The sequence below is a fragment of the Bombina bombina genome, chromosome 1, assembly GCF_027579735.1.
Source record: "Bombina bombina isolate aBomBom1 chromosome 1, aBomBom1.pri, whole genome shotgun sequence".
Taxonomy (NCBI): Eukaryota; Metazoa; Chordata; class Amphibia; order Anura; family Bombinatoridae; genus Bombina; species Bombina bombina.
The window spans coordinates 1,097,991,975-1,098,237,224 of NC_069499.1; the positions used below are offsets into that span (position 1 = coordinate 1,097,991,975).

A 245,250-nucleotide genomic window follows, 5' to 3' on the forward strand; every position below is an offset into this window, starting at 1 on the left:
AATTTAGTTATTACTTGCGATGTGGGTTTGATGGCGAATATAGGTTAATAGTTTAATAGACTTATTACATTGTGGGGGGTTGTTGGTCTAGGGGTTAATACATTTATTATTAGTAGTGAGAGGGGGGATTGCGGATATAGGCGATTTTACGTGTCAGGTTATTTTTGGGAGGAGTGTTTAGACTTTTATGGGGAGATTTGTTATTTTCTTAACTTTTCTTTAGGCGCTAACTTTTTAGGCAACGGCAGTTTCTAAAGTACCTTAAGTCACTGGCGACTCCAGAAATTTATATTTACGCTCATTTCTGGACATCGCTAGTTTATCCGACTTATGGCACTTTATGAGCTGCCGGCGCCGTATATGTAATAGCCCGATGTGCGAGGTAAAATTACGGGCAGCACGGGTTGCAGCACTTGTGCCGTATATGTAATCGCGCCCCAATATTACAATTAAATAATATCCTTATGTGTAGTTAATATCTAACTCTGGCAGTATAGGCTCCTAATTACATAATTCAAAGAGCATAAAAGCCCCTCACTTTATCTAGTTTGTTGATTGTTATATAACCCTTGATATTATGCTCTTCAATATAATGAACATAATATGGTGGAGACAGTGGAGACCTTCACAATATAACAAGATCTTCTCACCTAACATTGTCCTGCAAGAATGATGACTTATTGTAGTAAATAAGTTTCGGACTTTACGGTAAGACGGTTCCAGAGGGGACTGCATGTCACAGTGATGCACAAATAGCATTTCTCCTGCTTTATGTGCATGGTACCGTGGTGGCCAATGCAACTTTCAGGCTGCAATATTATGCAATATTAAGGTGAGAAGTGTGTGGAAAGGGGAGGGTTAATAACGAAAAGAAACAAGAAGAGAGAAAGAGACCAAAAGTTAGAGCAGAAGGGGAGAGAGGAAGGAGTGAAAAAGAGATAGAAAGGGCAGGAGCTGGGGTAGAACTAACATTGGTGCAGCAGGTGCAGTGGCACCAGGTCCAGAGTGCTGCGGGGCATAGCAGTTAGTCTATTTTGGGCTCAATTTATCAAGCCCTTCGTCTCTCTCACAAGAGAACCTGTAGTCATAATTTATCAAGCAGTGGTCATCAGACTGCTGCTCCCTTAGAGGTGGAGAATTGTAATCTCCCCAGTCTCGTCCGACCGAGGAGATTGATAGCTCCTACCCGCGCATGATTTGCTGTGAGTGGGCAGGGGGCGGCATTGCACACGAGCTGAAAATAGCGCTCACATGCAATGTTAAATTCCGCCAGCGGAATTCTAACCGCCAGAGGCGAGCAGCGGCACATATGTTAGCCCCTGTCCGCTGTAGCTTGATAAATCAAACCAATAAATACAGTAGACATGCAGAATGTGTATAATCCTAATGCCGGGCAGCCTTTTATTAGTTTAGGTTCAAGGTCCATCTATTTATCTATACTCAAAACCATTATACATAGCAGCATGTATATTATTACTATTTCTTACTAGTGAGTAACCTTTGGGGGCCCAATTTTTTTACACCAGGGCCCTCTGTTGCGTAGCTCCGTTACTGGGCAGTAGAGATGGAAAGGGAAAAGACAGACCATGAAAATGTGATAAATGGATACTGGAAAAGTGAATTGATGAGCAAGTTAATAAAAGACAAGTGAGTGAACAGCTCATTATATTTACAGCAACACAAGAGTAAAATCAATGAGCTTTTGTGTAGTACACTGCAAAGGTGTCTGTTCTGGGCTGTTGAGTATAGAGGGAATCCGCTAATTATAATTAATGTCCCGTTTCATGAAAAACCTTCTTGTATTTTGTTTTCTATAGAAGATGTTTGTTGAATGGATTTAAGGCTTTTTTTTATACTTGCTTTCTTGTTGGTGTTAAAATAAAATCTTTAAGATATCAAAATATATTTAACTTTTTCCTGCTCTTCTCCCTTCAACATTTCTCCAAATTCTCTAGCTTTTTCATTATCAACATATTTATTTGTGGTTTGTGATACGGCAGAATGTAATTGCTGCACTCATCTAAAAGGGTTAATTGGAAAATCAGGCTTATGGGAAACTAACTTTTTTGATGTCTGTGGTTCAGAAGTGGTCAGGTGTCTGCAGCAAGGAAGGAGTTATTCGCCTATCTCTTAGTATTTGTCGTTTCACTGTTTATTTTGTGCTCTGCAGATTTGACTGGCTGGGATTGTGATAAGCATTAGTCCATGACAGGAAGTTAATATTCACTGGTCTGTAGGCATCTGTAACATATCAATGATTATTTCAACTATGTGATAGTTAGCAATGAAAAAAACTTTCAACTGGGTCTGAATTGAGAATAAAATTCTAGCAGGCCATAAGCAGGGCTACGTTTCTCATTAGGCATAGTAAGCACCTCTCTAGAGGCACATCCTCTCATATTGGTGTCTTTGTGATGGACTGGAAATTAGACTGTGGAAATGATTAGAAAAATATACATTACACAATTTTTTTTAGTTTCTATGAGTCCTGTAAAAGGTGTTCTGTAAACAGCCTGTAGGTGGCGCATGATGCTGTAATGAGGGGGGAAGTTACATTCAGGCCAAAAAGAAGAAAAGAAAGAGCCAGAATAATAACTGATTTTGCTTCTCATTGTTCTACAGTTACTGCCTCTCATTTTCCAATGTATGAGACTGGTAACATTTTGGGGGCTTGGTCCGGGATGTGTTGTGCCACCGGTGAGAGGGAAGCGTGAGACCAACATGAACCTGTGAGTGGAGCTACAAGGAGAGCTGTGAGTGTCGTCTGCCTTGTGAGTGCAAGTCTTCAGGTTCCAGCAGAGATGGCGTCTCCTCATTGTGCACTGTTGTGGGACATCCAAAAGCAACTTGATCTGCTTAGTGAAGAACAGCTTAATAGACTCGCTCTTTCACTGGAAGATGAAGGAGACATTCAAGTTCCAGCAGTGACTGGTACCAATGAACCTGAACTTGTTAAATTATTGTGGACTACATGAGAAGTAATCAGCTGAAAAGTTTAGAAGATCAAGGTATGCCTTGTTTACTTATCATCAAAGACAAAATTGATGAACTGAAAACCAATAAGGAGAGTACTCCAGTCATGAACATTGCGAACAGTAACAAAGAGGCAAGCAGTGGGTCCTCAATGACAGAACAGGGGCCCTATTCGATATGCAGCGTCGCCTGCAAAAGCTGGTGACGCCAAATTTTGCGCGGGTTTGGTATCACATATACGGCGTAGCATACAACTTACGCGCGTATATTTCTGCATTCGCCCGTATTATTTTTACCCATAGACTGACATACAAAACACGCGCAGTTTGGTATCCAATATACAGCGTAAGGACTTAGGCATGCAGATTTCAGAAAATCTACTCCATTCTCATCTCGCCACAAATTGCAGGCGCAGGAGCCCTTGCACTGACTAAAAAACCAACGTAACTCCCGGGAAGCCTTAACAAACACATACATTTAAGCAGCATCTCAAGGTTAAAGGGACAGTATACTACGATATTGCTTTTTTATGATTTATTTGGGTATTTGAAATAGTCAAATGGATTGAGCTTGTAGGTACTTTATCAAATTGGGGACATATACTTGCTTATTTACTGTAAATTGGATTACTTTCATCTCTTTAGAACCCACTGGAGTGTAATTTATTCTAATGCTAACACAGCTTGGCACTGATGCCAAAATATATAAAGGGACAGTCAACTCCAAAGAAAACCTTCTTCTTTTAAATAGGGCATGTTATTTCTAACTACTTTCAGATTTAATTTGAACATTTGCTTTGTTCTCTTGGTATTCTTAGTTGAAAGCAAAACCTAGGATGGCTCATGTGACGCATACCCCGGCACCCCGATTAGGTAGCTCCGCCAAACGGGTCCTGCTTCCTCCCTGCCGATTGCAGCTATGTAGCTGGCAAGTGACCACAGCCTGTAGCCACCCCTGATGCCCGACAGCACCAGTACTCAGGGTCCCACCCTGTGGCAGACTCCAGCTGTCCTTCCTCTGCCTGGAACAGGCTGCTATGTAGCCCAGGAAAAGTGATTTTAGCTGGAGCAAACCCAAAATAACTAGGCAGCCTAGCATTCAGGTTTAACAGGAACTGATTTTATTGAAAACACACACTCCTTTTATACAGTCAGCTCATCTTGATAAGACCCTGGACAATCCCACTATTTTCCTGCCATTCCCGCCCCTCCAGACAGCCCGGCACCTCCATAGGAATCCCAATACATATGGGTGGCGGTTTCGGGGTGATCCCCAGATGAGCTCTCGGCCCCCCAGATTTCACATCCAAAAATCAGCATGGTTCGTAACTGGGGACCAGAGTTACAGTCCGATGAAGTTATGGGGTTAGGGGTGTCCAAAACCCCCATTTCCCAAAGGAGCTCCCCTCCGGCAATTCCCCCACCCCTTGTACTCCCCAGGGGCTACTAATCCCCAAAAGAGCGGAGCTCTGGGGCACATGGTTGCTGGAGCGACCTGGGTTAAAGGTAACGGGTGTTCTGCTGTCCTGTGGCCGACCGGGAGTTCCAGGAGCCCGGCCAGCCTAGGAGGGTTTTCCTGGTCATACACCAACTTTTCTCTGAACACAAAAACAAGCCAACACAAAGCAAACAAACAGCTTCCAGAGATGGTGGTTGCTCTGAGGAGCCCAAAACCACTGAGAAACAACAGGGGTGAGGTTGTAGGGGGGTGGGGGGTAGCCTTAGCCATCAGATATCTGTGACATCTCCCCCCCTCCAGTTCGGCAGACCCGGCTAGACCCTTAACGGGTCAGCCTGGGGCTGTCCGACAGTGGCCCTCCACTTCTCGGTTGCTGAGAGAGGTTATCTCATCTCTCTGAGCTTGGGGAATCCTGGGGGGTTCTGCTGGCCCTGGGCGCAGGGATAGTCACAAAATGCAAAGTCCCAAACAAGTTTGCTAAGGCCGGCTCCCAAACAATTGCTGTTCCACAAGTTCCAGTGTCCTTAAGTTCCATGGCTAAACTGTTTCCCCTCTGTGACACTCTGTTGTGTACCGGCTGACCCACCCACAAACAAAGCCAGTACCGGTTTCCTGGCTGTATACCCACCCCAGACTGTTGGTGGAAGTTGCTCCTTTGTGGGGCAGGCAAAACTCGGGTGCCCAAACTTGTGGCACCAACTGCATGAGCGGGTACCCCCCTGGCCTGCCCCCCTGTGAGATATACTCCAGGACAAGGAAAAGGGTATAGACCCTGCCAAGCTACTGAGGGGAGAGACCGTCTGTCTCCTCTCCCGAGAAGGAGATCTACTGCTGGGGAGGGAGGTCTGCTTCCTCCGCTCCATGGGAAACTGTGCTGCCGCTGGGAGAGAGACCGACTGTCTTCCTCTCCCAGAAAGGGATTCGGCCACTGGGGAGAGATATCGATACCCGTCTCTCCCTGCAAGGGCTTCTCTGTAAGGGGAGGGAGGATGACCACCTCCGCTCCCAGGGGATGGCTCTGCCGCTGGGGAGAGAGACCTACTGTCCTCCTCTCCCGGCTCCTGGCTCTGCCGCTGGGGAGAGAGACCGACTGTCTCCTCTCCCGGGAAGGGGTTCTGTTTACAGGGAGGGAGGAACACTACCTCTGGTCCCAGGGGATGGCTCTGCCGCTGGGGAGAGAGACCGACTGTCTTCTCTCCCGGCTCCTGGCTCTGCTGCTGGGGAGGGAGACTGACTGTCTCCTCTCCCAGGAAGGGGTTCGGCCACTGGGGAGAGATATCGATACCCGTCTCTCCCTGCAAGGGCTTCCTCTGTAAGGGGAGGGGGGACCGACTGTCTCCTCTCACGGCTCCTGGCTCTGCCACTGAGGAGAGAGACCGACTGTCTCCTCTCCCAGGAAGGGGTTCTGTTTACCGGGGAGGGAGGACGACTACCTTCCCTCCCAGGGGATGGCTCCTGCCGCTGGGGAGAGAGACCGACTGTCTCCTCTCCTGGCTCCTGGCTCTGCCACTGGGGAGAGAGACTGACTGTCTCCTCTCCCAGGAAGGGGTTTCTGTTTACTGGCAGGGAGGATGACTACCTCCGCTCCCCAGGGAATGGCTCTGCCGCTTGGGAGAGGAGACAGACTGTCTCCTCTCCCAGGAAGGGATTCTGCTGCTGGGAGAGTTATCGACATCCATCTCTCCCTTGTCCAAGTCTATAATCTCAGAGCCAGACTGCTAATCAGGATCCAGCAGCCCTGGTTCCCTTTCTCTTTGCTGCCACTCCTCCACAGTCGAGCTCCATGAATCCCAGAGGGGCTGCACCCCAGATCTGTATGCCCCTGGCACGCTGCTTAGCGAGATCCAGCAGCCTCTTGTATTCCTTGACCAGTGCCTCTTCCTGGTCAATTATAAAATCCAGATCGTCCAGTAACCAGGTCTCCTCCAAGAGATCCAGCAGTTCCTCTTGGAGCCCCAGAGATATCCTCCAGACCCTGGTCTGTCTCGCTCCCAATACTGTGGGTCCTCTGTCCTTTTTGTAAACAACAATCCAGGGCCGCCGAAGCCAATGCTTCCTCCAGCAATGGCTGCACTTGCATAGCGACTAGCCGTCCTCCACCCACATCTCTTGCTGGATCAGTCTATGTAGAACAGCTAGCCATTCCTTCTTTGGCTGTTCTCCCAGGAAAGGCAGTCTCAAGGTCCACCGTACCCGGAATCTCGTGTCATTCGTGGGGAGGACCTTTCCATTTTCCTGCTCCTGTTGCAGAGCCTCCCACCAAAGGTCTCGGAGGGCAAGGTTCCTCCATGTCAGAACGTCCTGTTCCGAACAAGGATCCTTTGTTCAAGTCAGCATCTTTTGTACTCTCCCTAGGAAACTCTGCCTCCATATTTACCGGCTACTGTGGTACATCTCCTCTGTCAGCCAGGAACCTTGTAAAAGAAGCAGATCCCACCGCTGCCAGCCAATGTGACGGATACCCCGGCACCCCGATTGGGTAGCTCCGCCAAACGGGTCCTGCTTCCTCCCTGCCGATTAAAGCTATGTAGCTGGCAAGTGACCACAGCCTGTAGCCACCCCTGATGCCCGACAGCACCAGTACTCAGGGTCCCACCCTGTGGCAGACTCCAGCTACCAGACTAGGTAGCTCTGTCAGAGTGTCCTTCCTCTGCCTGGAACAGGCTGCTATGTAGCCCAGGAAAAGTGATTTTAGTTGGAGCAAACCCAAATAACTAGACAGCCTAGCATTCAGGTTTAACAGGAACTGATTTTATTGAAAACACACACTCCTTTAATACAGTCAGCTCATCTTGATAAGACCCTGGACAATCCCACTATTTTCCCGCCATTCCCTGCCCCTCCAGACAGCCCGGCACCTCCATAGGAATCCCAATACATATGGGTGGCAGTTTCGGGGTGATCCCGGTGGAGTGGCGGCACTTCCAGGGTGTCATTTTTAAGCTCTCGGTCCCCAGACCGAGTTACAGTCTGATGAAGTTATGGGGTTAGGGGGTGTCCAAAACCCCCGGTTCCCAAAGGAGCTCCCCTCCGGCCAATTCCCCCACCCCTTGTACTCCCCAGTGGCTACTAATCCCAGAAAGAGCGGAGCTCTGGGGCACATGGTTGCTGGAGCGACCTGGGTTAAAGTTAGCAGGTGTTCTGCTGTCCTGTGGCAGACCGGGAGTTCCAGGAGCCTGGCCAGCCTGAGAGGGGTTAGGCGGGTGTCCGTTGTAAGGCGGACGACCGGGAGTTCCAGGAGGCCCGACCAGCCTAGGAGGGTTTTCCTGGTCATACACCCAACTTTTCTCTGAACACAAAAACAAGCCAACACAAAACAAAACAAACAGCTTCCAGAGATGGTGGTTGCTCTGAGGAGCCCAAAACCACTGAGAAACAACAGGGGTGAGGTTGTAGGGGGGTGGGGGGTAGCCTTAGCCATCTGATATCCGTGACAGCTCATATGATCATTTATAACACCTTCTTGAAGGCTGCCTCTTTGCAATTCTGTTAAACCAATCACACACACAACCTCTCACCTGCAGACTTAAAACACCTGATAATGCCCACCCTATCAGTAACATCACTACTATATATACCAATGAGTCAATTTATATTGGATGTGAGATACATTGATTTACATCTTACAAGTGAATATTACTATATGTACCCTTCAGAAACAACTATTGTGGATGGGAGTTATAGTACAAGAATATGTTAGAAATAGGATAAACCTTTTTTGGGCCATTTCCACACAGGCCTTATTATATGTTTTAACAATATTAGTGTACTAAAACACCTGCGTGCATCATGGACAACTTCAGCTGCATATGCTTCATGGATAACTTAAGCTGCAGGTGCTTCAGGGACAACCTCAGCTGCAGGTGCTTCAGGGACAACCTCAGCTGCTGGTGCTTCAGGGACAACCTCAGCTATATGCTCATCTGAGGATGGTGGAGCTATCCCAAGGGAAGCGGATGGTGGAGCTCTCCCAAGGGAAGCGGATGATGGAGCTCTCATGCTGGATTGGTAGTCCCATTGTCGACTAGTGTGTGACCACTCAGCCTGTCCACTTTGCATACCTTGCAACATCCCCTGTGTGGAAAAGCCATGACTGGCCTGATATTGTGTTGGGGGGGGTAAAGAAATCGACCCTTCGTGGCTGACTTGGCCAAAAGGATGTTCCTCAGGCCAGGTATCTTGCCATGCGTCGTATGCCAATGGTGGTGGCATCACTTCTGGGTCCTCAATGGAGGCAATTCAACCCAGCTGATGACTGGGAGCATAATGTCCATGTTGCTGCCTGAAGACCGGTGGTGGAGGTGGCTGCATGGCTGTGACTGGTGGTGGACGGTGGCTGCATGGCTGTGACTGGTGGTGGTGGTGGTGGAGGTGGGTGACAAGCCAGTTTGCAGCCTGGTGACAGGAGGTTCTGAGGAGGAGTCAATGATGATAGGGATTAGTACAGTCATATATAGTCCATGTGGGCATACAATATACATTGATACATGCTAGGGACAATACTCATTCTCATGTCAAACTCTCTATGAGGGATTTTATCTGCACAATATACAGGTATGTGTCTCATACAAGAGTTATGTGTACATGTCAGTGATGTCAGTGATGGAGAAAATGTGTTCTTTAAGTGACACTATGGTCACACAATTTACTTTAGCCTGCTGTAGGCACAGAACCTGCTTTCTGAGCTAAAAGTATTGTGATGGCTATAGTGTCCATTTACTAAAAACTCAACATGTGGCTTGTGGCCTGTGTTACTCTGAGACATTGTTAGTATTGAACTATCCACCTACATATCATAAATTGCATTGTGTTAAGTTGCATTAATGTCAATATAATTGTAGATGTTGTTGTTAGTAGGCCAAATACCATGCTCCACATTGGTGCACATGAATGTGTGACATTAAAGGATGTTATATCTCAAATACATATCATACTGGTGTGTGGGATGTTACTCACCAGCATGAGGTGCTGTGGTTGCAACCCCTGAGTCACGAGCCCCTGGAAGTGTGATACTCAGAGAGTTGCGTATCATCTCCTGCCATACGTTGTATTCTGCTTCCAAGGTTGGACCACCGCCTGTTCCCCTCTGGTGCATGGCTTCCTGGCCCATCTTCTCCTTCACCAGCCTCTTGCAATCATTCACCCTTTTTTAAGTCCTCGACAGTCCTCCTCTGCGGGGCCACACCGTTTACAGCCTCCTCTACCGCTGACCATGCTTCCTTACACCTTCGGGCAACGCCTCTGCCCTTCTCCTGGCAGTTGTCCATGATGGCCTGGACTAGCACAACATTTCATCAAATGAGAAATTTGGGCATCTCATGCGCTCCTCCTCTGTGGCCACCTGGCTTCCTACCCTCGGATGTCCCTGGTGTGGGTTCCTCCCCCTCTCCCCTTTCCCTCCTCCCCCTTCTGTCCCCCTGTGCATCCTCTGTCCCTCTTCTAAGTGTGCCTGGTCTCTGGGCCATCTCCCCTCCCCATCATCCCTTCTAACTCTCCCTCTCCCCACTCCACTAACTCCCTGACAGGGACCCGCTGCTCCTCCTGTCTGCTAGAATACTCCTCTCCTGCAACTCCCCCTCCCCTCCTCCCCTCCGCCCTACCTCCTCCCTGCCATCCTCAAACTACACACACTCACACTCACTCCCAGTTCAATCACACACAATCACAACCAAACACTCAGCCTATCACACTGTAAAATTCCAAATAAAATGTGTGAGCTGTTAGAAAAAAAAGTGTTATGTATTTTGTATATGTATGTATGCAATATGTGGTGCAATATGTGAAAATGACTTTTGAATAGCGTAATTTACGTTGCACAGTTTTAGATGGAGTATCGTGTAATTTTTCCGAGTCTTAGCCAAATTTGCATAAAACTACATTTTATTGAGACTTTACGTGAACAAAAGACTGGCGTAAGTACTTGCGACGACTAAATTGTGTATTTGCGCACTTTTCGGAACAACGCCAGTTTGTCCTACTTACACTACTTTAGCATCTGACGGCGCCGTATTATTGGATAGCCCAATGTGCGAGGTGAAATTACGGCCGGCGCAGGTTCCCATCGCCTGCACCGAAAACTATGCCGTATAGCGGATCGTGCCCCAGGTATCTGGAATGGTTAGGACTAACTGATCTTGCTGCTTTATTGCCACGCAGAGAATTCAAAATGCATGGTGGTGTAATTTCAGATTGTGGTTCAGACATGAGTTACAACAGTGTATGTAGACAAATTGATGAGGGTCTGAAAGAACAATTCTCTGAATCTAAAATTATATGAACAGTGCTTAAGAAAAATCAAACCAGGTAACTTTAATGACATGTTGACTAACAAAGATTATCTTACTGTTGCAGAATTGAAAAGGTTTTTGAAGTCACATATGAATTGTTTCAGGAGCTTAGCAATGCTTAACAGCTAAGTAAAGAAACACCACAGCAGTTTGTCTATAGGTTAGTGGGATTAAAACAAAAAGTTATTTCTGCATCTCAACATGGTGGGTCAGAGTTTAAACTATGACAAAAGCTGGTGCAGGGGTATTCCTTCATGCACTGTATCAGGGGCTAAACGAGAAAAAATTATAATATCAGACTGGACATTAAGCATTACATCTATGACTTAACAGGGACTGATGCCTTTGTCATAAAGCAGGTCACAAAATCAGCCAGTGATGAAACAGAGAGGCAGAAACATCTAAACACTGTACATAAACAGACATAGACATAGCTTCTGACTGTTAGTTCATCCTAGGCGCAAGAGGATAGTGAGAAAAAATGAGACGTTACATAAGAGAGTTGAGGGAGAAGTTAGAGCAAATCACTCTGCTTTAGTGGAACTGACAGCTCAGGTTTCTGGTCTCACAAAAAACTTTGAAAAGATGATGAGACCTACTGCCACATTGAAAATTAAACTGCTATGCTATTAACAAATGTTCAAGTTCCAGATAAAGCCAAAAGCAAGTACATATGTGACGACTGCATCCAACTAGGAAATCAGACTGCTGCCATTGTTTCCGCTGCGGCCAGGCAGGAACAGAACGGTTGGCTGCTTAAAGAATAGATCAAAGGCGGGAAATGGCAGACAGTTACTGGTGTGGGACAATTAGTGACCACTTCAAATCATCTGTCCCACGCTAAGGTAAATTGTGTGTCTACTCCACAGTTCAACAAATTCAATTCTAACAAAAGTAAGTCATCAAAACAATGAATAGCACAAGTGATTGGCAGAAATGTGTGCTGTCATGTTGGATAAATGGTGTTTTTGTTGAAATGCTGTTGGACAAGGAGCTCAAGTCTGCATGGTAGGAGAGACAAGGCTAGGAAAGTTTTTTCTGGATGTTTCCATACAACCTATAGAAGATCTATTTTCTGACAGCAAGCTACACATTATTGCCGCCAATGGCTCTCTTATTCCATTATTGATGGATTGAAGTACTTCTTGAACTCAAAAGTAAGGGACATGGAAACTTTGCCATTTATGTGCTAATGCTGGTGAGCGACTGTTGTAATGACAATCCACTTCTTGGGTTTAACGTCATTGAAGAATTGATCAGAGAAAACAGTGACCAGTCAAATAGTACTCAGGACCTGATTATTCTGCTGAGTGAAGCTATGAAAGTAAGACAGAGAATAGCTAACAACATTGTCAATGTTATCAATCAAGTAACAGATTCAGAAGAATGTCTGACAGTTGTGTGGTCAAAGTGGGGAAGAAAGGACTCACCGATTAGCAGGGTGAGCTTTGCAAATAAAATGCAGAATTAGAACATGGCCTGAAGAGAGGAGTCATGACATTTGAACCACTTCCAGAATGTCTAGTTTAAGATGGCCTTGAACTGTTTACTACGGTGGTAGACATGCCAAGTGTTGTCTCTAAAGTTGTGAAGATCCCTGTCCTGAATCACACTCACATGGCATTTACCTTCCTCCAAGAACAGTGTTAGGTACCATTACTCCAGTATCTGAAATCCTACCCCTCATCCCAATTGATGGTATTGGGAAAGGAAATAACCAGAAGGAAAGTGTGGTTCATGTAAATCAACTCAGTCAAGTGGATAGGGGGGAGTCAGTTACCCATTAACAAAATTGTTAAATGGCACCCACCTGTCAATTTAGAACATCTTTCAGCACAAGAACAGGAGATAGTCAGACAAATGCTATATGACAAATCAGATGTCTTCGCTCAAGATGATAGAGATATAGGGGCATATGTATCAAGCTCTGAAAGGAGCTTGATGCCCCGTGTTTCTGGCGAGTCATTAGGCTCACAGAAACAGAAGTTATGAAGCAGCGGTCACAAAGACCGCTGCTCCATAACCTGTCCACCTGCTCTGAGCAGGCGGACAGGACATCGCGCGAAATCAACCCGATCGAGTACGATCGGGTTGATTGACACCCCTCTGCTGGCGGCCCATTAGCCGCGAGTCAGCAGGGGGCGGCATTTGCACCAGCGCTCTTGTGAGCTGCTGGTGCAATGCTGAATATGGCGAGCGCATTGCTCGCCGTATTCAGCGAGATCTGGCGAACCTGATCCGCAGTGTCGGATCAGGTCCGCCAGACCTTGATAACTATGGGCCACAGGATGCATCCCAAATCTGAAATTGAAGATAAAGTTGAAAGATGACCTCTACCAATCAGAAATGCTACAATTCAATTCCAAAATCCCTATTCAAGGAAGTGAAAGATTATGTCCAAAACCTCCTTGATAAAGAAATATCATCACCAGTTGTTTGTGTCCAAAGAAGGACAGTAGCTTACGGCTATGTGTTGACCTTTCGGGAGTTATATCGAAAGACTATCCAGACAGACACCCACTACCTAGAATAAAATATTTGCTGGATAGTCTAGGAGGATTTACATGGTTCTCGATCCTGAACCAAGGTTTTGTGGATGAGGAGTCAAGACATATGACTGCTTTCAGCACTTCCTGGGGACTCTATGAGTGAAAAGCATATTCCGTTTGGATTAACTAATGCCCCCAGCAGCCTTTCAGAGGTGCATGGGAGAGTGTATTAGAGGGCATTAGAGACAAATGTTGTTTCCCATACCTGGACGTTGTACTTTGTTACATTAAAAACCCTTTCTATGAGCATATTGATGACCTTAGGCAAGTGCTTTGCCAAATCCGTGAGTATAGGCATCAAACTCCAACCAAAGAAATGTGAACTTTTCCAACAGCAGATTTGATACCTTGGTTGGATGGTTTCAGGAGAAGGCATTAAATTGACCAAACAATCTTGAAGCTGTATTACAAACTGAAAAAGAAAGAACCAAAACAGTTTGAGAAGTCAGATCTTTGTGAGGGTTTTTGAGCTACTACAGGTCCTTCAATCAAGATTTCTCTCACTTGCTAAGCCACTTATTGAACTCTTGCAGAACCCTGAGGAAAAGTCTGTTACAAAAATCACCAAAATTAATCGAGACAGGCAGAAGACAAAAAGTGGGAATAAAGCACAAATGCCATCCGAAACACCAAACTGTTGTATCTAGGTTTATTGATATCCTTTGTGTTGCACACTGATGCGTGCCAATGAAGGGCTAGGTGCTGTACTTTATCAACAACAAGAAGGAAAATTTTGTGTTATTGGATTGGGCTCTCGAACATTGACTCAAGCAGAGCGCAACTACCACCTATATTCTGGCAAACTTGAGTTTTTAGCTCTCAAGTGGGCAATCTTTGACAATTCAGAGATTACTTGTACTACGCTCCAACATTTACGGTGTACACAGACAACAATTCATTGACATATGTCATGAGTAATGCCAGATTAAATGCTGTGGGTTACCGCTTGGTTGGTGAGTTGGCCGATTTCCACTTTGATATAAAATACAGGCCAGGTAAACAGAATTCAGACGCAGATACACTTTCACGATACCCTGTGAACCTCACAGACCACCTGAGAGATACACTGAGGCTGTGCCATCTGAACTTGTGTCAGCTATGTGCAAGGTAGCAAAGCTATTGTTGAAGAAGAGGTACCATGGGTGGCTTCACTGACTCTCTGCTCAGCAAGTGAGGTGAAAAAAGAAATGCTGAGAGGGCAGATGGTATCCCCAATGACTAAGGAGGATGTAAGAGCTTTACAACAAGATGATATCAGTATTAAGGAAGTGGTCAAGCTTAAGAAAAGCAACCCCAAACAACAAGGAAAAGAAAAGCATGACCAGAGAAACCAGGCATCTGATACATGAGTGGAACAAGCTAATAATTGAAGATGGAATTTGGTACCGGCACACAGGGAATCGGAAACAGCTAGTCCTACCAGAAAAGTTGAAGCCATTGTTTTTGGAAAATCTTCATGATAACATGGGTCACAGTTTGGAAATCGACGAATATGTGTTCAAGAAGTGCAACTGTATCAAACAGAAGTGTCCAAACATTCCTATGGATTCAATCACCACAAGTTCACCCTTTGCATTAGTGTCCATCGATTATCTTCACTTGGAGCAAAGCAAAGGAGGGTACGAATACATACTCGTCCTTGTAGATCATTTCACACGCTTTGCACAAATGTACCCAACAAAGAATAAATCAGGGAAAACAGCGGCAGAGAAGATCTTTCAGGATTTCATACCACATTTTGGATATCTGGAGAAACTACATCACAATCAAGGACGGGAATTTGAGAATAATATGTTCCAGACACTGCAACAATTGGCAGGGATTTATCATTCAAGGACTACCCCTTACTACCCACAGGGTAATCCAGTTGAAAGAATGAACAGTACCTTGTTGCAGATGCTTCGCACTCTGGAGGAAGAGAAAAAGTCTGACTGGAAAGAACATCTTCCACATCTGGTTCATGCGTATAATTGTACCAGGCATAAAGTCACTGGATACTCACCATTCTTTCTACTGTATGGAAGATCTCCCCAGTTGCCCAATTGATCTGATGCTTAACCTAAAATCAGAAAACGAGACTCAAAGTCACCTAACGTTTGCTCAGAAGTGGGCATCCAGAATGCAAGAAGCTTACAAAATTGCATCTGAAAATAGTCAAAAATCATCTGCTAAAAAAAAGAAGTACTATGATAGAAAGGTGAAAGGAGTACCTCTTCAACCTGGTGATCGGGTGCTAGAACGAAATCTCTCTGAGACAGGAGGGCTGGGTAAGCTTTGCCCATACTGGGAAAAATCAGTTCACAGAGTGGTGGAAAGGATCAATATGGGCCTGTGCACAAGATCCAACCTGAAACTGGTAAAAAGACTATTCGAGTATTGCACAGAAATCTTTTACTACCAGTGAATGACTTATCTGTTGAAGTCTGCATTCCAAAAGTGCCAGTGAAAGAAAGAACAAGTGGGTAAGAGAAAAGACACAGAGACGGATATGGACCAGGGGGAGGAATGCTCGGATAAGGAAGAATGGTACTATCCTTACTTACCAGCGACTACAGTAAATCATGACAATCTTGCACCTCAACAAAAGTCTCAAACTGGAAATATACCTCCATTAAGACCTTCCACAAAAGAGTTCAATCCTACAACAACAACATTATAACCAATATATGGTTCTTATGTTGGACAGCCAGGGCAGAGGCTGACTACCAGATTCAGGAAGAGGAAATGGTTAGGGCTAGAACCAGAAGAATTGCCTCTGCCAAGTCAAGCATTACCTGTAAGACAAGAAATGCAAACTGAAGAACAGTGATGAAAAAACAGATTTTGTGAGAAGATCAAACAGACATGCAAAGCCTAAAGAAATTTTGACGTATGACACATTAGGTCAACACATTTTACAGGCAAAGTCAGATTAACACAGTGCAAACTTACATGATTCCAGGCAGTCAATAACTTACCAAGTAGTTAATGCAGTTCCTTGGTGGCACCCAATACCTATCTGGACTTGTTAAGATGACTTAGAGATGATAGACTGACTGAGTATTGATGCCAGGAGTCATCAAAAAGAAGGAGGGGAGAGTGTGCTGGACTGAAAATTAGACTGTGGAAATAATTTGAAAAATGTACACCACACATATTTTTCGTTTTTGAAGTTTCTATGAGTCCTGTAAAAGGTGTTCTGTAAGCAGCCTGTAGTGGCGCATGATGCTGTAATGAGGGGGGAAGTGACATTCTGGACAGAATTGGAAATAAAGAAAAGAAAGAGCCAGAATAATAACTGATTTTGCTTCTGATTGTTTTCACAGTTACTGCCTCTCATTTTCCCATGTATCAGACCGGTAACAACTTCATGGATACTCAGGTGTGAGAACTTAGCATACTCTCTCATTTATCATATTCACATATATATATATATATAGTATATATATATATATATATATATATATATATATATATATATATTATACAATTTATTTAATCGGTTACAGCTAGGGTTGCCACCCATCCCTTAAAATACAGAACACTTCTTATAAGTTACACATGCTGCAGGGTGTGCAGGGAGGAATATGAATAGTGCTTTCCAGACACACAATACATGTTCCTCCCTGCACACCCTGCAGCATGTGTAACTCATAAGTGTCCAGGAAAACATGACTGAGGTGGCAACCCTAGTTATAGCCCTCACATAGTGCATTTGTCAAGGGCCAGTGTCAAAGCCAAAATGTTTTAAAAAATCAATTATCTATATCTTGGATTAAAAATACAAATTGTTGAATTGACAGATAAAAATAAGAAATATTCTACTATTCACACCATTTGGAAAAATAGCAGACCGCCTAACATTTGTTTCTGGGGATGTTTTGTGGGTGGGGACATGTTAGGAGGGGGCAGGGTCATGTGTGGTTAGTAGACAGATCATTAAAGTGTCTGGATGGTCAGTGGTTTATGTCAGCACAAATGAAGCGAGTTATTCAGTATTAAGATGCACAGTGCACTCATACTAAATGTTTAACAGATGCATGGCTGGTGTTAATAGCATGTTCAGCTCACTTACAGGAAAAGCAAGGCATTCTAAATTGCATCTAGTGCCAGATTTACCTTTTCTGCTGCCCAATAACCAGTTTCCTCAACGTTGCTCCCCCCCCATGTTTACTAGTGGCAAAATAAGTGAATAAATAGATGCTTCAGGCATAGAAGGTCATAAATAAAAATGTATTACAGCTAGATAAATTATGTGATGACAGAAGTTTAAAAAAATAAGTACAGGTAGGACTAGGTAGTAAAAACAAAATGTATGCTTACCTGATAAATGTTTTTCTTTCAGGGCATAGTCCACAAAACATTCTAATTACTAGTGGGATATTCACTCCTGGCCAGCAGGAGGCAGCAAAGAGCACACCAGCAAAGCTGTTAAGTATCACTTACCTTACCCATAACCCGCAGTCATTTGGCCGTAGGGAATGGAAAAATAAGTGAAACAAGGATATAGAAGTGCCTGAGGTTTGTACAAAAAAACTGTCGTCTGAATTTAAACAAGGGTGAGTCATGGACTCTCTATGCCCAGAAATAAATACATTTATCAGGTAAGCATGAATTTTGTTTTCTTTCTATGGCATAGAGAGTCCACAAAACAAATACCCAAGCTAGAGGACACAAAATGAATAGGAAGGGGAAAACAAGACTGGCGGACCTAAACTGAAGGCACCACCGCTTGAAGAACCTTTCTCCCAAAAGAAGCCTCAGCTGAGGCAAAATGATCAAATTTGTAGAATTTGGAAAAAGTATGTAAAGAGGACCAAGTGGCTGCCTTACAGATTTGCTCCACAGAAGCTTCATTTTTGAAAGCCCATAAAGATGAAACAGCTCTAATTGAATGAGCCGTAATTCTCTCAGAAGGCTGCTGTCCAGCTGTCTCATAAGCTAACCGGATAACACTTCTCAACCAGAGAGAAAGAGAGGTAGACGTGGCCTTCTGACCCCTACACTTACCAGAGAAAACAACAAACTGGACAGAAGTCTGCCGAAAATCTTTAGTTGCTTAAAGGTAAATGTAAGAGGCACGTACAACATCCATGTTATGCAAAAGACGTTCCTTCTGTGAAGAATAAACAACAATTTCCTGATTAATATTGTGTTCCGACACTACCTTAGGGAGAAACCCTAACTTACGGCTAGATTTAGAGTTTGGCGGCCAAAGGGGTGCGTTAGCTATGCATGCTTTTTTTCTCCCGCACCTTTTAAATACCGTTGGTATTTAGAGTTCACAGAATGGCTGGGTTTTCAGTGCGTTAGGCTTCAAAAAGGGAGCGTAGAGCATAATTTAACGCCACTTGCAACTCTAGATACCAGCGTGCTTACGGACGCGGCCAGCTTCAAAAACGTGCTCGTGCACGATATACCCATAGAAAACAATGGGCAGTTTGAGCTGAAAAAAAAACCTAACACCTGCAAAAAAGCAGCGTTCAGCTCTTAACGCAGCCCCATTGTTTTCTATGGGGGAAACACTTCCTACGTCTGCACCTAACACTCTAACATGTACCCCGAGTCTAAACACCCCTAACCTTACACTTATTAACCCCTAATCTGCCGCCCCCGCTATCGCTGACCCCTGCATATTTTTTTAACCCCTAATCTGCCGCTCCGTAAACCGCCGCTACCTACATTATAGTTATGTACCCCTAATCTGCTGCCCCTAACACCGCCGACCCCTATATTATATTTATTAACCCCTAATCTGCCCCCCACAACATCGCCGCCAGCTACCTACAATAATTAACCCCTAATCTGCCGATCGGAGCTCACCGCTACTATAATAAATGTATTAACCCCTAAAGCTAAGTCTAACCCTAACACTAACACCCCCCCTAAGTTCAATATAATTTTTATCTAACGAAATAAATTAACTCTTATTAAATAAATTATTCCTATTTAAATCTAAATACTTACCTGTAAAATAAACCCTAATATAGCTACAATATAAATTATAATTATATTGTAGCTATTTTAGGATTAATATTTATTTTACAGGCAACTTTGTATTTATTTTAACCAGGTACAATAGCTATTAAATAGTTAATAACTATTTAATAGCTACCTAGTTAAAATAATTACAAAATTACCCTGTAAAATAAATCCTAACCCTAAGTTACAATTAAAACCTAACACTACACTATCAATAAATTAATTAAATAAACTACCTACAATTATCTACAATTAAACCTTAACACTACACTATCAATAAATAAATTAAATACAATTCCTACAAATAAATACAATTAAATAAACTAACTAAAGTACAAAAAATAAAAAAGAACTAAGTTACAAAAAATAAAAAAATATTTACAAACATTAGAAAAAAATTACAACAATTTTAAACTAATTAAACCTACTCTAAGCCCCCTAATAAAATAACAAAGACCCCCAAAATATAAAAATGCCCTAGCCTATTCTAAATTACAAAAGTTCAAAGCTCTTTTACCTTACCAGCCCTTAAAAGGGCCCTTTGCGGGGCATGCCCCAAAGAATTCAGCTCTTTTGCCTGTAAAAAAAAACATACAATACCCCCCCCAACATTACAACCCACCACCCACATACCCCTAATCTAACCCAAACCCCCCTTAAATAAACCTAACACTTATCCCCTGAAGATCTTACTACCTTGTCTTCACCATGCCAGGTATCACCGATCGTTCCAGGCTCCGAAATCTTCATCCAAGCCCAAGCGGGGGCTAGACATCCATCATCCGGCTGAAGTCTTCTATCAAGCGACGGCTGAAGAAGTCCCGAAGAGGCTCCAAAGTCTTCATCCTATCCGGGAAGAAGAGTAGATCCGGACCGGCAACCATCTTCATCCAAGCAGCATCTTCTATCTTCATCCGATGAGGACCGGCTCCATCTTGAAGACCTCCACCGCGGACCCATCTTCTTCTTCCGACGACTTCCCAACGAATGACGGTTCCTTTAAGGGACGTCATCCAAGATGGCGTCCCTCGAATTCCAATTGGCTGATAGGATTCTATCAGCCAATCGGAATTAAAGTAGGAAAATTCTGATTGGCTGATGGAATCAGCCAATCAGAATCAAGTTCAATCCGATTGGCTGATTCAATCAGCCAATCAGATTGAGCTTGCATTCTATTGGCTGTTCCGATCAGTCAATAGAATGCGAGCTCAATCTGATTGGCTGAAAGCTCTTAACTACTGACTTTTTTCTGTGGCTGGAGTTTTGTCGTTAGATTTCTAACGCTCACTTCAGGCACGACTCTAAATACCAGCGTTAGAAAGATCCCATTGAAAAGATAGGATACGCAATTGACGTAAGGGGATCTGCGGTATGGAAAAGTCGCGGCTGGAAAGTGAGCGTTAGACCCTTTAATGACTGGCTCCAAATACCAGAGGGCGGTAAAAACCAGCGTTAGGAGCCTCTAACGCTGGTTTTGACGGCTACCGCCCAACTCTAAATCTAGGCCTGTGTATGAAGAACCGCCTTATCAGCATGAAAAATAAGGTAAGGGAAATCACACTGGAGAGCCGAAAGTTCGGAATCTCTGCGAGCAGAAGAAATAGCAAGAAGAAACAAAACCTTCCAAGATAGAAATTTAATACTAACAGAATGCATCAATCAAATGGAGCCTGCTGCAAAACTCTAAGAACCAGGTTAAAGGGACACTGAACCCAAATTTTTTCTTTCATGATTCAGATAGAATTTAAAAGCAGGAATGTAAATCTTAGCAGCCAGTCCATTTTAGGTTCAGTACCATGTATAGTGCTTGCTTATTGGAGGCTTACATTTACCCACCAATAAGCAAGCATAGCCCAGGTTATAAACTAAAAATGGGCCAGCTCCTATGCACCACATTCCTGCTTTTTAAATAAAGACAGCAAGAGAATGAAGAAAATTTGATAATAGGAGAAATTAGAAAGTTGCTTAAAATTGCATGCTCTATATCAATCATGAAAGAAAAAATTTGGGTTTAGTATCCCTTTAAGACTGCAAGTAGGTGCAACAGATTTAAACATAGGCCTGATTCTGACCAAGGTCTGAACAAAAGACTGAACATCTGGCAGAACTGCCAGACATTTATACAGAAGAATAGACAGAGCAGAAATCTGACCCTTCAAAGAACAGACTGACAAACCCATCTCCAAGCCCTCCTGAAGAAAAGCCAAAATTCGAAGGAATCCTTACTTTGTTCCACGAAAAACCTTTTGAATCACACCAATGAAGGTATTTACACCATACCCTATGGTAAATTCTGAGAGTAACCAGTTTATGAGCCTGAAGCATAGTAACTATGACTTTATCAGAGAAGCCACGTCTAGCCAAACTTAGACGTTCAATCTCCAGGCAGTCAGCTTCAGAGAAACCAGATTTGGATGAAGAAAGGGACCTGCAAGTAGAAGGTCCTTCCTGAAAGATTGTCACTAGATCCACAAACCATATCCTGTGAGACCATGCAGGAGCTATTAGAATCACAGAAGTTCTCTCCTGTTTGATGTGAGCAATTACTCGTGGAAACAACGCAAATGGAGGAAACAGGTATACTAGGTTGAAACTTCAAGGAACCGCTAGAGCATCTACCAGAACAGCTTGAGGATCTCTTGACCTTGAACCGTACTTTGCTTTGCGTTTTGACGAGACGCCATCAGATCCAACTCTGGAACCCCCCCACCTGAGAGTTATCATTGTGAAAACCTCTATGTGGAGAGCCCACTCTCCAGGATGAAAAGTCTGCCTGCTTAGAAACTCTGCCTCCCAGTATGCCACCCCTGGTAAGTGGATGGCAGAGAGATGCAATCGTGAGACTCAGAGTTCCTCCCTGGTGCTTGATATAGGCCACCGAGGTGATGTTGTCCGACTGAAATCTTATAAATCTAACCAAAGCTAGTTGAGGCCAAATTATTAAAGCATAGAAAATTGTTCTCAACTCCAAGATGTTTATTGGAAGAGATGACTCCTCTGGAGTCCACAGACTCTGTGTCTTTAAGAAACCCCAAACTGCTCCCCAGCCTAACAGTCTGGCGTCCGTGGTCACAATCACCAGGAAGGCCTCAGGAAGCATGTGCCCCCGAGACAGATAGTCCTGTGAAACTCACCATGAGAGTGAGACTCTTGGTGGGGAATCCAAATTTATCTTCTGCAAGAGATCTGAGTGGTCCCCAGTCCATTGACTGAGCATGTATAGCTGCAGGGGTCTCAGATGGAACCAAGCAAAAAGAATGTCCATGTAGGCAACCATCAGTCCAATCACCTCCATGCATTAAGCCTCTGATTGACGAATAGCAGGCTGGAGAGACAGGCAAGAAAATGAAGCTTGGATTTTCTGACATCCGTCAGAAAAATCTTCATGAACAGGGAATCTATGATTGTTCCCAAGAAACAAACCCTTGTATCTGGAACAAGGGAACTCTTTTCCCCAGATTAACTTTTCCACCCGTGGGAACGTAGAATAAACAACATCATCTTGGTATGAGATCTTGCTAGATGAAAAGATGGCGCTTGAACTAGAATGTCGTCTAGATAAGGTGCCACAGCAAGACCCTGGGACCTCACCACTGCCAGAAGACCACCCAGAACTTTTGTAAAAATTCTGTGAGCTGTAGCAAGGCCAAAAGGAAGGACAACAAACTGGAAAAAATGTTGTCCAGGAAGGCAAACCTTAGATACTGGTAATGATCCCTGTGAAAAGGAACATAAAGATACGGGTCCTTCAGATCTATGGTCATCATGAACTGACCCTTTTGGACCAAAGGAAGAATAGAATGGATGGTCTCTATCTTGAAGGACGGAACCCTGAAGAATTGATTGAGACACTTTAAGTCCAGAATGGGCCGAAAAGTGCCCTCGTTATGAACTACAAATAGATTTGAATAGAATCCTAGACCCCGTTCCTCTAGAGGAACTGGAACAATCACTCCCAGGGAGGATAGATCCTTTACACAGTTTAAGAAGGCCTCTCTCTTTATCTGATTCACAGATAACTTGACAGGTGGAACCTACCCCTGGGAGGACAAGATTTGAATCCTATTCTGTAACCGTGGGATACTATATCTATGGCCCAAGGATCTGGAAAATCGCGTATCCAAGCCTGTTGAAAAAAAGAAAGCCTGCCCCCCACTGGATCCACTACAGGATTGTGGGCGGCCCTTCATGTTGATTTAGGATCAACAGGAGGCTTCTTAGCTTGCTTCCCCCTATTCCAAGGCTGATCGGACCTCCAAGAAGACTTGGATTGATCCGATTGATCCCTTAAAGTTACGAAAGGAACAAAAATTAGAATTCTGGCGACCCTTAGGTCTATTCTTTTTATCCTGAGGTAGGAAAGAACCCTTTCCACCTGTAATGTCAGAAATAATTTCTGCCAGACCTGGTCCAAACAAGGTTTCACCCTTATAAGGCAGATATAAAAGCTTGGATTTGGATGTAACAACTGCAGACCAAAGAGCTCTGTGAGCTAAAACAGTAAAACCAGAAATCTTAGCACCCAACCTAAAAACTTGCATGTTGGCATCACAAATAAAGGTATTGGCTAGCTTGAGAGCCTTGATCCTGTCTTGGATCTCCTCTATAGTAGCCTCTTCTAGGATAAGATTAGATAAATCATTGCACCAATAAGATGCTGCCCCCGCAACTGTAGCAATACTAGCAACAGGTTGCCACTGTAATCCCTGATGAATGTACATCTTCTTCAAAAAGTCTAAAGCTTCTTATCCATGGGATCCTTGAAAGAACAACTATTTTCAATGATATTGTCAAGAAGATGTAAGAGACACAATATTTAAATAGTATCTTCCCTAGAGGTGCTGATAAAAAAATTTTTTACATCCTTAGTTCTGTATCCTGCCCCAAAAAAAAGGGTTTACATATTATAATGAAACATTCCACCTTAAATCTGAGGAACAGCAGAAAAGGTAAAAAGCTGCTTTTAAGGCATATTATAGACATTAACTGTCTCATTTCTAAACAAGAAGGAATCAATTTAAAGATTTCATTTTGAAAACCTTTTAAATTTGTTCAATTTGCTTAACTCTATAAAATAACCCTGGACAAATAAGTAAATAAGAGACAATACTGTTTCTTATATCAAAAGAGTTTTTTCTTTCATGATTCAGATAGAGCATGCAATTTTAAGCAACTTTCTAATTTACTTTTATTATCATTTTTTCTTCATTCTCTTGCTATCTTTATTTGAAAAAGAAGGCATCTAAGCTAAGGAGCCAGCAATTTTTTGGTTCAGCACCATGGACAGCGCTTGTTTATTGGTGCTGTCCAATCAGCAAGGACAACCCAGGTTTTTCACCAAAAATGGGCCGGCATCTAAACTTACATTCTTGCTTTTCAAATAAACATACCAAGTGTTCTGTCTATTATATGCTTATTATGTTCATGTTGATGACATCTGGTGGTTTCATGTTGCAATTACAGCTTGGTTCCTCTCAAGAATAAAACAGGAAGTGTTAATAAAGTTTGTTAATAAAAAGTGTACTTTCAGTTTCTCAGCAGCTATCTTAGCTTCAAGAAGCATGGAAATCAGCTCTTAATATTTGCCTCTAAATATACATATGCCTGTAAGTTATTTATTGTTTGCTAAGAGTTCATTGTATATTTGAATTGCATTGCTATTTGCTGTAAGGTTTAAATGTAAGCTCTCTGTGTTAGAAACATGTATTATTGTATGTATTGCAAGCACCATGTGTAAGTACATATTGTAATTTCAACTTTTCTTATTGTATTGCAGTTTTACAAAATAACTATTCAGAAGTAAAATCAGTTTGGAATAAACACAAAGCTATTTCTGTCTGGTTTGTTAACTAGCTGTCTAGCTATCAGTAGTGAGGACAGTACAGTAAAAAGGCATGCTATATCAAGGCAAGATACAGAGCTGCATTTTAAAGTAAAAAGGCAGGCTATATCAGGGGAAGATACAGAGCTGCATTGTAAAGTAAAAAAGCATGCTATATCAAAGGAAGATATAGGAGCTGCATTGAAAAGTGAGAAGCAATAACAAGCAACATACAAAGGCTGCATTTTAAAGTAAAAAGCAGTAAATAACAAGCAAACATTCAAGACCTGCAATTTAAAGTGAAAGGCAGTAAAAATAATTTGCACAAGAACTGCATTTAAAATATTGTGCTACTTTAACCTGATCACTATGAGCCAAGATACGAGTGTTGATATGACGCAGCAAACTTTAGAGACCAGATCCTATGCCTCTGGCTCTAAATATTCAATGCGCTCCTGCAGATCATCAGCCAGTTTTGCAGGACTCAGAGCCCGTGCTAAAGCACAAGCAGTCTATGAAGCAGCAGCTGAACTTGAAGAGGAATCACTTCAAGATTTTGCAGAAATAACTACCCATGATTCAGTACAAAGGACTTGTGAGTATGTACAGAACCATGCTCTGGACCAAGATAAAACAGAGCATGCTCCTATCCAACCTATGTCCAGCATAATACTACAGTTTCCTGACTCAACATATTTACAGTCCACTCCAAGTATTCCTGACTTGCACCCTCCTTCTCAGACTGACACTGCAAATGTCTCAACACCAAGGGTGCGGTTCCAAGAAAGCAGAGGCTACGCTGATCCACAACATCCATCACATTACATGGACTCTCACATATCCCCTCTCAGAAATAATACATTTGGAATTTCAGAGACTACTGATCTAGCAAAACACCTGATTCGTCGAGAGTTAGTGAGTACAGGGCTACTAACATTTGATGATCGACCAGAGAACTACTGGGCATGGAAGACTTCATTCCAAGATGTCACCAGAGATCTTAATCTTACAGCCAGAGAAAAGCTCGATCTTTTGACTAAGTGACTTGGTCCAGAGTCATCTCAACAGGCTAACAGAATCAGGTCAGTGCATGTTCATAACCCAATTGATGGAGTTAAAATGGTATGGCAGAGACTAGAAGAATGTTATGGCAGCCCTGAAGCTATTGAGAATGCACTGTTAAGAAGCTAGAAAACTTCCCCAAAATCTCAAACAAAGACAACATAAAGTTAAGAGAACTTGGTGACATGTTGTTGGAGGTGAATGCAGCTAAGACAGGAGGCTTTTTGCCAGGACTGGCATACCTAGACACAGCTCTTGGCATCAAACCAATTATTGAAAAACTGCCATATAGCCTGCAAGAAAAGTGTTTTTTTCAAGGTTCCAAGTACAAAGAAGACCATCATGTCTCCTTTCCACCATTCAGTTTCTTCACCAGATTTATTGTCAACCAAGCAAAGACTAGAAATGATCCAAGCTTCATATTCTCAACATGCAGCAACCAAGTTACAGCAAATACAGAGAAGACAGGAACAAGGTACAGTAACAGACCAACAGTGTCGGTAAGAAAGACAGAAGTGTCAGCTACTAATGCAGCTCCACAGGTGAAAAGCCCTTCGTGGAAATCCATGGAATCAGACAGTCCATGTCCAATTCATAATAAACCACACCCACTGTCAAAGTGTTGTGGGTTCAGAAGCAAGCACATTGATGAACATAAAGCTTACCTGAAGGAGAATTCTATCTGCTTTAGATGTTGTGCATCCATCAGACACATTGCCAAAGACTGCAGAAATAACATAAGATGCAGAGAATGCAACAGTGACCAGCATACTTCAGCTTTGCATCCAGGTCCAGCTCCCTGGGCAGTAGAGACTCCTTTACCTAAGGGAGAGCAAGGCGGGGAGCAAGAGGAAGCTACTCCATCCACTGTCGTATCCAAGTGTACAGAGGTAGTGGGAAAGGGACAAGGCCCAAATCATGTTCCAAGATTTATTTAGTGACTGTATATCCCTCTAACAAACCTGACTGTTCTGTAAAAATGTATGCAGTGTTAGATGATCAAAGTAACAATTCTTTAGCCAAATCAGAGTTTTTTTATGTGTTTAACATTAGTGGTGAAACATTTTCCTACACTCTAAGAACATGCTCAGGCATTACGGAGAAAACAGGGCGTAGGGTATCCAACTTCACTGTCCAGTCTATTAATGGGAAAACACACATAAAACTCCCCACACTCATTGAATGTGACATGATACCTGATGACAGGTCAGAAATTCCAACACCTGAGATTACACAGCATTTCCCTCATCTGAAATCCTTAACAGACAAGATCCCAGCACTTGACCCTAACGCACAAATACTTCTCTTGTTAGGAAGAGACATTCTGAAGGTGCACAAAGTACGTGAGCAGATTAATGGGCCTCACAACAGTCCTTATGCACAACATTTAGACTTAGGTTGGGTCATAGTTGGGGAAGTATGCTTAGGAGGAGCTCATAGACCAGCAGATGTGAACTCTTTCAAGACAAATGTGTTGCCTAGTGGGCGCACTTCTCTGTTCAGCCCATGCACTAGCTATATACAGGTAAAAGAGACTTTTAATGCTTGTAAACAACAGTCATACACCCCCTCATTGTGTTATTTAGGAACTGCAACTCACAATGTGGGCAGTTTAGATGATAATGTGTTTGTTACTACTCCAAACGATGACAAACCTGCTATGTCTATTCAAGATGGTATGTTCCTTGATGTAGTAGAAAAAGAGATGTTTATTGATTAAGCAAATTACTGGGTAGCACCCCTACCATTTTGCTCACCTCATCTTAGATTACCAAACAACTTAGAGCAAGCCCAGAAAAGACTACTTGCTCTACAGCGTTTCTTTGTGAAAAAACCTGAAATGAAAGAACATTTTGTTAACTTTATGCAAAATATCTTTGACCATGACCAAGCAGAACCTGCCCCACCATTGGAACCAGGTGAGGAGTGTTGGTACCTACCAATCTTTGGTGTCTATCACCCTCAGAAGCCAGGACAGATCAGAGTAGTTTTTGACTCAAGTGCTCAGTTTGAAGGCATCTCACTGAATGACACACTCCTTTTGTCAGTTGAGCTAGCTGAACTTATTACTGAAGAAATGGACATTGAACTTTATGCAGTTAAATATTACACTGATAGCAAAATTGTGTTAGGCTATATTCACAATACTTGTAGGAGATTTCATGTATATGTCTCGAACAGAATAATTCGTATTAGAAAATCTACTAATCCAGATCAGTGAATGCCAGTTAGACTCACATAGATTTCTCAGATTCTCAAAGTGGAAGTCCCTTGTGAGAGGTATAGCAACACTTATTCACATTGCTAAGTCATTTTCCAGCAGCACTCAAAATGAGTCGTGTACAGGCTGGCATTGCTGCAAAGGGTTATGCCATTCCTTAGATTTCTTGCAAGCTGAAACAGTGATTATCAAATGTATCCAACAAGAGGTGTTTTCGGTAGAGAAAAGGTCTTTATTAAAAGAAAAGAAAATCCCTGATCAAAGCCCAATCAAATGTTTGAATCCTATAATTGACAAAGACGGATTGATTAGAGTAGGAGGGCGTTTGCTTAATGCAGACATGACTGAAAATGAGAAACATCCTCTTATAATTCCTGCCAACCATCACATAGCTACACTCTTAGTTAAACATTATCATGAAAAGGTAGCACATCAAGGTCGTCATTTCACTGAAGGTGCTCTACGTTCAGCAGGCTTGTGGATCATTAGAGCTAAAAAACTCATTTCCAGTGTTGTTCACAAGTGTGTCACCTGTAAGAAGCTGAGAGGAAGGCTGCAGGAACAGAAAATGTCAGATCTCCCGACAGACAGACTTACTGTAGCTCCTCCATTTTCGCATGTAGGGCTTGATGTTTTTGGTCCTTGGAATGTAGTATCTCGCTATACTAGAGGACACTCTGCAGAGAGTAAGAGATGGGCTGTGATGTTCACTTGTTTAAGCACTAGAGCAGTTCATTTGGAGCTGATTGAATCTATGTCATCTTCAAGCTTCATTAATGCTCTGAGAAGATTTCTCTCCCTTCGTGGACCAGTTAAGCAATTCTGATCTGACAAAGGGACAAACTTTGTAGGAGCCTGTAAGGAACTACAAATTAACTCAGATGATCCTGAGATTCAAAACTATCTACTGGATCAAGGATGCACCTGGACTTTCAATGCCCCCCACTCATCTCATATGGGAGGAGTGTGGGAGAGAATGATTGGTGTGGCTAGACGTATTCTAGACTCAATGTTGATGCAAAGCAAAAACACTCGACTGTCCAATGAAGTGCTTACTACATTGATGGCTGAAGTTACAGCTATAATGAACGCTAGACCATTGGTTTCTATTTCAACAGACCCTGAGAGACCTGAAATTCTTACACCAGCAATGCTCTTGACTCAAAAGGTTTGTGCAACATCAGCTCCACCTGGTGAGTTTACCTTGAAGGAACTTTATAAGTGCCAGTGGAAGCAAGTTCAGAATCTTGCTGAAACCTTTTGGAAACATTGGAGGCAAGAGTACCTGTCATCACTCCAAACAAGAAGAAAATGGAATGAGGAGAAACCAAATGTTCAAGAAGGAGATCTTGTATTGTTGAAAGACTCTCAAGTAAAGCGCAGTGAATGACCAATGGGTCTTATTGTAAAAACCATTCCTAATGGTGATGGTAAAATTCGCAAAGTAGAGGTCAAAATCATTAAACAAGGGACTGCTAAAGTATACCTTAGACCTGTGTCAGATTTGATTGTTCTTTTTCAAAGTAAAAAGTTATCTGGTTGAATTTAATAATAATTTATAGATCATGTAATAGTGGTATATTTTTATACCAGGCGGGAGTGTTCTGTCTATTATATGCTTATTATGTTCATGTTGATGACATCTGTTGGTTTCATGTTGCAATTACAGCTTGGTTCCTCTCAAGAATAAAACAGGAAGTGTTAATAAAGTTTGTTAATAAAAAGTTTACTTTCAGTTTCTCAGCAGCAATCTTAGCTTCAAGAAGCATTGAAATCAGCTTTTAATATTTGCCTCTAAATATACATATGCCTGTAAGTTATTTATTGTTTGCTAAGAGTTCATTGTATATTTGAATTGCATTGCTATTTGCTGTAAGGTTTAAATGTAAGCTCTCTGTGTTAGAAACAGGTATTATTGTATGTATTGCAAGCACCATGTGTAAGTACATATTGTAATTTCAACTTTTCTTATTGTATTGCAGTTTTACAAAATAACTATTCAGAAGTAAAATCAGTTTGGAATAAACACAAAGCTATTTCTGTCTGGTTTGTTAACTAGCTGTCTAGCTATCAGTAGTGAGGACAGTACACCAAGAGAATGAAGAAAATTTGATAATATTAGTAATTTAGAAAGTTGCTTAAAATTGCATGCTCTATCTGAATCATGAAAGAAAAAATTTGGGTTCAGTGTCCCTTTAACCAATATTAATTCATGACATACAATTAATAAATTCAGATCATTTTGATTAATTTTATAATTAACATATTTACTTTACCAAATACTTCATTACAATCATAAATTAACATTTAAATGATCATAAGCAAAGTGTGTAGAAGTTTCATAGTTTTAAACTTTAAGATTAAAAATATTACACTTAAAGGGACAGTCTACACCAGAATTTTTATTGTTTAAAAAAAAAGATAGATAATCCCTTAATTACCCATTCCCTAGTTTTGCATAACCAACACAGCTATATTAAAACACTTTTGACCTTTGTGATTACCTTGTATCTAAGCCTCTGCAAACTGCCCCCTTATTTAAGAACTTTTGACAGGACTTGCATTTTAGCCAATCAGTGCTGACTCCTAGGTAACCCCATGTGCGTGAGCGCAGTGTTATCAATATGACACACATGAACTAACACTCTCTAGTGGTGAAAAACTGTCAAAAAAGCATTCAGATAAGGTCTAAGAAAATAGCATATGAACCTTCTAGGTTTAGCTTTCAACTAAGAATACCAAGAGAACAATGCAAAATTGATGATAAAAGTAAATTGGAAAGTTGTTTAAAATGACATGCCCTATCTGAATCATGAAAGTTTATGTTGGACTAGACTGTACCTTTAAAGCACTTTCCATATAGCGGAAAAATACGATTTCAACAAATCCAAGTCTTAAAAAAAAAGCGCCTTGGAAAAACACCTAACAATTTTACTGAGTGACTGGAATCCATTATGAAATCGTCCCTAAGGTATAGGGAGTGCGTAGGCAGAATACCTTGGAAAATCTTTAGATAAGTGGCTTATCTTGCAGTTAATGAATGGATTTGAATTGTCTCATTAGAAAACAACATGATAACTCTTTTGAAAAGTATTGGCAGAACATTCTTATTGATTAAAATGTAGGTCTTAGTAACAAAAAAAATATGGATAAACACATGAAAAACTATATAAAGAAACAAGGATTTTATGATATTACAGATCTTCATTTAAGCTAAAGATAACAGCTAACGTGAAACCAAAGATGATCACTAATTAATTCACTGTTGATTATCCCTACTTGATGTGCCTGAATATTAACATTTTCGTATAATTTTGTACAAACTTATAACTACGTTTTTAAACATATACGTACTTCATTTAAATCATTAATAACCATTCTGATATCAGTATTTAAGTTGTGTACAAGTTTCATAATGAAAACTTTTATTTCAATAATATGTTTTTACTCAACCAGGAAACAATTGTGCTTATTACTTGGTATCGTTATTTGAAAAAGCAAGAATGTAAGCATAGAAGCCAGCCCATTTTTGGTTCAGCACCTGGGTAGTACTTTCTGATTGGTGTCTGAAATGTAGACACCAAACAGCAAGCACTACCCAGGTTCTGAACCAAAAATGGGCTGGCTCCTATGCTTACATTCAAATAAAGATACCAAGAGAATGAAGAAAAATTGATAATAGGAGTAAAAAAGAAAGTTGCTTAAAATTGCATGCTCTATCTTAATCATGAAAGTTTATTTTAAATTTTGACTAGACTATTCCATTAAATAAAAAAATATTTGAACAACTGCCAATTGATTGATTGTAATGCCTCTGCTAAATTTCCTTACTTCATTAAAGTGAGAAAAAAAAATGCATAATGTAGCATCTGTATATATCTGATAAGGACCACTAAATTGGCTCTGCCTTATGCCTGGCACCAACTACAAATGCTGTGCTGCCACCCCCACCCCACCCCACAAAAACCCATATATATTGAATTTGCTTTGTATAATATGCTGAAGAACATACCAAATATCTGCTATAACTAGGACATTTACTAATGTTAGTGTGTTTTCTCATCTGGACAGTTGATGATATTGTCATTGTAATTGTATATTTAAAAAAACAAATGGGATGTCTAATATATTGGGATAGCGCTGAAACACCAGACAATGCCATGTTACACACACTGCATGACTCTAGTATCTATTAACAAATTGGAAAAGACTTCTTTATGTTTATAGACAACAAACAATTTTATTACAATATATTAATATTTAAAATGTCAGATATATTTACATATTACATAGAAAATAAGAGGCAGCAATATATGAAATTTGTTTAATTGATACAACAAAAATTACAATTCATAGATAACATATCCAGCAGTCAATGTACAAAACGTGTTAAGCTTTTTGTAGTAAATATAAATGTTTATATGTTCAATATTTTCATTTTGTTTTTGTGGATCATTATATCACATTATTACATGTTACATCACACTGTATTAGTTTAAAACCATGAAATTAACCTATAAAGGGCTAGATTACAAGTGGTGAGCTATTTAGCGCTCCCACACGAGCGGAAACTTCACTAGAAGTAGTCTTTTTCCTCGACGGATAACATGCGTATTGCAAATTGAAAGTAAAAAGTTTGTGCTCTAGCAAAACCAGATATGTGCTTATCAAAGAACTTCTGATATCACGACCGCATTAACTTATTCTCCCCATAGACTTCAATGAAGAGCCCAGAAGAAAAAAAACTAGAATTCTCCCCATAGACTTCAATGGAGAGCCTAACGCTAACCCGTCAACCAACAGAAGTTATTAATATTTAACATTCCAATGTTCTTCACATACAGGACAATGTTATTTATATTGTAAATTCATATATATATATATATATATATATATATATATATATATATAGCTTTACCTGTATGTCTATTTCTATAGATATATAGGTATCAATATATACATTTAAGAATTGGTCATCTTAAAGCTTATTGTTGAAATATAACAAATAAAACATTAAAAAACAATGATAATTAAAAATTATTATACATAATCTAAAATAAATATATATATTATATGGATTATTTAGAATTTTTTTACAGTATGTATAACTTGTAATAACTATTATTTTTAATATTTATTATTTCAAGAACATGCTTTAAGATGACACATTTTTCATGTGCACTTACTTGACATGGCGCTAGACCTAAAGTGTGAAACCCGAATCGTGTTACGCATATTTTACATTCCTATGTTCTTTACATATAATTGTTTTTAATTTTTATCATCATCAAAAAATAAAATAATTATATATATATATATATATATATATATATATACACATATGTGAGAATGTTAATGTAAAGTATATATGTAAAGTATATCTATATATACTGTATACTTATAACTTTTTTCTTTAACATTTATATGAATATTTTTTTATCAGATACTGTTTATATAAGTGTAACTGTAATGTTCAGAGTATTTATGTTGTGTGTAGTGCAGGTTTTCAGTCAAGCTAACCCGACAAGCGTAAAATGCGTTTGTGCTCTCACCATCGCGTTTACTTTCAACTTAAAGCTGCTATTGCTAGCGCGCAACAGTTAGCACCACTTGTAATCTAGCCCACAATGTGCAATATTGCATAGAACTCCATAATAGTGGCCACCACTTTGACTCATATGAGCTGTTCTACAATGTATGAGCAATATAGCTGCAAAGTCTGCAGTGAATGCCATAAATAGTGCAATACCCTACATTTAGTAATCCTAAAATACATTCTTAAGTGCAAAAGACAAAGGCCTATGTTTAACTAAGCTGTTCCTTATGACAATATCCTCTGCCAGAAAATAATGTTCAGTATCTTAGCATCTCCCTGGAAACATAGCGATCCTAAGAAAAATTAAAGCAGGAACTGTAATGTCCCTTCAGTGCATAAATGTGAGTAATTAATCCACCTCTATTGCAAAACCAGAATTTTCTAAGGCAGTTAATGTTTTTGGTTAACACCTGCAGCTGTTAGATTCACAGCTCCTTATATCTGTAAACTATAATAACTCCAAAAAGAGTCCTTTCATCATTTCCAACTAGAGTGGTCACACATCAACTACTGGCTAACTTGTATGTTTAAGGTCCAGGACAATGTAGGTAATATGAAAAAAATAAAGAAATAAATACCCTGATATGGTGAAATGTATTAATCTAAGACTGTTGGAATAATTTAAAATGAGTCCTAGCATCTTTAGTTTCTGTGTTATACTGTATAATTATTTATGCAAATGTATGCTAATTTGCATAAAAAAAATTTCTTCAATAAAGGTCGCAAACTATTCCCTGTATTGAAGACCTGATGGATTGAAATGCATGGATAAAAAATGTACTTTGCGCTGGCAAAAAAAGTTACGGGAAACATTTTGTACTTGAGGTAAAACTAACATAGTTTCTACAATTTAGTGTCAAACAGGCTCAGCAATCTTTACTTAAAATATCCTGTTGTACTAGGATGAAAAGGAAGAATTCTATAGGCCGTCTTTAATTTTACACAACTGAATGAAAACTTATTTTAAATAAAACAAAAAACCCAAGGGTAATATATTTCAAAATTAAATCAATACTACCAATAGAATAGTAACATAATAACTGTAGTTTTAAAAATTATATTAATATTTATATATTAATCTGTTGTGTGGTTCATTATTTCTATTTTTAAAGCAAAATTTCTCAAATGAAATTGTTGGAAAAAAGGCTTTTCTATGTTATTTCTTAGGTAGTATTTTTTGCTTGTTTTTTCAACTAAAATTATTATTTGTTGTCTTATTTTGTTTTTTACATTTACCAAAGTAGGTAATGAGAGAGGAGAGAAAACTTATTTGAACACTACAATATAAACCAAGATTGAAGGTAATAGTCACATTTTTTACAAATTGACAGTGTTTACAAACGGTCATAAAAAAAATGTAATAATGCAGACAATTACCAGGGTGTCAATGACATTATTGTTTGTTCTTAGGTATATCTGACCCAGTAGATAATTAACAAAAGCAGCCAATGAGGTTTAATATTTTAGGTTTTGTACCCATAGGTGACGGTTCCTATCCATTTATAATTTTCTCACTGATGTATCCAGGCATTGTATAGAGAATTAAGACCAAGAAGACGGTCAAAATTGCTATAATGAGAAGAGCTATAATGTACTTCTTGTATTTCTTCCAGATGAAGAAGACGAATGTCTTCAAGGGATTCACAAACCAGTTGAAGGAGGTCTTGGGTCGACTGTAAAAGAAACATACAGTGAAACTCAGAATACTGGGAAAAAAACTAAAAAGAAAGAGTAAACTAAGAGACAGGTTTCATTACTAAAACATTTCACAAAAAAATAAAACATTGCCCTAATTGAAACTTTGGAGTTCTAAAAATAATTTGAACCTAGTAGTAATGACACACAGCAAGCTTAGTCCCATAGAAATTAAAGTGTTTATAATTTAAATGTGAGTGGTTTCTCAAAATTAATTTTAAATTTTAACCATGCATGAGGAACACATTGCCATGTTCATCCTCTTCACTAATTCTACAAAACCTATTTTATATATCAAGGAAAATTAATGTAAATGATATTCCAAAATATGTCCAATACAATGTGTGAAGTGAAAAAACTCACTAATTTTATTGCATTGTACATTACTCAATGAAATAAGAAATGTATTCACTTTAAATATATATGCGTCCCTATGACACAAACATAGGCAATTGAAGATTAAATAGCTACAGTTGAAATATTTGTTCTTTGCCAAGTATAATATGAATAAAATGGGCTGTGGTAAACAGTTAATGCCCCTCTGTGTTATGTGAGTTCCACAGGGTACCTTGCAAACATAGTATCGCAATAGCAGATCATATTTAAAACATTCTATTTTTACATTTCTGCTGTGTTTGTGTTTAGCTTTAATTTTTCTCTTACTTATTTACTGTACCCACACATATTATATACCGTTTTTTTCTCGCCAATAAATGGACTTTCTAAAGATACCATTATTTTCATCATATCTTATAATTTACTGTAAAAACAATTATAAAATATGATGAAAAAATGGGAAAACAGAATTTATGCTTACCTGATAAATTACTTTCTCCAACGGTGTGTCCGGTCCACGGCGTCATCCTTACTTGTGGGATATTCTCTTCCCCAACAGGAAATGGCAAAGAGTCCCAGCAAAGCTGGTCACATGATCCCTCTAGGCTCCGCCCACCCCAGTCATTCGACCGACGGACAGGAGGAAATATATATAGGAGAAACCATATGATACCGTGGTGACTGTAGTTAGAGAAAATAATTCATCAGACCTGATTAAAAAAACCAGGGTGGGCCGTGGACCGGACACACCGTTGGAGAAAGTAATTTATCAGGTAAGCATAAATTCTGTTTTCTCCAACATTGGTGTGTCCGGTCCACGGCGTCATCCTTACTTGTGGGAACCAATACCAAAGCTTTAGGACACGGATGAAGGGAGGGAGCAAATCAGGTCACCTAAATGGAAGGCACCACGGCTTGCAAAACCTTTCTCCCAAAAATAGCCTCCGAAGAAGCAAAAGTATCAAATTTGTAAAATTTGGCAAAAGTGTGCAGTGAAGACCAAGTCGCTGCCTTACATATCTGGTCAACAGAAGCCTCGTTCTTGAAGGCCCATGTGGAAGCCACAGCCCTAGTGGAGTGAGCTGTGATTCTTTCAGGAGGCTGCCGTCTGGCAGTCTCATAAGCCAATCGGATAATGCTTTTAAGCCAAAAGGAAAGAGAGGTAGAAGTCGCTTTTTGACCTCTCCTTTTACCAGAATAAACAACAAACAAGGAAGATGTTTGTCTGAAATCTTTAGTAGCCTCTAAATAGAATTTTAGAGCACGGACTACGTCCAAATTGTGTAACAAACGTTCCTTCTTTGAAACTGGATTCGGACACAAAGAAGGTACAACTATCTCCTGGTTAATATTTTTGTTGGAAACAACTTTCGGAAGAAAACCAGGCTTAGTACGCAAAACCACCTTATCTGCATGGAACACCAGATAGGGCGGAGAACACTGCAGAGCAGATAACTCTGAAACTCTTCTAGCAGAAGAAATTGCAACCAAAAACAAAACTTTCCAAGATAATAACTTAATATCTACGGAATGTAAGGGTTCAAACGGAACCCCTTGAAGAACTGAAAGAACTAGATTTAGACTCCAGGGAGGAGTCAAAGGTCTGTAAACAGGCTTGATCCTAAACAGAGCCTGAACAAATGCTTGAACATCTGGCACAGCTGCCAGTCTTTTGTGAAGTAAAACAGATAAAGCAGAGATCTGTCCCTTCAGAGAACTTGCAGATAATCCTTTCTCCAAACCTTCTTGTAGAAAGGATAGAATCTTAGGAATTTTTATCTTGTTCCATGGGAATCCTTTAGATTCACACCAACAGATATATTTTTTTCCATATTTTATGGTAAATTTTTCTAGTTACAGGCTTTCTAGCCTGAATCAGAGTATCTATTACAGAATCTGAAAACCCACGCTTTGATAAAATCAAGCGTTCAATCTCCAAGCCGTCAGTTGGAGGGAAACCAGATTCGGATGTTCGAATGGACCCTGAACAAGAAGGTCCTGTCTCAAAGGTAGCTTCCATGGTGGAGCCGATGACATATTCACCAGGTCTGCATACCAAGTCCTGCGTGGCCACGCAGGAGCTATCAAGATCAACGAGGCCCTCTCCTGATTGATCCTGGCTACCAGCCTGGGGATGAGAGGAAACGGTGGGAATACATAAGCTAGGTTGAAGGTCCAAGGTGCTACTAGTGCATCTACTAGGGTCGCCTTGGGATCCCTGGATCTGGACCCGTAGCAAGGAACCTTGAAGTTCTGACGAGACGCCATCAGATCCATGTCTGGAATGCCCCATAATTGAGTTATTTGGGCAAAGATTTCCGGATGGAGTTCCCACTCCCCCGGATGGAATGTCTGACGACTCAGAAAATCCGCTTCCCAATTTTCCACTCCTGGGATGTGGATCGCAGACAAGTGGCAGGAGTGATCCTCCGCCCATTGAATTATCTTGGTCACTTCTTTCATCGCCAGGGAAGTCCTTGTTCCCCCCTGATGATTGATATATGCAACGGTCGTCATGTTGTCTGACTGAAACCTTATGAATTTGGCCTTTGCTAGTTGATGCCAATCTCTGAGAGCATTGAATATCGCTCTCAGTTCCAGAATGTTTATCGGGAGAAAAGACTCTTCCCGAGACCATAGACCCTGAGCTTTCAGGGATTCCCAGACCGCGCCCCAGCCCACTAGGCTGGCGTCGGTCGTGACAATGACCCACTCTGGTCTGCGGAAGCTCATTCCCTGTGACAGATTGTCCAGGGTCAGCCACCAACGGAGTGAATCTCTGGTCTTTTGATCTACTTGAATCGTCGGAGACAAGTCTGTATAATCCCCATTCCACTGTCTGAGCATGCACAGTTGTAATGGTCTTAGATGAATACGTGCAAAAGGAACTATGTCCATTGTTGCAACCATCAATCCTATTACTTCCATGCACTGCGCTATGGAAGGACGAGGAACAGAATGAAGTACTTGACAAGAGCTTAGAAGTTTTGATTTTCTGACCTCTGTCAGAAAAATCCTCATTTCTAAGGAATCTATTATTGTTCCCAAGAAGGGAACTCTTGTTGACGGGGACAGAGAACTTTTTTCTTTGTTCACCTTCCATCCGTGAGATCTGAGAAAGGCTAGGACGATGTCCGTATGAGCCTTTGCTTTTGACAGGGACGACGCTTGAATCAGGATGTCGTCCAAGTAAGGTACTACTGCAATGCCCCTTGGTCTTAGAACCGCTAGAAGGGACCCTAGTACCTTTGTGAAAATCCTTGGAGCAGTGGCTAATCCAAATGGAAGTGCCACAAACTGGTAATGCTTGTCCAGAAAAGCGAACCTTAGGAACTGATGATGTTCCTTGTGGATAGGAATATGTAGGTACGCATCCTTTAAATCCACGGTAGTCATAAATTGATTTTCCTGGATAGTAGGTAGGATCGTTCGAATAGTTTCCATTTTGAACGATGGTACCCTGAGAAATTTGTTTAGGATCTTTAGATCCAAAATTGGTCTGAATGTTCCCTCTTTTTTGGGAACTATGAACAGATTGGAATAAAATCCCATTCCTTGTTCTCTTATTGGAACTGGATGTATCACTCCCATCTTTAACAGGTCTTCTACACAATTTAAGAATGCCTGTCTCTTTATTTGGTTTGAAGATAATTGAGACCTGTGGAACCTTCCCCTTGGGGGTAGTTCCTTGAATTCCAGGAGATAACCTTGAGAAACTATTTCTAGCGCCCAAGGATCCTGAACATCTCTTGCCCAAGCCTGAGCAAAGAGAGAAAGTCTGCCCCCCACTAGATCCGGTCCCGGATCGGGGGCTATCCCTTCATGCTGTTTTGGTAGCAGTGGTAGGCTTCTTGGCCTGCTTACCCTTGTTCCAGCCTTGCATTGGTTTCCAGGCTGGTTTGGGTTGTGAAGTATTACCCTCTTGCTTAGAGGATACAGAATTAGAGACTGGTCCGTTTCTGTGAAAGGGACGAAAATTAGGCTTATTATTAGCCTTAAAAGACCTATCCTGTGGGAGGGCGTGGCCCTTTCCCCTAGTGATGTCTGAAATAATCTCTTTCAAATCAGGTCCAAATAATGTTTTACCTTTGAAAGGAATGTTAAGCAATTTTGTCTTGGAAGACACATCCGCTGACCAAGACTTTAGCCAAAGCACTCTGCGCGCCACGACAGCAAACCCTGAATTTTTCGCCGCTAATCTAGCTAATTGCAAAGCGGCATCTAAAACAAAAGAGTTAGCCAATTTAAGTGCTTGAACTCTGTCCATAACCTCCTCATACGAAGATTCTTTACTGAGCTATTTTTCTAGTTCCTCGAACCAGAAACACGCTGCCGTAGTGACAGGAACAATGCATGAAATTGGTTGTAGAAGGTAACCTTGCTGTACAAAAATCTTTTTAAGCAAACCCTCTAATTTCTTATCCATAGGATCTTTGAAAGCACAACTATCTTCGATAGGAATAGTAGTGCGTTTGTTTAGAGTAGAAACCGCCCCCCTCGACCTTGGGGACTGTCTGCCATAAGTCCTTTCTGGGGTCGACTATAGGAAATAATTTCTTAAATATAGGGGGGGGAACAAAAGGTATGCCGGGCCTTTCCCACTCTTTATTTACTATGTCCGCCACCCGCTTGGGTATAGGAAAAGCATTGGGGGGCACCGGAACCTCTAGGAACTTGTCCATCTTACATAATTTCTCTGGAATGACCAAATTGTCACAATCATCCAGAGTAGATAACACCTCCTTAAGCAGTGCGCGGAGATGTTCTAATTTAAATTTAAATGTCACAACATCAGGTTCAGCTTGATGAGAAATTTTTCCTGAATCTGAAATTTCTCCATCAGACAAAACCTCCCTCATGGCCCCTTGAGATTGGTGTGAGGGTATGTCAGAACAGTTATCATCAGCGTCCTCTTGCTCTTCAGTGTTTAAAACAGAGCAATCGCGCTTTCTCTGATAAGTAGGCATTTTGGATAAAAGATTTGCTATGGAGTTATCCATTACAGCCGTTAATTGTTGCATGGTAATAAGTATTGGCGCACTAGATGTACTAGGGGCCTCCTGTGTGGGCATAACTGGTGTAGACACAGTAGGGGATGATGTAGTATCATGTTTACTCCCCTCATTTGAGGAATCATCTTGGGCAATATCATTATCTGTGGCATTACTGTCCTTACTTTGTTTGGACACTATGGCACAATTATCACATAAATTTAAATGGGGAGACACATTGGCTTTCATACATATAGAACATAGCTTATCTGATGGTACAGACATGTTAAACAGGCTTAAACTTGTCAACAAAGCACAAAAAAAGTTTTAAAATAAAACCGTTACTGTCACTTTAAATTTCAAACTGAAAACACTTTATTACTGAATATGTGAAAAAGTATGAAGGAATTGTTCAAAATTCACCAAACTTTCACCACAGTGTCTTAAAGCATTAAAAGTATTGCACACCAAATTTCAGAGCTTTAACCCTTAAATTAACGGAACCGGAGCCGTTTTTACATTTAACCCCTATACAGTCCCAGAATGAGGCTCTGTCTATAACTAGAAAGGCCCCCATCTGAAAAAGGTGTCCAACACAGTGCCTGCCGTTTTTCTAAACGTTCCCCAAGATTATAATACCAATAATTAGTTAGAATCTGCATAATATGCCTAGTAAAGCAATCGTTTTAGCCCAGAAAAATGTCTACCAGTTTTTAAGCCCTTTTTGAAGCCCTTTATTCTTTTATGTTTAACTAAGAAAATGGCTTACCGGTCCCCATGAGGGGAAATGACAGCCTTCCAGCATTACATGGTCTTGTTAGAAATATGGCTAGTCATACCTTAAGCAGAAAAGACTGCTAACTGTTTCCCCCAACTGAAGTTACTTCATCTCAACAGTCCTGTGTGGAAACAGCAATCGATTTTAGTTACTGTCTGCTAAAATCATCTTCCTCTTACAAACAGAAATCTTCATCCTTTTCTGTTTCAGAGTAAATAGTACATACCAGCACTATTTTAAAATAACAAACACTTGATAGAAGAATAAAACTACATTTAAACACCAAAAAACTCTTAACCATCTCCGTGGAGATGTTGCCTGTGCAACGGCGAAGAGAATGACTGGGGTGGGCGGAGCCTAGGAGGGATCATGTGACCAGCTTTGCTGGGACTCTTTGCCATTTCCTGTTGGGGAAGAGAATATCCCACAAGTAAGGATGACGCCGTGGACCGGACACACCAATGTTGGAGAAAACACACTTTTTCTAACTTTGACCCCAAAAATCTGTTACACATCTACAACCACCAAAAAACACCCATGCTAAATAGTTTCTAAATTTTGTCCTGAGTTTAAAAATGCCCAATGTTTACATGTTCTTTGCTTTTTTGCAAATTATAGGGCAATAAAAACAAGTAGCACTTTGCTATTTCCAAACCATTTTTTCCCCCAAAATTAGCGATAGTTACATTGGAACACTGATATCTGTCAGGAATCTCTGAATATCCCTTGACATGAAAATATTTTTTTTAGTAGACAACCCAAAGTATTGATCTAGGCCCATTTTGGTATATTTCATGTCACCATTTCACCGCCAAATGTGATCAAATAAAAAAAAAATGTTCACAAACTTTAGGTTTCTCTCTGAAATTATTTACAAACAGCTTGTGCAATTATGGCACAAATGGTTGTAAATGCTTCTCTGGGATCGCCTTTGTTCAGAAGTAGCAGACATATATGAATTTGGCGTTGCTTTTTGGTAATTAGAAGGCCGCTAAATGCCGCTGCGTACCACATGTGTATTATGCCCAGCAGTGAAGGGGTGGATTAGGGAGCTTGTAGGGTTAATTTTAGCTTTAGTGCAGTGTAATAAACAACCCAAAAGTATTGATTTAGGCCCATTTTGGTATATTTCATGCCATCATTTTACCGCCAAATGCGATCAAATAAAACAAATCATTCACTTTTTCACAATTTTAGGTTTCTCACTGAAATTATTTACAAACAGTTAGTGCAATCATGGCACAAATGGTTGTAAATGCTTCTCTGGGATCCCCTTTGTTCAGAAATTGCAGACATATATGGCTTTGGCATTGCTTTCTGGTAATTAGAAGGCAGCTAAATGCCACTACGCACCACACTTATATTATGCTCAGCAGTTAAGGGGTTAATTAGTTAGCTTGTAGGTATCAACTTCCCACCTGACACATCCCACTCCCTGATCCCTCCCTGACCCCTCTCAAACAGCTCTCTTCCCTCCCCCATCCCACAATTATCACCGGCATCTTAAGAGTACGACGCTGGTCGTTAAGGGGTTAAAACAATCAACCATATCCTAACAACTTGAAATATAAACATTCAATTTATTAGATTTTCATTTGCCAATAAATCAATTTATGCGCAAAGGGCCATAATGGTACAGGTGGTCAGAAGTGGTGGATAAGCCCTACATATTTCCTCACCCTGCTTGAGTCATTTCACGCAACAAACAAGGAAAATTTTGGAGAAACATGGGGTTTGACCCCCTAACAGCTCTGAGAGGCACATGAACTAAATATGGAATTCTTTTGTTAGTGCTAGTGCAAGTATGTTTTTACCACCCAGGCAAAGATTTTTGCAACCAATTTTTGGAAGCAATGTTTAATGAAAGTCTGAGTCTAAACAAAGGAATTAATGGGAGTAAATGGCTAGACTATCAGGTCTCCTTGAGCTTGCTTGATGAGTATTCCTTGAAAGACTGAGGGCTAGATTTACTAACCATCAACTAAACATCTCCAAATGTGCAGCGCCGCCCTCTGCTTATGAAGAACAGCAGTCAACGTCAATTTAAAAACATCACTTTATAGCTGGGGTATAGGTTAAGAACCAGCGGTCTGATGAGCGAGCCTGCAGCCGAAGGCACTCCAAAGCTTCATTCGTAGCTTCATAAATGGAACCTATAGACTTCCCAAAGGAGTTCCAAAGCCCCAATGGCATTTTTAATAAATAAAAAGGTATACTTGCCTATTTAAGAGTTGCTTGGTCCTGGGGATTAAGAACTCTTGGAGTAGATTTATCTATAGCGAATCATGTCTATCCTGCCTCTCTAAATGCCGACAGCCTACACTGTTAGCATTTAACATTGCACAAGCATTTCTTGTGAAATGCTTGTACAATGCCGCCCCCTGCACATTCGCGGCCAATCAGCCGCTAGCAGAGGTGTTAATAATCCCAATCGTATCTGATAGGGATGATTTCAGTCCGCCACCTCAGACCGCTGCTTCTTAACTTAAGTTTCTGACAAGCCGGAAACTTCAGAAGTAGATTGCAGCATCAGTTGCTTTGTAAATCTACCCCTTGGTTTCAGTAAAAATCTTGAAATTATGGGCAAATAAGATATCAATTGAACTAATGCATTTAGAATCTTTATCAGCAGTACAGGGCTTTAAAAAAAAACAACCTGCAACAATGGGCAGCAAACACTATATTTTTCCAGAAAATACAAAACAAATATCACAAAAAAATTATCAGAAATCTCAACGAAATCCAATTTATCAACAAGTAACCCAAAATAAGCAGACTGCACAAATAGCCAATAAAGTAAAACAATACACAGATAGATCATAAAGCCTATTTTCTTTTCCATATGATATTTAAATTAGAACTTTTAAATGAACCACATAATGTATGGATTATCTAAATATAGGGATATCAACCTCAAACACATCTACCCAAAGCTGTAATATGTATTCAGCAAAGGGATACATGACATTCCAAACAGATGAAACAGGAAACATCCTTTCAGCCTAGATAACGGATAACACAATTTATATATCTTAGGTTAATAATTCCTTTTTACATTTTAGATGCAGTATATTCTGTATGTGTGATTCTAGAAGCGGTCATTTTAGTATCTTCCCCAAGAGACATCCCTGCTGGAACATGAGTCTCCCAGTGGAGTTTGAGGAACCAGCAACACAAGTAAAATCATCAAGCTCATAATGAGATGTCATGACTGAAGAATAAGCAGCAGCATATTACAGCTTAAAGGGATAGTCTAGTCAAAATTAAAATTTCATGATTCAGATAGAGGAGGCAATTTTAAACAACTTTATAATTTACTCCTATTATCAATTTTTCTTAGTTAGGTGCCGGTCCATTTTTGTTTCAGCACCTGGGTAGCGCTTGCTGATTGGTGTCTAAATGTAGCCTTTCAATCAGCAAGCGCTACCCAGGCGCTGAATTAAAAATGGGCTGGCTCCTTAGCTTACATCGCTGCTTTTTAAAATAAAGATACCGAGAGAACAAAGAAAAATTGATAATACGAGTAAATTAGAAAGTTGCTAAAAATTGCATGTTCTATCGCAATCATGAAAGTTTAATTTTTAACTATACAATTCCTTTAAGCTATCTGTAAAAAAAAAAAAAAAAAAAACATACACAAGATTTTAAACTAGTATATAATTATTTAACCTTAAAGGGACACTAAACCCAATTTTTTTTCTTTCATGATTCAGATAGAGCATGCAATTTTAAGCACCTTTCTAATTTACTCCTATTAACATTTTTTCTTTGTTCTGTTGCTATCTTTATTAGAAAAAGCAGGAATCTAAGCTAAGGAGCCGGCCTATTTTTGGTTCAGAACCCTGGATAGCGCCTGCTGATTGGTGGCTATATTTAGTACCTCATGCCACAGTTAAATATGGTGGTGGCTCTTTAATGTTTTGGGGCTGGTTTTCTGCCACAGAACCGGGACATTTGTAAGAATACAAGGCATCATGGACTCCATCAAATATCAAAAGATATTAAATGAACACCTGACTGCCTCTGCCAGAAAGCTTAAAATGGGCTGTGGTTGGATTTTCCAGCAGGACAATGATCCAAAACATACATCAAAATCAAAACAAAATGTGTTCATGACCACAAAATAAAGGTCTCATCATCCCAATCCCCTAACTTGAACCCCATAGAAAACCTGTGGGGTGAACTGAAGAGGAGAGTCCACCAGCATCAACCTCAAAATTTCAAGGATCTGGAGAGATTCTGTATGGAGGAATGGTCTTAGATCCCTTGCCATGTATTCTCCATCCTCATCAGACATTATAGGAGAAGACTCAGATCAGTTATTTTGGAAAAGGGAGGTAGCACAAAGTATTGACTAAAAGGGTACCAATAATTGTGACACACATATATTTAACAAAGCTTTGTTTATTAAGGTTACACAATAAAGCCAATTTTTCATAGCCTTCTTTCCTCATATTTACCAAGGGTGCCAATATTAATGGAGGGCACAAATATATATATATATATATATATATATATATATATATACACACACACACATACACGGCTCAAAATGTCAAGTCCTAAGCTACTAGCCAGACCAAAATGTTACTTGCCACTGATCCCACTCATCACCTGCCCACACTACACCCTACCCCCTCTTTGCATATGTGTATCCATTGTGAAACACCTTATTGTGTAGTAATTTTTAATATTTGTTATTTTAAAACTGTGATGGATACCCCGGCTACCACGACTGTGTAGCTCCGCCAAACGGGTCCTGCTTCCTCCCTGCCGACTGCAGCTATGTAGCTGGCAACTGACCACAGCCTGTAGCCACCCCTGATGCCTGACAGCACCAGTACTCAGGGTCCCACCCTGTGGCAGACTCCAGCTACCCCGACTGAGTAGCTCTGCCAGAGGGTCCTTCCTTTGCCTGCAACAGGCTGCTATGTAGCCAAGGAAAGCGATTTTAGCTGGAGCCAACCCAAATAACTAGACAGACTAGCCTTCAGGTTAAACAGGATCTGATTTTATTGAAAACACACACTCCTTTTATACAGACAGCTCATCTTGATAATCCCACTATTTTCCCGCCATTCCCGCCCCTCCAGACTGACCGGTGCCTCCATAGGAGCCACAGTCCCACATAATCTCAATACCTAGGGGTGGCGGTTTTGGGGTGATACCGGTATAGCGGCGGCACTTCCAGGATGTCATTTTAAAGCTCTCGGTTCCCAGATTTCACAGTCCAAAAATCAGCATGATTCGTTACTGGGGACTGGAGTTACAGTTCGTTGAAGTTATGGGGTTAGGGGTGTCCAAAACCCTTCGGTTCCCAAAGGAGCTCCCCTTCAGTAATTTGCCAACCTCTTGTCCTCCCTAGGGGCTACTAATCCCCAAAAGAGCGGAGCTCTGGGGCACATGGTTGCTGGAGCGACCTGGGTTAAAGGTAGCGGGTGTTCTGCTGTCCTGTGGCCTACCGGGAGTTCCAGGAGCCTGGCCAGCCTGAGAGGGGTTATGCGGGTGTCCGTTGTGAGGCGGCCGGACGGGAGTTCCAGGAGCCCGGCCAGCCTAGGAGGGTTTTCCAACTCATCTCTGAATACAAAAACAAGCCAAAGCAAAGCAAACAAACAGCTTCCAGAGATGGTGGTTGCTCTGAGGAGCCCAAAACCACTGAGAAACAACAGGGGTGAGGTTGTAGGGGGGTGGGGGATAGCCTTAGCCATCTGGTATCCATGACATCTCCCCCCTTCCAGTTCGGCAGACCCGGCTAGACTCTTAACGGGTCGGCCTGGGGCTGTCCGACGGTGGCCCTCCACTTCTCGGTTGCTGGGAGAGGTAATCCCATCTCTCCTGAGCTTGGGGCATCCTGGGGGGTTCCTGCTGACGTTTACACTCTGTGCCCTGGGACGCAGGGATAGTCACATAAGACAACGTCCCGAACAAGTTTTCTAAGGCCGGCTCCAAAACAATTGCTGTCCCACAAGTTCTAGTGTCCTTAAGTTCTATGGCCACACTGCCTCTCTCTGTGACACTCTGTGACCCACCCTCAAACAAAGCTAGTGCCAGTTTCCCAGCTGTATTCCCACCCCAGGCCAAAGGGGGAGGTTGCTCCTTGGTGGGGCAGGTAAATCTCGGGTGCCCAAACATGTAGCACCAACTGAATACACTTTTATCCTCCTTTCCCAATGCAACGCCTGCCCCCTGTGAGAAATACTCCGGGACAAGAAAAGGGTAGAGACCCTGCCAAGCTACTGAGGGGAGAGTCCGTCTGTCTCTTCTCCCGAGAAGGAGATCTACCGCTGGGGAGGGAGGTCTGCTACTTCCACTCCATGGGAAACTGTGCTGCCGCTGGGGAGAGAGACCAACTGTCTCCTCTCCCAGAAAGGGATTTAGCCACTGAGGAGAGATATCGATACCCGTCTCTCCCTGCAAAGGTTTCTCTGTAAGTGGAGGAAGGACGACTAACTCCGCCCCAGGGGATGCCGCTGGGGAGAGAGACCGGCTGTCTCCTCTCGCGGCTCCTGGCTTTGCCACTTGGGAGGGAGACTAACTGTCTCCTCTCCCAGGAAGGGGTTCTGTTTATGGGGAGGGAGGACGACTACCTCCGCTCCCAGGGGATGGCTCTGCCGCTGGGGAGAGAGACTGACTGTCTCCTCTCCCGGCTCCTGGCTCTGCCGCTGGGGAGAGAGACTGACTGTCTCCTCTCCCTTTACCTGGCTCTGCCACTTGGGAGAGAGACCGACTGTCTCCTCTCCCTGTACCTGGCTCTGCCGCAGGGGAGAGAGACCGACTGTCTCCTCTCCCAGGAGGGGGTTCTGCTGCTGGGGAGATATATTGACATCCATCTCTCCCTGCAAGAGGTTCTCTGTAAGGGGAGGGAGGACGACTACCTCCGCTCCTGGAGCTGTTACAGGTGCTGGGCAGAGGCCAGCGGCTCTCTGCACTGTTGTCAGCACTTCTGCTGGGGTGGCTCCCTTGTCCAAGGCTATAAGCTCAGAGCCAGACTGCTGATCATGATCCCGCAGCCCTGGTTCCCTTTTTCTTTGCTGCCACTCCTCCACGGTCGAGCTCTATGAATCCCAGAGAGCTGCACCCCAGATCTGTATGCCCCTGGCACGCTGCTTAGCGAGATCCAGCAGCTTCTTTATTCCTTGACCAGTGCCTCTTCCTGGTCAATTATAAAATCCAGATCATCCAGTATCCAGGTCTCCTCCAAGAGATCCAGCAGTTCCTCTTGGAGCCCAGAGATATACTCCAGACCCTGGTCTGTCTTGCTCCCAAACTGTGGGTCCTCTGTCATTTTTGTAAACAGCAATCCAGGGCCGCCAAAGCCAAAGCCCTCTGTAGGGGAGCCATCCTCCAGCCTTGGCTGCGCTTGCATAGCGAGCCATTCGAGGGCTCGATAGCCGTCCTCCACCCACATCTCTTGCTGGATCAGTCTATGTAGAACAGCTAGCCATTCCTTCTTTGGCTGTTCTCCCGGAAAGGCAGTCTCACGGTCCACCAAACCCGGGAACCTTGTGTCATTCATTGGGAGGACCTTTCCATTTTCCTGCTCCTGTTGAAGAGCCTCCCACCAGAGGTCTCGGAGGGCAAGGTTCCTCCATGCCAGAACATCCTGTTCCAAACAAGGATCATTTGTTCCGGTCAGCATCTTTTGTACTCTCCCCAGGAACTCTGCCTCCATATTTACCGGCTACTGTGGTACGTCTTCTCTGTCAGCAGAAACTGTGTGAAAGAAGCAGATCCCACCGCTGCCAGCCAATGTGACGGATACCCCGGCTACCCCGACTGGGTAGCTCCGCCAAATGGGTCCTGCTTCCTCCCTGCCAACTGCAGCTATGTAGCTGGCAACTGACCACAGCCTGTAGCCACCCCCGATGCCCAACAGCACCAGTACTCAGGGTCCCACCCTGTGGCAGACTCCAGCTATCTCGACTGAGTAGCCCTGCCAGAGGGTCCTTCCTTTGCCTGCAACAGGCTGCTATGTAGCCCAGGAAAGTGATTTTAGCTGGAGCCAACCCAAATAACTAGACAGACTAGCCTTCAGGTTAAACAGGATCTGATTTTATTGAAAACACACACTCCTTTTATACAGACAGCTCATCTTGATAAGACCCTGGACAATCCAACTATTTTCCTGCCATTCCCGCCCCTCCAGACTGACCGGCGCCTCCATAGGAGCCACAGTCCCACATAATCTCAATACCTAGGGGTGGCGGTTTAGGGGTGATACCAGTGGAGCACTTCCAGGATGTCATTTTAAAGCTCTCGGTCCCCAGAATTCACAGTCCAAAAATCAGCATGATTTGTTACTGGGGACTGGAGTTACAGTCCGTTGAAGTTATGGGGTTAGGGGTGTCCAAAACCCTTCGGTTCCCAAAGGAGCTCCCCTCCGGTAATTTGCCCACCTCTTGTCCTCCCTAGGGGCTACTAATCCCCAAAAGAGCGGAACTCTGGGGCACATGGTTGCTGGAGCGACCTGGGTTAAAGGTAGCGGGTGTTCTGCTGTCCTGTGGCCGGCCGGGAGTTCCAGGAGCCTGGCCAGCCTGAGAGGGGTTAGGCGGGTGTCCGTTGTGAGGCAGCCGACAGGGAGTTCCAGGAGCCCGGCCAACCTAGGAGGGCTTTCCTGGTCATAAACCAACTCATCTCTGAATACAAAAACAAGCCAAAGCAAAGCAAACAGCTTCCAGAGATGGTGGTTGCTGTGAGGAGCCCAAAACCACTGAGAAACAACAGGGGTGAGGTTGTAGGGGGGTGGGGGATAGCCTTAGTTGTCTGGTATCCGTGACAAAAACTATGACAAAAGGATGTATTCTTAATAGAATGGTTAAAAATATATGCATTTGCTGGTTATTTGGCACAGTGTATAGATAGCATTTATCTCCCTCTCATATGATGGAAAGCATGTAAACCAGGTTCAATCTGAAGCAACAGGGACATGAAACAAATCTGTTTAGTGTCCAATTTTCTTTATTTAATTTTGCACAGGTGGTAACCTGGAGAACTAACTTTAGCTTAATAAAGGAGACAATCATTTACATAGCTGATTTTGCCTGTGGAAACTGCCACCTATACTGCAGTATTTACAACTGAAAAGCTATTTAATCAAGATGTTACTCTTTTAATACAAACAAATATCAGCTGCTTGCTTTAATACATTATTCCTTTAAGGGAATTATCTGCCACAAATTAACTGTTCTATGGGTACAGCACATTTCTTAATTCCCCACATTATTCCTATAAATGAATGTTTTAAGCACATTTGCCTACTTGGCAACCTGTGTAAGATATCTGAAAGCAAAAATCTCTAAAAAGCCTTAAAAATCTCTTAAGCTACCTTTGTTGCTCAAGTTTTTATGTATACAGCTCTGAAACTCTCCCACCTAAATTCAGAACTGCTACTTAATTTGTATTGAAAGTCAATCAGCCTTCTCTATTTACACATGACCTCCTATCCTCTCATTTTGTTTTGCTCACAGACCACAAGTCAGCCAGCTCAGGGCCCTGCCGCACTCCTGTCGATGATGCCTCTCCCTCTGCTTGTCACTTACGTTTCTTCTCAGCATCTCCACATGGACGAAACTGCACTCCACCTTCAACCCAACACTCTATCTTTACAGTGACATTCTGTTGCATCTACATCCCCAGCCTTCAATAGTGAGTGTATGTTGTTTTAACATTCTATCTTTCACTACTCGCCACCATTCAATTTTTACTTGCCAATGGCTAGTGGGTGAGTGGAAATTTTAATATAAAAGCATAGGTGTTTGCAGGCAATTTTTTCCAGCATTTAAAAATGTGTTGTTTATTTGAAAGTGGATGTGCGCCAATAACCTCTGTTTTGTGTGTATATATATTATAATGTTGTGTTCAATTATGTTGACCTTGCACAGTACCAGTACCAGAACAGAACTTACTTTGGTTTATCCAGTGGCTCAGGTTCTTTTCGTCCTAAACCTACTGGGGTCTTCTCAGCTTCTTCCACTGTTAGCAGCTGGAATTCTGCTTCCACTTTCCCCTATATACAAAGACATTAAAAAACCAGTCACCAATCCTGTGCAATCTAGTTATAATCCAATAGTTTATTGGCACAATAATGCTGGAGAGGAAAACAAGTGCACCTTTGTCAACCAAAGAGGGCTTCAGCTCATTACAATCATGACTCACATTTGAAAAAAATTTAAGTTAATATATATAGTTTCCAAATCAATTTAATTGTTTTTGCTCATTAGCCTTTATCTCCATTGCAGATTATAGTAAAATATCTTGCAGATTTCGCTGCAAACATGACACATTTCTCATTGGTAAATCACTACAAGCATTTAAAATCACTAAACATATTTATATATAGTTGTGTATTTTATCTGGGACAGCAAAACGTTTACGCATTTAAAAATTATAAGAAACACTTGTAAAACATAGGTAACACAACCGTTCTACTTTTCAGCCGTAATTAAAAACAAAACAAAAAAAAACCAGGAAGGTATTAATCATGACCACAAAAATATGTTTGTAACTTACAGCCAATATATAAGTGTTCCCACTGCTATCTGCAAACTCTACATCTTCCGGTTTCACATTTTTCTTCCTTTTCTTTTTCTTCTTCTTTTCTTTGGCTTCCCGCTCCTCTCTTTCCTCATCCTCTTCACTTTTGAGCTTAATAAAGGGCCACCACCCCCTCATACGTTTGTTCCGGAAGATAGAGAAGCGAGGGGTTGCTTTGTCCTTGGCCAGTTTAATAGTGCACTGCTGGGCACCCTTAGTACCTCGCACCATGTCACTTAAATTTAACTCTATTGATCCTATAAAGAGAAAAAAGTGCAAGAGTAAGATTTTAATTAATACCACACCTATAACTGTCTAATTTTGCCATGTAAAAAAAAAGTCGTCTTTCATCTTGGTTTACTTGTAACCTAAAATGTTAAAAATGAGAAGTGATTTACAAAAGGCTGTGCTCAAGTTAAATCAATAGTGCTCCTATTCTTGTGATTATATATATATATATATATATATATATATATATATATAAAGGGTTGTTGTCAGCACTATCAGTGTTACCAATAAAAAGGGGTAGTAAAACAAAGGTCCAAATGTTTAGTACTTATCAGACCTTTGGTGCAAGGGGAGAGTAGAGAATTGTATTCACAAAAGTAGAGATATTGAGCCTCTCCTGTCCAGCACTAGCCAATCCCTAAAAAATATAATGGAATAAGCAATTCTAAAGTGACAACCCTATAGAAGCATAAAGAAATAGTAAATATCAAAAACATCAAACAATTGCTGCAAATAGGTAGCATTAAAAGGAGATATTTATTGGAAAAACCATGAGAGTAAATTTAAGCAACCTGAAGGGTACTCAAAACAATTCCGATCATAGTGCACTATGAAATTATCCTACCAGCTGGAAACAAAAACAAAAGATTGAAAATAATAAAACTAAAACAATATTAAAACTAAGTACTTCGAATAACCAAAAAGAAAAAACCCCTGTTTAAAACCACAGATAATAAAGTCCCAGTAGGTAGTATCAAGAGAGTTCCCAGCAGATCAATCATAAATATTGTAGCAGCCTGCAAAAAAGGTTACATTATCTTCCGTGTAATTCAGAGATTCATAAAAGGGTATTCAAGTATGATGCAAGATATGATCCACACTTCACTTGCAGACACTTTTAACTAACAATTCCACCTTCGCGGTAAGTATTAACCAGTTCTTGGCTATCAGCAATACTTCATATTGTTAGAAAAACAAACTCCGCTGTAGCGGTAAATGATGTTTACCAATGTTGGTACAAGTGGCAAATACTGTGTCTGAAAATGTCTCCCGCCGTAGCGGTTATACTTGCGTTGTTTGAGAGTCCCACTATCACGGTGCCGCACCTCCAGGGGTGCTCCTCTCGTACTTCTTAGTAACCTTATTTTGCAGTTGTTATCTCAAATAATTCCGCCAGAAATCTTTGTCTCATGGAGTTCCATGAGAATACAAATATAAAACCAAATTTATCAACTAAACAAATGTTAGCATTAAAAGAACTACAAACAAATTCTGAAATTACCTTTAAGCCGTCAGATAAAGGCGGAAATGTAGTAGTCCTGAACAAAAAAGACTATTTAAAAGAATGTATTCTCCAAGTCCAAGATAAAACCCACTATAAAAATATCAAAAATGATCCTACTGAACAATATTCCCTTGAATTGGACCAAATATTATCTGCAGCCTTAAAAGAAGGTCTCATTAACAAATACGAGTTTGACTATCTTAAAGTTAAGTTCCCAATTATACCTACCTTCTATACCATACCAAAATTACATAAGGGGAGGTTACCACCGCCAGGTAGACCTATAATTTCAGTTATGGGGTCCCTGACTGAAAAAATCTCTGATTATGTTGATTACAATCTAAGACCATTTCTTGAAAATCTGCCATCCTTTGTGAAAGATTCACTTGATGTACTTAAAAAATTAGAGGGCTTAACAGTCCATAAGGATACACTCCTAGTAACAATTGATGTTGAAGGATTATACTCTTCAATTCCACACTTAAAAGGAGTAGAAATTTGTCGGTACTTTTTGGAACAAAGGGGCAAACAATATTCTGAACATACTAATTTTGTATTAACACTCCTGAACTTCTTGTTGCAACATAACTACTTTATATTTAATCAAAAGATTTATGTACAAATCCTTGGTACAGCCATGGGTACGTGCTGTGCACCTATGTACGCATGTCTGTACCTTGGGTATTGGGAAAAAGAAGTGATTTGGGATGGTGAATACAAGGACAAAATAGGATTATGGATACGCTTCATAGATGATGCGTTAATGCTATGGGAAGGGTCTGAGGAAGAATTATTTAAATTTATGGAGGCTTTGAACCAGAATACCTTCAATTTGAAATTTACATATACTAGTAGTAAAACAGAAATAAGCTTTCTAGACTTGAATATTAGTAATGTAAATCAATTTATCACTACCTCAACCCATAGGAAACCTACTGCTGGCAACACACTATTACGTGCTGATAGTCATCACCCATCTCATCTACTATTCAATATACCACAAGGCCAATATCTCAGACATAGGAGAAATTGCACAAAAATTGAAACATTTAAAATTGAAGTTTGTGACTTACCAAAAAGATTTAAGGAAAGGGGGTATTCCCAAAATTGTCTAAAACAGGCATATACAAAAGCAAGATATAAGGATCGACAGGAAATACTGTACAAACAAAAGGATGATTTAAAGGGAGACACAGTAAGATTTATTAGTGTCTATAATGATTCCTGGGCCAAAATTAGGACAATATTACTAAAACATTGGCATATCCTAACTTTAGACAACAATATAGCAAAACAAATAGGCAGTGTTCCTCAAATGACAGCAAAGAAAGCCCCCAATCTCAAGGATAAATTAGTCAGAAGGCATTTTCATATGAATAAATCTGAAACTTGGCTGTCACAATATAAAAGTAAAGATGGCAATTTTAAGTGTTCTAAATGTTCAGTGTGTCCAAATATGAGTACTGGAAATAAATTCATCGATAAATTTGGCAAACAATGGTACATCCAAGGGCACATAAACTGTGTAAGCGTAGGAGTAGTATACTTAGTGTACTGTAATTGTCCCTGTTATTACGTAGGAAAAACGTATAGAGAGCTCAAAGAAAGAATTAAAGAGCATAAGAGAGATATAAAGAACAAATTGATTGACACTAGCAGTGTAGCCCGACATTTCTTCTATTTTCATAATAGTAATAAGCATGAATTAAAATTCAGGGGTCTGCAAAAAATTGATCTTAGAGAGCGTGGTGGTGATCTGGACAAAAAACTTTTACAGAATGAATGCAAATGGATATTCAATTTAAAAGCCCTTGCCCCCCAAGGCATGAATGAGGAAATTAATTATGCATGCTTTCTAGGCGAATGAGGTTGCTGCATGAGAGTGCAATCTATCTTTAAATGGGAAAAGGAAGTAGACGAATAATCCATGTCAAAGCCCTTTAAGATAAACTTATTTTTATTTATTTGTATTAACTATTATATAATTTTGATTCTAATTTAAGAAGAATAGGAAAACTAGTGGCTATTGGATAAAACTTGTTATATTTGAAAATAATATAGTCATTTGTAAGTTATGAAAGCAAGTTCTACTTATGACAGGACAAGATTGTTATTATTGTGGATTTTCAAACATTAGCATCGATCAGTGCTGCATTACAGGGGAGCATATTTATTTTGTAATTATTATTTAACTACGGTACTTTTTACAAATCCGTAGCTGTACTTTGTATATACAAAAAATTGTTTGTTTGATACATAAATATGTATAAAATAAGATTGATACAATTCTTTACTCTTAGTTCAAACACAGTTACCATTTTACCCCAAGAATAACATTGAATTGTCAAAGGCTTCAAGGAAGGGAGGAGTTTTCCTCTGTGATGTTTCTTTTAAAGGTACACCAAACACACCTATAAGATACTGATTGAATTTGGAGCCGGAAGAAGCCCCATAGCCTTAGGGGTGAAACGCGCGTAGCTGGCTGGAGTGTTTGTTTTGGAACTCCATGAGACAAAGATTTCTGGCGGAATTATTTGAGATATCAACTGCAAAATAAGGTTACTAAGAAGTACGAGAGGAGCACCCCTGGAGGTGCGGCACCGCGATAGTGGGACTCTCAAACAACGCAAGTATAACCGCTACGGCGGGAGACATTTTCAGACACAGTATTTGCCACTTGTACCAACATTGGTAAACATCATTTACCGCTACAGCGGAGTTTGTTTTTCTAACAATATCAAGTATTGCTGATAGCCAAGAACTGGTTAATACTTACCGCGAAGGTGGAATTGTTAGTTAAAAGTGTCTGCAAGTGAAGTGTGGATCATATCTTGCATCATACTTGAATACCCTTTTATGAATCTCTGAATTACACGAAAGATAATGTAACCTTTTTTGCAGGCTGCTACAATATTTATGATTGATCTGCTAGGAACTCTCTTGATACTACCTACTGGGACTTTATTACCTGTGGTTTTAAACAGGGTTTTTTCTTTTTGGTTATTCTAAGTACTTAGTTCTAATATTGTTTTAGTTTTATTATTTTCAATATTTTGTTTTTGTTTCCAGCTGGTAGGATAATTTCATAGTGCACTATGATCGAAATTGTTTTGAGTACCCTTCAGGTTGCTTAAATTTACTCTCATGGTTTTTCCAATAAATATCTCCTTTTAATGCTACCTGTTTGCAGCAATTGTTTGATGTTTTTGATATTTACTATTTCTTTATGCTTCTATAGGGTTGTCACTTTAGAATTGCTTATTCCATTATATTTTTTAGGGATTGGCTAGTGCTGGACAGGAGAGGCTCAATATCTCTACTTTTGTGAATATATATATATACATATATATATATATATATATATATATATATATATATATATATATATATAGACAGCAGGCAGGCCAGCACTCACGGTTAACATTTCATCCACCCAGGGTGCTTCCATCGTATTGATAGTAGTAAAGAATGGGGATGCACTCCCCAGGATTTCCAAAGTTACCTTTAATGTAACGTTTTGGGGTGTTACCCCCTTCGTCAGACAATACAAAATAACACATTTTTATTTTGTATTGTCTGATGAAGGGGGGTAACACCCTGAAACGTTACATTAAAGGTAACTTTGGAAATCCTGGTGCATCTGCATCCCCATTCTTTACTATATATATATATATATATATATATATATATATATATTACAGATATACTGTAGATTTGAATGTATGTATATATATCTATATATCTATATATATATAAATAAAAAAATACATTCATCAAACATACCTAGAAAATTCAGCAAACATACCTAGAAAATCATTGGCAGATATCCGATCATAATCCCACACTTGGAGAGAAAGCACAGCTGGTTCTCTGAATTCTGACTCCTCCAGTGAAAAGATTGACTCTTTCTTTTTGTATGTGATCTCTTTTTCGGTGGGAAGATAGTCGAACCGAAATACAAACCTCCAGTTGAAGTTTCCTTCACCGGTCAAGGAGTTAAAATGCACATCAGTCTCTTGCTTGTCATTTTCTAAACCCCTTATCCATCTGCAAATCAAACATATATGTAACTATATAGGCAAATCATACATATAAAGAGAAAGCATGAATATTGTTAATGTCTCATAAATATGAGACTAGGTGCAGCCATTTATTCAATATTTATGTTATTTAAATACGTGTTTCTCCATCCATGTCTTCACTGAAATGTTAGAGAACTTCAGTTTGTAGAAGTGGGTCATCAGCAATCCATTTTGTTGAAGAAGATATTGGGGAGAATTTATCATGCTGCAAAATTGCTGTGCCGCAAACACAAATTTAAAAAAAACAGTTCCTGCTAGTTATTCTCTCTACCAAAATAAATTAAGCCCTGCTCTTGCATGACTGGTTGCACGAGAGCAGGTAGTGGAATAGCACAAGAGAGCTGTTGTGCAATCCTAAATTTCGTTAAGCAATGCAAGTGGCAAATGCAGGCGAATAGGTTCTCTACTTGAGAACTGCAGTTTTATACTTTTTCCCCATAGGCAATGCACCAACACATAGATAAACTGATATTGGTTGTAGATGGTACACTAGCTTATATTAAAATATTCATTTTATAAAACAAAATAAATTATAAACTATTCCCAAGTAGAAGAATAAGTTTTAAACTGTTGCTATAGAATAAATCATTAGAAATAATGATACCCAGGCTCTCAACACATCACAAGTCAATTAAACCTAAAATAAAATTATAAAATGTTTAAAAATAAATAATATACATACCCTTTGACATAGATATCACTTGATGGCGCCCCAGTAAATGGATTTACATCATCTAAAATAACATCATCTGTATTCCAAATGATAAGACGAAGCTCATAGCTAGAGAGATCACACAAAAATACAACTGAATGTCACCAAAATATTCAGAAGATTAATAATTGGTGTGGTATGCTAAACAAATAAATTAACATTTATTATTAATAATGTTTTCCCTGCTGGTTTCTTTAAAAGAAATTGCACGCAAGCATATTAATGATCAGCATTGTGTACAACATACAGCTTCAGTTATGATTCATAAAAAGAAATAGACAGCTAGATTACGAGTTGTGCGTTATGGTTTTAATGCTGAAAAAATGGCCATTCCAGTGTAAAAACAGTAACTCAGCCTTTATGAGTCGTGTCGGTATAGCTGTACCGCAAGCATTAGCGCCGGTATTACAGGTTATGTGGTGAGGCTAAAATGCTTGCGTTCCAGCCTATACCGACACAATCCATACCGCCATCTGAGACCAGTAGTAGGAGTTTTATGACAAAAATGTTCTCAAAACTCATAACTAAACTGTTACAAAGTACACTAACATCCATAAACTACCTGTTAACCCCTAAACTGAGGCCCTCCCGCATCGCATACACTATTTAAAACTTATTAACCCCTAATCTGCTGTCCAGCCACATCTCCGCCAATATAATAAAGCTATTAAGCCCTATTCCGCCACCCTCCCGCATCGCAAACACTATATAAAACTTATTAACCCCTATTCCGCCACTCCCCAACACCACCGCCACTATAATAAAGCTATTAACCCCTATTCCGCTGCTCCCCGACGTCGCCGCCACTAATAAAAGTTATTAACCCTTAAACCTCTTGCCTCCCACATCACTGCCACTAAATAAACCTATAAACCCCTAAACTGCCAGCCCCCCACATTGCAAAAACTAAATTAAACTATTAACCCCTAAATCTAACAACCCCCTAACTTTATATTAAAATTACAATATCCCTATATTAAATAAAGAAAAACTCAACTGTGAAATTAAAAAAAAACTTAGTTTAAACTAATAATTATCCTAACGTAAATATTATACTAAACTATTATACTAAAATTAAAATAACTATCAATTAAATAAACTAAATTACACATTAAAAAACCTAACACTGCTAAAAATATTTAAGTCTAAAATTACAAGTAATAAAAAATACTAAATTACGAAAAATAACAAACACTAAATTACAAAAAATAACAAACGAAATTATCAAACATAAAACAATTACACCTAATCTAATAGCCCTATAAAAATAAAAAGCCCCCCCCAAAATAAAAAACCCTAGCCTACAATAAACTACCAATAGTCCTTAAAAGGTTTTGTAGGGCATTGCCCTAAAGAAATCAGCTCTTTTACCTGAAAAAAATACAAAAAACCCAACAGTAAAACCCACCACCCAACCAACCCCCCAAAGTAAAAAACCTAAAAAAAAAAAAAAACCTAAGCTACCCATTGCCCTGAAAAGGGCATTTGTATGGACATTGCCCTTAAAAGGGCATTCAGCTCTTTTACATTGCCCTGAAAAGGGCATTCAGCTCTTTTTACATAAAGCCCAAAACCTTTTTGAAAAAATAAACCCACCCAAAAAGATTTTTAAAAAACCTAATACTAACCCCCGAAAATCCACTCACAGTTTCTGAAGTCCGGACATCCAGACGGCAAGAAGTTTTCATCCCGGTGGCGAGGTCTTCATCCATCCAGGCAGCGTCTTCTCTTTTGATCCAGGCGGCATATTCATCTTTGAAGACATCCAGCGTGGAGCGTCCTCTTCATACGGTCACCCCCGTACACTGAATCTTCAATGCAAGAGAGGCCCTTGCATTCCTTTTGGCTGATTTGAGTTTTGAAATTCAAATCAGCCAAAAGGATGAGAGCTACTAAAATTCTCTTGGCTGTTCAAATCAGCCAATAGGATGACAGCTACTGAAATTCTATTAGCTGATTTGAATAGCCAATAGAATTTCAGTAGCTCTCATCCTATTGGCTGATTTGAAAAATCAAATCAGCCAATAGGAATGCAAGGGACGCCATTTTGAAAAGGCTCCGTTGCATTGAAGATTCAGTGTACAGCAGTGACTGTATGAAGAGGATGCTCCGCGCCGGATGTCTTCAAGGATGGACCCGCTCCACGCCGCCGGGATGAAGATAGAAGACGCCGCCTGGATGAAGATAGTAGATGCCGAAGATAGTAGATGCCGCTTGGATGAAGATAGAAGATGCCGCCTGGATAGATGAAGACCTCACCGCCTGGATGAAAACTTCTCAACGCCTGGATGTCTGGACTTCAGAAACTGTGAGTGGATCTTCGGGGGTTAGTGTATATTTTTTTTTTAAATCTTTTTGGGTGGGTTTGGGCTTTATTAAGAGCTGAATGCCCTTTTTAAGGGCAATGCCCATACAAATGCCCATTTCAGGGCAATGGGTAGCTTAGGTTGTTGTTAGAGTTAGGTTTTTTTATTTTGGGGGGTTGACTGGGTGATGGGTTTTACTGTTGGGGGGTCTTTGTATTTTTTTTTTTCAGGTAAAAGAGTTGATTTCTTTAGGGCAATGACCTACATAAGGCCCTTTTAAGGGCTATTGGTAGTTTATTGTAGGCTAGGTTTTTTTTTATTCTGGGGTCTTTTTTATTTTTATAGGGTTATTAGATTAGGTGAATTGGTTTTTATTTTTATAATTTTGTTTGTTATTTTTAGTAATTTAGTATTTTTTGTAATTTTAGACTTAAATTTTGTTAGTAGAGTTAGGTTTTTTAATGTGTAATTTAGTTTATTTTATTGGTAGTTATTTTAATTTTAGTATAATAGTTATGTTAGATTAATTGTTAGTTTAAACTTAGTTTTTTTAAATTTCACAGGTTTTATTTATTTTAAGATAGGGATATTGTAATTTTAATATAAAGTTAGGGGGTTGTTAGGTTTAGGGGTTAATAGTTTAATTTAGATTTTGTGATGTGAAGGGTTGGCGGTTTAGGGGTTAATATGTTTATTTAGTTGCGGTGATGTGGGAGGCCAGAGGTTTAGGGGTTAATAACTTTTATTAGAGGTGGCGATGTCGAGGAGCAACGGAATAGGGGTTAATAACTTTATTATAGTGTCGGCTATGTCGGGGAGTGGCGGAATAGGGGTTAATAACTTTATTATAGTGTTGGCGATGTTGGACTGCGGGGAAATAGGGGTTAATAACTTTATTATAGTGTCAGCGATGATGTGGTGCGTGGGAATAGGGGTTAATAGCTTTATTATATTGTCGGCGATGAAACTTTTAATGGCAGCGATATGGAAGGTGAAATAACGCAACTTTTTGTTGCGTTCTTTTCACACCCTCTATAGCGCAAAACTTGTAATCTAGGTGTAAGTTAGTAAACTTTTTTTTTTTTTAAAAAGTACTGAGATTCCATCATAGCTTTTAATACCTTTGCGGTTGCAACTTTTCGGTAAAGAAAATAAAACCGCAAAGTTGTGATCACATTTTCTCAATCACCATAGACTTTAATGGAGTCTCATTTTGAACTTGAAATTTAACTGCAGCTAGCTTGTGCTAACCCGAGCATAGGATTGCATTGAGATATATGTATGTATTTCTATACAAATGTGTATATCTGTATTTACCGTATATGTGTATATATGTATGCAAATACATATATAGACATATAAATACATATGTATAGAAATACATACACATATACTTATATTAATAAATATAATTATACATGTGTTCCTATGGATTCCTATGTAAAATCACTCTCTGCCCATTTTTTTTTTTAAAACACCTCACATCTCATAACTTTGCGTCCTTATAACATTTTAACGCAATATTTTTAAGCAATAATTTTAATCAGAAAGTGCTAATATGAGTGTTACTGTACTGTGACATATCTTTGATAAGTTTTGTGCCACTTTTTAGGTTTGCGCATATTTTAACGCCAGCTTTTCCTAAGCTTTTTTTTTTTGCCCCAATGTGAGGGAACGGAAGGTTGCGCCTCACTTGTAATCTAGCCCTTTGTGTTTTCTTGAAATGTGGACATTCATTACAATTAATTAGTAAAAGTAATGTACAGTATACTAAAAGAAGTTCTGGTAAAAGTAACAAAGTATGTAAGTCAAAACTGTCTGTTATGGCATTGAGAAAACGAATTACCATTGCCCCAAAGTAAATATAATGTTTTTCTGGAGCCCAACCAATAACTTTAATGTGATGTTTACCTGATTGGTGCACGTGGTTTGATGTTTACAGGAGGAGGAGCTGGCACATCAGTTGGGAACATATCAATCCACATGTGAAGGGAGCCCTAGAATGCAGGGTTACATTTGGATCACACTATGATGAATATGCTGAACACCACAAGGTTTTAAATAAGAAACAGAACACTTATCAACCATTAGACAGCAAACCTAGTAAAAAAGTTGAACCTATTTATTAGACAAAGTTAATTACAATCTATGATAAATAATTGCTTCTGCACTGTCTCAATCATTTGTGCATACAGAATATTTCATGGAAGAACAAGGCAGGTTAAAACTACTCCATGTGAGAATACCCAATGTGTTTTTCCTTCCTCATTAGAAAAATAGCACATTTGAAGAAATATAATTGTTTCAAACAGCATATGTTCAATACTTAAACCACAAATTCACATCAGAAATGATATATCAGCTATAGTCTATAAGAATGTTAAACTAGAAACTAAGAGATCTTTTCCTACTGCTAGAATTGTAACTGGTTGTAAATTATTTCTGAATGCAACATTCTATTTTACCCATTGTAAAATCTTAGCTTCCCCTGAAGCGAAGTCAATGTCATTTCAGTAGACTGGGTTCCATATTTAAATGTTATTTTGCTTTGTTTTTTTCAAACCACACAGATTTTTTCCTATAATGAGTTATGAGCTATAACAATGTTTTAGTCAAAAGCCCACTGGATTTAAGGAAATGAGAATTCTGTGGGAGGGGGATCTATGGATCTTCTAGTAAATGTATTTTAATCTTTCAGCACTCAAATGGAACGAGGGACAATTATTAATGAAGTTTATGAGATATCTGAGCATTTTACTTTTAGTTCTCACACAATAGGGAGTAAAGTGCAGTATAAAGCAAAGAGATTCATCTAAACATGGTTGTGATTCAGAGGGTTACACATTGAAGATGATATATTTATAATCAGAACTTGTAAACTATGCGTTTATGTACATTACTGAACAAGTGTATCTATAACTACAGTGATATCATACAAAATAGCTTTTTAAGTATACAGGGAGTGCAGAATTATTAGGCAAATGAGTATTTTGACCACATCATCCTCTTTATGCATGTTGTCTTACTCCAAGCTGTATAGGCTCGAAAGCCTACTACCAATTAAGCATATTAGGTGATGTGCATCTCTGTAATGAGAAGGGGTGTGGTCTAATGACATCAACACCCTATATCAGGTGTGCATAATTATTAGGCAACTTCCTTTCCTTTGGCAAAATGGGTCAAAAGAAGGACTTGACAGGCTCAGAAAAGTCAAAAATAGTGAGATATCTTGCAGAGGGATGCAGCACTCTTAAAATTGCAAAGCTTCTGAAGCGTGATCATCGAACAATCAAGCGTTTCATTCAAAATAGTCAACAGGGTCGCAAGAAGCGTGTGGAAAAACCAAGGCGCAAAATAACTGCCCATGAACTGAGAAAAGTCAAGCGTGCAGCTGCCAAGATGCCACTTGCCACCAGTTTGGCCATATTTCAGAGCTGCAACATCACTGGAGTGCCCAAAAGCACAAGGTGTGCAATACTCAGAGACATGGCCATGGTAAGAAAGGCTGAAAGACGACCACCACTGAACAAGACACACAAGCTGAAACGTCAAGACTGGGCCAAGAAATATCTCAAGACTGATTTTTCTAAGGTTTTATGGACTGATGAAATGAGAGTGAGTCTTGATGGGCCAGATGGATGGGCCCGTGGCTGGATTGGTAAAGGGCAGAGAGCTCCAGTCCGACTCAGACGCCAGCAAGGTGGAGGTGGAGTACTGGTTTGGGCTGGTATCATCAAAGATGAGCTTGTGGGGCCTTTTCGGGTTGAGGATGGAGTCAAGCTCAACTCCCAGTCCTACTGCCAGTTTCTGGAAGACACCTTCTTCAAGCAGTGGTACAGGAAGAAGTCTGCATCCTTCAAGAAAAACATGATTTTCATGCAGGACAATGCTCCATCACACGCGTCCAAGTACTCCACAGCGTGGCTGGCAAGAAAGGGTATAAAAGAAGAAAATCTAATGACATGGCCTCCTTGTTCACCTGATCTGAACCCCATTGAGAACCTGTGGTCCATCATCAAATGTGAGATTTACAAGGAGGGAAAACAGTACACCTCTCTGAACAGTGTCTGGGAGGCTGTGGTTGCTGCTGCACGCAATGTTGATGGTGAACAGATCAAAACACTGACAGAATCCATGGATGGCAGGCTTTTGAGTGTCCTTGCAAAGAAAGGTGGCTATATTGGTCACTGATTTGTTTTGTTTTTTGTTTTTGAATGTCAGAAATGTATATTTGTGAATGTTGAGATGTTATATTGGTTTCACTGGTAAAAATAAATAATTGAAATGGGTATATATTTGTTTTTTGTTAAGTTGCCTAATAATTATGCACAGTAATAGTCACCTGCACACACAGATATCCCCCTAAAATAGCTATAACTAAAAACTACTTCCAAAACTATTTAGCTTTGATATTAATGAGTTTTTTGGGTTCATTGAGAACATGGTTGTTCAATAATAAAATTAATCCTCAAAAATACAACTTGCCTAATAATTCTGCACTCCCTGTATATGTTGTTTATATATATGTTATGAATGTATTGTAAATATATTCTGGTGTTAGAGATCAGTGGATCTACAGTGTTGAAAGACTATTCATAAGTATGGCAAGTCTCAGTACCAATGAATAAAAACCCCAGCAAATAGACAGAGCCAGTTCTTATGATAATAACCATTTAATTGACAATAAAAGTACCAGGGGATGTCATTACCTGCCCAAGTCCTGGGTTTTCTGAGTTGTGAAGTGTTCTCACTTCCACGTGCTCTGGTACCAATCTGCACCCATACTCTGGCATCTCATCCCAGTGCTGCAGAACATACAAGGCCTTGTAATCATCACAATCAGATAACCCTTCATCTTCCTGATTGTCCTTGTCTTTTAGAAAAGCCTCTGAAAAGGATAAATATTCCATGAGACGACACTATCATCAACCTCCTTCATGAATAGTTACACAGTAGCTTACGTTGGGCGAGATTTCAAGTGTAGCGCTATTTATCACTCCCACTCGCGTGCTAACTATACTAGAAGTAAACTTTTTAGTTGAGTGTAACAGTTAACCAGAGCTATCCCGGCATGCTTTAAATTAAATTGTGCTTGAGTGAACGCATTTACTTTCAACTCGTAAAACACGTGCTACTTCCGATGCACGCAAAAAAAACATTTCACTTGCGCCACTTGTAATCTAGCCCATAACTTCGGCCTGGTGTATATCTGTATACTAGAACCCATACACAGTTTAACTGGAGAATCATTCTATTTGGATTACCCGATCCTTGAACTATATATTAAAAGTAAAAGTGAACTCATTGCAATTAGAAGGTTTTCCCACACAATTATCATAGTGGGTGATTTAAAAAAAAAGTTACAATAATAAAATCCTCTTTGCTGCAATTGCTTTTGAATATCCAAACTCCACCAACCATATGTCTTATTCCGAGGAGCCAATCAAGACTTCTTACTGGAATAGGCAAGACTAGCTACTGCCATTATGGTATTGAAATGTTAATTGTTTTGCAGTTCCTTATTAAATATTCTCTGTTTACACCAATAAGTTTCAAATATGTGTTAGGGTTAGGCTTCTGAAGTCTGTCATGTGTGACTATGACAACATTCGTAGCATTGGACTACTTTTTCTTGAGGTAAATTTGTGGATCTTGCTAGGTGTTTTACTCTGGTCATATTTACCATTATTAGGGATATACCTAAACTTATAAATGTTATGGGTTCAACATAACTAAATCTGTACAGCTTAACAGTAAATAACTTGATATATATAACATCTTTAGCTACTGGTGGTAAAACAACATAGTCATATACTTTATTTATTGAGTTCCCTTTCATGTAATTTAGCTCTGAAAATTTAGAGGATTTTCTAATTCACAGAGCTGGAAATGCACCCTGCTTACTTTGCAAGGCTAACCCTGCTACATATCTTTCCCTACTTGGCTTTACAACTGCAAAACAAAACACTTTATACTAACACTATGACAGTAACTGTTAATTTGTTTTAAAAATGTTGAGACTTGGCTGATGTGTTGTTCTATAGTTAAACAACAGAAATATAAGGTGTTAATTGTCCCTTAAACTGAAAGCTTGTATACTTTACTCCTATTGTTAAATACAAATGTAATTTTAGTAAATAAAATTGTAACAACTAGGTAAAGAGGTTTAATGGTTATCTGCAGCCTAGTATTTGTCACAGTCTAATAGATTTTAGATGTGCAGGGTTTTCACTTCAAACAAATCTGCTATTTTATTGTTATTAATGTTATAAATCACAGTCAGCTAGATTACGAGTTTTGCATTATGAGTGAAAAAGCATCGTTATGCTTCATAACGATGCTTTTTCCCTAATGCCTCTATTATAAGTCTTGTCAGAATAGGTATACCGCACACCTTTTTGTCCATCACGCAACGTCAGTACCGCACTTTAAAAAAAGTCCTTTTTCAATGGGACTCCCATAGCGCCGGTATTACGAATTTTGCTATGAGGTCAAAAAGTGAGCGGTAGAGCCTAAAATGACAAGATCCGTACCGCCATCTAAAGTCAGTAGTTATAAGTTTTATGCTACAAAGCTGTACCTTAAAACTCGTAACTAAACTGTCACAAAGTACACTAACACCCATAAACTACCTATTAACCCCTAAACCGAGGCCCTCCCGCATTGCAAATACTAAAATAAAAATATTAACCCCTAATCTGCCGCTCCGGACATCGCCGCCACTTAAAAATTTTATTAACCCCTATTCCGCCGCTCCCCGACATAGTCGCTACTATAATAAACCTATTGACCCCTAAACCGTCGCCCTCCCGCATCGCAAACACTATTTAAATATTATTAACCCCTAATCTGCCATCCGCCAATACTGTCGCTATAATAAACCTATTAACCACTAAACCGCAAGCCCCCCACAACGAAATATACTCAAATAAACTATTAACCCTTAAACCTCTGGCCTCCCACATCACTACATAAATATATTAACCCCTAAACCTAACCCTAACGTAACCTTAAGCCTAAGTCTAACCCTAACACCCCCTAACTTAAATATAATTAAAATAAATCTAAATTAAACTTACAATTATTACTTAAATAATTCCTTTTTAAAACACCTTTAAATACAGGTGGCCCTCGGTTTACAACGGTTCAATTTGCGCCGTTCCAGAATAACAACTTTTTTTTCATGTGACAGCTATTGAAAAGCATTGAGAAGCAGTGCATTGATTAAAATAGCCAGTAGGTGGAGCTGTCCGCTTGTGTTGCAGCAAAAATATGCAAGCCATGCAAGCTGAAATTAATCAGTTTAACCAGACCTGAGCTATCAAGCAGATTTCAAAGGAACAAGATCTTCCTGTCTATAAATCAGTCCAGATTGGAATGCATAGAAAGAACTGTTTGCAGAAAAAATGCAAGTAAAGTCTGTGCTGTGATTGTTTTATTAGGTTTATAATGCTGTTAGCAAATGTTTTTGTTTATTTAACTTAGTTTAATTATATATTCTGTGTTGTGTGATTATTTTATTAGGTTTATAATGCTGTTTAGCATATAAAGTCTTCATTTCAAAGCTTTAAAAATAATGTATTAGGTGTTACTTATGAAAATTTTGAGAGGGGCCTGGAATCTAACTCCCTCACTTCCCATTGACTTACATTATAAACTGGGTTTCAATTTACAATGAGAAAGAGATGGAGAGGGCGCCACATAGCGTAATATTGTTTCAAAAGGGATAATACAACAAGCAGAGAGGTAATGCGCTTACCAATGACTGTGGTACTGTGCTGTGACCAGTACTATCTCGCCTGCTAGCACTTTAATCAGTGGCTAGTACACTGTCGGATAAGATCCTTCCCGGGGCTTTTCCTTGGGATAGGGAATTGTGCTGTGAGCGTTTCTTGATTCAGCAACTTCGATATATTGTTCAATTAGGTTTTGTTTCGAAAGAGATGCACAACTTCCAAGGTTTAAAAGAATTTTAAAAAGGCTTTATTATAACGCGTTTCTCAACCACCAAGGGTCGTTTCTTCAGATACCAAAGCGAATGATTCGCTTTGGTATCTGAAGAAACGACCCTTGGTGGTTGAGAAACGCGTTATAATAAAGCCTTTTTAAAATTCTTTTAAACCTTGGAAGTTGTGCATCTCTTTCGAAACAAAACCTAATTGAACAATATATCGAAGTTGCTGAATCAAGAAACGCTCACAGCACAATTCCCTATCCCAAGGAAAAGCCCCGGGAAGGATCTTATCCGACAGTGTACTAGCCACTGATTAAAGTGCTAGCAGGCGAGATAGTACTGGTCACAGCACAGTACCACAGTCATTGGTAAGCGCATTACCTCTCTGCTTGTTGTATTATCCCTTTTGAAACAATATTACACTATGTGGCGCCCTCTCCATCTCTTTCTCTAAACAGTTACATCCCTGCTCTCTGGGAACAAGAGGAGCTTCCTACACAGAAACATCGACGAACAGGATTACCGTACTCAAACGGACTGCCATTATTTTTCCAGAGCCGTCGGCCGAGTAAGATACACTCGATAAAGACGGAGTAACTATTTGTGGGAACATCACATGTTTGGGCTCATATTTCAATTTTTATTGCTTGTCTTATATGTTTATAACAGCGCGCCTTTTTATCTCCTTGTGAGATACTATACCATTCAATTTACAATGATTTTGATTTACAACCATTTCTTCTGGAACCTAACCCCGGCGTAAACTGAGGGCTACCTGTACTTACCTATAAAATAAAACCTAAGCTAGCTACAAAATAACTAATAGTTATATTGTAGCTATCTTAGGTTTATTTTTATTTTACAGGTAAGTTTGTATTTATTTTAACTAGGTAGGCAAGTTAGTAAATAGTTATTAACTATTTAATAACTACCAAGTTAAAATAAATATACATTTACCTGTAAAATAAAACCTAACCTGCCTTAAACTAACATTACATTGGATGAAGACTTCTGCCGGCTGGATGAGGATGGATGTCCGGGTGTTTGTATTTTTTTTAACAGGTAAAAGAGCTAATTTTTTGGGAGCAATGCCCCGCAAAAGGCCCTTTTAAGGGCCATTGGCAGTTTAGTGTAGGCTAGGGTTTTTGTTTTTTATTTTGGGTGGGCTTTTTTATTTTGATAGGGCTATTAGATTAGGAGTAATTCGTTTTTATTTTTGATAATTTCGTTTTTTATTTTGTGTAATTTAGTGTTTATTTTTTTGTTTTTGTAATTTAGATAATTGTATTTGATTAATTTGTTTTATTTTATTGTAATGTTACGTTTTAGTGTAAGGCAGGTTAGGTTTTATTTTACAGGTAAATGTGTATTTATTTTAACTAGGTAGTTAGTAAATAGTTAATAACTATTTACTAACTAGTCTACCTAGTTAAAATAAATACAAATTTACCTGTGAAATAAAAATAAAACCTAAGCTAGCTACAATATAACTATTGGTTATATTGTAGCTAGCTTAAGTTTTTTTTACAGGTAAGTATTTCATTTTAAATAGGAATTATTTTGGTAATAATTGTAAGTTTAATTTAGATTTATTTTAATTATATTTAAGTTAGGGGGGTTAGGGTTAGGTTTAGGGGTTAATATATTTATTTAGTGTTAGTGATGCGTGAGGCCAGAGGTTTAAGGGTTAATAACTTTAGTATATTGGCGAAGACATTGGGGGCGGCAGATTAGGGGTTAATAACTAATGTAGGTGGCGGCGATATCGGGAGCGGCAGATTAGGGATTAATAGTTTTATTTAGGTGGCGGCGATGTTTGGGGCAGCAGATTAGGGGTTAATAACATTATGTAGGTTTGCGGCGATGTTAGGAGCAGCAGATTAGGGGTGTTTAGACGTGGTTTTTATGTTAAGGTTTTAGGTTAAACGTAACTTTTTCTTTCCCCATAGACATCAATGGGGCTGTGTTACGGATCTTTTGTTTCCGCGATTGCAGGTGTTAGGCTTTTTTTTCTGACTCTACCCATTGATGTCTATAGGGAAATCGTGCACGAGCACGTCAAAACACTGCTTGTATTTGGGTGAGGTATGGAGCTCAACGCCACCATATCGCCCGTACAAGCCGGGTTTTACAAAACCTGTAATAGCAGCGCTATAGGGAGGTCAAATAACTACGCTTTTGTGGTGGTCGTTAATTTCCCTATAGCGCTCAAAACTCGTAATCTAGCTGAGTGAGGGGTGAGAGAACATCACTAGATTTAGTTAGGTATTTCATAAAAATTAAAAAAAATGTCAAGTTACAGTATTTGAGCTATAACTGTATTTAGTTTAGTTCCATGGACTGATGTAAAGATAGGTGTCAGACAGTTACCTGGAGTATTTTCAGAAAAAGGTTACATCTACTGACAGGTGCTATTTGATATCTCATGGAATGGTTTATGTTTAAAGATGAATATATAAACAACATCATGGCAGACATTAATGGGAAGTACCAAGATTGTTACAAACAAAATAATATAGGATATTGTTTATAGTACAAGGGTCACTAATACACAATGCAAATTACAGAATCAAGCATTTTATGTTTGTCTACTAAAAGAGGATTCTTATTAAAAGGGCAAACAATTTGTTTAGTCCAAAAGATTTGTTTCGGATTTTTTAAACTTTTGGTTCGGCCGCATTTCATCCATGTAGGCATTCAATTCAGATGAATAATAGATTGAGATTATTTACTGTTATTTCAATTGGGACCAGCTAATATGGATAATTAATGTTAACAACAACCTTATATTATAGGATTTGAACAATTAAAATAACCTCTTTTTAAATATTAAAAGAACATGAAACTCCTGTTTGACTAGATCCAGCATTTAGTAATACTATAGCAGGATTAGTCAGGGGACGATGGACAAATAAATGGTAAGACCACCCTTTACATAATTACAAACAAATGAGCTTATTAAACCAACAATATAACTCCTTCCACTCATTCATGCACCTTTTATTGGCAGCAAATGTCAGGAACGAAAGAACTAATCAATTTCGTCAAGCAATCATTAATTTTTCATTCGTTTTGTCCAATAAGGTAGTCTGCTGTTCGTATATCAAACTACTCAATGAATGCAAATTCAGATGAATTTGTATTTGTCCAAATCCCGAATGCACATCTCTAATTTTGATGCTTTCACAAACAATTCTCCTATTGGTGATTATTTACTGTGGACTGTTGGAATGGATTTTTGAAACTGACTGTTGAAATGTCCTTAGTAATGTTCTAGATCCGGGTCGGCATGCCACCTGTGTTTTACAGTCAGAGAGCTACATTATTTTGTTTTACATTTTTAAATGCTTGAAGAATAAGAAGAATATTTTGAAATGTGAAAATTATATGACATTTAAATATCAGTGTTCTTCAATAAAGTTTGTTTTGTAACACAGCCACTCTTATTCAATTATATATTATCTATGGTTGCTTTCATTATACAATGGCAACATTGAGTATTTGTGTGCCTGAGACCAAATGTGTCATTCTCAATAATTTGTACTGCTGCTTGGGGCACTATAATTTTTATACATTGACACAATATTCCAAACTCAAAGGAAAGCAATGACAGAAAAATTAGAAAATCAAAAACAGAATCTCACCATTTCTTCACAAAAATAAATAATCAAAATGAGGCTACATGCAAAGTAGGTTTCTGTGTAGCTCACTAATTTGCCATATATTTTGAATTTCGCCAATTAAAAATTTGGGAAAATTGGTTTTCTCTCCTGTTAAATTTCTACATAAATTCTTTAATTTTGCCTCCTGGCATAAAAAGGCTAAAATATTTACTATCTGGCCCTTTACAGAAAAAGTTTGCCAATTCCCCCCGCCCCCAAGAAGCTAAGTAAATGAGACAACAGTACCAGCATGTTTATCCTAAATTGTATCATCTTTACTCAATTTAATACAAGCACAAAAGGCACAAGAAAGCAGTGCCAGAGAAATAGCTTACAATAGATTACAATTGCAGAGTATACAAATGGAAGAGTCACTGGGCTTCATTTATCAAGGGCTGGGTGGACGAAGTTTGCTATCATGAACCTCATACTCCAGCCTCGTAGCAAGCGAGAAGCGATTGCTGCCCACATTTAACATTGCACAAGCCACTGCTTGTGCAATGCTGCAGCCTGCTCACGCATAATTGGCTGTCAAACGTCCCAGTCAGACGGAGATGACTGAAATCTAACATACTTTAGATGGTGGAGAGGTTAAGGAGCAGTGGTCTTAATACCGCAGCTACTTAACTAGGGTTTCAGGCTCGCACTGAGGTGAACGTGCAGCTCAGTGACGTGCAGTAATAGGAGGCAGGGGAGGCAGTCTCCCCTGTCCAATCACAGAAGAAAGATTTTAAATAATGTTTATTTAAAAAATAAAAATATGTTTTTGTGAGCCACCACCACCCCCAAGGGTACACCCCCCATCCCCCCGCGATTACCCACATCATATTTTATACTGTGCTAGTGCTGCCAAATTAAATTCAGCGTTCATGTTGCGCAATTAGGAGGCAGTGAGCCGGTCCGCTGCCCTCCATAAATTGCGCAACATGGATCTGAATATAGTTTCACTTTAGTGCCACCCAGTGGTGACTCGCCGGGCCCCATACAGGCTCTAATGGAGGCGGTTCTCAAAACCGCCTCCATGGTGGAGCTAAGTCACACAGCCAATCAGCATCAGCACTACCGGGAGGCGTGCCTGCTGGGTTGCTGCTGAGTGACGTTGCGCCGCCCGACACAGACTTGAAGTTCAGGCGGGAAGAAGAGAGACAGAGTCAGTACAGGAGCTGGACCTGAGCTGCTGGGATTTAGTGTGTGCCGTGGCTAGGAGGAGCTGTCAGCTGCTGTCCCGCTGTGTGTGTGTGTGTGTGGAGGACCGTGAGGCGTGGACGGAGGAGCAAGCCGGAGACGAACTCTCAGGTAAATCAGACACATACAACATGAACACAGTGTCAGACACAGTACCTTATCTGCATAGGCTGTATGAATGAATACCTAATATTTAATATCCTGTGGGCTTGTTGTGTCCTGGATAGAACTTGATAGATGTAGCCTGCCCTACATAGAGAGCATGAGAGAGCTGAGAGGGAGGAGGAGAAATGTGTGTGCTACTGCAGCTGAATAAATGGAACCCACTGAGTTTCAAATTATACCACCCCTACAGTGTAATACAGGGATTTTGATAACCTGATACCTCTTATGAGACAAAGAAAACAGTTAATTCAGCATTAAGATGGCTTGGTCAGGTTGGCATCTACTTTGAGTAACTAGGTCTTACCTTCAGGAAACGCTTCATTTGGTATCCTAAATATTTTGTTGTTCACCTTGATTTCTTCACTTCTGTATTCTGGGCTAGGCAAGGTGTGCTTTTTACACAAACTGCTAAGGATTTGTGAGGGTTTAAATGCATCTCGCCATTTATTATAACCATCTCTGTTTAAAAAAAAAAAAAAAAAAAGGTCAGAAAATAAATTATAGTATAATCATATAGCACTATATAAGTGATATGCGCTATACGACTGATATGTACCATACAAGTGATATGCACCATACAAGTTATATGCACCATACAAGTGATATGCACCATACAAGTGATATGCGCTATACAAGTGATATGCACCATACAAGTGATATGCACTATACAATTGGTATTTGCTATACAAGTGATATGCGCTATACAATTGGTATGCACTATACAAGTGATATGCACTATACAAGTGATATGCACTATACAAGTGATATGCACTATACAAGGGATATGCTCCATACAAGTGATATGCACTATGCAAATGGTATGTGCTATACAAGTGATATGCAGTATACAAGTGATATGCACTATATAAGTGATATGAAAAGTAATTATCCACTATCAAAATGTTAATTCTGTTATCCATGTTGGCCATCAGAGTCTATGGAGAGTTTTTACAAAGTGCGTACTCAAGGGTTAGGTTTTAAAGGGACAGTTCACCCAAAAACTTTCTCCCCTTTAAATTATTCCCAATGATCCTTTTTACCTGCTAGAGTGTATTAAATTGGTTGCAAGTAGCTCCTTTACTCATATTTCAGCATTTGAAATAGCTGATTTAGCTTGTGGTTTCCCAACCTATACTGAAAGTTTTGATACTGGCGTATACGCTATTGAATAGCCTAAGTAAACACAGCCAGCAGAATAGATTACACCCTCAGTGGGGGGCATGATAGTTAAGTAATAAAATGATAATTTTCCATTGTTCTCTCTATGTATTGAGCTTTGGTGTTCCAGACAAATATAAGATAAGGAAGCAAGTCTGTGTACATAAAAGTGATAACATAATGAGATCTGATATTACCTGAAGCTCAACCCATAGTAATAGGCTGTGGTTTCAAAGCACAAAACCAGCTACTTCAGATAGACAAATAAACCCGAAAATGCAATTTGTCAAATATTTTATACTCTGCAGTTGGTATAACAAGTCATTTAAAATACATTTATGGAAAAACAATTTTACAGTGTACTGTCCCTTTAACAACATCCAAACTTGATCCAAAAATGCCTTTTTTTTTTTACATAATTACCTTTTTTGAATATGAATATAATTTAGTGTAACAAGCATTTTCCCAATATCCTGCATTCCCCTAACCATTAAGATTAGAATGGTATAATCGGAGGATAGAAAATACATCCAATCTCACTGACTTTTTCAAACTCTGTGAATCTATGTAATAGTGTAGCAAATAGCCAAATAATACTGTCACTTATCTATGCTGATATAATAATCATTGTCATTATTATGTTTTTCATTATTATTTTCTAATTGAACAATTTGACTTAAAACTCAATTGTATACAAAGCTTATTTTCCCAACAAAAAAGGTCAAATTCAGCATTAAATTCCCCTAGAAAAATGACTATATTTATATCATACTGCTTTGAAAATATATTCACTTTAAATGGTCATTAAACATATAGAGATTTTTCTATAAAATGTTTACGTACATATAGTAAAAAAAAGAAAACTTTGCAATATATTGTCACTGTTTATTTTGTCCCTTTTTCTTTTAATTTACCTCTTAAAATAATTGAAAAACCGACAGTGTTTCAAAGGTGCGCATACTCCATACAGTGTACACCAATTTTCATATAACTGTATGTAATAGACACTACTATAAATAAGAATATACCCAAATACTGATCTAAAATCCAGTAAAAAAAAAAAACTCTTAAAAACTTACTTAGAAGCTTCCAGTTTAGCACTGTTGATGAGGATATGCTGGGACACCCACTGGAAGGGGCTAAGAAAGCAGGAAGGGCAGACCCCCCCCCCCCCCCTGCATATGAAAAGAAGCCTTCTGACCTTCTGCCAGTAACTAAGCTGGTGATGACCAGTGTGGGGTGAGGGAAGAGAGCTGTTGGGAGGGATCAGGGAGTTGGAGGTCAGTTGGGAGGGTAATCTCTACTCTGCATCAAACATTAACCTTACCAGCTAATTGATTAACTCCTTCACTGCCATGAATTTCAAGTAAGGTGTGCTGCTGCAATTAGTGGCATTCTAATTGCCAAAAAGCAATGGCAAAGCCATGCATGTCTGCTATTTCTGAACAAGGAGGATCCCAGAGACGCTTTTATAACCATTTGTCATATGACTGCAGTAGTTGTGTGTAAATAATTTCAGTGAGAAACTTAAAGTTTATGTGAACTTATCTGTTGGCCAAATAGTGGCATAAAATATACCAAAATGGGCCTAGATCAATACCATTGGTAGTTTACTTTAATATATATATATATAGTTTGTATAGGTAAATCAAAAGCTCTATTTCTGTTTAAACGGAGTGATAGCAAAACTTCTCTGGTACTTTGGGCAATTTTTTCTCTGAAATTCCCGGTAGGGGTTAATGCTTAGAAGGGCTTTCCATGCACTTGTAGCACTTTTTCACAGCTATTTCCAATCAGTCTTTTAAATTGCACCTTTTTTTAAATAGCCACTGGGGACAATCTAGAGCCTGGTTTCTCAACAGCCGGGCCGTGGCCCAGTACCGGGCCGTGATAGCCCTGCTGGTGGGCCCTGACCTGTCATGCCCCCACTGCACACTCTTACCCCACTGCAAACCAGGTGCAGAGTGAGACCAATCAAGGCCCCAGGAACACTGTCTCACACTGACCAAAATGTATTAAATGGTATGCAAATGTACATGGTAGCCTTCCTGCCCTGCCCCTAACAGGCTCCTCATCCTACAGAGCCAGGACCCCCAACATTAAGGGCCAGAGAAAGGGCACCCAACCTCCAGGGCCAGACCCCACACTCCATGACCCTCACAGCGACAGACCCCTGCCAGGGCCCCCACTAAACCCACACTTATTTGCTTAGTTACTGATAGGGCAACTGAAAACTCCAGCTTCAGGAATGCACCAGGATCCGTGGAGATACCATTTGTGGGCCCCCCTACTTGCTGGTCCCTCGGCCCAGGTCTTATTTGCCTGGCTGATCAGCCCGTCCCTGCTGCTCACTATATATATATATATATATATATATATATATATATATATATATATATATATATATATATATATATGTATATATAAATACATATATAAATAAACTACTGGGCCCCGGACATGTCTAGCTAAAATTTACCGGGCCTTGAGGTCACTTTGGTTGAGAACCACTGATCTAGAGGTTTGTTAACATACGTGGGAGGAGATTTAACCAGCAGCTGTTGCTGCTTTCTACACCCGAAGTTTCAGGCTCGCCTGAAACGTAAGTTAACAAGCAGTGGTTGTAAGATCGCTGCTCCTTAACTTCTACGCCACCTTTTAGGTGGCGGGCTGAAATCATCCCGATCTGATCGGGATGATTGACACCCCCTGCTAGCAGCTGATTGGCCGCGAATGTGCAGGGGTAGGCATTGCACAAGCATTTCACAAGAAATGCTTGTGCAATGTTAAATGCAGACAGCGCTACAGCTCTATTCATCCCTATTGGAGAGGCTGCATACAGTCGATAGGGTACACATTTACATAGGTATAGGGACATATGTAAATGTAAAGATTACATGTTCAGCTAAGGTGATCTGCAGGAAAACTCACTTCAGAACACCTACATCTACAAATGGCGAGATTTTATATTTCATTATATTTCTCACTCGCACTGGCATGATTGTCACAAACAGTACAAGTGCTATGAAAATCGTTTTTTTTACAGAAGATTGTACAGGAGATGGAGGGAATGGGGATCTAATGAGGTTCCTTTTTAATAGCGCCTTTCCAACTTACTTCCATTATCTTATTTGTTTAATGCTATTAGTATTGTTTGTTGAAGAAGCAGCAATGCACGAATAAAAGTTATTAACCCCTATTCCGCCGCTCCCCGACATTGTCGACACTATAATAAAGATATTAACCCCTAAACCTCTGGCCTCCGCCAGACCCCTACATCGCAAAAAACTAAATTGAACTATTAACCCTTAAGCCTATCACCCCCTAACTTTATATTAAAATTACAATATCCCTATCTTTAAATAAATAAAAACTTACCTGTGAGATTAAAAAAAAACTTAGTTTAAACTAACAATTAACCTAACACAACTATTATACTAAAATTAAAATAACTACCAATTAAAAAAACAAGCGGCTAGATTACGAGTTTTGCGTTAGAAGCTATGCAGTGCTAACAAGCAGTTTTCTCTCACCGCTCACTTACATACAGCGCTGGTATTACGAGTTTTCAGAAAGCCGTCGTTAAAAGACAAGAAGTGAGCGTTGAGCAAAATTTTGCTCCAAATCTCACTCCAATACCAGCGCTGCTTAAGTCAGTGGTTAGCTGGTATAACGTGCTCGTGCACGATTTCCCCCTAGTAATCAACTGGGAGAGCCGGCTGAAAAAAATTCTAACACCTGCAAAAAAGCAGCGTAAAACTCAGTAATGCAGCCCCATTGATTCCTATGGGGAAATAAAAGCTATGTTTACACCTAACACCCTAACATGAACCCCGAGTCTAAACACCCCTAATCTTACACTTATTAACCCCTAATCTGCTGCCCCCGACACCTACATTATATTATTAACCCCTAATCTGCTGCTCCGGACACCACCGTCACCTACATTATACTTATGAACCCCTAATCTGCTGCCCCCAACATCGCCGCCACCTACATTATATCTATTAACCCCTAATCTGCCTTCCCCAATGTCGCCGCAACCTACCTACACTTTTTAAACCCTAATCTGCCGCCCCCTACGTCGCTGCCACTATATTAAAGTTATTAACCCCTAAACCTAAGTCTAACCCTAAACCTAACACCCACTAACTTAAATATAATTTTAATAAATCTAAATAAATATTCCTATCATTAACTACATTATTCCTATTTAAAACTAAATACTTACCTATAAAATAAACCCTAAGCTAGCTACAATATAACTAATAGTTACATTGTAGCTAATAAAGGGTTTATTTTTATTTTACAGGCAAGTTTGTATTTATTTTAACTAGGTAGAATAGTTATTAAATAGTTATTAACTATTTAATAACAACCTAGCTAAAATAAATACAACCTAATCTAAGTTACCCTAACACCTAACACTACAATTAAATAAAATAATTAAATTAAATACAATTACCTAAATTAAATTAAATTAGCCAAAGTACAAAAAAAACACTAAATTACAGAAAATAATAAACAAATTACAGATATTTAAACTAATTACACCTAATCTAATAGCCCTATTAAAATAAAAATGCCCCCCCCCCCCCAAATTAAAAAACTCTAGCATAAACTAAACTACCAATAGCCCTTAAAGTGAAGGTAAAGTTACCTTGACACTGATACAGAATCCAATTATTTTTTTTAAATGAATGGGACTTTCATTCATGATTTTTTACATTATTACTTCAAAAGCCTTTATTTTCTATTTAAAATCCTTTTTTGACGATTTTCACAATCATCCCGCTCTGTATTTTTTTTTTTTTTTTCTGGTCACGTTTTTAGAGCAACCAGTTGAATTTCTGGCCGTTAGGTGCCCGTGACCCGACGTCATCCGCCCACTCGCTATACTGCGCATGCGCTAGAGTCTATTTCTCAATCAAAGACTACACCGGGCGTTCTAGTTTCGCGCATGCGTACTGTTTCTGCTTAAGGCCAGTTAATGTTGGTTGAAGGGAGATGGGTGCGCTTAGAATCGCGCATGCGCAGTTAGATTGCTCATCGTGAACGCGCTCCTGCTGTTACGTATAGAGCCGGGTAGGATCACTCTATACGTAACAGCACATTACAAACCGGATGTAGAGGTTGGGAGGAGTTATGGACAGAACGGTAGGGAAAAAATATAGTTTAAAAAAAAGACAAATATAATTTTTTTTATAAAATAAAGTTAGCGAATAGCATATTCTATGTTCAAGGAATACATAGATATATTCAAATTACATAAACTTTACCTTCACTTTAAAAGGGCCTTTTGCGGGGCATTGCCCCAAAGTAATCAGCTCTTTTACCTGTAAAAAAAAATACAAGCAACCCCCCAACAGTAAAACCCACCACCCACACAACCAAGCCCCAAATAAAATACTATCTAAAAAACCTAAGCTCCCCATTGCCCTGAAAAGGGCATTTGGATGGGCATTGCCCTTAAAAGGGCAGTTAGCTCTTTTGCCGCCCAAACCCTAACCTACAAATAAAACCCACCCAATACACCCTTAAAAAAACCTAACACTAACCCCCTGAAGATCGACTTACCGAGAGACGTCTTCATCCAAGCCGGGCGAAGTGGTCCTCCAGACGGGCAGAAGTCTTCATCCAGACGGCATCTTCTATCTTCATCCATCCGGCGTGGAGCGGGTCCATCTTCAAGACATCCGACGCGGAGCATCCTTTTCATCCGACGACTAAAGCTGAATGAAGGTACCTTTAAGTGACGTCATCCAAGATGGCATCCCTTAGATTCCGATTGGCTGATAGAATTCTATCAGCCAATCGGAATTAAGGTAGAAAAAAATCCTATTGGTTAATCCAATCAGCCAATAGGATTGAGCTTGCATTCTATTGTCTGTTCCAATCAGCCAATAGAATGCGAGCTCAATCCTATTGGCTGATTAAATCAGCCAATAGGATGTAACTTCAATCAGCCAATAGGATTAGTTGTCGGATGAAGAGGATGCTCCGCGTTGGATGTCTTGAAGATGGATCCGCTCCGCGCCGGATGGATGAAGATAGCAGATGCCGTCTGGATGAAGACTTCTGCCTGTCTGGAGGACCACTTCGCCCTGCTTGGATGAAGACTTCTCCCGGCTTCTCCCGGCTTCATTGAGGACTTCGGCCCGGCTTGGATGAAGACGTCTCCCGTAAGTCGATCTTCAGGCAGTTAGTGTTAGGTTTTTTTAAGGGTGTATTGGGTGGGTTTTATTTGTAGGTTAGGGTTTGGGCGGCAAAAGAGCTAACTGCCCTTTTAAGGGCAATGCCCATCCAAATGCCCTTTTCAGGGCAATGGGGAGCTTAGGTTTATTTGGTGGGTTGGTTGTGTGGGTGGTGGGTTTTACTGTTGGGGGGTTGTTTGTATTTTTTTTTTACAGGTAAAAGAGCTGATTACTTTGGGGCAATGCCCCGCAAAAGGCCCTTTTAAGGGCTATTGGTAGTTTAGTTTAGGCTAGGTTTTTATTTTTATTTGGGGGGGGGCTTTTTTATTTTAACAGGGTTATTAGATTAGGTGTAATTAGTTTGAATATCTGTCATTTGTTTATTATTTTCTATAATTTAGTGTTTTTGTTTTTTTTGTACTTTAGCTAATTTAATTTATTTGAGGTAATTGTATTTAATTTAGTTAATTTATTTAATTATATTGTAGTGTTAGGTGTTAGTGTAATTTAGGTTAGGTTTTATTTTACAGATACTTTCTTATTTATTTTAGCTAGGTAGTTATTAAATAGTTAATAACTATTTAATAACTATTCTACCTAGTTGCCTGTAAAATAAAAATAAACCCTAAGATAGCTACAATGTAACTATTAGTTATATTGTAGCTAGCTTAGGGTTTATTTTATGGGCAAGTATTTAGTTTTAAATAGGAATAATGTAGTTAATGATGGGAATATTTATTTAGATTTATTTAAATTATATTTAAGTTAGTGGGTGTTAGGTTTAGGGTTAGACTTAGGTTTAGGGGTTAATAGCTTTAATATAGTGGCGGCGACGTTGGGGGCGGCAGATTAGGGGTTAAAAAGTGTAGGTAGGTTGTGGCGACATTGGGGATGGCAGATTAGGGGTTAATAAATATAATGTAGGTGGCGGCGATGTTGGGGGCAGCAGATTAGGGGTTCATAAATATAATGTAGGTGGCGGCGATATCCGGAGAGGCAGATTAGGGGATAATAATTTAATTTTAGTGTTTGCGATGCGGGAGGGCCTCGGTTTAGGGGTTAATAGGTAGTTTATGGGTGTTAGTGTACTTTTTAGCACTTTAGTTATGAGTTTTATGTTACGGTAGGACTCTCGACAGGAGAGGGTGTACCGCTCACTTTTTGGCCTCCCAGGACAGACTCGTAATACCGGCGCTATGGAAGTCCCAAAAAAAAAACACTTTACGAAGTTTACGTAAGTCGTTTTGCGGTAAGGCCAAAGAAGTGTGCGGTGACCCTAAACCTTCAAGACTCGTAATACTAGTGGGCGTAAAAAAGCAGCGTTAGGACCTCTTAACGCTGCTTTTTTACCCTAACGCACAACTCGTAATCTAGCCATAAATTACACATTAAAAAAACTTACAGTACTAAAAAAAATTTAAATCTAAAATTACAAAAAATAAAAAATACTAAATTACAAAAAAAATAACAAACACTAAATTACAAAAAATAGCAAACTAAATTATCCAAAATAAAAACAATTACACCTAATCTAAAAGCCCTATAAAATTAAAAAATGCCCTCACAAAATAAACCCTAGCCTACAATAAACTACCAATAGTCCTTTAAAGGGCCTTTTGTAGGGCATTACCCTAAAAAAATCAGCCCTTTTACCTGAAAAAAATACAAAGACTCCCCAACAGTAAAACCCACCACCCAACCAAATAAAAAACCTAACTCTGACAAAAACCTAAGCTACCCATTGCCCTGAAAAGGGCATTTAGCTCTTTTTAAAAAGCCCAAACCCTAATCTAAAAAAAAAAAACACTCAAAAAAAGTTAACATTAACCCCCTACGATCCACTTACAGTTTCTGAAGTCCGGCCATCTAGGCAGCGAGAAGTCTTCATCCAGGCAACAAGGTCGTCATCCACCCAGGCGGTGTCTTCTATCTTCATCCAGGCGGCATCTTCTATCTTCATCCTGGCAGCGCGGAGCGGGTCCATCCTTCAAGACATCCGGCACAAAGCGTCCTCTTCATACGGTCGCCGCCGTACACTGAATCTTCAATGCTAGGGAGCCTTTTCAAAATGGCGTCCCTTGCATTCCTATTGGCTGATTTGATTTTTGAAATTCAAATCAGCCAATAGGATGAGAGCTACTGAAATCCGATTGGCTGTTCAAAATGCCCTTTTCAGGGCAATGGGTAGCTTAGGTTTTTGTTAGAGTTAGGTTTTTTATTTTGGAGGGTTGGTTGGGTGGTGGGTTTTACTATTGGGGGGGGTCTTATTTTTTGTAATTTAGTGTTTGTTATTTTTTGTAATTTAGTGTTTGTTATTTTTTGTTTTGTTTTTTGTAATTTTAGATTTAATTTTTTTAGTAGTGTTAGTTTTTTTTTTAATGTGTAATTTAGTTTTTTTAATTGGTAGTTTTTTTAATTTTAGTATAATAGTTGTTAGGTTAATTGTTCGTTTAAACTTAGGTTTTTTTAATTTCACAGGTAATTTTTTATTTATTGTAAGATAGGGATATTGTAATTTGAATTTAAAGTTAGGGGGTTGTTAGGTTTAGGGGTTAATAGTTTAGTTTAGTTTTTTGCAATGTGGGTGCTGGCGGTTTAGGGGTTAATAGGTTTATTTAGTGTTGGTGATGTGGGAGGCCAGAGGTTTAGGGGTTAATAACTTTATGTAGTGGTGGCGATGTTGGGGAGAGTCGGAATAGGGGTTAATAACTTTTATTAGTGGCAGCGATGTTGGGAACGGCAGATTAGGGGTTAATAACTTTATTATTGTGTTTGCGATGCAGGAGGGTGGCGGAATAGGGGTTAATAGGTAGTTTATGGGTGTTAGTGTACTTTGTAACATTTAAATTATGAGTTTTGTGTAACAGTTTTAACTACTGGTCTCAGATAGCGGAACGGATCGTGTCGGTATAGGCTGGAACGCAAACATTTTAGCCTCACCGCACAACCTGTAATACCGGCGCTATGGAAATGCCACGCAAAAACATCACTTTTTTGAGTGCGGGACTGACGTTGCGTTACAGGCTAAAATGCTTGCCGTATAGCTATACAGACAAGACTCGTAATGGCTGCGTTATGGTTTTTACGCTGAAATGGCCATTTTTCAGAGTTAAAACCGTAATGCAAAACTCGTAATCTAGGTGTCTGTTAGCATTAACATATGCTGCTATGTGCAGAACATTGGAATGTGAAATATTTACAGTAAATATATACTTAAACACTCAATGAAAACGTAAAATCATATTTATGCAATATTCATATTTAATCAACTTAACTGCAAAGTGCTATAATGAACTTATATAAATGTCTATATATGTAGACATATGTATTTATGTATTTATATGTGTATATATGCCTGTAAATACATATATACACATATAAATACATATGTATTAACATACATACATATATATATATATATATATATATATATATATATATATATATATACATACATATTTAGACATGTTTATGTACTGTATGTATCTCAATGAATGATAAAGTCCTTTGCCTGCCTTGTTATCTAACACCTGTGACCTCATATTTTTGAGCCCTTATAACTTTTTGTACAGTTTTTTTAAAATAATTATCAGATAGTGTTATTATGGGTGTAACCGTACTTTGTAGTGTATTTTTTATGTGTTTTGTGAAACGGTTAACCAGAGCTCTGAGGAGGCGATATCCCTACATGTGTTAACTTCAATTGCGCTCAAGCGATTGTGTTTACTTTCAATTTGTAATATGAGTGCTACATCCGACACGCACCAACAGCCATGATAAACCAGCTGCGATAAACCCCTTTTCGCTTGAGTGTAACTGTTAGTGCACCACTCGTAATCCTTAACCTCCTGAAAACTCAGTTTGGTTGTAGGTGCATGTTCTGTTTGTTTTTTAACATAAAAAGTTTTCTGCATGATCAGATCAAATAATAATATATATTGATATATAAAAAAATATTCTGTGTAAAGTGACTGACCATTTGAACGTTTACTATAACATTACTCAAAATAATTATTATTTTATTATGCATGTATTTATATTTAAGGTTAAGTGAATTCAAACATATTAGAAAATCATCATTAATATTGATTACTTAGCTGTCATATTTTAATTTAGCTTTGGCTCTGTTTCTTTTGTTGTCAGTTGTAAAAATTGTGTCTTAATGGGACAGTAAACACCTTGAGATTTTAATATAAAATGTTTAGTTACAGTATGTGTGATAAAACAACTTTCCAATATATTTCCATTATTTATTTTGCCCCTTTTCATGTACTTTACCTAATCCTCAGCATGAAAAGCATCCTGCTGACTAGGCTAACTTTGTATATATAGATACCTAAGTGGCTTTAACTGATAACAACTGCAAAACAGACTACTTTATACTAACTATATGACAGTTACTAGCCTTGTTGTCTGCAGAATAAAGCCCAGATTGGCTCCTACAAATAAGGCAAATGGTGGAGTTTGGCAATTGAAAAATAAGTGCAGTAAAAAGGATGTTAATTTGTTTTAAAAACGTTTCTGATTACTACTGCTATCTAATTTGCTTTGCTTTGTGCTTGAAAGTTCTTTAAAATCAGAATTATGAAAGAAAAAGTTTAGGTTTCATGACAGCTTTTTAAATGTACTTGAATGACTCTTTTTTGCATTGCCATTCTGAAGGATTGGAACTTGGGACTTAGGGCCCGTATCTCAAAAACTTGCAGAGATGAGAGAAATCATCAGCTTATTTTACTGAGCATTATACCGTAAGTATATTAGTGAACCCTCCTTAATGATATACACAGTTCCCAAGGTAAAAATTACCATTAAAAAAACCCTGAGGGCACCCGCAATACTGTTGAGGCATATTATAGAATCTTGCAGAACTAGAGAGTTTTAGAGAATTGGGCCCTTAGTCCTTGAAGGCTTAGAGAGGCAAATATTAAAGTGTCTGTGCTTACTATGGGTATCATAAAATAACCAAACATGATCCTGAAACCCTGGTTTGTTTATGGCCTTTGTGGATAGGAGCACAGGACACTCATGATGTAGATTCGCTGACTACAAATAGGTTGTCCGTCCCTTCTTTAACTGACTTTTTTAATAGACGTAAAAGAAAAACTAATTTATTTTAATGTTCCAATATTGTTTGACACAGCGGATAAGATGTAGAGTCACACTGTTGGTAAAGTTAGTACACAAATTAGGACTCTTAACTAGTTACTTTTAACATCCTATCAATTTTTATACTGGATCTCTGCTGTTGTGTTTAAGATCAACTTTGAATAGAGTAGTCAATATCACACTTACACATCGTACTGAGATGCAATCCCACAGTTTGCCCGGTGGTTACTGTAGAATCTATTCTCCAGGTCCAACTTTGTTTCTCCAATCAAGTCATCAGAACCCACCATGTCATGATCAAATACTGAGATTTCGAGTTCCGACTCCACTGGGAATGAGATTGTCAATTCAAATACCCTGTACATTGGTAAAAGAGAACAGCAGCCAGTGAATTTTACGGTTCCGAATACTAAAGAATACCTAGTACCACATCATTTTAGTTTTGTTATGTTGAAACAATTAAGTTATGCTACAGGTAAATTATGATGTCTACCAGGGCCATCTCAAGACATTGGGGCCAAATTATCAAGCTCCGAATGAAGCTTAATGCCCCTGTTTCCGCGGGAGCCTTCACGCTCGCCAGAAACAGCAGTTATGAAGCAGCAGTCTAAAGACCGCTGCTTCATAACTGATCCACCTGCTCTGAGGCTGCGGATATCAATTCGCCTGATCCTATACGATCGGGCTGATTGACACCCCCTGCTAGCGACCAACTGGCCGCGAATCTGCAGGGAACAGCATTGCACAAGCAATTCACAAGAACTGCTTGTGCAATGATAAATGCCAACAGCGTATGCTGTCGGCATTCGTCGATGTCTGCCGGACATGATCCGCTGAGTGGATCATGCCGGACAGACCGATGATAAATCGGTTCCATAGTGCTGACTTGGTCAATGAATGAAATTATGTCCCCAACTCTGCACTACAATCTACACCCAACCACAGTCAGCAGTCTCAAATATTAAAGTTCAGCAGATTGAAATGTCATATCATACTGATGCTGATATCTATAACAGACAATGCCACATAGCCATGCTGTCTGATATCCTCTGCTAAATTTGATAGAGTTGATTCCCTATAGGTTCTATATGTTTTGAGTGGATACATAGAAACTAAAGACTATATAGAGTTAAAGCCCTATTTCATTAATTAATTGTGTACCTGACTATGTACAGCTTAGACGAAATGTATATAGGGAGTTAACAGGCTATGAAATAAATAGGGGATTCAAAATGTTAGAGACTACTATGAATAGGCAAGGCACAATATTTATTATATACAGGTATTATATTATCTATATATTATTTATGATCAAAAGGCCAGGGTAATTTCTATGTATGCTTCATCTTGTAATACAGTGTATTTGTGATTGAACTTAAACATGGGCCTTCAGTAAAGAAAATTATATTGCTGGAACAAGGATTATGAAAGAAAAATATTTTTTAGTGCAGGCTTGGGCATTTCTGTATCTTATCTCTTTTTTTAAGATGTTAAGCTTTAAGTGAGAGTGCCCTGCAATCTGTTTTGTTAAGGGAGTGGATTAGGTGAGAGTGAGAGGTCCATTGGGTGCTAGGGGTAGCCTAAAAACTGTTTATCATGACAGTATAACTAATATTACAAAACAAAAAAAGTGTTATGTGCTACTCACAAGAAGATGCTAAAAGTATTATGTAAACACTACCCCCCAATGAATCAAACTGTGCTCTAAAACTGACCATGTAAAAACATAGAAATGTATAATCCCAATACAGTACAAGGGGAAAATAGACAAAGAGTAAAAGTGAGAAAATATTACCACTCACACTGAATATTTTGCAATTTCCTGTGATGTCAGTTTTGAGTCAAAAAAATGCAACACAGTTATGAACAAAAACTATCATTAAAGCACCCAAGAATGAGTTAGTAGCTCTCTCTTCTGGCCAATTCCTACAATTGCAGTTAAAAGCAGTTGGGTGATTATTAAACAAAACACTGTAAAATACATGAAGAACAACACCCCAGTGTAATGTGACCATATATAATGTAAATACTTAAAGGGACACTGAACCCACATTTTTTCTTTCGTGAATCAGATAGAGCATGCAATTTTAAGCAACTTTCTAATTTACTCCTATTACCAATTTTTCTCCGTTCTCTTGCTATCTTTTATTGAAAAAGAAGGCATCTAAGCTGGGTTTTTTGGTTCAGTACCCTGGACAGCACTTTTTTATTGGTGGATGAATTTATCCACTAATCAGCAAAAACAACCCAGGTTGTTCACCAAAAATGGTCCGGCATCTAAACTTACATTCTTGCATTTCAAATAAAGATACCAAGAGAATGAAGAAAATTTGATAATAGGAGTAAATTAGAACGTTGCTTAAAATGTCATGCTCTATCTGAATCACAAAAGAAAAAATTTGGGTTCAGTGTCCCTTTAATAATTGTGCCATAATCATCCACTTTTTGACTTTAGTACAAAAAAGTTGTTATAAAACAAGTCATTTGCTAAGGCTCATGAAGCAGAGAATTTGGTGTGTTTTCTCTGATATTACTTTGTTTACAGTTAGGACTTAAACAGCTGTGAGTTCCCTTGTTGTGGGAAGCAAGTGTATCATAAGTAACATCTTAATTTATATCAGCTTTATCTCACTAGTGTTTTAAATGTTTTTCATATATTTTCTTTTGGACTAAATTCCAGCCTAGCCTATTTATGTCGATGAACAAGTCAATTTGTGGGTCAAAGCAAGCACAATCAGATCATAAAATACTTTTTTCAAGCTATTAGTGAAAAATGCTTAACTATATTTACTATTAACCAACAATTAAAGACCTATCCAAAGGAAAATATAAGTGTCTGCAGTTGCCAACAGTCCCTGGTTTCCAGGGACAGTCCCTGGATTTTGTTGTATGTCCCTGTTTTTTGTTTGTTTGTTTTTCACTGGAAATGTCCCCTCAAGGAGATTTGGGGGGCTGCAGCTGAGCTGGGGCATGTGTGACACAAGTTAATGGGTAGGAGCTGCCGGTGAGGCTGTGCGTGCAGCAATTACTCTGCTTGATCACTCACAGCAGGTCTAGGCAGGGAATCCTTGCTGCACCTTATCTGAATAATCAATGTTTGAACTGACACAAATCAGAAGAACAAACAGCTCCTTCACACTAGGTGATTTTTTTGTAAACGCAAGGGGATTACTTGGCCATTACTGTATTAATGTATTGTTTACATCTTTGCATTATTAAGTTTGGCAGTAATCTTCATATTTTAGCACTCTGTATCGTCTGAAGCTTACAGGTTTTAGCATAAGTTTTTATTCTTACACACAGTGCAAAAATATTAAAATTGCTGTCAGACTAAATAATACAAAAATCAATTCCCCCCCCCCCAACAGCTCACCCATTCCAGTGTTGTGCATAATCATGCAGTAAAAACAGCTGCACTGAGTGTTTGCTGTGTCTCTCCTGTTTATATTAATTTGATACACTGCAGCCTAGCTCCTCCCCTGCACCTCTGCCTCAGAGTGTCATTAGGAGTCCAGGATAACTTAGGAAGCACTGCTGCTGGCTATTAGGACAGTGGATCTAAGGTAGTTTTGTGTCACTTCAGTTTTGTGTGTCTTTAAGCACTCAGCAGAGCCCTGCAATAGTGTAATATATAGGGAACTGATAATATATAAGATCTGGACCGTTAAAAACAATTGATTAAGAGATGGTTTATCAGGGCTCAAAATTTCCAATCCTAAACTACTAGCCAGTCCAAAATGTTGCTCGCCACTTGATCCCACCCACTACTTGCTTACACCATGCCCACGAATCCACCCCCTCTTTGCACATATGTTTAGCCTTTGTGAAACTCCTTATTGTGTAGTGATTTTTAACTTTGTTTTTATTTTATACCATAACAAATTAAATAATGATACATACAGTAATACATTAATACAAATAAGTGCATAGCAGTTGGCAACATCAACTAGATGTTCTGGGGAAGACAACAGCTGAGCAAATATAGAAGACAGCACCAAAGTGTATGTGGCTTGTGGGGCACGGAACCCAGGATCTGCCTTGTCCTGCAAACACTCCAAGCAAACAAAGAAATGTTCCAGCCTCCAATAGTTTAAAAGACCTTTATTCTCTCATAAGCTAGGGTCTTAAGTAAAAAATACAATGTTTCAGGCCTGAAACGTTGTATTTTTTACTTAAGACCCTAGCTTATGAGAGAATAAAGGTCTTTTAAACTATTGGAGGCTGGAACATTTCTTTGTTTGCTTGAAGACAACAGCTGGATAGAAAAAGGAAGTTGTTGAACTGAGAGAGTGAGGGAAGAGTAGTTATTATCCTTTCCTTCTCTCTCTTGACTCTCTCCATTCTCTCCTCTCTTCAATCTCTTGTTTTACCCTCTCCCTTCTCTCTCAGGCCATGTAATCTCTTTACACCTTCTTTCCCCTCTCTCATATCTCTTCACTCTTTCTTTTTTTTCTCTTGCTCTGCCCCCATTCAGAAGTAACAGTCTAAATACTAATGGGTCCCCTAAAGGAATAACATACCCTTGCCCTTTCATAGATATATCCATGTAGATAATATTTTTAGCACATAGCCAAAAATGTGTGTTTGCCAGTTCTACAATAGGAGTGCACATTTTGTAAATACAATAACTAACTAACAACACACCACCAGACCGGACACTGAGTGAGTGTTGATTTAACATCCAATCAGTAACTTTCACTCGCCCCCTTTAAAGGGACAGTTTTATTGTTTAAAAAGATAGACAATTCCTTTATTACCCATTCCCCAGTTTTGCATAACCAACACAGGTATAATACACTTTTTACCTCTGTGATTACCTTGCATCTAAGCCTCTGCAAATTGTTCCCTTATTTCAGTTCTTTTGACAGACTTGCATTTTAGTCAATCAGTGCTTACTCCTAGGTAACTTCAGGTGCATGAGCTCAATGTTATCGAATTAACCCTCTAGTGGTGAAAAAAACTGTCAAAATGCATTCACATAAGAGGCGGCCTTCAAGGTCTAAGAAATTAACATATGAGCCTACCTAGGTTTAGCTTTTAACTAAGAATACCAAGAGAACAAAGCAAAATTGGTGATAAAAGTAAATTGGAAAGTTGTTTAAAATTACATGCCCTATTTGAAAAATAAAAGTTTTTTTTGTACTTGACTGTACCTTTAAATTTCCACTCGCCATTAGCCATTGGCGAGTGGAAATTTTGAGCCCTAGGTTTATGTTTCATTATAACTTTACTGCAATAGTGCAAGAATAATTCTATTTTTATGGTCTTTTGGAAGAGTTAAAGGGACACTAAACCCAATTTTTTTCTTTCATGATTCAGATAGAGCATGCAATTTTAAGTAACTTTCTAATTTACTCCTATTATCAATTTTTCTTTGTTCTCTTGCTATCTTTATTTAAAATGCAGGAATGTGATGCAAAGGATAAGCCCATTTTTGGTTGAGAACCTGGGTTATGCTTGCTTATTGGTTGGTAAGTGTAAGCCTCCAATAAGCAAGTGCTAGCCATGGTGCTGAACCTAAAATGGGCTGGCAAGAGAACAAAGAAAAATAGGAGTAAATTAGAAAGTTGCTTAAAATTTCATGCTATATCTGAATTTGGGTTCAGTGTCCCATTAAAAGCAAAAGTTTTGTTAATATAACTGCACATATATTATTTATTTAAAGTAGACACTTTAATTTTTACTAGTGATGCAGACTGTTTTCTGTTTACTGATACAAATTCTAAAGTAAAATAATTTTTCTTTATTCTTTAACATTTTTAAAAGTTTGATTTTGCATATTGCTTTACTTCATGTGACATCTCTTCCTATAATGTCTTTTACTGTGAGGTCACTGACTATGAAAAATTACAGCAAATGATAAAATTCAAAGGGCCAGATTACGAGTGGTGCATTAACAGTTAGGTACGAGCGATATGGGGTTTATTCCGACTGTTTGCGCATTGGGTTTTCCGCTCATATTACAAGTTGAAAGTCGCGATCGCTTGAGAAATTAAATTTGATGGTTTTGAGGCTATGTATTATGGGATAGAGGATCAGATGTGAGAACTAATCACCAGTGCTCAGTTTATGAGGATCAAGCTGGACAGGATACACCCTCCTAATTTTATGCCAGTTTTGCCGCTGCCTATTTAACCCACACAAAGAAAGCTGCGTCTCATCTGATCTAGCGATGAGGAAACTTGAAAGAAGAGGAAGTGTCTGTTACAGTACATGCCACAGAGAAAGGGAAGTAGCACCCAAGGCACAGAAGGCAGCCCTCTGGGTTATTCTTAGTTAATCTAAGTCGCAAATCTATGCTGTTTTTAAGTCCCTCCACCTTTATCTCAGGCATTTTATAAGCTTTTCACAGCAAGCCAGAGATAGTAAATGTGTCATATAGATAACATTGTGCTCACTCTTATGGAGTTACAAATGAGACCACACTGATTGGTTAAAATGAAAACATAAACAGCCCTGAGATAAGAGGGCTTTCAGCAGAGTTTTAGATACCGTGCATGTGCTTTAATAGTTATTTACAGGCTTTTTTCTACTTACAAAAACATCAATACAGCTAAGTAGCAATACAAATACTCAATCTTACTAAACAAAAATGTATATATACATTACATTAATATATATCCGTAGTTTATTTTTTCTTATTCATTTTATTTTTTACAGAAGTTATTATAGGTGTGTATGCTCTAGCAATATAGTCTTGTAATCGCAAGATACGAGGCGTGCAAAGCTTGTCCATTTAAGTAAAATGCATACATAAACATACGCAATAGCTTACCCAAGTCACTGTTATTATATTCACTTCATACACAACAAGCAAAGGCACAGTATTTACCCAATGTTTGCCAAAGACCAACAACATGCTTAGTAGATTTTACTCGCTCACAACAAGGGTTAATATAAATATTATAGCACTGATACTTGGAGGCATTTATCAAGCCGTCAACCGCAAATACGCTGGAATTCCGCAGCGTAATTGTGGCAAGCCTGATTTGCCTTATTTATCAAAGGCTACAGACCGGCAAAAGTAGAATTTTGTGACGTAACATACAATCCGCCGGTCTCAGTCCGACACAGATTGATGCTTACGTCACTACAGATGTTCCAAATGAAAAAACTACTTTTGCTACTTATCAAATTTCTACCAGGTACGCTTGCCACTATTCCGGCCCAGCGTACCTGATTTTCAATCCGCCGCCCTGGAAGCGGCAGATGCCATAGGAATCAATGGGAGCAAAAGCTCATGTTCGCTGTTGCCCGATATCCCATTGATTCCTATGGGAGAATAAAGTTACGTTTACACCTAACACCCTAACATACCCCCCGAGTCTAAACACCCCTAATCTGCCAGCCCCTACACCGCCACCACCTACATTATACTTATTAACCCCTAATCTGCCCCCCTGACACCACCGACACCTACATTATACTTATTAACCCCTAATCTGCCGTCCACAACTTTGCCGCCACTATATTAAATTTATTAACCCCTAAACCTAAGTCTAACCCTAAACCTAACACCCCTAACTTAAATCTAATTTAAATAAATATAAATAAAATTACTATCATTAACTAAATTATTCCTATTTAAAACTAAATACTTACCTGTAAAATAAACCCTAAGCTAGCTACAATATAACTAATAGTTACATTGTAGCTATCTTAGGTTTTATTTTTATTTCACAGGCAAGTTTGTATTTATTTTAACTAGGTAGAATAGTTACTAAATAGTTATTAACTATTTAATAACTACCTAGCTAAAATAAATACAAATTGACCTGTAAAATGAAACCTAACCTAAGTTACAATAACACCTAACACTACACTACAATTAAATAAATTACATAAATTAAATACAATTAACTAAATTATATACAATTATCTAATTATCTAAGTACAAAAAAACACTAAATTACAGAAAATAAAAACAAATTATCAGATATTTAAACTAATTACACCTAATCTAATAGCCCTATCAAAATAAAAAATGCCCGAGCAAAATAAAAAAAAAAACCCTAGCCTAAACTAAACTACCAATAGCCCTTAAAAGGACCTTTTGCGGGGCATTGCCCCAAAGTAATCAGCTCTTTTACCTGTAAAAAAAAATACAAACAACCCCCCCCAACAGTAAAACCCACCACCCACACAACCAACCCCCCAAATAAAATACGAACTAAAAAAACCTAAGCTCCCCATTGCCCTGAAAAGGGCATTTGGATGGGCATTGCCCTTAAAAGGGCAGTTAGCTCTTTTGCAACCCAAAGCCCTAACCTAAAAATAAAGCCCACCCAATACACCCTTAAAAAAAAAAACTAACACTAACCACCTGAAGATCGACTTACTGGGAGACGTCTTCATCCAAGCCGGGCAGAAGTGGTGCTCCAGACGGGCAGAAGTCTTCATCCAAGCCGGGCAGAAGTGGTCCTCCAGACGGCAGAATTCTTCATCCAGGCGGCATCTTCTATCTTCATCCATCCGGCGCGGAACGGGTCCATCTTCAAGACATCCGACGTGGAGCATCCTCTTCTGCCACCGACTACCCAAAGAATGGCGGTTCCTTTAAGTGACGTCATCCAAGATGGCGTCCCTTAGATTCCGATTGGTTGATAGAATTCTATCAGCCAATCGGAATTAAGGTAGAAAAAATCCTATTGGCTGATTGGAACAGCCAATAGAATGCGAGCTCAATCCTATTGGCTGATTGCATCAGCCAATAGGATCTTTTTCTACCTTAATTCTGATTGGCTGATAGAATTCTACCTTAATTCCGATTGGCTGATAGAATTCTATGAGCCAATCGGAATCTAAGGGATGCCATCTTGGATGACGTCACTTAAAGGAACCTTCATTCGTCGGGTAGTCGTCGGCAGAAGAGGATGCTCCGCATCTGATGTTTTGAAGATGGACCCGCTCCACGCCGGATGGATGAAGATAGAAGATGCCGTCTGGATGAAGACTTCTGCCATCTGGAGGACCACTTCTGCCCGGCTTGGATGAAGACTTCTGCCCGTCTGGAGAACCACTTTGCACTGCTTGGATGAAGACATCTCCCGTTAAGTCGATCTTCAGGGGGTTAGGTTTTTTTAAGGGTCTATTGGGTGGGTTTTATTTTTAGGTTAGGGCTTTGGGCCACAAAAGAGTTAACTGCCTTTTTAAGGGCAATGCCCATCCAAATGCCCTTTTCAGGGCAATGGGGAGCTTAGGTTTTTTTAGTTAGTATTTTTTTTGGGGGGGTTGGTTGTGTGGGTGGTGGGATTTACTGTTGGGGGGTTGTTTGTATTTTTGTTTCAGGTAAAAGAGCTGATTACTTTGGGGCAATGCCCCGCAAAAGGCCCTTTTAAGGGCTATTGGTAGTTTAGTTTAGGCTAGGGTTTTTTTTTATTTTGGGGGGCTTTTTTATTTTGATATGGCTATTAGATTAGGTGTAATTAGTTTAAATATCTGTAATTTGTTTATTATTTTCTGTAATTTAGTGTTTGTTTGTTTTTGTACTTTAGATAATTGTATATTATTTATTTAATTGCAGTGTAGTGTTAAGTGTTAGTGTAACTTAGGTTAGGTTTTATTTTACAGGTCAATTTGTATTTATTTTAGCTAGGTAGTTATTAAATAGTTAATAACTATTTAGTAACTATTCTACCTAGGTAAAATAAATACAAACTTGCCTGTAAAATAAAAATATATTCTAAGCTAGATACAATGTAACTATTAGTTATATTGTAGCTAGCTTAGGGTTTATTTTATAGGTAAGTATTTAGTTTTAAATATGAATAATTTAGTTAATGATAGTAATTTTATTTATATTTATTTAAATTATATTTAAGTTAGGGGGTGTTAGGGTTAGACTTAACAACATAATGTAGGTGGCGGTGGGCTCCAGGAGCGGCAGAATAGGGGTTAATAAGTTTATTAGAGTGGCGGTGGGCTCTGGGAGTGGCGGTTTAGGGTTTAATAACTTTAGTTGCAGTGGGGTCCGTGAGCAGCGGGATAGGGGTAAAACAGTTTAGTATAGTGTGGGTGTTTAGTGACAGTATACCAATAAAGCTGGGAAAAAGCCGAAGAGCAGCGAGATCGATGACTGTTAGTTAACAACAGTCCGCTGCTCATTGCCCCGTACTTAGTGCGCGGCTTTTTGACAGCTTTTTTGGTAACTTTGGAGAGCATATTCAGGTCTGCGGCAGCGATGTTAGGTTATCTTAGGCGAGCATATTGGTGCAGTTGAATGCAAGTAAGTTGACGGCTTGATAAATAGGCCCCTTGGCCTTGTCTGCTATACTGTGAGGGTTCTGGGTGGAGTAGGTTCTGGCTTGGCGTGCCACTAATAATTGCCCCTTCACCACATTCTGAGTCATCTTTAGCCCCAGAGGAGCAGCTGATATCAGTATATAGTGCTTTATATCATGCCCAGAAGAGGGCAAAGGCTTGTGTGTATGTGAGCCTGAAATAATTAGCAGATTACAGACTCAAAAACAAAGGTTTTACTTGCTTGCTTGCGTTACTATAATTATTAGAGCACTCATGCTTTGCTCTGTCTGCTACATTGCTGGGTTCTGTGTGTGCTATACATCATCCACGTTGCCTACATTTTCCCCCTCTTTCTCAATAATGATATGTTGCAGCTCCTGAACATCATACTGGTCCTATGGGTTTTACATTTAGATTTATATGCTCATTATTGAGCAACCAGCTTTATTTACATTTGATACAATAGTTATATTAATAATAATTAAATTATTTACTTATAATAATTATAATAGTAATAGTATATAAATAAATAATTAAATTAAACACAATATTTATTGGGATGTGCATTAGTTTTCGTACGAATGTCAAAAATCAATGAAAATTGTGTATTCGTTATTTTTATTAATATCCGAATAACAATTACATTTGTCAAAGAAAAAACTAAAAATGTTTATCCGAATATTAGTTCAAATTTTTCAGTTCCATAGCAGACTGATGTTATGATGCAAGCAGCTCTGTTATCCAATTTAAGTAAACCAGGAAGAGCAAGCCAATAGATCGACAGTTTCACTTACCGTCGCAATTGAAGCCTGTGACATTTTCTTGCCAATCAGGATTCTCAAAATGAGGGAAGGGAAAGGGGGATTTTGAAGTTATTGTTCAGAAGCTCTGGTAGCTGGAGCGAGCTACATTCAGTTTAATGGCGCGATCTGGCCAGCTGTGACTAGACAGCGTGCCCGCGATGTTCTTATGCAAATTAAGACCCGCTCAGTAGAGCCAGGAGCAGTCAGGAAAATTGCATTTTGGAAAATAATATCTCTGCAATCGTTAGATTTATAAACTTGGCACTAAGATAATGTTATATAATTCTGCACTATGTGCAGAATTAAATAACATTAGTTTGTAGGTTTACTGTCCCTTTAAGTAAGGTGATATAAGAAATGAAAAACATTTTCATTCTAAGTATAAAGTTCCTATAATATGTATCAATGGATTATAAATAAACATATTAAAAATTGTTATATATTTTTTTTAATCCCTGAGGTATATGCTCCAAGTGAATATATCAATTTGCAATCTGCCCTTAACAGGGATCTCTCAATATTTCTAGGGAAATGTTTTGGTGTATGTCATATTTTAATTGTTTTGAGTTGTGTGTTTTGTTTGGAAATGTTTATTCAGGCTTTTTATGGCTTTACCATTCTGTTCATCTCTGTTGGCATTTTTAATGTTTCTCAATAATAATAATTCCGAGCTCCCTGGTTGTCATGTCTACATAAACTTTTGACATGGGCATTATAAGACATATTTTACCCCTGAGGAACAACACATAACATATTGATAAATTCTGAGTTTTGCTGAGGACAGCTCTACCCTGCAAAGAAATTCACACAAGGAATGGTTTTTGGATTTTGGTGTACTATTTGCACACCTCAATTTCACCAATATTTTTAGTGCAGTTATTTTATTATTACACAGGTCTTTGTGTGGGTATAACTTTCAGGAAACACTACAATTATTACTCCACTACATGCACAAAACAATGATAAAGGAGAGTCAGGTATGGCCTTTTACGCATGTAAGTGAGTCATTATATTTCTTTCCATCAAGATAGATAGATTTCTGCTGATGAAGCACACATAGGTGTGAGAAACATAGACTAATGATGACTATGCAAAGTGACTGTACTTTTATGCATTATATTTAATCCCCCACTGAAAGCACCATAAAAACTTAAAAACTTTGCAATAGCCAACAATGCAGAGCAAGCTATTTTGCTAAAGAAGTATTAACAGTAAACAAATAAACATAGATAATGCTAATTATGCGCTTGAGGCACTATTACTTACTCTCCGAACACTGGATTTAGTTGCTTAGGAATGTATCTGTCCTTGCTAGACTGTTCTTGCTGTCCCACTTTCACTGTCACATAGGGATCTGCCTTCCCATTAGGATCTTTTGGAGCCAAATTAGTGGCCTGCAACATAAAATATACAGATGTATCACTTTCTTATTTTGCTAATTCCTAACCCATTCAAATATACCAAGTCTGGGAAACTCACCTTAACAATATAAATTCTAACAAGCACCTTCACTGGCCGGTTCCGCGGCACACCTTTCATTATCTGGAACTCTGAAGTGTCCTCTTCTGCAGGATAAATGTAGAAGGAGCCCTGGGAGGTAGAATCAAAACTTCAATAGATAAAATTTCTGTTACAATTTCCACTCTCAACGTCAAATTTAGCTGAAGATCTGATTTCCCTATTTCCAAAATGTGATGCCATATTTTATTTAATTAGGCAAAAAAACTAGTAAAGTGGTAAGTAAACTGGTTGATTATGAGGCGTTATTAGCCAAAGAAAGAGGAAATAACGCCACATTATTATGTCATTCTCTCTAAGAATTGCTTACAGTATTGAAGAACTTATAGGGAAATTAAAGACATTTTTTTATTTGTGAATCATAAATTATTTCTCATATTGCAAAATATCTGCAAGCAAAATAAATGTTTTAAAAGCTTTTTTAAACTGATTTGTTAGAAAATACTGTTTTGCAGGTTCAGAATACACCCCTCAAAAGTCTTTTGAAAGTAGTTTAATTTGCTTCCTTTGCTGCAGTCAATTAGAAACTGATATCTAACAAGTTTCTGCACATATTAACCAATCAGTGCGCAGCATGTAAGAGGATCAGGGCTCTGCATTCTATGGAATGCACTCCAACCTCTCTGGCCAGTAGAAAGACAACACATTTTAGAGTTCATTTACAGGTAAAAAAAAAATACATAATGAAAGTGACTTGCAAAGTTTTAAAATTATACATAAATAAACATGTCCTGAGGAACAACATTTTAAAGTTTAATGTTCCTTTAACTCCCTTTAACTTTTTTTGCAGATGATACAAAAATTTGTAAGAGAGTGGATGTTCCAGGGGGGGTAGACAAAATGAGAAGTGATATACAACAATTGGAAGATTGGACAAACGACTGGGATCTAAAGTTTAACACAGCAAAGTGTAAAATAATGCATTTAGGGAAGAAAAATCCAGATGCTAATTACAGAATAAATGACACTTTACCGACTGTTACAGGACTTGGGAATTATTATTTCAGATGATTTAAAACTTAGTAAACAATGTAGTAATGCAGCGAGTAAGGCTAGCAGAATGCTTGGATGTATTGGTAGAGGTATTTGCAGCAGAAATAGTAAGGTTCTTATGCCACTTTATAGATCATTAGTTAGGCCTCATCTTGAGTATTGTGTGCAGTTCTGGAGGCCATATCTTCAGAAGGATATTAACAAACTTGAGTCTGTGCAAAGGAGGGCTACCAAAATGGTACATGGTCTAAAAAATAAAACTTACCAGGATAGGCTCAATGACCTAAATATGTATAGCTTAGAGGAGAGAAGGGAAAGAGGTGATATGATAGCAACTTTCAAGTACATTAAATGGTTTAGTAAAACTGAAGCTGTGGGTATTTTACATAAAATGGAAAATTCAAGAACAAGGGGTCATGAGCTCAAGCTAAAGAGTAGTAGATTCAGGAGTAATTTGAGGAAGCACTTCTTTACAGAAAGAGTGATTGATTTATGGAATAAACTTCCTCAAGAGGTAGTAGCAACAAACACTGTGGGGGACTTTAAAAATGCATGGGACAAGCATAAGGCTATCCTACACTACGAACTAGATACGTTTATACTGTTAGGTAAGGTCTGGCAGACTTGCTGGGCCTATGGCTCTTATCTGCCGTCAATATCTATGTTTCTATGTAACTCCATATACCAGATAATTAGTTTAGTGGTAATTCAAATATCAGTTAAGGAGGAGGAGCAACACACAAGAGAGCTAATATAAAGTCACATATCAAAGGGACAAACATAAACTATCTCCATTCGTTCTAAAAGAGAATATTTCAAAATCAATTACAGTGCTTTGTTTTTGTTTTAAAGGGACAGTCAAGTCCAAAAAAACTTTCATGATTTAAATAGGGCATGTAATTTTAAAAACTTTCCCATTTACTTTTATCACCAATTTTGCTTTGTTCTCTTGGTATTCTTAGTTGAAAGCTAAACCTAGGAGGTTCATATGCTAATTTCTTAGACCTTGAAGGCCGCCTCTAATCTAAATCATTTTCATCGTTTTTCACCATTAGAGGGCATTAGTTTATGTGTTTCATATAGATAACATTTAGCTCATGCACGTGAATTTACCATGGAGGCACCTCTGATTGGCTAAAATGCAAGTCTGTCAAAACAACTGAAATAAGGGGGCAGTCTGCTGAGGCTTAGATACATGGTAATTACAGAGGTAAAATGTGTATAATTATAACTTTCTTGGCTATGCAAAACTGGGGAATTGTTAATTAAGGGATTATCTATCTTTTAAAACAACAAAAATTCTGGTGTTGACTGTCCCTTTAAATGATGTTCCTTATTTTTATCTGTGAGTTTTCCTTTAAGCTATTGAGTAAATAGTGTGAGTTGTACACATACATGCACTCATAATTAGAATTTCACTTTTAAGGACCAGTAAATACAGTAGATTTGCATAATCAACAAATGCATAATAAAAAGACAATGCAATAGCCCTTTTCTGAACTTCAAATAAGTAATAGATTTTTTTCTGACAATTTTCAAAGCTATATCTATTTCCACTCCTGTATCATGTGACAGCCATCAGACAATCACAAATGCATATACGTATATTCTGTGAATTCTTGCACATGCTCAGTAGGAAATGATGACTCAAAAACTGTAAGTATAAAAAGACTGTGCACATTTAGTTAATGGAAGTAAACTGGAAAGTTGTTTAAAATTGCATGCTCTATTTGAATCATCAAAATTAGAATTTTGACTTGAGTGTCCCTTTAAAGGGATATTTAACTAGAGATTTAGGAATCTATTCTTGAAGAGATGAATGACAGGTGAATTTAAACATTTCAATTCCCGCCATTAACTATGCCTAATGAAGGGCCAAACCCAATGAGTATCTCCTGCAGAGTTAGCCTTGCGCAATGCATAGTTAATACTTTATACGATTCACTTGCAATTCTCCTATTTTAGGTGAATTGTATAAAGCATTAACTATGCAATGTGCAGGGCTAACTCTGCTCTTCTTGCAGGAGATACTCACTGGGTTTTGCCCTTCATAATGCATAGTTTATGGCAGGAAATTAAATGTCTCAATTCACCCGTCATTCACCTCTTAATGAATAGATTCCTAAATCTCTAGTTAAATATATCCAACTAAGAAGAAAGTAATCCCATGCATCTAGAAACAAGAATAATAGCTACAGCGAGGGAATCAATAGTCCATACTGATAAACAGTATATATATATATATATATATATATATATATATATATATATATATATATATATATACACATGGGTCTTAATGAATATCACATTCTTATCTATGACTCCTTTATAATGACTGTAGAACGATCCTTCAGGAAAAAATGTTAAAATAGTATTACTTGTGGCACTTTGTAATTGGAACCCTCAGGTAATTGAAATGTTATTCCACTTCTTTTAGTTGAATAATCTTTGGAGTGAGAGTATTTTTCTAGTTAATGGGGCAGTAAAGTCAAATTTAAACTTTTAGGATTCAAATAGAGCACACGATTTTAAATAACTTTACAATTTACCTCTATAATCTAATTTGCTTTGTCCTCTTTGTAAACTTTGTTGAAAAAAAAAGGTAGACTCAGGAGTAGGAATGCACTGCTGGGAGCTAGCTGCTTATTGGTGGCCAGTTAGGCTCAGCTAGCTCCCAGTAGGGCATTATTGCTTCTTTAACAAATTATATCTAGAGATTGAAGTAAATTTGATAATAAAAGTAAATTGGAAAGTTATTTAAAATTGTGTGCGCTATCTGAATAATGGAAGAAACATTTTGTTTCCCTTTAAACACTTTTTTTGCAAGTGGTGTAAGAGTGGTACATACATAAACTAGGCTTTCTGTTGCCTGAGTCAGATCCTCTCTTATCCTGTAAAGTTTATTCATTAATGTTTTGTAGAGCTTGTTTTTCCATTAGTAAACCTTATAATAGTAAGTGGATAGTATCTATATTTTACACTATTCTAAAAGATCTATATAGAATTAAACAGACAGACAATTATAACTTGCTAGATGTGGTTAGTTTATACCTTGTAATGCTGATCTCTCATGAAAGCCTTACACTCATATTTACCTTGTATTTTCCCATAAAGTTGTCATCATCATTTCCATCTTCATCATCCAATGCTTTGCCTTTATGCAAAGAGAATACATGCAGCCAGTCTTCAAAATTCTCAAACTCATTCTCCAGCTCTGAGTTATAGACCTACAAGAAACCCCTCCTGTTACATATGTTTAGCTTCATAGCATGTAAGGGCATTCCAACAACAGTGATGTCGACACTACATATATCCAGTATTTATATTACCTCCTGGTTGCACATGATTCCTGTGAAAGGTGTGTTAATCTAATGTATATGTGTAGATTTTTAAATATGTATACATACTGGTTATTCTATATTTTAGAACAGTATTTTTCTCAAGGATAAAGTGGAGAACACTTAAAGGGACACTAAACCCAAAAATTTTCTTTCATGATTCAGATAGAGAATACAAATGTAAACAACATTACAATTTACTTCTATTATTAATTTTGCTTCATTTTTAAGATATCCTTAGTTTAAAAAAAAGCAATGCACATGGGTGAGCCAATCACACAAGGCTTCTAAGTGCATCAACCAATCAGCAGCTACTGAGCATATCTAGATATGCCTTTCAGCAAAGAATATCAAGAGAATAAAACAAATTGGATAATAGAAGTAAATTAGAAAATAGTTTAAAATTGCATGCTCTTTCTAAATCATGAAAGAAAAAATGTGGATTTCGTGTCCCTTTAAGGCTAGATTACGAGTGGAGCGCAAACAGTTGCGTCCAAGCGATAATATATCGCGAGGGTTTGCATTCATCGGGCTTACAGCTAGTAAACGTTATCACATGAGCGTTATCACGATTTATGCTAGAATGATTACCATGACTTCAGAGCAATGGTTAACTGTTTTGCAAAACATAAAAGTTTCACAAAACACATCAACAGTACATTACAGAGTACAGTTACACTACTAATAACACTATTTAATAAAAAATTAGACATGTGCATTTCAATTCATTTCGAATCGAAATTCGGACAAATTTGTCAAATTCGGAGCTTCAGATCTATTCAAATTTTCGAATTACCGTAGCACCGAAACTAACGAATAAATTGAATTAGTTCGGATTTATTCGTTACATTCGGATGGTCATGGAATAATCACAATTACACTAGTATTGTACAGTATATTAGGTTACATAACTCTGCTATGGGTTACACCTAATATTACAGTACATAATACTAGTCTAATACACAGCACATCTCACCTAACACATACCGAACTTCCGAATTTACTAATCAAATCCGGACCGAATACATACGAATTGATTCGAATCCGAATGAATTTGAAACGAATGCATTCAAATGTATCCGAATTCGAATCAATCCGAAAACGAAATTCGAAAACATCTAGTCTAATAAAAATTATTCACAAAAAATATTGCACATGAAAGTTATAAAGGCTCAAATATATGAGATCTCAGGTATTAGCAAAAAAAGCTATATATATATATATATATATATACGTATTTATTTATGTATTTATACGTGTATATATGTATATACACACATATAAACACATACATACATATGTATACATACATAGACATATATAGAAGTGCATCGGAGCCCTTTGCCGTTAAGTAAATGAAAAAATGTAAAAACATATTTATGCAATATTCATATTTAATAAAGATTTTAACTATGTATTTACTGTAAAAATTTCACATTCCAATGTTCTGCACATAGCAGAATATGTTCTATGTATTTTTAAATAGATATTCATATATATATATATATATATATATATATATATATATATATATCTGTATAAATCTATACCTATATATATTTATCTATATATATATAGGTTTAGAAATATATATATATATATATATATATATATATATATATATATATATACAGTATCTCACAAAAGTGAGTACACCCCTCACATTTTTGTAAATATTTTATTACATCTTTTCATCTGACAAAACTGAAGAAATGACATTTTGCTACAATGTAAAGTAGTGAGTGAACAGCCTGTATAACAGTGTAAATTTGCTGTCCCCTCAAAGTAACTCAACACACAGCCAAATAATGTCTAAACCGTTGGCAACAAAAGTAAGTACACCCCTAAGTGGAAATGTCCAAATTGGGCCCAATTAGCCATTTCCCTCCCCGGTGTCATGTGACTCGTTAGTGTTACAAGGTCTCAGGTGTGAATGGGGACTAGGTGTGTTAAATTTGGTGTTATAGCTCTCACACTCTCTCATACTGGTCACTGGAAGTTCAACATGGCACCTCATGGCAAAGAGGATCTGAAAAAAAGAATTGTTGCTGTACATAAAGATGGCCTTGGCTATAAGAAGATTGTTAAGACCATGAAACTGAGCTGCAGCATGGTGGGCAAGACCATACAGCGGTTTTATAGGACAGGTTCCACTCAGAACAGGCCTCGCCATGGTCGACCAAAGAAGTTGAGTGCACGTGCTCAGCGTCATATCCAGAGGTTGTCTTTGGGAAATAGACATATGAGTGCTGCCAGCATTGCTGCAAAGGTTGAAGGGGTGGGGGGTCACCCTCTCAATGTTCAGACCATACGCCGCACACTGCATCAAATTGTTCTGCATGGCTGTCGTCCCAGAAGGAAGCCTCTTTTAAAAAAGATGCACAAGAAAGCCTGCAAACAGTTTGCTGAAGACAAGCAGACTACTGGATTACTGGAACCATGTCCTGTGGTCTGATGATGGTGTGTGGCAGCAACCAGGTGAGGAGTACAAAGACAAGTGTGTCTTGCCTACAGTCAAGCATGGTGGTGGGAGTGTCATTGTCTGGGCCTGCATGACTGCTGCCGGCACTGGGGAACTACAGTTCATTGAGGGAACCATGAATGCCAACATGTACTGTGACATACTGAAGCAGAGCATGATCCCCTACCTTCAGAGACTGGGCCACAGGGCAGTATTCCAACATGATAACGACCCCAAACACACCTCCAAGACGACCACTGTCTTGCTAAAGAAGCTGAGGGTAAAGTTGGTGGACTGCCCAAGCATCTCTGCAGACCTAAACCCTATTGAGCATCTATGGGGCATCCTCAAACATAAGGTGGGCGCAAGGTTTCTAACATCCACCAGCTCCGTGATGTCGTCATGGAGGAGTGCAAGAGGACTTCAGTGACAACCTGTGAAGCTCTGGTGAACTCCATGCCCAAGAGGGTTAAGGCAGTGCTGGAAAATAATGGTGGCCACACAAAATATTGACACTTTGGGCCCAACCTTTGTTGTCAACGGTTTAGACATTAATGGCTGTGCGTTGAGTTATTTTGAGGGGACAGAACATTTACACTGTTATACAGGCTGTACACTTGCTACTTTACATTGTAGCAAAGTGTAATTTCTTCAGTGTTTTCGCATGAAAAGATAATAAAATATTTACAAAAATGTGAGGGGTATACTCACTTTTATGAGATACTGTATATATTGCACTAAAAAAAAATCAGATATACTATATGTAGAAATATGTATTTATGATTAATTAGAACATATTCTGTTATCGGAAGAACTTTGGAATATGAAATATTCATATTTTCATGTTAGGTTAGCGTAAAGGAGAATATGCAATCGTGTTTGAGGTGTTTTTTACCACTCTTTTTTTCTCCATTGGCTTCTATGGGTGAATACGTGAACATGCACACAATATTAAAACTTTGGATTTTTGCGCAGGTTACCGCTAGAGCGAAAACAGTTTACTTTCAACTCATAATACAAGCGCAACCCGACGAGCACAAAAATCTTACTTCTAGTGCAATTAACGCTCAAGCAAGAGCATTAATTTGCGCTTCACTCGTAATCCTTAGATTTTGCTTATTACAAACCATATATTCCTGCAGATATCTATGCTTAAGGAAAATGTCTACCAGAAGGGTCTAGCTTTGCGTGTATGCAAAAAACATGAAAAGTCTATGCTATGGATGTAGACCAAACTCCACCTAAAAAACAGGTTATCCCAAAAAACCTGATTAATTCCTATATACAAAAAAGGGTTCTTATATGTGTGCGCCTGTGTAACAAACACTGGCTAAAGATCTGTCAAAAAATGGCAATATATAGGCAACGTTCTAATAAACCATTATAAATGAGATAAAATAACTGTTATCAGCAGCAATACACACATAGCAACACTACAAAGCCGCAATGCATAGTAACATGTAACCAACCACCTGTTATCAGCAGCAATACACACTTAGCAACACTACAAAGCCGCAATGCATAGTAGTAACATGTAACCAACCACCTGTTATCAGCAGCAATACACACTTAGCAACACTATAAAGCCACAATGCATAGTAGTAACATGTAACCAACCACCTGTTATCAGCAGCAATACACACTTAGCAACACTACAAAGCCGCAATGCATAGTAGTAACATGTAACCAACCACCTGTTATCAGCAGCAATACACACTTAGCAACACTACAAAGCCGCAATGCATAGTAGTAACATGTAACCAACCACCTGTTATCAGCAGCAATACACACTTAGCAACACTATAAAGCCGCAATGCATAGTAGTAACATGTAACCAACCACCTGTTATCAGCAGCAATACACACTTAGCAACACTACAAAGCCGCAATGCATAGTAGTAACATGTAACCAACCACCTGTTATCAGCAGCAATACACACTTAGCAACACTACAAAGCCGCAATGCATAGTAGTAACATGTAACCAACCACCTGTTATCAGCAGAAATACACACTTAGCAACACTACAAAGCCGCAATGCATAGTAACATGTAACCAACCACCTGTTATCAGCAGAAATACACACTTAGCAACACTACAAAGCCGCAATGCATAGTAACATGTAACCAACCACCTGTTATCAGCAGCAATACACACTTAGCAACACTACAAAGCCGCAATGCTTGTCATAATTTTGTTGTGGTTTCATGTTTTACCTTCAGTGTTGCTATCATTTTCCTTTTTGGTTTTACTATCTCCACCTCATTGCAAAATTCCTCATTCACATCCACATCTAGAGAGGCCGCATTCAAATTTCCCCCATCTACAATCCAGAAATTAGATATTAATTATGGCACATAATCTTAACTTTGTTTTGTCTGCATTCAAATATTTTAATACATCAAGACTACATATAATTAAACTTAATTTGCAAGATTTCTCAGTAATAATCTCTAGTCAATAGAACATTAAATACATATTTAAATGATTTCGTATTAGGGGCTACATTTGAATTTTGTGTTCACCTGAAAGAGAAGACAAGCAAACATGCATATAAATGGGCTAAGCCTATAGAAATAGCAGGCCTCCTTATCTTATTTTTCTCGTTACACATTAAGGCCATCTTATCTTAACTCTCTGTCTATACACAACTGTCAATACTTAGAGCAATTGAAAAGGAAATTGTTATTACCTATCTCTTCCCCCCCCCCTGTGATGTTAGGGAGGGCAGATTAGGGGTTAATACTATTTATTATAGGGTTATTGAGGCGGGAGTGAGGCGGATTAGGGGTTAATAACTTTATTATAGTAGCGGTGAGGTCCGGTCGGCAGATTAGGGGTTAATAAGTGTAGGTAGGTGGAGGTGGCGTTGGGGGCGGAAGATTAGGGGTTAATAAATATAATATAGGGGTCGGCGGTGTTAGGGGCAGCAGATTAGGGGTACATAGGGATAACATAGGTTGCGGCGGTGTCCGGAGCGGCAGATTAGGGGTTAAAAAAAATATGCAGGGGTCAGCGATAGCGGGGGCAGCAGATTAGGGGTTAATAAGTGTAAGGTTAGGGGTGTTTAGACTCGGGGTTCATGTTAGGGTGTTAGGTGCAGACTTAGGAAGTGTTTCCCCATAGGAAACAATGGGGCTGCGTTAGGAGCTGAACGCTGCTTTTTTGCAGGTGTTTTTTCAGCTCAAACGGCCCCATTGTTTCCTATGGGGGAATCGTGCATGAGCACGTTTTTGAAGCTGGCCGCGTCCGTAAGCACCGCTGGTATTGAGAGTTGCAGTGGCGGTAAATTAAGCTCTACACTCCCTTTTTGGAGCCTAACGCAGCCCTTCTGTGAACTCTAAATACCAGCGGTATTTAAAAGGTGCGGGGGAAAAAAAGCCAGCGTTAGCTACGCGGGTCGTTACTGACAAAACTCTAAATCTAGCCGTTAGTGTTTGGCTTATTTGATTTGCTGCATTATACAGTTATAAAAAAACAAAACATCAAAATGAAACACAAAAGAACCAACATAAGTTAACATATAAAGCCCTAAACTACTAACAGTACATGGGATTAGGTAAATAGTGTGTTAAATGACATTATTACTTCATTACTATCTATATTTCAATTCATGGATGGAATAGAGATAGACATATGTTTGTAGTATTTGCTACGCTTACCACCAGTTTCTTCATTTTCTCCATCTTCATCATCATCTCCAACCTGAATCTACAAGGAAGTCATCATATTTAACACATTTTTTATTATAGTTGATATTATAGGCAATTTTAACAATGATGAGTCCCTACGGGCCTGATATTGAAAAGCTCGCCATAATGGAGAGACCTTGAACTGTAATGTAGGAATCTCTGTTTCACATAAAGAACATTAAGGGGCCCATTTATCAAGCTCCGGATGGAGCTTGAGGGCCCGTGTTTCTGGCAAGCCTGCAGGCTCGCCAGAAACAGTAGTTATGAAGCAGCGGTCTAAAGAACGCTGCTCCATAACCCTGTCCGTCTGCTCTGAGCAGGCAGACACACATCACCGAAAATCAATCCGATCGAGTACGATCGTGGTTGATTGACACCTCCCTGCTGGTGGCCGCGAATCTGCAGGGGGCGGCGTTGCATTAGCAGCTCACAAGAGCTGCTGGTGCAATGCTGAATACGGAGAGCGTATTGCTTTCCGCATTCAGCGAGGTCTGGCGGACCTGATCCGCACTGTCGGATCAGGTCCGCCAGACCTTTGATAAATATCCCCCTATATAGCAACATAAACATTTCTCAAGATAAAAGAGACTTCTTAGAATATCTCGCCTGAGCGGCACGGCTTTGAATATCAGGCCCTACATCTTTGTATAACCATAAGTTTTTAACTTGTGATAACCTGGACTGAAAGTATTTCTAGGTAATATATCAATGTAAACAGAATAAGAGACGTAGATAATCTCTCCCTCCAAAAAAAAGAGGAAAAGGACCATGATGTTCCCATTCTTCTGTATCAGAGTGCATTCCCATGTATTGTCCTTTTTAATTGTACTCCCTGAATGGCACATTACAAATACATTGTAATACTAATAATAAATCGCTGAAGCATGACATTTCATGCCCACCCACACACATATACACACATCAAATAAATAAATATATACATTTATATATATATATATATATATATATATATATATTATATATATATATATATATATATATATACATACATTTAGGAGCCTAAGGGGACATCCTGATGCATTTCATGTTCTTATTTGTTAGACTATGACATTTTTTATTGACCTTAGGTTACCATGTGTTCAGCCCCTGCGAAGGAGTTAAACACATAGGTAAAGTCCCACTAAATACCCGCAAGTATTGCAGAAAACAGCCAGTCAGCCAATCAGGAGTAGCAGTTACACATAATAGCCAAATACCGTCAGTTTCCTTCTTTGGAGCCACAATGCTTGCAGCTCCCAAGCAAGGCTTTTCCTATATGTTTAATTCATTTGCAGGAGATAAACACATAGTTTACCTAGGACCAATACGGGGACAAAAGACGCACTGTAATTAACATAAGTTGTTATACTGAATATACATGCAGCTATATATATATCTCACCACAAACACACATCTATTTAAACAATAGCGTGCAAGACTGGCATAAAACATATCAATATCTGTAAAAATATACAACTCAGTACGTACTTGATCACTGATTTCTCTTAAAGATTCATAGTATTTTGACCACCAATCTAACTCTTCTGGATCTGGCCTTTCCTCTTCCAGCTCCTCCTCCTTTACAATTTTTTGCAGTTTCTTTAAAGGATCCTGAATTCAGAGACAAATCAATGAATAATCACAGAAGTGACAAAATGTAGTGCTGTACAAGTTTAATAGTTTGTAATATTTTTATGGTAAATAAAAAATAATATAAAAATAAATGTTATATCCTTGGAAAAGATATGTTTGACCTTTTTAATAGTGAAGGTGTGAAGAAAATCGACATGTTGCAAAGTGATACTGTACGAAAGGGTGAGATAGCTGAGGTACTTTAATCAATTAAATGAAACAGATTACTTCAAGTTCCTGAAGCATAGCCCAAAATGCGGTCCTTTTGATCAAGCCCCAAGTAACCTAAAAATGTTGGGATTTATGTTATAGTTCCAGGAAAGACAAGAGCTCTTACTCTCAGTTACAGGTTCTAACTAAAAGCTATATAAGACAACACAAGTCTAAGGAATGTTTAAAATAATGTAGTTAGAGGCATCATCACCAGTCCTTTGTTTTAATAAAAAAAAACTGCAACCATGTGCAGCAAATGCTGTAGCTATATCAGTCCGTATCTATATAGCTATATCAGTACGTTACTTTAATCTAGATACAACCTAATATCTTTTTTTATTTTTTACACATTAAACTTTTCACAATGCCACTGGAGCCATAAACTAAAAAAAAGACTAATTTCTAGGTGTAATCAGTTAGGTAGATAGTAGGTCAGGGGATTTAAAATTGGTCCTCCCAATATTAAATCAAAAAAGGAAAGAGAACAGCACACCTGCTTGTGGGGCACGGAGTAAGATTTGCCAAATCTTGTTAATCCAAATAGTCATACATCCAAAGCACTCCAGCCACCAGAAGAAATCTTTGTTTAAAAGACCTTTATTTTCATTAGTTGGGTCCAAAAGTTTACAGGAACAACGTTTTGAACCTACAATAGGCTCTTAGTCATGTACATGACTAAGAGCCTGCTATTGTAGGTTCGAAACGTTGTTCCTGTAAACTTTTGGACCCAACTAATGAAAATAAAGGTTTTTTAAACAAAGATTCCTCCCAATATTACCCAGGTCTCTCATGAGCCACTAAAGGCATCTGCCTAATACTGGCTCACAGTATTATTACAGCATGTTTAGAGTAGCCTATAGTTCAGCCCACCTGCAGCACCCAATAAATGTACCTCATTACGTGGCTATTTTAAGCTCAGGGCTCTGACACAAGTATTTCATTTGAGAGCTTGTACCTCAGTCTGATTGGTGTTTACTGTATTCTGACCTCAGTCTTGACTTCTCTGATTTATGCCTGCCACTGACTTTCAGATTGACCCTGACCTGCTCCTGCCTCAGTCTTGAATCATGGTTTCCACTTGCTTGTAGGCTCCGTAATCCAGTACCCAGCTCTGCAGAAAATGTCTGTCAGGCATCTGTATCCTGCTCCAGTACCTAGCTCTGCAGAGAGCATCTGCTAAGTCTCAGTAACTGTTTTCTGACGTTGTCCTGCTGGTTGATAAATTTAAACTCGTGCCAAGTTATGAATGTTATTTCTGTTATGGCACAACAGATCCAAGAACTACTTCATAAACGCAAGATGTCAAACTTTGTCTTAAAGGGACACTAAACCCACATTTTTTCTTTCATGATTCAGATAGAGCATGCAAGTTTAAGCAACTTTCTCATTTACTCCTATTATCAAATTGTCTTCATTCTCTTGATATCTTTAATTGAAAAGCAAGATTTAGATGCCGGCCCATTTTTGGTTAACAACCTTGTTCTTGCTGAATGGTGGATAAATTCACCCACCAATAAAAAGTGCTGTTCAGTGTACTGAACCAAAAATTGTCTGGCTCATTAGCTTAGATACCTTCTTTTTCAAATAAAGATAGCAAGAGAATGAAGAAAAAATTATAATATGAGTAAATGAGAAAGTTGCTTAAAATTACATGTTCTATCTGAATCACCACTCATTACTGGTATGTCCTCAGGTAGTACGGTACTTATGGCATACAGGCATAACATTTCCACAAAAGCCTTCACAGAATATACTTCATATGTATCCCTACCATTCTTTTCCAACCAGATTCCAAACTTTGCTTCAGCAACAAACGTGGGTCATGGAGATTTCCATAAACTATAGGCTACTAAAACTTACAAATTTCAAAAGTCTTTCATTGTATTTACAGAGATGAAAAGGAGACATTTATTTTACTGTGGTAAATCTGGGCATTTCATTACCTTTTGTCTTGTGAAACTCCCAAAGGCAACTAAATTGATTCTTGTTAAACAACCAGCTGCTCTTACCCTGTCTGTAACAGCAAACTCATTTAGGAGACAGTCCAAACTTGTTTCAGTTTACAAATTCAATTATGTAGGCACAGACACTTTGAAATGCACTCTCATGAACAAGTTTGGACATTGGGGCCTATTTATTATGGTGCAAGCGAACATGATCCGATATTGCGGATCATGTCCACAGCACATCAATAAATGCCAACAGCATACACTCTCAGCATTTATCATTGCACCAGCAGTTCTTGTGAACTGCTGGTGCAATGCCGCCCCCTGCAGATTCGCGGCCAATCGGTCACTAGCAGGGGGTGTCAATCAACCCGATCATAGTCTATCGTGTTGATTTTTGTCCGCTGCCTCTGAGCAGGTGGACAGGTTATGGAGCTGCGGTCTTTAGAATGAAGGCTCGCCGGAAATACAGAGCTTGATAAATATGCCCCTATGTGTGCATTGAAGTGCGTCCCCTATAAAAGCCCAGCCACAAATGGGTGATCTCGTTTAAGGTGCTACTAGGAAGATACAATGTAGCAAGGCAGCGGGTTCACTCCTTACAAATTGAAATTGTGTTAAAATCCAATGACCATACAGTGATAGAAACATGGTGCACAGTCTGCCCATCCTGACATCCTAAAAGATGCATTCAGATGGTTTAGCAGTAGTGCGGATGGAAACAGATTACAATAGTTTTCTGTTTAAGTCGTGATTGAGCAATCCCCTTTTAAAACACAATTTTAATAAAGCCATTACTTAACGACAGTGTGAGTGGGAATTCAATAAAATATTACAAATAAAAACACGCTATTTGCAGATGTTGGTGTCTTGAAGTGACCATAGAAGAATGACCATCATGCCAAGATACCTATGACATTCATATGGTTAATGTGAGTTGAGAATTAATTCAGATGATACTAGATTAATGTTACACATGCAAATTTGTATTTTCCTTGCATAGTGAACATAGGGGTTACATGAATAGAGCTCTCTTGTAACCTTAAGAGGTGTGAATGGACTATTGTATCAGTAAGTTTTAGGAGACCTCCCAGTTTCTATTTCAAAAACAGGTACTTAAACCATAAAAAATCTTTTTCAGGAACTTTTCAGGTAAAAACGTACGTACGCAGCAGCAAGATTTTAACAAACAAAACAATATTGCATTGTGATCACTTGAGAAACATGGTGACCAATGTGGTCAAAAAGCAAAAAGCCTGCACCACAACTGAAACCTGTTCAAACTAAATATGACAGGTTTCCTCTGAAAATAAAACAGCAGCTGGGAAAATATAAAATAGGTTACTTCTTAAAGTATCAACCAAAGCAACTATATTAAACCAGATAGCCTTACAGACTGCACTGCATCTCACACCAGTAGTGGATTTCCTCTACTTAATATTATTTACAGAGATAGCAGTCATAAAAAGGCCATTTGTACCTTGATATATTTTAATAAACTCCATCTCTCCAGTAGCTACTAAAGTGCACTCTTTTGTGGAGTGGGGTTCAGGCTTAGTAGGTCATTAAGGACCTACATGACTATCTAGTATGATACATACTTACTTCCCAAACTTTTCCATATATTTGTATGAAAATTCTTATTCTAAAGTGATAAATAATACCTGATTAGGGGCCTAGTAGATCACTTTTATATTATGTTTAGAATATTCCTGTTTTTACACTAATGTTAGTGAGTTTATGGCTACCAATATATATAATATGTACTTGCATTTTTAAATTTGTGAATGTTGCTGTTTAAAATGTAATACAAGTAATTGTGTGAAGTATTTTTTTCTGTTAGCATGTGTAGAAAGAATTGTGCTTTATTATTATAGATGGTAAAAATGTAGTCATGTACTAGCATTAAACTGATTTATAGTTGACTGCAATACGTCTGTTCCGGTAGGAGTGGCATAGAGTTTAAATATTGGATTAGCCTGTTTATTCACCATATTTGTGTACCATGAAGTGTGAAATGCATCAGAGCTGATCCTTTATGTCTTTAAGCTACTTAGTTTACTTGGCTTTTACTTTTTTTCACGTTACTCAATCAATTTGAGCTTCTCATGCAAGTGTGGGGTGCATTCCATTGGTGTTGAGTTAGTAACAGCTGTTATGCCTACTGCCCGTCATCTACACATCTACAGTACTCAGACGAGAGTCATTGGCGTATTATTCAATGCTTAGATAAAAGGCAAGCAGGACTGACAGAGAGACAGATTTGTTGCTGCTGACATCAGCAAACCATTGTTGTGACTACTATTAATGCACAAAATGCTATGAAACCCCAAAAACTATGGCAATATACCATCATGTCTCTGGTCACACTTAAATTTAAGAGGTTTTAAGCACAGTGTAAAACTGTAATTAAAGTACCAGAAATATATTTTTCTATGTGGATTTTTTTAATTGTATCTATATCACATGTACCAAATAATTAAAGGGACAAGCATATATAATTGTGGAAATATAAATAACTAGAGGATGGAATAGATATGATGGGAAGATACAGGTACTTGACACTTAACAGTAAACACAGTAACCAGCAAGCTGGAGAAACCCTGACAATATTGTGTCTGTACCTACTGAGCATCATCCACAGTACATGAATCCACATGTTACACAAATGGCAGTAGCCCCTTCTGTGTATAAGGCTGTCTGAATTTTTAGACCACTTGCAAGATTACAATTACAAGAGGCAGAAGCCCTGACATTGGGTAGATTGATGTTTGCCTTAATAAGTGTTCTGTATGGGTAAGGTAAAACTTTTCTTTTTTCATCTATTTAAATTAGCAAACACTTCTACTGTAAAAAAAACTACAGTGCAGCCTACTTTACTCCACTTTGGTAGAAACTGAACTGAAACAGGGCTATATTACAAGTGGCGTTAACTGTAACGCGCAAGCAATATTGGGAATTTCTTTGCTTTTTGCGCGTGACAAAAATAGTGCGTGTATTACGAGTTCAAAGTAAACACGTTCACTTGAGCGCAATCAAATTTAATACACGTTGGGTTAGCGCAACTTCAGAGGTCACGTAAAGTGAAGGGAAGAAAAAAGTTGCATAAAACACAATATAAATATATGTAAAAGTACAGTTACACTCATATAAACACTGCCTGATAAAACTTATTTTAAAAAATTTTAAAAAGTTATAAGGCCTCAAAGATAGATGGTATAAAAAATAAATAAAGGGCTTCAGAGGGCTTTAACATATATATTCATACATATATATATATATATATATATATATATATATATATATATATATATATATATATATATATATATATAATCCAATAATCAGCACTCTGATGAAGGGGTGAACACCATGAAAAATCACTTGTTTTGGAATAAATATTCACCATTCTGTAAGTCCAGAGAGTGCTGATTATTTGATTATTTGATTATATATATATAATAACTAACCAAAACTAACCTTTCCCAACTCCATTGCTTTCCCCTTGAACCCCTTAGAATGTAAGCCTATGGGCCCACCTGTTTACAGATCGCTTCATAAGAGCCGACTACAACAGTGAAACTCTCGGCAGGGCCCTCTACCCACTTGACCCCTACAAAAGCTATCCTGTCTACGACTATGTTTACAGCACTGCGGAATCTGTTGGCGCTCTACAAATACCTGATAATAATAATAATAATAATATGTATACATCCAGAGAGTGCTGGCTATTTAGCACCCTGGCTGAAGTATCACTTGGTTTGTGAGAGTGCATCTATCTGACTGTTTTTTATATATATATACTGTATATATGTGTGCTTGTGTATATAGTATATGTGTGTTTGAGCGTGCCGATGTATTGATGTATTTATGTATTTATACGTGTATATATGTATTTACATATATATGTACACACACATCATATATATAAACATAAGAAGAAAGGATGCACTCTCCAGGATTTTCAAAGTTATTTATTTAAAACATTAAACAAGTAACTTTGAAAATCCTGCAGAGTGCATCCTTTCTTCTTATGTTTATCAATTTCTTGGAAGCACCCTGGGTGGATGAATTTGAACCATAAGTGCAGACCTATATATATATATATATATATATATATATATATATATATATATATGCATTGGAGCATATGTTAACACATTCACAATATTTAAAGTTCAACTTTATTTTCAACTTGTAATACGAGCGCAAACCGATGCACAGAAAAAGGCTCCGTCTAGCAAAGTTAACAGGAAAGCGGAAGTAATCCACTCGTAATCTAGCCCACAATCAGAAATTAAAGCGATTTGTAATAGGTTACTCAAGTCCTTGAACTTCTGGGAAGCATTTCTGCCTACTTCACTAGACAGAGACCTTATATTCACATATACTAATATAGTTCTATAACAATGAGTAAATACCGTCACTATGCTTAGAGGGTTGAATTTGTCTGTTGCCTTTTCTTCTGATTCCACATTTATAACTGATTGCATTGAGGTTAGCTTGGCCATCGTCTTTTTTTCTGAAATGAAACAAATCACACGATAAATATTACCACAAAGGCATAATCCTAGAAATAAGCAAGTTGTTTTGCTTTGCATTGTACCGTTGTTCTAAAGAGTTTGAAACCAATCAACAAAGAAATAGACTTTGTCACGTTAACTTGGTTTTTATAAATCTATTTTTTATTTTTTTTATTGATTTTAACACAAACACACTAGGAGCCAGTGTGCAAAACTGTATATTCAGGAACAGGTCAAGTCATAAAGCATAAGTTTAGGCCTTACTTATTAATAGGCCTTTACTTTTATGTTACATTGTCATGGAAAAAAATTATCCTGCCTATCCTGTCACAGCTCCACCCACAAGTCATTCTGTAGACCCCACTGCACACAAGAGGTCAGACAGCATGTAGGATATGAAAAACAAGCAATTTTACACAAATTTTCAATATACTTCTGCTGTCAAATTGACTTTGTTCTTCTTGTATCATTTATTGAGCAGTATACAGGTATGCTCAGGAGAAGCAATGCGCTACTAGGAGCTAGCTGCCGATTGGTGGTTACAAACATATGCCTTTTGTTATTGGCTCACCAGGTGTGTTCAGCTAACTCCCAGTAGTGTGTTGCTGCTCTGGAGCTGACTTTAGCTATATCTTAAACCCCTCTGCAGAGGTTAAGCACATAGTTATACATAATAATAAAATGCTTTAACACATTACAGCATTTTCTGTCTGCACTTTGATGTCCCTTTAAAGGGGCATAGAAGTCGAAATTATACTTTCATGATTCAGGTGAAGTCTACAATTTAAACATAACAAAACTTTCAAATTTCTTTCGACAAACTTTACTCTGTTCTCTTGGTATGTTAAACTCAGGAGCGTTAAGGTGTCTTGTACACTATAAAACAGCAGTTTTTACAGTGACATATAATGATGCAAATGCTGTTTCACACACACACACACACACACACACTGTCATGGTAAAGAACCCATTTGTAGCAAAGAATGTAATGAGTTGTTTTTTTGTATTGTTTTTTTAAACCTGAATCATGAAACTTTAATTTTCTATGTCCCCTTAAAGAAACAGCATAAAATGACAACTTTCGATAAATATTTTAACACTGAGAGAAGCAAGACAAGGATGCCCACTCTCATATCTCCCATATACAACACCAGACCTTGGATCTGTTTTGCTGACTGCTGTAGCTGCTAGTATCAGAGTAAGGAGAGGGTTAGTGCACAGTTCTATACACATCATAAAGTGCTCTTTTTGTTCACAGCCATTTAGTTGTTTTTTACTTTATCAAGCATTAGGAAATGTTCCATTATGAATTGTTTTTTTCAGTGCTTTTATTGTAAAAGTAAACTCAGTGATTATTGATTGATATATTGTACTCAGTAACTTTGAGAAAAGCAAAGGGACAACATTATTTATAATGCTGGTAAATTGTGTAGCCTCCTATTGTGAAAACTAGAGAATTTACATGACGATTACAAATGTTACCTGTTATGAGGTGCAGAGGTAGCGGTACTTAATACTGGTGAGTACCCAAACTAAAAGCCCTGGTTTTATTAAATATAACCCCATAAATGGCATGAATGTCCCCTTGAGAACTGCCAGAACGTGACAGCTGAGACCAGAAAAACTCACGTTTTATTTTGGCTTCTGCCTCTTCATTTTTCTCTTCCAATTCTTTAGGAGCAAACTTCATGAGATGAGAGACAACTGTGGACCCAACCATTACAGAGCGGCCAAAGGCGCGTTTCTCCACAACAAAGATACTTAGTGGTGGGTGAAGATAAACCTGCTCTGGAAGCTCCTGAAATTATGGTGAATGGAAAGTTTAGCAATAACACTGGTTAGAAAATTCCAAAAAAAATAACATTTATAGATTATAAAATTTAAAGCCCCACAAATATTTATGGTTAACTAGGCAGTTAGGTAACATAGACCAGTTTGAAAGAGTATAAATATATAAAAATGCTCAGAATATGTTAGTGATGTATTTTGGCTGTAAATGGTTGACGGTGTACATGATGACTTTTCATAAATAGGTGACACTGCAGAATTAGATGTGTGTCTGGTTCTCAATTCACAATGATACACTCATGATACACTCTGCTATATAATAAAGAATGAGAGAATAATTCAGCTTTATATTCATATAGATTACATGTTTTTTGTGATTACCCACCCAAGATGGGTTTTTAGTTAATGATGTTATGCTTTGTATTTACCAGTCGGGTGAAGTATGTAGCTATATGGTACAGGTATACATCCAATTTCTATGTATTTCATTTTCTTTTTCTTTATAATATATTAAGATGACCTGAATAATTATCCAGCTGATGAAACTGAGCTAGCGAGTCCCTCATGTATTTATTGGCACAACTATGACTGTAAAAAGGTGTACTTACCACATTCACAGACTTAACCAGCTCTGTAAAATTGGGGAATTCTTTGTAGTTCAATATAACTTCAGATTCTACTTTTTTCCCAGCACACTCAATACGGACCTGTGGTTGGTCCACTTCAAAGAGGTTAATCCTTTTCAAATCTCTCAGTCCCCAGAAAAGAACCTAAGTAAGGGAATAGAGGTTAATCCTTTTCAAATCTCTCAGTCCCCAGAAAAGAACCTAAGTAAGGGAATAGAGGTTAATCCTTTTCAAATCTCTCAGTCCCCAGAAAAGAACCTAAGTAAGGGAATATAATTAGAAGCAGAGAGAGAACTATAGGTGAGCAGCTATTTCATTATAATCAGGTACACCTGTCGTCCACTTGACTGTAACTTCTCTATTGTACTTGTAGTCCTGTTAACTATTGTGATTTTTTTTACACAAACAATCAGAGGAAAACCCACTGATTTCAAAATAATACACTTATTAGCTCTTTCTTTTTATATTGCTTGAGTAGTGATATTAGTGCATATGTTGTGTTTAGTGTAACTTTATTTCACAGACTTTTTGTTTAAAACCATTTCTTTTTATTAGTCATGTTAAAACATGGGAAAAATTAAAAAAACAACATATTGTATCACTGGTGCAAAATATAGTCACTGTTTTGTGATAGTAATAGGATTAACAAACATAAAAGTAGCCAGTGTCTGTGCAGTCCAAGATTTAACCCTCAAATAAGAAAATTGAGAAACTGCTTGTATAATTGTGTTCATAGGAATCAGTCAAATTTGACTTGTAACAAAGTAGTTGATACAATTTTTTCTAATTCAATGCAGATTGGTTGACTGTGTTTTAACAACTCGAAATATATAGAGCTCAATTCAATCTCTGCTATCAGTAGAAGATAAATTGAATAAGAGACATGTAATAAACTCATATATAACCTGTAAGACAGAAGGAGTTATATATATGCATTATAATGCAAATGTAATTTGATCTACGTGGGTATGACCACCAGAATACTGAGAATAAGACTGGGTGAACATCTACTAACCAAGAGTGCAATAAATTACCAGTGTAGCTCTACATTTCAATCATTCCATCAATGCAATTCCATCAATACAAAACTAAAAATGTAAAATGTTGTGGCCTTCAATATAATTCAGCTCATACAAAGCGGAGATTAAATTGAGCTCTATATATTTCCAGTCTTTAAAACGCAGTCAACAAAACTGCATTGCATTAGAAACAATTGTATCAACTACTTTGTTATCTTAAACTACAACTGTAGTTGTTACTTTTATACTTAGTATGCAAGTCAAATGTGACTGCTTCCTATGAACACTTGTGGATTAAATCTGGGACTGCACAGATATTGGCTACTTCTATGTTTATCAACCTATTACTATCACTAAACAGTGACTATATCTTACACAAGTGATACAATATGTTGTTTTTTTAATTTTCCCATGTTTTAACACAACTAATAAAAATAAATGATTTTCAACAAAAAGTCTGTGAAATAAAGTTACTGATTGTTTGTGTAATTTTTTGTGAATATTAATACACAGCACCTCAAGGCCAAGTATATAATTTGAAATTATATAATACAATAAATTGGCCTATAGTCATTTCACTAGGTGGTGCCACTGGTCAATTCTGTTTAAAACTGTTAACTATTGTGTTTGCAGGTCTGCTACCTGCATATTGTGTCTGCTAATCTGTTACTTGCCACCGGCACCTGGCCTGCTTCCTACCTACATTACCTAATGGTCTGCTACCTCCATACTGTACTACCTGGCCTGTTATCTGCCTGCTACCTGCCTATAGTACCTAATGGTCTGTCTCCTCTCTACTGTATATTCTGGTCTGTTACTTACCTATTATCTGCCTATAGTGCCTGGTGACGTGCTAATTTACTTGCTGGTCTGTGACCTGCCTATAGAACTTGCTCTGTTACCTTCCAGCCTCTACTTGTACAACAGACCTGTTGGCTTTTACCACCATATTGTCGCTGCTGTTCATATTTATTACCATTATTTAACATTATAATGATGTGGTGGCCCCACATTTGTTTGCACTGGGGCCCACTAATTTATTTGTTCTCCCACTGATTAGAAGAAATAGCAATACTCTTTAATCTAAACTTAAAAATGGTGGCAAAATTAGGTAATTTGTATTAGTGAGTTTGAGATAAGAATGCCAACTAATAGCTGGGAATACAAAACAGATATTAAAGCACATATATTAGGAAGGTAAATTGATACATTTGTTCAGAGCTTAATTTTTTCAGGTTATTTTTCCTGGTCTGAGGCCCGATCCAATATACGGCGCAGGTTTCAGCGTAAGCGCAGAAACCCGCGCCGCCCATAATTTTACTTCGCACATCGGGGTATTACATATACGGCGCCAGCAGTTCCTAAGTGGCGTAAGTCGGATAAACTGGCGACGTTCAGAAATGTGCGCAAATACACATTTCTGTCGTTGCCAGTAACTTACGCCAGTATTATGTCCGCAAAAAATCTCAATAAAGAGTAGTTTTATGCAAATGAGGATAACACACGTAAAATCTAAACTGTTATTACATTAAAAATGCGACACGTAATTACGAAATTCAAAAATCCCTATAGAAACGCATGCGCAGCCACAATTTTCTTGCGTGTGTTTGGATTGTTCGTTGAGCTACAACACACGGCCCAGCAGTGGAGGTTAAGTGAGAGTAGAAAGAGAGGCGCAAACAGAAGAAATAGTTAGGTCGCATTGGTGGCTTGAGTAAGCTTGTACACTTACACATATTCTGACATATTGCATACATTGCATACATACATATACAAATACATCACACTTTTTTTTTCTAACACCTCACATATATTTTATTTTATTTTTACAGTGTGATAGGCTGAGTGTTTGGTTGTGATTGTGTGTGACTGAACTGGGAGTGAGTGGGAGTGTGTGTAGTGTAATTAGTGTGAGGATGGCAGGGAGAGGTAGGGATGAGTCAACAAAATGTAACCATCAGAAAGATAGTAACAAAAAACAAAGGCGCCCTCCACAGGCTGTCGTAGAGGATAGATGATCACCAGGGTCAGCTCTTCTTAAGAATGGATGGAAAATCTGAGAAAAAAATGAAAGAGAAGAAGGCGCTCCAATGGTGCAGAATGTTAAAACACAGTTAGATCTTCCCCAGAAATTATCCTCTTACAAGTAAATGGGTACTCACAAATGGAGCGCACTATAATGCAGTGCTATTCTTGCAAGATGGAGTATTCAGAGCCCACCAGCTAGCTCCCACCAGATTCGATGTAATCTTGAGTCTGGGATGAAAGAACAAAAAAGGGTAGGGGAACAGGGAGACTCCAATGGTGCAGATGATCACTAATGCTTTCAAAGCCCCCAATATGTGCCCCTTCTGTGATGGAATACTCACATATGCTGCGCACTATAATGCAGTGCAAGTAGTTCAAGCTGGTATATCAGAGTCTACCAGCTGACTCACTCCAAAGAACAGGATCCACAGCCTAGCAAAGGATATGAGTCCCCGAAATGAAGCTCACAAACCCAAAAAATATATAATTTAAAATATCCCAAGGCAAGGGATATATTTTATTAAAAGTAGTATAAAAACAATACAAGAAATTCTGCTACACGTTTCAAGATGCTGCTGGCACCTTTTCATCAGGCATCCAGGACAGGGACAGAGGGTGCACATGGGGACAGAAGGGGGGAGGAGGGAGAGGATAGGGAGGAACCCACACTGCCAGGGACATCACAGGGAGGAAGCCAAGTGGCCATGGAGGATGAGAGGCAGAGTTCTCATAACTTCACATTTGATGAAAATGTTGCCCTAGTCCAGGCTGTCATGGACAATTATAGGGACCTCTTTGGGCAGGAGAAGGGCAAAAGAAGTGCTAAGAAAAGAAAGACTGCATGGCTGGTGGAAGAGGATGCCGTCAACAGTGTGGCCACGCAGAGGAGGACTGTAGAGGGCCTTAAGAAGAGGTGGAATGACTGCAAGAGGTGGGTGAAAGAGAAGATGGGGCAGGAAGCTGTCCACCAGAAGGAAACAGGCAGTGACCCAGCCCTGGAACTAGATTACAACACCTGGCAGGAGATGATACGCAGGTCCCTGAGTATCACAGCAGTCCGTTGGCTTCCAGGGGCTCATGACTCAGGGGTTGCAACCACAGCACATCATGCTGGTGAGTAACATCACACACGCCTGTATTATATGTAGTTGCGATACAATATCCTGTAATATTACACATTCATGGACATGATGAGGAGCATGGTATTTGGAGTACTAACAAAAACATCTACAATTATACTTGACATTACTGCTACATAACACAATGCAATTCATGATGTGAGGTGGAATAGTGCAATAGTAACATGTCCCAGAGTAACACAGGCCACAAGCCACATGTAGAGTTTTCATTAAATAGACACTATAGCCATCCCAATACATTTAGCTCAATAAAGCAGGTTTGGTGCCTAGATCAAGCTAAAGTAAATTGTGTGACCATAGTGTGTGATGCTACTGCCATTGCCATATGACCCCTGGCAAGATTCCTGGCCAGAGGAATATCCTTCCTTTGGTTTTGAGGGGGAGCCAAGACAGCCACAAAGGGTCCATGTATTTACACCCCCCAAACCACAATCTCATGTCAGCTCCACCATCCTCTTCCATGGGACGAGCTCCACCATCCTCTTCCATGGGATGAGCTCCACTGTCTGCAGATGGAAATACAGCAGAAACTACAGCTTCCCCTCAAGCAGCAGAATATACAGCTGCACCTGCCTCTCAAGCACCAGAAGATACAGCTGAACCTGCCCCTCAAGCACCAGAAGATACAGCTGCACCTGCCCGTCAAGCACCAGAAGATACAGCTGCACCTGCCCGTCAAGCAGCAGAAGATACAGCTGCACCTGCCCGTCAAGAAGCAGAAGATACAGCTGCACCTGCCCGTCAAACAACAGAGGATACAGCTGAACCTGCCCCTCAAGCACCAGAAGATACAGCTGCACCTGCCCGTCAAGCACCAGAAGATACTGCTGAACCTGCCCCTCAAGCACCAGAAGATACAGCTGCACCTGCCCGTCAAGCAGCAGAAGATACAGCTGCACCTGCCTGTCAAGCAGCAGAAGATACAGCTGCACCTGCCCGTCAAGCAGCAGAAGATACAGCTGCACCTTCCCGTCAAGCAGCAGAGGATACAGCTGAACCTGCTCCTCCAGCGACTGCCAGCCCTGTTGCTCAAGAGCCTGTGGATGCATTGTATTCTCCCCTGGGTGAGGAATACATTGTACTCCAGAGGAGGCTCATAACAAGCACTGAGAACATACAAAGAGGCCAAGAGAGGTTCTTCAGGAGCCAAGAGAGGTTCTTCAAGAGCCAAGAGAGGTTACACAAACGTAGCATAGAGTTTCAGAATGACATGGGCAGCAGGGAGAGCATCCCCAGCAGCAGGGAGAGCATCCCCAGCAGCAGCAGCAGCAGCAGGTAGAGCATCCACAGCAGAGGCTTGTAGGCCTTCCAGCACCCATTGTGCCCCACGATGCTGTCTCTCCAAATATTGTAGGTAAAACAAGGGAAACATGGTGGCTAATGAGTGTGTGCATTGTCAGGTGTTTTAAGGCTGCAGGTGAGAGGTTGTGCTGTTTGTGATTTGTTTGACACACTTGCAGAGGGAGGATTTGCGGCTTATATATATGTGATTGCGCATGCGTTTGGTTTTTGTTAGGCCTTCCATGGAGTTACGCTGCTTTTTTAGTCAGTGCAAGAGTTGCTCCGTCTGCCATGTGTGGCGAGATGAAAATGGAGTAGATTTTCTCAATTCTGCGCCCGTAAGTACTTGCGCTGTATATTGGATACCGATTTGCGATGCAGTTCTATGTTAACTTATGGGAGTAAAAATTGCGGGCGACGGGTGAAATATACGCGCGTAACTTGTACAGTATGTTATGCTTTATATGTGATACCAAAACAGCACAAAAACCGGCGTCGCCGGCTTTTGCGGGCGACGCTGCATATTGGATCGGGCCCCTGATTTTTATTATTTTGTCTATACATATTACAGCTAATTTCCCAGTGTTTTGTTTCCTAATCAGCAATAAAGCTGCCCCCTCAGTGCATTCTAGTTTTTGTAATAACCATACTAAATCCAGCTTTGCAGCATGATTTGTTAGACCTTTTAACAGAGCATTAAAATAAACAACAATCACTCAACGCCCAATTAATATGAAAACTCAAATATATGCTGACAACTGCTCTCACTCCCCATGGTTAATCCCAGTGAAGTCATCTAGAAATACAGTGTTATTATACAAAATGCATAAAAAACAACATTTTGTTCTTTAAAATGAAGTCAATTGTCTTTAACCTAATTATTCTGCCACATCCTTGATTTTAAACAATATAAGTGTTAAACTGGTGTAAGTTGTATTATCACTGATAATAGCTTTTTTCAGTTGTTTTTTATATATACAATAGCAGAGCTAGTAAAAATAGAGATATTCCCAATCATTTGGGATTATGATAACAAAATATGCTCCCTATTGGATCTTACATATTGCTTTAATATATCTCTTTCTCATCCCAGAGCAAACATCTTCTTAAATATTTACCTCTATCCTGAATTCCTTGAGCACTGGGCGGATTCCTGCAGGGATAATGAATCGCTCGGACTCTTCTTCCATAAACTCAGGTTCTTTGGGGTACACATAATCAGGTATGGTTGGCTAAAATGTTATAATAGGATAACACATTATAAAACATGTATAGTGCTGGAAGCTTCCTAAACCTGCATATCCGCAGCTTTTATAATAATAATCAACAGCACTGTTATGTGTCATTCCAAAAATACCTTAAATGCTTAAAGGAACATTATACTTTAAATTCTCTCCTCTTATGTGTACCCAATGATTCATTTTACCCTGTCACATTGTAATAAATATTTTTTAGATTGGTCCTTTGCCCTTATTTAGCTACTTTTCCTTTTGCAACCACCACCTATACTAACATTTCCAGTCCTGTAGTACTTGTCTATAAAAAAAAAAGCTACGTAAACAAGAGTCATCTGAAGAAATCAGCTTCTCAGCAGGGAGGAGAAAGACCAGCTCATTTGAAAGGGTGCTCCTGCAGCTGCTTTAAATAAAATTAAAGGGACAGTCTACTCCAGAATTTGTAGTGTTAAAAATATAAATAATCCCTTTATTACCTATTACCCAGTTTTGCATAATCAACACGGTTATATTAATATGCTTTAACCTCTGTGATTAGCTTGTATCTAATCCTCTGCAGGCTGCCCCCTTATTTCAGTTCTTTTGACAGACTTGCATTTTAGACAACCAGTGCTCACTCATAAATAACTCCACAGGAGTGAGCACAATGTTATCTGTATGGCACACATGTACTAGCGTTGCCTAGCTGTGAAAAACTGTCAAAATGCACTGAGATAAGAGGCAGCCTTTAATGTCTTAGAAATTAGCATATAAGCCTATCTAGGTTTAGGTTTAGCTTTCTACAAAGAAGAGAACAAAGCAAATTTAATGATAAAAGTAAATTGTAAAGTTGGTTAAAATTAGTTCCCTATCTGAATCATGAATGTTTTATTTTTACTAGACTGTCCCTTTAATTCTTCTCAGTATAATGCCCCTTTAAATCAACTTTTGTGTTAGCTTTAGTGAAAATTATATTCTAGGTCCTGACAAATCTTTGTTCCCTCTGTCTCATTAGATCTGCCTAACTGAGCTTACACTTATTGGTTAAAATGTATTTGCCATTGAAATAGATGCATTCTCCTAATGTTGAAAAACAAATATGCAATTCAAGTGTCCTTACATACAACTTAACAGTTATTGGTATTAGTAAAACGTAACATTACCCTTCTACAGAGAGTAGCTCCATAAAATAGCAGCTACGGGCGCGATCCGATATCGATCGCAGTTTGCGGCGCAAGCGAGGGAACCGGCGTCGCCCGCAGTTTCAGCTCGCAACTCGAGCTATCCCATATAGGTCGCCGTCAGATGCTAACGTGCCGTAAGTCTCACAAACCAGCGATGTCCAGAAATCTGCGTAAGTACAAATTTCTGGCGTCGCCAGTGACTTGCGCCACGTTAGAATCTGCCGGCGCCTATAAAACCTGACTAAAGTCTAAAACACCCGCACTGTCTAACACGCCTCCCTAACATAGCCCGCACTGTCTAACACGCCTCCCTAACATAGCCCGCACTGTCTAACCCTCTATCCGCTATCCCCCCTCACTAGCCTAACAATAAAAATGCTATTAACCCCTAAACCGCCGCTCCTTTACCCCGCCGCAACCTAATAAAATTATTAACCCCTAAACCGCCGCTCCCGTACCCCGCCGCCAGCTATATTATATCTATAACCCCCTAAAGTGAGCCCCTAACACCGCCGCCATCTATATTAAAATTATTAACCCCTAATCTAAGCCCCTTACACCGCCGCCATCTCTATTAAAATGATTAACCCCTAATTTAATCTACCTACCCTGCCGCCAGCTATATTATCTATATTAACCCTAAGTATATTATAGTTAATATAGTTATTACATTATATATATTAACTATATTAACCCTAATTATATTAGGGTTAATATAGTTAATATAGTTACTATAGTATTTATATTAACTATATTAACTCTATCTAACCCTAACACCCCTAACTAAATTTATATTAAATTAATCTAATTCATTTATAAACAAAAATATTCCTATTTAAATCTAAATACTTACCTATAAAATAAACCCTAAGATAGCTACAATATAATTAATAATTACATTGTAGCTATGTTAGGGTTAATATTTATTTTACAGGTAAATAGTTAATTATTTTAACTAGGTATAATAGATATTAAATAGTTATTAACTATTTAATATCTACCTAGTTAAAATAATTACCCAATTACCTGTAAAATAAATACACCTACACTATCAATAAATGTAATAAACTACAAACATCTATCTAAAAATACAATTAAATTAACTAAACTAAATTACAAAAAAAAACAAACACTAAATTACAAAAAATAAAAAAATCAGCCAATAGAATGCGAGCTCAATCTGATTGGCTGATTGGATCAGCCAATCGGATTGAACCTGAATCTGATTGGCTGATTCAATCAGCCAATCAGATTTTTTTAACTTAATTCCGATTGGCTGATAGAATCCTATCAGCCAATCGGAATTCGGCGGACGCCATCTTGGATGACGTCATTTAAAGGTACCTCATTCCAAGTTTAGCGATCGGCCGGGATGGATGCTCCGCGGCGGCGGAGCGAAGAAAGAAGATTGAAGATGCCGCCGGAAGACTGAAGACTTTGCTGCCGCTTGGAGGAAGACGTCGCCGGAGGAAGATTTCTTCTTTGCCGCTTGGAGGACGACATCGCCCGGATCGGATCAGGAGTTCGGCCCGGTGTGGTGAAGACAAGGTAGGGAGATCTTCAGGGGGGTAGTGTTAGGATTTATTAAGGGGGGTTTGGGTGGGTTTAGAATAGGGGTATGTGGGTGGTGGGTTGTAATGGGGGGGGGGGGATTGTATTTATTGAATGCAAAAGAGCTGAATTCTTTGGGGCATGCCCCACAAAAGGCCCTTTTAAGGGCTGGTAAGGTAAAGAGCTTTGAAATTTGTTTAATTTAGAATAGGGCAGGGAATTTTTGTTATTTTGGGGGTTTATTATTTTATTAGGGGGCTTAGAATAGGTGTAATTAGCTTAAAAATCTTTTAATCTTTTTTTTATTTTTTGTAATTTAGTGTTTGTTTTTTTTTGTAATTTAGTTTAGTTAATTTAATTGTATTTTTAGATAGATGTTTGTAGTTTATTACATTTATTGATAGTGTAGGTGTATTTATTTTACAGGTAATTGTGTAATTATTTTAACTAGGTAGATATTAAATAGTTAATAACTATTTAATATCTATTATACCTAGTTAAAATAATTAACTATTTACCTGTAAAATAAATATTAACCCTAACATAGCTACAATGTAATTATTAATTATATTGTAGCTATCTTAGGGTTTATTTTATAGGTAAGTATTTAGATTTAAATAGGAATATTTTAGTTTATAAATTAATTAGATTAATTTAATATAAATATAGTTAGGGGTGTTAGGGTTAGATAGAGTTAATATAGTTAATATAAATACTATAGTAACTATATTAACTATATTAACCCTAATATAATTAGGGTTAATATAGTTAATATATATAATGTAATAACTATATTAACTATAATATACTTAGGGTTAATATAGATAACATAGCTGGCGGCGGGGTAGGTAGATTAAATTAGGGGTTAATCATTTTTATATAGGTGGCGGCGGTGTAAGGGGTCAGATTACGGGATAGATAAGGTAGATGGCGGCGGTTTTAGGGGCTCACAGTAGGGGGTTAGTTTATGTAGATGGCGGCGGGGTCGGGGAGCGGCGTTTTAGGGGGTAATAACTTTATTAGGGATTTCGGGGGGGGGATCGCGGTTGACAGGGAGATAGACATTGCGCATGCGTTAGGTGTTAGGTTTATTTTAGAAGATCGCGGTTGACAGGGAGATAGACATTGCGCATGCGTTAGGTGTTAGGTTTATTTTAGCAGATCGCGGTTGACAGGGAGATAGACATTGCGCATGCGTTAGGTGTTAGGTTTATTTTAGCAGCTAGTTTAGGGAGTTACGGGGCTCCAATAGTCAGCGTAAGGCTTCTTACGGCTGCTTTTTGTGGCGAGGTGAAAATGGAGTAAGTTTTCTCCATTTTCGCCACGTAAGTCCTTACGCTGCATATTGGATACCAAATTGCGCGGGTTTGGTATACCTGCCTATGGCCCAAAAAACTGCGGGCGACGGCAGAAATATACGGGCGTAACTTCTAGCTTACGCCGTATATAGGATACCAAATCCGCGCAATTATTGGCGTCGCCGGCTTTTGCGGGCGACGCTTTATATCGGATCGACCCCCACGTGTTTTAGCATAAAGCCGTAATCATAGCTGATTGAATACACATGTGAGAAACTTTTTAAATGGACTCTGCTACACCATTGGTTAAAAACAACAAGCCCTGCTAAATATAAACTTGCTGGATGTAGAAGATAGTACAAAGAAATTATATACTGATTTGTTTTTATAAACATTTTATAGACAATTTGCTTTTGGTGTGGAGAGGGAGTGAAGTTAATTGCAAGAATTTTGTAGACTGAATCAATTATAAAAATCTTAATTTGAAGTTTACATTTGAGTTCCCAAAATTATTGGTTAATATTTTGGAAATAACTTTGGCAGGTTACATTGATGGTACAGTAAAAAGTAAGTGCAAGATTACAACTTGCACGTATATTACAAGTTGAAAGTAAATGCGTTCACTCAAGCTCAAACTAATTTAGCATGTGCCGAGTTTGCACAAGTGGAGACCTAGCATAAAGAGTAAAGGTTAAAAAGAAATGTGCACCAAACACCACATAAATACATTAAAGTGTTACACTCATATATACTCTATCTGATCAAAATTGCTTATATATACACATATAAACAAATATACACAAACCTTAAAAAAAAGGTTCCATTTTTCTAATTTAATATTTTATGTTTTTTACTACGTATTTACTGTAAATATTTTACATTCCAATGTTCTTCAAAAAATTCTTTGTAGTTTTAAATATATATTTCTATACATCTGTATATATCTATACCGGTTTATATTCATATAGATATATAGGTATTGATATTAGACATGTGCATTTGTTTTATAATGAATGCACATTCACCACGAAAATGGGATTTTTGTTTTGATAAATGAAAATCCAAATAAATGCACCAACTAAAATTAAAGAAAACAACAAAATACTTTTGTTTCCTTTAAAAAAACTAATTTAAAGGGACACTGTACCCAAAAATTTACTTTCATGATTCAGATTGAGCATGAAATTTTAAGCAACTTTCTAATTTACTCCTATTATCAAATTTTCTTCATTCTCTTGGTATCTTTATTTAAAATGCAAGAATGTAAGTTTAGATGCCGGCCCATTTTTGGTGAACAACCTGGGTTGTCCTTGCTGATTGGTGTATAAATTCATTCACCAATAAAAAGTGGCTGTCCAAGTACTGAACCCCAAAAAAGCATAGATGCCTTCTTTTTCAAATAAAGATAGCAAGAGAACAAAGAAAAATTGATAATAGGAGTAAATTAGAAAGTTGCTTAAAATTGCATGCTCTTTCTGAATTACAAAGCAACATTTTTGGGTTCAGTGTCCCTTTAAGGGTTAAATATTTAACCTATTCCTCTTCTTCATGCTGCCACCCTAAATTTGTTCCTTATTATATAATAAATGTTAAGTTTTATGTAAGGACACTTGAATTGCCTATTTGCTTTTTATGCATTGTCAGTATATTTTGAGTGTCAAATCAGCCTCCTTTTTGGTGCAAGTTGAGCCCCATTCATTTTGGTTTGCTCGTTCTTACATACCATTTCAGTCTCCTTGCAAAATGCAAGCAGAGCCCCAATATGTATGGGATTGCACTAATGTGTCTATCGGTCTAGTCGTGTGAGTCTGTCATCACAGGGTTGCATCAGCAGAGGATTAATCTACTTGGATTCTGGCTCCTTGAAGTTATACTTTCCCCGGCTGATTACTAGCCACATCCCAGCTAGGGATGGGCGAATGTTTTGCAACATTTGAAAAATGAAACGAATTTTAACACGTGTACAACATTCTAACATTCGTTTAATGTAATAGTATTTCTAATGCTATCTTTAAATGTAATATTTGATTCAGTTTTCTAATAATTTTATTCAAATTATGCACAATTCAAATTCAAAACATTTGAACCAATATATTTGCAATAGCATTTTGAATGCTCTTTTCAAGTTTAATATTCAAATTATGCAATATTTGAAGTAGAAAAATTTGAATCAATATATTTGTATCTATTATGTATCAATTTACTAAATTCCCTACCTCATGAACTATTGAACTTCTGGATAGTACTTGTTAAATCGAATATTACATTTGACATTTTGAATGTGGATATTCGATATAATTATGAACATTCGAAAACTAAAGTAACATTCGAAAACTGGAAACAACAATCGATTATCGAATTTTAACGGATTTTCATTCTTACTAACATTCGATTGTCCAAAATGAATGTCTACAGGACTATTAGTGCTACCAAAAATAATTTCACTTTCACCACATTTGTCCATCCCTAATCCCGGTATTGATATATACTCCGCAACATACACAGGTCGCCCTGGCAGAGGACCTAAATACTTATCCATTCAGTAGATGTTGTTCCTTTCCCATCAAAGACATCTGCTAACCCAGTGTGGCAATAAGGTATGTTTGTTTGACCCTTCTTATTCATGCTACTTTGAAAGCATCTATTGAGTACGCACTATATGGATATAACATATTGGGCTCTTGCATCTTACACCTTGTTATTTATTCAATCAAACACTAATTTAGACTGATATTTTTACACAATATGGTATCTTCAAGTGATACATATTCTCCTAATGTTTCTCAGAAAGTAATGCTTTAAGAGTGTTGGCTACAGAATCAGCATAGTGAAAGCTGCAAGTAGGGTTGGATAGGGTTTTCTAAGTGCCTTTCTCAGTATAGTGAAACATTCAGTTCTGAAAACATTCTATTATGCATAAAAAAGCATCAATTAATGGAACAAAAACTAAAATAAAAATACAATTATGCATTAGTATACTGAGACAGTAATTATATACAGTGTCATCTGTCTGCTACTTTAGATAATCTTCTCTACAAAACTCACCTCCAGATACTTTTTGTTATTCAGTTCTATTAATTCAAATGTTGCTATTAGTTCACCAGCTTCCATATTTCCCTTGAAAATGTCAAAAAATTGCAGGGCTGGCTGTGTATATTTTGGCTCTCCCTCTTCACTGTCCTCATCTTCCAGGAGTGTGACAATGGGAGTAGCAAAAGCACGGCCCAGGTACTCAGGTGCTCCCTAATATAGGGTAAGAGACGGCAGGGATGTGATAAGCATAAAACTGTAAAAGTCGCTACAAAGTCTTTTGAAAATACTAATTCTTGGCAAACTGCTAAAAGTGCAAGTCTTAGAGTGTTGTATTTATATGAGTTTAAAAAAATGGCAGGAGACAGAGGGAATAAACTGACAAAAAAAGATATAGGACATTTAGATTTGACACAGTATTGATAGAGTAAAGTAAGAGAACACAACTCAACCATTACTAATAGCAAATAATTGAAATGTATTATGGAATAATGATAATAACACTAATGTTGGTAAAACATTAATAACAGGATGGCTAGTAACAATCCTTAGGACTATTTGTATAATGACATACACTAACTTACAATAAACTGTATAGTAGACAGCTCAATAAGTTGGCTACTGATAGAATTAGCATTGGGAGCTACATATGAATGACTGGCCTCAAGCCATGCTGATATGGTTTTATAGGAGTTGGTTTAACTTAAAGGAACATGAAACCCATGATTTAGGTAGAACATACCATTTTAAACAACTTTCCAGTTTACTTCTATTATCAAATTTGCTTCATTCTCTTGGTATCATTTGTTGAAGGAGCAGCAATGCACTACTGGTTTTTAACTGAACACATAGGTGAGCCAATGACAATCGGTATATATATGCAGCCACCAATCAGCAGCTAGAACCTAGGGTATTTGCTGCTTCTGAACTTTCCTAGATAAACCTTTCAGCAAAGAATAACAAGAGAAGGAAGCAAATTAAATAATAGAAGTAAACTGGAAAGTTGTTTAAAATTGTATGCTTTGTCTAAATCATGAATGTCTAAGTATGAATTTACTGTCCCTTTAAAGTGATGGTAAACTTTCCTCTTTTTTAAACAGATCCAGAATGTTAGCAATATTTTTGATGGAGTTTAATTAATCCGTTGTAATGAAGATCCGCTTTAAAGGAACAGTAAATATAGTAGATTTGCATAATCAACAAATGCACAATAAGACAATGCAATTACACTTAGGGGTAGATTTATCATAGTGCGAGCGGACATGATACGATGTAGCGTATCATGTCCGCTGCATATCGATAAATGCTGACAGCATACACTGTTGGCATTTATCATTGCACCAGCAGTTCTTGTTAACTGCTGGTGCAATGCCATCCCCTGCAGATTCGCGGCCATTGGCTACTAGCAGGGGGTGTCAATCAACCCGATCGTATTTGATCGGGTTGATTTTTGTCCACTGCCTCAGATCAGGCGGACAAGTTATGAAGCAGCGGTCTTTAGTCCGCTGCTTCATAACTTCTGTTTCGGGCGAGCCTGAAGGCTCGCCGGAAACAAGGGGCATCAATCTCCATTCTGCGCTTGATAATTCGGCTCCATAGTCTGAACTTCAAATAAGTAGCAGATTTTTTTTCTGACAGATTCAAAGTTACGTCTATTTCCACTACCCCTATGTCATGTGACAGCCATCAGCCAATCACAAATGCATATAGGTAAATTCAATAAATTATTACATGCTCAGTAGGAGCTGGTGACTCAAAAAGTGTAAATATAAAAAGACTGTGCACATTTTGTTAATCAAAGTAAATTGGAAAGTTGTTTATATTTTATGCTCTCTCTGAATCATGAAAGTTTAATTTTGGCTTGAGTGTCCCTTTAACTTGCTTTCTAATTTAGCATTTTTATAGTCTTTTTTTTTTTTTGTGAGTTAACAGTTTGAACTGTTATCCAATTGGCGTTCTAGCCACACAAAAAAATATGTGAGTGGTGTATGGCTGGAGCGCCAATTGCAGAACAAATCAAACCATTACAACTGATTAATTAAACACTATTTAAAATATGCCAACATTCTGGATCTGTTTATGCAAAGGGGAAAGTTTGCCACCACTTTAATAGACAGATTACTAGATAAGTAAAGTCATTTGTGGTCATGGAAGTAAGACAATGTGATTTTAGGGATAACACAAGAGATTTGTAGATATTGAGAAGTGTATAATACATTTGAAAGAAAATACAAATATCTATTATAACATTGTGCTCAACAGATAAAGGGTTAAGACAACAGCAAACATTTAAACCCATCTACCCTGTCTAAATTCTAGATCCAATACTTACAAACTTATCCTGGTCGTATATATTGATTATGATCATAGGAGGGTCATTGATTAAATCCTTCCTATTCCCGTCCATCACTAGATGGTCATATATCAGCAGTTCATTCCACATAGGTGCAAGGGTCTCATTAATAACCTAAAGAAGATACCACTTGTTTTAATTTTTATATTCAATAAACTTGACACAGATGCACAGTTTATGCCAAATAATATTTATGCAGACATATATTTTATATCCTTAAGGGTTGTTATTTATTTGCTTAGAGCTGAAGGTACAAAGTAATTATTCAAATAGTTTAACTAAGAATGTAACAACAACAATTACACACACATACATACATACACACACACACACATACAGTCATGGCCAAAATATTGGCACCCATGCATTTCTGTCAGATAATGCACCGCTTGACCCAGAAAATTGTTGCAATTACAAATGTTTAGGCATTCTCATGTTTATTTTTATTTTTTTGCATTGGTATGGCACAAAAAACTGGAGAAAAAAAAAAGGCAAATCTGACACATTCCACGCAAAACTCCAAAAATGGACTGGACAAAATTATTGGCAACCTCAATTTAATATTTGGTAGCACACTCCTTGGAAAAAATAACTGAAATCAATTGCTACATGTAACCATCAATGAGTTTCTTACACCACTCTACTGGAATTGTGGACCACTCTTCTTAGGCCAACTGCTCCAGGTATCTCAGATTAGAAGGGTTCTTTTTCCTTATACATACACACACACACACACACATATACATACATACACATACACACATATACATACATACACATACACACACACATACACACACAAACATACATACACACACAAATATACATACATACATACATACATGCATACACACACAAATATACATAGCATACATACACAACATTCATACATACACACACATACATACACACACACATATACGCACACATATACACACACACAAACATACATACACATACAAATATACATACATACACACATACATACACATACACACACATACATACATACACACAAATATACATACATATACACATACACACACACATACATGCATATATAGACACACAAATATACATACATACACACACACACATACATACACACAAACATACATACACACAAATATACATACATACACACACAAATATACATACATACACACATACATACACACACACATACGTACATACATACACACACAAATATACATACTTACACACATACATACACACACACATACGTACATACATGCATACACACACAAATATACATACATATGCACATACACACATACACACAAACATACATACACACACAAATATACATACATACATACACACACACACGTACCTACATGCATACATACACACACATACATACATACACAAACATTCATACATACACACACATACATACACACAAATATACATACATGCACACATACATACACGTACGTACGTACGTACGTACGTACGTACGTACATACACACACAATCATTCATACATACATACAGACATACATACACACACACAAATATACATACATACACACATGCATACTCATACGTACATACATGCATACATACATACACACACATACATACATGCATAAACATTCATACATACACACACATACATACATACACACACAAATATACATACATACACATACACACACACACACAAACATTCATACATACACTCACATACATACACACACATACATACAAATATATACACACACACACAAACATATACACACACAAACATTCATACATACATACATACACACATACATACACACACACATACGTACATACATACACACACAAATATACATACTTACACACATACATACACACACACATACGTACATACATGCATACACACACAAATATACATACATATGCACATACACACATACACACAAACATACATACACACACAAATATACATACATACATACACACACACACGAACCTACATGCATACATACACACACATACATACATACACAAACACATACATACACACAAATATACATACATGCACACATACATACACATACGTACGTACGTACGTACGTACGTACATACACACACAATCATTCATACATACATACAGACATACATACACACACACAAATATACATACATACACACATGCATACTCATACGTACATACATGCATACATACATACACACACATACATACATGCATAAACATTCATACATACACACACATACATACATACACACACAAATATACATACATACACATACACACACACACACAAACATTCATACATACACTCACATACATACACACACATACATACAAATATATACACACACACACAAACATATACACACACAAACATTCATACATACGTACATACATACATACACACACACATACAATAATTTTCCTGTCTGTATGAAATGCTTATTTTGTTATCTTTAATAATTATTTGTTGTTATTGGACATTTAGTTTTTGTTTCTGGATGTTCTGCTAATCTTTTTTTTATGCTTGTGATGTGACACTTCATACCACTAAAGCAGTGAAAGATCTGTTTTTCAGAATATGTCTTTGCACTAAGGTGTAGACTGTTCCTTTAATTTTGATTACAAAATGGTTTTGCAATATTTTCTTTGTACACATATCTTTTGCTAGGTAGTGCTCCATTGTGGCGATATATTATGCATATTTTTGTTTTTAATGGTAAGTAAGCATTTTTCACCAGAAGTCAGAAACTTCTTATGTACAATAGGCGTGCTTTAGAAACGCCCAGTTTCAGTGTTGCCCAAGAGGACTTACCTTGGTTGTCTGGCATTGGTTACCAAAGATGACTTTGGCAAATGGGTCTGACAAGCCATTGTCATCAGCTGGTAGGATGCCCCGGGCCTGGTAGATATGGGCTCGTAACTGAAAGTAACAAAAATCTAGAAGGAAGACAAAGGCAGGAAAATAATAGGTGGTAGATAAAAGTATCTTCATCATTGTCACACTGGCACCAAAGAGAGAGTGATAAAAAGAGGTTACAAATAGTGCACCACCAATTACACATATTTACTAGGTTGTGGTATAGTAAAGGGACTTTAAACTCAAAGCCTCAAAAAGGGTTCAGTACATCGTGCAGGATTCAGAACCCTGACCCTGCATCATTCTGCACAGCAATAGCTTGAGCGGTGCACATATGTTTTTTTTATATATATATTTTTGTCTTATTAGGTGCAGTAAACAATATAAAATGAACAATTCTCACGATGCTTTTCAAGGTTGTGTCACTGAACAGAAAAACAATACATCATTTGCAATCAAAATTACAGTTTTAATGTGATTGTAAAGTTTAGGGAATTAAAGCCCAGTATACAAAAAATACTCTTAAAAACAGGGGTACTTTAATTCCTTAAACTTTACAAACACGCTTTTTCTTTTTTTAAAATACTTACCTTTTTGTTACGGTAAACAGACCGCCAATCCTCCGCCAACGTTTCCTTCTGTATTTTGCAAATCGATGACGAATCCGGCTTTCTCCAATCGTTATGTGCCCCCATTGGCATCCGGCTTGTGGAGCACACAACTATTGGAGGAAGCCAGATTTGTCATTGATCTGCAAAATACAAAAGGAAAAGCAGGAGTAGGTTCGGCGGTCTGTTTACCATAACAAAAAGGTAAGTATTTTAAAAAAAAAAATGTGTGTTTGTAAAGTTGTATAAATTAAAGTGCCCCTGTTTTTAAAAGTATTTTTTTATACTGGGCTTTAATTCCTTAAACTTTACAATCACTTTAAATGCATATAAAAAAAGTGTCAAATAGGTAATCAGTAGGAGGGTGTGTGTAGTGCAGAGTCACGGATGTGCGGTGCATGTGAAGCGACCCATGTGTGGAAGGACCTGCGGCTCTACAGTGTTGGCAAAGCCGAGTATGGCGTGCTTCCTAAAGTCTTTCTTACACTGAGCAAGGAGGTGCTGAGTGAGTTTACCGTATCTGCCTCTGGAGCTTGTAGCCTAGGCATTTTTTACGCAAGCAAGGTCCCACTGTGCCAGCCTCTTATAGTAATTGAAAAGGATCTGTGGGTTATACTTGGGGCTCACTCGCAATGGTTATCAGGGAGTCCATTACCTCAAACAGAGCACTCTTAGATAGGGATTGTGGAGCCCAGAGTCACCTCTATAAAGCTATCCAAGGGATGTGAACCCTGGAATCAATGGTATGAAACTAATCAATTACTTAGAGAAATTGTTAATCTTTGCAAGGGACTTTTGACGAAAGAAAACCTTTTAAGACTATTGTCTGCATATGAGAGTGCTTTAAGTTAAAATGCTCTGACTACCTTGCTGGGTGTTGATTGAGGGTAGTAAGCTTGCTAAATTTCACTGTCTACCATCTTTCAATTTCTTGCTTATTGCGGGAAAAAACATAATTTATGTAAGAACTTACCTGATAAATTCATTTCTTTCATATTAGCAAGAGTCCATGAGCTAGTGACGTATGGGATATACATTCCTACCAGGAGGGGCAAAGTTTCCCAAACCTCAAAATGCCTATAAATACACCCCTCACCACACCCACAATTCAGTTTAACGAATAGCCAAGAAGTGGGGTGATAAAAAAGTGCGAAAGCATATAAAATAAGGAATTGGAATAATTGTGCTTTATACAAAATCATAACCACCACAAAAAAAGGGCGGGCCTCATGGACTCTTGCTAATATGAAAGAAATGAATTTATCAGGTAAGTTCTTACATAAATTATGTTTTCTTTCATGTAATTAGCAAGAGTCCATGAGCTAGTGACGTATGGGATAATGATTACCCAAGATGTGGATCTTTCCACACAAGAGTCACTAGAGAGGGAGGGATAAAATAAAGACAGCCAATTCCTGCTGAAAATAATCCACACCCAAAATAAAGTTTAATGAAAAAACATAAGCAGAAGATTCAAACTGAAACCGCTGCCTGAAGTACTTTTCTACCAAAAACTGCTTCAGAAGAAGAAAATACATCAAAATGGTAGAATTTAGTAAAAGTATGCAAAGAGGACCAAGTTGCTGCTTTGCAAATCTGATCAAACGAAGCTTCATTTCTAAACGCCCAGGAAGTAGAAACTGACCTAGTAGAATGAGCTGTAATCCTCTGAGGCGGAGTTTTACCCGACTCAACATAGGCAAGATGAATTAAAGATTTCAACCAAGATGCCAAAGAAATGGCAGAAGCTTTCTGGCCTTTTCTAGCACCGGAAAAAATAACAAATAGACTAGAAGTCTTTCGGAAAGACTTAGTAGCTTCAACATAATATTTCAAAGCTCTAACAACATCCAAAGAATGCAACGATTTCTCCTTAAAATTCTTAGGATTAGGACATAATGAAAGAACCACAATTTCTCTACTAATGTTGTTGGAATTCACAACTTTAGGTAAAAATTCAAAAGAAGTTCGCAACACCGCCTTATCCTGATGAAAAATCAGAAAAGGAGACTCACAAGAAAGAGCAGATAATTCAGAAACTCTTCTGGCAGAAGAGATGGCCAAAAGGAACAAAACTTTCCAAGAAAGTAATTTAATGTCCAATGAATGCATAGGTTCAAACGGAGGAGCTTGAAGAGCTCCCAGAACCAAATTCAAACTCCAAGGAGGAGAAATTGACTTAATGACAGGTTTTATACGAACCAAAGCTTGTACAAAACAATGAATATCATGAAGAATAGCAATCTTTCTGTGAAAAAGAACAGAAAGAGCAGAGATTTGACCTTTCAAGGAACTTGCGGACAAACCCTTATCTAAACCATCCTGAAGAAACTGTAAAATTATCGGTATTCTAAAAGAATGCCAAGAAAAATGATGAGAAAGACACCAAGAAATATAAGTCTTCCAGACTCTATAATATATCTCTCTCGATACAGATTTACGAGCCTGTAACATAGTATTAATCACAGAGTCAGAGAAACCTTTTTGACCAAGAATCAAGCGTTCAATCTCCATACCTTTAAATTTAAGGATTTCAGATCCTGATGGAAAAAAGGACCTTGAGACAGAAGGTCTGGTCTTAACGGAAGAGTCCACGGTTGGCAAGAGGCCATCCAGACAAGATCCGCATACCAAAACCTGTGAGGCCATGCCGGAGCTACCAGCAGAACAAACGAGCATTCCTTCAGAATCTTGGAGATTACTCTTGGTAGAAGAACTAGAGGCGGAAAGATATAAGCAGGATGATACTTCCAAGGAAGTGATAATGCATCCACTGCCTCCGCCTGAGGATCCCAGGATCTGGACAGATACCTGGGAAGTTTCTTGTTTAGATGAGACGCCATCAGATCTATTTCTGGAAGTTCCCACATTTGAACAATCTGAAGAAATACCTCTGGGTGAAGAGACCATTCGCCCGGATGCAACGTTTGGCGACTGAGATAATCCGCTTCCCAATTGTCTATACCTGGGATATGAACCGCAGAGATTAGACAGGAGCTGGATTCCGCCCAAACCAAAATTCGAGATACTTCTTTCATAGCCAGAGGACTGTGAGTCCCTCCTTGATGATTGATATATGCCACAGTTGTGACATTGTCTGTCTGAAAACAAATGAACGATTCTCTCTTCAGAAGAGGCCAAAACTGAAGAGCTCTGAAAATTGCACGGAGTTCCAAAATATTGATCGGTAATATCACCTCCTGAGATTCCCAAACTCCTTGTGCCGTCAGAGATCCCCACACAGCTCCCCAACCTGTGAGACTTGCATCTGTTGAAATTACAGTCCAGGTCGGAAGCACAAAAGAAGCCCCCTGAATTAAACGATGGTGATCTGTCCACCACGTTAGAGAGTGTCGAACAATCGGATTTAAAGATATTAATTGAGATATCTTTGTGTAATCCTTGCACCATTGATTCAGCATACAGAGCTGAAGAGGTCGCATGTGAAAACGAGCAAAGGGGATCGCGTCCGATGCAGCAGTCATAAGACCTAGAATTTCCATGCATAAGGCTACCGAAGGGAATGATTGTGACTGAAGGTTTCGACAAGCTGAAATCAATTTTAGACGTCTCTTGTCTGTTAAAGACAGAGTCATGGACACTGAATCTATCTGGAAACCCAGAAAAGTTACCCTTGTCTGAGGAATCAATGAACTTTTTGGTAAATTGATCCTCCAACCATGATTTTGAAGAAACAACACAAGTCGATTCGTATGAGATTCTGCTAAATGTAAAGACTGAGCAAGTACCAAGATATCGTCCAAATAAGGAAATACCACAATACCCTGTTCTCTGATTACAGACAGAAGGGCACCGAGAACCTTTGTAAAAATTCTTGGAGCTGTAGCTAGGCCAAACGGCAGAGCCACAAACTGGTAATGCTTGTCCAGAAAAGAGAATCTCAGGAACTGATAATGATCTGGATGAATCGGAATATGCAGATATGCATCCTGTAAATCTATTGTGGACATATAATGCCCTTGCTGAACAAAAGGCAAGATAGTCCTTACAGTTACCATCTTGAACGTTGGTATCCTTACATAACGATTCAATATTTTTAGATCCAGAACTGGTCTGAAGGAATTCTCCTTCTTTGGTACAATGAAGAGATTTGAATAAAACCCCATCCCCTGTTCCGGAACTGGAACTGGCATAATTACTCCAGCCAACTCTAGATCTGAAACACAATTCAGAAATGCTTGAGCTTTCACTGGATTTACTGGGACACGGGAAAGAAAAAATCTCTTTGCAGGAGGTCTCATCTTGAAACCAATTCTGTACCCTTCGGAAACAATGTTCTGAATCCAAAGATTGTGAACAGAATTGATCCAAATTTCTTTGAAAAAACGTAACCTGCCCCCTACCAGCTGAGCTGGAATGAGGGCCGCACCTTCATGTGGACTTAGAAGCAGGCTTTGCCTTTCTAGCAGGCTTGAATTTATTCCAGACCGGAGATGGTTTCCAAACTGAAACTGCTCCTGAGGATGAAGGATTAGGCTTTTGTTCTTTGTTGAAACGAAAGGAACGAAAACGATTATTAACCCTGTTTTTACCCTTAGATTTTTTATCCTGTGGTAAAAAAGTTCCTTTCCCACCAGTAACAGTTGAGATAATAGAATCCAACTGAGAACCAAATAATTTGTTACCCTGGAAAGAAATGGAAAGTAGAGTTGATTTAGAAGCCATATCAGCATTCCAAGTCTTAAGCCATAAAGCTCTTCTAGCTAAAATAGCTAGAGACATAAACCTGACATCAACTCTGATAATATCAAAAATGGCATCACAGATAAAATTATTAGCATGCTGAAGAAGAATAATAATATCATGAGAATCATGATCTGTTACTTGTTGCGCTAAAGTTTCCAACCAAAAAGTTGAAGCTGCAGCAACATCAGCCAATGATATAGCAGGTCTAAGAAGATTACCTGAACACAGATAAGCTTTTCTTAGAAAGGATTCAATTTTCCTATCTAAAGGATTCTTAAACGAAGTACCATCTGACGTAGGAATAGTAGTACGTTTAGCAAGGGTAGAAATAGCCCCATCAACTTTAGGGATTTTGTCCCAAAATTCTAATCTGTCAGACGGCACAGGATATAATTGCTTAAAACGTTTAGAAGGAGTAAATGAATTACCCAATTTATCCCATTCTTTGGAAATTACTGCAGAAATAGCATTAGGAACAGGAAAAACTTCTGGAATAATCACAGGAGATTTAAATACCTTATCTAAACGTTTAGAATTAGTATCAAGAGAACCAGAATCCTCAATTTCTAAAGCAATTAGTACTTCTTTAAGTAAAGAACGAATAAATTCCATTTTAAATAAATATGAAGATTTATCAGCATCAATCTCTGAGACAGAATCCTCTGAACCAGAAGAGTCATCAGAATCAGAATGATGATGTTCATTTAAAAATTCATCTGTAGGGAGAGAAGTTTTAAAAGACTTTTTACGTTTACTAGAAGGAGAAATAACAGACATAGCCTTCTTTATGGATTCAGAAACAAAATCTCTTATGTTATCAGGAACATTCTGCACCTTAGATGTTGAAGGAACTGCAACAGGCAATGGTACATTACTAAAGGAAATATTATCTGCATTAACAAGTTTGTCATGACAATTAATACAAACAACAGCCGGAGGAATAGCTACCAAAAGTTTACAGCAGATACACTTAGCTTTGGTAGTTCCAGCACTAGACAGCGATTTTCCTGTAGTATCTTCTGACTCAGATGCAACGTGAGACATCTTGCAATATGTAAGAGAAAAAACAACATATAAAGCAAAATTGATCAAATTCCTTAAATGACAGTTTCAGGAATGGGAAAGAATGCCAAAGAACAAGCTTCTAGCAACCAGAAGCAATAAAAAATGAGACTTAAATAATGTGGAGACAAAAGCGACGCCCATATTTTTTAGCGCCAAATAAGACGCCCACATTATTTGGCGCCTAAATGCTTTTGGCGCCAAAAATGACGCCACATCCGGAACGCCGACATTTTTGGCGCAAAATAACGTCAAAAAATGACGCAACTTCCGGCGACACGTATGACGCCGGAAACGGAAAAGAATTTTTTGCGCCAAAAAAGTCCGCGCCAAGAATGACGCAATAAAATGAAGCATTTTCAGCCCCCGCGAGCCTAACAGCCCACAGGGAAAAAAGAGTCAAATTTTTGAAGGTAAGAAAAAAATGATTAAATCAAATGCATTATCCCAAATATGAAACTGACTGTCTGAAAATAAGGAAAGTTGAACATTCTGAGTCAAGGCAAATAAATGTTTGAATACATATATTTAGAACTTTATAAATAAAGTGCCCAACCATAGCTTAGAGTGTCACAGAAAATAAGATTTACTTACCCCAGGACACTCATCTACATGTAGTAGAAAGCCAAACCAGTACTGAAACGAGAATCAGCAGAGGTAATGGTATATATAAGAGTATATCGTCGATCTGAAAAGGGAGGTAAGAGATGAATCTCTACGACCGATAACAGAGAACCTATGAAATAGACCCCGTAGAAGGAGATCACTGCATTCAAATAGGCAATACTCTCCTCACATCCCTCTGACATTCACTGCACGCTGAGAGGAAAACCGGAATCTATCTGGAAACCTAAAAAGGTTACCTTTGTCTGAGGAATCAAGAAACTCTTTGCTGCATTGATCCTCCAACCATGTCTTTGAAGAAATAACAATAGTTGTTTTGTGTGAGATTCTGCTAAATGAAATGATTGCGCTAGTACTAAGATATCATCCAAATAAGGAAACACCACAATACCCTGCTCTCTGATCACAGATAGAAGGGCACAGAGAAATTTTGAGACTATTCTTTGTGCTGTTGCAAGGCCAAACGGAAGAGCAAAAAATTGGTAATGTTTGTTTTGAAAAGAGAATCTCAGAAATCGATAGTGGTCTGGGTGATTCGGAATATGAAGGTAAGCGTCCTGTAAAGGCTGTGACACACTGAAAGCAAAGCGACGTGCAGCGTGTAGATGCAGCTGTGCACGCTCAGTGTGTCTTGCCTTTTCATCTCTGAGCACTCTGCTGCGTCAGGTCGCGTAGCTAAGCGCTCAGAGATGAAATATTTGAACTTCAGAAGCGATGCGACGTGGAGCAAAGCAGCTGCTTTGCCTCGCGCCGCATCGCTTGCAGTGTGTCACAGCCTTAAGTCTATTGTGGACATGAAGTGACCTTGCTGAACAAAAGGCAGAATAGTCCTTATAGTCACCATCTTAAAAGTTGGGACTTTTACAAAACGATTTAAAGTTTTCAGATCCAAAATTGGTTTGAAAGAATTTTCCTTCTTTGGAACAATGAATAGATTTGAATTAAAACCCAATCCTTGTTTCTGCTGAGGAACTGGGACAATTACCCCTGAAATGCTTGGGCATTTACTGGGTTTGAGGGCCGCACCTTCATGCAGGTTTAGGGGCGGTATTTGGTTTCTTATAAGGTTTGGTTATTTTCAATTTGGAGATGATCTCCAATTAGAGCCAGAGGCCTTAGGGGAAGGAGCAGTTTTCTGTTCTCTATTCTGACAAAAGGAACAGAATCGATTGGTAGCTTTAAATCTACCCTTAGATTTATTTTAGCCTCTAAAAAGAGCACTGAATTACTGTATACAAACAATATAAAAAACAGAGTGTGTTTTATTGAGAATAAATAAATATATACTTACTGTGTAAGACACCCATCCACATATAGCAGACAGCCAAACCAGTACTGAAACATATCAGCAGAGGTAATGGTACAAGAGTATAATGTCAGTCTATAAAGGGAAGCAGCAGATGAATCCCTGTGACCGATTTACAGACAGCCTTATGAATAGATTTCCCATAGGTGAAAACATGGTACCATCAGGCAATACTCCCTTCACATCCCTCAGACAAACACTGTACTTTTAGAGGAACAGGGCTTCAATATGCTTAGAAGCGCCTTTCAAAGAAAAATCAAGCACATCATGCTTCACCCCATTCTATGGAGGCACCGTTTTTAAAAATTTGGTATGAGTGAGGTGGGAGGTGTATTTATAGGCATTTGAGCTTTGGGAAACTTTTCCCCCTACTGGTAGGAATGTATATCCCATTAGTAACAAGCTTGTGGACTCTCACCACCTATATGAAAGAAAATAGTATTCTAACATCTTGGTATTGGCATATGGGTAAATATATATATATTTATATGGATTATTTAGATTTCCTTTCCGTATCTATAATAATTTTTAATAATTATTATTAATATTTTTTTAATATTTTATATTTAATATTTCAATGATGCGCTTTAAGATTACTAATTCTTTAGATGCACTAACCAGACACCACGTTAAACCTAAAGCGCAAAAGCCAAATCGTGTTAAGCATATTTATATATTATTTTTTTTATTATTAAATATGTGTGTGTGTGTGTATATATATATATATATATATATATATATATATATATATATAATCGAATTATATTAATGTAAAATAGATATCTATATTTATATAGGTATGGGCAGGGCCTGAAATTTGTAGTGGTCCAGTAGTCCGGGACGACTTATAAAATACTTTGAATTTTGTGTTTTTCCTATCTTTAACAGTGATCGGACTACTAACTTTTTCCTTTGGGCTATTAGTTTGTAAACCATAGTGACATTTTTACACCCCTGGGTGTAGATATATACAAATACATATATTAATATATTTTTACAATAAAAATCATATTTTCCTGTGTGTTAAATCATTGGAATAATAAATATTCACAGTAAATATACAGTAAAACACACAAATACATAAATTCATATGTACACACATATATACATATCTATATACATACACATTTAGACTTGTATATGTATGTCAAACATCTTGTCATATACCATATACCTTTTAACCTCATAACTTGTTTAATAATATTTTTGTTACTAATATTTATCAGATAGTGTTTATATGAGTGTAACTGTAATTTTCTATGGCCTAGATTTGGAGTTTGGCGGTAGCCGTGAAAACCAGTGTTAGAGGCTCCTAACGCTGGTTTTAGGCTACCGCCGGTATTTGGAGTCAGTCAAAAAAGGGTCTAACGCTCAATTTTCAGCCGCGACTTTTCCATACCGCAGATCCCCTTACGTCAATTGCGTATCCTATCTTTTCAATGGGATCTTTCTAACTCCGGTATTTAGAGTCGTGTCTGAAGTGAGCATTAGAAATCTAACGACAAAACTCCAGCCGCAGAAAAAAGTCAGTAGTTAAGAGCTTTCTGGGCTAACGCCGGTTCATAAAGCTCTTAACTACTGTGCTCTAAAGTACACTAACACCCATAAACTACCTATGTACCCCTAAACCGAGGTCTCCCCACATCGCCGCCACTCGATTCAATTTTTTTAACCCCTAATCTGCCGACCGGCACCTACGTTATACTTATGTACCCCTAATCTGCTGCCCCTTACACAGCCGACCCCTATATTATATTTATTAACCCCTAACCTGCCCCCCACAATGTCGCCGCCAGCTACCTACAATAATTAACCCCTAATCTGCCGACCGCAAAGCGCCGCCACCTACATTATAGCTATGTACCCCTAATCTGCTGCCCCTAACACCGCCGACCCCTATATTATATTTATTAACCCCTAATCTGCCGCCCTCAACGTCGCCTCCACCTGCCTACACTTATTAACCCCTAATCTGCCGACCGGACTGCACCGCTATTATAATAAAGTTATTAACCCCTAATCCGCCTCACTAACCCTATAATAAATAGTATTAACCCCTAATCTGCCCTCCCTAACATCGCCGACACCTAACTTCAAACATTAACCCCTAATCCGCCTCACTAACCCTATAATAAATAGTATTAACCCCTAATCTGCCCTCCCTAACATCGCCGACACCTAACTTCAAACATTAACCCCTAATCTGCCGACTGGAGCTCACCGCTATTCTAATAAATGTATTAACCCCTAAAGGGAGTGCAGAATTATTAGGCAAGTTATATTTTTGAGGATTAATTTTATTATTGAACAACAACCATGTTCTCAATGAACCCAAAAAACTCATTAGTTTTGGAAGTAGTTTTTAGTTTGTTTTTAGTTATAGCTATTTTAGGGGGATATCTGTGTGTGCAGGTGACTATTACTGTGCATAATTATTAGGCAACTTAACAAAAAACAAATATATACCCATTTCAATTATTTCTTTTTACCAGTGAAACCAATATAACATCTCAACATTCACAAATATACATTTCTGACATTCAAAAACAAAACAAAAACAAATCAGTGACCAATATAGCCACCTTTCTTTGCAAGGACACTCAAAAGCCTGCCATCCATGGATTCTGTCAGTGTTTTGATCTGTTCACCATCAACATTGCGTGCAGCAGCAACCACAGCCTCCCAGACACTGTTCAGAGAGGTGTACTGTTTTCCCTCCTTGTAAATCTCACATTTGATGATGGACCACAGGTTCTCAATGGGGTTCAGATCAGGTGAACAAGGAGGCCATGTCATTAGATTTTCTTCTTTTATACCCTTTCTTGCCAGCCACGCTGTGGAGTACTTGGACGCGTGTGATGGAGCATTGTCCTGCATGAAAATCATGTTTTCTTGAAGGATGCAGACTTCTTCCTGTACCACTGCTTGAAGAAGGTGTCTTCCAGAAACTGGCAGTAGGACTGGGAGTTGAGCTTGACTCCATCCTCAACCCGAAAAGGCCCCACAAGCTCATCTTTGATGATACCAGCCCAAACCAGTACTCCACCTCCACCTTGCTGGCGTCTGAGTCGGACTGGAGCTCTCTGCCCTTTACCAATCCAGCCACGGGCCCATCCATCTGGCCCATCAAGACTCACTCTCATTTCATCAGTCCATAAAACCTTAGAAAAATCAGTCTTGAGATATTTCTTGGCCCAGTCTTGATGTTTCAGCTTGTGTGTCTTGTTCAGTGGTGGTCGTCTTTCAGCCTTTCTTACCTTGGCCATGTCTCTGAGTATTGCACACCTTGTGCTTTTGGGCACTCCAGTGATGTTGCAGCTCTGAAATATGGCCAAACTGGTGGCAAGTGGCATCTTGGCAGCTGCACGCTTGACTTTTCTCAGTTCATGGGCAGTTATTTTGCGCCTTGGTTTTTCCACACGCTTCTTGCGACCCTGTTGACTATTTTGAATGAAACGCTTGATTGTTCGATGATCACGCTTCAGAAGCTTTGCAATTTTAAGAGTGCTGCATCCCTCTGCAAGATATCTCACTATTTTTTACTTTTCTGAGCCTGTCAAGTCCTTCTTTTGACCCATTTTGCCAAAGGAAAGGAAGTTGCCTAATAATTATGCACACCTGATATAGGGTGTTGATGTCATTAGACCACACCCCTTCTCATTACAGAGATGCACATCACCTAATATGCTTAATTGGTAGTAGGCTTTCGAGCCTATACAGCTTGGAGTAAGACAAAATGCATAAAGAGGATGATGTGGTCAAAATACTAATTTGCCTAATAATTCTGCACTCCCTGTAAAGCTAAGTCTAACCCTAACACTAACACCCCCCTAAGTTAAATATAATTTAAATCTAACGAAATTAATTAACTCTTATTAAATAAATTATTCCTATTTAAAGCTAAATACTTACCTGTAAAATAAATCCTAATATAGCTACAATATAAATTATAATTATATTGTAGCTATTTTAGGATTAATATTTATTTTACAGGTAACTTTGTATTTATTTTAACCAGGTACAATAGCTATTAAATAGTTAAGAACTATTTAATAGCTACCTAGTTAAAATAATTACAAAATTACCTGTAAAATAAATCCTAACCTAAGTTACAATTAAACCTAACACTACATTTTCAATAAATAAATTAAATAAAATACCTACAATTACCTACAATTAAACCTAACACTACACTATCAATAAATTAATTAAATACAATACCTACAAATAACTACAATGAAATAAACTAACTAAAGTACAAAAAATAAAAAAGAACTAAGTTACAAAACATAAAAAAATATTTACAAACATAAGAAAAATATTACAACAATTTTAAACTAATTACACCTACTCTAAGCCCCCTAATAAAATAACAAAGCCCCCCAAAATAAAAAATGCCCTACCCTATTCTAAATTACCAAAGTTCAAAGCTCTTTTACCTTACCAGCCCTGAACAGGGCCCTTTGCGGGGCCCTGTTAAGGTAGGAAAATTCTGATTGGCTGATGGAATCAGCCAATCAGAATCAAGTTCAATCCGATTGGCTGATCCGATCAGCCAATCAGATTGAGCTTGCATTCTATTGGCTGATCGGAACAGCCAATAGAATGCGAGCTCAATCTGATTGGCTGATTGAATCAGCCAATCGGATTGAACTTGATTCTGATTGGCTGATTCCATCAGCCAATCAGAATTTTCCTACCTTAATTCCGATTGGCTGATAGAATCCTATCAGCCAATCGGAATCGAGGGACTCCATCTTGGATGACGTCCCTTAAAGGAACCGTCATTCGTCGGGAAGTCGTCGTCGGAAGAAGATGGGTCCGCGGTGGAGGTCTTCAAGATGGAGCCGGTCCTCATCGGATGAAGATAGAAGATGCCGCTTGGAAGAAGATGGTTGCCGGTCCGGATCTACTCTTCTTCCCGGATAGGATGAAGACTTTGGAGCCTCTTCTGGACTTCTTCAGCCGTCGGATGATGGATGTCTAGCCCCTGCTTGGGCTTAGATGAAGATATCGGAGCCAGGACAGATCGGTGTGATACCCGGTGAGGTGAAGACAAGGTAGGAAGATCTTCAGGGGCTTAGTGTTAGGTTTATTTAAGGGGGGTTTGGGTTAGATTAGGGGTATGTGGGTGGTGGGTTGTAATGTTGGGGGGGTATTGTATGTGTTGTTTTTTTTTACAGGAAAAAGAGCTGAATTTCTTGGGGCATGCCCCGCAAAGGGACCTGTTCAGGGCTGGTAAGGTAAAAGAGCTTTGAACTTTGGTAATTTAGAATAGGGTAGGGCATTTTTTATTTTGGGGGGCTTTGTTATTTTATTAGGGGGCTTAGAGTAGGTGTAATTAGTTTAAAATTGTTGTAATATTTTTCTTATGTTTGTAAATATTTTTTTATTTTTTGTAACTTAGTTCTTTTTTATTTTTTGTACTTTAGTTAGTTTATTTCATTGTAGTTATTTGTAGGTATTGTATTTAATTAATTTATTGATAGTGTAGTGTTAGGTTTAATTGTAGGTAATTGTAGGTATTTTATTTAATTTATTTATTGATAGTGTAGTGTTAGGTTTAATTGTAACTTAGGTTAGGATTTATTTTACAGGTAATTTTGTAATTATTTTAACTAGGTAGCTATTAAATAGTTCTTAACTATTTAATAGCTATTGTACCTGGTTAAAATAAATACAAAGTTACCTGTAAAATAAATATTAATCCTAAAATAGCTATAATATAATTATAATTTATATTGTAGCTATATTAGGATTTAATTTACAGGTAAGTATTTAGCTTTAAATAGGAATAATTTATTTAATAAGAGTTAATTTTGTTAGATTTAAATTATATTTAACTTAGGGGGGTGTTAGTGTTAGGGTTAGACTTAGCTTTAGGGGTTAATACATTTATTAGAATAGCGGTGAGCTCCAGTCGGCAGATTAGGGGTTAATGTTTGAAGTTAGGTGTCGGCGATGTTAGGGAGGGCAGATTAGGGGTTAATACTATTTATTATAGGGTTAGTGAGGCGGATTAGGGGTTAATAACTTTATTATAATAGTGATGCGGTGCGGTCGGCAGATATGGGGTTAATAAGTGTAGGCAGGTGGAGGCGACGTTGTGGGCGGCAGATTAGGGGTTAATAAATATAATATAGGGGTCGGCGGTGTTAGGGACAGCAGATTAGGGGTACATATCGATAATGTAAGTAGCGGCGGTTTACGGAGCGGCAGATTAGGGGTTAATAATAATATGCAGGGGTCAGCGATAGCGGGGGCGGCAGAATAGGGGTTAATAAGTGTAAGGTTAGGGGTGTTTAGACTCGGGGTACATGTTAGAGTGTTAGGTGCAGACGTAGGAAGTGTTTCCCCATAGCAAACAATGGGGCTCCGTTAGGAGCTGAACGCGGCTTTTTTGCAGGTGTTAGGTTTTTTTTCAGCTCAAACAGCCCCATTGTTTCCTATGGGGGAATCGTGCACGAGCACGTTTTTGAGGCTGGCCGCGTCCGTAAGCAACTCTGGTATCAAGAGTTGCAGTGGTGTTAAATATGCTCTACGCTCCTTTTTTGGAGCCTAACGCAGCCATTCTGTGGACTCTCAATACCAGAGTTATTTTAAAGGTGCGGCCAGAAAAAAGCCAGCGTTAGCTACGCGGGTCATTACCGACAAAACTCTAAATCTAGCCGTATGTATTTATGTTGTGTTTAGTGCGATTTTAGCGCTAACCCAATGAGCATAAAATGAAAGTTGCGATCACATTTACTTTCAACTTGTAATATGAGCGATCTTTCCATTGCACGCAAAAAGCCGATATCACTAGCATGCAACAGTTCCGATCAGCCAATAGAATGCGAGCTCAATCTGATTGGCTGATTGGATCAGCCAATCGGATTGAACTTGAATCTGATTGGCTGATTCCATTAGCCAATCAGAATTTTCCTACCTTAATTCCGATTGGCTGATAGAATCCTATCAGCCAATCGGAATTCGAGGGACGCCATCTTGGATGAAGTCCCTTAAAGGAACCGTCATTCGTCGGGAAGTCGTCGGCCAGGATGGATGTTCCGCGTCGGCGGGATGAAGATGTGGCCGGAAAAAAGAAGATTGAAGATGCCGCTTGATAGAAGACTTCAGCCGTATGATGGACCTCTTCAGCCCCCGCTTGGTCAAGACTTCAGCCGGATGATGAACCTCTTCAGCCCCCGCTTGGATCAAGACTTCAGCCGGATGATGGACCTCTTCAGCCCCCGCTTGGGCTTGGATGAAAACTTCGGACCCTCTTCTGGACGGATCAGTGATACCCGGCGTGGTCAAGACAAGGTAGGGAGATCTTCAGGGGCTTAGTGTTAGGTTTATTTAAGGGGGGCTTGGGTTAGATTAGGGGTATGTGGGTGGTGGGTTGTAATGTTGGGGGGGTATTGTATGTTTTTTTTTACAGGCAAAAGAGCAGAATTCTTTGGGGCATGCCCCGCAAAAGGCCCTTTTAAGGGCTGGTAAGGTAAAAGAGCTTTTCAATTTTTATTTTAGAATAGGGTAGGGCATTTTTTTATTTTGGGGGGCTTTGTTATTTTATTAGGGGGCTTAGAGTAGGTGTAATTAGCTTAAAATTGTTGTAATATTTTTATGTTTGTAAATTATTTTTTTATTTTTTGTAACTTAGTTCTTTTTTTATTTTTTGTACTTTAGTTAGTTTATTTAATTGTATTTATTTGTAGGTACTTGTATGTAATTAATTTATTGATAGTGTAGTGTTAGGTTTAATTGTAGATAATTGTAGGTATTTTATTTAATTGATTTATTGATAGTGTAGTGTTAGGTTTAATTGTAACTTAGGTTAGGATTTATTTTACAGGTAATTTTGTAATTATTTTAACTAGGTAGCTATTAAATAGTTATTAACTATTTAATAGCTATTGTACCTGGTTAAAATAAATACAAAGTTGCCTGTAAAATAAATATTAATCCTAAAATAGCTACAATATAATTATAATTTATATTGTAGCCATATTAGGGTTTATTTTACAGGTAAGTATTTAGCTTTAAATAGGAATAATTTATTTAATAAGAAATAATTTATTTCGTTAGATAAAAATTATATTTAACTTAGGGGGGTGTTAGGGTTAGGGTTAGACTTAGCTTTAGGGGTTAATACATTTATTAGAGTAGCGGCGAGGTCCGGTCGGCAGATTAGGGGTTAATACTTGAAGTTAGGTGTCGGTGATGTTAGGGAGGGCAGATTAGGGGTTAATACTATTTATTATAGGGTTTTTGAGGCGGGAGTGAGGCGGATTAGGGGTTAATAACTTTATTATAGTAGCGGTGAGGTCCGGTCGGCAGATTAGGGGTTAATAAGTGTAGGTAGGTGGCGGCGACATTGGGAGCGGCAGATTAGGGGTTAATAAATATAATATAGGGGTTGGCGGTGTTAGGGGCAGCAGATTAGGGGTACATAGGGATAACGTAGGTGGCGGCGGTGTACGGAGCGGCAGATTAGGGGTTAATAATAATATGCAGGGGTCAGCGATAGCGGGGGCGGCAGATTAGGGGTTAATAAGTGTAAGGTTAGGGGTGTTTAGACTCGGGGTACATGTTAGGATGTTAGGTGCAGACATAGGAAGTGTTTTCCATAGGAAACAATGGGGCTGCGTTAGGAGCTGAACGCTGCTTTTTTGCAGGGGGTTTTTTCAGCACAAACTGCCCCATTGTTTCCTATGGGGGAATCGTGCACGAGCACGTTTTTTAAGCTGACCGCGTCCATAAGCACCGCTGGTATTTAGAGTTGCAGTGGCGGTAAATATGCTTGTACGCTCCCTTTTTGGAGCCTAACGCAGCCCTTCTGTGAACTCTAAATACCAGCGGTATTTAAAAGGTGCGGGGGGAAAAAAGCACGCGTAGCTAACGCACCCCTTTGGCCGCAGAGCTCTAAATCTAGGCGTAAGTTTTTAAATGGTTTTATACTGGATTGTTATATCAGTATCTGTGCATATTCTTCTTTATAGCAGTGTCTATTACATGCAGTTAAAGGGACATTAACACTAAATGAATGCTAGATAGAATGATGCATTCAAAGAAAAGATTTATCTGATAATAACATGTAGATGTATTTTTTAAGTTTAATTAGCTGTTTAAATATTGACAAAATAAGTGTAAAGTTTTAATGTCTATAAAACAATTGGAGCTGCCATGTTGTAACTTAGGTTACCTTCTCTGCTGTGGCCAATTAGGGACAGTTATAAATAGGTCACTAGAGTGTGCAGCCAATGGTTGTGTTGCATATAACAGTGTTCTCCACTTCCATTTCTAACAGGAACTGAAAAACTCACAATTTCAGCATTTAATTACAGGAAAAGGGGACAAAATAAATAATGAAAGTATATTGCAGAGTTTTTTTATTTATATGATTTATCATTTTATATTACCATCTCAAAGTGTTAAATGTTCTTTTAAATGAACATTGGTGTATACTGTCCCTTGAATAGCAAAGGGTAAGTAACTGGGTCTTGATGATCTCCGCATCTTTAATGTTATAGTTGTAAGGCATCAAAAATTGTGACACCGTTAAAAATTCTTTATCAGAAATATTTTGAACAAAATCAGTGAATTTCTAAAGAATTCAAATTTGTAAATAGTATTTTAATTCCTAAACTAGATAAGGACCCATTGGCTACTTCATACTATACTAATATCACTAGTAAATCTTGATAGCAAGATTTTTATGAAGATATTGGCAGATAGATTAAATCTGATAATCTACAAATCCCACTTTATCTGAATGGATCAATTTGGGAAGGGTAGATTATTAGAATTAAATATATGGATAATGTGACACACTATTTGTCATTATCATGGAGATTCGCTGGCACTTAGAAGATCCGCTCTGCTGGAGGCCTTCATGTTGTGTTTGCCTGTAGAGAAGGCCTTCAAAAGAGTGGAATGGGACTTTATGTTAGAAACATTAACGGCTAGATTATGAGTTGTGCGTTATGGTTTTTAACGCTGAAAAAAATGTCCATTTCAGCGTAAAAACAGTAACACAGCCATTACGAGTCTTGTCGGTATAGCTATACCGCAAGCATTTTAACTTTACATTTAAATTAAGTTTTTTGCATGTGATTTCCATAGCGCCGGTATTACAGGTTGTGCGATGAAGGTAAAATGCTTGCGTTCCAGCCTATACCGACACAATCCATTCCGCCATCTGAGAGCAGTAGTTATAAGTTTTGTGCCACAAAAATGTTTCACAAAACTCATAACTAAACTGTTACAAAGTACACTAACAACACCCATAAACTACCTTTTAATCCCTAAACCGCCACCCTCCCGCATCGCAAATACTATTTAAAATTTATTAACCCCTAATCTGCCGCCCGCCCACATCCCCACCACTATAATAAAGTTACTAGCCCCTATTCTGCCGCTCCCCGACACCACTGCCACTATAATAAAGCTATTTACCCCTATTCCGCCGCTCCCCGACATCGCCAACACTATAATAAAGTTATTAACCCCTATTCCGCTGCTCCCCGCCATGCTGCCACTAATAAAAGTTATTAACCCCTAAACTTCTGGCCTCCCACATCATGCCACTAAATAAACCTATTAACCCCTAAACCGCCAGCCCCCCACATTGCAAAAAACTGTAATGCCGCACCGCTCTAGCCATTGCTAGGGGTGCAGCGTCTCCTTCCCTGCTCATTGCCAGGGGCTGTGTCGGGTCCGGATGTGTGCGGCACTGACGTCATCGCCAAACGCTCCTTTCTCTCTGAAGCCTATGTAAGTGTTTTCAAATCAATCTATCACTGCCCAAGTATAGGTATTACTTTGAGTGCTCCTGGGTGTGATAGATTGTTTCTGCTATTTGCCTTATTGTTGATGAACCCATTGAACCCTGCCTGTCTGACTACTCTGCCTTATGCTTGCTGGATTGATATACTGCTACTGAACTCTCCTTGTCTGACTACTCTACCTGATTAACCCCGAAATTGCTGGATTGATGTACTGCTACTTAACTCTACTTGTCTGACTACTTGGCCTGATTAACCCCTAAATTATTGGATTGATTTGCTGTTGCTGAACTCTGCTTGTCTGACTACTCTGCCTGATTAACTCATATTGTTCTGGATTGCTTCACCATTGCCAAACCCTACCTGCCTGACCATTCTAGTGGTTTACCCTTGGACTGCTTTAATGTTGCCAAACCCTGCCTTCCTGATCATTCTAGTGGTTTACCTTTGGACTGCTTTACCGTTGCTACTGAAGACTATCCTGCCTGTGGTGAGTGCTATTGATCTCATCTTGCAAACTTTCTCTGTTCTGGGATATTCCCTATCATTCCGGCTCGACGCCGGGATAAGAAGACTACTGGTCGAGTTCGGTCTGATAGTGGAGTATCCCACAAGCATAGCATTATACTTGGGCCGTGGAGCTAGATGAGGTGGATTGAGCAGTTTATCTTCAGGGACAGATGTTGGGAACCCATACCACACAGTTGCAGAATATGGATTCCAAGCTAGAGGCTATAACCGCTCAACTTTCTTTACTTGTTACTGCGAGGAACACTGCTCCTGTTGTTGTACTGCCAGTCTCTGCTCCTGGTACTGCAGCTTTTTCCTCTGCTTCTGGAAATATACCCCGGATACAATTGCCTGACAAATATGAAGGTACTACTGATTGCAGGGGTTTTCTTAACCAATGCAGGCTGCACTTCCGTAATGATCCTCACACCTTTCAGTCTCACCAGTCAAGGGTCACCTTTATAATTTCCTTACTGAAAGACAAGACCCTAGCCTGGGTCTCTCCCCTTTTGGAACAGAACGCTCCACTAAAAAACTTTTCTCAAACAGTCGCTCCACTCATTGAATTGACAAAACCGAGCAAAGACTGTAAACATTGGCCTCCTGAAGCCATTAATGCCTTTGTTTGAAGAAGGCTTTCTGTTCTGCTCCTGTGCTCCGCCATCCTGATCCTGACCTACAGTTCACTTTAGAGGTTGATGCCTCTGAGATAGGGGCTGGAGCAGTTCTAACCCAAAGGGATCCCTTGACTTCCAAGTCACACCCTGTAGCCTTTATCTCTAAACGCTTTACCCCTGCAGAGAGGAATTACGTTGTGGGTAATCATGAACTCTTAGCCATTAAGATGGCCTTGACTGAAAGGCATCATTGGTTAGAGGGCACCGCCAATCCCATTCAGATTCTCACCGATCACAAGAATCTGACTTCCCTAGAGACCGTTCATCGACTCAATCCTCGGCAGGCCAGGTGGGCCTTGTTCTTTTCCCGTTTTAACTTTGTGGTCTCTTTTCTTCCTTGGACCAAGAACAAGAAGGCGGACGCCCTTTCCAGTCAGTTCCCTCACTCAAGTGATTCCTTTGAAGCTCCTATTGAACACATCATACCTACCTCCTGTCTGGTTTCTCAACTAAATACCACCCTTCTGCATAGACTGCAATGTGCCCAGTCTAGTAAACCTCCTGGAGCCCCCGTGGCCTCCGATATCCACTTTGTTTCTCTGAACCTACGCACCCCCATGCTACATTGGGCTCATGATAGTAAACTCTCAGGACATCCTGGTTTGACTAGGACCTTTAAGCGTCTTTCCTAACATATATGGTGGCCTATTATGAAGTCCAATGCTCTGGATTATGTGAAAGCCTGCACAACTTGTGCTGCCAACAAAACTCCCCGATCCTTGCCTCCTGGCTTGCTCCAACCATTGTCCATTCCCAAACAACCATGGACACACATAACTATGGATTTCATTGTGGACCTCACACCTTCTGACCACCATACAGTTATCTGGGTTGTGGTGGATTGGTTCTCCAGACTGGCTCATTTTGTACCCTTAACAAAACTTCCATCGGCCCAGAAATTATCATCTATTTTTCTCTTGCATGTGGTACAACTTCATGGCATTCCTGTGAATATTGTTTCCGACAGAGGTCCACAATTCATCTCTACCTTTTGGAGAGCCTTTTACAAGTTGATTGGAACCACTGTTTCCTTGTTTTTTGGCTACCATCCTCAAACCAATGGACTAAGTGAGAGGGTAAACCAGAATCTCGAGGCCTACCTTAGAGCCTTCATCAATTCTCTCCATACCAATTGGTCTGACTTGCTGCCCTTAGCCGAGCTGGCAAGAAACACTCATTGGCACTCTTCTCTATGATGTTCTCCATTTCAAGCTGCAGCAGGGTATCAACCTCATGTCTTCCCTCTGCACCGCTCTAGCCGTTGCTAGGGATGCGGCGTCTCCTTCTCTGCTCTTTGCCATGGGCTGTTTTGGGTCCAGATGCGTACAGCTCTGACGTCATCACCACACGCTCCTCTCTCTCTGATGCCAGTCCTGACACCTCTGGCGTGAATCTTGCACCTATGTAAGTGTTTTCAAATCGATCTATCACTGCCCAAGTATAGGTGTTACTTTGTGTGCTCCTGGGTGTGATAGATTGTTTCTGTTATTTGCCTTATTGTTGATGAACCCTGTCTGTCTGACTACTCTGCCTGATTAACCCCTACATTGCTTGATTGATGTACTTGCTACTGAACTCTGCTTGTCTGACTACGCTGCCTGATTAAAGGGACAGTCAACATCAGAATTTTTGTTGTTTTAAAAGATAGATAATCCCTTAATTACCAATTCCCCAGTTTTACATAACCAACACAGTTATAATTATACATGTTTTACCTCTGTAATTACCTTGTATCTAAGCCTCAGCAGACTGCCCCCTCATTTGAGTTATTTTGACAGACTTGCAGTTTAGCCAATCAGAGCTGTCTCCATGGTAAATTCACGTGCATAAGCTCAATGTTATCTATATGAAACACATTAACTAATGCCCTCTAGTGGTGAAAAACTATCAAAATGCATTTAGATTAAAGGCAGCCTTCAAGGTCTAAGAAATTAGCATAAGAAACTCCTAGTTTTAGCTTTCAACTAAGAATACCAAGAGAACAAAGCAAAATTGGTGATAAAAGTAAATTGGAAAGTTGTTTAAAATTGCATGACCTATTTGAAACATGAAAGGTTTTTTGGACTTGACTGTCCCTTTAACCCCTAAATTGCTGGATTGATGTACTGCTACTGAACTCTGCTTGTCTGACTACTCTGCCTGATTAACCCCTAAATTGCTGGATTAATTTACTGTTGCTGAACTCTGCTTGGCTGACTACTCTGCTTGATTAATCCCTATTGTTCTGGATTGCTTCACCATTGCGAAACCCTGCCTGCCTGACCATTCTAGTGGTATACCCTTGGACTGCTTTACCGTTGCCAAACCCTGCCTGCCTGACCATTCTAGTGGTTTACCTTTGGATTGCTTTACCGTTGCAGCTGAAGACTATCCTGCCTGTGGTGAGTGCTATTTATTTCATCTTGCGAACTTTCTCTGCTCTGGGATATTCCCTATCATTCTGGCTCGACGCTGGAATAAGAAGACTACTGGCCGAGTTCGGTCTGATACTGGAGTATCCCACGAGCATAACAAAAACTAAATTAAACTATTAACCCCTAAACCTAACAACCCCCTAACTTTATCTTAAAATCCCAATATCCCTATCTTAAAAAAAATAAAAACTTAACTGTGAAATAAAAAAAAACTAAGTTTAAACTAACAATTATACCTAACATAACTATTATACTAAAATTAAAATAACTACCAATTAAATAAACTAAATTACACATTAAAAAAAAAAACTAACACTACTAAAAAAGTCTAAAACTACAAAAAATAAAAAATACTAAATTACGAAAAATAACAGGGCATTCAGCTCTTTTACATAAAGCCCAAACCCTAATCTAAAAAAAAAAACACCCAAAAAGATAAAAAAAAAACCCTAACAATAACATCCAGGCGGTGAGGGCTTCATCCATCCAGACGGCATCTTCTATCTTCATCCAGGAGGCGTCTTCTATCTTCATCCAGACGGCATCTTCTATCTTCCTCCCGGCGGCGTCTTCTATCTTCATCCCGGCGGCGTGGAGCGGGTCCATCCTTAAAGACATCCAGCGCGGAGCGTACTCTTCATACGGTCACCTCCGTACATTGAATCTTCAATGCAAGGGAGCCTTTTCAAAATGGCGTTCCTTACTTTCCTATTGGCTGATTTGATTTTTGAAATTCAAATCAGCCAATAGGATGAGAGCTAATTAAATTCTATTGGCTATTCAAATCAGCCAATAGAATTTCAGTAGCTTTTATTTTTGTGGCAGGGAAAACAATGCATATAATTCAGCTATAAAAACTATATCAACCCTTTCTTAAGGGTGTGGGGGGGGTCTTCCAAATTTGAGAATGTATAATTATCCAGCACTACTTAGATACGCTTTGGATTGGTTGTGTAATCAGTTCTCTCTTTCTAAAATAAATCTTGAAGATTATATAAGTGATCCACATTCTATAACTTTTTTATTACATGCAATTAATAGAGAGTGTGATAAAAACCCTACGTCTGCACCCTATGTTTAGCGATCTATCAGTCTGCAGAAGGGTAAACATGGACTTGATATGTAGTATTGGGGGGAAAATCCAATAAGAAAGGGAGTGAGGGAAGGAGAGGAGGGAGGAATATAGAAATACAATCCTGGTTTTTTTTTTCTTATCTGGAGAGGTGTCACGTGTGTTGTGTTTATGGATGACTGTCAATTGTGATTACATTTTGATATGCTTAATGACTTTGACATTTTTATTAAGTGAATTATTTTTGTGTTTGTAATACGTTAAGAAAATAAAGTTATTTAAAAAAAAAAGATCCTTTTGCACTGCAATTCATATATAAAGACATGAAAGGGGGAAAAAACGAATTCTTAGGAGATACATATTACTTTCAACAATTCTCCTTATTTATGTTTCAGCTGAGACTTGGAAGAGGTAAACTGCATGACTATTAAACTCTTTGCTTTGTACCACACTCAATAGAGAGGCCAAAAATAAATCTGTAACCTAAGTTTTCAATATGCTGCACACTTCCTAAACCAGCTATTTGATTTGTGCCATTTGCAGGTTGCAGAAATAACTACCAGGGAACAAGAGCAGCTTTATCAAAACACAATCATCTGGTTAATGGTAATGTCTTTAGAAAATAAATTATAAACACAATGCAGTGAAGGGATAAATACATTTTTGTTCATAGACTTATTCTCTAAAGACATAAATCATTGCACAGTATGCTGGTTCTCTGTAAACATTCTACAACTTCCCATCAATTACAAGGGGTTTGACTGTACGTGCTGATGCCTTTTGTGAGATCAGGCCAGTGACAAATTAGTGTATTGCACTAAAAACTATCTGTACTGAATTCTTACCATCCCGACTGAGATTGATTGGAGGGTTGGTGGTTGGAGTTTCCACCAGCTGTCCTGCTCTATCATATAGAGGTTTGAAATCCTCCGGGAGCTCAGATGTGCAATTCTTGGCATATTTTGTCACTCCCAGCCACAGATAAACTTCTGCTTTTGCAAAGATTTGCCCATTGTATGAACCTGGGGTCTGAGAAACAAGATAGTTACATTGATAGGTAGTTCTGTAGTTACTCTCAGCAGGAAGGCTTACAAGCCTTTAGTTGTCAGAAAAATGAGAAGCTTTTACACTGTCACTAAATCTATATTATATGTTTCGGGTAAAGTAAGAAATCCGGGTAATCGTAAAACTGACATTACCCAAACGGCTGTGGGTAAAGCACAATGTACTATAATTTCCCCATCTACACTATTTCTTTTGCCTCCACCTGGGGGTTTCAAGGAAGGTGCCCCACCGATCCTCTGGCATCCACCCCCTTGAACCCCCCAGGCGGAGGCAAAAAAGATAGTGAAGATAGGAAAAATTACAGTGCATGTTATATATGTTTGATGCGGTGACTCCGCACCTTGAGGGGATTTATGATCATACATCAGGCTTTACCCACAGCTGCTTGGGTAATGTCCATTTTACCAGAGTAATCCCAGGATTTCCCAATATCTGACTTTACCCATAATAAATATATATATATATATATATATATATATATATATATATATATATATATATATATATATATATATTTAAAAATATATGTATGTATATATATATATATATATATATATGTGTGTGTATATATGGAAAGGGTAAGCCCCTCCTTGCTATAGAATGCAGTGAGTTTTATTCAGGTAGTCCAGTGTCAATAAAGGCTATAAAAACAAAATGTATGCTTACCTGATAAATTATTTTCTTTCCTGGCATGGACAGTCCAAAAAACCATTATAATTACTGGTGGGAATTCAACTTCTGGCCACCAGGAGGAGGCAAATACCCCAGTAAAGCTTTAGGTATCCCTCCCACTTCCCAAAATCCCCAGTCATTCAGCCAAAGGAATACGGAAAGAGAAGAGGAACACCAGGCCTTTTGGTCAAAATCCCTAGTAGCTTGGAGATAGAATTTTAGAGAATGAACCACATCCAGGTTGTGTAACAGACGCTCTTTCTGAGAAGAATGGTTAGGACACAATGAAGGAACGGCAATTTCCTAATTGATATTGCGGTCCGAAATCACCTTAGGAAGAAATCCCAATTTGGTACGAAGGACCACCTTATCCACATGGAAAATAAGATAAGGGGAATCACACTGCAGACCCGAAATTTCTGAGACTCTACAAGCAGAAGAAATAGCCAACAAGAACAAAACTTTCCAAGACAACAGTTTAATATCAATAGAATGCATAGGCTCAAACGGAGCCTGCTGCAAAACCCACAGAACAAGATTAAGGCTCCAAAGAGGAGCAACAGGTTTAAACACAGGCCTGATTCTGACCAAGGCCTGAACAAAAAACTGAACATCCAGTAAGTCGGCTAAACGTTTATGCAATAGAACTGAAAGGGTAGAGATCTGACCCTTCAGAGAACTGACTGACAAACCCTTCTCCAGACCCTCCTGGAGAAAAGACAAAATACTGGGAACTCTCACCGTACGTCAAGGAAAACCCAGAGATTCGCACTAGTATAAGCATGTGTGCTAAACCTTATGATATATTTAGCAGGTTACCGGCTTATGAGCCTGGATCAAGGTGTCAATAACCTTTTCAGAAAAACCTTGCCTAGACAAGACTAGGTGTTCATGCAGTCAGCTTCAGAGAATCTAGATGTGGATGAAGAAAAGGACCCTGAAGTAGAAGGTCCTTCCTCAGCAATAATCTCCATGGAGGAGAGGGCGATATCTTCACCAAGTCCGCAAACCAAATTCTGTGAGGCCAAGCTGGAGCATTTAGAATTACCAAAGCCAGCTCCTGTTTGATCCTGGCTAACACCTGAGGAAGGAGGGCAAATGGAGGAAACAGCTAAATCAGACCGAAATCCCATGGAACCACTAGAGCATCCACCAGAACTGCTTGCGGGTCCGTTGATCTGGAACAGTATCTGGGAAGCTTGGTGTTTAGACGAGAGGCCATCAGGTCCAACTCCGGAACCCCCCACCTGAGGGTTATCATTAAGAATACTTCCGGATGAGGAGCCCACTCCCCTGTGTTAAACGTCTGCCTGCTCAGGTAATCTGCTTCCCACAACTGAGATGTGAATGGCGGAAATATGGCAGTTGTGAGACTCCGTCCACAGAAGGATGCGAGAAACCTCCTTCATCGCTAAAGAACTCTTTGTTCCTCCCTGATGGTTGATATAAACCACTGAAGTGATGTTGTCCAATTGGAATCTGAATCAGTTTAGGCCATGCTATCAAGGCATTGAAGGTTGCTCTCAGTTCTAAAATATTTATTGGGAGGATGGACTCCTCCTGAGTCCAGGTCCCCTGAGCTCTTAAGGGACCCTAAAAACTGCTCCCCAGCCTGAAAGGCTGGCATCTATAGACACAATCTTCTAAGACAGTCTCAAGAAGCAAGTGCCTTGAGACAGATTAACCTGAGCCACCAGGAGAGAGAGTCTCTCGCTAGATTGTCTAGAACTATGCTTTGAGAGAGGTCCAAGTGGTCTCAGTACCATTGTCTGAGCATGCATAACTGTAGATATCTCAGATGGAAGCGAGCAAAAGGAATAATGTCTATGGAGGCCACCATAAGACCAATTACTTCCATACACTGTGCCACTGAGGGTCGGACAGAGGACTGAAGAGAAAGGCAGGCGGAAAGAAGTTTGGAACTTCTTACTTCTGTTAAGAAAATCTTCATCAAGATCAAATCTATGATTGTCCCAAAATAAACAGACCCTGGTACTTGGAATTTAGGGAACTCTTGACCAGATTCACCATCCACCTGTGAGTGCGGAGAGTGAACAACAGAGAATCTGTATGGGATCTTGCTAAATGAAAAGATGGCACCTGAACCAAGATATTGTTCAGGTAAGGTGTCGCCACAATTCCTTGAGACTTGGCCACTGCCAAAAGAGCCCCTAGAACCTTCGTAAAGATTTGGGGCGCTGTGGATAAACGGAAAGGAATGTTTGTCCAGAAAGGTCAATGGTGGTCATGAACTGTCCCCCCCGGAACTAAAGGGAGAATAGAAGGTATATTCTCCATTTTGAAGGAAGGAACTCTGAGAAATTTGTTGAGGCACTCAGGTCCAAAATAGGTCGAAAAGTTCCCTCCTTCTTGGGAACCACAAACAGATTGAAATAAAATCCTTGCAGAAGAACAAAGGTACACAGTAATCCTTAAAAAGCACTTACTCTTTATTCTCCTCCAGCAAATTCAAACAAAACAAAATTAGGCAACAGGCCTTAAAAACAGTTAAGCATATATGTCATGGCAAAGGTCCAATCTGCCCTACATGTTTCGGTTGCTCCTTATTCATGGACATGATTGGTTGCCATTTAACTCTGCCTTAATTACCTGGTGTAATGATCTTATTGGTCTAAGCCATTCCAATTAATTAACCTCTTCAGTACCTTGTAATAATAGCATTGCTTTAACATTGTATACTAATAAAGAAGTTTTCTATGCTGTTTGTTGATTATAAGGTCATCGACTTAAGTAGTAATAACATCTAATTATACAATAATTGTTTAGATTATACATATAGTAGCTGTAAAGGCTTTTATTTTATCTAATGTAGATGATTTTAAAGTGAAGACCTCAAATTTTATGGCATAGAAAAATTGATGTTATCAATACTTGTCAGCTTCTAAACAATATGCACTTATACCTAATTGCTGCAATTATGTTGATATTATATTATTCCAAAAATCCCAAAATACTTTCTATTCCCTAGTGTATTTATAGTTGACCTTCAGTTAGATAAAAAGAATGAAGTATATTTACTTAATTTATCATTTCAACCTAGGGAAACACATGGGATTAAAATAATACACTATACTAAGTCTATTTAACCATTCACATATGTGCAATGGGTAATAATCGCGCTGTTTAGATGTCATACCCTTGGCCTTTGGCCAAAGGCACACATTGGTGTGCTCATTTGTTGTCCTACAGTCTAGTGTGCATTAATTTCTTTTCCAGAAATTAATGATATCCCCCTCTATATTGAAACCTTGGGGCCTCCTGGTTTTCAATTTGAAAATCCAGAAAGCTTCTTGTAGCATCAGACGTGCCGTTCTGTCACCTCCTCTTGGGGGACTCCGGACACACACAATCACTTGCCATGATAGTGATGTCACATCACCCCCATGTACGGATATGAAATGCTGTGAAAGTCCAGAGCATTCATTCTTGTGGGATATGTCATTCAAGTGCGCCCTTATTCTGGAGCGTGCTTCCCTGGCCGTGCACCCAACGTACTGCCCATTACGTAGTGAGCATTCCACCAGATAGACGACAAAAGTGGTCCTACAATTGGTGCAATTAGCAAGGTCGAAGACCCTGTTAGTTGTTTTAGATTGGAAGTTAGAGGTAACTTTGCAATGTTGGCATGCAATGCACTTAGAGTAATAGCATTTGAAATGTCCTTTGACACTTAGCCAGCTGTTGCTGGTCTTAGCATTATTCCTTAACTCACTAGGAGCTACCTCGATACAAAGTTACATCCTTTGATACATAGTCTTTTAAGCTATCTTCTGCTGTCAATATAGGCAGATGTTTGCTGACTATGTTGCATATGTCATTGAATTGCAAACTGTAAGTGGTGACCAATGTTGGTCTGTGTACATCATAACCTTTTCTATCATTATCTGACATCTTTCTGGTCGCCCTTAACATGTTGTTTCGGTCCAATCTGCTGACTTCTAGGTGTGCTCTCTTGATTACTTTTTGTGAGTACTCTCTCTCAGTTAAGAGCTGTTTTAATATTTCACTCTCTTTGTTGAAGTCCTCTTCCAATAAGCAGTTCCGTTTAATCCTCATGAACTGCCTCTTGGCCACCCCAAAACCTGTGTGACGAGGATGATTGCTCCTTGCATGAAGTAAGGAGTTGGATGTAATGGGCTTACGATATAGAGTGGTAAGAATCCTTCCACTCGATATGTCCCCCATAAGCTTGATATCCAAGTATGATATAGTATCAACTTCAACCTGAGAGGTGAATTCCAGGCCCACCTCGTTAGAATTGAGGTAGACCAGAAAGTCATTGGTTTCAGCTTCTCCTACCCAGACGAAAAGGAGATTGTCAATGTATCTCTTGTATCATTTTATTTTATCTCTGAATGGGTTCATATCTCCAAAGACGTTGGACAGTTCCCACCAACCCATGAATAGGTTGGCGTATGATGGGGAAAATTTTGCCCCCATCACTGTCCCACGTCTTTGGAGATAAAAAGTTTGTTCGAATTTGAGCAATTTGGCCTTGTTCTGCCAGAGGAACAGGAACGATCACTCCTAGAGAAGAGAGATCCCTGACACAGTTTAAGAATGCCTTTTTCCTGGTTTGCTGATAACCTTGACAGGAGAAATCTGCCTTTTGGAGGGCAAGATTTGAAACCTATCTTGTATCCCTGAGAGACCACCTCTACCACGCATGGATCTGGAACATTCTGAATCCAAGCCTCTTGTAAGAGAGAAAGTCTGTCCCCAACTTGATCTGATTTCAGATCGGGGGCAAATCCTTCATGCTGATTTGTGCTTGCCCTTATTCCAAGGCTGGTTGGATCTCCATGAGGGCTTGGTCTATTCAGGTTTGGAAGAAGAAGAGGATTTCTGTCCCTTGAAATTGTGAAATCAACGAAAATTAGAAGCTTGGAGACCCTTAGGTCTAATCTTCTTATCTTGGGGAAAAAAAGCCGCTTTCCACCTGTGACAGTGGAAATGATGGCACCCAAACCAAGACCAAACAAGGTCTTTCCCTTAAAAGGAAGAGAGAGAAGTCTAGATTTGGAAACCATGTCTGACGACCAAGGGCCCGATCCGATATGCAGCGTCGCCCACAAAAGCCGGCGACGCCAAATATTGCGCTGGTTTGGTATCCTATATACGGCGTAACCTAGAAGTTACGCTCGTATATTTCTGCCTTCGGCCGTAGTTTTTTGGCCCATAGACAGGTATACCAAACCTGCACATTTTGGTATACAATATACAGCGTAAGGATTTACGTGGCGAAAATGGAGAAATCTTACTCCATTTTCACCTTGCCACAAAATGCAGGCGTAGCAAGCCTTACGCTGAGTATTGGAGCCCCGTAACTCCCTAAACTGCCTGCAAAATAAAACCTAATAAAACCATGCACAATGTCTATCTACCTGTCAACCGCAATCCCCCGCTGCAATCCCTAATAAAGTGCTTAACCCCTAAACCGCCGCTCCCGGACCCTGCCGCCACCTACATTAAATGTCTAACCCCCTAATGTGATCCCCCTACACCGCCGCCACCTACATTAAAATTATTACCCCCTAATGTAATCCCCTACACCGCCGCCATCTATATTAAAATTATTACCCCCTTATGTAAGCCCCCTACCCCGCTGCCACCTATTTTAACTACATTACCCCTTAATCTAATCCCCCTACCCCGCCGCCACCTATATTAAAATGATTAACCCCTAATCTAATCCCCCTACCCTGCCGCCACCTATTTTAAAATGATTAACCCCTAATCTAATCCCCCTACACTGCTGCCACCTATAATAAATGTATTACCCCCTAAAATACTAAAATGTCCCTACCCTAAACTAAATTACAAATAGCCCTGAAAAGGGCCTTTTGCGTGGCATTGCCCCAAAGTAACCAGCTCTATTACCTGCCCTTGAAAGAGCCTTTTGAGGGGCATTGCCCCAAAGTAACCAGCTCTATTACCAGCCCTTAAAAAGGCCTTTTGCGGGGCATTGTCACAAAGTAATCAGCTCTTTTACCTGTAATCTGACCCCCCTACACTGCCGCCACCTATATTAAATATATTAACCCCTAATCTAATCCTCCTACACCGCCGCCACCTATATTAAATATATTAACCCCTAATCTAATCCCCCTACACCGCCGCCACCTATATTAAATATATTAATCCCTAATCTGACCCCCCTACACCGCCGCCACCTATATTAAATATATTAACCCCTAATCAGACCCCCCTACACCGCCGCCACCTATATTAACTATATTAACCCTAATTATATTAGGGTTAATATAGTTAATATAGTTATTATTTTATATATATTACATATATTAACCTTATCTAACCCTAACACCCCTAACTTAATTATTATTGCAATAAATCTAAATAATATTAATCTTATTAACTAAAATATTCCTATTTAAAACTAAATACTTATCTATAAAATAAACCTTAAGATAGCTACAATATAATTAATAATTACATTGTAGCTATTTTAGGGTTTATATTTATTTTACAGGTAACTTGGTATTTATTTTAACTAGGTACAATAGCTATTAAATAGTTAATAACTATTTAATAGCTACCTAGTTAAAATAATTACCAATTTACCTGTAAAATAAATCCTAACCTAAGTTACAAATACACCTACACTATCAATAAATTAATTAAATAAACTACAATTATCTAAATTAAAATATAATTAAATACACTAAACTAAATTACAAAAAAACCCCACTAAATTACAAAAAATAAAAAAAGATTACAAGAATTTTAAGCTAATTACACCTAATCTAATTTAATCGCCAATCTTCAGTTCCTGCATCGCCGGTCTTCAGCTCCGCGGTCATCTGTCTTCAACTCCTCCGCTCCACGCCGGCTGGTTCCTGGAAGAAGAAGAAGTCGCCGCCTGGAAGAAGACTTCTCCGCCTGGAACAGGACAATCTCCACCGGTCTACAGGACAGGTAAGGAGCACTTGGGGGTTAGACTTAGGTTTTTTTAAGGGGGGATAGGGTGGGTTTTAGAGTAGGGGTGTGTGGGTGGTGGGTTGTAATGGGGGGTTGTTCTTTTTTTCACAGGTAAAAGAGCTGATTACTTTGGGGCAATGCCCCACAAAAGGCCCTTTTAAGGGCTGGTAATAGAGCTGATTACTTTTTGTAATTTAGTTTAGGGTAGGGACATTTTTTTTATTTTGGGGGGCTTTGTTATTTTATTAGGGGGCTTAGATTAGGTGTAATTAGCTTAAAATTCTTGTAATCTTTTTTTATTTTTTGTAATTTAGTGTTTGTTTGTTTTTGTAATTTAGTTTAGTGTATTTAATTATATTTTAGTTTAGATAATTTAGTTTATTTAATTAATTTATTGATAGTGTAGGTGTATTTGTAACTTAGGTTAGGATTTATTTTACAGGTAAATTGGTAATTATTTTAACTAGGTAGCTATTAAATAGTTATTAACTATTTAATAGCTATTGTACCTAGTTAAAATAATTACCAAGTTACCTGTAAAATAAATATAAACCCTAAAATAGCTACAATGTAATTATTAATTATATTGTAGCTATCTTAAGGTTTATTTTATAGGTAAGTATTTAGTTTTAAATAGGAATATTTTAGTTAATAAGATTAATATTATTTAGATTTATTGCAATAATAATTAAGTTAGGGGTGTTCGGGTTAGATAGGGTTAATATAGTTAATATATATAATATAATAACTATATTAACTATATTATCCCTAATATAATTAGGGTTAATATATTTAATATAGGTGGCGGCGGTGTAGGGGGATTAGATTAGGGATTAAAATATTTAATATAGGTGGTGGCGGTGTAGGGGGATTAGATTACAGGTAAAAGAGCTGATTACCTTGTGACAATGCCCCGCAAAAGGCCCTTTTAAGGGCTGGTAATAGAGTTGGTTACTTTGGGGCAATGCCCCACAAAAGGCCCTTTTAAGGGCTGGTAATAGAGCTGGTTACTTTGGGGCAATGCCACGCAAAAGGCCCTTTTCAGGGCTATTTGTAATTTAGTTTAGGGTAGGGACATTTTAGTATTTTAGGGGGTAATACATTTATTATAGGTGGCGGCAGTGTTGGGGGATTAGATTAGGGGGTACTGTAGTTAAAATAGGTGACGGCAGGGTAGGGGGCTCAAATTAGGGGGTGATAATTTTAATATAGATGGCAGTGGTGTAGGGGGATTACATTAGGGGTTAATAATTTTAATGTAGGTGGTGGCGGTGTAGGGGGCTCACATTAGGGGGTTAGACATTTAATATAGGTGGCGGCGGTGTAGGGGGATTAGATTAGGGGTTAATAATTTTAATATAGGTGGCGGCGGTGTAAGGGGGTCAGATTAGGGGGTAGTACATATAATGTAGGTGGCGGCGGGGTAGGGGGCTCACATTAGGGGATAATATAGTTAAAATAGGTGACGGCGGTGTAGGGAGATCATATTAGGGGGTAATATAGTTAAAATAGGTGGCGGCGGTGTGGGGGATCATATTAGGGGGTAATATAGTTAATGTAGCTGGCGGCAGGTCCGGGAGCGGCGGTTTAGGGGTTAATACATTTATTGTTAGGAGTGAGAGGGGGGATTGCGGATAGAGGGGTATACGTGTCGGGCTATGTTTGGGAGGCGTGTTAGACAGTTACGGGTGATTTTATAATTTAGTCAGTTTTTGTAGGCGGCGGCAGTTTCTAAAGTGCCGTAAGTTACTGTCGACTCCAGAAATTTGTACTTACGCAGATTTCTGGACATCGCTAGTTTGTCAGACTTACGGCACTTTAGCATCTGACGGCGCCGTATATGTGATAGCTTGAGTTGCGAGCTGAAACTACGGGCGGCGCAGGTTTCCATGCTTGCGCCGAAACCTGCGCCATATATCGGATCGCTCTCAAAGACTTTAGCCACAAGGCTCTGCGAGATAGAATGGCAAGACTGAACGTCTTTGCACTCAGACATACCACCTGCATACTGGCATCACAAATGAAGGTATTTGCCAGTTTTAATGCCTTGATCCTGTCTTGGATTTCCTCCACAGTAGTCTCCAGAGGAAATAAGGAGTCACACCAATATGAGGCCTCGCCAGTGACCGCCGCGCCACCATACTAGCTACCGGTTGCCATAGCAGACCTTGGTGAAGACAAATCTTCCTTAAGTACCCCTCCAATTTCCTATCCAGGGGGTCTTTAAAAGGGGTACTATCCTCCAGAGGAATCGTAGTTCTCTTAGCCAATATGGATATAGCTACATCCACTTTAAGAATAGTACGCCAAAGCCCCCGCACAGAGTCTGCTATAGGAAACATTTTCTTAAAAACAAGAGATCTCCGTCAGCTAGAATTAGGGGGAAAGGGTTTTGCTCTGAGAGCTTTGAGATTAGGAATGGGACCAGACAGGGGTGTCTGCTGTCTCCCCTCCTCTTTGTGCTTACTATTGAGCCCCTAGCAGCTATGATTAGACAAACTCATGAAGTACAGGGACTATTAATCCATGATACTCTGCAAAAGCTTTGCGTTATTCGCAGATGATCTCACCCTGTTCGTGAAGGAACCTGAGACTTCTATGCCGGTGGTATTTGAATGTCTACAATGGTTTGGCAAGATGTCCTATTATAAGCTCAACTACACGAAGACTGAGGCCTTGGCCTTAAACCTCTCCCCGACACAGCTCTCCCGGCTCAAATAAACCTACCCATTCAATTGGTCGACAAGCCAGCTAGAACACCTGGGGGTTATTCTTTCATCCGACCCGAAAGTGGTAATTCATACCAACTACGACCCGCTTTTGCGAGAGTTTGAAAACCTCACCGCAAAGTGGGCTAAATGTGAGATTTCATGGATTGGGGGAATCCAGTCGGTTAAAATGACATTATTACCTAAGGTCACATACCTTTTTAGGTGTATCCCTCTAATAATTCTAAACTATATTTTAAATCGCTTTCAATCAGTAGTAAGTAGATTTATCTGGCAGGGTAAGCCCCCGAGGATTGTGATGCAGCAACTACAAAAGCCTATCTTGAATGCAGGTCTCGCAGCTCCCAATATCCGTAAATATTACAAAGCGGCTATGCTCTCTCATGTGACAGCATGGAGGGCAATGCCGGATGATACCAGGTGGGGACAACTTGAGCAGGCTGTGCTCCCTTCGGGATTGCTCCTTGAGGACCTTATCTGGGTTCCTCAGCACACTGATGTACTCACAGGAGTGGATAATTCTATCATTCGAGCCTGCATTAGAACCTGGAGGGAGCTCCGTAACTTGACTCAGGTTGCACCACACCCATCACCTGCACATTCAATAAGGGCGCTGCTGCTTTGCCTCCCAGAATCACATCCACAGATGTGGGCTGCATGGGATATAAAGTATTCCCGAGACCTCTACTCACCACGCGGCCTAGCTATGCAAGCTTCAGATCTATCAAACGTAGATATTCCTAAGAAATACCATTTTGAGTATTTTAGATTTATCTCCATGATGTCAGCCTGGAAATTTCCAAAAAATAAACCTAGAGAAATGACTCATTGGGAAAGACGATGGCTTGTAGGTAGACCACTCCGGAAAGCCATGACGATTCACTATCAACTCCTATTGGACTCAGATAGATTCGTAAAGATGTTCCGTGTTCTGGAGTGGGAAAGAGCAATGGGGCGGGAGCACACAGAACTGGAATGGCAAAAAGCCATACAATGTACAAGAGCGGCAATACATTGTGTTACGTTATATGAGCTATTTATAAAATTAGTGCTGTGTTGGCATAGTGTCCCAGAGCAACTACATAAAATGTTTTCCCATACATCAGACAGGTGCTGGAGGGGGTGTGGCCAAAAGGGATCTCACCTCCATATTTGGTGGAGCTGTCATAAAGTGCAGGGGGTGTGGGAACAGGTGGCAACAGTACTCGACCAATTAGGTTTACTCCATAAGTTAACACCAGACATTGCCCTTTTCCATTTAGGACTAGGGAAATTGACTCAAACAGAGAAAATGCTATGTATTGTCATACTCCTAGCCACGAAACTCGCAATAGCAGGGTGTTGGTTGGGAACTTCACAGGTTACATTTAGCATGATCAGAGATATCATTGAATATATCCGCTCAATGGTAGAGTTCTCTTTGAGATGCATGGGCAAACTGGGCTTACATGGGCAGGTTTGGGTACTTTGGGAAAACTGGAAGAAAAAGAATGCATAATTGGGATATAAGGACAGACTGAAAGAAAGCGCTGACAGCTTGAATATGAAACGTCCTTTGCCCCTCACGAAAAATCCCCCTGCCCTTCATTGCTTTCTATCTACCCCCTAATACCCCTAATTAGTGAAAAACACCAGATTTCATGCACAACAATATATAAATAAAATTAATAAGCCTACCACAACTCTTACTCAAGAGGATTACATGGACACAGCATTACCCCAATCCTTGCTTGCAGGGAAACTACCCATTAAAGGATAAAAACTTAATTTTCTTAAGAACACTATCTTCACACACCTCCTAGATATACTAAGGGAAAGAATGACTGGGGATTATGGGAAGTGGGAGGGATACTTAAAACTTTGCTGGGGTCTTCTTTGCCTCCTCCTGGTGGCCAGTAGTTGAATTCCCCCTAGTAATTAGAATGGATTTGTGGACTCTCCATGCCATTGGAAAGAAATCAGGTTGCATCGATGCACTCTCTCATTATGTATAGTCTGTATTAACATTACAGCCATATTCATGTATGTTTCCCCAAAATCTCAAGCACCTTGAAAAACACTGTGGATATCTTGCCGCAGTCTTTACCCTTCTCTTCCTCTACCACTGAATAGAGTATATTCTGAGCAGGAATTCTGCAGTATGCCACCCTCTTGTTATTACTAATCATCCATATAAGCACATCAGGAAGTGTACACTGTGGCTGAAAAAGAAACACACTGATTAAAGTATGAAATTGGGAAAAAATATATTTTATGTCAGGAGGATATTCCTTTTCCACTACCTATTACTCTTTCACTTGATTAAATCTCTTTCTTTCACAGTACCACTTTTTCTGGATAGCACACATATGGCTGTTGACACTTCTGAGAATTGGGGATGAAACAGTGATGATCTAGATCCGCCACTGGTCCTGAGGTCATAGAATTGTCATATTTATTCAGCCATAGTGCTTAATTTTATAGAGAATTCAAACAGAACTTACAATTGTATGTAAAAGGCTATTGTTCTTTAAAAATCTATAATCCATATGAAAGAACAGTATTTATGTGTAAAGGCTGATTTTCTTTTTACCTGGAAATTGGAAGTAAAAAATAACTAATGCAATAGTATCAGTTAAGAACTAATGCATATTGGCTAAATCTCATTGGCTGACAGGCACAATTAACTTTTGTACAGGCCAATGAGCAGTAGTAGGTAGTAACTATCATCCAGGGAACATTATTAGGAATTAAGCAACTGATTCTGTATTAGTTTTATTTAAATTTAAATAGGTTTTACTTAACATTTTTTCTGTTAAAAAAAAACATGTTCAAATAAGATTTTTTCTGAGAACAGTATCCTTTTTATTTGTCTTTTACTACTTATTCAAAACATCAGTATTTTAGAGAAGGCTGAAGATCATTTATAATATTGCATGTAATGTATTATTTTTCATATTATGATGATAATGATTGTTATCATTATTATTATTTATTATTATTATTAATAATAATAATAAGGATTATAATTAAATATATATATTATTTTATATATATATATATATATATATATATATATTTTTATTTTTTTTTCAAATAATTATTATTATCGAAAATCAGACTTTGTCTCTATACCTGTTCATTTCTATGGTGTATTATTATATTACATAAACTGAGTGGGTCATTCTACAAAATGTCCCCACAAATATTGGGGATCAGAGCAGCTGACCTTACCTCTTTGGCCAAAAATCTGATATTTTTTAAAATTCTTTTGGCATCAATTATCTTCTCTTTCACATTAAACTTGTTCAGTTTCCGACTCGCCCTTAGTCCTCGCTTAGCATTTAAGATCTAGGTGGGTTAACATAATTACTGTTAGTGCATTTGTTCATTCAAAAATCAAAAAAATGTTCTAAATAACAAAACATAACAATGCATAAAATGGCAATAGGCAAAAGCAAGTGTATGAATTTATAGAAAACTGTACACATGAGCAGACTGGACATGAGGTTACCTTTTATGTTTATTTTTTGAATAACATTTATTGAAATTTTTGAGGCAACGTTCAAAAAACAAAACAAAAGAGACATAAAAGAGTGGGTTTTTTTTACCGCACAAATGTGTGCCTTTAAGCACTGCGGAATCTGTTGGCGCTCTACAAATAACTGATAATAAAAAGGAACATTAAACTGCTGAGTACAACTACGGTATAATGGTTACTACTCACTTACTACTATTGTTTGTCCTTCTGCGCATACAGCTGTCTTCAAAGTTATTCTCTTATCTTAACCCCTTACAAGAATTAGTTAGTGAAGCTCTGTATCTTCACACTGAGCGCCGCCATTTTGTAGCTTATAACTGTTATGTAACTTTTAAACTGCACAATAACCTGCAAAAATGCAACCCTCTGCTCTCTATTATATGAGCTAAACTTAAGTACAAGGTACAGCTGGTTAAAAAAGACAAATCTGAGAAAGTGCACTGCTTCTGTCACAGGATGCAGCAATATCAGCTAAATTATGAGTTTTGTGTCATGAGTGAAAAAGCATCATTATGCTTCATAGCGATGCTTTTTCACTAACGCCGCTATTACAAGTCTTGTCAGAATAGGTGTACCGCACACCTTTTTTGGCCATCACGCAACGTCAGTACCGCACTTTTAGAAAAGTCCTTTTTTTCAATGGGACTTCCATAGCGCCGGTATTACAAGTTTTGCGATGAGGCCAAAAAGTGAGGCCCTCCCGCATCGCAAACACTATAATAAATGTATTAATCCCTAATCTGCTGCTCCTGATATCACCGCCATTGTAAAAAATATTAACCCCTATTCCGCCGCTTCCCGACATTGTCGTCACTATAATAAAATGATTAAACCCTAAACCGCCGCCCTCCTGCATCACAAACACTATTTAAATATTATTAACCCCTAATCTGCCGTCCGCCCACACCGCCTCTATAATAAACCTATTAACTCCTAAACATAACCCTAACGTAACCCTAACCCTAAGCATAACCCTAACCCTAACGTAATCCTAAGCCTAACACCCCCTAACTTAAATATAATTAAAATAAATCTAAATAAAACTTACAATTATTACCTAAATAATTCCTATTTAAAAATAAATACTTCCCTATAAAATAAAAGCTAGCTACAAAATAACTAATAGTTATAATATTGTAGCTATCTTATACTAATTTACCTGTAAAATAAAACCAAACCTGCCTTACAATAAAACCTAACATTACAATTAAATAAATTAATCAAATACAATTATCTAAATTACCAAAAAAAATAAACACTAAATTACACAAAATAAAAAACAAAATTATCAAAAATAAAAATGAATTACTCCTAATCTAATAGCCCTATCAAAATAAAAAAGCCCTTTCAAAATAAAAAAAAACCTAGCCTACACTAAATTGCCAATGTCCCTTAAAAGGGCCTTTTGCGCGGCATTGCCCCAAAGAAATCAGCTCTTTTACCTGTAAAAAAAAATACAAACCACCCCCCAACAGTAAAACCCACCACCCACACAACCAAACCCCCCAAATAAAATTCTATCTAAATAAACTCTTAGCTAACCATTGCCCTGAAAGGGCATTTGGATGGGCATTGCCCTTAAAATGGCATTTAGCTCTTTTACATTGCCCAAACCCTAAGCTAAAAATAAAACCCACCCAATAAACCCTTAAAAAACCTAACACTAACCCCCGAGGATCCACTTACAGTTTTCGGAGACTGGACATCCATCCTCATCCAGGCGGCAGAAGTCTTCATCCAAGCGGGCCAAAGTCCTCATCGAAGCCAGCAGAAGTCTTCCTCCAGACGGCATCTTCTATCTTCATCCATCTGGCGCGGAGCGGGTCCATCTTCAAGACATCCGGCGTGGAGCATCCTCTTCTTCCGATGGTCAACGTAGAATGAAGGTTTCCTTTAAGGTACGTCATCCAAGATGGCGTCCCTTACATTCCAATTGGCTGATAGAATTCTATCAGCCAATAGGAAATAAAGGGGAAAAATCCTATTGGCTGTTGCAATCAGCCAATAGGATTGAGCTTTCATCCTATTGGCTGATCCAATTAGCCAATAGGATTGAGCTCGCATTCTATTGGCTAATTGGATCAGCCAATAGGATGAAAGCTCAATCCTATTGGCTGATTGCAACAGCCAATAGGATTTTTTCCCCTTTAATTCCTATTGGCTGATAGAATTCTATCAACCAATCGGAATGTGAGGGACGCCATCTTGGATGACATACCTTAAAGGGAAAATTCATTCTACGTTGACCATCGGAAGAAGAGGATGCTCCGCTCCGGATGTCTTGAAGAGGGACCCGCTCCGTGCTGGATGGATGAAGATAGAAGATGCCCTCTGGATGAAGACTTCTGCCAGCTTTGATGAAGACTTCGGCCAGCTTGGATGAATACTTCTGCCGCCTGGATGAGGATGGATGTCCGGTCTTCGAAAACTGTAAGTGGATCATCAGGGGTTAGTGTTAGGTTTTTTAAGGGATTATTGGGTGGGTTTTATTTTTAGCTTAGGGTTTGGGCAATGTAAAAGAGCTAAATGCCCTTTTAAGAGCAATGCCCATCCAAATTCCCTTTTCAGGGCAATGGTTAGCTTAAGTTTATTTAGATAGAATTTTATTTGGAGGGGGTTTGGTTGTGTGGGTGATGGGTTTTACTGTTGGGGGGTTGTTTGTATTTTTTTTACAGGTAAATGAGTCAATTTATTTGGGGCAATGCCCAGCAAAAGGCCCTTTTAAGGGCCATTGGCAGTTTAGTGTAGGCTTGGGCTTTTTTTATTTTGAAAGGGCTATTAGATTTATTTAAATTTAATTTATTTTATTGTAATGTTAGATTTTAGTGTAAGGCAGGTTAGGTTTTATTTTACAGGTAACCTTGTATTTATTTTAGCTAGGTAGTTATTAAATAGTTAATAACTATTTACTAACTAGTCTACCTAGTTAAAATAAATACAAACTTACCTGTGAAATAAAAATAAAACCTAAGCTAGCTACAATATAACTATTAGTTATTTTGTAGCTAGCTTAGGTTTTATTTTACAGGTAAGTTTGTATTTAGTTTTAAATAGGTATTATTTAGTTAATAATTAAAAGATTTATTTTGATTGATTTTAATTAATTAAGTTAGGGGGTGTTAGGGTTCGGTTTAGGGGTTAATATATTCATTTAGTGTTAGTGATGTTGGAGGCCAGAGGTTTAGGGGTTAATAACTTTAGTATAGTGGAGGCAACATTGGGGGAGGCAGATTAGGGGTTAATAACTGTAATGTAGGGGGCGGAGATGTTAAGGGCGGCATATTAGGGGTAAATAGTTTTATGTAGGTGGCAGGGATGTTAGGGGCAGCAGATTAGGGATGTTTAGACGTGGTTTTTATGTTAGGGTGTTAGGTTTAAACATAACTTTTTCTTTCCTCATAGACATCAATGGGGCTGCGTTACGGAGCTTTTGTTTCCTTGATCCCAGGTGCTAGGCTTTTTTTTTTGCTGGCTCTCCCCATTGATGTCTATGGGGAAATCGTGCCGAGCACGTCAAAGCAGCGCTTGTATTTGGGTGAAGCATGGAGCTCAATGCCACCATATCGCCCGCGCAAGCCTGCTTTTTGTGAACCTGTAATAGCAGCTCTATAGGGAGGTTAAATACCGCCGCTTTTGTGGCGGTCGTTAATTTCCCTGTAGTGCTCAAAACTCGTAATCTAGCTGTTTGCGAGCTACATGATTTCCCAGTGTAAAATGCAGAGCAGGCTACCTAGGTATGCTGTTCAGCAAAGGAAGAGTACAAAGCCAATTTGATAATAGAAAAAAAAAAAATTGCATATTCTGTTAAATTTTTACTTTGATCTCCCCTTGCATAGGTGAAGTAAAATTACTTGCACAGCAATAATAAATAAGGGGCTGGACCTTAATGGGGCATTGAACACTAAATAATTGCTAGATAGAATGATGCATTCAAAGAAAAGATTATACTGAGAATAACATGTACATTTTTTTTTTTTAAAGTTTCATTAGCTGTTTAAATATTGACAAAATAAGTGTAAAGTTTTAGTGACTATAAAACAATGGGAGCTGCCATGTTGTAACTTAGGTTACTTTCTCTGCTGTGGCCAATTAGGGACAGTTATAAATAGGTCACTAGAGTGTGCAGCCAATGGCTGTGTGGAATATAACAGTGTTCTGCACTTTTATTTCTAGCAGAAACTGAAAAGCTCACAATTTCAAAATGGAATTACAGGAAAATGGGACAAAATAAATAATGAAAGTATATTGCAGAGTTTTTTTAGATATACGATTTATCATTTTATAGTACCATCCCAAAGTGTTTAATGGCCCTTTAATACCATAATATTTAGCATTTAATATTGTTCACAAAGTCTAATAAAATGAAAGACAATAAAGATCATTGATCATGAATGTTTTTCAAAAGATTCTCCAGAATCTCTCCTCTTTTTCTGTACCATGGGGTAGATTTACCAATGTCTGTCCAACATGATACGCTGTAGCGTATCATGTCCGACAGACATCACTGAATACGCTGTTGGCATTTATCATTGCACAAGCAGTTCACCAGAACTTTAGACCGCTGCTTCATAACTGCTGTTTCCGGTGAGCCTGAAGGCTTGTGCGAAGACAAGGAGAACAAGGGTCATTCGGCCTTTGTTAAATCTACTCACATATCTCTAATTTTTTTCTATTACTTAAGAGACATATTAGGAAGGAGTAGAAGAGAAAAGTTATTTTCAATGGTATCAACTTTTGATAGAACAAAAAAATAAATAAAATGTTAAATGACATATACTGCTAACAAAATGAATTGTGCAATATTATCCACAACAAAAAGAGTAAAGAGAATACGGAATAGTGATGTCCAGTCCCTTCTTAATAAAGAAATATTAGAAAAATATGTTTCTATATAGAGAGATGGAGGGAATACTTTTTTTTTTAGTACAAATCTGTAAAAAGTTATCCTTTAAGACTAAAAAAAGTAAGGCCTAGATTTGGAGTTCGGCGGTAAAAGGGCTGTTAACGCTCCGCGGGCTTTTTTCTGTCCGCACCATAAAATTAACTCTGGTATCGAGAGTTCAAACAAATGCTGCGTTAGGCTCCAAAAAAGGAGCGTAGAGCATTTTTACCGCAAAAGCAACTCTCGATACCAGAGTTGCTTACGGACGCGGCCGGCCTCAAAAACGTGCTCGTGCACGATTCTCCCATAGGAAACAATGGGGCTGTTTGAGCTGAAAAAAAACCTAACACCTGCAAAAAAGCAGCGTTCAGCTCCTAACGCAGCCCCATTGTTTCCTATGGGGAAACACTTCCTACGTCTGCACCTAACACTCTAACATGTACCCCGAGTCTAAACACCCCTAGCCTTACACTTATTAACCCCTAATCTGCCGCCCCCGCTATCGCTGACCCCTGCATATTTTTTTTAACCCCTAATCTGCCACTCCGTAAACCGCCGCAACCTACGTTATCCCTATGTACCCCTAATCTGCTGCCCTAACATCGCCGACCCCTATATTATATTTATTAACCCCTAACCTGCCCCCCACAACGTCGCCGACACCTGCCTACACTTATTAACCCCTAATCTGCCGAGCGGACCTGAGCGCTACTATAATAAAGTTATTAACCCCTAATCCGCCTCACTAACCCTATCATAAATAGTATTAACCCCTAATCTGCCCTCCCTAACATCGCCGACACCTAACTTCAATTATTAACCCCTAATCTTCCGATCGGAGCTCACCGCTATTCTAATAAATGGATTAACCCCTAAAGCTAAGTCTAACCCTAACACTAACACCCCCCTAAGTTAAATATAATATTTATCTAACGAAATAAATTAACTCTTATTAAATAACTTATTCCTATTTAAAGCTAAATACTTACCTGTAAAATAAACCCTAATATAGCTACAATATAAATTATAATTACATTGTAGCTATTTTAGGATTAATATTTATTTTACAGGCAACTTTGTAATTATTTTAACCAGGTACAATAGCTATTAAATAGTTAAGAACTATTTAATAGTTACCTAGTTAAAATAATAACAAATTTACCTGTAAAATAAATCCTAACCTAAGATATAATTAAACCTAACACTACCCTATCAATAAAATAATTAAATAAACTACCTACAATTACCTACAATTAACCTAACACTACACTATCAATAAATTAATTAAACACAATTCCTACAAATAAATACAATTAAATAAACTAGCTAAAGTACAAAAAATAAAAAAGAACTAAGTTACAGAAAATAAAAAAATATTTACAAACATAAGAAAAATATTACAACAATTTTAAACTAATTACACCTACTCTAAGCCCCCTAATAAAATAACAAAGCCCCCCAAAATAAAAAATTCCCTACCCTATTCTAAATTAAAAAAGTTACAAGCTCTTTTACCTTACCAGCCCTGAACAGGGCCCTTTGCGGGGCATACCCCAAGAATTTCAGCTCTTTTGCCTGTAAAAAAAAACATACAATACCCCCCCCCCAACATTACAACCCACCACCCACATACCCCTAATCTAACCCAAACCCCCCTTAAATAAACCTAACACTAAGCCCCTGAAGATCTTCCTACCTTGTCTTCACCATCCAGGTATCACCGATCCGTCCTGGCTCCAAGATCTTCATCCAACCCAAGCGGGGGTTGGCGATCCATAATCCGGTCCAGAAGAGGCTCCAAAGTCTTCCTCCTATCCGGCAAGAAGAGGACATCCGGACCGGCAAACATCTTCTCCAAGCGGCATCTTCGATCTTCTTCCATCCGGTGCGAAGCGGCAGGATCCTGAAGACCTCCAGCGCGGAACATCCATCCGGACCGACGACTGAACGACGAATGACTGTTCCTTTAAGGGACTTCATCCAAGATGGCGTCCCTCGAATTCCGATTGGCTGATAGAATCCTATCAGCCAATCGGAATTAAGGTAGGAATTTTCTGATTGGCTGATGGAATCAGCCAATCAGAATCAAGTTCAATCCGATTGGCTGATCCAATCAGCCAATCAGATTGAGCTCGCATTCTATTGGCTGTTCCGATCAGCCAATAGAATGCGAGCTCAATCTGATTGGCTGATTGGATCGGCCAATCGGATTGAACTAGATTCTGATTGGCTGATTCCATCAGCCAATCAGAAAATTCCTACCTTAATTCCGATTGGCTGATAGAATCCTATCAGCCAATCGGAATTCGAGGGACGCCATCTGTTCCGATCAGCCAATAGAATGCGAGCTCAATCTGATTGGCTGATTGGATCGGCCAATCGGATTGAACTAGATTCTGATTGGCTGATTCCATCAGCCAATCAGAAAATTCCTACCTTAATTCCGATTGGCTGATAGAATCCTATCAGCCAATCGGAATTCGAGGGACGCCATCTTGGATGACGTCCCTTAAAGGAACAGTCATTCGTCGTTCAGTCGTCGGTCCGGATGGATGTTCCGCGCTGGAGGTCTTCAGGATCCTGCCGCTTCGCTCCGGATGGAAGAAGATCGAAGATGCCGCTTGGAGAAGATGTTTGCCGGTCCGGATGTCCTCTTCTTGCCGGATAGGAGGAAGACTTTGGAGCCTCTTCTGGACCGGATTATGGATCGCCAACCCCCGCTTGGGTTGGATGAAGATCTTGGAGCCAGGACGGATCGGTGATACCTGGATGGTGAAGACAAGGTAGGAAGATCTTCAGGGGCTTAGTGTTAGGTTTATTTAAGGGGGGTTTGGGTTAGATTAGGGGTATGTGGGTGGTGGGTTGTAATGTTGGGGGGGGGGGGTATTGTATGTTTTTTTTTACAGGCAAAAGAGCTGAAATTCTTGGGGCATGCCCCGCAAAGGGCCCTGTTCAGGGCTGGTAAGGTAAAAGAGCTTGTAACTTTTTTAATTTAGAATAGGGTAGGGAATTTTTTATTTTGGGGGGCTTTGTTATTTTATTAGGGGGCTTAGAGTAGGTGTAATTAGTTTAAAATTGTTGTAATATTTTTCTTATGTTTGTAAATATTTTTTTATTTTCTGTAACTTAGTTCTTTTTTATTTTTTGTACTTTAGCTAGTTTATTTAATTGTATTTATTTGTAGGAATTGTGTTTAATTAATTTATTGATAGTGTAGTGTTAGGTTAATTGTAGGTAATTGTAGGTAGTTTATTTAATTATTTTATTGATAGGGTAGTGTTAGGTTTAATTATAACTTAGGTTAGGATTTATTTTACAGGTAAATTTGTTATTATTTTAACTATGTAACTATTAAATAGTTCTTAACTATTTAATAGCTATTTTACCTGGTTAAAATAATAACAAAGTTGCCTGTAAAATAAATATTAATCCTAAAATAGCTATAATATAATTATAATTTATATTGTAGCTATATTATGATTTATTTTACAGGTAAGTATTTAGCTTTAAATAGGAATAATTTATTTAATAAGAGTTAATTTATTTCGTTAGATAAAAATTATATTTAACTTAGGGGGGTGTTAGTGTTAGGGTTAGACTTAGCTTTAGGGGTTAATACATTTATTAGAATAGCGGTGAGCTCCGGTCGGCAGATTAGGGGTTAATGTTTGAAGTTAGGTGTCGGCGATGTTAGGGAGGGCAGATTAGGGGTTAATACTATTTATGATAGGGTTAGTGAGGCGGATTAGGGGTTAATAACTTTATTATAGTAGCGCTCAGGTCCGCTCGGCAGATTAGGGGTTAATAAGTGTAGGCAGGTGGAGGCGACGTTGTGGGGGGCAGATTAGGGGTTAATACTATTTATGATAGGGTTAGTGAGGCGGGTTAGGGGTTCATAACTTTATTATAGTAGCGGTGCGGTCCGCTCGGCAGATTAGGGGTTAATAAGTGTAGGCAGGTGTCGGCGACGTTGAGGGGGGCAGATTAGGGGTTAATAAATATAATATAGGGGTCGGCGATGTTAGGGCAGCAGATTAGGGGTACATAGGGATAACGTAGGTGGCAGCGATTTGCGGTCGGAAGATTAGGGGTTAATTATTTTAAGTAGCTGGCGGCGACGTTGTGGGGGGCAAGTTAGGGGTTAATAAATGTAATACAGGGGTCGGCGGGGTTAGGGGCAGCAGATTAGGGGTACATAAGTATAACGTAGGTGGCGGTCGGCAGATTAGGGGTTAAAAATTTTAATCGAGTGGCGGCGGTGTGGGGGGACCTCGGTTTAGGGGTACATAGGTAGTTTATGGGTGTTAGTGTACTTTAGGGTACAGTAGTTAAGAGCTTTATAAACCGGCGTTAGCCAGAAAGCTCTTAACTCCTGCTATTTTCAGGCGGCTGGAGTTTTGTCGTTAGAGCTCTAACGCTCACTTCAGAAACGACTCTAAATACCAGCGTTAGAAAGATCCCATTGAAAATATAGGCTACGCAAATGGCGTAGGGGGATCTGCGGTATGGAAAAGTCGCGGCTGAAAAGTGAGCGTTAGACCCTTTAATCACTGACTCCAAATACCAGCGGGCGGCCAAAACCAGCGTTAGGAGCCTCTAACGCTGGTTTTGACGGCTACCGCCGAACTCCAAATCTAGGCCTAAGTATTTAATCTGATTTATAAAGCAATGTGTTTTCAATCTAACAAATCAGCTGCATATTAAAATAAATATCTTCCTAGATAAGATAAAATCTAATATTTGCCAACAGCTTCTTTTATAATTATACAAACGCAGCAATGAGGGACTGAGGGAACAGAAAACACAAATACTTACAACGTTGTGTGTAAGAGCCTTTACTCTGCACTGGTCAAGATTATTAGGCCGACTCATTGTTCTTTTGCCGGCATTGAGAGAGTATTGTCTGGAGGGAATAGGGCAGAAACAGACTTTCTTACACATTAAATGCACAGTGCACAATTTACAAACATTCTCTAATGAGATCACAGCGAGCCAGATAAATAAATAAATAATCAGTGCATTCTCTAACTGCCGTATAAATATCAGGGCTGTTAATATAAAGAAAAAGAATGTTCCACTGCCCAATTTTCCAAAAATAAAACATATATATATATATAACTCATGAAGCTTAATTCTATAGGAGTGTGTGTTTCTTTACCTTCTGATAATAATGTCCATTCTCAGCACTATAGCTGTCTAGGATTATAATTATTTTATTTTTCAAGACAGTGATGTTTCTATTACATATCTCCCAACATTTGTGTCTAAGTATTAAAGAGACACTGAACCCACATTTTTTCTTTCGTGATTCAGATAGAGCATGACATTTAAAGCAACTTTTTCATTTACTCCTAATATCAAATTTTCTTCGTTCTCTTGGTATCTTTATTTGAAATGCAAGAATGTAAGTTTAGATGCCGGCCCATTTTTGGTAAACAACCTGGGTAAATTCATCCACCAAATAAAAAAGTGCTTTCCAGATTTCTGAACAAAAAAAAAAGCTTAGATGCCTTCTTTTCAAATAAAGATAGCAAGAGAACGAAGAAAATTGATAATAGGAGTAAATTAGAAAGTTGCTTAAAATGTCATGCTCTATCTGAATCACAAAATAAAAAATTGGGGGTCAGTGTCCCTTTAAGGACTCAGGAGGTTGAGGGGAGCAATTGCTGTTTTGCAGACAGGGGCAGGAAGAATCATAGTTGCATAGGTAGCATTGATACGTCTGCCCAGTTGGTGGGTGTGTCTGGGTAGCTGGTGGGTGGGCTTGTTTTGGTGGTCTTTGGGTGGGACTAAGGGAAATGCAGAAAATCAGGGCCTATGTTACAGTATTACTGTTATATAATCTTTTCTACCTCAGTATAATAGCAGACCATTGTAACTGTCCCTATTTGAGAGGGACAGTCCCTAATTCTGAGCTCTGTCCCACTGTCTCTCTCAAATAGGGACAGTAGGTAGATCTGCTATTATACTGAGGTAGAAAAGATTATTTAACAGTAAAACTGTAGCAGATGTACTTGGCTCCCTCTCCAGCATTTCCAGTATCTCCAGTTCCTATGTTATTCTGAGAAACCTAAAACTCACAAACATCTCTATTGTAAGTGAATGGCGCTCAACAGAATAACATAGGAACTGGGAGTTTAGATTATTGGTTTAATGAGAGATGTTACTGCACCCAAACACACTTAAAGTTATATTAAAATCATATTTTAATATATACCATAAATCAGCAATTCAGCACTGCATTGCAAAATATTTGCATAAATGTCTTAAAATCGTTTAACCCATTTAAAATAAAATGTTGTCAAAGGATGTACCTGCAACCAGCAACAAATTCTTCAAAAACCTTCTTAAGACGAACTTCAGGGCTGGATTTTGGTCTCCTGGAAAGTTTCTCCACTTCATCAATTCCAAGTTCCTGTGGATCAGAGACAAATAAGTCAGATGTTTTCTTTTTATCTTTTTATGTAGCTCACAGAGACACTTCTGTTTTTTTTTCAAACCTGTCCCTGGGCCTCCCTAACAAGCCAGATTTTTAGGATATCTGAACTGAGCACAGGTGAAATAGTCAGCTGATTAGTATAGATGGTTACTTTACCTGCTCTCATCCAAGGTAATCCTGAAAATCTGGCGTGTTAGGGAGGCTACAGGACAGGTTTGAAAACCAGTGAGTTAGAAAAATCCGGAGCTTGTGTCTTATTGGTCAACCCTCAAAGTTAGTCTTGACAAACTGGAACCAAGATAAACTATTGTTCTGGGTTTTGACACTTTAAATAAATTATGACCTAGGCAAACTAGGCCTTTGCCTTTTTCTCTAGTAGGGGTTCAATATCCCTCTGGCCTCCATTTGTGAGAAATATATGAGGAAACTGCAGACTACAATTGTTGGGTAGATTTCAGGGACAGCATATTTCCTACTACCTAGGGTAGAGCACAACCTAAATACAACTGTACATTAAAGGCTGTGACACACTGCAAGCAGAGCGGCGCGCAGCGTGTAGATGCGGTTGTGCGCGCTCAGTGTGTCCTGTCTTTTCATCTCTGAGCACTCTGCTGCGTCAGGTCGCGTAGCTGAGCGCTCAGAGATGAAATATTTGAACTTCAGAAGCAATGCGACGTGGTGCAAAGCAGCTGCTTTGCCTCGCGCCACATAGCTTGCAGAGTGTCACAGCCTTAAGACAGTTACCCACGTCCTATACTACAAAATTATATAGCTGCACTCATACAGCTTTCATATAAGCATACGTTGATGACTTTATATTTACAAATATATCAAAGATCCCTGCTCCATTACTTTTCCACCTGTTTTGGGGCCGCTGACAGAAATCAACCCGATTGAATGTGATTGGGTTGATTGACACGCCCTGCTAGCGGCCGATTGGCAGCGAATCTGCAGGGGGCTGCATTGCTCCAGCAGTTCACAGGAACTACTGGTGCAATGATAAATGCCGACAGCGTATGCATTTATTGATATGTGGCAGACATGATACGCTACTTCGTATCATGTCCTCTCGCACAATGATAAATATGCCCCATAGCCTCAAAGCGTTGACTCCTCAACCAGCTTTTTTATAAAGTGGTTTGTCACAAAAAACTATATATAAGAAAATAAAAACCAATTTGGGCCAGTTTCATCTAACTTGTTTGCCAACTTGCCTTAACTTTACTTGCTTTAACTTTATTCTGACTGACTGTAAAAAATTTTTTAATTTCAAATCAATTATAAGCGACTTTAAACAGTGCAAAGTCATTTGACTTAACTTACAAACCAGCTGAGAAAAGCTGAAATACAGCTTGACATAAGTCAAGATAAAACACATATGTGCTAACTGTGGTACGGTAACAATGCAGCACAGACTTGTTTTCATTTAATATGATACCTTAATTAATATTCTGAAGTATTAAAAGTAATAATATTATTGTATTTTCATACATTAATATTGCATTTAATTTAATAGCAATATTTCAGTGTAATAATAAGTTTACAGTTTCAAAATGGTATTGACCGTATTGCCCTATTACCTAATACAAATTGACATCTGTTTTTGCTAAATGTCTTCACAAATATAGCATGTTGTAGCCTTGTTCTTAAAGTCAGTGGAGAAAGAGAAAAAAACATGAAATCACTTGAGACTTAGGGCCCCGTTTATGAAGCAACGGATGGTGCTTCGGAGGCCCATCGTTTCATATGACCGCTGCTCCTTAACCTGTCCACTACCTTATAGGTGGCTGATTAAAATCATACCGGTCAAATACGATCGGGATGATTGACAGCTCCTGCTAGCGGCTGATTGGCCGCCAGTGAGCAGGGGCAGCATTGCACAAGCATTTCACTAGAAATGCTTGTGCAATGAAAAATGCCAACAGCATAGCAATGTCGAGTGGACATGATTCGCTGTAGCAATTTATGTCCGCTCGATATTTAGTAAATCTACCCCATAAATTCAATAGGACATGACAAGTAGGGCTTTGTTGATAACAGCTTGCTATGCTTTTTCTAACTAGGTGGTTGCATTTCTAACAGAGCTAAATTGAATAAACTTGGGTCTGACCTCTGGCCCATTTCTGTTAATCCTTCTCAATAAATCTGCAGTCTTTGATACTAGTGATCACACTTTCCTTCTCTAAATCCTCCAAACCCATGGCATTTGTGACACAATATTTTCAATATTTTCTCTAATGTATCATTCTCTGGTACATCCTTTGCCCCCTTACAGTTTTTGTTTGAGGTACTACAAGGCTCAGTTCATGACCCAATTCCCTTTTTAATAGCAAAGTCCAAAGGAGTTCAGTATAATCTAAATGCTGATGACACCCAACTCAAACTCTTTGCACCTGATCTATACTTGAATTTGACAGTCATCAAATCAACACCCACCAAGCTGCTGCTTTGCGGTCATACGTGACTTAGAAGTTTCACTCGTTCCTTTGCCAGTTCCTGATGCTTCCATCTTAAAATAGTTCTAAACTTCTGCACATGACAACACTAATATTTTAACCCACTGTATTGTATTATCCCACTTTGACTATACCAACATTCACTCTGGTTCCCCAGTCTACCATCTGTTACCACTGCAATTCATCATGAATGTCTCTGCTAGACTGACCTTCCTCAAACATTGCTCCTCATCTTCTGCACCTCTCTGCCAATCTGTTCACTGGTTTTCCTTAGCCTCAAATATAGAATTCAGAATTCAACCCAACATACAAAGCCCTTAAAAACACTGTACCCCCATATATCTCTGATGTTGTCTGCAAATATCATCATACAAACTCCCTTCTGCCAATACCTACTTTTTCCTCCTCCCATCTTCAGTTTTCTGGGCGTAAAACATTTCTGTGGAATTCTCTGCCTTACTCCACTAGCCCCAAATTTTCTGACCTTCAAGTGTTCCCTAAAAAACTACTATTCGGGGAATGCGGGTGTATTTGTCTTATTTCTCACCTCTGATTCTTTTACATTTCCTATACTTACCTTTTGTAATCCCTGTATCCTGTGAGCTCAAAAGCTCAATTGTCTTCCACACACAAACCTTTTACAAAGTAATCTGCAATATATACAGTCGTATGCAAAAGTTTAGGCACCCCTGACAATTTCCATGATTTTCATTTATAAATAATTGGGTGTTTGGATCAGCAATTTCATTTTGATTTATCAAACAACTGAAGGACACAGTAATATTTCAGTAGGGAAATTAGCTTTATTGGATTAACAGAAAATGTGCAATATGCATCAAAACGAAATTAGAAAGATGCATAAATTTGGGCACTCCAACAGAAATATTGCATCAATATTTAGTAGAGCCTCCTTTAGCAGAAATAACAACCTCTAGACGCTTCCTATAGCCTGTAATGAGTGTCTGGATTCTGGATGAAGGTATTTTGGACCATTCCTCCTTGCAAAACATCTCCAGTTCAGTTAGGTTTGATGGTTGCCGAGCATGGACAGCCCGCTTCAAATCACCCCACAGATTTTTAATGATATTCAGATCTGGGGACTGGGATGGCCATTCCAGAACATTGTACTTGTTCCTCTGCATACATGCCAGAGTAGATTTTAAGCAGTGTTTTGGTTTGTTGTCTTGTTGAAATATCCAGCCCCGGCGTAACTTCAACTTTGTGACTGATTCCTCAACATTATTCTCAAGTATCTGCTGATATTGAGTGGAATCCATGCGACCCTCAACTTTAACAAGATTCCCAGTATCGGCACTGGCCACACAGCCCCACAGCATGATGGAACATCCACCAAATGTTACTGTGTGGGTAGCAAGTATTTGTCTTGGAACGCTGTGTTCTTTTGCCGCCATGCATAACGCCCCTTGTTATGACCAAATACCTCAATCTTTGTTTCATCATTCCACAGCACCTTCTTCCAAAATGAAGCTGGCTTGTCCAAATGTGAGTTTGTGGCGTGTGTGCAGAAAAGGCTTCTTCTGCATCACTCTCCCATACAGCTTCTCCTTGTGCAAAGTGCGCTGAATTGTTGAACGATGCACAGTAACACCATCTGCAGCAAGATGATGTTGTAGGTCTTTGGAGGTGGTCTGTGGGCTGTTTCTGACTGTTCTCACCATCCTTTGCTTTTGCCTCTCCGATATTTTACTTGACCTGCCACTTCTGGCCTTAACAAGAACTGTGCCTGTTTCCATTTCCTCACCATGTTCCTCACAGTGGACACTGACAGCTTAAATCTATGTGATAGCTTTTTGTAGCCTTCCCCTAAATCATATTGTTGAACAATCTTTGTTTTCAGGTCATTTGAGAGTTGTTTTGAGGCCTCCATGTTGCCACTCTTCAGAGGACAGTCAAAGAGAAGAACTTGCAATTGGCCACCTTAAATACATTTTCTCATGATTGGATGCACCTGTCTATGAAGTTCAAAGCTTAATGGGCTCACCCAACCAATTGTGTGTTCCAATTAATCAGTGCTAGGTAGTTACAGGTATTCAAATCAACAAAATGACAAGGGTGCCCAAATGTATGCACCTGTCTAATTTCATATTGATGCATATTGCACATTTTCTGTTAATCCAATAAACCTCATTTCACTACTGAAATATTACTGTGTCCTTCAGTTATATGATAGATCAAAATGAAATTGCTGATCCAAACACCCAATTATTTATAAATGAAAATCATGGAAATTGTCAGGGGTGCCTAAACTTTTGCATACGACAGGGCAGAGATGTCTACTGCAGCACTTTTTAATTGCATTTTATAATGTTTACCATGGCATTAAGAAGCTTTGTTTATTGAGCTGCAGAACATGATCATGATGATGATAATAATAATAATAAAGTTTAAGTTGTAACAAGTTAGCTGAAAAGTTCTTTAATTATTAAAAAATGTTTGCTTTAATATAACCATTTATTCTCAGAAAATTAAAAAAAGTATTTTATTATAATCATTGTTACTATTATTATTACAATAAGTGATTCTAATCTTTCAAATAAACGTAACACATTTATTTGCATATGGTGAAATGTTCCCTTTAATGGGGCGAATGGAAAATGCAGCAATGACGTATACGAAAATAGATAAAATGTTGTTTTATTCTGCCCTGTAACATTATTCTTTTTGAAACACTTTATTTTAACTGAATTAAAGGAAATAGTAAATATGAATTTAAAGGTACAGTAAATGTTAGGTCTAATAAAGGACCCTTGTATTAATGAACCCTTGTTTTTTAATATTTACTTCACATAGATTATTGTTTAAACCCCTTGAAATGCTGAAATGCAATATAAAAGGAAGCAACAGCCTAAGCCATTATTTATATATATATATATATATATATATATATATATATATATATATATATATATATATATTTCTATACATACAGTATATATGTCATATGTAAGATTTTTTTATATTTTCTACATAAATAACTATAGACAATTTTTTTTGTATTTGATCAGCTGCTTTTCTATTAAACTAAGAGTTTATTTACTTTTTATTATAAGTATCTGCACTTGTTTTATCATAAATCAATGTCATTGTTTTGCTTTACAAATAATTGGTAACAATAAAAATAATACTAATCATCATCATAAGCTTTTGACGCCCCAAAATGCAAAGTAGTTGTAATGTACAAGTATTGTCCTTGGTAAAATAATAAATCCTAGAAGGTGTTAACAGGGTAAGGGCAGATTTACCAGCCGTTCAGCTATCTTGACAATCCAGTTGGAGATGCAGAGTCTCCAGCTGTGGTCCTCCCAGTAGCTCCACACGTATATGCAGGGTTTATCATTGCTCATTGAGATGCAGCTGTAGGAACTAGAAAGAGAAGAGAAAAAAAATTATGCTTACCTGATAAATTTCTTTCTTTCTGGATATGGAGAAGTCACGTCATTCAATTACTAGTGTGAATATCACTCCTGGCCAGCAGGAGGCGGCAAAGAGCACCACAGCAAAGCTGTTAAGTGTCACTCCCCTACCCATAATCATTCGACCAAAGGGAAATGGAAAATGAATAACACAAAGGTGTATAGGTGCCTGAGGTTTAGTCAAAAATAACTGTCTTAATCAAGGTTGGGGTCGTGGACTCTCCATATCCGAAAACAAAGAAATTTATCAGGTAAGCATAAATTTTGTTTTCTTTCCTCAGATATAGAGAGTCCACAATGTCATTCAATTACTAGTGGGAACCAATACCCAAGCTAGAGGACACAGAATGAACAGGGAAGGAGAACAAGACAGGCAGATCTAAACAGAAGGCACCACCGCTTGAAGAAACTTTCTCCCAAAAGAGGCCTCAGCAGAGGCAAAAGTATTACATTTGTAAAATGTGGAAAAATTATGCAGAGAGGACCAAGTCTCAGTCTTGCAAATCTGTTTCACAGAAGCTTCATTTTTGAACGCCCAAGAAGAGGAGACAGCCCTAGTGGAATGAGCTGTAATTCTCTCAGGAGGTTGTTGTCCTGCAGTCTCATAAGCAAAACGAATCATACTTCTCAACCAGAGAGAAATAGATTTAGAAATAGCCTTCTGACCCTTACGCTTTCCTGAGAAACACACAAACAGGGCAGAAGACTGGCGAAAATTCTTAGTCACAAGATAGTAGGTAAAGTAGTACTAATGGTAATTATCTTTATTGGTTTAACTATTCAATCATACACATTTAAAAACACTTAAACTCTCTAGATATCAATATATAGCATAGATGTGTGAATAATACCTCTGAGAATCATGTATCTATATGTGAAACATTGTACTTGATTTGTATAATATGAAGCAGTCAGATACAAACATCTTTTGGAGCCTGCTATTAATAAACTCATAAATAATGCAGTAACAAAGAGGACCTGTTAAAATGTAGGATGCCAGATTATGAGATTAAAGATATCTAGCTAATACTCTATTTGTAATTATAAAGTCCTTGCTTGCACAGACAACTTTAGCACAGCTGTTCAGTGTAATAGATTCTGTCTGCTTAAAATCTCTAAATATAATATTTAGTATAGTTGTGTGAATAACACCTCTGAGAATCATGTATCTAGATATGAAACATTGTACTTGGTTTGTATAATATCAAGCAGTCAGATATAAACACTATCTTTTATAGCCGGCTATTAATAAATTCAAAAATAATTCTGTAACAAGAGGACCTGTCAATATGTGGAATGTTAGGTTATGAGATTAAAGCTATCTAGCTAATACTGCTATCTGTAATTATAAAGTCCTTGCTTGCACAGTTAACTTTAGGATAGCTATTCAGTGCAATAGAGTCTGTCTGCTTAAGCCCCTTCTATAGCGGGGGCTAGATTAACGTTTAATTGACTTGTTTCACTAACATAGCACAACGTCTGATCTCAGAATATAACACATATTTACAAGCTATTGGCAATCAACAGTTATCATAGAGAGTAAGCTTTTAAAAAATGAGAGTATGGACTCTCTGAAGCCAGACCCCTGACACGTGTTTCGCTCACGCTTCCTCAGCTTGTAAATGTGTGTTATATTCTGAGATCAGACGTTGTGCTATGTTAGTGAAACAAGTCAGTTAAACGTTAATCTAGCCCCCCGCTATAGAAGGGGCTAAAGCAGACAGAATCTATTACACTGTATAGCTGTGTTAAAGTTAACTGTGCAAGGACTTTATAGTTACAGATAGAGTATTAGCTAGATAGCTTTAATCTCGCAATCTGACATCCAACATATAACATGTCCTCTTGTTACAGCATTATTTCTGAATTTCTTAATAGCCGGCTGCAAAAAATATTGTTTTTCTCTAACTGCTTGATATAATACAAACCAAGTACAATGTTTCATATCTAGATACATGACTCTCAGAGGTATTATTCACATACCTATGCTATATATTAATATCGAGAGAGTTCAAGCAGACAGAATCTATTACATTGAGCAGCTGTGTTAAAGTTAACTGTGCAAGCAAGGACTTTATAATTACAGATAGAGTATTAGCTAGATAGCTTTAATCTCATAACCTAACATTCCACATATTGACAGGTCCTCTTGTTACTGCATTATTTCTGAATTTATTAAAGGGACAGTAAACACCAGAATTTTTTTTGTTTAAAAAGGTAGATAATCCCTTTATTACCCATTCCCCAATTTTGCATAACCAAGACAGTTATAATAATATACTTTTTACCTCTGTGATTACCTTGTATCTAAGCCTTTGCAAACTGCCTTCTTATTTCAGTTCTTTTGACAGACATGCATTTTTAGCCAATCAGTGCTTGCTCTTAGGAGCTTCACGTGCCAGAGCTCAATGTTATCTATATGAAACACATGAACTAACGCCCTCTAGTGGGGAAAAACTGTCAAAATGCTTTCCTATTAGAGGCAGTCTTCAAGGTCTAAGAAATTAGCACATGAACCTCCTAGATTTAGCTTTCAACTAAGAATACCAAGAGAACAAAGCAAAACTGGTAATAAAAGTAAATTGGAAAGTTGTTTAAAATGACATGCCCTATTTAAATCATGAAAGATTTTTTGTGACTTTACTGTCCCTTTAAAAGCCGTCTCCAAAAGATAATGTTTGTATCTGACTACTTGATATTATACAAACCAAGTACAATGTTTCACATATAGATACATGATACTCAGAAGTATTATTCACACATCTATGCTATATATTGATATCTAGAGAGTTTAAGTGTTTTTAAACGTGTATGATTGAATAGTTAAACCAATAAAGATAAAGTATGAATGGTTGAAAATCGTGCCTGTATTATTCAGTGAGAACTTTTCCTAAATAATTGCAGGGGTAAAGCACTCTTTTTTTGTTACAGAAAATCCTTAGTCGCCTGTAGGTAGAATTTTAGAGCACGCATAACATCCAAGTTGTGCAACAGACGTTCTTTATGAGAAGAAGGATTGGGACAGAGAGAAGGAGCAACAATTTCCTGATTAATATTTCTATTCAAAACTACTTTAGGAAGAAACCCCAATTTAGTATGAAGAACCGCCTTATCCGCATGAAACTCTCAGAGCAGAAGAGATAGCAATAAGAAACAAAACCTTCCAAGATAGCAACTTAATATCTATGGAATGCATTGGCTCAAACGGAGCCCGATGCAAAACTTTAAGAACAAGATTAAGGCTCCAAGGAAGAACAACAGGTTTAAACACAGGCCTGATTCTGACCAGGGCCTCACAAAAAGATTGAACTTCTCGCACATCCGCCAGATGCTTGTGTAACAAAATAGATAATGCAGAAATCTGACCGTTCAGAGAACTGACTGACAACCCTTTCTCCAGACCTTCCTGGAGAAAAGACATAATTCTAGTAATCCTGACTCTACTCCAAGACTAGCCCTTAGATTCACACTAATAAAGGTATTTACGCCATACCTTATGGTAAATTTTTTGAGTAACAGGCTTGCAAACCTGGATCATGGTCTCAATGACCGACTCAGAAAATCCATGCTTAGACAGAACTAAGCGTTCAATCTCCAAAGCAGTCAGCTTTAGAGAAACGAGATTTGGATGGATAAATGGACCCTGAGTTAGAAGATCCTTCCTCAGAGGAAACCTCCAAGGCGGCCAAGATGACATCTTCACTAGGTCTGCATACCAGATCCTGCGAGGCCATGCAGGAGCTATTAGATTTACTTATGCTCTCTCTTGTTTGATACGAGCAATAACTTTTGGAAGGAGCACAAACGGAGGAAACAGGTATGCTAGACCGAAATCCCAAGGAACCTCCAGAGCATCTATCAGAGTGGCCTGAGGATCTTTTGACCTTGAACCGTACCATGGAAGCTGGCGTTCTGCTGAGACGCCATCAGATCCCACTATGGCACCATCCATTTGGGGGTTAACCTGGAGAACAGCTCTGGATGGACAGCCCACTCCCCAGGATGAAATGTCTGTCTGCTCAGGAAATCCGCTTCCCAGTTGTCCACTTCAGGAATGTGGATGGCAGATAGACAATTGTGAGCTTCCGCCCACTGAATAATCCGTGCCACCTACTTCATGGCTAAGAAACTCTGAGTTTGTCCATGGTGGTTAATGTAAGTCATTGAGGTGATGTCCGACTAAAACCTGATAAACAGAGCTAAAGACAATTGAGGCCAAGCCATCAGAGCATTGTAAATCGCTCTCAATTCTGAGATGTTTATGGAGAGAGCAGACTCCTCCCGAGACCATAGTCTCTGTGCCTTTAATGAGTCCTAGACTGCTCCCCAGCCCAGCAGGCTGGCGTCCGTGGTCACATTCACCCAGGAAGGTCTCCAGAAGCATGTGCCCTGAAACAGATGGTCCTGAGAAAGCCACCACGGTAGAGAATCTCTTGTCGACTGGTCTAGATCTATTGTCAGGGTGCCAGGAATCAGACTAAGACGAAAAGTGCAAAAATAATCACACCTTTATTAATAACAAAAAATAATAAAAAGTCCACAAGTCAAACAACAAGCCAGGAGTCAAAGCCAGAGCTGGTAGCCAGACGAGCCGAGTCAGGAGCCAAAGCAAATAGTCAGATGAGCCGAGTCAGGAGCCAAAGCGAGTAGTCAGACAAGCCAGAATCAGGAACAAGGAGAACAGCAGAGTCAGGAACAAGCCAGGGATCGGGAACCAGGAGGGACATCAGACAGCCAGGTAATACACAGGAGCTGGAACTCACAAACAGGTCTGAGACATTGCAAGGGCAAAGCATACTGAACAGAGGCCCTTTAAATAATAAGTGATGACATCACAATTCTGAGACTGTAACCTGTCTCACACGGATGATGTACACCAGTCTGGCCATAAGAGGGCTTGCAGGAAATGAGCAGCATCACACACTCTGCACCAGACTCAGCAAGAGAGGTGAGTAAAATGGCAGGGAAAAAACCTCCCCTCAATGACCCCTCCCCCGCAGGAGGACAAAAGGCTTATTAGGGAAATAGGCATGGAAGGCACAGAGGAGGGAACCCATGAATGCTCCTCCGGGAACATAGCCCCTCGAGTGAACCAAATACTGTACGCAGCCCCTGGACATACGAGAGTCAATAATGCTGCTGGCCTCATATTCTTCATGGTTGTCAACAAAGATAGGACGGGGATGAGGCAACACAGTGGTAAACTGATTACAAACCAATGGTTTCAAGAGGGAGACATGAAAAATATTGGAGATGTGCATTGCAGGAGGAAGGTCAAGAGGGTAGGCCACAGGATTGACCCGTCAGAGTATTCGATTTAAACCAACATAATGGGGAGCCAGTTTATTGGAAGGCACATGAAGGTTCAAGTTACGGAGGACAGCCAAACCCTCTCACCAACCTGGTAGGAAGGCGCGGGCAAACGCCTACGATCAGCCTGGAACTTTTGGCACTGCATAGAACGATGAAGGCAATCCTGAATCTGCACCCTCCAAAGCCGGAATACCTTGAGACATGAATGAATCGGGCAACAAGGATGGTTGAAACCCATAATTCACCATGAACGGGGATAACTGGGAGGAAGCATTATTAGCACTATTACGAGCAAACTATGCCCAAGTTAACAGTTCAGACCAATTATTGTGGTGATCTGAGACATTGCAACTGAGTTTGATTAGACCGTTCCGCAGCCCCATTGGATTGAGGGTGAAATGCTGAGGAGAAGGAAAGCTGGATCCCCATTTGAGCACAAAAGGAACGCCAAAATCTGGAGACAAACTGGCTACCCCCGGTCTGACACTATCTCCTTGGGTAACCCATGTAAACGGAAGACGGAAGCAAGCTCTTGAGCGGTAGGCAGCTTCATCAAGGGAATGCAATGTGACATTTTGGTCAACCATCATAATGATAACAGTATTGCCACTGGAAACAGGGAGCTCAACAATGAAGTCCATGGAAAGATGTGTCCAAGGACACTCACCATTAGCAGTAGGTTGAAGAAGACCCACAGGAAGACATTGAGGAGTCTTATTCTGTGCACAAACTGAGAAGGAGGCAACATATGCAACAACATCAGAACGAAGACCTGGACACCAGAATTGTCAAGTGACAGACCAAATCCTTTGGTTCTTGCCCGGGTGACCTGCGGCTTTAGGATAGTGTTAAGTGTGCAAAAGTTTAGTTAGAAGATTCTCAGGAACAAAGCACTTACCACTAGGTTTCTCAGAAGGTGCATTGGTTTGTGCAGCCAGGATCTCCTCCCCCAAGGGAGAAGTCAAATTAGTACATATGGTAGCCAAAATATGGTCAGGAGGTATAACTGGAGTAGGTACAGACTCCTCCTTGGACAGAGGTGAAAATTGTCGAGAGAGGGCATCAGCCCTAACAATCTTACTACCAGGCAGGTAGGAGACCACATAATTAAACCAAGACAAAAATAGCGCCCATCTGGCCGACAAACGTTTTGCTTCAGATAGATAATTTAAATTCTTGTGGTCAGTAAGAATGAGCACTATTACGCTAGTACCCTCGAGAAGATACCTCCATTCCTTGAGTGCCAAAATTATGGCCAATAATTCCCTGTTGCCAATTTCATAATTGCACTCCACTGGAGACAATTTCTTAGAGAAGAAACTGCACGGATGCAAGGAACCGTCAGGAGTAGGACGTTGAGACAAGAGGTCACTTACTCCAGTCTCAGACGCATCGACCTCAAGAACGAAAGGCAGGACATGGTTAGGATGAGCCAGAACTGGAGCGGCAGCAAAGGCAATCTTAAGACTATAAAAAGCCTTAATGGCAGTAGGTGACCAATGGAGTCAATCATTCTCTTTACGGGTCATGTCTGTGATAGGTTTGACCAAGGAAGAAAAGGTTTTAATAAACTTTCTATAGTAATTGGGGAAGCCCAAAAAACATTGAATAGACCGAAGACCAACTGGGCGAGGCCACTGCAGAACTGCAGACAACTTGTCAGGATCCATGGAGAACCCTGCAACGGAGATAACATAACCTAGGAAGGTTACTTGAGTCTGATGGAACTCACATTTCACGAGTTTACAAAACAGGCTGTTCTTGCGTAATCTCTGAAGAACTTGTGTAACATCGGAACGATGAGCCTCAAGTGTGGGTGAGTGTATGAGGATGTTGTCTAAGTACACCACAACACACTGTTGCAACATATCTCGTAGGACATAATTAATAAATTCCTGGAAAACAGCAGAAGCATTACCCTTTTTCTTCACAAAGAAGAAGCCAGCCCCTGCAGGAGAGCAGGATTTGCGGATGATCCCCCACGACAGAGCATTGGCAACATACTCCTCCATAGCACAATTCTTCGCAACAGACAGAGGGTAAACCCAGCCGGAGGAGGAATGGCTCCGGGCTGCAGGTCTATGGCACAATTGTAAGACCGGTGAGGAGGCAACGTACCGGCACGCACCTTGTCAAAAAGTCTAGGAACTCTCGGTACTCCTCTGGCAATTGAGATACCGAAGAAGTGCACAAGACTTTAACTGGTTTCTGAAGACAAGTGGAAATACATTGTGGAGACCATGACAAAATTTTGGACCTGCACCAGTCGAAACTGGGATTGTGCTTTTGGAGCCATGGATAACCCAGAACAACTGGAAAATGTGGAGAGTTTATCACCTGGAACTGGAGGGTTTCAAAATGGAGAGCCTCAACAGCCAAGGATAACGAAGTGGTTTCGTGAGTAACGAGTGCGGGCTGAAGGGACCTGCCATCAATGGCCTCAATAGCAAGCGGAATGGACCGAGGCAAAACAGGAATGGAGTGCTTTGATACAAAAGCACTGTCAATGAAATAGCCAGCAGCACCGCAGTCAACAAGAGCCTTGGTGACTATAGAGGAGTCCACCCAAGAAAGGACAACTGTGACCAAAGTTTTCTCCTTTAGCTGTTCCGGGGACAAGGATAAACCACCCAAGGTCTGCCCCTGACAGGACCTTAGGTGTGAGCGTTTCCCGGACATGTAGGACAAGACTTTAAAAGGTGGCCCTGTAACCCACAATAGAGGCAGAGCCCCTCCCTCCTCCTAAAGCCCTCGCCACCACGGAGGGACGCGTGAATCCCAACTGCATCAGCTCAGCAGTACCTGGTGACTCGGGACCAGGAGGCATGGGTAGGAATGAACACGTAGGAGACAACGGAACAGGAGGCTTCCGCAAGCGTTCCTTGATAGAGGGCCTCTCTCTGAGTCTGATGTCAATTAGGATCAAAAAATACATCAATGCCTCGAGATCCTCTGGTAAATCTCTGGCAGCAACTTCATCTTTAATCGCATCAGAGAGCCCATGAAAGAAGGCGGCAACAAGGGCTTCATTGTTCGAACCTACCTCTGCGGGAAGCATACGGAACTCAATGGCATACTGAGCAACAGATCTTGTACTTTGCTGAATGGACATGAGTCGTTTAGCAGTAGAGGAGGAGCGAGCCAGAACATCAAATACCCTTTGAAAGGAGGCCACAAATTCAGGGTAATTTGAAATCACAGGTTTATTAGTCTACCGCAAGGGATTAGCCCAGGCAAGAGCTGTGTCAGAGAGTAAAGAGATGAGAAATCCCACCTTAGCTCTGTCAGAGGGAAACGCCTGAGGTAACATCTCAAAGTAAATGCCCACCTGGTTCAAAATCCCTCTGCACTGAATAGGATCGCCTCCATATTGCTGAGATATGAGGTAGAGGTGCAGAACCGGACATGCTCCTGGTAGGACTAGGTGCAGCAGCGGAAACAGGAGCAGCCATAACTTGCGGGACACTTTGGTCCAAATGTGCAGTGTGAGTCAGCAGAGTTTGAAGGGCTAGTGCAAATTGATCCAAGCGGTGATCCTGTTCATCCATCCTGGAAATGATGGTAGGTAAAGGTGGATTATTAGCACCATCAGGATTCATGGCCCTTGCGTAATGTCAGGGTGCCAGGAATCAGACTGAGACAAGAAGTGCAAAAATAATCACACCTTTATTAATAACAAAAAATAATAAAAAGTCCACAAGTCAAACAACAAGCCAGGAGTCAAAGCCAGAGCTGGTAGTCAGACGAGCCCAGTGACGTGCAGTGACGTCAGAGGATGGTGAGGCAGTGGCTAGGATACGCCTTCATTCTTTAGATATCCTTTGTTGAAGAAATAGTAATGCACATGGGTGAGCCAATCACATGAGGTATCTATGTGCAGCCACCAATCAGCAGCTACTGAGCATATTTAGATAAGGGGGGGGGACCACTGCATTTTAAAGTAATAAAACAGCAGAGCTACAGAGAGTTCAGAAAATTAGTCTATAATTTAGTGTGAAGTACAGAGGCAAGCTGCTAACTTAGTGGGTGTAAAGTTTGAGTAAACAAAATACAAAAACGACCCTGCTATAAAAGAGTAAACAAACACTAAACCACATTCATTAAATTATCATTTTAACTAACAGAATCTTTCAGTAAAAACTTACTTTAATAAGATGTGGGTGAAACACTGCTCTCTGTGCCTCTCTCCTGCTCTGTAAGGATTCAGGAAGTGACAGTGGCACATTCCACTGCACTTAGAGGGGAAGAACAGAACTCTTTTTCACTTTAGCAAAGCTAGCAGGTTCACAGGACAGCAACAAAATATATGAAAGTTGTTTTTTTCCGTTTTTGTTTTGTTTTATATGATTTTACATCCAGCCCCAACCCTAAGTTCCACTTACTAATGCCTCTCGCTGGATTGGTTCAGCCCAAATAGGACTGCCTCAAATAAGCAGTTAATGGGCCATGCAATGATCTTAACCACTTGCATCCAGTAGATGGCGCAGCATGTTGTGTAATGGTGGGAAGACCTGCTTGTGCCTCTTCATTGCACAACATATAGCTGTGAGAAAAAAAAAATGCTGGGGGAAAAAATCTACAATTTTTTTTTTTAAAGCCAATAAAAAAAATATATTTTTGCCCATATGAGAGGTGAAGCACTGCCTCACCTGCCTCTAGTGACTGCACATCACTGGACGAGCCGAGTCAGGAGCCAAAGCGAATAGTCAGACGAGCCGAGTCAGGAGCCAAAGCGAGTAGTCAGATGAGCCATAATCAGAAACAAGGAGAACAGCAGAGTCAGGAACAAGCCAGGGATCAGGAACCAGGAGGGACGTCAGACAGACAGGCAATACACAGGAACTGGAACTCACAAACAGGTCTGAGACAACGCAAGGGCAAAGCATACTGAACAGAGGCCCTTTAAATAATAAGTGATGACATAACAATTTTGAGACTGCAACCTGTCTCACATGGATGATGTAAACCAGTCTGGCCATAAGAAGGCTTGCAGGAAATGAGCAGCATCACACACTCTGCTCCAGACTCAGCAAGAGAGGTGAGTAAAATGGCTGCCAGCAGCACATGGCAAACAAAGCAGGGAAACAACCCTGACATATATCCTCTGAGACAGATCTGAATGGTCTCCGTTCCATTGTCTGAGCATGCCTAATTGCAGAGCTCTCAAATGGAATTGAGCAAAGGGAATGCTGTCCATGGAAGCGACCATCAGACCAATTACCTCCATACATTGAGCCACTGATGGCTGAACAGTAGACTGAAGAGAGAGGCAAGAGGAGAGAATTTTGGATTTTCTGACCTCAGTCAGAAAAAAATTCATAGATAGGGAATCTATTATTACAATTGTAGCTGGAACAAGGGAACTCTTTTCCAGATTCACTTTCCAACCATGGGAACTTAGAAAAGACAACAAGATCTCTGTATGATAGTTTGCTTGTTGAAAAGATGGCGTCTGAACTAATATGTCGTCCAGGTATGGCGCTACTGCAATTCCCCGAGACCTGATCACTACCAAGAGAGCCCTCAGAACCTTTGAGAAAATTCTGGGAATCCCAAACTGAAAGTGTTTGTCTAGAAAGGCGAATCTCAGTAATTTGTGATGATCCCTGTGGATGGGAACATGAAGATACGCGTCCTTCAGGTCTATGATCATCATGAACTGACCCTCTTGGACCAAAGTCTCCTCTCTAAGGTTCCTAAATTGCCACGGACTAACCTCTCTCTGAACCTGCATTCCTTTAACAGCTGAACAGGCTAATGGAAGTCCTGACAAACTCACCAGAGCCTGCTGTCACCATCAAACTGAGGCTCTGGCTTCCCTGCACTTCCTGTTAGCAGCATTCCATAAACCCTGCACGGATCTCTACTGCTCTCAACCAAACAAACCATCAATCATCCTGGTCTGCACAGACTTTAACCCTTTCCCTGGATCTCAGCTAAATCACAAGTAAACTCCCCAGGGGGTCATATACCATTACTGCTTTGTTAAACGGAACTTTTGCTTTATCTGTGATTAACACTGGAACTCTCTGTTAACTAAGGAAAAACTGGGATTACTCTGACTCCTGTTCAGTTATACATCCTTTTCTAAGCTCACAAGTTAATTGCATTATTTGAGTTTGCTTATTTATTTTATTTATCATTTCATCAGTTCTAACTTAATCACTGATTACTATATGACCTGAGGTCTCTTCAATTGCAATTGAGTAGTTGCTTGCCAGCTGTCTCCTTTCCTCATATTGAGCTTATCTGTGTATTTAACCCAAAGTATACGTTTATTCCTTCTACTAGACCAAAAGGCTACTAAGTGGTTCTACAGTTCATATTTCCATTATAAACTGTTATACTTTGTAGCAACAACTAAACAAATAAACACACTTAAAAAACACCTTACACTAACTATATAAGTTAGGTGTAGTTAAGGTGTTGCACAAAGGAAGCATGGAAAGAATGGTTTCCATTTTAAAGGAAGGTACCCTGAGAAACTTGTTGAGGCACTTTAGGTCTAAAATGCGTCAAAAAGTTCCCTCTTTTTTGGGAACCATGAAAAGATTTGAATAGAATTATAGACCCTGTTCCCTTACTGGAACTGGAACAATCACTCCCAGGGAGGAAAGGTCCTGAATGAAGTTCAAGAATGCCTCTCTTTTTACCTGGTCTGCAGATAATATTGAGAGGTAGAATCTGCCCCTGGGAGGGAAAGTTTTGAATTCTATTTTGTAACCCTAAGATACTATGTCCACAGCCCAAGGATCTGGGACATCTCGTCTCCACGCTTGACCAAACAGGAAAGTCTGCCCCCCACTTGATCCGATACCGGACTGGGGACTGACCCTTCATGCTGACTTAGACTCAGCTGAGGATTTCTTTGATTGCTTCCCCTTATTCCAAGACTGATTGGGCTTCCAAGAAGACTTGGACTGCTCCTGCTTGGAAGAGGGAGAGAAAGACTTTTGACCTTTGAAGTTACGAAAGGAACGAAAATTGCTTTGATGTCCTTTGAGTCTGTTTTTCTTGTCTTGCGGTTTGAAAAGACCCTTTTCCACCCATAATATCAGAAACATATTTTTAAATACAGGAGACGGGGAGAAAGGAATCCCTGGCTTCTCCCATTCCTGTGAAATAGTCTCCGTCACACGGTCTGGGACAGCAAAAACTTCCACAGAGGAAGGAACATCATAGTATTTATTAAGTTACTAGACTTCTGAGTAATTTAGGGCACACACACTATCTGGTATGCAGATGTTAACACGCCCCAGAAAGTCACTTGAGTAATGATAAAAAAACAACATTGTAATAAGAGCACAAAAATAGAATTTCTATTGATTAAGTTAGAGCAATGTTAATGCACAATAGCACTGATATTTTTGTGCTCCACTTGTAATCTATGCTTTTGTGGTCTATTTAATTTTGAGTTAAATGTCCCTTTAAGTGTTTATGTTACAAATTGAACGAAGACCTAAATGGCAGGAAATATAGACCATGGAATGGAAGAGTAAAAAGGATATCAGTTTTGACTAGAGATACCTGTCATATTCAGTGGGCTCTGGCCGCATACTTGGAGTAACAGATACACCCTCTTGTTTAGTGTCTGATGGCACAGTCTCTATTTCCAGCTCATCCTCTGAGCCTGTGTCTAACAGACTCTGGTGCTCCTCGGTTACGTTGGCTGCTGTGGTTTTCTCACTCTTCTTAGATGCTTTTGGGATCACTTCTGCTACTTTGCCATAGTTCCCTAAAAAAATGACCATTAGTCATGAGAAGAATTATGTCATTATTTATTTAAAAAAACAGATATTTAATTAAGAACTATTTATGTTGCATGTATATTTTATCATCATCATTTTTTTTTAAAATGGTTAATTCAGTAAGAACTAATTATGTTACATGTATATTTTATCATCATTTTTTTGAGGTTTATACAGATTCATACATGACACTTAGATGGTATACATAACAGTAGGGATAGGCGAATGTGCTAAAAGTGTAATTTGTTTAGTAGAACAAATAGTCGTGTGGACGTGTTTTGGACAATCGAATGTTGATAAGAATTAAAATTAATTAAAATTCAATAATCGAATGTTATTTCTGTTTTTCGAATGTTTATAATTATATTGAATATGCGATTTTGAAATTTTGAATGTAACATTCAATTTAAGAAATACTATTCAGAAGTTTAATAGTTCATGTAGGGAATTTAGTAAATTGATAGATACAAATATATCAATTTGAATGTTTCTATTTTGAATATTGCATAATTCGAATATTACATTTAAAGAAAGCATTAGAAACACTATTGCAAATATATAAATTCGAATTTTTGAATTTGAATATTGTATAATTCTAATCGAATTGTTAGAAATTTTTGAATTGAATATTACATTTAAAGAAAGCATTAGAAATACTATTACATAAAAAGAATGTTAAAATGTTGCACAAACATTCGAAATTCGAAAAAAACTAATGTGTTAAAATTTGTTTTATTATTTGAATATTGGAAAGCATTCACCCATCCCTACTGAACAGCCAATGAATTTATGGTCTTCTTCAAATCAGAGGCACAGGACTGTGATCTGCTACTTTTAAATGGGGAGCAATACAGCATTTGATTAGCTATACCACATGGTGACAATGTTTTAGAATGTTCTTGTAGATGGGTGGCCAGGTAACAAGACAGTAGACAACCCTGGGTGTACAAAGAAACCTTTACCAAGTGCTATGATCCTCAGGGGTGGATTGTTAAGCAGTTTTAGTAGAAGTGCTATGTTGAAAACATGTATTTTAACAAACTGCTGTGCATTTTAAAATGACCTTTATGTCCATTTAAATCTTCAATTAACACGTTTTTAATGCACGAACTGTCCTTTTCTTTGATTTGCAAAATAGAACATTATTGAATCTAATGTATTTAAAAGGAAATGAATATCAAAAATGTTTCTGTTGGTATCATTTGTTTAAAGCATATCTATGTATGCTCAGCAGCAACGATGCAATACTGGGAGCTAGCTGATGATTGCTGGCTGTGCACATTTGTCTTTTGCCATTGGCTCACCAGATGTGCTCAGCTGGATCCCAGTAGTGAACTGCTGCTCTAGAAATAACTTTAATTCTTAAAAGTGATACATAAATCCAGAGGCATGATCATGTGGAGGGTATTACAAAGCCCTGGAGGCAGACTACACTTTCTATTTAACAATATGATATATTTACTGTTAGGGGGCACATACCTTATAGCCGTCTCTCATGAATAACATTAACATCTTATGGACAGCAGTGTAAAGTGTTTAATTATTTGACCAGACATAATATGACTTTTTAAACCTATTTTATATATTTTCTTTATAGCTGCCATGTATTACATGAGAGTGGCATTAACTAGACATCCTATAATCCAGTAATAAGAGACCTTCCTGCGTAGGAGTACCTGATCGGTGGTTGTTGTTTTTTTCACAATGATGTATATAGCTACATTTTTTCACCTAACAGAACTGTATTAAAATATATGCTATGTTTACTCCTTTTAAAATGCCTCACAATATTGTTACTAGGCAGAAGCTGAATAGTTTGTGATTTTTTTAACTGCATTTCAGTACATATCTTTTATGCATGTATTTGTGATATTTTGTCAAAAGCTTGACAATAAGACTGTAGTTAGGTAAATGGGTTAAACAGCTGCTAAATTGCCCTAAAAACTTCTTAATCAACTGAATAAATCTTAAAAGGGCTTAGAAAATAGCTAATTATTATTTGTTGTGTTTGCTGAGACCAATCAAATGATAGTCTTAACCTATAGGGTTGGAATAAACACACAAAGGAAAACATTGTCAGTTCTTAAAATTATCTTGGGGTTTCTACCTGTCTCTTGAGAGGAGCCTACTCTGTGCAGCTACGCCAATGCATATAGGGAAGATATGAATGTTGGGTAGCGAGTAACTGGTTTCAATGTTGCTGCAGCATAACTTACCTACTGAGAACTCAAATTTGACTGGTTTGTTCCCAATGCTGAGGTCAATCATTGTGCACTCAAACAAAACACCAAATAAAAGGAATTCTTCCTTCACCCCCAATGCATTCTGTAACAGAATAAAAGTGCATTTATGATTATGTGATAGAAAATAAATAATGCAGTTGTGCAACAGAATTTTGTTACATTTTTATATTTAATGCAAAATGAAAATATACTGAATTAGAACTTTTCTACAAACAAGTGGAAAATGGGCACATCCACATGATCTCTGACAGAACACTTACATAGGGCTGGATTATAAGTGAAGCAGTACTTTGAGTTCCCTCTCGCGCATTAAATCCGCTAGATGGAGGCTTTTTGCGTGTCGTATTGTTGATTATATCACCTTCTATCTTGGTGGTAATTAGCTGTTGATTTCTGCGCCTTCCTATTCCTTGTATTTGTTTCATGTTCTTTGAGGTGTTCAGGGACACCTCTGCCTTTCAGGAATTGGCTGCAGAATCTCTTACAGCTATACTTTTGTATAGAGGTACCCACAACTAATAGGGCACTTTAAACACAACTATATAGTAGCGCTATAGGGTGGGTTAAGGGACTTGGTTCCTTATCTCATTCATTCTTTGTTGTATATATATATATATATATATATATATATACACACACATACATATGTATTTATGTGTTTATATGTGTATATATGTCTGTAAATACATATTTACAAATATAAATACTTATGTACACACATATAAACATATATATATATATATATATATATATATATATATATATATATATATATAATATATATATATATATATATATATATACCTATTAGACATGTATATGTATCTCTATATTAAAGCTTTGCATGCCTTTTTTTTTCTAACACCTGAGACCTCATATCTTTGGGCCCTTATAAGTTTTTATATAATATTTATTTTGAATCAATTCTATCAGTCTGTGTTATTATAAGTGAAACAATACTTTTAAATGTATTTCTGACGTGTTTTGTGTAACTTTTTGTCAGATAACCGTTAACCAGAGTTCTGAAGTCGCCCTTTCCCTAAATGTGTTAAATTTAATTGCGCGTTTACTTTCAACTCTTAATATGCACGCTACTACTTTTCACTTGTGCACAACATTTAGCACGCCACTCGTAATCTAACCCATAATTAGGTCTAGCTAAAAGTACTTTTAAAAAAAAAGAGCAATCTATACCATAAATTGGGGCATGTGTGTTGCCAGGCTGATATTGCTCAATTTCACAAGTATACAAAACATTCACAACATATAATTTATAGTATTTATGATCCTTATGTACTCTACCTTAGAGTGAAGAGATAAATCATTATATATCCACTAATTTATGTCCATATATGGACTGCTCCTACGCACCCACAAATCCTGATTGGTTGCTTATTTTTGTTTTATCCCTTATGGGAGAATAAACATAGTCTCTTCACATTTAGTTTTATTCTGGAGTGCCATAAGTTTTTACATTATAAGTAAACCGTTTTTAAAAACAAAATTAAATGTAAATAGAGAACGCAAGAGCTGTGGCACTCTCATCATTAACTTTACTACCAATTTCAGGTTCTGATTCATTTTCCTAGAACTAATAAGTAACATATTTAACAATGTAATACATTTATAACTCACTAGCAGAGTGATCACCAAAAATGGAAACAGAGATTATTGTTTCAAATTTTATTCTGGTAATGACTTTACAATTTTTCAAAGAGAGAAGAAGATGTCAAAGAAGTGGGGACAAGGCCAGTCAGTGTGGCATGTCAACATTATGGGGCCGATTTATCAAGCTCAGTATGGAGCTTGATGCCCTTTGTTACTGGCAAGCCTTCTAAAGACCGCTGCTCCATAACTTGTCTGCCTGCTCTGAGGCCGAGGACAGAAATCAACCCGATCGATTACAATTGGGTTGATTGACACCCCCTGCTAGCGTCCGATTGGCCGTGTATCTGCAGGGGGCGGCATTGCACCAGCAGTTCACAAGAACATATGCTGATAAACGTATGCTGTCTGCATTTATTGATGTGCAGCGGACATGATACATTGTATCATGTCCGTTCGCATTATGATAAATATACCCCTAAGGTTACACTTAGGGTTAACCCAAATATAGTTTTTAGTGACCTAATGAATGCAAAACAATAATTGCAGTAACATACCTCTGGCAATGGATGAGTATCTTCAACTTCCACTGTCACAGCATTAGGCTGCTCAGAATTCTCTCCATCTTCACCATCTTTACTGTCTTCCACAGTTGCCTCTTTTTCTTTCTCTTTGGATTTTTTACTCTTCTTTTTTACCTTTAATTTACTGAAAGCGTTTCTCAGAGCTTGTAATGGTTTCTTGTCTTGCATTGCATTGTTGCTAAATATTTCCACTGATAAGGCCATAAGAATGCGTCCTCTGTAGAAGATTCCCTCACCAAGACCTTCATTGAGATCTCGATGGACATCTCTCAATGTGTAGTTTTGAGGAGACCCATATAGATTCACCCAAGCAGGACCAAAGGATGGGTTAAAACCAACTGCAATCAAAGGAATAAAATGGAATAAATTAACAGACCTTTCCAGATATCCACACAGTAGTCACACTTTGTATGCAGTGTCCAAGGGTAATCACTGGTTAATAAATATTATTTAGCGTCACAAATTAACATAAAATGAAATTTACCAGTAGATGACACTGATTGGAACCCTCAGTCTTGAATGCACTGTGAGTTACCCTACCAATTTTATTTTAGAAATCTCAGAAAAAAGGTTCAATAAACATAAAAAAATATTTTTTGAGAGTGGCTGTAAAAACTCTCTGCTTAAAATGTTATATGCTAGGCCCTGAGTAGTAAGATATTTCAGTGGACAAGTATTTAATTTTTTTGTTTATTATTTATCATGCATTTGACTCAAAACTTGTAATGAGTGGACTAGTAACTTGTTCCCTAGATAGATGGATTGATGGATGGGTGGATGGATAGATAGATAGATAGATAGATAGATAGATAGATAGATAGATGATAGATAGATAAAGGAAATCTTAAATCAGTAACAATATACTTTATTTAGCTCAGCCACTGAACCAATAATCCACTGATTATCTATCATGATTTAAGTATTAGTGCCTGATGAAATAAAGCTCTCCACTCTGGTCTCACCAGAACTGTGAGGTTTATCAAAGAATTTTAGAAAGTCACATTTTAGATTGGGATTTGTTTAGCTCGCTATGCAGGAAGGACATAGACATTACAAAGATTTTACATGACTTCTCTTCATGGCAGAGACTTTTTGGTCATCAGTCCCTTAGAGTTTGGAAAATCTTACTTTAGAAGCACAATGAGTTTAGCTTGGTTTGTATTCTTTTAAAATGTATTCTGCATTACCTGAGTTTTTACAGTAAGAGTGAATTTATCAATAACTATCACTTTCACACGCACAGGAGAGATAAAACAAAAGCTATTATGAAGTAGAGTTTTGTTCTCACCTTGTTTGCTGGGGTCAGATATTTGCTTTAAATCAATAAAATGTGTTGCTAGGGCAACATCCCCCATATGGGCATCATCTAGCACTTGAATTTTCATTTTACGGGCAAGAGGAGGGAACTGTTCAATAAAACTAATTTGTTCATTCCATTCGGGTGTTGTTGTATCACTTTCCACACCTGTTTCACCCTACATGACATAAGAAAAATAAAGAAATCACTAGGAAACAGACAAACTGTATAGAAGATATAGGCTTTATTAATACATGTATTTTATTATTATTATGGAAACTGTTAAACTAGTTGTATTTACTGTATTTACTGCTTCATTTGAAATTCAGGGCACTATTGTGGATATCACATAGTTGTGAACATCTGAAAATAATTTCCTGGAACTCTTTGCAGCAGAGCCATGACCATTTAAGGTTTGCATAGCTCCGCCCACTCCAATCCAACCCAAAACAAGCACATAAAATACTAATAGTATAATTTAGCCACACTGATTGCTTAAAGGGATTGGAAAGTTCATTGGTGTCTGCACACACGTCTTTTGTCATTGGTTCACCAGATGTATTCAGGTAGCTTCTGGTAGTACATTGCTGCTGTGGATATGACTTAAATTAAGTGTTTAATATCTGTACAGAGGTTAAACACATTGATGTGTGCAAGCAATAACATATATTTAACAAATAAGAACATTTTCTTTTTGCATTGTTATAGCATTTTAATACAGGTTAAATCCACAAGTTCCTCATCACTTCCTATGCCAGTCATGTGCTTGAGACTAAGGGAAGAATAACTTTACAGCAAATATCATAATAAGCAAGCAAGGGTTAAATTATTAACCATTCAGCATATGTATAGCAGGACATCACAATGCACCTAGTTTATATAGATGTTACACAGCCTGAAGTTAGACAGTGATATTACCTCACTATGTTTAACCTGCTAACTACTCCTCTGTTGGGGATGTTGGGATAGATAACAATTTATGTAGATATTTTAAGGATTTGTTTTTTGTGTTATAATTTTGCTAAAACACTGTTGAAAGTTTCACAAGTAGTTGGATTTTTGTTTAGGTAAAGATTCATTTGTCATCTTTGCTGCTGCAGTGATTGAGGGCAGTAGGTTATTAGACTCCGAAATACCCTAGTAAATCTGGATTTTTTTTGTATATTCTGTAAATTCCAGTCCATGAAGAGCCTGATGTCTTAGGGGTCGATTTATGAAGCAGCGGATGCTGCTTCCGACCCACTCCGCTTCAGTTCCGCCTGAAGCGGAAGTTAAGAAGCAGCGGTCCTAAGACCGCTGCTCCTTAACTCGTCCGCCACCTCTGAGGTGGCAGACAGCAATCAGCCCAATCGAATACGATCGGGTTGATTGACACCCTCTGAATCTGCAGGGGGCGTTATTGCACCAGCAGTTCACAAGAACTGCTGGTGCAATGATAAATGCAGACAGCGTAAGGTCATACCACTACTTTTTTATACGGCCAGCCACTATCTCAAATGTTACAGGAACTGCATGAATCAATATTATAGGTGTTTCTGGCCATGATGGCAAAATCTGTCTTCAAGGTTATGCATTGGAAGATTTTTGTACTCACCCAGTGTGTTTGTACAATAAGGTGAATTTCAAATGAAACACCACATTTTTGAAGATGGTGGTGATGAGCTTATAAACCGAGAGAGATTACTTTGCTAGTGCTTGATAAGGAGGCAAAACCATGTGATTATAGAAGGACTATGACAGTAAATTATATCAGCATCTCAATCTCTCACATACTTGTTGGCCGGCAAATGTAACCTGGACATAGGGATCTATAAATACTTTCTTCTCTCCCATTATCTTGGAGAAGCTTCCCATAATTCCGGAACTCATACTGGGCAATCCCTCTGCCTTGTATATTTTCACGCAAAATTTTGACCATGGCCTTTCTGCTGGAATTCGTTTTGGAAGCAGTAAATTTCTAAAATAAAACACAGAAAATAATAATAATTAAAAAAAATACAATCTTTCTTGATTTTTCAAATATTGAGTGATATACAGTAGCACCAACACAGTATGGATTGAAAGGCGTCTGTCACACAAAATAAATGGTACCTAGATAATAGTACAAAAAACAACAGTATTCTCTTACAATAATATATATAAATTAATACAAGGTCAGATAGAACTAATTCCGTTGCCCCGTCACTATCAATGATAAAACCATTTATCTTTGCAGATAGGGAAAGAAAGAAGAGAGAAGAGAGGGGAACCTTGCAAACTTTAATGAACTAGGGTAACCAAAAAGCATGGACTCCCTCTATGAAATGGCTAGTTTGGGACTCCTTATTTGTAGCCTGTTTCTCTGTTCCACTAGAGGTCTTTGTATTCTGTGGACAATTTTGGAGACCTGTTACCTGCATTGGAAAGCTCTCTGGCTCCACCTGCTTGCCAGCAGCAGGTAGTTCTGCAATTAGCTCTCCTATAAAATGCTGCTTCACAGACCACTCCCTGTCCTGACATAGTGGTTCATCTTGTTCCTGTTAGTGTCTCTGACTTTGCCTGAATTTCCTGTTTGGTTCCTGAATCCAGCTTTCCCTTTTGGAACCTCCCTTGGATTTGATCTAATATTGGACTGCTTTTCTGTTTACCGAACTTGGTCTTGTAACCTGACTATTCTATTGGATTATCCCTGGATTTGGTGAGTTTTCTAGCTGCTCTCAGGTATCTAACCCTCGGCTTGTCTCCTGGCCATTCACTCACTATCAGCCTGTCTCTGTTTCCAGACTTTCCTGTGGTATCATTCTGCTTCTCTAGCACCCTGTTCCTGTATCCTAGTCCTGCAGTTTCAGTGCCTAGCCGTGCAGAGGGGGATTGCCAAGTTCCTGTATCCAGCACATGTACCCAAGTGCTTCAGAGAGTGTCTGCCAAGTACCAGTCACCTGCTTCTGCATTCAATTTCCACAGAGGAATGCAATGTGCCAGTCTCCAGCTACAGTGCCCAAGCTCTGCAGAGGGTCTATGTCAAGTTCCAGTATCCAGCACCTGTGCAAAGCTCTGAAGAGGGTATCAAGTGGGCATTCCTGTCTCTGTCTCAAGTGGGCAACTCCAGTCTCAAACTTAGAGTGGGCATTCCTGTATTAGCCCTCAAGTGGGCATTTCTGTCTCAGTTTCAAGTGGGCAACTCCTGTCTCTGTCTTAGAGTGGGCAACTCCTGTCTCTGCCTCCAGTGGGCATTCCTGTCTCTGCCTCCAGTGGGCATTCCTGTCTCAGTCTCCAGTGGGCATTCTTGTCTCAGCCTCAAGTGGCCATTCCTGTTGTTGGTCTCAAGTGAGTATTCTTGTCTTCAGCCTAAATTGGCACTTTGTTCCTGGCCTTAAAGTGGGCATTACTTCAGACTCCGTTCTAGTGTGGGTGCACCTGCTAGTCTATCCTGTTTCCAGTCTCCAGTTCCAGGACAATAAACATAAACAATATATAATAAACTTGCTTGCTTGTCTGTTACTTAACCATGCCTTAAAGGGGTAATTCAATAACGAAGTACAAACCACTGGCCCCTTTCGGTATTCAAGACAGTCCCTACGCCTGCCAACACTTTGCATATGCTCCTTACCCCCAGAACCCGCTGCACAGAACTTGACAGGTAAATAAGTAAATATAAAAAACCTTTCCAGTGTGGAGCAGCTTGGTTTTTTTTTCCCAGTTCCTAGCAATAGAACGTTTTGTGGCTATTAGAATATAAATTAATAAACAACTCAGTACTGGGCCCTGTTCTTTTTAATATTTTTATAAATGACTTGGAGCAAGGATTAAATAGCGACATCTCTATTTTTGCAGATGATACTAAGTTAAGTAAGGTCATTAGGTCAGAGCAGGATGAACTCTCTTTGCAAAGGGATTTGCTAAAATTAGAACTATGGGCAAGTGAATGGAAAATGAGATTTAATACAGAAAAATGTAAGGTTCTACATTTTGGAAGTAAAAATAAGCAGGCTATGTATTTTTTAAATGGGACAAGACTTAGCCAAACACAGGAGGAAAGGGATTTGGGAGTAGTAATAGATAACAAGCTAAAGATGAGTGCACAATGCAGGGCAGCGGCTTCCAAGGCTAATAAGATACTAGCATGTATTAAAAGAGGCATTGATTCAAGGGAGGAAAGCATAATTCTGTCATTATATAAAGCCCTGGTAAGACCTCACCTTGAGTTTGGAGTGCAGTTCTGGGGACCGATTGCTAAAAAAGATATTGCAGAACTAGAAAAAGTTCAAAGAAGGGCCACAAAGCTAATAAGGGGATTGGAGAAATTAACCTATGAGGAGAGGCTAGCCAAACTGGGTCTGTTCTCTTTAGAAAAAAGGCGCTTGAGAGGTGACATGATTACTTTATATAAATATATTCAAGGCCCATATACAGAGATGGCAGAAGCTCTTTTTATTCCAAGAAAATTGGTTCTGACAAGAGGTCATAATTTAAGGTATGAGGAAAGGAGATTTAATCTCCTGCAACGGAAACGTTTTTTCACTGTAAGAGCAATAAAATTGTGGAACTCATTACCAAAGGAGGTAGTGAATGCCAATACCATAGATACATTTAAAAATAGTCTGGATAAATTTCTGTATATAAACAAAATTCATGGATATGATTGCTAGTATTAAATGGGTCACATTTTAATGGGGTTATTAAGCTTAACTGGAGCTTTTTGTAAGTATTTTAGATTTGTATAGGTTGAACTCGATGGACTTCAGTCTTTTTTCAACCTTATCTACTATGTTACTATGTTACTATGTTACTTTTGGGTTTGGGAATCTTTTCAAGTCCCAGGTGGAGAAGAGCTACTTCAGGATGAAGGTTCTATGGTAAATAAGATGTTGTACCACAGAATACATCCACCATATATGATAGGCGCCGCAATACCCAACTGTCCAAACCCCCTTCAACAGACCGGGAAGCAGGCCAGTAACATGTTATGTAACTTCAAAGGTACAAGGTGCCATCTAGTTAATAGTTTGTTATAGACAAATGTACTGCAGGTTTAATAATCCTGATGACTTCACTCAATTCCCATGCTCTAATATAACATGTTTTAATGAGGTGTGAACAGTTTCATAGGAATTTATAGTGTGCTGAGAAGGGGAACCATCTGTGTGCCTGAGATCCATCTAATCCACCAGTGCATTAAAGATCTGAGAGTCAGGAAAAACTTCCCAATCTTTCAGTAGAGACATAGGCCTCTATTTATCAAGCTGTCAACTGCAAATACTCTGGAATACCGCAGCATATTTGTGGCGAGCCTGATTCGCCGTAGTTATCAAGCCCTACAGACCGGCAAAAGTAGAATATAGTGACGTAACATACGATCCGGCGGACTCAGTCCAACACAGATCGATAGTTACGTCACTACAGATGTTCCGAACGCAAGTTCGGCACAATCTGACTACTTTTGGTAGTTATCAAATATCTACCAGGTACACTCGCCACTATTCCGGCCCATCGTACCTGGTTTTCAATCCGCCGCCCTGGAGGCGGGGGATGCCATAGGAATCAATGGGAGTCTGGCAGCAGCTCATATTCGATGCTGCCAGATATCCCATTGATTCCTATGGGAACGTCTACACCTAACACCCTAACATGTACCCCGAGTCTAAACACCCCTAATCTGCCCCCCCTACACCGCCGCCACCTACATTATACATATTAACCCATAAACCGCCGCTCCCGGAGCCCACCGCAACTCTAATAAATGTATTAACCCCTAAACCGCCGCTCACGGAGTCCACCGCCACCTACATTATACCTATTAACCCCTAATCTGCCGCCCCCTATATCGCCGCCACCTACATAAAGTTATTAACCCCTATCCTGCCGCTCCCGGGCCCCGCCACAACTAAATAAATTGTTTAACCCCTAAACTGCCGCTCCCGGAGCCCACCGCCACCTACATTATATTTATTAACCCCTAATCTGCCCCCCCTACACCGCCGCCACTATATTACATTTTTAACCCCTAAATCTAAGTCTAACCCTAACCCTACCACCCCCTAACTTAACTATAATTTTAAAAAATCTAAAAAAAAATCCTATAATTAACAAAATTATTCCTATTCAAAACTAAATACTTACCTGTAAAATAAACCATAAGCTAGCTACAATATAACTAATAGTTTCCTTGTAGCTAGCTTAGGGTTTATTTTCATTTTACAGGCAACTTTATATTTATTTTAACTACCTAGAATAGTTATTAAAAAGTTATTAAGTATTTACTAAGGCCTAGATTTGGAGTTTGGCGGTAGCCGTGAAAACCAGCGTTAGAGGCTCCTAACGCTGGTTTTAGGCTACCTCCGGTATTTGGAGTCACTCAAAAAAGGGTCTAACGCTCACTTTTCAGCCGCGACTTTTCCATACCGCAGATCCCCTTACGTCAATTGCGTATCCTATCTTTTCAATAGGATCTTTCTAACTCCAATATTTAGAGTCGTGTCTGAAGTGAGCGTTAGAATTCTAACGACAAAACTCCAGCCGCAGAAAAAAGTCAGTAGTTAAGAGCTTTCTGGGCTAACGCCGGTTCATAAAGCTCTTAACTACTGTACTCTAAAGTACACTAACACCCATAAACTACCTATGTACCCCTAAACCGAGGCCCCCCCCACATCGCCCGCCACTCGATTACATTTTTTTAACCCCTAATCTGCCGACCGCCACCTACGTTATACTTATGTACCCCTAATCTGCTGCCCCTAACACCGCCGACCCCTATATTATATTTATTAACCCCTAATCTGCCCCCCTCAACGTCGCCTCCACCTGCCTACACTTATTAACCCCTAATCTGCCGAGCGGACCTGAGCGCTACTATAATAAAGTTATTAACCCCTAATCCGCCTCACTAACCCTATAATAAATAGTATTAACCCCTAATCTGCCCTCCCTAACATCGCCGACACCTAACTTCAATTATTAACCCCTAATCTGCCGACTGGAGCTCACCGCTATTCTAATAAATGTATTAACCCCTAAAGCTAAGTCTAACCCTAACACTAACACCCCCCTAAATTAAATATAATTTTAATCTAACGAAATTAATTAACTCTTCTTAAATAAATTATTCCTATTTAAAGCTAAATACTTACCTGTAAAATAAATCCTAATATAGCTACAATATAAATTATAATTATATCTTAGCTATTTTAGGATTTATATTTATTTTACAGGTAACTTTGTATTTATTTTAACCAGGTACAATAGCTATTAAATAGTTAAGAACTATTTAATAGCTAAAATAGTTAAAATAATTACAAAATTACCTGTAAAATAAATCCTAACCTAAGTTACAATTAAACCTAACACTAGACTATCAATAAATTAATTAAATAAAATACCTACAATTACCTACAATTAAACCTAACACTACACTATCAATACATTAATTAAATACAATATCTACAAATAAATACAATGAAATAAACTAAAGTACAAAAAATAAAAAAAGAACTAAGTTACAAAAAATAAAAAAATATTTACAAACATTAGAAATATATTACAACAATTTTAAAACTAATTACACCTACTCTAAGCCCCCTAATAAAATAACAAAGCCCCCCAAAATAAAAAAATGCCCTACCCCTATTCTAAATTACTAAAGTTCAAAGCTCTTTTACCTTACCAGCCCTGAACAGGGCCCTTTGTGGGGCATGCCCCAAGAAGTTCAGCTCTTTTGCCTGTAAAAAAAAACATACAATACCCCCCCCCAACATTACAACCCACCACCCACATACCCCTAATCTAACCCAAACCCCCCTTAAATAAACCTAACAGTAAGCCCCTGAAGATCTTCCTACTTATCTTCACCTAACCAGGTATCACCGATCCGTCCTGGCTCCAAAATCTTCATCCAAGCCCAAGCGGGGCTAGACATCCATCATCCGCCGGCTGAAGAAGTCCAGAAGAGGGTCCAAAGTCTTCATCCTATCTGGGAAGAAGAGTAGATCCGGACCGGCAACCATCTTCTTCAAAGCGGCATCTTCTATCTTCATCCGATGAGGACCGGCTCCATCTTGAAGACCTCCATCGCAGATCCATCCTTCTTCTCCGACGACTAGACGACGAATGACGGTTCCTTTAAATGACGTCATCCAGGGATGGCGTCCCTCGAATTCCCGATTGGCTGATAGGATTCTATCAGCCAATCGGAATTAAAGTAGGAATATTCTGATTGGCTGATGGAATCAGCCAATCAGAATCAAGTTCAATCCGATTGGCTGATCCAATCAGCCAATCAGATTGAGCTCGCATTCTATTGGCTGATCGGAACAGCCAATAGAATGCAAGCTCAATCTGATTGGCTGATTGAATCAGCCAATTGGATTGAACTTGATTCTGATTGGCTGATTCCATCAGCCAATCAGAATATTCCTACCTTAATTCCGACTGGCTGATAGAATATTATCAGCCAATCGGAATTCGAGGGACGCCATCTTGGATGGCGTCATTTAAAGGAACCGTCATTCGTCGTTCAGTCGTCGGCCAGGATGGATGTTCTGCGTCGGAGGTCTTCAGGATGCTGCCGCTCCGCTCCGGATGGATGACGATAGAAGATCCCGCTTGGATGAAGACTTCAATCGGATGGAAGACCTCTTCTGCCCCGCTTGGATGAAGACTTCAATCGGATGGAAGACCTCTTCTTGCTCCGCTTGGATGAAGAATTTGGCTCGGCTGGGTGAAGACTACTCAAGGTAGGGAGATCTTCAGGGGCTTAGTGTTAGGTTTATTTAAGGGGGGTTTGGGTTAGATTAGGGGTATGTGGGTGATGGGTTGCAATGTTGGGGGGGTATTGTATGTTTTTTTTTACAGGCAAAAGAGCTGAACTTCTTGGGGCATGCCCCGCAAAGGTACCTGGTTAAAATAAATACAAAGTTACCTGTAAAATAAATATAAATCCTAAAATAGCTATAATATCATTATAATTTATATTGTAGCTATATTAGGATTTATTTTACAGGTAAGTATTTAGCTTTAAATAGGAATAATTTATTTAAGAAGAGTTAATTAATTTCGTTAGATTTAAATTATATTTAACTTAGGGGGGTGTTAGGGTTAGGGTTAGACTTAGCTTTAGGGGTTAATACATTTATTAGAATAGCGGTGAGCTCCAGTCGGCAGATTAGGGGTTAATGTTTGAAGTTAGGTGTTGGCGATGTTAGGGAGGGCAGATTAGGGGTTAATACTATTTATTATAGGTTAGTGAGGCGGATTAGGGGTTAATAACTTTATTATAATAGCGGTGCGGTACGGTCGGCAGATTAGGGGTTAATAAGTGTAGGCAGGTGGAGGCGACGTTGTGGGGGGCAGATTAGGGGTTAATAAATATAATATAGGGGTCGGCGGTGTTAGGGGCAGCAGATTAGGGGTACATAGGGATAATGTAAGTAGCGGCAGTTTACGGAGCGGCAGATTAGGGGTTAAAAATAATATACAGGGGTCAGCGATAGCGGGGGGTGGCAGAATAGGGGTTAATAAGTGTAAGGGTTAGTGGTGTTTAGACTCGGGGTACATGTTAGAGTGTTAGGTGCAGACGTAGGAAGTGTTTCCCCATAGCAAACAATGGGGCTGCGTTAGGATCTGAACGCGGCTTTTTGCAGGTGTTAGGTTTTTTTTCAGCTCAAACAGCCCCATTGTTTCCTATGGGGGAATCGTGCACGAGCACGTTTTTGAGGCTGGCCGCGTCCGTAAGCAACTCTGGTATCGAGAGTTGCATTTGCGTTAAATATGCTCTACGCTCCTTTTTTGGAGCCTAACGCTGACATTATATGGACTCTCAATACCAGAGTTATTTTAAAGGTGCGACCAGAAAAAAGCCAGCGTTAGCTACGCGGGTCCTTACCGACAAAACTCTAAATCTAGCCGTAAGTACCTAGTTAAAATTAATACAAATATACAGTACCTGTAAAATAAAACCTAACCTAAGTTACAATTACACCTAACACTACACTATATTTAAATAAATTAAATAAAATTAACTACAATTAATTAAAATAAAATTAACTAAAGTACAAAAAAACCCCACTAAATTACATAAAATAAAAAAATTATTACAAGAATTTTAAACTAATTACACCTAATCTAATCCCCCTAATAAAATAAAAAAAGCCCCCCATAATAATAAAAATCCCTACCCTATACTAAATTACAAATAGCCCTTAAAAGGGCTTTTTGCGGTGGCATTGCCCCAAAGTAATCAGCTCTATTACCTGTAAAAAAAAAGACAATACCCCCCTACATTAAAACCCACCACCCACACACCCATCCCTACTCTATAAACCACCCAATCCCCCTTTAATAAAACCTAACACGACCCCCATGAAGATCACCCTACTTGAGACGTCTTCACCCAACCGGGCCTAAGTCCTCAACGAAGCCGGGCGAAGTCTTCATCCAACCCGGGCAGAAGAGGTCCTCCAGGCGGGCAGAAGTCTTCCTCCAGGCGGCATCTTCTATCTTCATCCATCCGACGAGGAGCGGCTCCATCTTGACCGACGACTACCCGACGAATGACTGGTCCTTAAATGACGTCATCCAAGATGGCGTCCTTGAATTCCAATTGGCTGATAGAATTCTATCAGCCAATCGAAATTAAGGTAGGAAAAAATCCAATCAGCCAATAGGATTGAGCTTGCATTCTATTGGCTGTTCCAATCAGCCAATAGAATGCAAAGCTCAATCCTATTGGCTGATTGCATCAGCCAATAGGATTTTTCCTACCTTAATTCCGATTGGCTGATAGAATTCTATCAGCCATCGGAATTCAAGGGACGCCATCTTGGATGACGTCATTTAAAGGAATATTCATTCGTCGGGTAGTCGTCGGTCTGGATGGATGCTCTGCGTTGGATGTCTTCAAGATGGAGCCGCTCCTCGTCAGATGGAATGAAGATAGAAGATGCCGCCTGGATGAAGACTTCTGCCCATCTGGAGGACCTCTTCTGCCCGGTTGGATGAAGACTTCGCCCGGGCTTCGTTGAGGACTTAGGCCCCGGTTGGGTGAAGACGTCTCAAGGTAGGGTGATCTTCAGGGGGGTAGTGGTAGGTTTTATTAAGGGGGGATTGGGTGGGTTTTAGAGTAGGGTTGGGTGTGTGGGTGGTGGGTTGTAATTTTGGGGGGTATTGTCTTTTTTTTTTACAGGTAAAAGAGCTGATTACTTTGGGGCAATGCCCCGCAAAAAAGCCCTTTTAAGGGCTATTTGTAATTTAGTGTAGGGTAGGGATTTTTATTATTTTGGGGGGCTTTTTTATTTTATTATGGGGATTAGATTAGGTGCAATTAGTTTAAAAAGCTTGTAATTATTTTTTATTTTCTGTAATTTAGTGTATTTTTTTGTACATAGTTAATTTTAATTAATTGTAGTTAATTGTAGTTAATTTATTTTAATTTATTTAATTATAGTGTAGTGTTAGGTGTCATTGTAACAGGTTAGGTTTTATTTTACAGGTACTTTTGTATTTATTTTAGCTAGGTAGTTATTAAATAGTTAATAACTATTTACTAACTATTGTACCTAGTTAAAATAAATACAAACTTGCCTGTAAAATAAAAATAAACCCTAAAATAGCTACAATGTAACTATTAGTTATATTGTAGCTATCTTAGGGTGTATTTTACAGGTAAGTATTTAGTTTTAAATAGAAATTATTTATTTAGAGTATTTTAAATTATATTTTTATAATTAGTGGGGGGGGTTAGGGTTAGACTTAAATTTAGGGGTTAATAAATTTAATATAGTGGTGGCGATGTTGGGGGCGGGAGATTAGGGGTTAATAAATTTAATGTAGGTGGTGGCGGCGGTGGTAGGGGGTCAGATTAGGGGTTAATAAATTTAATGTAGGTGACGGCGGTGTAGGGGGTCAGATTAGGGGTTAATAAATTTAATGTAGGTGGCGGCGGTGGAGGGGGGTCAGATTAGGGGTTAATAAATTTAATGTAGGTGGCGGCGGGGTCCGTGAGCGGCGGTTTAGGGGTTAAACATTTTATTTAGTTGCAGTGGGCTCCGTGAGCGGCGGTTTAGGGGTTAATAACTTTATTTAGGTGCAGTGGGCTCTGGGACAGCGGTTATAGTGGTATAAACAGTATAGTATAATGTGGGTGCTTAGTGACAGGGTAGCAAGAAAGCTGCGAATAAGCGATGAGCAGCGAGATCGATGACTGGTTAGTTAACAACAGTCCGCTGCTCATCGCACCATACTTAGTGCGTGGCTTTTTGACAGCTTTCTTCATAATTTTGGCGAGCGTATTCAGGTCCGCGGAAGCGATGTTAGGCGATCTTTTCGAGCGTATTGGTGCCGTTGAATGCTAGAAAGTCGACGGCATGATAAATAGAGGCCATAAGATGGTATCAATCTTTTTTTTCTTTCTTTTTTCCTTTCTTGTAACTCTCTTATGGTACGTGAATAGAGTCCCTGTCAATCTGCAAAGCATTCACTGCACTCTGGTGTTTTTTTTCCTCTCTTGTAACTCTCTTATGGTACGTGAATAGAGTCCCTGTTAATCTGCAAAGCATTCACTGCACTCTGGTGTTTTTTTCCTCTCTTGTAACTCTCTTATGGTACATGAACAGAGTCCCTGTCAATCTGCAAAGCATTCACTGCACTCTGGTGTTTTTTTCCTCTCTTGTAACTCTCTTATGGTACGTGAATAGAGTCCCTGTCGATCTGCAAGCATTCACTGCACTCTGGTGTTTTTTTCCTCTCTTGTAACTCTCTTATGGTACATGAATAGAGTCCCTGTCGATCTGCAAAGCATTCACTGCACTCTGGTGTTTTTTCCTCTCTTGTAACTCTCTTATGGTATTTGAATAGAGTCCCTGTCAATCTGCAAAGCATTCACTGCACTCTGGTGTTTTTTCCTCTCTTGTAACTCTCTTATGGTATTTGAATAGAGTCCCTGTCAATCTGCAAAGCATTCACTGCACTCTGGTGTTTTTTTCCTCTCTTGTAACTCTCTTATGGTACATGAATAGAGTCCCCTGTCGATCTGCAAAGCATTCACTGCACTCTGGTGTTTTTTCCTCTCTTGTAACTCTCTTATGGTATTTGAATAGAGTCCCTGTCAATCTGCAAAGCATTCACTGCACTCTGGTGTTTTTTCCTCTCTTGTAACTCTCTTATGGTATTTGAATAGAGTCCCTGTCGATCTGCAAAGCATTCACTGCACTCTGGTGTTTTTTCTTCTCTTGTAACTCTCTTATGGTATTTGAATAGAGTCCCTGTCAATCTGCAAAGCATTCACTGCACTCTGGTGTTTTTTTCCTCTCTTGTAACTCTCTTATGGTATTTGAATAGAGTCCCTGTCAATCTGCAAAGCATTCACCTGCACTCTGGTGTTTTTTCCTCTCCTGTAACTCTCTTCTGGTACGTGTATATTTATATAGAGCAAATGATTTTAGGTTGTTAATTTAGTCCTACAATTGTTGTACTGTTATCCAATGTCTTACTTCTAATGTTTTGTTAATTGCCATGTGATGTTCAATCCTTATCAATACTTGCTATTATTCTAAAATGTATAGCTGTCTTATGCCATAGTTTTAACCTCCTCCAAATATTTTTGTCTGTTTACTTAACATCTCACCCTGACCAGACCAGAATCTAACTTTCAAATTGTCTTTGATTAGCAATCAACTAAATTTAGTGGATTCAGCTGACTGACCTGCCTCCATATATTTCACACAAGTTTGGGAGGTGCATTGCATAGGGGTGCATTGCCTGGGCAGTGTACATTTTATAAGTGAGGCATTAACAATAGAATTATACAAGAATTGAACAAGGATTGGGCAAGGAGCAAGACACAAGGCAAGTACTTTTGTAATATTATGTTGTTGTTTTTTAAATTTGTTTTTATTATTGAGGATACAACAAAATAACACACAATCCACAAATACATCCATTTGTCTTGACATTGGTAGGCAGATTTACAAGGCACAGTAACACAGTGAGTATGAGCAAATATAACATATATCTTTCACATGTCAAAGGTGAGGCAGTCTTACCGGATAGATGCATTATGGATCTGTTGATTATAACTTATAACATGCCACTTTAAACCTGTTAGCTTGCACGTATCCCTCAATATTTTATATTATTTTCAACGAACAACCATTCTAACTCTAAACACTAACCTAACAAATTCTAACTACCCTAAAGATGGAATGCCTATGCCCTAACTACCTCCCCTTGGATCTAAGGTATAGAGGGTGCACAAAAGCGTGTACAATGTGTCTATGTGTGCGGGGGTGAGGAGCGGGGAAACAGAGAGAGAGTAATATTATGTTTTATGTACCTCATTGTTCCTTATGCAACTGCTACTGTAATATTGTGTCTTATGTGTTTAATTGGTTCCCACTTTTGTAAAAATGCTCAATATATTCACATTCCTTTTTGCTGCCCTCTTGTCTCTATAATAAAATACATTATTCAATTACTCCCTCTCCACCTGCATTGTTTATTAGCCCATCTCTCTTAAACTCACCTTACTTTTGAAACTTTACCTATTCTAAACACTCTTTCTCCCCCTGCACCTCATCTCAAAAACAATCTCATTACTGCAAATCTGTATCTCTCTCATGTCATCTTGCTTTTACTAACTGCTGGTGACATCTCCCCTAATCCTGGTCTCCAGTCAACTGCCTAGCCGTTCACATCATGTGGTAACGTCCCATAGACTCAGAAAACAAAACTCTGCCAACCTTACTCACATTCCTCTTGCATCAAAAGCCACTACCCCTTTCACTTGTGCACTCTGGAACTCTAGCTCTGTTTGCAACAAGCTCAATTTTATACTTGACCTCTTTATTTCTTGCTCCCTCAACCTTCTTGCCCTAACAGAAACCTGGCTCTCCCCTAGACACAGCAGCCACTGCTGCTCTGTCACATGGGGGTCTCCGCTTCAGCCACACTCCTAGGTCTGGAAATAGACAAGGAGGTGGTGTTGGTATTTTACTTTCCTCTCGTTGCACCTTTCAAGAAATACATCCCATCTCTTCCCTCACATTTTTCTCATTTGAAACCCACATGATTCGCTTATTCTCTCCTCTCTCTATACGTGTTGCAGTCATATACCGACCCCCTGGCTCCTCAACTCAATTTCTAGATCACTTGGCTGCCTGGCTACCTTATTTCCTTTCTTCAGACACCCCTGTCCTCATTCTTGGAGACTTCAACATCCCTCTTGACAATCCCACTGCCTCTTCTGCAAAACAACTTCTGCAACTCACTTCCTCTTTCGGTTTGTCACAATGGACTGATTCTCCCACTCACACAGACGGTCACTCCCTTGACCTGATCTTTAGCTTTCAATGCACTCTCTCAAACTTCACAAACTCCCCTTTTCCTCTTTCTGACCACCATCTCCTTGCTTACAACATATCATCCCTCCCTACAACTCTCCCTCCTTCTACTCCTCACACCAAACTCACAGAAGCATTATGTCATTAGATCAGCAACAGCTTGCTAATTCCCTCGAACCTCTCCTCTCATCCTTCTCCTCCTTTTCCTGCCCTGACTAATCTATCTGCCACTATAATTCCACCCTTACATCCGCCCTTGACAATCTGGCCCCTCTTACCATAGCTCGGAAATCACACACTCATCCTCAGCCTTGGCATACTCCTCTTACACAGTACCTACGCAGATGTTCCTGTACTGCTGAGCGCCGGCACTGGAGAAAATCTCGGAGTTCAGCTGATCTTGAACTTCTATTATTCTGCCCTTAATCTCCTTAAGCAACACTACTTCTCTACTCTTATCTCTAATCTTTCTTCAAACCCAAAACGTCTGTTCTCCACTTTCAATACTCTTCTCCGCCCTCCCACCACATCCTAATACAACTTCTCTGTCAGCTCAAGACTTTGCCAGCCACTTCATTTACAATTCGACTCCATCAGAAACTAAATCAGCTCTCAACATAATTCCATTCTCTCACCCCTCAAATGCTCTCATCAACCACAACCCACATAATCTTAAACTTTAGCTCATTCTCCGCTGTTACTGAGGAAGAAGTTTCAGCACTTATACTGCGCTCTCACCTCACTACCTGTCCCCAATAACCCTATTCGCTCACAGCTACTCCTCTCCCTCTCTGCTACCATTATCCCTATATTCACACACATTTTCAACCTCTCCCTCAGCACCGGTATATTTCCCTCATCTCTGAAACATGCACTAGTCACACCTTTCCTCAAAAATCCTTCCCTTGATCCTACCTCCCCATCCAACTACCACCCTATTTCCCTCCTCCCTCTTGCCTCAAAGCTTCTTGAAAAACTAGTATATGCACACTTATCCCATTTCCTTACATCAAACTCCCTCCTTGACCCACTGCAATCTGGATTTCATCCCCATCACTCCACAGAGACAGCAATTGTTAAGGTTACCAACAACCCTACAGCAAAACCAAAAGGCCACTTTTCTCTGCTTATCCTCCTTGATCTGTCCACAGCCTTTGACACTGTTGACCACCCTCTTTTGCTCCAAACCCTCCAATCTTTTGGCATCTGTGACACAGCCCTCTCGTGGCTCTCTTCCTACCTGTCAAACCGTACCTTTAGTGTAGCCTTCTCTGGAACCTCCTCTGCCCCGTCACCACTTTCTGTCGGAGTACCACAAGGCTCTGTCCTCGGTTCCCTTCTCTTCTCAATCTACACGTCATCATTAGGTTCCCTAATAAAGTCCCACGGTTTCCAATATCATTTGTATCCCGACAATACCCAAATCTAATTCTCTGCACCAGACCTATCTCCTTCCTTGCTAACCCGTGTCACTAACTGTCTCTCATATCTCTTCATGGATGTCCTCTCACTACCTCAAGCTAAATCTCTCCAAAACTGAGCTCCTTATTTTCCCCCCTTCTTCCAAAATCTCCATCCCCAATCTCTCTATAACTGTTGACAACTCCATCATTACCCGAGCCCGATGTCTCGGGGTCACATTTGACTCAGATCTTTCTTTCACTCCTCACATTCAGTCCTTGGCTAAAGCCAGCCACTTCCACCTTAAAACATCTCTAAAATTAGACACTTACACAAGACACAACTAAGATTTTATTCCACTCTCTCATCCTTTCCCGCCTCAATTACTGCAATTCTGTCCTCTCTGGTCTCCCCACCTGCTGCCTAGCTCCTTTACAATCCATAATGAATGCCTCTGCCAGGCTCATCTTCCTTACACGTCACTCTTCATCTGCTGCACCTCTCTGCCAATCCCTTCACTGGCTTCCACTTGCCTCTAGGATCAAACACAAAATTCTCACTCTGACATACAAAGCCCTCAACTGCACTGCTCCCCCCTATATCTCAGACCTTGTCTCCAGATACTCTCCCTCCCGTCCTCTTCGCTCTGCTCATGACCTCCTACTCTCTCCTCCTCTCTTGTTACCTCATCACACTCCCGTTTACAGGACTTCTCCAAACTGACTCCCATCTTGTGGAACTCTCTGCCTCGCTCCAGAAGACTCTTACCTAGTTTTGAAAGCTTCAAGCGCTCCCTAAAGACTCTACTGTTCAGGGATGCATACAACCTATGCTAACCTTTCTTTATACCAGTTCCTCTCCTCCACCTCTATCTTCTAAACCCCCTTAGCATGTAAGCCTAAGAGTCCAGCTGTTTGTAGATCACCTTCTTAAGAGCTGACTACAACAGTGCAACTCTTGGCAGGGCCCCTACCCATTTGATCCATATAATTGTTTTGTTGTACTCCGCATTTGTTTATAGCGCTGCGGAATCTGTTGGCACTCTACAAATAACCAATAATAATAATAATCAATCAAAATAAAGTCTACTGGGAAGTGAAGTGATCTAAATAATCCCTTCATGCGATAGTAGAGAAGTCTCCCTATAAAAATACCCGATGGAAGTGATAGGAGCATCACTCCAGAACTTAAGATGTGTTTCATATAAGCCATAGAGTAAACCTTGAATGGGATGAATAGGCGACGGGTGAGTGACCACTAGAGGTTGATGGCAAAGTTTAAAAAATATTGAGTAATTTTTATTGAGTATCTTTTAACAGAACAAAAAAATGCATACAATCAGAACTGAATGCAATGTTAATTCTACAGTAGTTTCAGTTGGCATAGTTTAAAAATCTCAAATGCCAAGTTATTTCATTGTACATAAAGAGATCTGTTTTAAAATTAGAGTTTAAATTATTGCGAAAACTACTACTAAGTTATAAGATTTTTTAAAACATATCTCCAACCAAGGATAACCATTCTGTTTTTAGTAGCTAGAGAATTAACTTTTGTATTCAGAAAAATGGAGTAGCTATTGTTTACCCAGATTTACAATTTTTTGTTCACCGAAATGATCTCGATTAAGTTGCAAAAGTTAATCTATAAATCAATAAAAATGCCAAGTTATTTCATTGTACATAAAGAGATCTGTTTTAAAATTTGAGTTTAAATTATTGTGAAAACTACTACTAAGTTATAAGCTTTTTAAAACATATCTCCAACCAAGGATAACCATTCTGTTTTTAGTAGCTAGAGAATTAACTTTTGTATTCAGAAAAATGGAGTAGCTATTGTTTACCCAGATTTACAATTTTTTGTTCACCGAAATGATCTCGATTAAGTTGCAAAAGTTCATCTATAAATCAATAAATATCCGTCCATGGTTACTTTCAACCATATAATAAACTGTATTTTACACTTGTTTTTTACACCTTAAAAACAACCAAGTCTGATTGGCAATAATCAAAAAGATTGCACTATTAAATAATAAGTAAGGTCTAATTTGGTGCTGAGTATAACATTATACATTTGGTTAAAGATCTATATAAAGAAAAACGAATGAAGTACCTTTGGTATAATTGCTATTCCAACTGAAAAGTGTACAGATTTTATGTATAAAATTCCCTGTCTATAATTTTGGCAAAATATATATTCAGAAGGAAATCTATCCATTTATTAGATAACCGTGAAGGTGTGATGTGATTCTGAGTGACCATAAAACTTTTATAGCAATATATAAGATTAGACTGTAAGAGAACTGGGTCATCTAATCCTTCTGTGCCAGTCTGCCTGCTTTGTATTGTGTTTTATGTTTATTTATTGTACCCCCTGTATATGGCTGCAGAATCTGTTGGCACATTGCTAACAAAGATGATAATTTATTAGATAATTATAGCTAATTCCATCTATGGTCGGAATATCAAATTACCTACTTTTCTATATCTTCATTCTGCCCGCTGGTGGTAGAAGGAGGAGCTGTCATAGGGTCTCCCCTTGAAAGCACTGATAAATTGCACTTCACAAAGCCTTTTATTCCAGCTCTGGTATCCTTGGGGTCAGTTATAACTGCCCATTTCTGAAGAAATCTGTGGTCTGCCAAAACAAAAACATAAAACAGGTTTATTATGCACAGTAACAAAGAGAAGAGAACATTTAAATCTAGGGCTGTCCTACTTGATTAGAGAAGTTTATGTTTTACTGATCACCTCATGACTATTTAAATACTGAAACACTTACTGAAATGTGATGCATCCTATGTGATCTGGAGTTGCCCACACAAAAATTTGTGAGCAGATCACTCACATTAGCAGCTGCAGGTAAATCTGGGTGCACTTTTCTCCTGTTTGTGTAAACCTTTAGCAATGGTTAAAAAGACACTAACTCGCCGGATACAGCTACAGTAGCAGGGTTACTACTTACTGTTGTTTTCTTCCTGTGCCTGTAGCTCTCTTTAAAGCTGGTCTCTAATTGTATCTATTTCAGGTACTAGTGTGTGATGCTCCACATCTTCATACTGAATGCAGGTATCTTGAAGCTCAGGTATTCATGCTCAGTTAAAGATCAATAAAGTTTAAGCTTTTTGACAGCTTTAATGCACAGTTTGGACAAAGTAAGCTGAACAAATGCCAATGGGACATAAGATGAACAGTTCAGCAGGGAATTCACACTGACGCTTCTCATATAGAGGCCTTCTCCGTGTCAGGCAGGTAAAAAACACACATGCGTTTCCCAGTGTTTCCTGTATTCTGGATACCGTAGTACCTTCACCCCGTGTCACTCATAAGCACTGCTCACCACTCTCCGGTCTTGTCTGTCAACATCTTAAATACGCATAGGGAGAATGCCGAATTTTGCTTCTGGGTAGAGGATATTCAAACATACATCGATTAATTGTGCCTGAGGAAGCCCTTAGTGACATAGGGTGAAACACATGTAGCGGTTGATATTCGGCTTGAGCCGACTTCCATGCTGTTTGGAATTACAGCGTTTGAATATCCTCTACCCAGAAGCAAAATTTGTCATTCTCCCTAAGCGTTTTTAAGATGTTGACAGACAAGACCGGAGAGCGGTGAAGGTACTATGGTATCCAGAATACAGGTAACACTGGGAAACGCATGTGTGTTTTTTACCTGCCTGGGGTATTTGAATTTCTAACTGATGTCTTTTTCAAAGAATTTTTACTTTGGAACTGTTTTCTAATTAGTGAAATCACGGATTATTTTTTTGATTATTGGGGATCCCTAATTGCTTGTTTGGGTAACGAATGCAGTGCATATGCTATTTACCTTAGACCATTTATAATGTGGTTTTATTTATTTTTTGCACATTGGTTGACATTATAATAAATTAGTGTGTTATATATCTGACATCCGTGAATGTGGTGTTTTTTGAGACTCTGGCAGCTCTTATCTATACATTTATGTAAGGCTTTATACGGGGTTGCTGGATAAGGTTTACTAATTGTGCTCTTTTTCTTTTTATATATATTTTTTTAAACCGCCGTGCACCTGGGTACCCATCTTGACATTTGAGTACAGGGGGTCCTGGACCGTAGTCATTATTTCCATTGTTAGCTGGTACAAACTTTGTGAAATAATATATATAAAATTTATTTTTATAAAATCTTATTTATTTTTATAAAAACAGCAAAAATGTAAACCTGCATTTTTAGTGCTAACCTGTTACCTGTAGTACACAATACAGCTCTGAAAATCCACTTACATCACTTATCTGTGAATTTAGCAACTTCACCGGGACAAGAATACATGCGCACAAACAGGGCAGAGATCATTTAAACAAAATATATCTGCACTGCTTCTTTAGAGTGGTATTTTAGCAATTGTGATATAAAAATAATATGTCCACCCAAAAAAATCATGCTTTGAGCACCAAATATACATATGGTTGTGCACTTGCTTTTTATATATAAAGAGAGAATGTCTCAGATTTTATATATGTTAAAAGAGGAAATCATTGCAAACCTCAATATCTGTGCCTTATATTTGGCATATTTTACTTGATTTCAGACAAATTATTTTCTGGACTATTTATTCTCATAATAAACAATGGAATTCAAAATGGTAGTCTCAGAACACTCAAGTACTGCATTATTTCTATTCCTGCTATGTAAAAACTCATATATTTGAGTGTTTAACATGTAAGTAAATTTAAGTTTTTGCCGCCCCCCCCCCCTCTTGTTCTCAGATTTCTATTGGATAATATGGAGTAGTTAGCCATTAATTGTGTTACATTTACTTTTGAAATCACAATTATTTTGTAAATTGGAATCTCATTGGACATTTGTTGTATATAAATATAGCTGGAAAACAAACAATTATATATTTAACACTCATATGAAATCATTATTGGTTCTTTGAATATTATGATAATCCTATTCAGGACTGAATCTCTACAACCATTTACTAATCTAAACAGAGGGTAATAGTAATAAAATAACACAACATTTCTCTTTAGAAACCATATGTTTGAAGATGGAGATTTAGGCTAAATGTTAAAGGGACAGTAAACCTTAAAAATAATGTTATATAATTCTGCACATAGTGGAGAATTATATAACATTATTTAGGTGCTATAGCTCTAAATGCGTTTTTTACCTTTTAATTTGTTAAAAATATGGCGCTTTTACAGACCCGCTCTCTGCTCTCTGCTGAGCGGGTCTGTTATATTTAGTCAGCGCATCGGGCCAGCTGTATAGTCACAGCCCGGCCCGACCGCGCCATAAGACTAAGTGCAGCTAGCTCCTGTCACAGGAGCGAGCTGCACTTAGTGCTATGGCGCGGACGGGCCGGGCTGTGACTATACAGCTGGCCCGATGCGCTGACTAAATATAACAGACCCGCTCAGCAGATAGCGGGTCTGTAAAAGCGCCATATTTTTAACAAATTAAAAGGTAAAAAACGCATTTAGAGCTATAGCACCTAAATAATGTTATATAATTCTGCACTATGTGCAGAATTATATAACATTATTTTTAAGGTTTACTGTCCCTTTAAGATATTATTTATATAAAAGTAACATAGTTGATATATACATATTATCTTGTTTTAACAGATTACTAAACCCAAATTTTTCTTTCATGGTTCAGATAGAGCATGCAATTTTAAGCAACTTTCTAATTTACTCCTATTATCAATTTTTATTTGTTCTCTTGGTATCTTTATTTGAAAAGCAGGAATGTAAGCTTAGGAGCTGGGTGTTGAACTAAAAATGGGCTGGCTCCTAAGCTTTCATTCCTACTTTTTCAAATAAAGATACCAAAAGAACAAAGAAAAAATGATACTATTAGAAAATTGCTTAAATTTACATGCTCTATCCGAATCATAAAAGAAAACAATTGGGTTTAGTATCTCTTTAAGTAAAAAGATGACAAAAAAAATCATGATATGACAAGTAATGGAGACAAATTAGTCATTTTAAGCTACTGAAGCAAATCTTTCAATGTTGGGGGTATATTTTCCTAAATATGCTTTTCCCTAAATATGCTTTTCCCAAATATGAAACTGACAGTCTGCAAAAGGAAATATACATAAACGTGACTCATGGCAAATATAAGTACAATACATATATTTAGAACTTTATATTAATACATAAAATGCCAAACCATAGCTGAGAGTGTCTTAAAGGGCCATTATACACTCATTTTTTCTTTGCATAAATGTTTTGTAGATGATCTATTTAAATCGCCAATAAAGTTTTTTGTTTTTTTAAATGTATAGATTTGCTTATTTTTAAATAACATTGCTCTGATTTTCAGACTCCTAACCAAGCCCCAAAGTTTTATGTGAATTCCGTCAGCTACCTTCTCCAGCTTGCTCCTGTTTGTGTAAAGGGTCTTTTCATATGCAAAAGAAGGGGGAGGGGGAGTGTCTGATATTTCCCACTTGCAGTGGGCTTTCCAACTGCCTTTTCAACAGAGCTGAACTGAGAGCTTCTAAGTAAGTTTTTACACAGTTTTATACTGGATTTTTAGATCAGTATCTGTGCATCTTATTCTTTATAGTAGTGTCTATTACATGTAATTATATGACAATTAGTGTATACAGGTAACCTTCAGTTTACGCCGGGGTTAGGTTCCAGAAGGAATGGTTGTAAATCGAAACCGTTGTAAATTGAAACCCAGTTTATAATGTAAGTCAATGGGAAGTGAGGGAGTTAGGTTCCAGGCCCCTCTCAAAATTGTCATAAGTAACACCTAATACATTATTTTTAAGCTTTGAAATGAAGACTTTAAATGCTAAACAGCATTATAAACCTAATAAAATAATCACACAACACAGACTTCACTTGCATTTTTCTGCAAACAGTTATTTCTATGCATTCCAATCTGGACTGATTTATAGACAGGAAGCTCTTGTTCCTTTGAAATCTGCTAGATAGCTCAGGTCTGGTTAAACTGATTAATTTCAGCTTGCTTGGCTTTGTTGCAACACAAGCAGACATCTCCACCTACTGGCTATTTTAATAAATGCACTGCTTCTCAATGCTTTTCAAAAGCAGTCACATGACTGGAATAAAAGGTTGTTATTCTGAAACGGTGTAAATTGAACCGTTGTAAAACGAGGGCCATCTGTACTGTATAAAAACATACTTACCAAAAGACACCCTTCCACATATAGCAGATAGCCAAACCAGTACTGAAACGGTTATCAGTAGAGGTAATGGTATATGAGAGTATATCGTCGATCTGAATAAGGGAGGTAGGAAATTAATCTCTATGACCGATAACAGAGAACCTATGAAATAGATCTCCCGTGAGGAAAACCATTGCATTCAATAGGTGATACTCCCTTCACATCCCTCTGACATTCACTGTACTCTGAGAGGAATCGGGCTTCAAAATGCTGAGAAGTGCATATCAACGTAGAAATCTAGGCATTATAGGCATTTTGAGGTTTAGGAAACTTTGCCCCTCCTGGTAGGATTGTATATCCTATACGTCACTAGCTCATGGGCTCTTGCCAATTACATGAAAGAAATAGGTATTATGCCATAAGTTCACTCCATGATCACCCTTGATCAATCAAACAAACACACTGTTAATATTTATAAAGGCTTAAAGGGACTTCAACCCAAAAATATTTCTTTTGTGATTCAGACAGAGCATACAATTTGAAAACAACTTTCCAAATTACTTCTATTATCACATTTTCTTTGTTTTCTTCGTAGCCTTTGTTGAAAAGCAGGGATATAAGCTCAGAAGCGTACACATGTCTCCAGCACTTTCACTATATGACAGCAGTTTTGCTGGAGAGTTTAATCTAATTCCTCAATCCCTCTTAGATCCTCTATACCAAGGGAAAGTTAAGTATAGATCCTTTAAACAAGAAACAAAGCGCCAGAGCTCGCGGTCACATTGCGAGCTAGCATAGTGTTCACGAGAGCCGTATATATTTATGTGTTAATATGTGTATATATGCATATATATTTACATTGCGGACTATGGAAACACACAGTTCCCTTAGACCGCAATGTAAAGGCACTTTTCAGTGCTGATTTTTTTTCTAACACCCCACTCCCACCAATTTTAACCCCAAAATAATGCCCAGCGCAGTAATTTTATTAAAAAATAAAGATGCTGTCATCTTTATTTTTTTTAATAGACTACACTAGACAGTATTTTGAAGCCATTTGGGGCAGATTTATAAAATTAACCAGAGATCTAATCTCTGGTTGATTTTATAAGCGTTAATTGCTACCGCGAGCTTGCGGTAGCAATAACCAGCCACTTGTAATGACTGGTTAATTATCTCGCTCCCGCAAATGGGAAAATTTGCCCGTTTGCGGGAGCGTGATAATTTAGTGCTCCACTTGTAATCTAGCCCAAAATTAATTAAAACTTTTAGAATTGTTTTGAATCTAAACGACATATAGAGATTACTAAACCTGGATGTTAAAGGGTTCACTTGTGAATCTAAATCCTTTCTAGAATTGATTACTTTTTAGTGAACAAGAAATCGATTGTGTGATATTAAAGCAGATATTACACCAATTATTATATCAGATTATGTGCCAGTTACTTTATGTATCCCTTTAAATTTTATTAGAAATAGCCCCTCTTCTTTTATTTTTCCCAAGTATCTATATTCTAATGTAAAATTCAGGAGTTGGCTTTTAGAAAAGTGGAAAGAATATGTGCATCATAATGAAAACTCAGTACACAATCATGAAGTATATTGGGAGGCATCTAAAGCAGTTTTAAGGGGAAAAATAAAAGCATATTTTAAACCTAAAAAAAATAAAAATGCTTGAAATTTACAACTCTCTAATCAGCTAAACAACTCATATAATGCATATTTAAGGGACTCTTCTATACGGAATTGGGAGCTTTATATGCAAACTAAAAAAGAAACAGAAGCTTTCTTGTTATAGAATTTCTTCCATAGGTGCATTAAGATCAAGTGCTATGTTATATTGTTATGGGGGAAGATGGGTAAATGTTTATCAACCCTGATTAAACAATCTAGAGATTCCAATATTATTGACGCAATATAGGGAAAAGATACAATATTTATATCAGATTACTATAAGATAGACATCCTCAAACTTGGCCCTCCAGAGGTTTTGGAACTACATTTCCCATGATGCTCAGCCAGCATATCAGCTGGCTGAGCATCATGAGAAATGTAGTTCCAAAACCTCTGGAGGGCCAAGTTTGAGGATGTCTGCTATAAGCAAATATGTTCTCCTAGGTAAATAACGTTTTCACTGATGGTTGTATCCTTCCTCATGCAACACCTGAGGATTTATGTAAATGAAATTAACCCATTACTAAGGAGGAAATAGTCAAGGCCATTAAACTAGTAGTGTGTAATTAAGCAGCAGGCCCAGATTCATTGCCTGCTGGATATTATAAGATCCTAGCCAATGGTATAGTAGTTCCAATTCATCATTTAAATAACTTATTTTATACAAGGTACAGAGATGAACAAAACATTTACTAGATCTTTTATTACATTAATTCTTAAAAAGTGCAAAAATCCATAAAATGTAGAAGCTTATTGTCCTATATCTCTCTTGAATACGGACTATAAATTATTGCCTAGAATTACTGCTGCGAGATTGCAGTTAGTGATACCAGATCTAATTCACAGTGACCAGACTGGTTTCATGAAGGGAAGAACCTCATTTACAAATCAGTTCTTAGAATTAAAAAATATATAATTTACATTGCTAAATGAAAGGGGGGCAAAAAAATAACGAAAATATATTGCAAAGTTGTTTTACTACATATAACTAAACAGTTTATATTAAAAGTTTATATTACAATCTCAAGGTGTTTACATTCACTTTAGTTTATTAGGAATAAACACTAAGATCACAAGTTGTGTGCTAAACCCGGTGCGTAAATAACGCAAAAAATAGCTGATTTGAACAGCATTGGATTTAAGCAGCTCTCATCCTATTGGCTTATTTGAATATTGTGGTGCCGCCCTGGAAGAAGATCTTTGCCGCCTGGACTTCCGGACCTCAGGAACGGTGAGTACATTTTCTTGGGTTAGGGTTTTTTTGGGTGGTTTTTTTTTTAGATTATGGCATTTTTTTATTTTAATGGGCACAACAAAGCTGATTGCCCTTTTAAGGGCAATGGGGAGTTTAGGTTTTTTTTAGACTTTGTTTTTTTTGGGGGGGGGGGTTGGTTAGGTGGGGGGTTTACTTTTAGGGAGGACTTTGTAATTGTTGTAGGTAAAAGAGCTGTTTAACTTATGGCAATGCCCTACAAAAGCCCCTTTTAAAGGCTATTGGTAGTTTATTGATAGTTTAGGGGGTGTTTTTATTTTGGGGTGTTGTTTTTGTTTTTATAGGGCTATTAGAATAGGTTTAATTTTTATTATTTTGGATAATTTTGTTTATTATTTTTTGTAATCTTAGATTATTTTTAATTTTCGTAATTTTAGTGTTTGTTTTTTGTAATGTTAGGTTTTTTAAAAAAATTTCGTAGTGTTTGGATTTTTTAATATTGTAATTCAGGTTTTTTTATTTTAATTTTATTTTTTAAAATAGTAATGTTAGGATTATTTATAGTTTAATCTTAGGTTGTTTTTTTCACAAGTAATTTTTATTTATTTTAAGACAGTTATATTGTAAGTTTAATTTAAAGTTAGGGGTGTTACGAGAAAATGCAAGGTTCTACATTTTGGAAGTAAAAATAAGCAGGCAATGTATTATTTAAATGGGACAAGATTTATCTAAACAGAGGAGGAAGGGATTTGAGAGTAGTAATAGATAACAAGCTAAAGATGGGTGCACAATGCAGGGCAGCGGCTACAAAGGCTAATAAGATACTAGCATGTATTAAAAGAGGCATTGATTCAAGGGAAGAAAGCATAATTCTGTCACTATATAAATCCCTGGTAAGACCTCACCTTGAGTATGGAGTGCAGTTCTGGGGACTGATTGCAAAAAATAATATTGCAGAACTAGAAAAAGTTCAGAGAAGGGCCACAAATCTAATAAGGGGGTGGAGAATTTAAGCTATCAGGAGAGGCTACCCAAACTGGGTCTGTTTTCTTTAGAAAAGAGGCACTTGAGAGGTGACATGATTACTTTATATAAATATATTGAAGGCCCATATACAGAGATGGCAGAAGCTCTGTTTATTCCAAGAAAATTGTTTGTGACAAGAGGTCACAATTTAAGGTTGGAGGAAAGGAGATTTAATCTCCTGCAACGGAAACGTTTTTTCACTATAAGAGCAATAACATTCTGGAACTCATTACCAAAGGAGGTAGTGAATGCCAATACCCTAGATACATTTAAAAATTGTTTGGATACATTTCTGTCTAGAAACAAAATTCATGGATATGATTGCTAGTATTAAATGGGTCACCTTTTAATGAGATTATTTAAGATTAACTGGAGCTTTTTGTAAGTATTTTAGATTTGTATAGGTTGAACTCAATGGACTTCAGTCTTTTTTCAACCTTATCTACTATGTTACTATGTATGTATGTGTTAGGTTTAGGGGTTAATAGTTTAATTTAGTGTTTTGTGATGTGGGGGGCCGACGGCTTAGAGGTTAATAGGTTTAGTTTAGTAGTTGCGATGTGGGGAGACGGTGGTTTAGGGGTTAATAGGTTTAGTTTAGTGTTGCGATGGGGGGGGTGGCAGTTTAGGGGTTAATAGTTTTTTATAATAGTAGTAGCGATGTGGGGGACGGTGGTTTAGGGGTTAATAGATTTATTTAGTGTTGGTGCTGTGGGGGGTCGGCAGTTTAGGGGTTAATATGTTTATTTAGAGTTGGCAATGTTGGTGGACTGTGGATTAGGGGTTAATAGGTTTAATATAGTACTTGCGATGCGGGTGGATGGTGGTTTAGGGGTTAATAGTGTAGTGTATGAGTGTTAATGTACTTTCTAACATTTTTGTTATGAGTCTTTGATCGCGGAATGGATCGTGGTGGTATAAACTATAACGCTAGCGTAATAGCCCGACCAAACAACTTGTAATACAGCGCAATGAAAATTCCACACTCAAAAGTCATTTTTTGAGTGCAGAATGGAGAGTTGCGTAAAAGCTAAAATGCTAGCGGTATAGGTGTATCGCCGTTATTTGTAATATGGGAGACCTGCATATTCTGCACGCAATGGCCAATTTTTCAGCGGTATAGCCGTACCGCAACACTTGTAATCTTGCTGATTATTTGGTCATTCTTGCTCTAAGCATTCATGTGGATACATTCAATGCAACTTATTCAAGAATAACATATGAAATGTCAGTAGATTTTGACATAAATATTTAAACAATGTTCTCTCAGTACCTGGTTGGTTATACACAGTCCCTGCATCAATTTTAAATGTCCCTAGCCGTGTTCCCATAAATGAGATTTTCTTAGCATGAACAACCTAAAATGAGAGATATCTATGAGTTAATGCACAAGCACAGACATCATATTAATAGAACAGTTACAGATATGAGTTAGATGTGAACCTGACACAGAACTGGTACTTCCTATGGCACAGCAGTCCACAACAGTCCATGGTGGACAAAAACATTGAAACAATAAAACATATACATTCCCTAATTCTGAAAATGCTTTTTAAAAATAGAAGACAGAGAGGAAACAACGGTGCACACACCAGCAAAAAAGGTTTATGGCAATGTTTCTTTTGTAGAACACTACATATACACAGCTCTTGCTGGACCCTTTGAGAATAGTCTCCTTTTGCTGTTGCCAGTTAAAACCAGATGTAAATGAGATGTTGCTCTATTCTAAGCAAGCATTGTGTACAAATAATTGTAGGCTTTTATTTTTTAATTAACTAACCCTTTATAGAAATGTAAGTGATATTAACATTAAAATATTAACCCTTTATCCTTTAAACACATATCACCTGAACACAATATTCTATTTAACAAGTATGAAAAAATAACCATATTTAGAAATATTTATTGACCCCAAACCCACAGAATACTTACAGAGATCTCAATAAGTTTATTGAATACAACTTCACGTGGTTCCAGGAATTCAAACAGGAAATACTGTAAAAAATGAAAAGTTTGATATTTCATGATTTTTAATGAAGGTTTTTAAGCAGGGGATTAATGCCTGCACAGTACTGATAAGACCCTTGCATATTTGATCAGTGCTAGGGAAGAGTTGACTGTATAATGTTAAAGGGACATGAAACCCAAACATTTTCTTTCATGATTCAGATAGAGAATACAATTTCAAACAACTTTCTAATTTACTTCTATTATCTAATCTGTTTCTTTCTCTTGGAATCATTTGTTGAAGGAGCAGCAATGCACTACTGGTTTCCAACTGAACACATGGGTGAGCCAATCACAATCTATATATATATATATATATATATATGCAGCCACCAATCAACAGCTGGAACCTAGGTTCTCTGCTGCCACTGAGCTTACCTAGAAAAACCTTTCAGCAAAGTATAACAAGAGAGGGAAGCAAATTAAATAATAGAAGTAAATTGGAAAGTTGTTTAAAATTGTATTCTCTATCTGTATCATGAAATATTTTTTTGGGGTTTCATGTCCCTTTAAATAAAGGGACAAAAAATAAAACTGCAACAAGAAAATTCACTAGTGCATTAAAGGGATATAAAACCCATTTCTTTCATGTAATTGGCAAGAGTCCATGAGCTAGTGACATATGGGATATACAATCCTACCAGGAGGGGCAAAGTTTCCCAAACCTCAAAATGCCTATAAATACACCCCTCACCACACCCACAATTCAGTTTTACAAACTTTGCCTCCTATGGAGGTGGTGAAGTAAGTTTGTGCTAAGATTTCTACGTTGATATGCACTTCGCAGCATTGTTGAAGCCCGATTCCGCTCAGAGTACAGCGAATGTCAGAGGGACGTGAAGGGAGTATCACTTATTGAATATGATGATATCCCTAACGGGGGTCTATTTCATAAGTTCTCTGTTATCGGTTGTAGAGATTCATCTCCTACCTCCCTTTTCAGATTGACGATATACTCTCAATTTACCATTACCTCTACTGATAACTGTTTCAGTACTGGTTTGGCTATCTGCTATATGTGCATGGGTGTCTTTTGGTAAGTATGTTTTTTATTACTTAAGACACCTCAGCTATGGTTTGGCACTTTATGCATTTATATAAAGTTCTAAATATATGTATTGTACTTATATTTGCTATGAGTCAGGTTCATGTATTTCCTTTTGCAGATTGTCATATTTGGGGAAGTTAATATTAAGAAATATTTTCCTTACCTGGGGTTTAGTCTTTTTTTCAATTGACTACTTTGTTTCAAATTGCGGGCTGACTTAGGCTCGCGGGTGCACCAAATGCTACACTTTATTGCGTCATTCTTGGTGCGATAATTTTTTTGGTGCGAAAGGCACGTCCGTTGACGCAAGTTCGTCATTTCCGGCGTCATAGTTGACGCAGAGGTTCACACAGAGTTGCGTCGTTAGTGACTCGAGTGTGTCATTTCCAGACATGGTTGGCGCCAAAAAAAATTTCAGTTACGTTGTCATACTTGGCTCTAAATTTTTTTCATTATTTATTTGCCCCATTGCTTTTGCCTTTTGCCTTTTTTTATGTCAGAGGACTATGCTATTTGCATTTTTTTTCCATTCCTGAAACTGTCATATAAGGAAATTGACAAAGTTTGCTTTATATGTTGTTTTTTATTTTACATTTTGCAAGATGTCTCAATCTGATCCTGCCTCAGAAGTATCTGTTGGAACTTTGCTGCCTGATGTCGGTTCTTCTAAAGCTAAGTGCATTATATTTACGAATGTCATTGTATG

The 245,250-nt window shown here is 38.7% G+C and overlaps 1 protein-coding gene across 1 annotated transcript; it reads right to left on the reverse strand.

The window, feature by feature from the left end:
* Positions 1 to 32,543: 32,543 nt before the first annotated feature.
* On the reverse strand, positions 32,544 to 243,490 carry LOC128642623 (fer-1-like protein 4). Its single transcript, XM_053695431.1, has 36 exons — positions 243,422 to 243,490; positions 242,763 to 242,847; positions 232,918 to 233,077; positions 215,508 to 215,691; positions 213,726 to 213,912; positions 212,411 to 212,775; positions 210,222 to 210,330; positions 207,785 to 207,992; positions 194,774 to 194,894; positions 188,930 to 189,030; positions 187,431 to 187,518; positions 177,427 to 177,543; positions 176,262 to 176,414; positions 163,633 to 163,816; positions 138,994 to 139,118; positions 136,151 to 136,285; positions 133,834 to 134,031; positions 126,660 to 126,773; positions 120,057 to 120,218; positions 119,290 to 119,458; positions 117,559 to 117,659; positions 110,835 to 110,957; positions 109,317 to 109,365; positions 107,871 to 107,977; positions 102,953 to 103,084; positions 98,823 to 98,933; positions 98,610 to 98,737; positions 86,485 to 86,655; positions 74,145 to 74,299; positions 65,584 to 65,762; positions 62,786 to 62,871; positions 58,539 to 58,637; positions 57,580 to 57,821; positions 52,238 to 52,518; positions 51,634 to 51,734; positions 32,544 to 35,601 (listed from the first exon to the last, which is right to left on the reverse strand). The coding sequence occupies exons 2-36, from the start codon at positions 242,818 to 242,820 to the stop codon at positions 35,421 to 35,423; spliced, it is 5,184 nt and encodes a 1,727-aa protein (XP_053551406.1). The 5' UTR covers positions 242,821 to 242,847; positions 243,422 to 243,490; the 3' UTR covers positions 32,544 to 35,420.
* Positions 243,491 to 245,250: the final 1,760 nt, after the last annotated feature.

Bases quoted from the DNA above. Each gene is read 5' to 3' on its own strand.
- LOC128642623 (XM_053695431.1), bottom strand. From the start codon at position 242,820: ATGGGAACACGGCTAGGGACATTTAAAATTGATGCAGGGACTGTGTAT. The intron at 134,032-136,150 runs GTAAGTATTGGA...ACCCTATATTAG, and splicing joins TATACGACCAGGATAAGTTT to GGAGCACCTGAGTACCTGGG. The intron at 126,774-133,833 runs GTGAGTTTTGTA...ATAACATTTTAG, and splicing joins ATAACAAAAAGTATCTGGAG to CCAACCATACCTGATTATGT.